At 57.3% G+C, this 272,559-nt stretch overlaps 12 protein-coding genes, 6 long non-coding RNA genes, 3 other non-coding genes and 4 pseudogenes across 42 annotated transcripts; 15 read left to right on the top strand and 10 right to left on the bottom strand.

The window, feature by feature from the left end:
* Positions 1-7,239: 7,239 nt before the first annotated feature.
* Positions 7,240-10,173, bottom strand: LOC148052818 (uncharacterized; annotated as a pseudogene).
* A 269-nt stretch (positions 10,174-10,442) lies between these two features.
* On the bottom strand, positions 10,443-13,718 carry LOC148052817 (ubiquitin carboxyl-terminal hydrolase 42-like; annotated as a pseudogene).
* Positions 13,719-14,639: 921 nt separating this feature from the next.
* Positions 14,640-16,164, top strand: LOC148052816 (uncharacterized). The gene is given in 2 exon segments (XM_087778543.1): positions 14,640-15,341; positions 15,343-16,164. Coding segments are annotated over 2 exon segments (1,524 nt in total).
* A 43,978-nt stretch (positions 16,165-60,142) lies between these two features.
* LOC148052815 (ubiquitin carboxyl-terminal hydrolase 42-like) lies at positions 60,143-61,967 on the top strand (annotated as a pseudogene).
* Positions 61,968-62,236: 269 nt separating this feature from the next.
* LOC148052814 (uncharacterized) lies at positions 62,237-65,180 on the top strand (annotated as a pseudogene).
* Positions 65,181-71,386: 6,206 nt separating this feature from the next.
* Positions 71,387-71,459, top strand: TRNAF-GAA (transfer RNA phenylalanine (anticodon GAA)). The gene has a single exon. It is a non-coding gene; the product is annotated as a tRNA-Phe (tRNA).
* A 4,273-nt stretch (positions 71,460-75,732) lies between these two features.
* LOC148052812 (scavenger receptor cysteine-rich type 1 protein M130-like) lies at positions 75,733-84,151 on the bottom strand. Its single transcript, XM_087778561.1, has 13 exons — positions 84,040-84,151; positions 82,767-83,081; positions 81,122-81,430; positions 80,593-80,898; positions 79,505-79,831; positions 79,104-79,418; positions 78,434-78,748; positions 78,079-78,114; positions 77,660-77,797; positions 77,217-77,312; positions 76,698-76,781; positions 76,356-76,508; positions 75,733-76,037 (listed from the first exon to the last, which is right to left on the bottom strand). The coding sequence occupies exons 1-13, from the start codon at positions 84,104-84,106 to the stop codon at positions 75,853-75,855; spliced, it is 2,646 nt and encodes an 881-aa protein (XP_087634687.1). The 5' UTR covers positions 84,107-84,151; the 3' UTR covers positions 75,733-75,852.
* Positions 84,152-88,610: 4,459 nt separating this feature from the next.
* Positions 88,611-120,833, top strand: LOC148052811 (E3 ubiquitin-protein ligase rnf213-alpha-like). Its single transcript, XM_087778542.1, has 48 exons — positions 88,611-88,628; positions 89,887-90,174; positions 90,492-90,657; positions 90,805-91,022; positions 91,750-91,887; positions 92,187-92,366; positions 94,820-96,293; positions 96,445-96,638; positions 96,779-96,934; positions 97,604-101,161; positions 101,388-101,599; positions 101,721-101,816; positions 102,663-102,778; positions 102,991-103,119; positions 103,590-103,654; positions 104,109-104,253; positions 104,691-104,832; positions 105,286-105,459; positions 105,836-105,969; positions 106,231-106,388; positions 106,664-106,867; positions 107,419-107,612; positions 108,088-108,208; positions 108,582-108,682; positions 109,176-109,349; positions 109,544-109,716; positions 109,800-109,896; positions 109,982-110,096; positions 110,320-110,503; positions 110,873-111,081; positions 111,282-111,386; positions 111,659-111,874; positions 112,667-112,748; positions 113,049-113,083; positions 113,788-113,882; positions 114,064-114,202; positions 114,295-114,463; positions 114,821-114,912; positions 115,376-115,633; positions 115,840-115,975; positions 116,447-116,530; positions 116,813-116,981; positions 117,196-117,391; positions 118,219-118,296; positions 118,542-118,742; positions 119,218-119,307; positions 119,528-119,688; positions 120,171-120,833. Exons 1-48 carry the CDS (start codon positions 88,611-88,613, stop codon positions 120,361-120,363), a joined length of 11,832 nt encoding a protein of 3,943 aa, XP_087634668.1. The 3' UTR covers positions 120,364-120,833.
* Positions 120,834-121,399: 566 nt separating this feature from the next.
* On the top strand, positions 121,400-128,559 carry LOC148052809 (hydroperoxide isomerase ALOXE3-like). 7 transcript variants are annotated; one of them, XM_087778550.1, is made up of 13 exons: positions 121,400-121,999; positions 122,397-122,852; positions 123,166-123,521; positions 123,615-123,737; positions 123,873-123,976; positions 124,087-124,409; positions 124,496-124,699; positions 124,814-124,900; positions 126,909-127,078; positions 127,159-127,280; positions 127,368-127,468; positions 127,877-128,047; positions 128,288-128,559. In XM_087778550.1, the coding sequence occupies exons 2-13, from the start codon at positions 122,715-122,717 to the stop codon at positions 128,465-128,467; spliced, it is 2,079 nt and encodes a 692-aa protein (XP_087634676.1). In that variant the 5' UTR covers positions 121,400-121,999; positions 122,397-122,714; the 3' UTR covers positions 128,468-128,559. The 7 variants fall into 7 exon arrangements, with proteins under 7 accessions (XP_087634676.1, XP_087634679.1, XP_087634675.1 ...); XM_087778553.1 differs by having other exon boundaries at positions 121,400-122,852; positions 123,166-123,364; positions 123,440-123,521; XM_087778549.1 differs by having other exon boundaries at positions 121,400-122,852.
* Positions 123,370-127,283, bottom strand: LOC148052810 (uncharacterized). 2 transcript variants are annotated; one of them, XR_015709178.1, is made up of 3 exons: positions 127,149-127,283; positions 123,915-124,247; positions 123,370-123,766 (listed from the first exon to the last, which is right to left on the bottom strand). It is a non-coding gene; the product is annotated as an uncharacterized LOC148052810 (long non-coding RNA). The 2 variants fall into 2 exon arrangements; XR_015709177.1 differs by having other exon boundaries at positions 123,374-123,495; positions 123,609-124,247.
* LOC148052808 (uncharacterized) lies at positions 127,328-132,374 on the bottom strand. Of its 2 annotated transcripts, none has more exons than XR_015709176.1 (4): positions 131,081-132,374; positions 130,065-130,211; positions 128,306-128,437; positions 127,328-127,431 (listed from the first exon to the last, which is right to left on the bottom strand). It is a non-coding gene; the product is annotated as an uncharacterized LOC148052808 (long non-coding RNA). The 2 variants fall into 2 exon arrangements; XR_015709175.1 differs by having other exon boundaries at positions 128,306-128,413.
* An 8-nt stretch (positions 132,375-132,382) lies between these two features.
* On the bottom strand, positions 132,383-141,365 carry LOC148052807 (uncharacterized). Of its 4 annotated transcripts, XR_015709172.1 has the most exons (5): positions 141,226-141,359; positions 140,583-140,911; positions 136,683-139,032; positions 133,269-136,182; positions 132,384-133,161 (listed from the first exon to the last, which is right to left on the bottom strand). It is a non-coding gene; the product is annotated as an uncharacterized LOC148052807 (long non-coding RNA). The 4 variants fall into 4 exon arrangements; XR_015709174.1 differs by having other exon boundaries at positions 132,383-136,182; positions 140,583-140,953; positions 141,226-141,360; XR_015709171.1 differs by having other exon boundaries at positions 132,384-136,182.
* LOC148052804 (uncharacterized) lies at positions 141,253-147,276 on the top strand. 3 transcript variants are annotated; one of them, XR_015709170.1, is made up of 4 exons: positions 141,253-142,004; positions 144,252-144,468; positions 145,185-145,278; positions 146,362-147,276. XR_015709170.1 is itself a non-coding variant. In XM_087778556.1 (3 exons), exons 1-3 carry the CDS (start codon positions 141,735-141,737, stop codon positions 146,382-146,384), a joined length of 510 nt encoding a protein of 169 aa, XP_087634682.1. In that variant the 5' UTR covers positions 141,260-141,734; the 3' UTR covers positions 146,385-147,276. The 3 variants fall into 3 exon arrangements, 2 of the variants coding, with proteins under 2 accessions (XP_087634682.1, XP_087634683.1); XM_087778556.1 differs by lacking the exon at positions 145,185-145,278 and having other exon boundaries at positions 141,260-142,004; XM_087778557.1 differs by lacking the exon at positions 145,185-145,278 and having other exon boundaries at positions 141,267-142,004; positions 144,252-144,462.
* Positions 143,285-143,368, top strand: LOC148052806 (small nucleolar RNA SNORD45). The gene has a single exon (XR_015709185.1). It is a non-coding gene; the product is annotated as a small nucleolar RNA SNORD45 (small nucleolar RNA).
* Positions 145,841-145,925, top strand: LOC148052805 (small nucleolar RNA SNORD45). Its single transcript, XR_015709184.1, has one exon. It is a non-coding gene; the product is annotated as a small nucleolar RNA SNORD45 (small nucleolar RNA).
* A 1,544-nt stretch (positions 147,277-148,820) lies between the features above and the next one.
* LOC148052803 (uncharacterized) lies at positions 148,821-156,204 on the top strand. The gene is made up of 2 exons (XR_015709182.1): positions 148,821-153,293; positions 153,671-156,204. It is a non-coding gene; the product is annotated as an uncharacterized LOC148052803 (long non-coding RNA).
* A 1,333-nt stretch (positions 156,205-157,537) lies between these two features.
* LOC148052802 (uncharacterized) lies at positions 157,538-162,878 on the top strand. Of its 2 annotated transcripts, none has more exons than XR_015709180.1 (4): positions 157,538-158,792; positions 159,662-159,808; positions 161,772-161,879; positions 162,754-162,878. It is a non-coding gene; the product is annotated as an uncharacterized LOC148052802 (long non-coding RNA). The 2 variants fall into 2 exon arrangements; XR_015709181.1 differs by having other exon boundaries at positions 161,748-161,879.
* Positions 161,626-169,220, bottom strand: LOC104022923 (hydroperoxide isomerase ALOXE3). Of its 8 annotated transcripts, XM_087778604.1 has the most exons (13): positions 167,321-169,220; positions 166,809-167,007; positions 166,652-166,733; positions 166,436-166,558; positions 166,197-166,300; positions 165,766-166,088; positions 165,476-165,679; positions 165,279-165,365; positions 163,107-163,276; positions 162,905-163,026; positions 162,717-162,817; positions 162,138-162,308; positions 161,626-161,897 (listed from the first exon to the last, which is right to left on the bottom strand). In XM_087778604.1, exons 1-13 carry the CDS (start codon positions 167,456-167,458, stop codon positions 161,718-161,720), a joined length of 2,004 nt encoding a protein of 667 aa, XP_087634730.1. In that variant the 5' UTR covers positions 167,459-169,220; the 3' UTR covers positions 161,626-161,717. The 8 variants fall into 8 exon arrangements, with proteins under 8 accessions (XP_087634730.1, XP_087634727.1, XP_087634728.1 ...); XM_087778601.1 differs by having other exon boundaries at positions 165,766-166,300; positions 166,652-167,007; XM_087778602.1 differs by having other exon boundaries at positions 162,717-163,026; positions 166,652-167,007.
* Positions 169,221-169,358: 138 nt separating this feature from the next.
* LOC148052801 (E3 ubiquitin-protein ligase rnf213-alpha-like) lies at positions 169,359-215,013 on the bottom strand. The gene is made up of 68 exons (XM_087778595.1): positions 214,893-215,013; positions 212,520-212,775; positions 212,374-212,447; positions 211,319-211,468; positions 211,022-211,091; positions 210,554-210,593; positions 210,206-210,274; positions 209,958-210,131; positions 209,350-209,570; positions 208,796-209,055; positions 207,431-207,636; positions 206,891-207,064; positions 205,840-206,038; positions 205,483-205,547; positions 205,002-205,200; positions 204,773-204,895; positions 204,576-204,674; positions 204,295-204,423; positions 203,929-204,130; positions 202,389-202,568; positions 200,650-200,781; positions 199,893-200,467; positions 199,401-199,566; positions 199,036-199,253; positions 198,171-198,308; positions 197,692-197,871; positions 193,766-195,239; positions 193,421-193,614; positions 193,125-193,280; positions 188,898-192,455; positions 188,460-188,593; positions 188,243-188,338; positions 187,390-187,505; positions 187,049-187,177; positions 186,514-186,578; positions 185,915-186,059; positions 185,336-185,477; positions 184,709-184,882; positions 184,199-184,332; positions 183,779-183,936; positions 183,300-183,503; positions 182,555-182,748; positions 181,959-182,079; positions 181,485-181,585; positions 180,818-180,991; positions 180,451-180,623; positions 180,271-180,367; positions 180,071-180,185; positions 179,665-179,848; positions 179,087-179,295; positions 178,783-178,887; positions 178,295-178,510; positions 177,421-177,502; positions 177,086-177,120; positions 176,308-176,402; positions 175,988-176,126; positions 175,727-175,895; positions 175,278-175,369; positions 174,557-174,814; positions 174,215-174,350; positions 173,660-173,743; positions 173,209-173,377; positions 172,799-172,994; positions 171,894-171,971; positions 171,448-171,648; positions 170,883-170,972; positions 170,505-170,665; positions 169,359-170,021 (listed from the first exon to the last, which is right to left on the bottom strand). The coding sequence occupies exons 2-68, from the start codon at positions 212,764-212,766 to the stop codon at positions 169,829-169,831; spliced, it is 15,036 nt and encodes a 5,011-aa protein (XP_087634721.1). The 5' UTR covers positions 212,767-212,775; positions 214,893-215,013; the 3' UTR covers positions 169,359-169,828.
* Positions 215,014-219,207: 4,194 nt separating this feature from the next.
* On the top strand, positions 219,208-230,163 carry PSMC4 (proteasome 26S subunit, ATPase 4). Its single transcript, XM_087778585.1, has 11 exons — positions 219,208-219,258; positions 220,440-220,538; positions 220,645-220,831; positions 222,066-222,212; positions 222,904-223,013; positions 223,103-223,196; positions 224,245-224,412; positions 225,459-225,535; positions 226,479-226,647; positions 228,304-228,359; positions 229,988-230,163. The coding sequence occupies exons 1-11, from the start codon at positions 219,223-219,225 to the stop codon at positions 230,099-230,101; spliced, it is 1,257 nt and encodes a 418-aa protein (XP_087634711.1). The 5' UTR covers positions 219,208-219,222; the 3' UTR covers positions 230,102-230,163.
* A 2,931-nt stretch (positions 230,164-233,094) lies between these two features.
* On the top strand, positions 233,095-245,319 carry SCN1B (sodium voltage-gated channel beta subunit 1). The gene is made up of 5 exons (XM_087778569.1): positions 233,095-233,562; positions 235,418-235,584; positions 240,987-241,227; positions 243,286-243,421; positions 245,176-245,319. Exons 1-5 carry the CDS (start codon positions 233,520-233,522, stop codon positions 245,240-245,242), a joined length of 654 nt encoding a protein of 217 aa, XP_087634695.1. The 5' UTR covers positions 233,095-233,519; the 3' UTR covers positions 245,243-245,319.
* Positions 245,320-245,859: 540 nt separating this feature from the next.
* LOC148052799 (uncharacterized) lies at positions 245,860-247,224 on the top strand. The gene is made up of 2 exons (XR_015709183.1): positions 245,860-246,191; positions 246,274-247,224. It is a non-coding gene; the product is annotated as an uncharacterized LOC148052799 (long non-coding RNA).
* Positions 247,225-254,136: 6,912 nt separating this feature from the next.
* On the top strand, positions 254,137-260,451 carry LOC148052798 (uncharacterized). The gene is made up of 7 exons (XM_087778570.1): positions 254,137-254,163; positions 254,260-254,377; positions 256,237-256,350; positions 257,622-257,678; positions 258,632-258,754; positions 260,164-260,277; positions 260,361-260,451. The coding sequence occupies exons 2-7, from the start codon at positions 254,264-254,266 to the stop codon at positions 260,430-260,432; spliced, it is 594 nt and encodes a 197-aa protein (XP_087634696.1). The 5' UTR covers positions 254,137-254,163; positions 254,260-254,263; the 3' UTR covers positions 260,433-260,451.
* LOC148052796 (uncharacterized) lies at positions 260,449-263,909 on the bottom strand. Its single transcript, XM_087778571.1, has 6 exons — positions 263,842-263,909; positions 262,221-262,419; positions 261,372-261,407; positions 260,783-260,857; positions 260,648-260,696; positions 260,449-260,549 (listed from the first exon to the last, which is right to left on the bottom strand). Exons 1-6 carry the CDS (start codon positions 263,845-263,847, stop codon positions 260,525-260,527), a joined length of 390 nt encoding a protein of 129 aa, XP_087634697.1. The 5' UTR covers positions 263,848-263,909; the 3' UTR covers positions 260,449-260,524.
* Positions 261,443-262,210, bottom strand: LOC148052797 (uncharacterized; the record flags this gene model as incomplete). Its single annotated transcript, XM_087778515.1, has 1 exon — positions 261,443-262,210. A coding segment is annotated over one exon (768 nt), but the record flags the coding sequence as incomplete, so codon positions are not given.
* Positions 263,910-272,559: the final 8,650 nt, after the last annotated feature.

The raw sequence follows: 272,559 nt of genomic DNA, 5'->3' as shown, positions 1-272,559 counted from the left end.
GGCTCGTGACAGCCCTGTGGGAGCTGAAGGACACCCCAGCCTCCAGGACGCAGGGCCCCTTTTCATCGCAGAGCCAGAAGCCCAAGAGGTACCAGCTCCCAGGGGAAGCTGGCCCTGGACAGCCCCCCGAGCAAGGGGACCGAGCCATTCCCACGGGAGCCTGGGGGCTCAGGGCAGCCGGGCGTCCTGGTTGCCACATTGTCCCCTGACCCCAGTGGGACCCTCAGGCAGGGCTCTCGCGGCAGCCCCCAGCCCTGTCCAGCCACCCCCACAGCCCAGCAGCTGCAGCTTTTGACAGTGGGCAGCCCCGATGCGACCCCTCGCGAAGCAGCTCCCAAAAGCCTTACCCTCGGTGGAGAGCTGCAGGAGCGTGGGGAACAAGCTGCTCAGCTCCAAGCTGACGGCCACGGTGCAGCAGCCCTCCATCGCGCTTGCTGCTTGCCCTCAGCTCAGGGAAAGGGATGCTTTTGGCAGCTCCTTGCCCAAAACTCCTCGCCGACGTGCCCCTGCTCTGCCTGTCAGCAAGGGTCCTGCCTGTCAGCGAGGGTCCCCCAGCGCAGCCCCGCTGCCTCCCGACCCCGCTCCTGGCTGTGGAGCAGCTCCGAAGGGCAGCAGTGGGGAGCCCCTGAGCAGTGCCCAGCAGCACCCAGGCCTCGCCAGGAAGTGCCACGGTGCTGGGGAGACCTCCCTGTCATGTGGGGCATCCCCCTGTGACATCAGCCCGCATCATCTGAAGGTGCATTATGACGCCAGCAGGGAGATGGCACAGCTGGGTACGGAGGATACAGATTTCCCCTCTTGTCCTGGGAAATGCTCATCCCCTTTCTCGCCAGTCCTTTCCCAAAAACCCGTCTGCCCCTTGCACCAACGTCTCTGCTACTGGGAGCCCGTCTGGGCAGGTGGGGTTTGGGGGCTGGCTGCGGTTGGGCAGTTACAAGAGATGGGAGCGAAGGCCTGTGGGATGCAACAGCCCCTCCAGCAGGCCCAAACACTCCTCTCTGCTGCGTGTCGCTTGCGTGGCAGGAGTAGGACGGGCTTTGCTGCACTGGTTTTGGCTGGGATGGAGTTAAGTTTCTCCAGAGCAGCCCATATGGTGCCGTGTGTTGCACTGGTGACCAAAACAGTCCTGATAACACACCGATGTTTTAGCTGTCGCTGAACAGTGCCTGCACAGCATCAAGGCCTTCTCTGTTTCTCACGCTGACCCACCAGCAACGAGGCTGGGGGTGGGCAAGAAGCTGGGAGGGGACACAGCCGGGACAGCTGACGCCAACAGCCAATGGGATGTCCCACACCATGTGACGTCATGCTTTGCAATAAAAGTTGGGGAAAGAACGAGCAAGGTGTGTGGGGGGTGTATGGTCAAGGATACGGCATTTGTCTTTCCAAGTTACTGTTGTGCTGATGAAGCCCTGAACATAATGAGCAGCGAAAGGTTCAGTTGCCCTAACTTTTGCCATCTGCTGTCATTTCAATTGGCCAGAGGAATTTCCCAGCAAGCTCCGAGCAGATGCCCCCAGATGCTGCCCTGTGTCTCAGAGCTGCTCCAGCAGAGCTTGCAGTTACCTGCACATAGCCTGGACCATCTCCAGTACCTCCTGTGCCCCCAGGTGTTTGTGTCTGAGCAGCTCGCTGCTGCCCTCCATCTCCATTCATTAGCAGCAGAGCTGAGAGGAGGAGCTCACATGCAGGTGGCCATTTGGTGCACGGTACACGCCCATTTGTGTCGTGGCAGTACCTGTGTGCTGGTGCAGGGGGGGGATGGGAGCAGGGGAATGCGGGGACCTTTCCCTCAGCGCTGTGGGAGACAGAGGAGGGAGAGCCCAGGGGCAGGGAGCCAGGAGACATGGACTGGTACCCAACCCATCACCCAGTCCCTGGCCTGGAGAGGGCCCTGTCTGGGAGGAAGCTCACGTGGGCACATTTACATGGCAGAGGGTATTTTGTGTCCCTCCCCTAAAGCAGGCGCTGATGGGAGTTGAGCCAGGGTCCCTCTCTCTCGGCTGGGGCTTTCACCCAAGAAGAGAACTTCTCACACAGGAGTCGGGTGGGAAAATGATTTGGCACTTGTGCAGGAACCTGGAGCCCAAACTGCCCTCCCTGGTCCCGCTCAAGGATCTCCACAGCCCTCTGGCTCTTCCCCAACAGGCTCCTCTGCTGCTGTCTGCAAGGTGTGTTGGTGTCCATGGCAGGGCTCCCTGCGGGAAGCAGCCACAGCTCCTTAGCACTGCAAAGAGCAGGATCCATAACCAGAGCAGAAGAGGGGAGGAGGCGGCTGTTGCCATCAGCCTCTCCCACAGCAGTGTTGCCCCATTCCCTGCTGGGAGCTCCTCCAGGCTCACACACCCCTCTGCCCTGGTCCCGAGAGCTTTCCTGCTGGCAGCCCCCGGTCCCAAGCCAGCCCCTCCATCCCCAGCCCTGGGCCCATCTCTCCCTGTGGAGATGCAGGGCTGGAGCCTGCCCCGGTGGGGGTTTCCCATGGGATGGAGGCTGTGTTTGCAGTGCCCATGTGTGTCACCCATCCCCTTGGGGGGTCTCGCCCTGGAAACACTGCTTTCCCGTGGACTTCCCACAGTCGTGCTCTGCCCAGCGTGGGGCAGCAGTGCAGAGGGTTGGGGTCTCACTGTCACGCCCTCGGGGAGGTCCTCGGGAGCTGCAGGAGCAAGCCCAGATCTGGGGCACAGTGCTGATCCTGCCTTGCTCCAGAGCACAGACCCAGCCTGCAGGGCCAGATTGTTCAGGCCCCCAAATGCCATGAAACGGGCTCTCTCTGCTCAGGTGTGATGCCCCCTCACACACCCCCAGGGCCTGTGGCTCATCTGCCTGAGGAGGAGGAGGCAAAGCTCTGGCAGGTGCCAGAGTAAGGGAGAAATATTAGAGCTGGGGAGGGCAGAGCTGGTGGGGAGGTGGCATGGGGCAGACCCGGGCTCTTCACCCCAGACCCTGCCTGGGGCAGCCACATGTCAGTGTCCATGCTCGTGCCTATCGACCTGTGTTCAGAAGATAGCCCCACCCCCTACAGTCCTTTGAGACGAACTTGCTCCAGCATGGGCTCTCCTCAAGCCACCATTCTTGCAGGAAATATCCTACGTCTCCAGGCTTGGGTCCTCCACAGACTGCAGGGCTTACCTTCTCCACCGTGCTCTCTGATACATACGGGCTGCAGGGAACCTGCTGTGGTGCCTGAAGCACCTCCTTCTTCACCAACCGTGGTGCCTGCAGGGCTGTTTCTCCCACTATTGTTTCCCTCACTCCTCTCCCACTTTGGCAGTTGTGACCTTTCTTAAATACACTTTCACAGAGGTTCCACCATCCTCGTTGATGGGCTCAGCTTTGGCCAGCGATGGGTCTGTTTGGAGCCAGCTGGAAGCAGCTCTGCCTGGCATGGAGGCAGCCCCTGGTCTCTTCTCACAGACACCACCCCTGCAGCCCCCCCCGCTACCAAAACCTGCACCTGGACACCAAGACACAGTGTAAAGCTTTGCCTTGCTAAATGACATCCCCTGCTCTTCCCTCATCCACAAATACACTTTACTCACTGGGGAGGCAGAGAGAGAAGCAGAGAAGGCCTTGATGCTGTGCAAACCCAGTTCAGCACTAGCTACAACACTGGGGTGTTGTCAACACTGTTTTGGTCACAACTCCCAAACATAGCACCATACGGGCTGATATGAAGAAAATCATCTCCATCCCAGCCAAAACCAGTACAATGTGCCTGGAAATACAGTTTCCAGCATTCGCTGCTGTATCACCTTGCCAGGGAGAGAGGTGAGGCTGAGTGGCCTGTAGTTCCCTGGGTCCTCCTTCTTCCTCTTCTTGAAGATAGGACTGACATTTGATTTCCTCCACTCTTCGGCCACGTCCCCCAGTTTCGATGACTGGTAAAAGATTATTGAGAGTGGCCTCACAATGACATCTGCCACCTCCCTCAGCACTCGTGGCTGCATCCCCTCAGGGCCCAGAGACTTAGCTATGTCCACTTTGCTTACGTATTCCCTGACCTGATCCTCTTGCACCAGGGGTATGGCTGCCTGGCTCCTGACTGGTCTCTGGGACCTGGATTGCTGAAGGCCTGTCTTGCCAGTAAAGGAGGAGGTGAAGAAGGCATTCAATGCCATGGCAACGAAGCTGGTGAAGGGTCTAGAGCACAAGTCTTATGAGGACCGGCTGAGGGAACTGGGGTTGTTTAGTCTGGAGAAGAGGAGGCTGAGGGGAGACCTTATTGCTCTCTACAGCTACCTGAAAGGAGGTTGTTGCGAGGTGGGGGTTGGTCTCCTCTCCCTATTAACGAGTGTTAGGACGAGAGGAAATGGCCTCAAGCTGCGCCAGGGGAGGTTTAGGTTAGATATTAGGAAAAACTTCTTCACCAAAAGGGTGCTCAAGCATTGGAACAGGCTGTCCAGGGAAGTGGTTGAGTCTCCATCCCTGGAGGTATTTCAAGAACGGATAGATGTGGTGCTCGAGGACATGGTATAGATGGACTTGGCAGTGATACGGTTCGACTCGATGATCTTAAGGGTCTTTTCCAACCTTGACGATACTATGATTCTATGATTCTATGGCCTTTCCCATGTCCTGTGTCAATAAGTCCCCCATCTCCTTCGGCAATGGACCCACTGTTTTTAGAGCTTTTGTCAGCTCTGTCAGTACAGACACCCTTCCTCTTGCCATTAACATCCTTCATGAGGTTCACTTGATCCTTCATGAGGACCTGCTCCATGGTCTTCCCAGGCACAGAGGTGAGGCTGACAGGTCGGTAGTTCCCAGGGTCCTCCTTTGTACCCATTTTAAAAATGGCTGCAATATTTCCCTTTTTCCAGTCCACAGGGACTTCACCTGACTGCCATGACTTTTCAGATATCATGGGGAGTGGTTTGGCAAGTACATCAGCCAATTCCCTCAGGACTCTGGGATGTATCTCATCGGGACCATAGACTTGCAGGAACAGGATTTAACAGCAGAAGGGAGGCAGGACGAAAGGGCCTTTGAGGTCAAAACTTGCGTCAGACAGCTGGCGCAGTCATGATGACAGGAGAGGAGGAAAAGAAGGAGATTCCAGTGCTCCATCTGGGACAATGCTGCCAAGGTAAGATCTGCCGCACAAACAGAGAGACAGACATTGGGAGGTGGTGGAGTGGGTGAGAAAGGCGCCTGGGAGAGAGGAGAGCACGGGCAGATGGGAGACAGAGATGGAGATGGAGGGGAAAAATCCAGGGTGTTGGAAGTGAGGCTGCTCCTGCTGTGCAGGTGCTTGTGAGGTCCCTGGTCTTTGAGTAGCTGTTGGCGTCGGAGCAGGCCCCGGGCTTGTGCAGGTGCTTGTGGCGTCAGATGTTCCTGAGTAGGTGATGGGGTGTGAGAAGTCACCTTGCTTGTGACGCTTCTTCTGATGTCACCGATTGCTGAGTAGGCGACAGGGCAGGAGCAGGCCCCTGGCTTGTGCAGCTGCTTGTGTGGTTATTAACTGCCATTTTCACATCTTTTCAGAGAAGAGGCAGCTAGGTGCTAGTGTATAGTACTGACTGTTTTGCAGATCTATTGCTTCTCTTCTCTGTGTCCTGCTCTCTGTCCCTGCCTCTCCCTTTCTCTCTCCCCTTCCTTTTTCCTCTCATCCTTTTCCCTCCGTTCGGCTCCCTCACCCTGCCTGTGTCAGTCCATCCTTCTGTCCTTCCTGCTGCCCTGCTCTGCTCTCTCTGTCCCTCTGTCCTGCTGCTCATCGCCATGGTCCTGGCCGCCCCCTGCCCCCTTCCCCTCTGTCCCCTTCTCCCGGTCCCTGTGCCCGCTCCTCCCCAGGGGTTTCCCTTCTCTACTCCCTGCCCAGCTCCCCCTTGTTCCTGCCATCCCTCTGTCCTGCTCCCACCCCTCTCTGCCGCTCTGTCCCTTTCTCCTACTCCCTGCTACACCAGGGCTCTGGGACCTGGGCAGCCCCGGGGAGGCGGCCATGGAGCTTGCGGGGGGACCGGGCCCAGCTGGGGTGGAGGGATGCTGTCCCCACAGGGTCAGACAGCAGGGCAGGAGAGCCCTGCGCCACAAAGGGAGCCGTACTCCTGGGACACGGGGCTGCCAGGTGGCCATGTTGGTTCCCAGGGCACGCCGGGAGCTGTAGTCATGGGGCATGGGGCTGCTGGTCAGCCGTGTCGGTCTCGGGAATGGCAGGGATCAAGCGAGATGAAATGGCGTAGGATGGCTCTGCTGGGGACTCTGAAATGCCCTGAGTGCTGCAGGGGGATTTCTGATTTGCAGCGGCAAATCTAATCACTAAAGGACACCGCTCCTCCCTGAGTGGCATCTTTGCTGGCTCTCCATCACCCTGTCACTGGCTTTTTGGGGCCCTGGCTGGTGGGACCCATGGGGCACGTTACGAAAATTCCCTTCCCTAACTATTAGATCAACCAGTCTTTACAGTATGAAAGTGTATTAACTTTCTTTGTAGATATATGTATTGATGCGTTCATGTGATACACTGTCACGTGATGAGGTAGTGGAGGTTTACTGGAGATTTTGGTATTGTTCATGCTGAAGTAAAACAAACGAAAGGACAGCCCATCCCTGGAAAGAAGGACTTTGCTTCTGGGAAGCTTAGAGCTGTCCAGGAAGGATAAAGGACACCCCGGCTCAACCAAGGTAACGCCAGCATCCTAGCCCCTCTGGCACGTCTTTTAAACCCTCCGGGCGTCGTCGGGCATCATAGATCAGCAACCCTAGCAAGACTGACTCCAGGGATGTCTGGATCAGTAGGCAAGCAGCAAGAATGCTGCGAGACTAGAGTTGCTTTGCAACGTTTGACTATGATTAGTAATTGGTCGTGTGGGTGGGAGTGATGAGTCAAGTCGTCTGGTACCTGAACGATTGAAGGCTATAGGAACCCTGTGTAAAGGCACATTCGAGGTGCCGCAATGGGGCTGGGACACGGTCTCTCCCTGAGACCCACCCTGGTCCCTCCCCTGAAATTGTTGTGTCTGTGTGTGTCCCCCCGTATGCAAATAAAGGGTGCAGAGCAGGAGGGTGGGAGTGATGGGGGGTGAAAAGGGGCGTGGTCTCCAGCAGAGGGCTGTAAAGCAGCAGCGGGGACGGCATGACTGCAGCAGAGCCACGATCCTTTGACAATGTTTATTGTGGGACGAAGACATCCCAGCCCGATTATGCTATATAAATAACTTAGAAACAATGAAGAACAGGCAGACGTGAGAAACACCTGCAAAAGTATTAGGAAAAAATTGCTGATTATGCTGGAATCCTTGCTTACCTGTAGTCCTTCTCTCAATGTTGATCTTTGGACTTCTTTTTCTTCTTGACCTTCTCTACATTTTTTCATTCTTTGGTCACCTGTCTTTCGGCATTTCTTTTCTGTTTCACCTCCGCTTCCTTCTGTGTGGGTATGTTGTCTTTTTCCATTTCTTAGTTTGTCTTTTTCATTTTCTCGGGATGTATCCTCAAAACTGGAATGAGCTGACACAGGTGGAAGTGCGTGCCTTTCACGTGGCTGCTGAGGTATTGAACAATGATGTAACTTTGCTCGGTGGCTGCTAAAGTGATGTACATCTTCCTCTCCAGAGAGTGCGTTGTGAGGCCATCTGCTTTTGCAATGATAATCCGTATGGGACCTGTTGTTGTAAGCTTGACTCGATTTGTCAAAGTCTTTATCACAATGAGAGGACTTTCTCTCTCTGCCATCCCTCGTTCCAGGAGAGGAGTAATAATCATTGCAGTATCTGCCTTTTCCCCATCTCCGTGGTTCATCTTGATAGTATCTTTCTCTGCTCCACGTTCTCTCTCCTTTGGAATGATAATACCTACTCCTGTCTTGTGCTGTTCTTTCTCTGCTTTGGGGTCTATAATGAGAATATTTTCCTGAGCTTCTGACATTATTTGGACTGTTTCTTTCATGATGGAAAGCTCTACGCTTGCTTTCATTGCAATACTCCTGCTTAGGACGATGTTGCTTATTTGTTTCCACGCTGCGAGAGCACCTCCTCTTGTGGGAATGATCATCTGGTTTGCTTCTCCTTCTCCCTCTCTTCAGTGTCCGAGTTCTCTCTCTTCTTTTGGTAGTGCTCTTTGTCAGTTTTTTCAGAGTCCTATCTTTTTTCTGATCTTTTTTCCCTATGTTTATCTCCTTCACAGTTTTTATTACCCAGTCCCTCATTTTCTCTAGAAAATGCACTCTCCAAAACTTCATCCAGCGTTGTAATAGAAGAGTCATTAACAGGTGGGACCTCTACATAGTTATTAGAAATGTCCTTTGTATCTTGGCATTGGTCTGTAATAGCTAGAGCTGCAAGTTTTTTAGAAATCCATTCCATGTCAGACTTTATCGAGGAAGTTTGCCCTAATTTCTCTTTACTCTCAAGAGACTCCTTGATGTAGAAAGGATTTCCTTTTGAAGTTAGTTCAGGTTCTTTTGATCTGCTTGGTTTGCCTTTGTCTCTACGGTCTTCAGACTCACACTGCCCAAGGAATTCATCTTCAGCGTCCAAGGATTTTTTCCTGACCTTGGGCTGACCATTGATATTGGGATGTGCATTATCAGCTTTTGTTACAGTACTTTCAGCAACTTCTTCTTTGGCAGAAGTGGTTTCAGAACCTGACTGAGTAAAAAGATTCTCAACCTCACAACGAAAGTTGGAAGGAACCTTCTGGATTCTTTATAGGCAAACAGTGCTGCCATCACTACAGTTGCCATAAGAGCACCATTCTTAGAAGATTTCTGAGGTCCAGGGGCACTGCACAAAAGAAAACCATGTTTTTCACTTGAAAAAGTCCATCTAAGAGATGAATGTTAGGAGTAAAATCCCCCGAAGTAAAGAAATTGGTGGCTACTGGAAAACTCTGAAAGACATTCCCTTTAGAAACCTATTCTTACACCTTCCTCAGCTCCCAGAGAAGGTGTTGGTTTTTTTTTCCTCTTGATTCTGCAAGTATTGCATTAAAAAACCCACACCCAACACATCTCCCTCCACTTGCTGCTCTGAATCACATCACTAGCCAAAACCACTATACTTGCTCTCCCCCAGCTAGAAAGAAGTAAACACATGGATTTCCCTCTCTCTCCCAAATGGGAGAGCAGATGGTGGGAATTTACATTCACACATCCTAGGATGGAAAAAAAGGGAAAGAGGAATAGAAAAAGTATTCCAGCCAATGGAAAAAAATGGAAAAACATTCCACGAAGAAATGAAAGTTTTCCAGGAGGCATCCGCCTGTATTTAATATCAGAGTAAGATATGCTCAGTGCTGATGTTGGCAACACTAGATGGACAGTGTGGAATTCTCTGTACTGAAATCTTCCTATTAAATAGTATTAGTAGACAGGTAAAACAACGATAAATCTGTATGAAACCTTGTTTTAATCAGAGCGTACTCATTTTACCTTATTCCCTCTGATACGCTGTTCAACTGGCTGTGTGGAACAGATTCTACGATTGTTTCTTGAGGAACTGGCGACAAAGCTATTGGACCTACAATTAAAACATAAAAGTTAGCAGACAGAAAAAATACTGTCTTTAGTAGAAAACTGCTGTTTGCAAAATTTGTCCATTAGAAGTTAAACAAGATCACATTGAGTTATAGGCGCTATCCCCATTTCACACATCACCCCACTCCCCCCCGCCCCCCGACATACTTGATGAAACTAATGAAGTATTTATTATAACTTCTCTTAAGTTGACATGTTCTCATATGTCAGCTCAGCACTGCAAATTCTAATGGGATAATAGCACAAAGTGTTACGATGAAATCTGTGCTGCGTGTTTTCTCAGGGTTTCACATGAATTAGGAACATTCTAATGCTCCTGAATACCGAATACATCGTAGGTGAGAAATTGTAGATGGAACAAACCTAACTCACTGTTTCAAGCAATCCATTTGTTTTAGAAAAGAAAATCTCAGAAGGTTTAACAGGTTGGACTGGGCAAGTGGAATCATCAAGTTTCAGTCCATTTTCTTTAGATTCATTACCTAAACTAATACTTAACTTGTCTCAAGAGCGTAGTTCTCAGTGCTTTAGAAAGCTGAGTTGGAAGCATAACGTAACGAAGTAGCATGGCTGCACAATTTAGGATTAGCCACTGGAAATATATTCTGAACACATTTAGTATGTGTTATTACCTGATCTAAAAAAGTAATAAGCCTGCTGATTGAGAACTGTTTGGCTATCAGAAAGGTCTGCTGAGGCATCATTCATTCAATACCAAAGTCCGTTACCTGCCTGCAAATGAAGACAATGGCATCTTCAGATGAATTGCGTGTTTTCCAAATGACATCACGGATGGAACACTACAGAACAAAACATACCAAACCCAAGGTGTATTCTTACGGTCACGCAGGAACTTTATCATTATTAAAAAGGAAACAAGAAGCCATAGTTGTTATACTGACTTTTCCTAGCCTGTAGTTATTAGTCTATAGTTCTTGCCTGCCAGCGTTTACAACTTTTAAATGAGTATTCATCTTTGGGAAATCTCCCGTTCCAAGAGGATGAAGTTGCATGACAGCTGTAAATAGACCTTCTTGGTCTTTCCGCCTCTAAGATTTGCAAATCTTCTCAGTGATCTTGTGAGAACGTTGGGAGAACGATGCATCGTCTACCTCTTGGATGCAGGAACCATCTTTTTACACCTTAAAAACAAGCACAGACCAATGTTCGGACATGCCTTTTAACTTCTGGCCGTATGAAAATTTCAGTGTGCAACTTCACGCTTACAAAGGCTGACGAGCCCCCGTGTAGACAATATCAGGAATAAAAGTCTAATGTGAGCTAATGGCACAATTCTTAGCATATATTTCCAACTACTCAAACAGAAACACCAGGATTACTCTCTTAGAAGGAAATGTCTTATTTTCCAAGCTTTGAACGGTTTCAGTGTATGAGTTGTATAAACAAAAGTAAATGAAAGAACAACAGAGAGCTGTGTCTCATTATCTTATTGCTAAACAAAGTCAAAAGATAACTTATGCGCTAAGTCATGCAATACATTAAACACGTATCTTGTATTCAGATGCAGTTAGCAATGATCTTACTTGCTACGCTTACAGCTATTTTCACTGTCTAGTTGCTCCAGTTTCACAAATTGTTCTAGAGCTCTGGTGACAGACGTAACTGCCTGGATGAGTAAGAAAGTAGAGCACTAAGTCACTGGAGATGCAGAACTTCAAACATTTACGGGTAGTTTGCGAGAGAATCTTGCGAGTTCATACTTAAGTCACCTACTGTGAACCAGCAAACACTGTGAAGAAGGGCACAGAAACAAAGCACGCTGAGCATTTACCCCATTTGAAAATGATGCTACTTTGAAATAAATAAATTTTGCAATTCCCTTCAAATTCAAAGGAATATCGAGGACTGGCTCAGACGTATCCAAAACGACTTTGCAGTTCAAGCACTTGACTGGAATCAAAATACAAACGCTTAACAACATGTGAAGGAGACTAACTGTGCAAATTTCAATTATTAATATATAGTACTTTAGTTAAACTACAAACTCCTTTACTACAGACAGACAAAAAGACACAGGCCAGTCGAAAGGACAGTAAGATTTTTAAAAAGCGCCTCGGGATCTTAGGTATCCTCTAAATATTTGATGAGTAAGTGTGGTGGCTTGAGAAGGTCTGTCTAATCTGGACATAAATGATCATCAGCCCTCAGAAGATTTAAGGCACAGAGTTAACTCTTCAAAGAGTTTTTCTTTTTATGAAAGCCAAGGACATCATAGTTTTTAATTTATGATAGTAAATAAAGGAGTAAGAGGGACGAGAGAACATTTAAAAGTTAATTTGTTTACGCTTACTTGGTGCTTCCGTTCAAGCGAGCTTTCTGCTAAGCATCACCAGTGAAGCATAAGAATTCATGTGCATCCTCCTGACTGCCAAAACTGAAATGTTTTCTTATTCCTGATAAATTGGAAGGTTCTTATATTTATCTCAAATAAAAAGAAAACTCGTATTTCTAAAATCTCTCTCTTTAAAGTATCAAAATGACTTCTATGCATCAAGTAATTCTTTGGAAAATTGAAAAGTAGAAAAAATAAAAGCATCTGAAATGACTTACTTTTAAGGCCATTGATAACAGATGTCGGTGTGATGGCATTATTAGAGCAACACAGGACCTGGTTAATGTGCGTTTCCATCGCGCCCATCATACAGAAGCCTTCTTCAGGACCTGAAGAGTGAAAGAAGAAAGCATCCCAGTCTAGTCATACAGACATTGCTACAAAAAAACCTGAAAAAAGTAATAATCATCTTTAAGTTATAGATGCCCTGTCCACTCGCCATGGTACATTCTCTTCTCCTAAGGTGTCAATAGCCCAACAGTTTAGTGACATTTTATTACGCAGAACTGTATAGAATAAAAATGTTGATTAAGTCTGTATTAAAGTGCATTTCCCGATGAGAAATCTAAGTAACTATTGCAATGTCATTTATTTTTTGCGGGCTGACAGAAATGTGAACTCCACAGACTGCAGAATATATGAGGAAACAATGTTGACATTGATGATACAGCACTAAGAGAGAACGTGTGTTATTTTCATCACACTGCTATTAGGTGAGCTGCATGACACAGAGCTAAAATCCTCTGGGAGAAAGGAAAGATTAAAGTATTGCATGTATTAGTATTTCTGCCCTCCTTTTTTCAACAGGATTCTTAACTGAAATCAGTTTTATATACGGTAAGAAACACAGTTTAACTTTCTAGGAATAAATACTAAGATACCAGACTAGAAAGCATATAGGTGCCTTTGTGAAAATACACCTAGATGGATATGAAAAGAGGCTCCTAGGCTTAAATAAATTCCAGGATCATTAGAGGCCCCGAGAGGGCTCCGGGGACCCAGAATTGGGAGGAATCAGATGGATATTGCCATCTCGGCAATATTGAATCTCAGGGTATAGATGGGTGTTGGAGTACTAAACCGAATCATAAAGGTCAAGTTGTGAGGAAATAGAAGACAAGGAAATACCATTCCTAGTGGGCACAGGAGCCACTATGTCACTTTTGAGTTTCAAGCCTAAGGGGCAACCCTCAACCGATACCATATTGGTTCAAGGAGTCAGGGAGAAAAGGAGCAATCACTTGGCCAGGCAGTGCTGCTACACTGCTACAGATGGGTGGCCAGGGGGTGTGGGGAAGATTTGTGACCCCAGAAGAATCACCTGTGTGCTTGTTGGGAGGAGACTTGTTACAATCCCTAAATGCCCAGATCTGTCTGTCCCCAGAAGGGGCAGAACTTACAGTAGCAGGGGTCTGTCTCGCTGCCAAAAACTTGCCCAAATTTCCTGGGATTCCACCTGAACTTATTAAAGTACCTTCAAAATGGGGAGCGCCTCCAGAATGGATGTGGGTTTATTGAAATCGGCACAACCCGTCTCCATAGAAACAAAGAGAGGAAAGCCTGTAGCAGTCAAGCAGCATCAAATTCCCAGGGAAGCAGAAAACAGTATTCGGAAACAAATCGACCAATGTCTGAAAAACAGGGTTTTGGGATCATGCAATTCCCCGTATGTAAAGGACTGATAGAAAAATGTGGTTTTTGTCTCGACATTGCTGCTATAGCGCCATCCAGCATCGTGCTTCGAAAAGACCACCTTCTCCACAGCTTTGAGAAAAACAACCTCGTGCGCCTGCGCACAGACTAAAGGTGCAAAAATAGCTGAGGCGGGGATAAAAAGGCGCGAAAAGAGCAGAGGCGGGGACAGCACATCCGTGGCGAACCGCACGTACGCATTTTTGATCCACGAATGCGTGAGAGCCCCTATATAAGGAGCACACGTGCCCCTCGGCGGGGCGGCCGCGGCGCGCGAGACCACTCCTTCTGTTCCTGCACCCTCAAGGCCCCCCCGCCCCCCCACCCACCCACTTCGGTCCCTGACGAAGCCTGAGGCCACCGAAGACCCAGCAGAAGATCATTGGACTCAAAGTGGTGGTGATAAACCCCTCCTTCTCTTTCTCTCTCTCTCTCTCTCTCTCTCCCCCTATTCTTTTCCTCTCCTCCCTTGCCCTCCCTTCTTCCTCCGTTCTCTTCGCCCCTCAAATAAAAGTGAAAGGTTGTTTGACATCTGACCGATTCCAGCGTCTTAATCTCGTCCTTGGGATCGTATCGAGACCTCCCCTGACATTGGATTGGGACATTTAATTGGCGTCACGGACAGGATCCCTTGAGATGAGAGTGTCATACAACCTTATGGTGTGCTGAGCGATTGCGTGTGAACAAGACGCACAAATAAGTACGAAGCGAGTGCGGACTTCCGATCCACGGTTCTGCTCTCCCGCGAGGGAAGCAGCTGGAGACAAACGAAGCACAAGGAAGGAGTGGGTGTTGAGGCCTTTGCACTGGAGCGCACGTACTAGTTTGTGATTTGAGCTCCTGAGGGAGGATAGGGGAAACTTGAATTTTATGCTGTGACCCCCTCAGGATGATATCCCCTTTGTAGGCTCGCCTCTGTCTCATACTAGCTTATGGTCTGGCCTCCTGGGGGAGTATAGGGGAAGACTGAATTTTACGGTGTGACCCCCTCAGGACGATATCCCCTTTGTAGGCTTGTCTTTGTCTTGTAGTAGTGTGCGGATTGGCCTCCTGGGAGCGTATACGGGAAACTTGGTTTTTCTAAGGTTTGACCCTCCCGGGACGAACTCCCCTTTGTAGGACATGGCCGCCCAAAAGGCAGGTGATTTTTGTGAAGAGACGGAGAGATTATATGAGTTTTTAGAAACATACCGCTCTCGCCCCTCACCCCCAGGACAAGATTGGGCACGGGTCCACTGGTTCCAACTGCAAAGTGTTATGGACCGAATAGCGGTCTTGCATAAAGAAGCTAGAGTGAAGAAAGGGAAAGGGAAAGCCATCGTATGTGCTGTGTTAGGAGCGTGTCTGGCAGCAGCAGTGGAGGATAAGAAACGAGCGCCCTGTCCATCGGAGGCTCTGGCCGCTTTGTTGCAAGCAGTGATAACACCGCTGCGAGAGCAACTACTAGAGACCAAACGGGCACTAGAGGAGGAGAAGCGCCAGAATATGATTCTGAAGGAGGAGCTGAGGGTTCAGCTCCTGAGGGAGGCAGACACCCCCGCTGAGGCGGAGGTGATGCTGGAGGAGAAAGGGGTACGCCAAATTTACCCCCAGAAAGATCTAAAGCGATTAAGGGAGACTGTGGATAACGCCCCCCATATGTGCCCGCTGGTAAAGACAGAATACATATACGAGGATGATAGCGACAACCATCCCCAAGTTGTAACGAAAGAAATCCCTTTTACCACCACTGAATCGGCTAAGCTCCGAAAGGACTTTGCTAGAACAGCAAGGGAGTCCGAAACCGAATACGTCTGGAGGGTATCCCTGTCGGGGGGGGGCCGGGATCATGCTATCGGAAAAGGAAGCAGAGGGGTATTGGGGCCCCAGCATCTTCCTCACAACGGGAGATCGCCGAGCCCCATGGTCTCTGACCCAGAGGGCTGCATATTGGGCGGGGGGGCTGAACCCATTAGAGAGGGGGGATCCCCTAGCTCTAACTGGTTCGGTCAATCAGCTACTAGAAAATGTACAAAAGGTGGCATGCCTGCAAATGATGTACGACCGGGAACTTAAACCAAATCTAAGTTCTCCGATGTTGCTACCGGTAGACCCCGAGCAGCTGACGCCGCTAATAAGAGGACTCCCCGACTCGCTAAAACCTATCGGGATCCAGTTACAGGGGAGAATTCAAAATGTGCCTCGCGAGGAGCGAATCGCAGCTGCCCTGGAGGGAACGGTAACCCCCGAACAGCGGCAGTGGGGGAGGAAGGTGTGGACCTGGGGGGAGATAGCTCAGGAACTGATAAACTATGGGAGGAAATATGGGCCAGTAGGCAGGAGTTACCAACAGGTAGAAACCAGGGCCAAGCGGGCAGCGAGGCCGGCAAGTAAATCGCTGGCTTTTTCGGGGGGAAGCCCTGACCTAACAAAAAGGGAGAAACCCCCATTCCGACAAGGATTGTGGCAAATGGGACTGCAAAAAGGTGTACCCCGAGACCTAATGGATGGGCTCCCCACCAAAAAGTTAAAGCTCCTGGTGCGGAGGTGGTCCGAGCAAGGACCCCCTCCCAAACCGAACCCGCCTTCTGTGCCAGCATTGGACAGGGAGGAAGGGTTTAAGAAGGACAAAAAGAGTGGCGGGAAACTAAAACCTCCGCCCTTTTAGGGTGAGGAGGGAGGCGGAGGGTGGGTGTTTATCAGACAACTCACCTGCAATAATAAAGGAGACCTACTAAACCCCACCAACCGGGATGGGCTGAGCGGGTGGGGGAGGCAGTGGCCAATGTCAGTAATCGCTGGGGTACAAACGGGTGCCCAAAAATTGCAGCATTTTGTCCACAAGCCCCAACCATGATACCTGTCTCTCCAAACTCTAATTCCCCCAGTGCATCATCTTACTCCCCCGGCCAGCTGGTTCTGGTCAAGCTTCCCACCGTGGGAGCTGTGCCTCTCATATTAGATACCCCCCTACACAAATATGCAAGGAAAGCGAAAGATAGCAGTGGGAGAAGCCACAAAATCCACACCAAATGGATTATTCCCTCCTTCTAACCCAAGGAACGAGTTTGTTCCTATTTGTTTCTAAGGGCGGCGATATGACCACGATGCACCTGCTACTTTGGATCATTTTAACTCAGGGACACCAACCCATTACAATATTCCACTGTGTATATCAGTTTTTATAATTGGTGGTACATATGTGTGCATACATGTTTGTATTTCATTGCAGCTCTCTGAATAATTCAAGATGTAATATTTATGGCAAACAGGCTAAATCTTAGATGTTTCAATGCACTACAGTCTTTATGCAATAGTACAAAGACATCTAATTGTCTGGTGCATGTTTAAGCATATATATGTGTGTGTGCTCATTTCAGAAAAAATGCCCAATAACTTTCCAATGATGCCGATTTATGTTAGACATCTCAAGGATTTCAACCTATGATTTACTATATACATAATTCTTACTTTTTTGATCTCCCTCTATTTTCATCATTAAATAGTCCTGTATATGGGAAAACTTAATAGCCAAGTAACATGAAATGTTGTACTTGCTTAGAAAATGTGATTGTTTAGGTTTCTTTGCAAAAAGTAAATATTGCATGTTCACTACTCATGGGGCTTGGTATTGTACCGGACGAATAAGGGATGGGGCAACCACCTTTTTCAGCCCTCTGGGTGACAAAGACACAACTTATTTTCAGTTTCCACCGGGGAAAGATGGGCCATTCGCTTCAGGGAAATAAAGCCAAAAAGGGGCATTATTGGATCTGTGGGAATATGGCACAGAAATTCTTACCCGCGGGGCGGTCGGGAGTTTGTTATATAGGGATCATAAGGCCCCTATTTTTCCTCCTGCCAGAAACGGGTGGACCCCAACAAGGCGTAAAGGTGTACAATAACCTCGGGGATAGAAGTATTGTCCGTAAGACGCGGTCTACCAAGGTAAATTTAGGTGGGACACAAAAATGGGGAAATGACGAATGGCCCCCCGAGCGAATAATTGAACATTATGGGCCAGCAACCTGGAATCCTAACGAGCCCATTGCAGGGGCAAGAGAACCAATCTACAATCTAAATCGAATAATCAGGCTACAAGCGGCCCTAGAAATTATCACCAACAGGGCCGCTGATGCCATAGACCTATTAACTCGACGGTCTCAACGGGTGCGTGCGGCAATCCTTCAACACTGTATGGTTTGACATTGTTTGTTGGCCGAGGAGGGAGAGGTGTGTGGAAAATTAAATATCTCGAACTGCTATCTAGAAATGATGACGTGGGAGAAGTAGTTCTCCAATTGACCCAAGATGCCAGGAAAATAGCCCACGTCCCTGTTCAAACCTGGAGCGGTAGGAACGGCGATTTGTGGTCCTGGTTACCAGGGGCACCATGGGTCAAACAGTTAATATTGTATTTGCTATGTGCAACTGCCACCTTACTGTTCCTACCCTGTATAATTCCATGTTTTATTCAATTAATTCGACACATTGTGTCAAATATGCAATTTGTTCCTAGCGCTCCACCTGATGGTGTAACAAAAATCCATACCATCCATCAGCCACAACCAACCTCAGTACCCATCATTTAAACCTGTCCCCAGTTCCTCCTAAAGGAAGAAATTGCATATTGCCAGTTACTGTTAACCCCATTTCCAAAGTTTACCCGTCAAAATTGAAGAATTGTTAAAGTCGTTCGAGAACGAGCTTGCATTGAGCAATACCTCAGTTAATCTGTGTTAAGACATTCCTTCACCAGGCCTCCTGGCATTTTTGCCTGACCACCTCTGGCACCTCCAGTGTCACCAGGTGTTTGTGTTTGAACAACTCCCACCTGGCCTCTGCCCACAGTAATGAGCATGGGAGCTGAGACAAGGAACTCACATGCAGGAGCCTATTTTGTGCACATGTGTGAACTGAGGCAAGAAGAAACCCACCACCTGTGGGGTTGTGGCAGGCATGGGATAAAGTTTAGTCCCCTTCTAGCCCCAGGCCTACAAACCCAGAAGGAGATGCCTCGACTGACTCAGCTGAATCCCTTCCCTCAGCAGGGCTAAAGGAGATCATTCCCTGTCCCTCTCTGGGTGTCCTGTCTAATGATGGGAAAAGGAAATGTGATTTTCATGCGCAACTCTTTTTGCTGACAGGAGAAATGCCACTGCTGGGAGTAAGTGTCTCTCCCCAGCTAAGGGAGGGAACATGGAATCATAGAATCATAGAATGCTTTGGGATGGAAGGGACCTTTAAAGGTCATCTAGTTCACCCCCCCTGCAATGGGCAGGGACATCCACAACCAGATCAGGTTGCTCAGAGCCCCATCCAGCCTGGCCTTGAATGTTTCCAAGGATGGGGCATCTACCACCTCTCTGGGCAATCCCTTCCAGTATTTCACAACCCTCATCACGAAAAATTTTTTTCTTGTCTTCAGTCTAAATCTTCCCTCCTTTCGTTTAAAGCCATTACCCCTTGTTCTGTCACAGCAGGCTTTGCTAAAAAGTCTGTCCCCATCTTTCTTGTAGGTCCCTTTTTAAGTACTGAAAGGCTGCAAGAAGGTTTCTTGTTGAAGAGCCTTCGCTTCTTCTGGCTGAACAACCCCAGCTCTCTCAGCCTTTCCTCATAGCAGAGGTGTTCCAGCCCTCTGATCATTTTTGGGGCCTCCTCTGCACCCACGCCAACAGGTCTGTGACCTTCCTGTGCTGAGGACCCCAGAGCTGGATGCAGTGCTCCAGGTGGGGTCTCACCAGAGCAGAGTAGAGGGGCAGAATCCTCTCCCTCCCCCTGCTGGCCACGCTTCTTTTGATGCAGCCCAGGAGACGGTTGGCTTTCTGGGCTGTGAGAGCACATTGCCAGCTCATGTCCAGCTTTTTGTCTATCAGTACCCCCAAGTCCTTCTCGGCAGGGCTGCACTCAATCTGTTCCTTCCCCAGCCTGTATTGATACCGGGGATTGCCCCGACCCAGGTGCAGGACCTTGCACTTGGCCTTGTTGAACCTCATGACGTTCCCACAGGCCCACCTCTCCAGCCTCTCCAGGTCCCTCTGCATGGCCTCCCGTCCCTCAGGCGTGTCAACTGCACCGCAAAGCTTGGTGTCATCTGCACACTTGCTGAGGGTGCACTCGATCCCGCTGTCTATGTCATTGATGAAGATATTGAACAGCACTGGCCCCAGTATGGACCCCTGAGGGACACCACTCGTCACTGATCTCCATCTGGACATCGAGCCATTGACCACTACCCTCTGGATGCGACCACCCAGCCAGTTTGCTATCCACCGAATGGTCCGCCCATCAAGTCCATATCCTTCCAATTTAGAGAGAAGGAGATTGTGGGAGGACCGTGTCAAAGGCCTTACAGAAGTCCAGATAGATGACATGTGTATCTCTTCCTTTGTCCACTGATGCAGTCACTCCATTGTAGAAGGCCTCTAGGTTGGTCAGGCAGGACTTGCCCTTGGTGAAGCCATGCTGGCTCTCTCAAATCACCTCCCTGTCCTCCGTGGGCCTTAGCATAGCTTCTAGGAGGATCTGCTCCATGGTCTTCCCAGGCACAGAGGTGAGGCTGACAGGTCGGTAGTTCCCAGGGTCCTCCTTTGTACCCTTTTTAAAAAGGGCTGCAATGTTTCCCTTTTTCCAGTCCACAGGGACTTCACCTGACTGCCATGACTTTTCAAATATCATGGGGAGTGGTTTGGCAACTACATCAGCCAATTCCCTCAGGACTCTGGGATGCATCTCATCGGGACCCATAGACTTATGGACGTTCAGGTTCCTCAGGTGGTCGCGAACCCGAGCTTCACTTACAGTGGGAGGAACTTTTCCCCCCTGATCCCCGCCAAATGGCCCATTGACTCGGGAGGTGTGAGGAGAGAGGCTGCCAGTGAAGACGGAGGCAAAAAAGTTGTTGAGCACCTCAGCCTTCTCCTCGTCTGTTGTTACCAGCTTGCCAGTTTTGCTCATCAGAGGGGGTACGCTTTCTTTAACCTTTCTTTTCTGGTTGACGGACCTGTAGAAGCCCTTCTTATTATGCTTTGCGTCCCTCGCCAGGTTCAGCTGCAGCCGAGCCTTGGCCTTCCTGACCCCATCCTTACACAACCGGGCAGTGTCCCTCTACTCCTCCCAGGATACCAGGCCCTGCTTCCACTGAGTCACCCAGATTAATGAAGAATGAACTTTGAGGAAACCGAGCAAAGTGCAGAGGGGATGGAAGCAGAACTGGCTTCAGCGTGCAACAATCCAACACCGCGCACCATCTCTCCTGCCCTGAAAGACTGTTATGACAGATGGAGCCCAAAGTCATGAACTAAATGAACTCAACGAACGCTTTGGAGGGATGGCCCACCAACTAAGGGAATGATATCTGTATGTGTACATCAAAAGACTGGAAAAGTGGTGGTGATTAATTGGAATGTATTGGGAAGTGTAAGCCCTGGTTATGACGTAGATGGTATAGCATAAGGGGTGGATACTGTCCTGGTTTCGGCAGGGATAGAGTTACTTTTCTTCCTAGTAGCTGGTACAGTGCTGTGTTTTGGATTTAGGATGAGAATAATGTTGAGAACACACCGATGGTTTAGTTGTTGCTAAGCAGTTCTTACACCAGTCAAGGACTTTTCAGCTTCCCATGCTCTGCCAGGTGCACAAGAAGCTGGGAGGGGGCACAGCCAGGACAGCTGACCCAGACTGGCCAAAGAGCTATGCCATACCGTATGACGTCATGCTCAGTATATAAACTGGGGAGGCTTGGCATCGATCGGTGGGTGGTGAGCAATTGCATCGTGCATCACTTGCTTTGTATATCATAATCATAATCATAATCATAATCATAATCATAATCATAATCATTATTACTACTCTTTGTTTTATTTCAATTATTAAACTGTTCTCATATGAAACCATGAGTTTTCTCACTTTTACTCTTCCAATTCTCTCCCACATCCCACCGGGGACGGGGAGCGAGTGAGCAGCTGTGTGGTGCTTGGCTGGGGTTAAACCACGACATACAGAAACCAAATACACGTACACATACGAAAACCATTGCACGTACACGTGCAGATACAGATACCGTTACTGATACAGATACAGGTACAGATACAGCTGCCATTAGATACAATTATAAGAGACACAGAGAGTGGTACCATCACAACTACAGGTACCATCACCCATACCATCACAGAAACCCTTATAATTACATTCTCCCACTGAACTGGAGATACAACTGCAGATACAGGCACGAGGTCTGTAAAGTTCCAGAGACAATGACGGATAAAGATACAATTAGCCATACTTGTCCAGGTGCAAGTGCAGTCACAGGCACCATTACACATACCACTGCAGATACACGTACGGATTCAGTTACTCAGACAAGTACAGACACCAGCGGAGTCCCTTAGAGATACCATTAGAGAGAGAGGTACCATTACACATAAAGCTATTGATACAAATACAATTGTGGATGCAAGTCCAGATGCCAGTGCAGATGCAGATACAAATACCAGTACCAATGCGGGTACTCATATAGATATTACAGACGCCGATACGAATATACACAGAGACACCAATACCGTGACCTGCAATTGCATCTGGAATTGTATCTGCATCTGCCACCGTACCTTCAATGGTATCTGCATCTCCTACGGCATCTGCAGCAGCATCTGCAATGGTATCTGCACCTGCAATAGCATCTGCTATTTGTCCTGGTAGGTGGCAGAAGGAGGAGAGACCAGGGGCCACAGTGGAGAGCAGACACCCGGCCATGCCCCTCCAGCCTGCTGGACCTCACAAGCACTGCCCAGCCATCAGCCTGCTGCTGGCCTATCACCTGCAGGGACAGAGGTGACCTCACAAGCAACTTCCACGCCTATCACCTGCAGAGAAAGGGGTGACCTCCCAAGGAATAGCCAAGCCACGTGCCTGCTCCTACCCTACCAGCATCTCCGGCAGAAGTGACCTCACCAGCCCCCGCCCCAGCCACCACCTCGCTGCTGGCCCCTTGCTGTGCCCCCAGCCTGCCTCTCCTCTGCCTCCCCAGCTCTCTGCTCTCTGCGCTGGCACTGGCAGGCACCGAGCCTCCTCAGGGCCACATGCTGCACCTCCTGTCTTAGTTCACAGAGACCCTGTCAATGTTTGCTTTGTTCCAATGGGGAGGAATATAAAATAAAAATGAAATACAATACAATACAGTAAAATACAATACAATACAATAAAATAAAGCTAAGAATATTATGCAGAACAGCCTATATTCCAAGATTTTGTAACTTGTAGACAGATGCAGATGCCACTGCAGATGCAGGTACCACTGAAACTGCCCCTGTGGATGTAGATACCATTTCAGATACCATTGCAGGTGCAGATACCATTAGAGATTAAGGTACCATGGCAGAGGCAATTGCCACTGCTGATGAAGACACCACTGCGGAGGCAGATGCCACCGCAGATGAAGATGTACTTGGAGGTCTTGTTGCACAGACCAAACTTTTTATATGCCAAGGTTTTGCAGCTTGCGTCCAAGCCCTGTCCTCCCCAGAATCTTCTCCATTTTCTCCACCATATTCTGCCCAGCAACAAATGTAAAGGAGTAAGGAAATTAAGTGTCCTTTTAGTACACCAAATTAAGGAAACAAGACTGTCAATTGTGGTTGATGGTTATTGTCCATGCTGCATTGCTAAGTTCGCATATAAAAAGAGGAATAAGATCTACAAACTGGGTCAGAGGAATAGTAACTCTCACAAAGATTGTTCCAGACTGAGACAACATCATCAGCCACAAAATCAACCATAGAATCATAGAATCATGGAATCCTAGAATCATTTAGGTTGGAAAAGACCCTTAAGATCATCAAGTCCAACTGTAAACCTAACACTGCCAAGTCCACCACTAAACCATGTCCCTAAGCGCCACGTCTACACATCTGATGCTGAGCAAATGCCCCAGCTGCAGCTTTCTCACAGGGTCCTCCTGTTTCTGCAGCGCTTGTGGCTGCCTGCCAAGACAACGCTACATGTAAAACAGTCAGCCTCCCGCTGGTACGTCTTTGACCTGGATTTGGAAGAGTGACCCCACTGTGCAACTCATCAATCCATATAAAATCAAGGACATCAGTCTTTGTGTTATCCAGCCCCTCCAGTCTCTGTTCAGGCAAAACAAAAAAAACCCCAAACATTTCTACGAGGAAGGGTTTAAATGCAGGCTGGTATTTATCCTACAGAGTTGCAAAACTGCCACGGACAAGAGGGAAACTTATTCCGTGGCATGCCAGTTTTCTTCTTGGTAAGCCTGTAGAGCAAGTGTCTTATGATGGGCCAAACTAAGCCTCTCCCGCTGCTTCAGCATGCGCTGACGTAATGACACATTGCTTTCCTGGGCTTGCAGATAAAGATGACCGTCAGCCTTGGGACAAGCTGAGCATTTTCCAGGAGTTTCTGCCCTTTTCAGCATTCATGTTCTACATCCCGCTTGGTATAAGTAAAGGTTGCAAAAAGAAATGGATGTGATTGATGAATGATGAATAATAATTATTATAAAGGTGGATAATAATTATTAGAATGGTGACAATTTTTATTATAAATAACATTATATTATTATAGGTAAACCACTTATAAAGAAGGCTTGCCTGTGCTGTTGACTACTGATTGGCTATTACTCTTACCATTCCCTGGCTACTGAGCCTATTAGGTAGGAGGATGCTTTTTTGCATTTCTGAGCCTTGTGAGCATTTGTTTGGGACGTCACCTAATGGAAACGGCCAAGCTAACTCCTTGACTTGCAACTGCACCAGGCAGAGAAGGAAAATGCTGCCAGGTTTGTGCTCTTGATCAGACAGCTCATCCTACAAGTTTACCAGAGTGTGAGTGCTTCCATGAAAGACACCTGGGTTTTGCTGCTCACCTGAACTTTACTGCTGCTCACAGCCCCCTTCCCAACTCCTCTCCCACTGCATCCTACTTTTATAGGGCACAGTATTCATTCTGAGCTGAAAGAGGAACAACCAGTGCCGGAAGAGAAGCACCTTTGCTAATTTTGCAGTTAACCTCAGAGCAGAGTTTGGATCGCAGTTATTTACATTGTCTGCGAGGAGCAGTTCCTACATGTGTCTGCTCTGGTTTTGCATCAAAAACTGATTTTGCTTATGAGATGCCTTGACACCGGATTTGTGAGCCTGGCTTTGCCTCATACCTCTCCTCCTTCTGCTTGCTGGCCATGGCTCCTTCTGGCTCTGCCAGGGTGGACAGCAAAGCAGGGCCCTTTCAGGAGGCACATCTGTCTGCCGTGCCACGTCCACCTCTATTCCACGGTCACCAGGCTCTTCTGAGTGCAACCCTGGAAAGCAAAAGCATGAGGAATGACACGTGCTGGGGTCGGCTGAGCTTTCAAAGTCATGGCTACACCTGATGATTCAGTAGGGTAAACTAGATCCAAAGAATTTGCGGGAACATGACTTCTGTGAAGTAAAAAAGGAAAAACTATGCCCCAAAAGAAAATGGACATTGGTTGTCTCCGCCAGCCCTCTGATGCCACGTGCTCTGCAAGCCCTGCTGCCCTCCTTGGGAAGGATTCCTAAACCAGCGTGTCACTCGGGAGATGTCAGACCACTAGGTCTCCCCATGAAGAATGGCAACCGGTTCCTGGCTGAGTCAGTGGTGACAAGGCAAATGCAACAGAAGGACGCTGACAGCCCACCTGCTAACCATCTCTGTTGAAAACACGTCTCTCTCTTCATACCCTGATCTTCCTGAGAGGAAAAGGCAGAACAGGGAACACACAGTCTGTGGGGTCTATGAATTGTACCTGTCTCCTAGAGCCGAGCTAAGAAAGCTTCCTCAGAAAATCACTGAATCGTAAAATCAGGGCTATTGAGTACACAAGGTGATCCGCACTTGTCCGTGGGAGGGCACGAGACCAAAACTTCCACACCAGCCCATGTCAAATGCTGTCTCAGTGGAGAAGAGCCTCCACTGAGTGTGCGCTGAAACCTGAGGAAAGATCACTGAACCTCTGGAGAAAGATCACCCTCCTTCGGCTTAGTTTGTTAGTGTGAAAAGCAGCTCATTCTAGGGTGTTCTAATGGCAAGGATTAGGGAACCTTAACCCAAGGTGATGTTCAGGAACCGAATGGAGTAGGTGCAGCCAGATCCACGAGTTTAGATTGGGTTTAGCTTAAATTAAAAGCCCTTCAGCATCCTACCTGTCTGCACATCAGCATGCTCCCTGCCATCTTCAGGCTCAGGTGCTTTTGGCTACAGCTGCCTCTGGGCTCCCTGTTTGGGCACTGCTCTTCCGTGGATTCCTCTCTTTCTTTGAGTCTGAGGACAACTACGTGGGATCCTCTGGGCTGAGGGGAGGGGGAAAAAAATCCAGATTACTTCCTATATGTAAACGCTACTCAGGCTACACGCTGGCCAGACTTATAGGGAGAGCTTTAAACTCTTCAAAATTAGATTTAGTGAGGGATGAGGAGGAGGAAAAGGACGAACAGGAGGAGGATGAGAAAAAAGATGAGGAGGAAGAACAAGAGACGAATACACAGTAAAAGGGAGAAGGTGGAGAAGGAGGAAAAGGAAGATCAGGGGGAGGAAGAACGGGAGGAGGAAGAACAGGAGAAGGAACAGGAGGAGGAAGAAGAACAGGAGAAGCAGGAGAAGCCTTGAGGAACAGGAGAAGGAATAACAAAAGGAGGAGGAATAACAGGAGGAGGAGCAACAGGAGGAGGAGGAAGATGAGGAATAAAAGGAGGAGGTAAAAGATAAGAAGGAGGAGAAGAAAGAAGAGGAGGAGGATAAGAAAGAGGAGGAAGAGGAGGCAGAGGAGGTACAAGGAAAGGAAACAGAAGAAGAGGAAGAAGATGGAGGAGGAAGGAAAAGGAAGAGAGAGAACAGGAGGAGGAACAGGAGGAATAGGAGGAACAAGAGGAAGAGGCCAAAGAAAAAAGGAACAGGAAGAAGAGAAGGAGGAGGAGGAGGAGGAGGAAGAAGATGGGGAGGAAGATCTGGAGGAAGATGAAAAGGAGGAGAAAGAAGAAGAACAAGAGGAGGAGAAAGCAGTAGGAAGAACAGGATGAAGGACGTGAGAGAAAACAAGAAGAAGAGGAAGAACAAGAGCAGGAAGAGGAGTATGAAGAAGAACATAAAGAGGAAAAGAAAGAAGGACAAGAGGTGGAGGAGGAAGAACTGGAGGTAGAAGAGGAGGAAGAAAAGAAGAAGGAAGGACAAGAGGTGGAGGAGGAAGAACTGGAGGTAGAAGAGGAGGAAGAAAAGAAGAAAGAAGACGTAGAGAAGGAGGAGGAACAAAAGGAGGAGGAACAAGGGGAAGAAGAACAGGAGCAGAGGAAGGAGGAGAATGATGAAAGAAGAGAAGGAAGATCAGGAGGAGGGGGAGGAGAAAGAAGAAAAGAATGAGGAGGAGGAGGGGGAGGAATAAGAGGAGGAATTGAACAAGGAGCAAGAAGAACAGAAGGAGGAAGGGGAAGAACAGGAGAAAGATGAGGAGAAGGAGGAAGAAGAGGAAATGGAAGATGAGGAGGAAGAAGAGCAGGAGGAGGAAGAAGAGGAGGAAGAGGAAGAAGAGGAAGAGGAGAAGGAAGAAGGAGGAGGAAAGAATAGGAAGTCATACAAGAAAAGGAGGAGGAGGGCGAGAAGGAACAACAGGAGGAAAGACAGGAGAAAGAGGAAGAAGAGGAAGAAGAAGAACAGGAGGAAGAACAGGAGGAGGAGGAACAGGAGGAGCAAGAGAAGGAACATGACAAGAAGGAGAAGTAGGAGGAGGAGGAGGAAGAACAGGAGAAGGAAGAACAGGGGGCAGAGGACGAAGAATCAGAGGAGAAGCAGGAGGAAAAAGAACAGGAGGAAGAGGAGGAAGAAAAAGGGGAAGGAGGAGGAGGAGGAAACGCCTCCAAATTTACTCTAGATTGCCAGCATATCAAAATCAAGGAATGGAGCACCTGGCCCATCCGTTTATCCATGGGGATTCACAAAATCCAAGCCTACTGGTGAAGCCATTACAGGAGTTTTTCCAGGTCGCCGAGATTGGAACTTTCGGGAACCGAGGGGACAGCTCTGCACGACAAAGGCTGTCAGGGGACACTCCAGAAAGAGAAGATCAGTGCAAGAAGATCCCCGTCACCTAATGACAAAGAAATAATTCTAGCTCCATGTAATGAGTACCAAACCCAAAATACACAGAACAGCATCCATCATCAAAACTGTTTCAGTGGTAGCTTTAACTGCTGCGGAGCTGCAGGCAGACAAACTTACTGTCACTGTCACAGGACCCCAAAAGAATTAATAATTAGCAAACATAACTCTACCCGTAGCCCGTATCTAGCCAGCCTTTACAGGTAGAATAGCTCAGCCAACAGCTCTGGAGGTATAGACCAGCCCAGAATAATATCCTGCGTCTACCTACTCAGTGATCTGTCTAGACACTCAAACCATAATTACCCTTGAAAGAGGATGGAACCTGGGGGGAAAGGGGGAGAAAGAAAGACATTGGTGGAAAAAAGGAAAAGAGTAGGCATGCAATTATAAAAAGAAGGAGCCAAGTTATCCCAAAGACCAGCTCAGCCCAACTTGCCTTTGCTGGTGAAAAGCTGTGCAGCTTGGAGGAAAAAAAGCTGACTTTGGTGCTGGGCTGCACACAAATGTCTGGGTTCAGCTGCGAAACAGCAGACAAACCCTGACAGGGCTCCTTGCCACTGTCCTTCTACCTGTGTGCGTGCTGGGACCTCCTCGCTTCCCTGAAGTCCTCCCAGGGACGTGGCCTCTGTCCAGTCTCCACACACCACGAGGACTCTATCAGTCTGGGTGGGCTTCCTGTCATTCTAGACTGAGCCCAACTTCTCAGTAGGAGGACTACGCTGCTGCCCCATTGCTTGCCTGTTTTAGAATATGGAAAAGAAATTATAATTGTCAAACAGGAACTCTACGCACAGCCTGTATCTATCCAGCCTACAGCTCCAAAGGTATAGACCAGCCTATACTTATATCCTGTATCTACCTGCTCTATGATCCGTGCAGAAAGTCAAGTCAAAATTACCTTTAATAGAGCATGGATCTGGGGGAAAAGGGCAGAAAGAAAAGGTGAAAAAAAGGAGACGTGTAGGCACGCAATTAAAAAAGAAAGGAGCTGAGTTTTCCCAAAGGCCAGCCCAGGCCACCTTGCTTTCACTGTCAGAAAGCTGTGCAGCTTGGAGGGGAAACAGCTGACTTTGGTGCTGAGATGCACACAGATGTCTGAGTTCAGCTGTGAAACAGCAGACAAACCCTGACAGGGCTCCTTTTCACTGTCCTTCTACCTGTGTGCGTGCTGGGACCTCCTCGCTTCCCTGAAGTCCTCCCAGACTAACAGGGACATGCCATCTCTCCAGTCCACGCACCACGAGGACAAACAGGGTTGACCACGAAGGGGGCAGCAAACAACTGCATCTGCAGAAGCAAAGGGGCAGCCGCACCTCGGCTTCGGAGATGCCCAAAGGCGCCCTGAGCCCCAGGAGCCCCTGCCACCTGGACACTTGCATGGCCCTGAAGCCCTGCGGGGCCTGCCAGCGCTGGGGAGCCCCGGGGACAGAAGCCAAGGAGAGTGGTCAGCCCCCGTGGGGAGAGGGACGGGGCTCCGTCCTTCCTTCTGGCCGCAGGAGGATGCCCTGGGCCCCGCCAGCACAGGACGTCTCTCCTCCTCACCGCCCGGGGGAAGGCGAGGCCTGAGGGAGGCCCTGGGCGCTGGGCTCAGCACGGGCGCTGGGAGCGGGGGCAGAGCCCCGTCTCCTGCCAGCTGCCGGCCTGGCCGAGGCCAGCGGCTCCCGTCACGCAGCTCCTCCTGCCCAGGGCTGGGGCTGGAGCACAGGCAGACCCGCAGTTTGGGGAAGACTTGCCGATCCTGAGCAAATCCAGGGCAGCTCCTCAGTGTCCCGGCGGGCTGAGGAGCCTCTGTGCTGCAGGGGGCAGCGGGTGCAGGGCGGCTCTGGGAGGAGAGGCCCGGGCTGCCTGAGCCTGCCCGGCAACAGCCGCGCCATTGGCCACGGCTGAGCCAATCAGCGGCGCCGGAGGCGGCCTGTCAGTCAGAGCCGGGCTGGGGCGGGGCCGGAGGGGGCCGAGGCCGAGGGGCCTGAGGAGAAAGGGGGGAGAGGCGGGGTGGGGGCAGCCGGGGCCCGGGGGAGCAGGGCCAGGGCCAGGGGAGCTGCAGGAGCAGGAGCAGGAGCAGGAGCAGGAGCAGGTATCTGGCAGTGCGGATGGGCCTGGAGGGAGGGACCTGGAGGCCTCACTGCCCACGGGCCCCGCCATGGCCCAGTCCCCAGCCCTGGGCCCGAGTGCTCAGCCCAGGGACAGCCCCAGCAGCAGGGTCAGAGCGGTTCCTGCTGCTGCCCCGAGGGTCGCCAGCCCCAGCCCTGACAGCTGGGGGTGGGTGTTTGATGTCGGCAGGCCAGGGGAAGGTAGAGTGGCCTCCTCTCTGCAGGCGGCTCCAGGCTTTGGAGCAGGCATGCTGTGGTGGGGCGAGGCCAGGGGCCTTTGCTGTCCCCAGGCCTTCACATGGGTCTGGTGCTCATGGACGGCCCCGTCTCTGCTGACAGCCTCTGAGAAATGGGGATTGCCAGACATGGAGGTGTTTCTCCCTGCTGGTGGGAGCACACAGCAGGGCTTTGTTGCCAGAGCAGCCAGTGGGGAGCGCTGCTGGTTGGATGCAGCTCCCCTGGCAGATGCTTGTGCCCCTCTCTCGGCCCCAGGCTCTGATACCTGCCTTTTCCCAAACCCAAGCTGTGCTGCCGGCTTTTGGGAAATGGGGGTACCGAGGGCGGATGGTTTTACCACAGCCGGGAAGTTGCTGTCAACCTGTCAGGGATTTCTTTCTTCCTGGTTCTTGCAGTAACAGGTTTGTTTTGGGGTTTTTTAAAATGTTATTTCCAAGGAAACGTGACCAAGGAAAGTGCAGCATTTAGCTCTGGTTGCTCTCTATGTGGATTGTGTCTGTCCTCATCCAGGCACACAGCAGCTTTCAGAGGAGGAATGGGACTATTCCAGGGTGAAGTGAGCAGTGGGGATCCCGAGCCTGTTTTGTTTAAGGCGGTCAGGTGAAAATGTGCAGTTAGAGCTCTCTGCGTTGCTGACCCTTTTGCTTGGTGCTCTCAGGGTGTTTTCTAACCTTTTCCAGTGCTCATCAGCAGAGAGCGGATGGCCCTGGGGGAAGGGCAGCACCCCCTGCTTTGTGCACCCCAGGATCTTGTCGCGCTGCAGAAGCTGCTGCGCCAGCAGAAGTGGCCGATGGTCGACTTCTTCAAGGAGGCTGGTGTGGGCACAAGGAAGATCCCGGGTACAGAGTTCCTTCAGGTCATCAAAGGGGTACGTAGGGGTCAGAACGGGAGTGAACTGCTGCCACTGCTGTATGTCCTTGTGTTCAGACCCAGGGTGGTTCCAGTGGAGGCAATGGTGGTGGTTCAGCAAGGGGCACTTTGTCTTGTCTTACCCTCATTGGACGACTCCCACAGTTGGGAAAGCTGATGGGAAAGGGAGGGCAAGTATGCGAGAAGTGGGATGTCATCTAGAGCAGGTTGTGGTACCCGTTGCCTCATGGTCTCCAAAGAGAGTCGCTGCTTAATTCTGTGGCTGCCCGGATCCTGCTGCAGACACTGAACTGGCATCACATTTCCCAGTGTCGATACTCGACCTTTCCCCCACCAGTCTCGTATCTATGTTCCCATTGCGCTGCCTTCCAGCACATATCTGCAGCACGGCTCACCCTGGGCCTCACTTCCCACAGGGCACAGCGGTACGGAGCTGTGAGGAGCACGCTCAGGTCTACGAGGGTTCAGCAGTGCAGTGTTACCCGATAGTCTAGTCCAAGCCAAAATAAGCCTTCTCAAAACCCAGGGGGCTGGGAGGTTTGGCATGTTAACAGTCGAGAGGTCTGCAGAAGGCAGCGAACGCCCAGTAAAGCCCAATAAAATTGTTAATGCTTAAACCTCACCAGGTTTTCTTTGTGCTGTGCTTCCCTGCAGAACACCAGCACATCTCACCCCACCTACCTCTGGGGCAAGCCTTGATGTTTTTCTGATCACGCTGCCATTTTCTGTACTGGTTACCAGACCAAAGTTCCCATGAGAGACAAGGATCAGGAGGACGTGGTCATCTTGTTGATTTCCTTGAAACAGGGGAATTTTGCAAGGAGTGGAGATGGGGCTGAAGGTGAAAACCAGTGCCTGGAGATGAGGAAAGGACAATGCAGCGAGAGCAGAAGAGGTGAGAGGAGCCCAGTGTGCTGGGAGAGCATCTCTGCATCCTCAGTGATGGGAGATGCCAGCGTGGTTCCAGAATCTGGTTCCCTGAGACCATATAGCGGCCTACAGCAGCGTGGCCGGGAGGAGACTGCTGGGGATGAGCTTGAGAAGGCAGGGGATGTGCAATACTGCAGTCAGCGCAATGGCAGGAGGGAGGTTATTCAGTTGTTTGGGTTGGGCTCAACATCTGAAGCCTGAGGTTTAACGTCTTGTACTGGATTTTGGTAGTTAGCATTGATCATCCAGCTGATCAAAACCAGACCGTTTCCAGCTGTTGGCAGCAGCTGGAAAACAGAGGTTCAGGAGACCTTGCTTTTTAAAACCTAGCCCAGAGCAGGCGGCTTGTCATGGTACCTGTGTTGTCTTTCACTGCAGTTTTCCTATCTTTGAGAGAAGAGGCATGTGGCTGCTTGTTTGTCGTAGAATCATAGAATGCTTTGGGATGGAAGGGGCCTTTAAAGGTCATCTAGTCCATCCCCCTGCAATGGCAGGGACATCTACAACTCAATCAGGTTGCTCAGAGCCCCATCCAGCCTGGCCTTGAGTGTTTCCAAGGATGGGGCAGCTACCACCTCTCTGGGCAACCCGTTCCAGTGTTCCACTACCCTCATTGTAAAAAATTTCTTCCTTCAATCTAGTCTGAATCTCCCCTCTCTTAGTTTAAAACCATTACGCCTTGTCCTGTCGCTACAGGCCCTGCTAAAATGTCTGACCCCATCTTTCTTACAGGCCCCCTTGAACACCAGGCGCCACAGCACCTCCTTGTGCCTCTGTGACGCAGCAGAACACTGCGTCAGGCGCTCCCAGAGCATGCGGAGCTCTTGCTTCCCCACTCCTGCCTGCATGGCAGCACCTGCGCGTCGGGAGCCGGCAGGGCCATTCTTGAGCTGGCAGGCCGGGTCGCTCCGGCCTCCATCTGACAGATGCTAGAATGGGTCCCATGGGATGGGGTGCGACAGGTGATGGGGACAGGGGCCCCCGCGGCTGTGGGGCCAAGAGGGATGGGAGCATTTGGAGGAGAGGAGAGCAGGGTCGTGGGGACAGTGGGGAGGGAGAAGGGCAGAGGCTGGGGGGCTGTGGCATGGGGGGTGTGGGTCCATAGGGGCCATGGGGCACAAGGGCAGGTGGGCAGCCGCGGGGTTGTGGGGGGCTGTGGGGAGGAAGGGAGGGGGCTTGGGGGGTCTAGGGGGCTGTGGGTGAAAACGTTTGCCGGCCGCCGTGTAAATGTGTCCCCGGCTGCTGGAACCCAAGTAGTCTCAGACGCTTACGGTGGTTGGCCTGCGCATGGCTAAATGGTTGCCAAAAGGTGGTGTAAAAAACTAGGGTGGCCTGAGAAGAGGGTGGTTCCCCCTGAGCGTACAGCAGCATAAATACTTTGGGGACGGCGGGAGGGAGGGCAGGTGCGGCTGGCACACAAGGACCTGGCTTGTGGCAGGCAGGGTGGTGGCACCCAGTGCCTAGCAGAGGAGGCTGGGCCTGGCCTCGAGGAGCTGCGGGGACCAGCACACGGGGCAAGACCCTCTCTCCCCCTGTGCCCCAGCAAACACGCCTGAGCCCATGGAGTTGGAGGTAGAAAAGGCTTTATTGGGGGGGCGGGCTGTCAGAAGGGCAGCAGCCCCTCACTGCGCACGGGGAGGATCTTCCACAGGCTGCATGCCAGGGTGGTGTAGGTCTCCTCAGGCAGCACACACACCAGCAGGCGGTAGAAGAGCTCGGGGTCGTACCAGGAGGCGTAGAGCACCGCAGCAGCCAGAGCGAAGCCGACGGCCAGCTGCAGGCCGATGAAGAGCAGGCCGAGTGTCCTGTGGGGCAGAAGAGGGATGGGAGGCAGGGCAGGCTGGATGCATCCCAAGCCCATCTTGCCTCTGGGATGGAGGGGGCCTTCGTGGGAGCCCCCACGGGCTGCCTCCCCAGCCGCTTCTCATTGCTCCCTCGGGCAGGATGGGACATGAGACTCCACAAGCCCGGGAAAGCACCGCGGCCCAGGGAAAACCGCCGCTGAGCACTTCCCAGCTGCCAAGCCCACAGCCGGCCAGCAGCTCCCCAGCAGCCTGGACTTGTGAGCCCCGCCGGCGGGAGCAGGTGTCTGGCCCATGCCACCCGCTGCCCGGGAGCAGGCCCCAGGGGCCCCAGTGGGGACACTCACTCCAGCCAATAAATGAAGCCGCGTCTTCTCGCCAGCATCTCCCTCTCCTGCAGAGAGATGGACGCTTGTCAAGCACTGCTGCGCAGTCGGGACAGCTGGAGTTGCACGGTGCCCCCGGCCTCCGCCTTGCGCAGGAGTACAGCCCACGCGTGGCTGTGACCTCCACGGACCCCCCTCCCCAGGGAGACCCACGCTGGCCGGGGCAGGGGCTGGCACAGGCTCTCCCCCTTACCAGCTGTGCTTCCACCACCTCCGGCAGCGCAGTCCCCGGCGCCTCTGCCTCCTTCTTCCTCTGCAGCTGGCTGCAGGCAACAGGGCTCGGTTGGAGGAGTTAGAGACCTCCGTGGCCACGCGGGCAGGCCCCTTGCGCACATACAGCACCCCAGGCAGGGCTTGGGCTCCCCTGTCACACCGCGTGCTGCACATTCCCCCCACCCCATTGCCTAGCACCAGCACTGGCAGCCCCAGCGCTCCGGGTGCTGCAGAGACACCCCCCCCCCGCCCCCGGACACCCGCGTGGGGCGAGGGGCCCAACTCACCAGGCCTCTTCCTCCTCCAGTGCCTCTTCGAGTTTCTTCATTTCCTGACGCAGCACCTGGGAGAGGGAAGGGTGCAAGTCCCTGAGCCCGCTGCCAGCCTCCTCCAACCCCCCCACCCCAGGGCCCGGGGGCACCCACCCATTTTCCCCCAGCCCTTTCGGCACTACCTCATTCTCCTCCTCATCCTTCCGCAGCCAGGCCACCATCTGGGCACAGTGCTCTTGCCCCTGCAAAACAACGGGCGTTATCGTGTGGGCGGCCGGGCTGGGACCTGGGCACCCTCACCCCTCTCCAGCCCCAGGGCCATGCCCACTCGCTACCCCACTGCCCCAGGGCACGGGGAGACTGGGGCATAGGGAAGTGACAGACGCCCCCCGATCCTGGGGAAAATGTCCTCCCCAGTCCCGCTTCTGCCCGCGGACGCTGGGCAACCGGCGCTAGGTGACCCTCCTTGAGCAGGGGGGTTGGGCAAGCCAAGATGACCTCCAGAGGTCCCTTCGAGCCTCTCAGCCCCAGCCGCTGCAGCTCTGGGACATGGGCAGGAGAGGACACCAACCTTAATGTTGAACGCCTCTATGGCATCGTGCAGGCGTTGTTGGTTCTCCTCCTGCATGCGGAAAGGAGAGCAGGGGCTCAGGGTCTGCAGCCCCAGGGTTTGCAGCCCCAGCCCCCACGGACCAGGAGCCACTCCACACCTACCATACGCTGCAGTAGCTCCATGCTCCTTGCCCGTTGTGTGGAGCCCTGCCCAGAATCTCTGCCGGCTCCGCCATCAGTCCCTGGAGCCTCTGCTGCCTGCAGGCATGGGGAACCATCAGATTCCCTGTCACAGACATCCCCGCCCTCGCACATGGCTCTGCCCCAGCTTCCTACGTCCCAGTGCCCATCAGCCATCTGCACACCCAGCACCCTCGCCCTGTGCCGGGCTTGGCCTGCGCCAGCTGGGTGCTGAGCCCGTGGCAGGAGGTGGTGGGGGGCACCAGGGACCGCTGAGGAGAGAAGGAGCTTCCCCATCCCTGCTGTGCCGGGCGCCCGCAGGACCACTCCTGGTCGTGGGGCTGCCCTGTTCTAGGGCCGCTGCGACGCCTCCAGTGTCGCCACCCTGCCCCGTGAGGTCGCAGCGCCCTTGCCCCCAGGACCCCCCTTCCTTTTGGTCCCCCACCAGCCCCAGCAGCGCACGCGTCCTCCCCACACATTGCAGGGAACCATGGCGGGAAAGGGCATCCCCAGTCAGTCCCCAGGGCCCCGGAGGTCAGGCCAGGGCCAGGGCAGCAGGCGCCCGGGTGACCTGGGGCTAGCACCATTGCCCAGCAGCTCTGGCCACCCCCTCGAGGGATTTCTGGATGCAGGTCACAGACCTTCATCAGCTCCCACACTGCTGTGCCTCCCTCTGCCTTTCCCTGGGAGAGGCCTGCCTGGGAGAGAAGAGGGAACAGGAATGTCTCCAGGAGGGTCACTCATTCCTCTGCCTTCCCCAAAGCCATACTGCTGTGCCTGCAGACCCACAGCAGGCTCCCCTCTGCAGCACAGCCACAGCCAAGAGCCTGGCGGATCTGCACAGGCCCAGTCCCTCCATCACGGACACCGTATCCTGGAGGAAATCTCCTGCCCAGCCACACCACTGCCCGTGGCTGCTGGGGTGCACGGACCCACCGCTGGCACCCCCCTCCCTGACCCTTTCAGGACGGGCCTCCTTTTCCCCTGTACCTTCTGCGTCTCTTCCAGGCTCACGGCTGCCTCCCTGCTTGCCACCTGAGCGTGCTCCTGTGGGAGAGGAGGGGAAGAAAAGCAGCCATCAGGGCAGCGGGACACCGCCACGAGTGCATTCCCCTCGGCATTATCCCCTCCCAGCTCCCCTCGGGCACTGCCGTTGCCCTCGCGTCCCCTCTCCTTCCCAGCCCTGCAGGCACCAGGGGCAGACAGAGGGACCCCCAGGCCCAACGCTGCGCACGGGTCCACATCTGGAGCAACTGGCTCTAAGTGACCCTGCTTGAGCAGGGGCATTGCACAAGACAAGACGATCTCCCGTCCAACCTCAAGCACTCTGTGATTCTGTGAACTCACCTTCGTCCGGGCCACCAGCCGCTCCAGCTGCTGGAGCTCCTGGCCATTGCTTTGCAAGCGCCGCGCCACAGCACCCTTCTGGGAAGAGGAGCCGGACACAGGCACTGAGCCCCTGCCACAGCCCCAGGGGCTGCAGCTGGGGGAGGTGGGCAGAGGAGGGCACGCTGACCTCCATGGAGAGCCGCTCCACGGTTTCCTGCAGCTCCTGCTGCTTCTTGCCCTGTGTGGGGAAAAGAGGGCTCAGGGGCTCAGGTCTCGCAGCCCCAGCCCCCGGGGACAAGGGGAACGCTCCACACCTACCAGACGCCACAGCACCTCCTTGTGCCTCTGTGACGCAGCAGAACACTGCGTCAGGTGCTCCCGGAGCATGCGGAGCTCTTGCTTCCCCACTTCTGCCTGCATGGCTGCACCTGCGCGTCGGGAGCCGGCAGGGCGTGAGGGGCACGGCCGCAGGCACTATCCGGCACGGACACTGGCGGGGACGCTGCCCTACCCTGACACACAAGCGCACAGGGACACGCGGGTGGGCTCAGGGGAACGCACCCCCGCACGACTGTGCCCAGGCGCACAACCCCGCTCACCTGCAGCTGTGCCCGGCACCGCGGGTGCTGGCACAGGTCCAGCCGTACGCCCGCGGGCACAGCCACGCACCGCCTTGTGCTCCGCAAACGCAGGCGCACCCGCGCTCTCTCACGCAAAGGAAGGCCACGCACGTGCACAGTCAGGGCTGGCACGGGAGCCTCCCTCCAGCGTAGGGCACCGTCCGCCGTCTGCACTCACGCGCCTGCGCCCTCCCCCTCCCCAGCGGTCCTGTGCGCTCACACGCACTAGTTCCGTGCCGCGCTTGGCCCGCGCCAGCTGGGTGCTGAGCACGTGGCAGGATACGGTGGGGGGCGCCAGGGACCGCTGAGGAGAGAAGGAGCTTCCCCTGCCCTGCTTTGCCAGGTGCCCGCGGGGCCCCTCTGCACGGCGGACACAGCACAGGTCGTTGGCGCGTACTCTCCAGACTCCTGCCCAGCACCACTGAGGTTCTCCTCCAGGTGCTGCCCTGCCTCTGGGAGCAGCCCCCTTTGTACCCACGGCGGTGACCGTGTTGTCACAAGCCCCGAGTGACGTCACGGTTACAGGGCCACCACTGCCCACTGTGACGTGGCAATCACCTCCCTGGGGCTGGCGCCAAGCTGGCCGTGGGGCCCAGCCATGGCCAGGGGGAAACAGGGCAGCACTCTCAGCGTCCACTCTTAGCGCATGGGCGGGAGCGACCTGGGGCACCGCGTGTCAGCATCTCTCCGCGGGGTACGCCTGTCCCACAGCTGTCCAGCTCCAGCAGCAGCTCCCCACCCCAAGTCCAAGCAGGAGCCAGGCTGCACGTGTACTCCCAGCAGGCACAGGCAGGCACTCACAGCCACGCGCGTGCACCACGGCTGCGCGCGTGTGCACAGGTGGCCACACCGCATGGAGTCCAGCACAGGGCTCAAGCATCCAGCCCCCGTTTGGATCCAGCATCCAGCCCCGGGGGGAGAACTACAGCCCCGGAAGGGGAAAAATAAAGCCTTGCCCCCTGCTCCAGCCTGGGCAGACGCTGTGCTTGCAGGCTCCCCAGAGGAATGGTCTCTCTCTCTTGCTCCGAGCCGCAGCTGCTGGCCTGCAGGGGGGACAGCAGGAGGGAAGGGGTGGGGGCACGCGGCAGGCAGGCAGTGACCCACGTGCTCCAGCTCTGGCCCTTGGAGCGGCTGCATGCAGCAGCGCCGCATTCAGGAGGTGGCAGGCCGGCTCGCTCTGGCCTCCATCTGACAGGGCCGTTCCCCTCGTTACCTTTTTTATTTTTTCACTCTCTTTTCACCAAAGGGTGGCACTTCTTTTGGAATGCAAGACGAGCTACACGGGCTCTACGGACAGCCCATGGAAAACTGAGAAATGACTCTGTGAGCACCTTCATCACCATTCCCTGCCACTCCAACACTCCTTTCACACTCCTCTCCTCGCCAGCACTCACGCCTTACACAGTCTCCGCAGCATGTACAAGGCACTGACTTCGCCAGATATTGCCCAAATCATCATCTCTTATTTGAGATCTGATCAGCTCAACAGCTGCCACAGCCTCTTCTGTCCTTACGTGCAGTCTTGCCCGATTCTCACCCACTCAGAAAGCTCCTACAAGGATCATCTCACTCACTGCCTTAATCACAACTGACAGTCTCCTTAACACCCTCAAGTTCTCTTCAGGTCTCTTCTCCCAAGTAACAAGTGACAGGACGAGAGGAAACGGCCTCAAGCTGCACCAGGGGAAGTTTAGGTTGGATATTAGGAAAAACATCTTCACTGAAAGGGCTGTCAGACACTGGCACAGGCTGCCCAGGGCAGGGGTTGAGTCCCCATCCCTGGAGGTATTTAAAAGATGGGTAGACGTGGTGCTTGAGGACATGGTTTAGGGGTGGACTTGGCAGTGCTGGGTTAACGGTTGGACTCGATGATCTTAAGGGACTTTTCCAACCTTAACGATTCTATGATTCTATGATTCTTTCCCTCACTTCACACAGACAGTTAATGTGGCCTTTCATGACTTAGCCTCCTCCCTCATGTTATTTCCCACCGAGTACCACAACGACAGCTCCTAATTACATGTCCTGAGAGCAGCTTCCACCACTCTCACCTGCTACACACCAACAGCAACAGCGCTGTCTCCTCCCATGCCCATCTCCATGCTCGGGAGGAGCTGCTCACACACCCCTGCAGCCGGCCTTGCTGCCTGACAATCCTTGCTGTGCTGCTCAAGGCCACGAAAACTGTCACGCTACGGCTGTACCCACGTCACTGTTCCTCATTCTGACTGACGCTGCCCATGGCTGTGTATTCCCACCTGCTCACAGCCATCTCTTGTTTCCAATCTGGTCGGCATTTTAGAAAAGCACACTTTTTTTTTTTTTTTTTTTTTAATACCTGCTTTGACCTCACTACAGTACAGGCCCAGACTCCAGGACTATGGCTGGCAAAGTTTGTAGCTCTACAGAATTGTGTAGGGATTAAAAATAGCCAGTAGTTCAGCTCATTTCAGTTGTTTAAGACAAGGCTTTTGGCTAGAACACAGTCCAGAAAATTGAAAACCAGAACTAACCTACACTCCCTCCTTGACTGGCACCTCTTTCTTCATCACTTCTTTGCATTTCTTCAGTTCCTGGGGAGTACATATCAAGATTTCCCTGTTTAAAAGAAACAAGAAAGATCAGTCACAAATGTGCAGAACACCTGCCCTTCACATACACGGTGCCCACACAGGAGCATTATCAAGGCCCTGCATATACGCAAAAGATTAAATCCATGCACCGGGGAGGGGAGAGGAGATGCAGCGCTCTGGCACCCACGATGAGCAACAACAATTTCTGCTCTGAACTGGGCCTTAGTCAAAGTGCAAGTACAGTACTGAGCCAGACACGAAACCCAGCGTATCGCTTCATCCCAGGTGCCACGTGCACTGTGCCTTCTTCCATCGCCTCCTGCCAATGAATTGCTTTCCAGGCTCTTCCATCTCATCGCAGCTTAGATACCTGCACTCTGGCTCAGGGCTGACTGGGGGAACTTCTCAGGGCATGAACTTTGCTTCGGGCTTGGTACGAGCACGAGGCTTCATGCCTTTGCCTTCGCCCCCAGCAGAAGGTGGGAGAGTGGCAGGTTTGCAAGTGGTCTGATGAACGGAGCTCGGACACCTACCAGAGATTAAAAGCCAACCAAAGAAAAAGCCCAGAGAACCTGCGTTAGAGAGTAGCAGAAAGAAACCTCAGGGCTGATCACTGTTTAACACATGGGGTTTGGAATTTGGGAGACTGGAGCTGCCAACAGACTCGGCTCTTGGAATGGAAACATCCTTTCGCTTTTGATCCTGACAGAAATATTACAGACTGCCCCCAGCTCTACTTTGCAGTTGCCTGAAGCATTTGCTTGCCCATGCCCAGTTCTCTTCCATGCTTACAAGGTATGTTTAATCTGCAAAACAGTCAGTACGACAGTCCGGGATGCCATGCAGAGGGACCTGGAGAGGCTGGAGAGGTGGGCCTGTGGGAACCTCATGAGGTTCAACAAGGCCAAGTGCAAGGTCCTGCACCTGGGTCGGGGCAATCCCCGGTATCAGTACAGGCTGGGGGATGAAGGGATTGAGTGCAGCCCTGCCAAGAAGGACTTGGGGGTACTGATAGACAAAAAGCTGGACATGAGCTGGCAATGTGCTCTCACAGCCCAGAAAGCCAACCATCTCCTGGGCTGCATCAAAAGAAGCGTGGCCAGCAGGGCGAGGGAGGGGATTCTGCTCCTCTCCTCTGCTCTGGTGAGACCCCACCTGGAGCACTGCATCCAGCTCTGGGGTCCTCAGTACAAGAAGGACATGGACCTGTTGGAGCGGTCCAGAGGAGGCCCCAAAAATGATCAGAGGGCTGGAACACCTCTGCTATGAGGAAAGGCTGAGAGAGCTGGGGTTGTTCAGCCTGGAGAAGAGAACGCTGCAGTACTTTCAATACTTCAAGGGGGCCTACAAGAAAGATGAGGATAGTGAAACACTGGAACGGGTTGCCCAGAGAGGTGGTAGCTGCCCCATCCTTGGAAACACTCAAGGCCAGGCTGGATGGGGCTCTGAGCAACCTGATTGAGTTGTAGATGTCCCTGCCATTGCAGGGGGATGGACTAGATGACCTTTAAAGGCCCCTTCCATCCCAAAGCATTCTATGATTCTACGACAAACAAGCAGCCACATGCCTCTTCTCTCAAAGACAGGAAAACTGCAGTGAAAGACAACACAGGTACCATGACAAGCCGCCTGCTCTGGGCTAGGTTTTAAAAAGCAAGGTCTCCTGAACCTCTGTTTTCCAGCTGCTGCCAACAGCTGGAAACGGTCTGGTTTTGATCAGCTGGATGATCAATGCTAACTACCAAAATCCAGTACAAGACGTTAAACCTCAGGCTTCAGATGTTGAGCCCAACCCAAACAACTGAATAACCTCCCTCCTGCCATTGCGCTGACTGCAGTATTGCACATCCCCTGCCTTCTCAAGCTCATCCCCAGCAGTCTCCTCCCGGCCACGCTGCTGTAGGCCGCTATATGGTCTCAGGGAACCAGATTCTGGAACCACGCTGGCATCTCCCATCACTGAGGATGCAGAGGTGCTCTCCCAGCACACTGGGCTCCTCTCACCTCTTCTGCTCTCACTGCATTGTCCTTTCCTCATCTCCAGGCACTGGTTTTCACCTTCAGCCCCATCTCCACTCCTTGCAAAATTCCCCTGTTTCAAGGAAGTCCACAAGATGACCACGTCCTCCTGATCCTTGTCTCTCATGGGAACTTTGGTCTGGTAACCAGTACAGAAAATGGCAGCGTGATCAGAAAAACATTGAGGCTTGCCCCAGAGGTAGGTGGGGTGAGATGTGCTGGTGTTCTGCAGGGAAGCACAGCACAAAGAAAACCTGGTGAGGTTTAAGCATTAACAATTTTATGGGGCTTTACTGGGCGTTCGCTGTCTTCTGCAGACCTCTCGACTGTTAACATGCCAAACCTCCCAGCCCCCTGGGTTTTGAGAAGGCTTATTTTGGTTTGGACTAGACTATCGGGTAACACTGCACTGCTGAACCCTCGTAGACCTGAGCATGCTCCTCACAGCTCCGTACCGCTGTGCCCTGTGGGAAGTGAGGCCCAGGGTGAGCCGTGCTGCACAGATATGTGCTGGAAGGCAGCGCAATGGGAACAGAGATACGAGACTGGTGGGGGAAAGGTCGAGTATCGACACTGGGAAATGTGATGCCAGTTCAGTGTCTGCAGCAGGATCCGGGCAGCCACAGAATTAAGCAGCGACTCTCTTTGGAGACCATGAGGCAACGGGTACCACAACCTGCTCTAGATGATATCCCACTTCTCGCATCCTTGCCCTCCCTTTCCCCTCCAGCTTTCCTGACTGTGGGAGTCATCCTCTGAGGGTAAGACAAGACAAAGTGCCCCTTGCTGAACCACCACCATTGCCTCCACTGGAACCACCCTGGGTCTGAACACAAGGACATACGGCAGTGGCAGCAGTTCACTCCCGTTCTGACCCCTACGTACCCCTTTGATGACTTGAAGGAACTCTGTACCCGGGATCTTCCTTGTGCCCACACCAGCCTCCTTGAAGAAGTCGACCATCGGCCACTTCTGCTGGCGCAGCAGCTTCTGCAGCGCGACAAGATCCTGGGGTGCACAAAGCAGGGGGTGCTGCCCTTCCCCCAGGGCCATCCGCTCTCTGCTGATGAGCACTGGAAAAGGTTAGAAAACACCCTGAGAGCACCAAGCAAAAGGGTCAGCAACGCAGAGAGCTCTAACTGCACATTTTCACCTGACCGCCTTAAACAAAACAGGCTCGGGATCCCCACTGCTCACTTCACCCTGGAATAGTCCCATTCCTCCTCTGAAAGCTGCTGTGTGCCTGGATGAGGACAGACACAATCCACATAGAGAGCAACCAGAGCTAAATGCTGCACTTTCCTTGGTCACGTTTCCTTGGAAATAACATTTAAAAAACCCCAAAACAAACCTGTTACTGCAAGAACCAGGAAGAAAGAAATCCCTGACAGGTTGACAGCAACTTCCCGGCTGTGGTAAAACCATCCGCCCTCGGTACCCCCATTTCCCAAAAGCCGGCAGCACAGCTTGGGTTTGGGAAAAGGCAGGTATCAGAGCCTGGGGCCGAGAGAGGGGCACAAGCATCTGCCAGGGGAGCTGCATCCAACCAGCAGCGCTCCCCACTGGCTGCTCTGGCAACAAAGCCCTGCTGTGTGCTCCCACCAGCAGGGAGAAACACCTCCATGTCTGGCAATCCCCATTTCTCAGAGGCTGTCAGCAGAGACGGGGCCGTCCATGAGCACCAGACCCATGTGAAGGCCTGGGGACAGCAAAGGCCCCTGGCCTCGCCCCACCACAGCATGCCTGCTCCAAAGCCTGGAGCCGCCTGCAGAGAGGAGGCCACTCTACCTTCCCCTGGCCTGCCGACATCAAACACCCACCCCCAGCTGTCAGGGCTGGGGCTGGCGACCCTCGGGGCAGCAGCAGGAACCGCTCTGACCCTGCTGCTGGGGCTGTCCCTGGGCTGAGCACTCGGGCCCAGGGCTGGGGACTGGGCCATGGCGGGGCCCGTGGGCAGTGAGGCCTCCATTGCCCTCCCTCCAGGCCCATCCGCACTGCCAGATACCTGCTCCTGCTCCTGCTCCTGCTCCTGCTCCTGCAGCTCCCCTGGCCCTGGCCCTGCTCCCCCGGGCCCCGGCTGCCCCCACCCCGCCTCTCCCCCCTTTCTCCTCAGGCCCCTCGGCCTCGGCCCCCTCCGGCCCCGCCCCAGCCCGGCTCTGACTGACAGGCCGCCTCCGGCGCCGCTGATTGGCTCAGCCGTGGCCAATGGCGCGGCTGTTGCCAGGCAGGCTCAGGCAGCCCGGGCCTCTCCTCCCAGAGCTGCCCTGCACCCGCTGCCCCCTGCAGCACAGAGGCTCCTCAGCCCGCCGGGACACTGAGGAGCTGCCCTGGATTTGCTCAGGATCGGCAAGTCTTCCCCAAACTGCGGGTCTGCCTGTGCTCCAGCCCCAGCCCTGGGCAGGAGGAGCTGCGTGACGGGAGCCGCTGGCCTCGGCCAGGCCGGCAGCTGGCAGGAGACGGGGCTCTGCCCCCGCTCCCAGCGCCTGTGCTGAGCCCAGCGCCCAGGGCCTCCCTCAGGCCTCGCCTTCCCCCGGGCGGTGAGGAGGAGAGACGTCCTGTGCTGGCGGGGCCCAGGGCATCCTCCTGCGGCCAGAAGGAAGGACGGAGCCCCGTCCCTCTCCCCACGGGGGCTGACCACTGTCCTTGGCTTCTGTCCCCGGGGCTCCCCAGCGCTGGCAGGCCCCGCAGGGCTTCAGGGCCATGCAAGTGTCCAGGTGGCAGGGGCTCCTGGGGCTCAGGGCGCCTTTGGGCATCTCCGAAGCCGAGGTGCGGCTGCCCCTTTGCTTCTGCAGATGCAGTTGTTTGCTGCCCCCTTCGTGGTCAACCCTGTTTGTCCTCGTGGTGCGTGGACTGGAGAGATGGCATGTCCCTGTTAGTCTGGGAGGACTTCAGGGAAGCGAGGAGGTCTCAGCACGCACACAGGTAGAAGGACAGTGAAAAGGAGCCCTGTCAGGGTTTGTCTGCTGTTTCACAGCTGAACTCACACATCTGTGTGCATCTCAGCACCAAAGTCAGCTATTTCCCCTCCAAGCTGCACAGCTTTCTGACAGTGAAAGCAAGGTGGCCTGAGCTGGCCTTTGGGAAAACTCAGCTCCTTTCTTTTTTAATTGCGTGCCTACACTTCTCCTTTTTTTCACCTTTCTTTCTCCCCTCTTCCCCCAGATCCATGCTCTATTAAAGGTAATTTTGACTTGACTTTCTGCACGGATCATAGAGCAGGTAGATACAGGATATAAGTATAGGCTGGTCTATACCTGTGGAGCTGTAGGCTGGATAGATACAGGCTGTGCGTAGAGTTCCTGTTTGACAATTATAATTTCTTTTCCATATTCTAAAACAGGCAAGCAATGGGGCAGCAGCGTAGTCCTCCTACTGAGAAGTTGGGCTCAGTCTAGAAGGAGAGGAAGCCCACCCAGACTGATAGAGTCCTCGTGGTGTGTGGAGACTGGACAGAGGCCACGTCCCTGGGAGGACTTCAGGGAAGTGAGGCAGTCCCAGCACGCACACAGGTAAGGGGACAGTGGCAAGGAGCCCTGTCAGGGTTTGTCTGCTGTTTCGCAGCTGAACCCAGACATTTGTGTGCAGCCCAGCACCAAAGTCAGCTTTTTTTCCTCCAAGCTGCACAGCTTTTCACCAGCAAAGGCAAGTTGGGCTGAGCTGGTCTTTGGGATAACTTGGCTCCTTCTTTTTATAATTGCATGCCTACTCTTTTCCTTTTTTCCACCAATGTCTTTCTTTCTCCCCCTTTCCCCCCAGGTTCCATCCTCTTTCAAGGGTAATTATGGTTTGAGTGTCTAGACAGATCACTGAGTAGGTAGACGCAGGATATTATTCTAGGCTGGTCTATACCTCCAGAGCTGTTGGCTGAGCTATTCTACCTTTAAAGGCTGGCTAGATACGGGCTACGGGTAGAGTTATGTTTGCTAATTATTAATTCTTTTGGGGTCCTGTGACAGTGACAGTAAGTTTGTCTGCCTGCAGCTCCGCAGCAGTTAAAGCTACCACTGAAACAGTTTTGATGATGGATGCTGTTCTGTGTATTTTGGGTTTGGTACTCATTACATGGAGCTAGAATTATTTCTTTGTCATTAGGTGACGGGGATCTTCTTGCACTGATCTTCTTGCACTGATCTTCTCTTTTCTGGAGTGTCCCCTGACAGCCTTTGTCGTGCAGAGCTGTCCCCTCGGTTCCCGAAAGTTCCAATATCGGCGACCTGGAAAAACTCCTGTAATGGCTTCACCAGTAGGCTTGGATTTTGTGAATCCCCCTGGATAAACGGATGGGCCAGGTGCTCCATTCCTTAATTTTGATATGCTGGCAATCTAGAGTAAATTTGGAGGCGTTTCCTCCTCCTCCTCCTTCCCCTTTTTCTTCCTCCTCTTCCTCCTGTTCTTTTTCCTCCTGCTCCTCCTCTGATTCTTCGTCCTCTGCCCCCTGTTCTTCCTTCTCCTGTTCTTCCTCCTCCTCCTCCTACTTCTCCTTCTTGTCATGTTCCTTCTCTTGCTCCTCCTGTTCCTCCTCCTCCTGTTCTTCTTCTTCCTCTTCTTCCTCTTTCTCCTGTCTTTCCTCCTGTTGTTCCTTCTCGCCCTCCTCCTCCTTTTCTTGTATGACTTCCTGTTCTTTCCTCCTCCTTCTTCCTTCTCCTCTTCCTCTTCTTCCTCTTCCTCCTCTTCTTCCTCCTCCTCCTGCTCTTCTTCCTACTCATCTTCCATTTCCTCTTCTTCCTCCTTCTCCTCATCTTTCTCCTGTTCTTCCCCTTCCTCCTTCTGTTCTTCTTGCTCCTTGTTCAATTCCTCCTCTTATTCCTCCTCCTCCTCCTCCTCATTCTTTTCTTCTTTCTCCTCCCCCTCCTCCTGATCTTCCTTCTCTTCTTTCATCATTCTCCTCCTTCCTCTGCTCCTGTTCTTCTTCCCTTTCTTCCTCCTCCTGCTCTTCTTCCTCCTCCTTTTGTTCCTCCTCCTTCTCTACGTCCTCTTCCTTCTTTTCTTCCTCCTCTTCCACCTCCCGTTCTTCCTCCTCCACCTCTTGTCCTTCTTTCTTTTCCTCCTTATCTTCTTCCTCATACTCCTCTTCCTGCCCTTGTTCTTCCTCTTCTTCTTGTTTTTTCTCAGGTCCTTCATCCTGTTCTTCCTACTGCTTTCTCCTCCTCTTGTTCTTCTTCTTTCTCCTCCTTTTCATCTTTCTCCAGTTCTTCCTCCCCATCTTCTTCCTCCTCCTCCTCCTCCTCCTTCTCTTCTTCCTGTTCCTTTTTTCTTTGGCCTCTCCCTCTTGTTCCTCCTATTCCTCCTGTTCCTCCTCCTGTTCTCTCTCTTCCTTTTCCTTCCTCCTCCATCTTCTGAGACAGCATTTGACATGGGCTGGTGTGGAAGTTTTGGTCTCGTGCCCTTCCACGGACAAGTGCGGATCACCTTGTGTACTCAATAGCCCTGATTTTACAATTCAGTGATTTTCTGAGGAAGCTTTCTTAGCTCGGCTCTAGGAGACAGGTACAATTCATAGACCGCACAGACTGTGTGTTCCCTGTTCTGCCTTTTCCTCTCAGGAAGATCAGGGTATGAAGAGAGAGACGTGTTTTCAACAGAGATGGTTAGCAGGTGGGCTGTCAGCGTCCTTCTGTTGCATTTGCCTTGTCACCACTGACTCAGCCAGGAACCGGTTGCCATTCTTCATGGGGAGACCTAGTGGTCTGACATCTCCTGAGTGACACGCTGGTTTAGGAATCCTTCCCAAGGAGGGCAGCAGGGCTTGCAGAGCACGTGGCATCAGAGGGCTGGCGGAGACAACCAATGTCCATTTTCTTTTGGGGCATAGTTTTTCCTTTTTTACTTCACAGAAGTCATGTTCCCGCAAATTCTTTGGATCTAGTTTACCCTACTGAATCATCAGGTGTAGCCATGACTTTGAAAGCTCAGCCAACCCCAACACGTGTCATTCCTCATGCTTTTGCTTTCCAGGGTTGCACTCAGAAGAGCCTGGTGACCATGGAATACAGGTGGACGTGGCACGGCAGACAGATGTGCCTCCTGAAAGGGCCCTGCTTTGCTGTCCACCCTGGCAGAGCCAGAAGGAGCCATGGCCAGCAAGCAGAAGGAGGAGAGGTATGAGGCAAAGCCAGGCTCACAAATCCGGTGTCAAGGCATCTCATAAGCAAAATCAGTTTTTGATGCAAAACCAGAGCAGACACATGTAGGAACTGCTCCTCACAGAAAATGTAAATCACCGCGATCCAAACTCTGCTCTGAGGTTAACTGCAAAATTAGCAAAGGTGCTTCTCTTCCAGCACTGGTTGTTCCTCCTTCAGCTCAGAATGAATACTGTGCCCTATAAAAGTAGGATGCAGCGGGAGAGGAGTTGGGAAGGGGGCTGTGAGCAGCAGTAGAGTTCAGGTGAGCAGCAAAACCCAGGTGTCTTTCATGGAAGCACTCACACTCTGGTAAACTTGTAGGATGAGGTGTCTGATCAAGAGCACAAACCTGGCAGCATTTTCCTTCTCTGCCTGGTGCAGTTGCAAGTCAAGGAGTTAGCTTGGCCGTTTCCATTAGGTGACGTCCCAAACAAATGCTCACAAGGCTCAGAAATGCAAAAAAGCGTCCTCCTACCTAATAGGCTCAGTAGCCAGGGAATGGTAAGAGTAATAGCCAATCAGTAGTCAACAGCACAGGCAAGCCTTCTTTATAAGTGGTTTACCTATAATAATATAATCTTATTTATAATAAAAATTGTCACCATTCTAATAATTATTATCCACCTTTATAATAATTATTATTCACCCTTCATCAACCTTATCCATTTCTTTTTGCAACCTTTACTTATTCCAAGCGGGATGTAGAACATGAATGCTGAAAAGGGCAGAAACTCCTGGAAAATGCTCAGCTTGTCCCAAGGCTGACGGTCATCTTTATCTGCAAGCCCAGGAAAGCAATGTGTCATTACGTCAGCGCATGCTGAAGCAGCGGGAGAGGCTTAGTTTGGCCCGTCATAAGACACTTGCTCTACAGGCTTACCAAGAAGAAAACTGGCATGCCACCGAATAAGTTTCCCTCTTGTCCGTGGCAGTTTTGCAACTCTGTAGGATAAATACCAGCCTGCATTTAAACCCTTCCTCGTAGAAATGTTTGGGTTTTTTTTTGTTTTGCCTGAACAGAGACTGGAGGGGCTGGATAACACAAAGACTGATGTCCTTGATTTTATATGGATTGATGAGTTGCACAGTGGGGTCACTCTTCCAAATCCAGGTCAAAGACGTACCAGCGGGAGGCTGACTGTTTTACATGTAGCGTTGTCTTGGCAGGCAGCCACAAGCGCTGCAGAAACAGGAGGACCCTGTGAGAAAGCTGCAGCTGGGGCATTTGCTCAGCATCAGATGTGTAGACGTGGCGCTTAGGGACATGGTTTAGTGGTGGACTTGGCAGTGTTAGGTTTACAGTTGGACTTGATGATCTTAAGGGTCTTTTCCAACCTAAATGATTCTAGGATTCCATGATTCTATGATTCTATGGTTGATTTTGTGGCTGATGATGTTGTCTCAGTCTGGAACAATCTTTGTGAGAGTTACTATTCCTCTGACCCAGTTTGTAGGATCTTATTCCTCTTTTTATATGCGAACTTAGCAATGCAGCATGGACAATAACCATCAACCACAATTGACAGTCTTGTTTCCTTAATTTGGTGTACTAAAAGGACACTTAATTTCCTTACTCCTTTACATTTGTTGCTGGGCAGAATACGGTGGAGAAAATGGAGAAGATTCTGGGGAGGACAGGGCTTGGACGCAAGCTGCAAAACCTTGGCATATAAAAGTTTGGTCTGTGCCACAAGACCTCCAAGTAAACCTTCATCTGCGGTGGCATCTGCCTCCGCAGTGGTGTCTTCATCAGCAGTGGCAATTGCCTCTGCCATGGTACCTTAATCTCTAATGGTATCTGCACCTGCAATGGTATCTGAAATGGTATCTACATCCACAGGGGCAGTTTCAGTGGTACCTGCATCTGCAGTGGCATCTGCATCTGTCTACAAGTTACAAAATCTTGGAATATAGGCTGTTCTGCATAATATTCTTAGCTTTATTTTATTGTATTGTATTGTATTTTACTGTATTGTATTGTATTTCATTTTTATTTTATATTCCTCCCCATTGGAACAAAGCAAACATTGACAGGGTCTCTGTGAACTAAGACAGGAGGTGCAGCACGTGGCCCTGAGGAGGCTCGGTGCCTGCCAGTGCCAGCGCAGAGAGCAGAGAGCTGGGGAGGCAGAGGAGAGGCAGGCTGGGGGCACAGCAAGGGGCCAGCAGCGAGGTGGTGGCTGGGGCGGGGGCTGGTGAGGTCACTTCTGCCGGAGATGCTGGTAGGGTAGGAGCAGGCACGTGGCTTGGCTATTCCTTGGGAGGTCACCCCTTTCTCTGCAGGTGATAGGCGTGGAAGTTGCTTATGAGGTCACCTCTGTCCCTGCAGGTGATAGGCCAGCAGCAGGCTGATGGCTGGGCAGTGCTTGTGAGGTCCAGCAGGCTGGAGGGGCATGGCCGGGTCTCTGCTCTCCACTGTGGCCCCTGGTCTCTCCTCCTTCTGCCACCTACCAGGACAAATAGCAGATGCTATTGCAGGTGCAGATACCATTGCAGATGCCGCTGCAGATGCCGTAGGAGATGCAGATACCATTGAAGGTACGGTGGCAGATGCAGATACAATTCCAGATGCAATTGCAGGTCACGGTATTGGTGTCTCTGTGTATATTCGTATCGGCGTCTGTAATATCTATATGAGTACCCGCATTGGTACTGGTATTTGTATCTGCATCTGCACTGGCATCTGGACTTGCATCCACAATTGTATTTGTATCAATAGCTTTATTTGTAATGATACCTCTCTCTCTAATGGTATCTCTAAGGGACTCCGCTGGTGTCTGTACTTGTCTGAGTAACTGAATCCGTACGTGTATCTGCAGTGGTATGTGTAATGGTGCCTGTGACTGCACTTGCACCTGGACAAGTATGGCTAATTGTATCTTTATCCGTCATTGTCTCTGGAACTTTACAGACCTCGTGCCTGTATCTGCAGTTGTATCTCCAGTTCAGTGGGAGAATGTAATTATAAGGGTTTCTGTGATGGTATGGGTGATGGTACCTGTAGTCGTGATGGTACCACTCCCTGTGTCTCTTATAATTGTATCTAATGGCAGCTGTATCTGTACCTGTATCTGTATCAGTAACGGTATCTGTATCTGCACGTGTACGTGCAATGGTTTTCGTATGCGTACGTGTATTTGGTTTCTGTATGTCGTGGTTTAACCCCAGCCAAGCACCACACAGCTGCTCACTCGCTCCCCGTCCCCGGTGGGATGTGGGAGAGAATTGGAAGAGTAAAAGTGAGAAAACTCATGGTTTCATATGAGAACAGTTTAATAATTGAAATAAAACAAAGAGTAGTAATAATGATTATGATTATGATTATGATTATGATTATGATTATGATATACAAAGCAAGTGATGCACGATGCAATTGCTCACCACCCACCGATCGATGCCAAGCCTCCCCAGTTTATATACTGAGCATGACGTCATACGGTATGGCATAGCTCTTTGGCCAGTCTGGGTCAGCTGTCCTGGCTGTGCCCCCTCCCAGCTTCTTGTGCACCTGGCAGAGCATGGGAAGCTGAAAAGTCCTTGACTGGTGTAAGAACTGCTTAGCAACAACTAAACCATCGGTGTGTTTTCAACATCATCATCCTAAATCCAAAACACAGCACTGTACCAGCTACTAGGAAGAAAAGTAACTCTATCCCTGCCAAAACCAGGACAGTATCCACCCCTTATGCTATACCATCTACGTCATAACCAGGGCTTACACTTCCCAATACATTCCAATTAATCACCACCACTTTTCCAGTCTTTTGATGTACACATACAGATATCATTCCCTTAGTTGGTGGGCCATCCCTCCAAAGCGTTCGTTGAGTTCATTTAGTTCATGACTTTGGGCTCCATCTGTCATAACAGTCTTTCAGGGCAGGAGAGATGGTGCGCGGTGTTGGATTGTTGCACGCTGAAGCCAGTTCTGCTTCCATCCCCTCTGCACTTTGCTCAGTTTCCTCAAAGTTCATTCTTCATTAATCTGGGTGACTCAGTGGAAGCAGGGCCTGGTATCCTGGGAGGAGTAGAGGGACACTGCCCGGTTGTGTAAGGATGGGGTCAGGAAGGCCAAGGCTCGGCTGCAGCTGAACCTGGCGAGGGACGCAAAGCATAATAAGAAGGGCTTCTACAGGTCTGTCAACCAGAAAAGAAAGGTTAAAGAAAGCGTACCCCCTCTGATGAGCAAAACTGGCAAGCTGGTAACAACAGACGAGGAGAAGGCTGAGGTGCTCAACAACTTTTTTGCCTCCGTCTTCACTGGCAGCCTCTCTCCTCGCACCTCCCGAGTCAATGGGCCATTTGGCGGGGATCAGGGGGGAAAAGTTCCTCCCACTGTAAGTGAAGCTCGGGTTCGCGACCACCTGAGGAACCTGAACGTCCATAAGTCTATGGGTCCCGATGAGATACATCCCAGAGTCCTGAGGGAATTGGCTGATGTAGTTGCCAAACCACTCCCCATGATATTTGAAAAGTCATGGCAGTCAGGTGAAGTCCCTGTGGACTGGAAAAAGGGAAACATTGCACCCCTTTTTAAAAAGGGTACAAAGGAGGACCCTGGGAACTACCGACCTGTCAGCCTCACCTCTGTGCGTGGGAAGACCATAGAGCAGATCCTCCTAGAAGCTATGCTAAGGCCCACGGAGGACAGGGAGGTGATTTGAGAGAGCCAGCATGGCTTCACCAAGGGCAAGTCCTGCCTGACCAACCTAGAGGCCTTCTGTGATGGAGTGACTGCATCAGTGGACAAAGGAAGAGATACACATGTCATCTATCTGGACTTCTGTAAGGCCTTTGACACGGTCCTCCCACAATCTCCTTCTCTCTAAATTGGAAGGATATGGACTTGATGGGCGGACCATTCGGTGGATAGCAAACTGGCTGGGTGGTCGCATCCAGAGGGTAGTGGTCAATGGCTCGATGTCCAGATGGAGATCAGTGACGAGTGGTGTCCCTCAGGGGTCCATACTGGGGCCAGTGCTGTTCAATATCTTCATCAATGACATAGACAGCGGGATCGAGTGCACCCTCAGCAAGTGTGCAGATGACACCAAGCTGAGCGGTGCAGTTGACAGGCCTGAGGGACGGGAGGCCATCCAGAGGGACCTGGAGAGGCTGGAGAGGTGGGCCTGTGTGAACGTCATGAGGTTCAACAAGGCCAAGTGCAAGGTCCTGCACCTGGGTCGGGGCAATCCCCGGTATCAATACAGGCTGGGGAAGGAAGGGATTGAGTGCAGCCTTGCTGAGAAGGACGTGGGGGTACTGATAGACAAAAAGCTGGACATGAGCTGGCAATGTGCTCTCACAGCCCAGAAAGCCAACCACCTCCTGGGCTGCATCAAAAGAAGCGTGGCCAGCAGGGGGAGGGAGTGGATTCTGCCTCTCTGCTCTGTTGAGACCCCACCTGGAGCACTGCATCCAGCTCTGGGGTCCTCAGCACAGGAAGGTCACAGACCTGTTGGCGCGGGTCCAGAGGAGGCCCCAAAAATGATCAGAGGGCTGGAACACCTCTGCTATGAGGAAAGGCTGAGAGAGCTGGGGTTGTTCAGCCAGGAGAAGTGAAGACTCTTCAACAAGAAACCTTCTTGCAGCCTTTCAGTACTTAAAAAGGGGCCTACAAGAAAGATGGGGACAGACTTTTTAGCAAAGCCTGCTGTGACAGAACAAGGGGTAATGGCTTTAAACGAAAGGAGGGAAGATTTAGACTGAAGACAAGAAAAAAATTTTTCGTGATGAGGGTTGTGAAATACTGGAAGGGATTGCCCAGAGAGGTGGTAGATGCCCCATCCTTGGAAACATTCAAGGCCAGGCTGGATGGGGCTCTGAGCAACCTGATCTGGTTGTGGATGTCCCTGCCCATTGCAGGGGGGGTGAACTAGATGATCTTTAAAGGTCCCTTCCATCCCAAAGCATTCTATGATTCTATGATTCCATGTTCCCTCCCTTAGCTGGGGAGAGACACTTACTCCCAGCAGTGGCATTTCTCCTGTCAGCAAAAACAGTTGCGCATGAAAATCACATTTCCTTTTCCCATCATTAGACAGGACACCCAGAGAGGGACAGGGAATGATCTCCTTTAGCCCTGCTGAGGGAAGGGATTCAGCTGAGTCAGTCGAGGTATCTCCTTCTGGGTTTGTAGGCCTGGGGCTAGAAGGGGACTAAACTTTATCCCATGCCTGCCACAACCCCACAGGTGGTGGGTTTCTTCTTGCCTCAGTTCACACAGGTGCACAAAATAGGCTCCTGCATGTGAGTTCCTTGTCTCAGCTCCCATGCTCATTACTGGGGTTGGAGGCCAGGTGGGAGTTGTTCAAACACAAACACCTGGTGACACTGGAGGTGCCAGAGGTGGTCAGGCAAAAATGCCAGGAGGCCTGGTGAAGGAATGTCTTAACACAGATTAACTGAGGTATTGCTCAATGCAAGCTCGTTCTCGAACGACTTTAACAATTCTTCAATTTTGACGGGTAAACTTTGGAAATGGGGTTAACAGTAACTGGCAATATGCAATTTCTTCCTTTAGGAGGAACTGGGGACAGGTTTAAATGATGGGTACTGAGGTTGGTTGTGGCTGATGGATGGCATGGATTTTTGTTACACCATCAGGTGGAGCGCTAGGAACAAATTGCATATTTGACACAATGTGTCGAATTAATTGAATAAAACATGGAATTATACAGGGTAGGAACAGTAAGGTGGCAGTTGCACATAGCAAATACAATATTAACTGTTTGACCCATGGTGCCCCTGGTAACCAGGACCACAAATCGCCGTTCCTACCGCTCCAGGTTTGAACAGGGACGTGGGCTATTTTCCTGGCATCTTGGGTCAATTGGAGATCTACTTCTCCCACGTCATCATTTCTAGATAGCAGTTCGAGATATTTAATTTTCCACACACCTCTCCCTCCTCGGCCAACAAACAATGTCAAACCATACAGTGTTGAAGGATTGCCGCACGCACCCGTTGAGACCATCGAGTTAATAGGTCTATGGCATCAGCGGCCCTGTTGGTGATAATTTCTAGGGCCGCTTGTAGCCTGATTATTCGATTTAGATTGTAGATTGGTTCTCTTGCCCCTGCAATGGGCTCGTTAGGATTCCAGGTTGCTGGCCCATAATGTTCAATTATTCGCTCGGGGGGCCATTCGTCATTTCCCCATTTTTGTGTCCCACCTAAATTTACCTTGGTAGACCGCGTCTTACGGGCAATACTTCTATCCCCGAGGTTATTGTACACCTTTACGCCTTGTTGGGGTCCACCCGTTTCTGGCAGGAGGAAAAATAGGGGCCTTATGATCCCTATATAACAAACTCCCGACCGCCCCGCGGGTAAGAATTTCTGTGCCGTATTCCCACAGATCCAATAATGCCCCTTTTTGGCTTTATTTCCCTGAAGCGAATGGCCCATCTTTCCCCGGTGGAAACTGAAAATAAGTTGTGTCTTTGTCACCCAGAGGGCTGAAAAAGGTGGTTGCCCCATCCCTTATTCGGCCAGTACAATACCAAGCCCCATGAGTAATGAACATGCAATATTTACTTTTTGCAAAGAAACCTAAACAATCACATTTTCTAAGCAAGTACAACATTTCATGTTACTTGGCTATTAAGTTTTCCCATATACAGGACTATTTAATGATGAAAATAGAGGGAGATCAAAAAAGTAGGAATTATGTATATAGTAAATCATAGGTTGAAATCCTTGAGATGTCTAACATAAATAGGCATCGTTGGAAAGTTATTGGGCATTTTTTCTGAAATGAGCACACACACATATATATGCTTAAACATGCACCAGACAATTAGATGTCTTTGTACTATTGCATAAAGACTGTAGTGCATTGAAACATCTAAGATTTAGCCTGTTTGCCATAAATATTACATCTTGAATTATTCATAGAGCTGCAATGAAATACAAACATGTATGCACACATATGTACCACCAATTATAAAAACTGATATACACAGTGGAATATTGTAATGGGTTGGTGTCCCTGAGTTAAAATGATCCAAAGTAGCAGGTGCATCGTGGTCATATCGCCGCCCTTAAAAACAAATAGGAACAAACTCGCTCCTTGGGTTAGAAGGAGGGAATAATCCATTTGGTGTGGATTTTGTGGCTTCTCCCACTGCTATCTTTCGCTTTCCTTGCATATTTGTGTAGGGGGGTATCTAATATGAGAGGCACAGCTCCCACGGTGGGAAGCTTGACCAGAACCAGCTGGCCGGGGGAGTAAGATGATGCACTGGGGGAATTAGAGTTTGGAGAGACAGGTATCATGGTTGGGGCTTGTGGACAAAATGCTGCAATTTTTGGGCACCCGTTTGTACCCCAGAGATTACTGACATTGGCCACCGCCTCCCCCACCCGCTCAGCCCATCCTGGTTGGTGGGGTTTAGTAGGTCTCCTTTATTATTGCAGGTGAGTTGTCTGATAAACACCCACCCTCCGCCTCCCTCCTCACCCTAAAAGGGCGGAGGTTTTAGTTTCCCGGGACTCTTTTTGTCCTTCTTAAACCCTTCCTCCCTGTCCAATGCTGGCACAGAAGGCGGGTTCGGTTTGGGAGGGGGTCCTTGCTCGGACCACCTCCACACCAGGAGCTCTAACTTTTTGGTGGGGAGCCCATCCATTAGGTCTCGGGGTACACCTTTTTGCAGTCCCATTTGCCACAATCCTTGTCGGAATGGGGGTTTCTCCCTTTTTGTTAGGTCAGGGCTTCCCCCCGAAAAAGCCAGCGATTTACTTGCCGGCCTCGCTGCCCGCTTGGCCCTGGTTTCTACCTGTTGGTAAGTCCTGCCTACTGGCCCATATTTCCTCCCATAGTTTATCAGTTCCTGAGCTATCTCCCCCCAGCTCCACACCTTCCTCCCCCACTGCCGCTGTTCGGGGGTTACCGTTCCCTCCAGGGCAGCTGCGATTCGCTCCTCGCGAGGCACATTTTGAATTCTCCCCTGTAACTGGATCCCGATAGGTTTTAGCGAGTCGGGGAGTCCTCTTATTAGCGGCGTCAGCTGCTCGGGGTCTACCGGTAGCAACATCGGAGAACTTAGATTTGGTTTAAGTTCCCGGTCGTACATCATTTGCAGGCATGCCACCTTTTGTACATTTTCTAGTAGCTGATTGACCGAACCAGTTAGAGCTAGGGGATCCCCCCTCTCTAATGGGTTCAGCCCCCCCGCCCAATATGCAGCCCTCTGGGTCAGAGACCATGGGGCTCGGCGATCTCCCGTTGTGAGGAAGATGCTGGGGCCCCAATACCCCTCTGCTTCCTTTTCCGATAGCATGATCCCGGCCCCCCCCCGACAGGGATACCCTCCAGACGTATTCGGTTTCGGACTCCCTTGCTGTTCTAGCAAAGTCCTTTCGGAGCTTAGCCGATTCAGTGGTGGTAAAAGGGATTTCTTTCGTTACAACTTGGGGACGGTTGTCGCTATCATCCTCGTATATGTATTCTGTCTTTACCAGCGGGCACATATGGGGGGCGTTATCCACAGTCTCCCTTAATCGCTTTAGATCTTTCTGGGGGTAAATTTGGCGTACCCCTTTCTCCTCCAGCATCACCTCCACCTCAGCGGGGGTGTCTGCCTCCCTCAGGAGCTGAACCCTCAGCTCCTCCTTCAGAATCATATTCTGGCGCTTCTCCTCCTCTAGTGCCCGTTTGGTCTCTAGTAGTTGCTCTCGCAGCGGTGTTATCACTGCTTGCAACAAAGCGGCCAGAGCCTCCGATGGACAGGGCGCTCGTTTCTTATCCTCCACTGCTGCTGCCAGACACGCTCCTAACACAGCACATACGATGGCTTTCCCTTTCCCTTTCTTCACTCTAGCTTCTTTATGCAAGACCGCTATTCGGTCCATAACACTTTGCAGTTGGAACCAGTGGACCCGTGCCCAATCTCATCCCGGGGGTGAGGGGCGAGAGCGGTATGTTTCTAAAAACTCATATAATCTCTCCGTCTCTTCACAAAAATCACCTGCCTTTTGGGCGGCCATGTCCTACAAAGGGGAGTTCGTCCCGGGAGGGTCAAACCTTAGAAAAACCAAGTTTGCCCTATACGCTCCCAGGAGGCCAGTCCGCACACTACTACAAGACAAAGACAAGCCTACAAAGGGGATATCGTCCTGAGGGGGTCACACCGTAAAATTCAGTCTTCCCCTATACTCCCCCAGGAGGCCAGACCATCAGCTACTATGAGACAGAGGCGAGCCTACAAAGGGGATATCATCCTGAGGGGGTCACAGCATAAAATTCAAGTTTCCCCTATCCTCCCTCAGGAGCTCAAATCACAAACTAGTACGTGCGCTCCAGTGCAAAGGTCTCAACACCCACTCCTTCCTTGTGCTTCGTTCGTCTCCGGCTCCTTCCCTCGCGGGAGAGCAGAACCGTGGATCGGAAGTCCGCACTCGCTTCGTACTTATTTGTGCGTCTTGTTCACACGCAATCGCTCAGCACACCATAAGGTTGTATGACACTCTCATCTCAAGGGATCCTGTCCGTCACGCCAATTAAATGTCCCAATCCAATGTCAGGGGAGGTCTCGATATGATCCCAAGGACGAGATTAAGACGCTGGAATCGGTCAGATGTCAAACAACCTTTTACTTTTATTTGAGGGGCGAAGAGAACGGAGGGAGAAGGGAGGGCAAGGGAGGAGAGGAAAAGAATAGGGGGGAGAGAGAGATAGAGAGAGAGAAAGAGAAGGAGGAGTTTATCACCACCACTTTGAGTCCAATGATCTTCTGCTGGGTCTTCAGTGGCCTCAGGCTTCGCCGGGGACCGAAGCCAGGGGGGGGAGGCTTGAGGGTGCAGGAACAGAAGGAGTGGTCTCGCACGCCGCTGTTGCCGCCCCACCGAGGGGCACGTGTGCTCCTTATATAGGGGCTCTCACACATGCGCGGATTACAAATGCGTACGTGCGGTTCGCCACAGATGTGCTGTCCCTGCCTCGGCTCCTTTCGCGCCTTTAGTCTGTGCACAGGCACACGAGGTTCTCAAAGCTGTGGAGAAGGTGGTCTTTTCGAAGCACGATGCTGGATGGCGCTATAGCGGCAATGTCGAGACAAAAACCACATTTTTCTATCAGTCCTTTACATATGGGGAATTGCATGATCCCAAAACCCTGTTTTTCAGACATTGGTCGATTTGTTTCCGAATACTGTTTTCTGCTTCCCTGGGAATTTGATGCTGCTTGACTGCTACAGGCTTTCCTCTCTTTGTTTCTATGGAGACGGGTTGTGCCGATTTCAATAAACCCACATCCATTCCGGAGGCGCTCCCCATTTTGAAGGTACTTTAATAAGTTCAGGTGGAATCCCAGGAAATTTGGGCAAGTTTTTGGCAGCGAGACAGACCCCTGCTACTGTAAGTTCTGCCCCTTCTGGGGACAGACAGATCTGGGCATTTAGGGATTGTAACAAGTCTCCTCCCAACAAACACACAGGTGATTCTTCTGGGGTCACAAATCTTCCCCACACCCCCTGGCCACCCATCTGTAGCAGTGTCGCAGCACTGCCTGGCCAAGTGATTGCTCCTTTTCTCCCTGACTCCTTGAACCAATATGGTATCGGTTGAGGGTTGCCCCTTAGGCTTGAAACTCAAAAGTGACATAGTGGCTCCTGTGCCCACTAGGAATGGTATTTCCTTGTCTTCTATTTCCTCACAACTTGACCTTTATGATTCGGTTTAGTACTCCAACACCCATCTATACCCTGAGATTCAATATTGCCGAGATGGCAATATCCATCTGATTCCTCCCAATTCTGGGTCCCCGGAGCCCTCTCGGGGCCTCTAATGATCCTGGAATTTATTTAAGCCTAGGAGCCTCTTTTCATATCCATCTAGGTGTATTTTCACAAAGGCACCTATATGCTTTCTAGTCTGGTATCTTAGTATTTATTCCTAGAAAGTTAAACTGTGTTTCTTACCGTATATAAAACTGATTTCAGTTGAGAATCCTGTTGAAAAAAGGAGGGCAGAAATACTAATAGATGCAATACTTTAATCTTTCCTTTCTCCCAGAGGATATTAGCTCTGTGTCATGCAGCTCACCTAATAGCAGTGTGATGAAAATAACACACGTTCTCTCTTAGTGCTGTATCATCAATGTCAACATTGTTTCCTCATATATTCTGCAGTCTGTGGAGTTCACATTTCTGTCAGCCCGCAAAAAAAAAAAATGACATTGCAATAGTTACTTAGATTTCTCATCGGGAAATGCACTTTAATACAGACTTAATCAACATTTTTATTCTATACAGTTCTGCGTAATAAAATGTCACTAAACTGTTGGGCTATTGACACCTTAGGAGAAGAGAATGTACCATGGCGAGTGGACAGGGCATCTATAACTTAAAGATGATTATTACTTTTTTCAGGTTTTTTTGTAGCAATGTCTGTATGACTAGACTGGGATGCTTTCTTCTTTCACTCTTCAGGTCCTGAAGAAGGCTTCTGTATGATGGGCGCGATGGAAACGCACATTAACCAGGTCCTGTGTTGCTCTAATAATGCCATCACACCGACATCTGTTATCAATGGCCTTAAAAGTAAGTCATTTCAGATGCTTTTATTTTTTCTATTTTTTAATTTTCCAAAGAATTACTTGATGCATAGAAGTCATTTTGATACTTTAAAGAGAGAGATTTTAGAAATACGAGTTTTCTTTTTATTTGAGATAAATATAAGAACCTTCCAATTTATCAGGAATAAGAAAACATTTCAGTTTTGGCAGTCAGGAGGATGCACATGAATTCTTATGCTTCACTGGTGATGCTTAGCAGAAAGCTCGCTTGAATGGAAGCACCAAGTAAGCGTAAACAAATTAACTTTTAAATGTTCTCTTGTCCCTCTTACTCCTTTATTTACTATCATAAATTAAAAACTATGATGTCCTTGGCTTTCATAAAAAGAAAAACTCTTTGAAGAGTTAACTCTGTGCCTTAAATCTTCTGAGGGCTGATGATAATTTATGTCCAGATTAGACAGACCTTCTCAAGCCACCACACTTACTCATCAAATATTTAGAGGATACCTAAGATCCCGAGGCGCTTTTTAAAAATCTTACTGTCCTTTCGACTGGCCTGTGTCTTTTTGTCTGTCTGTAGTAAAGGAGTTTGTAGTTTAACTAAAGTACTATATATTAATAATTGAAATTTGCACAGTTAGTCTCCTTCACATGTTGTTAAGTGTTTGTATTTTGATTCCAGTCAAGTGCTTGAACTGCAAAGCCGTTTTGGATACGTCTGAGCCAGTCCTCGATATTCCTTTGAATTTGAAGGGAATAGCAAAATTTATTTATTTCAAAGTAGCATCATTTTCAAATGGGGTAAATGCTCAGCGTGCTTTGTTTCTGTGCCCTTCTTCACAGTGTTTGCTGGTTCACAGTAGGTGACTTAAGTATGAACTCGCAAGATTCTCTCGCAAACTACCCGTAAATGTTTGAAGTTCTGCATCTCCAGTGACTTAGTGCTCTACTTTCTTACTCATCCAGGCAGTTACGTCTGTCACCAGAGCTCTAGAACAATTTGTGAAACTGGAGCAACTAGACAGTGAAAATAGCTGTAAGCGTAGCAAGTAAGATCATTGCTAACTGCATCTGAATACAAGATACGTGTTTAATGTATTGCATGACTTAGCGCATAAGTTATCTTTTGACTTTGTTTAGCAATAAGATAATGAGACACAGCTCTCTGTTGTTCTTTCATTTACTTTTGTTTATACAACTCATACACTGAAACCGTTCAAAGCTTGGAAAATAAGACATTTCCTTCTAAGAGAGTAATCCTGGTGTTTCTGTTTGAGTAGTTGGAAATATATGCTAAGAATTGTGCCATTAGCTCACATTAGACTTTTATTCCTGATATTGTCTACACGGGGGCTCGTCAGCCTTTGTAAGCGTGAAGTTGCACACTGAAATTTTCATACGGCCAGAAGTTAAAAGGCATGTCCGAACATTGGTCTGTGCTTGTTTTTAAGGTGTAAAAAGATGGTTCCTGCATCCAAGAGGTAGACGATGCATCGTTCTCCCAACGTTCTCACAAGATCACTGAGAAGATTTGCAAATCTTAGAGGCGGAAAGACCAAGAAGGTCTATTTACAGCTGTCATGCAACTTCATCCTCTTGGAACGGGAGATTTCCCAAAGATGAATACTCATTTAAAAGTTGTAAACGCTGGCAGGCAAGAACTATAGACTAATAACTACAGGCTAGGAAAAGTCAGTATAACAACTATGGCTTCTTGTTTCCTTTTTAATAACGATAAAGTTCCTGCGTGACCGTAAGAATACACCTTGGGTTTGGTATGTTTTGTTCTGTAGTGTTCCATCCGTGATGTCATTTGGAAAACACGCAATTCATCTGAAGATGCCATTGTCTTCATTTGCAGGCAGGTAATGGACTTTGGTACTGAATGAATGATGCCTCAGCAGACCTTTCTGATAGCCAAACAGTTCTCAATCAGCAGGCTTATTACTTTTTTAGATCAGGTAATAACACATACTAAATGTGTTCAGAAGATATTTCCAGTGGCTAATCCTAAATTGTGCAGCCATGCTACTTCGTTACGTTATGCTTCCAACTCAGCTTTCTAAAGCACTGAGAACTACGCTCTTGAGACAAGTTAAGTATTAGTTTAGGTAATGAATCTAAAGAAAATGGACTGAAACTTGATGATTCCACTTGCCCAGTCCAACCTGTTAAACCTTCTGAGATTTTCTTTTCTAAAACAAATGGATTGCTTGAAACAGTGAGTTAGGTTTGTTCCATCTACAATTTCTCACCTACGATGTATTCGGTATTCAGGAGCATTAGAATGTTCCTAATTCATGTGAAACCCTGAGAAAACACGCAGCACTGATTTCATCGTAACACTTTGTGCTATTATCCCATTAGAATTTGCAGTGCTGAGCTGACATATGAGAACATGTCAACTTAAGAGAAGTTCACCTGAGATAATAAATACTTCATTAGTTTCATCAAGTATGTCGGGGGGCGGGGGGGAGTGGGGTGATGTGTGAAATGGGGATAGCGCCTATAACTCAACGTGATCTTGTTTAACTTCTAATGGACAAATTTTGCAAACAGCAGTTTTCTACTAAAGACAGTATTTTTTCTGTCTGCTAACTTTTATGTTTTAATTGTAGGTCCAATAGCTTTGTCGCCAGTTCCTCAAGAAACAATCGTAGAATCTGTTCCACACAGCCAGTTGAACAGCGTATCAGAGGGAATAAGGTAAAATGAGTACGCTCTGATTAAAACAAGGTTTCATACAGATTTATCGTTGTTTTACCTGTCTACTAATACTATTTAATAGGAAGATTTCAGTACAGAGAATTCCACACTGTCCATCTAGTGTTGCCAACATCAGCACTGAGCATATCTTACTCTGATATTAAATACAGGCGGATGCCTCCTGGAAAACTTTCATTTCTTCGTGGAATGTTTTTCCATTTTTTTCCATTGGCTGGAATACTTTTTCTATTCCTCTTTCCCTTTTTTCCATCCTAGGATGTGTGAATGTAAATTCCCACCATCTGCTCTCCCATTTGGAAGAGAGAGGGAAATCCATGTGTTTACTTCTTTCTAGCTGGGGGAGAGCAAGTATAGTGGTTTTGGCTAGTGATGTGATTCAGAGCGGCAAGTGGAGGGAGATGTGTTGGGTGTGGGTTTTTTTAATGCAATACTTGCAGAATCAAGAGAAAAAAAAAAAAACAACACCTTCTCTGGGAGCTGAGGAAGGTGTAAGAATAGGTTTCTAAAGGGAATGTCTTTCAGAGTTTTCCAGTAGCCACCAATTTCTTTACTTCGGGGGATTTTACTCCTAACATTCATCTCTTAGATGGACTTTTTCAAGTGAAAAACATGGTTTTCTTTTGTGCAGTGCCCCTGGACCTCAGAAATCTTCTAAGAATGGTGCTCTTATGGCAACTGTAGTGATGGCAGCACTGTTTGCCTATAAAGAATCCAGAAGGTTCCTTCCAACTTTCGTTGTGAGGTTGAGAATCTTTTTACTCAGTCAGGTTCTGAAACCACTTCTGCCAAAGAAGAAGTTGCTGAAAGTACTGTAACAAAAGCTGATAATGCACATCCCAATATCAATGGTCAGCCCAAGGTCAGGAAAAAATCCTTGGACGCTGAAGATGAATTCCTTGGGCAGTGTGAGTCTGAAGACCGTAGAGACAAAGGCAAACCAAGCAGATCAAAAGAACCTGAACTAACTTCAAAAGGAAATCCTTTCTACATCAAGGAGTCTCTTGAGAGTAAAGAGAAATTAGGGCAAACTTCCTCGATAAAGTCTGACATGGAATGGATTTCTAAAAAACTTGCAGCTCTAGCTATTACAGACCAATGCCAAGATACAAAGGACATTTCTAATAACTATGTAGAGGTCCCACCTGTTAATGACTCTTCTATTACAACGCTGGATGAAGTTTTGGAGAGTGCATTTTCTAGAGAAAATGAGGGACTGGGTAATAAAAACTGTGAAGGAGATAAACATAGGGAAAAAGATCAGAAAAAAAGATAGGACTCTGAAAAAACTGACAAAGAGCACTACCAAAAGAAGAGAGAGAACTCGGACACTGAAGAGAGGGAGAAGGAGAAGCAAACCAGATGATCATTCCCACAAGAGGAGGTGCTCTCGCAGCGTGGAAACAAATAAGCAACATCGTCCTAAGCAGGAGTATTGCAATGAAAGCAAGCGTAGAGCTTTCCATCATGAAAGAAACAGTCCAAATAATGTCAGAAGCTCAGGAAAATATTCTCATTATAGACCCCAAAGCAGAGAAAGAACAGCACAAGACAGGAGTAGGTATTATCATTCCAAAGGAGAGAGAACGTGGAGCAGAGAAAGATACTATCAAGATGAACCACGGAGATGGGAAAAAGGCAGATACTGCAATGATTATTACTCCTCTCCTGGAACGAGGGATGGCAGAGAGAGAAAGTCCTCTCATTGTGATAAAGACTTTGACAAATCGAGTCAAGCTTACAACAACAGGTCCCATACGGATTATCATTGCAAAAGCAGATGGCCTCACAATGCACTCTCTGGAGAGGAAGATGTACATCACTTTAGCAGCCACCGAGCAAAGTTACATCATTGTTCAATACCTCAGCAGCCACGTGAAAGGCACGCACTTCCACCTGTGTCAGCTCATTCCAGTTTTGAGGATACATCCCGAGAAAATGAAAAAGACAAACTAAGAAATGGAAAAAGACAACATACCCACACAGAAGGAAGCGGAGGTGAAACAGAAAAGAAATGCCGAAAGACAGGTGACCAAAGAATGAAAAAATGTAGAGAAGGTCAAGAAGAAAAAGAAGTCCAAAGATCAACATTGAGAGAAGGACTACAGGTAAGCAAGGATTCCAGCATAATCAGCAATTTTTTCCTAATACTTTTGCAGGTGTTTCTCACGTCTGCCTGTTCTTCATTGTTTCTAAGTTATTTATATAGCATAATCGGGCTGGGATGTCTTCGTCCCACAATAAACATTGTCAAAGGATCGCGGCTCTGCTGCAGTCACGCCGTCCCCGCTGCTGCTTTACAGCCCTCTGCTGGAGACCACGCCCCTTTTCACCCCCCATCACTCCCACCCTCCTGCTCTGCACCATTTATTTGCATACGGGGGGACACACACAGACACAACAATTTCAGGGGAGGGACCAGGGTGGGTCTCAGGGAGAGACCGTGTCCCAGCCCCATTGCGGCACCCCGAATGTGCCTTTACACAGGGTTCCTATAGCCTTCAATCGTTCAGGTACCAGACGACTTGACTCATCACTCCCACCCACACGACCAATTACTAATCATAGTCAAACTTTGCAAAGCAACTCTAGTCTCGCAGCATTCTTGCTGCTTGCCTACTGATCCAGACATCCCTGGAGTCAGTCTTGCTAGGGTTGCTGATCTATGATGCCCGACGACGCCCGGAGGGTTTAAAAGACGTGCCAGAGGGGCTAGGATGCTGGCGTTACCTTGGTTGAGCCGGGGTGTCCTTTATCCTTCCTGGACAGCTCTAAGCTTCCCAGAAGCAAAGTCCTTCTTTCCAGGGATGGGCTCTCCTTTCGTTTGTTTTACTTCAGCATGAACAATACCAAAATCTCCAGTAAACCTCCACTACCTCATCACGTGACAGTGTATCACATGAACGCATCAATAGATATATCTACAAAGACAGTTAATACACTTTCATACTGTAAAGACTGGTTGATCTAATAGTTAGGGAAGGGAATTTTCGTAACGTGCCCCATGGGTCCCACCAGCCAGGGCCCCAAAAAGCCAGTGACAGGGTGATGGAGAGCCAGCAAAGATGCCACTCAGGGAGGAGCGGTGTCCTTTAGTGATTAGATTTGCCGCTGCAAATCAGAAATCCCCCTGCAGCACTCAGGGCATTTCAGAGTCCCCGACAGAGCCATCCTACGCCATTTCATCTCGCTTGATCCCTGCCATTCCCGAGACCGACACGGCTGACCAGCAGCCCCATGCCCCATGACTACAGCTCCCGGCGTGCCCTGGGAACCAACATGGCCACCTGGCAGCCCCGTGTCCCAGGAGTACGGCTCCCTTCGTGGCGCAGGGCTCTCCTGCCCTGCTGTCTGACCCTGTGGGGACACCATCCCCCCACCCCAGCTGGGCCCGGTCCCCCCGCAAGCTCCATGGCCGCCTCCCCGGGGCTGCCCAGGTCCCAGAGCCCTGGTGTAGCAGGGAGTAGGAGAGAGGGACAGAGCGGCAGAGAGGGGTGGGAGCAGGACAGAGGGATGGCAGGAACAAGGGGGAGCTGGGCAGGGAGTAGAGAAGGGAACCCCCTGGGGAGGAGCAGGCACAGGGACCGGGAGAAGGGGACAGAGGGGAAGGGGGCAGGGGGCGGCCAGGACCATGGTGATGAGCAGCAGGACAGAGGGACAGAGAGAGCAGAGCAGGGCAGCAGGAAGGACAGAAGGATGGACTGACACAAGCAGGGCGAGGGAGCCGAACAGAGGGAAAAGGATGAGAGGAAAAAGGAAGGGGAGAGAGAAAGGGAGAGGCAGGAACAGAGAGCAGGACACAGAGAAGAGAAGCAATAGATCTGCAAAACAGTCAGTACTATACACTAGCACCTAGCTGCCTCTTCTCTGAAAAGATGTGAAAATGGCAGTTAATAACCACACAAGCAGCTGCACAAGCCAGGGGCCTGCTCCTGCCCTGTCGCCTACTCAGCAATCGGTGACATCAGAAGAAGCGTCACAAGCAAGGTGACTTCTCACACCCCATCACCTACTCAGGAACATCTGACGCCACAAGCACCTGCACAAGCCCGGGGCCTGCTCCGACGCCAACAGCTACTCAAAGACCAGGGACCTCACAAGCACCTGCACAGCAGGAGCAGCCTCACTTCCAACACCCTGGATTTTTCCCCTCCATCTCCATCTCTGTCTCCCATCTGCCCATGCTCTCCTCTCTCCCAGGCGCCTTTCTCACCCACTCCACCACCTCCCAATGTCTGTCTCTCTGTTTGTGCGGCAGATCTTACCTTGGCAGCATTGTCCCAGATGGAGCACTGGAATCTCCTTCTTTTCCTCCTCTCCTGTCATCATGACTGCACCAGCTGTCTGACGCAAGTTTTGACCTCAAAGGCCCTTTCGTCCTGCCTCCCTTCTGCTGTTAAATCCTGTTCCTGCAAGTCTATGGTCCCGATAAGATGCATCCCAGAGTCCTGAGGGAATTGGCTGATGTAGTTGCCAAACCACTCCCCATGATATTTGAAAAGTCATGGCAGTCAGGTGAAGTCCCTGGGGACTGGAAAAAGGGAAACATTGCACCCCTTTTTATAAAGGGTACAAAGGAGGACCCTGGGAACTACCGACCTGTCAGCCTCACCTCTGTGCCTGGGAAGACCATGGAGCAGATCCTCCTAGAAGCTATGCTAAGGCCCACGGAGGACAGGGAGGTGATTTGAGAGAGCCAGCATGGCTTCACCAAGGGCAAGTCCTGCCTGACCAACCTAGAGGCCTTCTATGATGGAGTGACTGCATCAGTGGACAAGGGAAGAGCTATGGATGTCATCTATCTGGACTTCTCTAAGGCCTTTGACACGGTCCTCCCACAATCTCCTTCTCTCTAAATTGGAAGGATATGGACTTGATGGGCGGACCATTCGGTGGATAGCAAACTGGCTGGGTGGTCGCATCCAGAGGGTAGTGGTCAATGGCTCGATGTCCAGATGGAGATCAGTGACGAGTGGTGTCCCTCAGGGGTCCGTACTGGGGCCAGTGCTGTTCAATATCTTCATCAATGACACAGACAGCAGGATCGAGTGCACCCTCAGCAAGCGTGCAGATGACACCAAGCTGAGCGGTGCAGTTGAAACGCCTGAGGGATGGGATGCCATCCAGAGGGACCTGGAGAGGCTGGAGAGGTGGGCCTGTGTGAACGTCATGAGGTTCAACAAGGCCAAGTGCAAGGTCCTGCACCTGGGTCGGGGCAATCCCCGGTATCAATACAGGCTGGGGAAGGAAGGGTTTGAGTGCAGCCTTGCTGAGAAGGACGTGGGGGTACTGATAAACAAAAAGCTGGACATGAGCTGGCAATGTGCTCTCACAGCCCAGAAAGCCAACCGTCTCCTGGGCTGCATCAAAAGAAGCGTGGCCAGCAGGGGGAGGGAGGGGATTCTACCCCTCTCCTTTGCTCTGGTGAGACCCCACCTGGAGCACTGCATCCAGCTCTGGGGTCCTCAGCACAGGAAGGTCACAGACCTGTTGGCGCGGGTCCAGAGGAGGCCCCAAAAATGATCAGAGGGCTGGAACACCTCTGCTATGAGGAAAGGCTGAGAGAGCTGGGGTTGTTCAGCCAGGAGAAGCGAAGGCTCTTCAACAAGAAACCTTCTTGCAGCCTTTCAGTACTTAAAAAGGGGCCTACAAGAAAGATGGGGACAGACCTTTTAGCAAGGCCTGCTGTGACAGAACAAGGGGTAATGGCTTTAAACTAAAGGAAGGTAGATTTAGACTGAAGACAAGGAAAAAATTTATCATGATGAGGGTGGTGAAACACTGGAACGGGTTGCCCAGAGAGGTGGTAGATGCCCCATCCCTGGAAACATTCAAGGCGAGGCTCGATGGGGCTCTGAGCAACCTGATCTGGTTGTAGATGCCCCTGCCCATTGCAGGGGGGGTGAACTAGATGACCTTTAAAGGTCTCTTCCATCCCAAAACATTCTACGATTCTATGATTCCATGTTCCCTCCCTTAGCTGGGGAGAGACACTTACTCCCAGCAGTGGCATTTCTCCTGTCAGCAAAAAGAGTTGCCCATGAAAATCACATTTCCTTTTCCTATCATTAGACAGGACACCCAGAGAGGGACAGGGAATGATCTCCTTTAGCCCTGCTGAGGGAAGGGATTCAGCTGAGTCAGTCAAGGTATCTCCTTCTGGGTTTGTAGGCCTGGGGCTAGAAGGGGACTAAACTTTATCCCATGCCTGCCACAACCCCACAGGTGGTGGGTTTCTTCTTGCCTCAGTTCACACAGGTGCACAAAATAGGCTCCTGCATGTGAGTTCCTTGTCTCAGCTCCCATGCTCATTACTGGGGTTGGAGGCCAGGTGGGAGTTGTTCAAACACAAACACCTGGTGACACTGGAGGTGCCAGAGGTGGTCAGGCAAAAATGCCAGGAGGCCTGGATGGAGGAACAAGGACCTCCTGGCCAAACTCAGACATGAAAAGGAAGCATGGAGAGGTTGGAAGCAGGGACAGGTAACCTGGGAGGAATACAGAGAGACTGTCCAAGCATGCAGAGAGGCAGTCTGGAAAACCAAAGCCCAACTAGAAGTGAATCTCATGAAGGATGTTAATGGCAAGAGGAAGGGTTTCTGCACTGACAGAGCTGACAAAAGCTATGTCAAAAGCTCTGAAAAAAATGGGTCCATTGCTGAAGGAGGCGGGGGACCTATTGACACAGGACATGGGAAAGGCCAAGGCACTGAATGCCGCCTTCACCTCTTTCTTTGCTGGCAAGACAGGCCTTCAGCAATCCCAGGTCCCAGAGACCAGTGGGGAAAGTCGGGACCCAGGCAGCCATACCCCTGGTGCAAGAGGATCAGATCAGGGAATACGTAAGCAAACTGGACATACCGAAGTCTCTGGGCCCTGAGGGGATGCAGCCACGAGTGCTGAGGGAGCTGGCAGATGTCATTGCGAGGCCAATCTCAATAATCTTTTACCAGTCATCGAAACCGGGGGAAGTGGCCGAAGAGTGGAGGAAATCAAATGTCAGTCCTATCTTCAAGAAGAGCAAGAAGGAGGACCCAGGGAACTACAGGCCACTCAGCCTCACCTCTCTCACTGGCAAGGTGATAGAGCAGCGAATGCTGGAAACTGTATTTCCAGGCACATTGTACTGGTTTTGGCTGGGATGGAGATGATTTTCTTCATAGCAGCCCGTATGCTGCTATGTTTGGGATTTGTGACCAAAACAGTGTTGACAACACCCCAGTGTTGTAGCCATTGCTGAACTGGGTTTGCACGGCATCAAGGCCTTCTCTGCTTCTCTCTCTGCCTCCGCAGTGAGTAAACTGTATTTGTGGATGACGGAAGAGCAGGGGACGTCATTTAGCAAGGCAAAGCTTTACACTGTGTCTTGGTGTCCAGGTGCAGGTTTTGGTAGCGGGGCGGCTGCAGGGGTGGTCTCTGTGAGAAGAGACCAGGGGCTGCCTCCATGCCAGGCAGAGCTGGTTCCAGCTGGCTCCAAACAGGCCCATCGCTGGCCAAAACTGAGCCCATCAACGAGGATGGTGGAACCTCTGTGAAAATGTATTTAAGAAAGGTCACAACTGCCAAAGTGGGAGAGGAGTGAGGGAAACAATAGTGGGAGAAACAGCCCTGCAGGCACCACGGTTGGTGAAGAAGGAGGTGCTTCAGGCACCAGAGCAGGTTCCTTGCAGCCCGTATGTATCAGAGAGCACGGTGGAGAAGGTAAGCCCTGCAGTCTGTGGAGGACCCAAGCCTGGAGACGTAGGATGTTTCCTGCAAGAATGGTGGCTTGAGGAGAGCCCATGCTGGAGCAAGTTCATCTCAAAGGACTGTAGCCCACAAGACGGACCCCATGGGAAAAGTGTGAGAAGGAAGGAGCCACAGAGAGGAACTGTTCTGGACTGACCACAGCCTCCATTCTCCATCGCCCTGCACTGCTCAGGGGCAGAAGAGTTGGGAACAAAGGGGTGAAGTGGAGCTGGGGAAAAAAGGGTGGTGGGAGGGAGGCCTTCCACGGGGAAGGAGATAAGGTCTTCCACAGCCCCACACTTCTTCCACCCTCAGCCTTTACAGCTGCCCATGCCTGGCCTGCCCACTTACCTTTGCCACTGTCACATTTGTACAAGGCCCCCACACATCTTGGCACAGCCAGTGCGAGCTGGCCTCCACCAAACCTGGAGCCCACGGGGCCTTGGAGGCAGGGAGGGGCCAGGTCCCCTCTGCCTGAGGCTGGGCACAGCTTTTCCCTGGGAACCTCCCTGAGGAGCCTCCTCCTGTGTGTCAGCCTGTGGCCTGGCACTGCTGCCACAGGGACAAGGGCTGGGGGGGGGCAAGGCAGGGCTGAAGTAGCTCAGCTGGGAGAGCGTTAGACTGAAGATCTCAAGGTCCCTGGTTCAACCCCGGGCTTCAGCAATCATTTTCTCCCTTCCATGTTTGCAAAGCCCATTTGCCTTCTTCCAACCTGCCCCAGCCCTGCTTGCTCCTTCACCTCTTGCCAGAGCACCATCGCGGCTCTGTAGCTGTAGATCTGTGGCTTAGAAGGAGCCTTCCTCCAGCACCAACAGGCCCCAGTCTCCCCCAGGTCAGGACTCTCCCTTCAGTGCTCCTCCAGGCTGGTCTCCAGCTGTCCCTCCTTCCCTGCTCCACAGGGATCGAGATCTCTCCTCTGCGGGGTCTCTGCAAAGACCCTGTCTCTCTCCTCTTTGTCATTCTCAGTGGTGCACAGACTGGTCCCATCCTCACACACCTCCTTCACCTGGACCCCATTTCCCAGACCAAGACCACCATCCCCGCAGTCCCAGGGAGACGCACTCCCTGGAGCTGAGGCCTCAATGGCGGCATCCTCCCTCCGGAGGGAGCTCTGTCCCAGTAAGACCTCTCATGTGCCCAGGACAGCTGACAAAGCCCTGCTGAGGATCATCCGCTGTAGTGCATGGCCACCAGTCTTGCTCAGTCACACGCTGTCCTGAGCAGTTTCTTGGCCCTCCCTTGCCCCCCTCCTGCAATGACTGATGAAACATCTATGTGCTCCTCTCTGGGCATCAGCAGGGAGATACACAGCACAGGGGGGATCCCTCTGGGGCCCCACATCAACAGCCCTCTGCACCAGCTCCTCCCTGCTGCAAGGGCACAAGTTGGGACAGAAATGCCAGCACTGGCTCTCTTGGGGTTTAGCAGGGAAGGTCACCAACTCTCACACTGTGCCTTCACAACAGCCCCAGATCAACCACTCAGCATCGTTTTTACTCTCCAGATTTACCTTCCTCTGCATGTCCTGGCATCGCACACGCTTCTGTGTTCTCCATCCCCTCTGCACCTATGGACCCAGGGCCCATAGCACAAGTGTCTCAACTGTGCCCACTTTCCTTACCGAAACCTTCTCACCCACCACTGTCCAGCCCAGCTGCAGCCCCTCACAGCCATCAGGCCCTGCCCAGAGGAAGAAAGACCTGTTCTTGAGCTCCAACAACCTGCTGCAGTGCCCTCTTGCAACCTCTTGCTGCTACAAAATCCTGCTCACCCATCAGGAACACAATGACAACTGCAACCCAGGCCATCCCCCTCTGCTTCCAGTCTCAGCCTCTCCCCAGTCAACCACTCAGGTCAAGGAATGGCACATACGGGACTGTAGTCCCACAGCAATGTGCATGTCCTGGCCCCCTGCAGATCTGCTGCCTCATAGCCAGCTCCCTGGCAATGCACCTCCAGAGAAGTTTGGCTTTCTTTGTGAATGAGTGCAGTGAGAGGGAGAGACTCTCTGTCCGAGCAAGGTTACTGTCTGGCCAGCTTTGAGCATGAGCTTGAAAATGCTTGGCTGTAGGGACAGAGCCTGCAGGACTCTCACTGCTCCCAAAGAGTCCTTCTAGGTTGTTCCTGAGCAAGAACAGGAGAGTCACTGAGAAGGACGGGCCCTGGGGCCATGTGTGCAAAGCAGACTGGATGAGCAGCCCATCCCCTTACCTCCTCCACTCCACCACTCCAGAAGGTCACGGTGACTGCGGTCTGGTTTTGATTCCCCCAAGCCCTCTCTGCCAGGCCGGGGCTCAGTGGGGAACAACTCTATGGCACTGGGCGACACAATTGCCCCAGCTGTAGCACCACGAGGACACCACCCCTGCGTGTGGCCAAACCGTCGGCCTTTCAGTTAACAGCTGACCATGCTCACCCACCCTGCCACAGAGACCCTTAGCCCCAGGGAGAGGGAAGCTTGCCCTTCCCCCCACCTGCAGGGATGCTGGGGGGCAGAGGGGTGCAGGGGGAGGCCCAGCGCCTGGATGAGGGGCTGTGAGCTTTCTGCTCCTGTGTCCCCGCCACTGTCATACCTGCTGGGGCTGGCTGGGGTGTCCAGGGCACCGCGGGCACCATAGGGCTAACTTCTGTGAGGCCACAGCCCAGGGCTCACCCACCACAGCAGCTCTGTCGTGGCCTCTCTGCGTGGGACCAGCATGGCCCAGGTAGGGCCTGGCGGAAAGACCAATGGGGAACCCAGAGGTAAAGTGATGGGCACTCACAGGACCTTGGAGAGAGCCATTTTGGCTGGAAACTGTGGCTGGCAGGATGGCAATGTCTCTCTCAGCAGGAATATTCCCCAGGGACCAGGGGCTCAACAGGGCTGTTCTTGTCATAGACACGTCACGGGAGGAGAGTGTCTCTCCTGCTGGCAGGTGTCAAGGGGATGGAGCTCAGCAGCAGAGCACCCTCTCTGCAGGTTGGAGGTCCTGGGTTCGATCCCCTGCATCTCCAAGGGTGCTGTTTCCCTGACTCCCCAGCCTCAGGCAGGTACAGGCTGGAGCTGGAGCACTGGTCCTCTCCAGGCACTGTGGGCCTGCCCTGCCCACCCAGGGCCTGGCTGTGGGGGGAGGAGGGCTGTGCTGCTTTTGAGCCCCCTCTCAGAAGAGAGGCAGGCAGCTGTGCTGGACCTGAGCTCAGGTCACTGCCCTGCACCACAGACCCACCCACCCAGCGCCCAGGGACAGTGCTTGGCAGCAGAGCCCTGTGGGGAGAGCTCAGGGAGGGGAGAGACACCAGCAGCACACTAGGAATCCTTCCTGGCTGCAGGAGAGAGGTGGTGTGAGGGTGCGGGGGCCCTTTGGGACCAGAGCCACACTGCCCTGCTGGCTTTGCAGGGGTAAGGGTCTGAGATTGTGCTGTCTGCAGGTAGAGATCCCAGACCCCGTGGGAAGCACCCCGCTGTGCCAGCAGGGAGGGGTGTCTGAGCTGGAGGAGCCGGGACAGGCCTGTGGGACTCCCAGCTGGAGGAATGACATTTCCTGCCCTGACCCTGTCTCCAGGTCCTTTTCCCTCTGCCATCATCACTGGCTTGAGCAGAGCCACAGCTTTGGGAACCTGGTGCAGAGGAGTTGAGGCCAGTGCCCACCTCTTGTTCCTGGGGGGTTTGGAGTCTCCTTCCACCCCACGGCAGTGAGAACAAGGAGGCAGAGGCCTGTCCACAGCCGTGCACAAGTGGGGAGGGCCAGGAGATGGTGCCTTGGCTGCTCCCTCAGCAAAAACACCCGAAACCAAAATGGGTTGTGAGACATGGCCTTTCACCTGCAGGGTCTCCGGCACCTGGGAAAAATGGGCCCAAATTCAAAGAAATAAAGTACAAAAGTAAAGCAAAGATAAAGAGGGTTGGAGATATCTTCTGAACACAGGACAGTGGGCACCAGTACGGACACTGACATGTGGACTCAAGCCACCACAGGCAGGGTCTGGGGAGAAGAGCCCGGGTCTGCCCCATGCCACCTCCCCACCAGCTCTGCCCTCCCCAGCTCTAATATTTCTCCCTTACTCTGGCACCTGCCAGAGCTTTGCCTCCTCCTCCTCAGGGAGATGAGCCACAGGCCCTGGGGGTGTCTGAGGGGGCAGCACACCCGAGCAGAGAGAGCCCGTTTCATGGCATTTTGGGGCCTGAACAATCCCGCCCTGCAGGCTGGGTCTGTGCTCTGGAGCAAGGCAGGATCAGCACTGTGCCCCAGATCTGGGCTTGCTCCTGCAGCTCCCGAGGACCTACCCGAGGGCGTGACAGTGAGACCCCAACCCTCTGCACTGCTGCCCCACACTGGGCAAAGCAAGGCTGTGGGACATCCACAGGAGAGCAGTGTTTCCAGGGCGACACCCCCAAGGGGATGGGTGACACACATGGGCACTGCAAACACAGCCTCCATCCCATGGGAAACCCCCACCGGGGCAGGCTCCAGCCCTGCATCTCCACAGGGAGAGATGGGCTCAGGGCTGGGGATGGAGGGGCTGGCTTGGGACCGGGGGCTGCCAGCAGGAAAGCTCTAGGGACCGGGGCAGAGGGGTGTGTGAGCCTGGGCTCCCCCTGGGACCCCCCAGGGTCACCCCAGGGCTGGAGGAGCTCCCAGCAGGGAATGGGGCAACACTGCTGTGGGAGAGGAAAGAGCAACTGGGGAACCCCAAGGTGAAGAGATGGGCACTCATGGGACCTTGGAGAGAGACATTTTGGCTGGAAACTGTGGCTGGCAGGATGGAAATGTCTCTGTCAGCAGGAATATTCCCCAGGGACCAGGGGCTCTCACAGCCCCACAACCTGACCCCAAGACTGCTGTCCCTGAGATGTGCCCCTTCCCCACCACCATGTCTTTGTGCTGTGCTCCTCCCAATCAGCCTCAGGGAGACACCCCAACATCGGGCCAGGCAAGCACCAGCTCTGGCTCAAACCCCTAAAGGCTTTTAATAAGAACAAATGTGGAGGCACGATGCAAAAACAAGGGAACAAATATAGAGGAAATGCCCGGCTGTTTCTGCTGCCTGTGGGAAAAGGGAGATGGTTCCCTGGTGCTCACGGCTCTCCCAGCTGCACAGACCTCTCCTCCCTCCTGGCTGCACCCAGCTGCATGGCAGGGACGGGCTCTCCTGGCGCGGGGCTCAGGGACTGTTGTGCACTGAGCTCCGGTGGCACAGCCTGTGTGTCCTCAGGGGGATGTGCCAGAGACACCTCTTCAGCATCGTCATAGCCTGTGCTCTCTGGGGACAGGGACCAGGCATCTCCCTCAGCTCCAGGGGCCCCAGCACGTCTCTGGGAGCACAGCTTTGCCCCTGCAAGCAGCAAGGCAGGCACTGCACGTTCACCCCATGGGGTGCCCCTCCTGCTCTGTACATCACCTTCCTCCCTTCTGCTCACCAGTCCTGAGACGTTCAGCTCCCTCTCCCACCCCTGGGCCCCCAAGGAAAATTCCTGGGCCACAATCCCTCATCCCAAAATTTTGGGCCTTTCAGTACAACGATTCATCCGGCACCAGGGATGGCAGCCCAGGATCCGGCAGCGCTCTCTTGCCCTCTCACCTCCAGGTGCATCCCTGGGTCCTGCTGCCTCCTCTGGTGCCCTGGCCATTTCCCAGTCTCCCTGCCCAGGGGCACGATCCTCCCCAGGCTCAGAAACCTCCCTGGCATCATCATAGCCATCCGCTGGGTCACCTCCGGGCAGGACAGGGACGTCTGAAAGGAGAGGGGAGCTGGTGACAGGGAGAAGATACATTTGCAGAGCAGAGGATGGGAGGATGCACAGGGACATGGGGCTCAGACACCCCCATGTCCTCCCCAACTCCGACAGAGACACTCAGTGACACCGCTGTTCTTCCCATGTCTGCAGGGAGGAGAGATCCACTCCTTCCCGCACCCTATTACCTGCTGCTGATCCCGGACCAGCCTCCTCCTTGCTGTCCCCGGGGTAGGGCTGCAGCTTGGTCAGGGACCCCTCTGAAGAGAAGCCTGGAGAGAGGCGCAGCGGCTGTTAGGGGAGTGCGCTCTGCTGACCAGGCTTGTGGCCAGTGCTGCTGGGGACGGGGCACCCACAGAGGCAGGGCTGAGTGGGGAGAAGAGCTCAGGACTCACCCTGCTCCCCTGGGACAAACCCTGTCTCAAAGGGGCTCCCAGAGCTGCCCCGGGACAGCCCCTTCCCTCCCCCCTCACGTGTCCCAGAGGGGTGCAGGGACAGGCAGAGAGGGGCTGTCCCCAGCTGGGACGGGAAGAACTGGTGGGGAGGAAGCTCCTCTCTTGGGCCCAGGACCTGGCTGCTCTCCCCACAGCCCCCACAGCCTCAGCACTGCAGGGACCATGGGCCAGGGGACTGCAGGGGTCAGCCATGGGTGGGGATGAGGGGGAAGAGCCTGGCAGATGTGCCCCCTGGGAGGAACCCACACCCACCTGAGCCACTGAACCTCGCCTGCTTCTCCCACGCCGGGCTGTAACCGATCTCCTCATACACGGCCTCAGGGAAGGGCTCCCAAGCTCTCCCAGAGCCTGTGGACAGCAGCAGGGCTGGCCCAGGGACAGGCAGAGACAGGACGGGATCCCACTCTGCTCCCCCAGCTTTGGTCCTCTGGGCCAGCAGACGGCTATCGCCAGAGCGCAGTCCCGCTACGTGAGCCCAGCTCTGCCATTTCTGTCCTCAACCCATTCCTAATTCCCCCCGTGTCTGCACTCTCTCTGCCCCTTGCTGCTGGTGGCTCATGGTCAGGCAGTCAAGGAGGCGGTGCATGGGAATGAAGGCAGCACACACCCTTATCCCCCCAGCTCTGCCTGTGCCACTCACTCACACCTCACAGCACCCCTGGCCTTGCCAGGAGGCACCTTTCCCCACCACCCACCTCCGCGCCCAGCCCTGGCGCTTCGCACTTGCCCGGCCAGGAGGGCCAGGACAAGGCAGAGAAGGGCCCCCAGGATGATGCAGATGATGACGGGCAATGAGACTCTCCCGCTGACGGTCGGACGGCCCCGGGTGGGATCTGCATGGCAGGAGCAAAAAAGGGCAGCACCAGGCCTGGGAGAGATGGGGGGCTGAGACACCCCAGTCCTGACCCCCATTACACCAGGGGTAGATGACCCCAGGAGTGAGTGATGAGGAAGATCCCACCCTGATGGGGAAATGTCAGCCCTCCCCAATGCCCCCACCCCACTGCTATCCCAGTGCCTGGAGTTTCACATCCCGGCAAGGAGCCCCTTCCCTCCCACCATGGGTCACAGCTGGCCCTGAGAAGACCCAGTACCATCGGGGAGGACAGGTTACCTGGTCGGGGGGTTGGTGCTGCTGTCGTGGGTGCAGCTGTAGAAGAGGAGAAGGAGAGCTGGGCTGAGAGGGTGGGTGTGCAGGTACCAGGGAGCTTCCTCTCTCACACGTCATGTGTGTGTGTGTGTGCATGTATCCCTGACACATCCCACCCAAATTGCCCTTCCTGCAGTTTTGCAGGTCAGGGTGGCCAGGACAGAGCCCAGGGCCCTGCTCTGGCTATTGGGCAGGATGGCACAGGCAGCCCAGGAGATGCCCCTGTAACAGCCCCTGTGGGCCCTGTCTCTGCGCTTGACTGTGCCCAGCAGGGAGCAGGAGCCGGGGGGATGCTGGTGCCCAGGGAGCTCCGAATTACCATTGCAGGTGATGTGGGTCTCGTCTCGCAGGTCATCACACGACTGTGGGTCCCAGGGAGCAGAAGGACACTGCCAGAAGGAGCTGTGTCTCTCCCCACACTCCACGCGATCCAGCCAGGTGAGGCCAGACACCCTACCATAGGGCAGGCGTGTTTCCAGGGTCCCTCCATCCCCACAGCCCAGCTCCTTGCATGCCAGCGACACCGTTTGGGGAGTCATTGAGTTGGAGCAAACGGTCCCCCATTTCCCATTGTAGAACACCTGCAGGCGCCCGGAGCAGTTGGTGCTGTTGTGCAGCCTCAAGGCCATGAAATCTGGGAGGAAAGACCCCAGAGGGGAACAGGCTGCTCTGGGGCTATGGGAGCAGAGAAGCCTCTTCACCCCCCAGGCCCTCAGCCAGGCAGAGGCACGGCCAGCAAGTCACCCTTTTGCTGGGGCAGAGAGAAGTCCCTGACGGACAGACACCCATGCCCTCCCCGCTAAGCCTTGGGGACAGCTCAGCTTACAAGGGGCCCCCAGTGGGACCGAGGGGGTTCGTGCATGGGTGTCCCCAGGACAGGCTCAGGCAGGGGCTCAGAGGCAGCCAGGGACAGCCTCGGCCGTTGCTGGATCTCCCCTCCTCCCGGCCTCCCCGGGCACTGGGCTCCCACCACAGCTCCCAGCACAGACCTGAGCAGACGACTCCTGCATCCTCATTGTGCCCACAGTCGTGCTGCCCCCAGGACCCTGCCGGGCAGTCCCAGACAGCAGCTTCGGCCCCGGAGCAGTTCACGCTCTCCAGCCATATCTGACCGGAGCCTTCCCCAAACCGAGCGGAGCCAACCGCCTCCACCGCCCCTCCGCAGCCCAGCTGGTGGCAAACGACGGCGGCATCAGACAGGTCCCAGCCGTCATCGCAGACAGTCCCCCAGCTGCCCTGGTGGTAGATCTCCACTCTGCCAGCACAGCGCCCGGGCCCGTTCACCAGCCGGACCTGCCGGCTCCCTGCAGCAGGAAGAAACCCCAGCTGCCCTCAGGGGCCGGCTGCCCACCCAGCCCAGAGCCTGGGGGGCCTGTGCAGTGCCACTCACCCCAGCAAACGACCCCCACGTCCTCTGCAATCCCTGCTGCCAGCGCGCTCTCAGGCACGGAGGTGTTGCAGAGGGTCAGGTTGGCCTCGTGCCCTGCGCACCGGACCCCTCGCAGCCCCACGGGACCCGTCCCTCTCTGAGGCTTCGGGGGGTTGTAGGTTCTCTCTGCCTCTCCGCACCGCAGCTGCCGGCACACCACGCTGGCCTCCTGCATGTCCCACTGCTCATCCAGGACTCGGCCCCACGTCCCGCGCTGCAAGATCTCCACTCGCCCGTCGCACCGGCTCCCTCCACCCACCAGCCGCAGGGATGTGGAGCTGCCTGGGCCTGGGGAGAGCAGCCATGCCCCAGCCCTCAGCACCACCAGACAGCCCACAAACCTGCAGCACCTCTCCAGGCTCTCCAACCCTCACAACCCCCTGCAGCTCACCCGCCTGCCCCCAGCCCTCTGCGGTCAGCTTCAGGAGCAGCTTTCCACAGGCTTGGTTCCCCAGTCCCTGAGCCTTCCTGAGCAAGACACTCTCTTGGCTCTTGGTGGGGCAGAGCCACCCAACACGTCCCTGCTGAGGCAGATGGGGCAGCTCCCGCAGGAGGGAGCAGCAGCCGGCGGTGGCCTGGGGACAGGCAGCCCCAGGACAAGCCTTGCCCCACCTCAGCGCTGCCATTGGCACTGCTGAGCCATGGGGCAGAGCACCCACGCCTCTGCCCCTCTGCATCCCTGGGCATCTGGGCCTGGGAGCCTGTGTCCCTGGCAGGGAGCAGAGCAAGGGGGGCCTTCCCGATCAAACAGGACAGGACTGGGACTTGTGCTGACCAGAAGCGAGGGCAAAGCCCAGCCCTGCTCTGTAGTTCACACCCAGGCCTGCTGCTGGGGGCACCTGGGCAGCCCCCACGGGTGTGGGATTGGGCTCTGTGGGGGTCTCTGTGGGGCTGGGACAGAGCTGTGTGCAGCCAGAGGGATGGAGCTGAAGCCAGGATTTCTGAAGGGAGAAATGCAGGCCGGTGCTGCCATGGGGTCCCTCGCTTTGGGTGGCCATGTCACACCCAAGGGACAAATGGAGTTAACACAGCGCTGTCCCAGCACTCACCTGAGCAAATGACAGCAGCATCGTTCTCATGGGAGCATGGTGAGGCCCCCAGGGCGGTCACTGGGCACTGTCCCAGGTGGGCTTCAGTCCCATCACAGTGGAATGAGTCTCTCCAGACAGGTCCCGTGCCTCTCCCAAAATGCCCTCCTCTGGGAATGGACTCAGCAAACCCGCAGTCGAGGTGACGACAGAGAACGTGGGCGTCCGAGAGATCCCAGCGGGAGGCACAGAGGGTGCCCCAGGACCCCAGCACATAGACCTCCACCCTCCCCTCACACGCCGTGCTGCCGTTCACCAGCCTGAACCCTGTGTCATCAGGAACAGGGAAGAATGAGAGAGGGTGGACTTGTACTCTCGCTTAGTTGGCAGAACGCCTGCCTTTCTCCTCTTTCTGCCTGATTTTAAGGCTGCAGACAACCCCATCACCCCTTCTGTCCTCACACCCAGCACAGCATGGCACTGTCCCTGCCCTGCTCCCCTTGGCCCCAGCACACCCCCAGATATGGAACACCCCACCCCGAGTCCTTACGTGTACAGGTGACACCAGCGGCGTTCGTGCGGGTGCAGGGCTGGTCTCGGGGGGATCCCCTGGGGCAGGAGAAGAGGAAGGATTCATTCCCCACACACTGCAGCTCTCTGTCCCACATGGCACCAACACCTTCTCCAAAGTGAGCTGCCCTGGGCACAGGCAGGGCTGCACCACACTGCAACTCCCTGCAGACCACGTCGGCAGCTTTGGGACCAAAGTCTGAGTCACAGACAGGTTTCCACTGGTTCCCATCGCGGATCTCCACGCGTCCTGAGCAGGGGCTCTCCCCTCCGACCAGCTGGACAAATCCTGGAGCAAGCAAAGTCCCCAGAGAGTTCCCAGAGCCCTCTGGCAGTTACATGCCCACGTCCCACCTGGTCTGCAAGGTGGCCACAGGCACAGAGCCCCACGACCCTCCCAGCAGCTCCCAGTGGCTGCTGATGGCTCAAACACACCAGGGACACCCTGCCACTCCTCAGACATCAGCACAGCACTTGTGGCCTTGCTTCTCTCCCAAACCCCCAGCCGTAGGCACTGCTCAGACAAACTGCTGCCATTTTGGAGACCCTGGGCTTCCTGGCAGCGCTCCGAGCACTTGGGGCCCAGGGAGACTGGCCAAGGCACTGTTGGCTGCTGCAGCCTGATCTGCCCACTGAGCTCAGGGCCTGGCTGAGGAACCCTTGGAATCGCTAGAAACACACCCTTCTCTCAGGGCAGTCTCAGGCTGTTGGGGCACTGCTGTTAGATGGGCCATTTCACGGGGTACAGCTATGGCACAGCTCTAGGTATAGTGGGTGTCTGTGCCAGCCCCCCACTCTGGCACCTGCCCGGGGAGGGGTCCTCAGCCAGGGCCAGAGTGCACTGCCAGGCACGCACATCCCCACCAACGGCCAGGCAGAGGGCAGGAGAGCGGGCAGAGGGGCAGCCCTGCGCTGACACGAGCTCCCCGTGCAAGGACAGGCACCGAGGACAGTGCAAGGGCTGGCAAAGCCCCTGTGGCACAGGGCAGCCGGGGCTGGGGTAGGCAGGAGAGGCTGGGTAGCGGGTCAGCACTGACAGCACGGGGCCATGTCCACGTGGGCTGGCTCTCGCGGGGTGACCCTGGGAGAGGAATGGGGTGCTGTGTGCCCCTCTGCTCCTCTGCCCAAGGCCAGCGCTTTCCCCTGCTGAGCAGCCCCTTTGCTTAGGCCGAGGGACTCATGCCTGCCAGGAGGCACAGCCCAAAGGTCCCCGGCCACTCTGCACCCTTCCCTGGGGCTGTGGGTGGCCGCATGAGCAGCTCTCGGTGCCTCTGGCATGGGGGGACCTGGCCCCTGGCAATGCCAGACAGGTCCTGGCTGAATGGGAGGAGAAAGATGGGCACCAACAGACACCAAGGGGCAGGGAGGGGGTTTCACCTGAGCCCCAGGCACCAACGGAGTCTGGGCTGAGCCCCCTCAGGGACCAGGAAGGGTGTGCGCACCCAGGGTGGGCTCTCACGGGGCTTTCCTCAGGCACTGGCAGAAGCAGCAACATCTGTCCCAGCTCAGCAGTGCGACCGCCACACTGGGCCCTGATCTGGTGTCTACTCATTTCTTCCTGAGGGCACAGCCAGTTCCCTCCCTGCATCCTGGCCTCAAAGGTGGGGGATGGGCTGACCCCTTACCTGAACACGTCACTCCAGCATCCCAACGGTGATCACAGTTGTGTTTACCCCATCCACGGTGTCTGCAGTCAGACAGGGCAGACTCGGTGCCACCACAGCCAACATCATCCATCCAAATGGGGCCAGATCCTGGCCCAAAGTGTGCGTACTGAGGAGCTTCAACAGCAGACCCACAGCCCAGCTGCTTACAAACCACTGCAGCATCGTCCATGTCCCAGGAGTCACTACACACGGTCCCCCACTGGCCCTGGTGTTTCACCTCCACTCTCCCAGCACAGCGCCTGCCGCCAGCCTCCAGCCTCACCTCCGCAGCCCCTTCAAACACCAAAACACGGGACCGGTCAGGAGAGGGCCGAGCCCCAGACTGCAGGTCTGGGAGTCGAGTCACAGCACCAGGCTGGGAGCCCTCTCCCCCCTGAGCTGTCCCTGGGGAAGTGTGGCGGTCCCTCCTCTCCCCACAGGCGGTGCAGGCTGGAGGGGCCAACTCCAGCCCTGCTGGGCCATTCGCTGGCCCACAGCCCTTGGCACCTCCTCCCACTCCAACAGCCCCCTGCCCATGCCCACCCACACACCGTGCCCCCAGGCCCTGCACAGGGCACCGTCTCCTCCCCAGCCAAGCACACCCTGGAAAGCCCCATGCCCCCAGGCCCGCAGCTTCCCCTGCCCACCACCTGCCCTGCCACCACCCAAACCCACACCACCCCCAGGGCTTCCCATGTCCTCAGGGAGCACCGAGATGATCCCAAGGGTCCCCCTAAGCCACATCCCCTCCTTGTGCCAGGCATCAGCCCAACACCTGTGCTTGGCCGGAGCCCCCAGGAGGGAAACTTCTCTGCCACCTGTGGGTGCACACAGCCCAGGCCCCTTCTCTCTGTGGGGCACGAACTGCCTTCCTGGGGTCGGGGTTCCCCTGCACCCTGGGGCAGGGAGCAGCACACAAACCCTCTGGGGCACCCTGGAGATTGGCTGTGCCCTAGGGATCACTGAGTGCTGCCATCACCACCTGGGCCACTGCCAGCCTCAGGGGCACAGACCTGGGGTACAAGGGGTCCCAAAAGGGTCACCCAGGATGGGGGTGTCCATAAATGCAGGCAGGCACAGGCTGCCTTAAACACAGAGAGGCAGAGGGAAAGGCAGAAGGTCCACGGACCTGAGCACCTTCTGACCCTTTTCTGAGCGGAGCCTGGAAAGAAACCCCATTCCCAAAGGGATCCCGATGACCCCGCTGGTACCCGCTGACCCTGGGCTGTGAGACAAGGGAACTGGCACTTACCCCTGCACAGCTGCACCCAGAGGAGCAGCCACAGCACCCGAGGGGACAGGACTGCCTCCATCCCCATCCTGAGCCTCCTGCCCTGCTGGCACAGCCCTGCTGCACCCCACTCCCTGCCACGGCTCCTGGGGACTCACGGGGACAACGACGATGGGAGGGTAATATATCTCTGCAGATGCCGACCCAGCTGCAGGAGGAGCCAATCAAAGCAGCAGCACCTTTTGAGACATTATCGGGAGCTATCTCCCCTCCGACACAGCCCAGCCCTCCAATGAACTTCTCCAGCGCCGTTCATGACCATATATGAAGGACATATATGTCCCGCTGCCGGTGTCATGGTCACTGCGGCAGGGAATCGTCATGGGAGAAGCTGAGCAGGGAGGGGAAATGAGTCCGTCACCCCTTGCACCCTGCTGTGGGGACTGGGAGCACTGAGCATCTTCTACGGTGGGCTCATCCAAGAGGCCAAGAGACAAGTGTCCAGCTCCACCATGAGATGCGGGAACCACAGAGCTGGGACTGCACCAGGGTCTGTGTCAGGATGGGAAGGAAACAGCCCCTGCCCCTGCTACAGACCCCACTGTGCTGGGAGCAGCGGCTGGGCAAGGGCCTTGGGCAGGGGAAGAGCTCCATCCCAGGAGGGCTGGCTCGCCCGTCCCTCCCTGCACAGCCCCACCCTGGGTCCCTCGCAGGAGCCAGAGCTGGGCCATGGCCTTGCCCTGGCAGCAGACCTGCAGCCCAGAGGCTCAGGCAGGCCCCTGACTCTCAGCCTGTCATCGAGCGGCCGTTCTTCCCCACAGGCGGATCGGGAGCTGGAGCCTGCAGGTGCACAAACCACAGCCCACGGGGCCTCGCAGCGCTCGCCGCGCTCCCCCCGCAGCGCAGCGCCCGGGCAGGAAGTCTGTGGTTTCCTCCTGGCACCGTGCCCAGGCACATCCCTGCGGTGCCCCCGAGCCACCCCCAGCCCGACTGCTCCAGCCAGGGCTGCAGGGGCTGCTCCTTCGGCCTCGCAGACACGGGGCCGGGCAGCTCCCGGCCCCCGGCATGCCCCGCTGATGCACACGGCCGCTCTGCACCGAGCCCCACGGCCACGCGGTGCCATCGGTGACGGGACTTCAGACCCTCCTCCTGCCACAGCTGGGTGCTTCTGAGTTATAGGGACGGTGACCTCACACCCTCCTACAGCCACCACTGGGTGCTCAGCAGTTATAGGGACGGTGACCTCACACCCTCCTGCTGCCATCGCTGTCTGCTCAAGAGTTACACTGTCACACGGGTGCGGGTGCTGTGCACGGGCTTCTGCTGATGATGGTTCTTCCAAAAAGCCATGTTTGGGTGGGGTCCAAATATTATTTTTGGTGACATCAGAAGCACCCACGCAAGCCCTATGCCTGCTCTTGGCCTATAGCTGATCCAATACTGGTGAAATCACAAGCTCGTACACAAGCCATGTGCATGCTCCTGGCCTATCCGTCCCTCGGCCACAGGTGATGTCATAACATCTAAACCTGCCACGTGCCTGCTTCTGGCCTGTCAGGTGTTCTGACACAAGTGACCAAACATCTACACAAACAGCTACACAAGCCATTGTTCTGCTCCTAACCTATCAGCTCCTCAGGCACCAGTGACACCACAGCAACCTACACCACCTGTGGCCCTGCTCCTGGCCTATCAGCTACCAGGGCAGCAGTGACTTCACAAACACTTGCACAACCCAGGGGCCTCTTCCTGGCCCATCAGCTCATCGGTCACAAATGACCTTGCAAACACCTACACAAGACAGGTGCCTATGCCTGGCCTACCAGCTTCTCAGGCACCTGTGACCTCAAAATATCCAACACAAGACATGTTTCTCCGGGCCTACCAGCTACTCAGGCACCACTGACATCACAAAGGCCTTCACATGCCATGTGCCAGCTCCTGGCCTATCATCTCCTCAGGCACCAGTGATGTCACCAGCACTTACACAATCCATAGGCCTGCTCCTGGCCTCCTAGCTCCTCAGGCAGGAGTGACCTCATAAGCACAGACTCAAGCCTGCTCCTGGCCTAGCAGCTACTCAGGCGGTAGAGACCTCACGACAAGATACGCATTCCATGGGTGCCCTCCTGGCCTGTTATCCAAGAGTGACCTCAGAAGTCACTATCCTGATCAGTACAGGCTGGGGAATGCAGGGATTGAGTGCAGCCCTGCCGAGAAGGACTTGGGGGTACTGATAGACGAAAAGGTAGATATGACCTGGCAATGTGCTCTCACAGCCCAGAAAGCCAACCGTATCCTGGGTTGCATCAAAAGAAGCATGGCCAGCAGGTCTGAAAGGGTTAAAAACCACAAGAGCAAAAAGGTGTTGCAAATACCTTAGTCACTTAATTAGCTGAGAAGACTCCCTGGTGTGATTTAAGGGTGTTGTGAATACCTTACAGTTTGATGTGATTTAGGGAGTAGCTAGAAGAACAGTTATAAGATAAGGGAGGCTCCGGGATAATCTCATTACAGACAACTTGGCCTTGGGTGAACAGATGCACGGAAGCATGAAGACAGGAAGAAACAGAGGAATGGCAACAACAGCCTTGAAGGACAACGTTTACATGATCCTAGGACTGAGTTTGCGCAGAAGCAAGGGTCAATCAGCGAGGACAGTGAAGAAGACTACAGGCCTTCATCTGAAGACCCCCAAAGACCACTTGAAGACCACCATGAGAGATGACTGCGCATGTGAATCGCATATTTACATATGCTAATAAGTTCCTGGAAATCTCATGTTTATGTAAACAAATTCCTGGAAATCCTATGAATATGTATGATTGTATAGTATGTATTTTCTAAAATTCATCAACTCGTTGGAGCACTTCTGGTGGAGAATCCCCAGTGCTGCCCAGCGCTGCCCAGCGCTGCAATAAAGGATACCTGCTTAATAGTAACGTCGTTGCTATTGAGTTTCATTTCAGGGCCTCTCTGAATGCTCCGTTTCTCCCTTGGGGAGATTCGGACGGTGAGGAGAAGCACCCGTGAATTTTTGTATCAGTTTTGGTGACCCAGATGGGATCGTCTCTGTTCGGCTACAGGACCCGTTGAGAACGGGATTCCCTAGGGTACCCCCGGAAAATTTCCGGAGGGACTCCTTGCCTCAATCGGATCACTGCGGGAGCAGACAAGGACCATCTTCGGAAAAAGGTATTCTTTCTTAAATTTGGTTTGGGACTAGTCATTTGTCGGAAACCCCTGTAAGCCATGAGTGGTTCACGCTTGGTGGAGTATACCAGGCTGCTAGCGCCTTAAAGGTACACCCTTGGGAGCACTTTGGTGCTCATTTGGGGGCACTTTGGTGCTCATTTGGGAGCACTTTGGTGCTCATTTGGTGGTTATTTGGACTTTTGCATTTGGGTATATTGGATCTTGGCTTTGGAACTCGGTTATTTGATTTTGGGATTGTGTTTGGCACGTTATAAGGACGAGTAGCTGCTCTGTGTTTGCTTTTAGGATTTTTGTTCATTGTATTGGTATGTGAGCGTTTTGTTGTCAAAAGTGTCTATACCGTCCTGTGCGTGTGGGAATGAGACGTACTCTTGGGACGAAGCGAGTGCGGAGTCCTGATCCGCGGTTTCCTTGTCCCGCGAGGGAAACGGCCGGAGACAGACGAAGCGAGAGAAAAAGGTTGTATGGATGTTAACCAGTGATTCTGTAACCCTCTAAGTGGTAAAGTGTGGACTGTGGAACTAAGTGTTAAGATGCTGCAGGAATACAGGAGAGAACTGGGACCAATAAAATGGGAGGGTTACAACAAAGTAAAGAGATACCAAAGAAAAGCCCCTTAGGTTGTATTTTATATCACTGGAAGGACGTAGGGGGTTCTCCTGGGGGACATGTGAATAAGAAAACTCTAATTGAGTATTGTAATCAGTGATGGCCATTGTATAAATTAGATGATGAAGAAAAGTGGCCTGTGAATGGGACTCTGAAGTACAATACCTTGCTGCAACTCCTGTTACTTTTAAGGAGGGAGGGAAAATGGGACGAAGTTATGTATGCAGATATGTTTTTCACCCTCCGAAATTACCTTGAGTGGGAGAGAGATTGCGGTTTTAATTTTGATCCCCAAGATCCCATGGTGTTGGCTTTGGAAAAGGAAAATCAGAAAGAGTTCGGGAAGTTGAAGCGATGTTGTTCAGCATGTAGTATTGGACAGAGGTGTTGGAAGGTGAAAGAGAAACCCAGAAAGGCGGAAGAAAAGTGCCTTTCCAGATGGATGATGTGGATAAGTGGAAGGATGAGTTACGGCGTACAGGGAGGACCCAAGTGGGGCTGCGAAAAGGCTTGAGTGGATTACTAAGAATTTGGACCCGGATTGGAAAGATGTGGATCTTTTATGCTAGATGCTAGGACTGAAACCGAGAAGCAGCTTGTATTAAAGGCAGCCCGAGCTCCTGTAGAAACACAGACTGAAGGACGAGTTTTACAGGGCACAGCTGAAGATCCTGTGCCCTCCAGGGACCCGGGTTGGGACCCTAATGATCCAGCTCAGTACCATTTGTTGCAACGATACCGAACCTGGATCAAATTTGGAATAGAACATGCGATCCCAAAGGCAGGTAACTGGTCGGCTCTGTATGCTGTCAAGCAGGGGCAGACTGAAACGCCCACGGAGCTTTTAGATCGCTTACGGGCTGCTGTGAGAAGATTTACTACTATGGAACCAGAGTCAGAAGCTGCCACACAGCAGCTGGTATCTCTGTTTCTGGGACAATCCACTAATGATATCGGAAAGAAACTTCAGAAACTTAGGGAACCAGATATAAGGAATTTAGAAAAGTTGCTGGAGGAAGCGTGGAGAGTATATCGGAATGGGGAGGGGGAGGACAGAAGGAAACTGGGAAAGGAGATAGTGGCTCCGTTAGCCACACTCTCTGTATTGAATCAAACCTTGTTACCTCTAAGTAAACAAAATGTTCATGTTGTGGGAGCAACTGGGCAGGTTGAAAAAGCTTTTTTCTTGAGACCATTACAATTTAGAATTGGGAAGAGTGTGGGGATTCACAAATTTCTCTACCTGCCTGAGGCTCCTAGACCATTACTGGGGAGAGACCTATTAGAACAACTAAATGCCGAAATAAAATTTAGAAATGGGGAAATTAATTTAAAATACCAGATGAAAATCACATTGAAATATTAAGTTTGGTTCTTACTGAACCCCAAATTAGAGAAGAAGAAATTACACAAGAAATAAAAGACCAGGTATACGCAGGAGCGTGGGCCTCAGGAATACCTGGAAAGGCTAAAAATGCTGAACTGGTTGTTGTTAAACTCAAAGAAGGGGCACAACCTGTTAAGATAAAGCAATACCCCTTGAAATTGGAAGATAGGTGAGGGGTAAAAAGTATTATAGAAGAGTTTATAAAATTTGGACTATTAATTGAATGCTCTTCAGAACAGAACACTCCCATTCTGCCTGTCAAAAGGCCTGACGGCAAAACTTATCAATTGGTGCAAGATTTGTGGGCAATAAATCAAATAGTTGAAGATTTGTATCCAGTAGTGGCAAACCCATATCCTCTGCTGACTGGTTTAAAGGAAACCTATGAATGGTTTACTGTATTAGGTTTCAAGGATGCATTCTTTTGCCTTACCTCGGCTCCAAAAAGCTGCAGTTTATTTCCCTTTGAATGGGAAAAAACCCTGATACAGGACGAAAAACCCAACTGACCTGGACAGTGTTACCCCAAGGATTTAAAAATAGCCCTACCAAAGACGAGAGCAGAGCAAACCACAGCCACAACACCCAAAGATCAAGTTTCGTCCGTAGAAGATGTTTAAGAAAAAATTTATAAGCCAGCTATCGCTGACTTTCAGAAAACCTACCTGTCCCTCCAAGACTTCTCCATCACCCTTGGGACCGTGCAGAGCCAGTTTGAGAAGGTGCTGGGAGACAAGGATCAGCTCCTGGAGGAGTTTAAAATCATGGAGGACAGCGAAAGGCCAAGGGGCGGAGAAGCTCACTGGATCGCGGGAGCGGTGGAGAGGATTGAAAACTCCCTGACCCTCTCGAAAGTGGTGAACGCTGCCAAGATGATCGATGCTCTGAGACAAGTGCTTCAGCTGAAGGGGGACTTCCAGACTCTCAGCGACCTGGCGAAATACGTACGTAGGAGATGCGTGGGCATCGTGTCGGGTGCTCTTGGGAAACGCAGGTAGACAAGTCGATATGTGGAAGGCCACAGGTGGCAGCTTCTGATTAAATCCCGTCAGGCTCCTCCTCAACAAGACTTGAGCGATGGACTGAAGGAATTACTTCCAGTTGCCTCTTCCTATGCATCATGGAGGCTGAATTCAAGAGCAGGCTTGGGTTTGAGGCCAAGATCTCATCTTGTTGGGGGAGGAGGAGACAGAACGGAGCTGCTTTCCTTCTCATCCCAACAGACGCCTACTGGGCTTTGTTTCTTTTTTTTTTTTTCCAGGAAGAGGAGGAATTCAAGAAGAAGCGACTCGACTTTATGACCCAAGACTTAATGAAGGTGCAAAAAAGTTTGAGTGACATTCCCCAGGGAGTCTTGGCCTTTTTGAGGGAACTTCTGGAATGTGCAAGGAAAGGTTTTACCTCCTGGATCAAGACCATAATAAAAGGTGGGCTGGAAGGAAGATACAGCAGCAGAGGGCGACCACTTAGTCCTTGTCGCTCCCCGCATACAACACAGCGCTACCTGAATCAGAGCAGAGAAATTCCTCAACTGTCTCTCTTCTTTTTCTTTTTTCTTCATTTTTTCCCCCCAGACAAGACGGAAATCCCTGTATTTGTGGAGCTGGCATCGATTTCCGCAGGTGAAAACGATACGGATATCGACAGAGTGAGTTCCTTCCGTGATGCCATGACTGCTTCTGCGCCCATCATATTAGACCTGAGTCCCACAGATGGATTCGACCGGTTCTCTGAAGCTCTGTCTTCCATCACTGGAGCCATCGCGAAAGACACTGAGCTTCCCAAGAAGCTGGTGAGTCTTCAAGTCCCACGTCCAAGAGTCGCTTGGACGCTTGCTGGGAGGCCACGTTGCTCACGTGTAGGGGTCTGATGCCATTTAAGATGGTTTCCCATCCTCGTGGGCCTGGCAGGACCTGGGCAAAGGCCGTGCTCTTTTTGGAGTGGAAGCCTGGTGGAACATCTCAAACGACCTTACAGATGCGTGTGGGCAACTGGAGGAGGCCCAGGAGGTGGGGGTGAATAGGAGGAAACGAGTTCTGGAGTCTACAAATTAGGATCACAGAATAGTTGAGGTTGGAAGGGACCTCTGGAGATCGTCTAGGCTAAATCCCCTGCTTAAAATGGGGTCAGGTGGGGCAGGTAGCTCACGGCCATGTCCGATTGGGTTTTGAGCATCTCCAAGGCTGGAAGACTCCAGAACCTCTTGCAGAACTGGATAGAAAAGCTTGTCTTCTGTTTAACAGGATCCCTTGTGGTTGTGCCCCAGGCTGTCACTGAGCCTTACGCTCTGCTCCCCACCAAAACCAGAGCAGAGAACAAGAGCTTCACCATGTGCTGACGCTCTGGGCTGTTAGGAAAGGCCCAGCTCCGGGGCTGCATCTCCTCAGAAGCCCTGGGAAACCCCATCCTCAGAAGAAATGGTCACAGAAACCCCACCTGCATCAGCTCTGGGGTGGGGGAGTGGTGCTCAGCGTCCTTCCAGCTGGTTACTGGGTTTCCCTTTGGTTCTGCTTTTGCAGAAAGATTCCTGTGACCACAGAGCGTGGATACAGCTGGTTCACGACTCCCACGGCTCGGTGAAGCGTTCTGCGATCTCTCAAGCCAGAAACATCAACAGGAATGGGATTTTTACCATCTCGGCACCTCCGAAATTCAAGGTAAAGGGTCTCCAAGACTGTTTCTTGTCCGGTTCTATTTTTTAATGTCATTGGGAGAAAAGATCTTTCTTGAAATCAACCTCCGATGAGCATGCCAGGTTGCCAATAGATCTCCAGTTGGGTTTGCAACTAGTACCACCAATTTTCTCTTCAACCTTGAGTATTTTCAGTGGAAAACAGGCTTTTCTTTCCTCCAGAGGAGGTGGTACGCGACACGTAGCATCCCGATGTGCAGCATTTCAACTCAAAGCTCCGTAAAAGGCCACGTGGTGATGTTGGTTGTCTTCTCTGCTATCCAGGCTACGCTTGAGGACTGCGTCTCGTTGCGGCTGCTGAATGACGGCGAGGAGAGCACATCTCCAGCAGACCAGAAGGCCAAGTCATACAGTTTGTCGCAGCTCACGGAGCTCCAGAACAAGCTTATGCTGATCGCCACCAAGGTTGAGCAGGGCAGAGAGGAGGCAAACCGTTTCTTGGAGGTAAGTCACAGCGCAGCCCGAAAAACGGCGGCCGTTGGGCTTGGGATTTTGCTGGAATTATTTTCGGGAGACTCATCCATGACTTGCAGTTCTGGCCTTTTGGGAGCAGAGGTGTTGCTGTAGGATGACGCCCACTTCCCAAGCTACAGGAGTGGGATTTGCTTGCCTAAGCCTTGCTCTTCACTTGTGGTGCCCACCAGCCCTCCCAAGACCTTTCATACTTCACCGTGGAGGGACACTGTTGTCCCTTGTCCTGTCACTACAAGCCTGGGTGAAAGGTCTCTCTCCATCTTTCTCATAAGCCCCCTTCATGCATAGAACGGGCGCACGAAGGTCTCCCCAGAGCCTCTCCAGCTGAACAACCCCAACTCTCTCAGCCTTTCTTCACAGCAGAGCTGGTCCAGCCCTCTGACCATCCTGGTGTCCCTCTTCTGGACCCGCTCTAACAGCTCCATGTCTTTCTTAGAATCGTGGAATCGTTTAGGTTGGAAAAGACCTTGAAGATCATCGAGTCCAGCCATTAACCCAGCGCTGCCAGGTCCACCACTAAGCCATGGCCCCCAGCACCACATCTCCCCGGCTTTTAGATACCCCAGGGATGGGGACTCAGCCCCTGCCCTGGGCAGCCTGGGCCAGGGCCTGACAGCCCTTTCGGGGAAGAAGTTTTTCCTAATATCCAACCCAAAGCTGCCCTGGCGCAGCTTGAGGCCGTTCCCTCTCGTCCCATCGCTTGTTACTGGGGAGAAGAGCCCGACCCCCCTGGCTCCAGCCTCCTTTCAGGCGGTTGCAGAGAGCGATGAGGGCTCCCCTCAGCCTCCTCTTCTCCAGGCTGAGCCCCCCCAGCTCCCCCAGCCGCTCCTCCCCAGCCTTGGGCTCCAGCCCCTGCTCCAGCCTCGCTGCCCTGCTCTGGCCACGCTCCAGCCCCTCCATGGCCGCCTTGGGGTGAGGGGCCCAGCGCCGAGCACAGCATTCGAGGGGCGGCCTCCCCAGTGCCCAGCACAGGGGGACGATCCCTGCCCTATTCCTGCTGGCCACACTGTTCCTGATACAAGCCAGGATGCCACTGGCCCTCTTGGCCACCTGGGCACGCTGCTGGCTCATATTCTTGTGCTGAAGTCCTCAGAGCTGGGTGCAGTGCTCCAGGTGGGGTCTTACCAGAGCGGAGCAGAGTCCAATGGACTTAAGTATATTCAGGTTCCCCAGGTGGCCCTGTACCTGATCTCCTACAATGGGAGGGACTCCAGCCTCTGCCGTGAGGTTCAGGGACTTGAGAGATGTGGGAAGAGCGATTACCATTGAAAACGGAGGCAAAAAATGGAATAGCTCAGTCTTCTCCATGTCAGAGCGCTCCTGTCTTATTTACCAGGGCCGTACATTTTCTTTCATCTTCTTTTTCTGGCCCACGTACCCGTAGAAGCCCTTCTTATTCTTCACGTCCCTTGCCAAACTCTACTAATTCCTGAAGCAACTGAAACCTTGCTCTCCTAAAATTCAGGGTCCCGACTCTACTCTTCGCCTGGCCCATATCCCTCGAGAGCATGAATCCCACCAGGGCATGATCTCTGCTGCTCAAAACTCCAGCCCCCTCCCCTGTTAAGTCCAGTTTAAAGCTCTCCTTAAGTCTGGACAGCTTCTTGGTGAAGACCTTCTTGCCCCAGTTGGTCAGGTGAATCCCATCATTCCCCAACAGACCCAGCTTCTCAAAGGTAGACCCAGCTTCTCAAGGGTAGATCTGTCTTCTCAAAGGTAGACCCGGCTTCTCAAAGATAGACCTGGCATCTCAAAGGCAGACCCAGCTTCTCAAGGGTAGACTGGACTTCTCAAGGGTAGACCGGGCTTCTCAAAGGTAGACCCAGCTTCTCAAGGCTAAATCTGTCTTCTCAAAGGTAGACCTGGCTTCTCAAGGATAGATCCAGCTTCTCAAAGGTAGACTGGACTTCTCAAGGGTAGACTGGATTTCTCAAGAGTAGACCCGGCTTCTCAAGGGTACACCCAGCTTCTCAAAGGTAGTCTTGGCTTCTCAAGGGTAGACCGGGCTTCTCAAGGGTAGACCGGGCTTCTCAAGGGTAGACCGGGCTTCTCAAGGGTAGACCGAGCTTCTCAAGGGTAGACCGGGCTTCTCAAGGCTAAATCTGTCTTCTCAAAGGTAGACCTGGCTTCTCAAGGGTAGATCCAGCTTCTCAAGGGTAGACCCCTCTTCTCAAAGGTAGATCCATGATCGTAGAAGCCCAAACCTTGAGCATGGCACCGGCCACGCAGCCAGATGCTCCAATCCCTTCGTCATCTTCCCTGGACTCTCTCCATCACGTCCATGTCTCGCTTGTACTGGGGAGCCCACAACTGAGCTCTACGGATCTCAGGAGGAAAGCGTGACCCGAGGGGTGTTTGGAAGCTGTTGAGAGCACGCTGCAGTACGTGAGCTGGTTCCCTGTTGTCTCTTTGGCTCGTTACAGATATTGGAAAGAGTCGAAACAGTTGGAAAGTTGTACCTGAAGCTTCTCAGCGTCGGCAACATCCTCTTCATCAACTGGAAGGCCGACATCTACTGCAACCCCCAGCAACGTGTGAAAGTCTACACGGAGTTTGGGATCGCTGGGATCCTTGTTCAGAGCACAAGACCCCTCCTGGAGGAGCTGGACAGCCTCTCTAAAGCGATGGAGCGTTGCTTGGCAGAGTGGAAGAAGTACCTGGAGACCCAAAGGCACACCTACCCTCATCTCAACCTGTTCACTGCACACCAGCTCTTCTACTTATGCAGCCAGCTGGCCAGAGTCCAGAAGGGCATCACAGAGCCGCAGGTGCTCATCATGCTTTCCGTCATCAAGCATGACATCAAAGAAGAAGATATCAAAAAAGCCCTGGGGGACGCGCTGATGACTCCTATGGACTCCGTGAATACGGCGGCGGCAGCAGACGAGGAATCGGTTACCTGGAACGACTACATCATTCATTTTCCCCAGTTCATCAAAAGCTTGGCCGAATCGGGCTACGATGAGTCGGTGGCAAAGGCCGCCTTGCAGAGCTGCCTGTCCAGCTCACCCATCACGGAGCAGATGCTCATGGATTTCGCCTTCGAGCAGGGCGACGACAAGGAGTTGGTTGAAGAGCTCAGCAAGTTGTACGAGGAGACGAGAGAAAGCTTCCTGCAGAAGAGACGGAAATTTAAAACCACGAACAGAGATGTTGACCAGGTTTCCTTCAGCACCCTGGCGCACGATGAGTTGGCCGCCTCCTTCGAGAGTCTGCCGTCTATTTACGACAAGGTGAATCTGCTCTGGGATGCCTACTGTAAGAAATTCGCTGGCCTGGTGTCCGATAAATACATAGGCTTGGATGTTTTTGGGGAAACGCTGAAGCACTTGGCCGCTCTAGAAAGCACGCGCGTTGAGAGAAGTTTACCCGTAGGTTTTGAAGCGGGGAAACCTCTTCTGGTCATGTGTAAGGAAGAGGAAATGTTACCCAACGTGTTATTCGTCTACCGGCACACTGAGACGGCACCTCTCCCGTCGTACGACGAGGTCCTGGTGTGTACGCCCGACACGGAGGAGGAGGAGGTGGAGCTGCTTGTCAGGAGAGCTCTTTCCCCAGCTTCCCAAGACCAGAAGATCTATTGTTTGCTGGGTGCTGATAAATTAGTTTATAAAGTTTCCAAACAACTCGAGTCCCACTTCTTCCGCCTGGTGCAATCTTCCAGCACCCCCAACTACAGATTCATCATCTTCTGCAATGCCAAAGCTCACAACTCCTATGTTATCACGGCCTTTGATGCCTACAAGGTGACGTTCCCCTGCTACTCCAAGACAGAAATCCAGACCTACCTGAAGATGCATCTCCAAGTGCCGAGCGGGACAGCCCCCGTCGCTCAAGCCTTCAAAGAGCCCCATCAGCAGAACGTGAAGTTCGTCTTTTCGGAGCGAGCGGGAATGGGTAAGTGTTTTGGGGAGTCGTATTCTGAGCTGTACCTCAAACCAAGGAGGCAAGGTGGCACACCGGGCTTTTGGGGAGAGATTTCCTTGGTTTGGGTCGCATGCAAGTGTGGAAGAGTAGATGATTGATGCCCATCTCATCTGCTCCTTAGGGAAGTCTCTCTTTGTGGACACCACCGTCAGAAAGGTCCGTGCCCAGCTGGGTGGCACACTACCCCTTCACAAAACCATTAGGCTGATGGAGTCGGACATCGATTTCCAGTTCTTTGTGGAGGAGCTCCTCTCCATCAAGGAATCCTCGACCGAAATTCAGCCCTGCATCTTCCACATCGATGTGTCTCCAGTGGTGAGTGCTTCAAGTGGACAAGAAGAGGTGGTGAAACACAGAAGACCCAGGGAGGGAGAGAAGGAGGTGGAAACTCAAACCCAGCCCAAGCAGAGCAGCGATTTTAATTTGGTTAATTTGGGGTTTTTTTGCCCTGCCAGGTATCGAAGGGTCTCTACCGGCTGCTGATTGACCTGTGCATCCTGCGGCACATCCAGAGTCCCGACGGCTTGGTCTGGAAGTGCCAACCCTCTCATCTTTACTTGATTGAATACCTGGCAAAAGGGAGAGGCGTTAGCAGTACGAAGAAGCGAGAGGTATTTTGGGGGTCTGCGCTTGGGTGGAGGAACCGTTAAGGCTGAGCGTAGTCAATCTGCTAAGCTCTGATCTCCGCCGGAGCGATGCACAATTTAGGGTCTGCCTCTCCCGTGGGTCAACATCTCACCTACATAGAAGCAACCAGGCCAAACGTGTCTCTCCTCAAAGTGAAACACCAGGCCCTGCACTGAGTTTTGGTGGAAAAGGGGAGTTTTTTTCATCCCAGTTTTGCTGTAACTGGAACCTCACGCATGTTTTTAAAGCCAATTTGCAGCTCAGCCCTGCTTTAGAGTTCCTGAAGGCGTGAAATGCACCCCAGATTCACCAGCGGTTGATCATCCATCTGTGGTTCCTCACCACACCTTGAATATTGGCTGAGTTCAGGTCCCTCCATCTCCAAAAGGATTTGGTGGAACAGGAGAAAGCGTAGGAGAAGGTAACAAGATCACCCAACCCAAGACAGGACGCCGGGCAAGACAGACTTTAATGGTTATAGGGATTTCAATCCACAGGAAGGCTTGGAGACATCTTGGCGTTTCTCCCTTTTTTCCCAGCTTGCTGAACCATTTGTGACCAGGGGGAAATAAAAAAAGGGGGGTTGGTGATGTAGGGAAATGCGGGAGGTTGGAGAATGCTCCTCACGGTGATTTGTGTCCTCTCGCTTTTAGATGTCCATTGAAATGGAAGAAGAATTTCTGGATCTTTTTCCTACCGTGGAGTGTGTATCGCCGCTGCGGGTGCTCGACTTGCTGGAAGATCCCAGCTCTGTCCCTCCTGCGGAACTGAGGGAGGAATGGTTTGACCGGGACAAGCTAAAAAGTGAAGTTTTCCAAAGGTCCTACCAATACCTCAGCAGATATGAACGGAAGGAAAACCTTGACGGTTTCACTTTTGTCCCTAGCAAGATCGAAGGGACAGAGAGAGAATGCCTGGCGTGCTTGATGGAGTTCTGCGGGAGAAGCAACCCCTCCTGGACCGAGCTCAGCAACTTCACGCACTTCTTGAACTTCCAGCTACAAAAGTGCGAGAAATCGGTCTTCTGCAGTGAGGTGGTTGGAGATCAGTTCCGCGGCTTCAAAACATTCGTCATCAAGTTCATGATCGCCATGTCCAAGGACTTTGCCATGCCTTCCCTCAACATGTCCGATGAAAGCGTGCCGAGCGAGGAGTCGAAGGAGATGGACAGTGTTTTGAGAGAGTACCAGCTCAGACGCAAGTGGGAGCAGGAGTCTCACCCCTATATTGTCTTCCACGCTGAGGATGGTTCCATGGAGTTCTTGGGTTTCCACATCAACCAGAACTTCGACGCGATCGATGCTTATTCCCAGGCTGTTTTGGAGAAGGCGGTTATGAGCAGGAATTTATACAGGACCTTGCTGCTCCAAGATGTTCCTTTCAATAAGAAATTTGAAACCTTATCCAGAACCGAGCAGTTGGAGGCCCTCTGCAGAGTCTTCGGTGTGGAATGCCAAGATCCAGATGCTTCGTACCAGCTGACTCTGGACAACACCATAAAGATGTTGGCTATTCACCTGCGGTTCCAGTGCGGGATCCCTGTGATCGTCATGGGTGAAACCGGTTGCGGGAAGACGAAGCTGGTGCAGTTCATGTGCAGCCTGCAAAGGGCAGGCAGGGAATGTCAGAATATGATGCTGGTGCGTGTTCACGGCGGCACCACCTCCAAGACCATCCAGGAGAAGGTAAGGCAGGCCGTAGAGCTGGCACGCGCCAACGAAGAAGAGCACGACATAGACACGGTGCTCTTCTTCGACGAAGCCAACACCTCAGAGGCCATCTTTGCGATCAAAGAAGTGCTGTGTGACCACAGCGTCAACGGACAGCGGATTTCCACCAACCGCTTAAAAGTGGTGGCCGCTTGCAACCCTTACAAAAGGCACACCAAGGACACCATCGAGAAACTGGAGAAAGCTGGCCTGGGCTACCGCGTCCGGAGCGAAGACACCCCGGAGAAGCTGGGTTACATTCCTTTGCGGCAGTTGGTGTACCGGGTGCAGCCCCTTCCTCCCAGTTTATTGCCTCTGGTCTGGGATTTTGGGGAGCTGAATGAGAAGACGCAAAGCCTGTACATCAAGGAGATCGTGAAGTCCACTGTGGGGAGCAAGATCCCCGCGGGAAACCTGGATGTCTTCACCAACGTCATTTCAGCCTCCCAGAAGTTCCTGAGAGAGAGGAAGGACGAATGCAGAGTCGCCAGCCTCCGGGATATAGACCGCTGCATGAAAATAGTGCTCTGGTTTTACAACTTGAGAGACCTGCTTTTCCGCAAGGTTGATGAGAAGAGGAAGCGTCAGGAGGAAGAGGAACCGACCTTAAACGATGAGCAAAGGGCTTTGGTCCTCTCGGTAGGGGTCTGCTATTACCTGTCTCTGGAGAGCCGCCACGAGTACCTGGAGGAGGTTGCAAGATGCTTCTCGGTCCCTGCGTCCTGGCTACAGCAAGAGATTGAGTTGTGCCAAGAGGTGGTCCTTGATAACCTCTCCATTGGTAAGGCGATAGCCTGCAACAACGCTCTGATGGAGAACATCTTCATGATGGTTGTCTGCATGGACCTCCGGGTGCCGCTCTTTCTGGTTGGGAAGCCGGGAAGTTCTAAATCCCTATCCAAAACCATCGCTGTGAATGCCATGAAAGGCGCGTTGTCCGAAAGGCCGTTGTTCAAAAAATTCAAAGAGGTCCAGCTGGTCTCCTTCCAGTGCAGCCCCCATTCAAAACCAGAAGGCATCATCTCCACTTTCCGACAATGCGCCCAGTTCCAGAAGGGCAAGAACCTGAACGAGTTTGCATCCGTGGTCCTGCTGGATGAGATCGGTCTCGCAGAAGACTCGCCCGATATGCCGTTGAAGACGCTGCATCCTCTTCTGGAGGATGGATGCGTTGATGACAAGAATCCGGAGGCTTACAAGAAAGTTGGCTTTGTGGGCATCTCCAACTGGGCCTTGGACCCTGCCAAAATGAACAGGGGCCTCCTCATCCTTCGGACTGAACCTAGCAAGGAAGATCTGGTGAAGACCGCCGAAGGCATCTGTGCCGGCCAACCTCACGCTGAAAGAATCAAGCATTTGTTCCCCGTTCTGGCAAACTTCTACTGCAACGTGTTGAAAACACAGAAAACGGAGTTCTTTGGGCTTCGCGACTTCTACAGCTTGATCAAAATGATTGTGTCCTACACGCAGGACACGAAGCACTGTTCTCAAGAGGAGCTCCTCGTAAAGGCCATTCAGAGAAACTTTGGAGGCTCCAGAGACATCTGTCCTCTGGAAATCTTCCGTAACTGCACCAGCGAGGTGCGTCTTCCCTATGACATGGCAACCAGCTGCATCCGTCTGCTGGAGGAAAACATGGGCAAACAGCAAGCGGGATTCATATCTCGTTACCTCCTGCTGCTGACGACCAACAACGCCGCCTTTCAGATCATCCAGATGCTGCGGCTTATAGACACCGGCAACTGTGACATCATCTTTGGCTCCGGTTTCCCACGGGACCAGGATTATTCCCAGGTGTGCCGCTCTGTGAACAGGGTGAAAATTTGCATGGAGATAGGCAGGCCCGTGGTCCTCCTCAACATACAGAACCTTTACGAGAGTCTTTACGATACCCTCAATCAGTGCTTCGTCACCCTGGGGGACAATTATTACGTCGACCTGGGCCTCGGCACTCATAGGGTGAAGAGCCGCGTGAAGGAGGAATTCCGGCTGATTGTTATAGAGGAGAAGAAAGTGGTCTACACGCAGTTCCCCACCCCGCTGCTGAGCCGTCTGGAGAAGCATTGCTTGGACATGAACACCATCCTCAGCTGGCAACAGAAAGACCTGAAGCGGGACCTGGAGAGATGGGCCAGTCGGTTCGTCCACATGGAGAACCCCGATTTGTGCAGGGACTGGTCCCACGAGCTGGGTCCCAAGGAACACGATGTCTTCATCGGCTTCAGTGACGACACCTCCGCCGCCATCGTGCTGGAGAGCTCCCAGCACATCCACTGCGGAGGCCACGATCCCTACGGAGAACAGGTCCTCTCCGCTGCCACGAGCAAACTGGTGGAGTGCGCCACTCCTGACTCCATCCTACGCCTGAAATACTCCACTCTGGAGGATGCTGAGCAGATCCAGGACCTGTATTTCATCGAGCAGAAGCACAACAGCCTGACCAGCCTCTTGCGTGAGACGATGAACCAGCAGAAGGGGAGCACCACCGGGCTGTGCTTGCAGGTACTTGTGCTTGGCTCTAGAGCACCCAAGGGTGCTGTTTGTTTCCCAAGCGAGCACGGTGGCTCCGTGATCTCGCCAGGACAACGATGGGCTTATGTCCACCCTCTTTGCCTCCGTGGTCATCTGCAGGCAGGGTAGACTGCCCTTCCTCGGGAGGCAGGTGGGATCTGCTCAGCTCTGGCTCAGGCTGAGATACTCAAGGCACCTTCCAGTTGCCTGTAGATAGCACCAACGGAGATGCCCTGGAGGATCCCACCTCTTTGAGGCAGCAGGACAACCCGTTCCGATTTCCCTTTTCCCGCAGGTTTCCACCCATGCCAGGCTGCTAAACCAGAAGGATTTGGAAGCGCTGAGGAAGGCGCTCAATCTCCCGGACACAATCCACTGCCTCTTCCTAAGCCAGTTTGACACCGAGCACGCTTTCCGCCAGGACCTCAGGTGGGCTCTGATATTTCTTTCCTTTAACCTCGCAGGGGATTTCCACTTCTCACCGTGCTTCGCGGTGGGCTGGGGTGAGACCTTTCTAGGAGAAAGCGTTCAAGAGGCGGTTTCCTTGTAGGAGTTTCTTCAGAGAGCCGCAAGAAGTGAGACTGCTCCTCGTTCAGTTTCATTTCGATGAGCCACAGAGCAGCAAAAGACTCCTGGCCTGTGCCAAGTAAGCAGCCTTCCTTCGTCCCTTCTCCTTCCTCCTCCGCCATCCGTCCTTCGTTGTCATCCGTCCTTCGTTGTCATCCGTCCTTCGTTGTCATCCGTCCTTCGTTGTCATCCGTCCTTCGTTGTCATCCGTCCTTCGTTGTCATCCGTCCTTCGTTGTCATCCGTCCTTTGTTATCGTCCGTCCTTTGTTATCGTCCGTCCTTTGTTATCGTCCGTCCTTTGTTATCGTCCGTCCTTTGTTATCGTCCGTCCTTTGTTATCGTCCGTCCTTCGTTGTCATCCATCCTTCGTTGTCCTTCGTCCTTTGTCGTCCTTCATTGTCTTCCTCCGTCCTCCTCCCTCCTCTTCCTCCCTCCTCCTCCTCTTCCCTCCTCCTCTCTCCTCCCCCCTCCTCTTCCCTCCTCCCCCTCCTCCTTCCTCCTCCTCCTCCCTCCTCCTCCCTCCTCCTCCCTCCTCCTCCCTCCTGTCTTCCCCCCTTCCTCCCCACTTCTTGCCCCTTTCTTCCCCCTTTCTTTCTTCCTTCTTCCCGGCACAACATACTTCTCAGACACCTGTGCTGCCTTTCGGCCTTTTCTCCCCGCTTAAGACTTGAACCGGGCTGTGCCCTGGGCTCTGTTGTCTCGTTTGCCCCTGGGGCTGTAGCAGGTTGTACCAACAACGGCCAGAAAGTCTGTCTCCTTGGGGTGCCATCCACCCAAGAAAGCAGATTCCGATGGCTGCGCCCTTTGGCGGGGAGATTAACCCCTGGAAGGGCTCGCGGAGGGAGGGGATGCAGTCGTTGCTTGGAGAGGTCGGTCAAACGAGTCTGGAAGCAACCAGCTCTGACCTTCTGGTGGTGCTTCCAGGTACTGCCTCACAGACGAGCGGAGGAGGTCGGCCAGCCCCCATCTGCTGCACGTCGTGCTGATCACTAAAGTCCCGCGGGTGCTGGGAGGGTGCAGCTACCTGGCTTTTGACAGCGGTAAGGTTACGCTCGCTACTTTGGGTCGGGAAAAGAGTGGGAGGGGAAGATGAAGACGTGCAGAGAAGACGTGAAGTGGTGGATCTTCCATCTCTCGCTGTCTTCCTGCCCTGGCTGGCTGGTAAATCCGAGCAGCCAAGCCCACTGGTTTTCCAAACGGCCGACGCACCAGAAGAGAGCAGAGGGACTGAGCCATCTTCTTGCCTCTCCAGGCCAGTGGAAGTCCATCCACTTGGACGACCTGATGCCCCCAGAGAACTTTAAGGCCAATCTCGGCCAGCTCTCCAAAATGACCATTGCCGAGATTTTCACGAGCAGCTCCCTGCAGCATCTCCCAACAGGTGAGAAGTCTCCCACCATAAACTCACCGCCTCCCCACCGCTGTCCCTTCCAGAAACCCCCTGCCCCATCCTCCGGTGTCCCACCTGTGGATAAGAACGCACCTGCATCGAGCAGGTCCCGAGCTGTGGGTCCCAGGAGTGCTTGCTGCTTCCGAGACCTTCATAGCGACGCAGCCTTTGCCTCCTGATGGGCACACGGGGCAGAAATGGTTTGATCCATCCCTGCAAGCCAACTCTGGGTGGCTCCTTGAATCCACGTTCTTCCTCAGAGGTGTCCAGCCAGTTGCTCCCCAAGCCTGAGGGTCTCCTGTCATCAAGAAGCTGATACCGAGCAGCTGGGGGGCTTCCACCCCAGTGCTGCTTTATTTCTCCCTCTTGAGCGTCAGGGCACTCCCGCCACCTCCTGGGGATGGAAGTGCCTCTCGCTGGGGCTTTTTACAGCTGAGTCGTGGGGTTGATTGTGATTTCAGTTTCTCCAGAGGATTCTGCTGCCCTGGGAAGCCTCGCCGAGTCTGGTCTTTACCCAGAGGAAAATGTATGATTTTTTCTTTTTTTCTCCTCATTTTCCTTGCTTGTCATTGTACGAGAAATGCCTTGGGTATCACCAGGCTTTCGGGGTCTGCTTTTGAAGGTCCTTGCTTGGGCTGGTACCTTGTCACAGGGAAGAATAGCTGCAGGTCTTCCTGGGTCACATGGTGAGGGTGAAGTGGGGTGGTGGTCTCCCAGCCCACCTGCGAGCGACTGGGACAAGACCAGGAGCCTTTTGTCACCGTCACCAAAGCAGTGTCCCTTACCAGGGACATCGGCAGCCCTCCACGCCCCGGGGACTGACTGAACCAGGGTTTGTTGGGACGCTGAGATGGGTACAGACCTCAGCGCCCACTGCGCTGAGTTCTGGAGAAGATGAATCGACGTCCCAGGACAAGCGTCCCCAGGCAAATGAGAGCAAAGAAGCGTCGCGCAACCAACTGACCCCCAGTCTTTTCCAGCCGCAGGTCCTCAACGTGGACGCGATGATCAAAGGGAGCATCCAGAAGGCTGTGATCCAGCTGGAGGACAAGAAGGACAACAGCCAGCGTCCAACGGAGAGGATCAAGATCCTGCACAACTTGCTTTTCCACACTCAGAGCAGCGGTACGTGCGAGTAGAGAGCACTAGAAGTGGCTCCTTCTTGCGCGTTGCAAGCTGGATGGCAAGAAGGAGACAACGGAGAGGTTAAGAACCGGTTCTGGTGCCCCTCAAAGCCAAGGCGGGTGGGGAAGTACCCAAGGGACAGAGGAGGAGGTTTGCGTGGGGCCTCCTTCACCTCCGTGCGCAGCCCCTCGTGTTCACGATCAGAACCTCTGATCTAAACCACAAAGCTTTGCTGCAGACCTTGGTAGGTGATCCCCGACAGAAGCCACTTGCCAACGGAAGTTGATTTCTGCGTAGGGCTAATTAAAAAAAAATGAGGTGGTATGATTTTTGAGTGGAAGACGGTGGCAACCAAAATCCCTTGCAGGTTTTTGACGGAGTCTCCCACTTGGAGACGAGCACCAGGAGGGTTTTAACCAGCGCTGTTTTGTGCTTAGTTTCCAGCCCCTTTATGACCATCCTGAAGAAGAGAATTTGTTGCCTCCTACAAGAACGAGAGAAGCCCATCCAAGAGCCAAGGGGATGGATTTTCCGCAGGGCGCTCTCTACCGATTTCATCCTGGAAGACACATCGTTCAGGTAGCACTGGCTGCGGGCCGCCTGCCTAACGTCGAGCAATCCTGTTCCTAAAACCGCTCTGCGTGAAGTATGAGGCACCTTGCTTAAAGACCAAGACGTGACAGCCCAGAAATGTCTAAATACGCGTCTTTTATCAGCCTAGAACAAGGCAGGGGCTTGCTGAAAGGTCATAGTCAGTCTCAAAAGCAAAAAATAAATTACGAGCACCGTTGATTTTGAGGAAGCTTCTTTCGGAAGGGCTTTTCTGGAAGCAAACAGCGTCGGTTGACGGTGAGATCGACAAGGACGCTTAGTGTCAAGCCTGGCTGGCCACATTTGGCATCTGCAGAAGCGGTTGGGTTGCTTTGGTTGACTTGTGGGTCTTCAAGACCGACGCCGTCCCCTGGGCAGAGGAGGGTTTCTTGGTGGGAAGCAGGGACGCAATGTAACGAGCCGTGTCATCTCCTTTTTCAGGCAAGCGCTCTGGAAGCACCTGGAAGACCTTGTGGCGAACATCTTTGCCCAAATTCTCGCCGTGGTGGATGCCAACAACAACCTGGATCACATCTCCCCAGGCTCTCCGCTCGCAGAACTGTGGCTCCAGATGTTCCAAGAAGAAACATTCCTAAAAATTAAATACACCATGAAGTAAGAGGCGGGGGGTAAATGCACAGCGAGGGGGTTTTCCTTAGGAGAGTAAAAGCCGGTGTTTGTAGTGACACCGTAGCTCATGCTCGAGGTGCCGATGTTTATAACCGAAGCCATGGAAGGCCTTGGGTGTCACGCCACTGGCACCAAAACTTGCCCGTTGTTTTAAGCTGTCAGCAAAATTGGCTCCTTCCCCGCTCTTGCCCAGTTTTCCCTGTTCCTGACTTTCCTACCAAATTTCTCCCCAGGTTTCTGAACTCTTTGAAAGAGAAGACGCGTCAGCGGGAGTCGGGAACTTCTCTGAGGTGGTCCATCTCTGGCCACCTATGGTCTGTTGCACAATTTAACGCTTCTTTCTGTGCTGTTTGAATTGAAGGGCGGCGGACGCTAAGATTCCCGTGTTATCAATGACCGAAGACCCCAACACCTCCCTCTTCTGCCAGTTCCCATTCAGTTGGGTTTTGAAAGCCTACCTGGATGACATATGGGAGAAAGTCTATCACATGAAAGGTAACATCAGACTTTCCAGGGGAGCTTTGACCCAGCAAAGCCGCCAAAAATCCCCATCTTTTAGTAGGAGGAACCACGGGGGCTGTGTTCCTCGCTCGAATGACCCAGAACCGTGTTGTGCGTCTCTTCTGCATTATATCTCCTCCTGCATTGTGCCCCTCCACCCGTGGCCTCGCACTTGGCCACGTGTCCACCTCAGTCCTAACGAGGAGCTCCCGTTTTCCACTAAGTGGCCATAACTCTCTTTGCTCTCCCTTCTAGACCAGCCCAAGAAGCCAACGGAGGAAGCGGCCGAATTCTACCAAACCTTCGTCAAGAACGTCTTGATGCCAGACGGCAGCAATCCAGACCTGCTACGCTATTACGCCAGCGACTTCCTCAGGATGGCTTTTCCTGGACAAGATCTCTCCGTCTACGAGGTGAGTAGGGTTGGGTAGAGCAGCGGCTTCCACTGGCGTTGGCTTTGGCCCTAGTCCTAGCCTTCCTGGCCAAATCTGATGATTTGACAAGCCCTCCCTTGGGCTTCTCTGGGGCTACTCCTCAACTCTTATGGACATCTTGTCTTAATTCCACCCTAAGAACTGTTTTTGATGAGGAAACCTCATACGGGATACCACAGCAATGCTAAGCGTCCCACCTTAGTCCCGTTGCTCTTTGCTTTGAGCAGAAATAACACTTTTTATTTTGCCTGCAGATTCTCTCAAAAGTTTTCGTAGCCAGCGCAGAGCGACTCTGCTCCTCCGTGGGTAGGGGGGAGATAGGCTTTTCCCCAATTTGGCTTCACATGGAATATTTCTACCTCCGAGACGATTATCAGCTCTTTGCTGACATAGCGAAAAGCAACGACGCTGTCATAAGGGAGCTGCAGGCAATGTATGAGACGAACCCCCCAGAAATGGTGAGCAAAGAGCTGTGTTTGCCCTCTAACCCTTCTCCTACGGCATTTGAACGTCATGGTCTTCACAACTTCCATCGTTTAATTGCATGCTATGTAACGAGGAAGGCATCCTTGTGTTTGCGTCACTCCGGGTATCGTGTCGACGTCCCCTTGGACACTTTGACCCTAGAGGCGGGCGGGATTCGTCGTGTCGCGCTTCGGTGGCGGGCTCCAGCTCCTTCGCTTGCCACGTCCGCGTGGAGATGTCCGCATCCCTCCTAAGATGCTTATGGCTTACAGCAGCAAGCTAAGGTTTTTAGAGAACTCCCCATGGTGACTCCAAGATCCTTCTTTCTCCAAGGCGCGGTTAGGCTCATTAAAGCCCTTCCTCGCTTACAGACGCCAGAACTTCACCCATAGAAGTCCATTTCCTTCTAATTTAGCCCTGTCAACTACTCTAAAAGCTATGCCAGCACCTACTCATGCGGTATCCCTTCCCTCCGTGCCACCCACCAGCGAGGTCAGGTCTTTACCTAGACTCTTCTTCTCTCTCTTTGCAAATGTCATTGCAGTTTGTCACTCTTGACGCCTTGAACATTCTCCTGAAGAAAGTGCAGCCCTCCGAAAACGCACTTTTGCCCTTCGATGCCTGCGTAGCGTGGCTCAAAAGCGTCAAGTCCATTAAGCCCTGGGTGGAGTGGATCAGTCAGGACAACTACCAGCTTCGGTTCTACCAGGAGAAGAAGAAACTCCTGGACAGTATGTTGTAAGTTCAGTCACTCTCTGTTGACGGGAGCGCAAGCAAATGTCTTGACGCCTGAGGGTCAGGTGAACTGAAGCCACCCTCCTCTTGGGGAGCCGGCGTCACAAGTCCTCCAACTCTCCACTCCTTCCTGGTCCTTCCTCCTTATCACAAACACGGTGGCAAAGTGGCTCCAAAAAAAAGTGGTGGATGTTTCACCACCATCAAATTGCTTAGTTCTGGTGGAATTTGTAGGTCTCTCCAGAGACAACACCCAGAAACGGGCTGGCAGTGTCAGTCTGGCCCAGGGTTTGTCGAAACAAGCAGCGCAGACAGGACCGTGCCATATCTTTCTCCCTCTAATGCTGTCTCTGAAGGTCTTGTGTCCTCAAGTGACCACACGCCAGCTGGGACGAGTCACAGAAATACTGGTGGGAAGGGACCGCAGGAGGTCTCTGGTCCGACCTAATCGGCATCCTTCGGGGTTGGTGTTTTGCAGACATCGCTGGACCTGCACCAACATCGTCTACATGTTGATTGACCACCTGCTGCACAACGAGACAGAAATAGAGGAGAAACTCCTGAGGCTTGTGGTGAAGCAGTTCATCTTCCTCTGGAATGTAGGTGTTTGCTGGAGCAGCTCATGGCCGTGAAGCTTGGGAGGGCTCTTCTCCTCCAGGAGACCTCTGGTCCCAGCTGTAGGGAGGGCTTAGCCATGGGAAAAGGCTGGAAACACCATCCAAGAGACAAACGCTCTTTGGATTCAGAATCCAAAATGAGGATCTGGAATCAAGGAAGGCTTCCTAGAGACTTTAAAGGGTCAATCCGGGTCGCTTACCCTCAGAGGTCCACGCAGAGCCATGCATACCTGCATCTGCTTAATTCTGCTGTTAAAATCTGTGCCCCTGCAGCACTGACATCCCGTAACGTTCGTCCTCCGCGTACCAGAGAGATCTTGCTGCTGAACTTGCACCGCGTGTTTGTCTTTTGCAGCGCCTCTACGCGACGCCAGGATTTGAGCCGGAGAGGACTTTTGATTTGGTGACGAAAGTGCTGAAGAAATGCAACGAGAATGCCGATGTTGTGTACCTGGTGTAAGTCCGAGCTGGGGAAAAAAAGTTGCCTTTCGGGTCCTTCTCCATCGATGCGATATTTGTAAAGGGTGGGGGAAATACGTCAGCGCTAGGGGGGAACCTCTTTGGGCCAAAGGGAGGCCACACTGATGACGCCAAGGGGTGAGAGCCTCTCTTGGAGGTGCTGAATCATCTCTGGAGGAACTTGTCTTAGGTGTGGTGCCAAAGAAACCAGCTCCCCTCAGCACCCAGGCTCTCCATCCCCTTCACCCAGCCATCCTCACCACGGACCTCTCTGAGATGGGCTGGTCCTCGCGCAGCTCAGAAGCTGCCAGGTCTTCAAGCGGTGCTGGGTCACCCTGGTTCTCTACTGACCATTGAGGCTAGACAAAAGCGCCCATCCAGCTTCATCCCCCGCCGCCCCAGGGTGTACGTTAGGCAGGAGCCGACCCACGCCCCTCCTCCAACCCGGCAGCGGCGCTGAGCTGCCTCTTCTCTTGGCGGTGTCCCTCAGGAAGGGGGTGAAGGAATGCAAGAGCTGCCTGCGGGAGATCACTGACCCGGCGGAGCTGCCCTGCAGCCACATCTTCTGCACTCGCTGCATCCGGGAGTGGGCGAACAAGCAGTGTAAGATCTGCAAGAAGGAATTCCCAGAGGATTATACGCCCACGGCTTCGGAGGCCACGAGGTATCCCAGCGCTGGCAAAAACCTGCCTGTCTCAAGTGCCTTCGTGTGAAATATTGGGGGAGAAGATGCTGGCGCCTGAACAAACAGGCATCTCGGCTCCCTGCTCTGGGTCCCGTGCTCTGCAGGGAGAGGGACCTTGTTTCTTTCCTCGGTTGGAGGTTGACCACGAGTCTCGGTTTTCTTCTTCCCTCCAGGGAAGCCGTCGCCTGTCACAACAAATTCAGGAGGAAATGCAATTCCTTCTTCGTTGAGTTCATCACCATGTACTTTTTGGGAGACAGAGAGCCACCCTCCGCCAAAATCATTCAGCGACTGATCCAGTTTGTGGCTTGCAAACCCAACCCTGAGCATCAGGCGGGGAAAAGGGGTAAAAGAGCTTGATTCCACTCTACCCGGGTCTGACCTCGCGCTCTCGGAAGCCCAATAACGGCTGTCATCCTTCCCTCCTAGTGTACAAGCCGAAAAGCGAGTTGTCGCCCTTCGAGGAGTGCATGGACACCAGTTGTACCATCCAGTCCTCCCTCCTGAAGCTGCTGCTGCGATGCGGGTCGGCCCCCAGCTTGCTCCCCAGCCCCCTTGCTGAACCCCTTGGCTACGTGGATGCTGATGCTCTCTGTCCCTCTCCGCCCTAGGTTCAACAACGTCAAGGTTCACTTGGAAGAATACCTGTCCCAGATGGAGGAAAAGATAATAGCCAACCAGAGCAACATGGACCATTTCTACTTCATGGTGGTGCACTGTCTGGAGGTGAGCGCCCGTTGGGATGCACTGGGAGTCCCAACGAACACCATAGCTTGGCCACCACTCCAGCTAAAACCTATTCATGACGTTAATTCCCCCCTGCTCCGCATCTTTTTATGGCTGAGGGAACTCACCTTAAAGATGAGGGGAAGGCACAAGGGAGAAGGAGGAGCTGCTCAGTTGTAACCCACCTTCGGACTCTTCAAAACTGCCTCTCTCTCTCGAGCAGGATTTTATGTATCCTTCTTCTGAAGAAGACATCAGCCAGCTTGCTGAAAACTGCCTCTCCGCCGCATACCTTTCTGCTTTCTGCAAGCCCGAGGTCTCAAGAATTAACACCCTCCAATTCATCGCCCAGCTCCGGCTCTCCATCAGCCACGTGGCCACCGTGCTCGGCAAACAGATGCTTTCCGGTGAGTTCTTTTGCTTCATGTAGCGTCAGAACCGCGCCTGCCCCTGAGCAGGTCTAGAACAAGCCCCCAGAAGGTCTAGCCGCGGAGGGTTTTGCTGGAAAATTACTGTTTTGGTGAACGCTGAAGTTGTTTTGGACAAACTTTCCAGCTCTTCAGTCCCCAGACTCACTGTGTTCTCCAAGCGTTTCCCTACGTATTAAGGGACCCTCTGTCCGTTGCCTTGAAGCCACGTTTCAACCCGTGGGGAGAAGATCCTGCTGCAAGCTAGATCCTACTGCAACCTACATGGCTGTAGGGGCTGCGTTGGTGAAGGACACGTGTGACGTGCCACCACTGGGGACCGGGCATAACGAGAAACCTCCTTTCCAGCTGCAGATCCCAACGCGCCCGCTGCCGAGGGGAATGAGAAAGAGCAAGACCTGGTGAACGCAATGAAGAAGCTGGTTGCCAAGGCTCCGACTCCGTGGCCTCAGGTGTTCCTCATCAGAAACCTCTGTGACATCTATGGGCTCACCTCTCTGTGGAAGATCCTCCAGCTGGAGAAGTGGATTATACCCCAAGGGGTAGAAATTTCGCAGGTGGGGTGTTTCTCGAGAGCCTCGTGCCGAAGCAGAGCCGAGGGGGGTGGGATTCGCTGAGCTCAAGCCCTATAAAATTGATTCACGGGGCTCCCTTCCAGCCGGGGAGCGTGACAGGCCCCCGGCGGGTGCAGGCAACCTCTTCTTCGTGCCCTTCCGCTTGCTTCTTAGCATAACGACGCGCATCTGTGTTTTTTCAGGATAGAAGCACATCAAGGTCGAATACAGCGCTGATGTTTGCGCTGCTGGACAAAGCACAAAACCAGCTAAAAAGCAAAGATTCCACAGAAAACCAGAGCTTGACTGTGAGTATCCGTCGCGTCTCTAACAGGAGGTTTCCATGGGGTTTGGTCTGGAAGCGTCGGTTGGTCTGGAACCGTTGATTGATCTGGAACCTCCCGGAAACAGGAGGGTTCCATCTGTGTTGATGGAGAGCTGTGGCAGCTCCCTGCTGCCAGGGGACACAAACGGGACTTTGCATGGCCGCTGAACCTCAGCGGTGAAGCCAGAAGACCCCTCGCGGGGAGGTGCCACGCCGGCTGCCTTCCCTTACGTCCGTTTTGTTCAACTTTTGCAGTCTGCCATGAGACAAATGGAGAACATCCTCCGCTTGCCGTCCACCCCAGACGAGCTGCTGGAAGACAAACTGAAGAAGATCATGGATGCTTTGAGCAACAGAGAAGACCCAGGATTGCTGGAGGTGGTCTTCCACACTGCGCTCACCCTGGCCTTGTCCCCGAGCCGCGTCACTCACCTCCTCAAGAACATCTGCTTCAAGCCTGACGTGGTGAAGGTGAGTGGCAAGGCCGAGGTGCCCAGCTCTCTCCACCCCCCTCTCCTGGCGCACCGTGTCCTGGCAGACAGGCTTCGTTTGGTCAGCTCGTTGCGCTGTAGATCGTTGCTCCTCTTCCTTCACGTTCCTCGGGCTGAGACGTAACTGCGACCATCCATCCTGGTCTCCTTCAAATGTGGATGAGATGTATGGTCTATGGGGGATGCCCATCTCCCTACTGACTCAAGGGGAGCTGGGGGCCTGGCAGAGCTTCGTTGGCAGAGATTAGGTGGTTGGAAGCCCAGCCCGAGCATCCTCCTTCTGCCAAAGGTCTTCCATCAGCCAGATGATGGGGGAGATGCTCATTCCTGAGCTGGGCTTCTCCTCGGGTCCGTCCATGCCTGAGTTGTTCCTGTTATTTGAGGGCTGCAGGAAGCAACCAGGACATCGCGCTGCTTTGCTCGGAAGTGAAGGCAACAGCCACCTCTAGATCCTCTCCCCTCCCATCAAGGCCATGTTTGGCCCATGGGGTATTCAGGTCCAGACTCAAAACTCATAAATAACTGGGACTTTGGGGGACTTTGCTCATTTCTGGCCGCTCCAGCCTCACACCTCCCTGTCTGATGTACCTCGCTGCCTCACTTGGTCCCCATTCCCTCACCAGAAGGTTCTCCCTGAGGTCCGTGGCCATGCAGGAGGACCCTGCCTCCCCACCGCTTGCTTTAGAAGCAGAATTGTTCCTCAGATAGGTGGGAAGCGAGCGAGGAAGATGGTTACCCCACGCCTCACTTCCTATCGCGTTTCCTTCCCAAGGGGTCCTACCTTCCCACCATGCCTGGAGACCTGCTTTTGGATGAGAAGAACTGGAAAACGGGTGCGACGGATAAGATCTGGAGTAAGTATTGGGGGAAATCTCACTGCTCCTGTGCACGGAGGGGACCCACCTGCAACCGATTGTGATGGGCCAGGGGACGGAGGGAAGGGATTAAAGACTCCTGAAGGCCATCTCTGCCCTTCTGCTGAGTCCTCCATGATCTCCACCTGGGTGGAGCAACGCTGGGTCCCTTTTTGACCAGCTGGATGCTGGGAGGTGGGAGCCAGGCCTGTCACCCTCTTGGTGAGCTTCTGGCCACGTTCCCGTCGTGGAGGTTGTTGGGGGAGATGACTGACTAACCATATGCTCTTTTACACGTAGCTTGTCAGTGTGGCGCGTACTGGGTTGTCACCGACGTAAGTGTCTCCTTCTGGCTGGTGGCCTTTGCAGCTCTGTCTTCTTGTGCTTCTCATTGCATCGCTGTCACCTCCACGGGACAAAGCCAGGCTTGGGATGGCTTCTCAGGTCTTCTGTCTCCCAGAGGTGCCCATCCCCTTTGCACCATCTTGAAACACATCTTGGCCTCTTGGCCCGGCTCTTTCTACTGGGTGGCCACTCTAGACGCTCCTCCTGCTGCCCTGCTCCCCTCCTAACACGGACTCCAACGTCACCTCCGTGTCAAGCGGTCCTTTAGCTGCAAGAGCAGCGGCAAGGCTCAGAAGCCAGCTGGGCTCTTCTCCAAGCCAGCTGGGCTCTTCTCCAAGCCAGCTGGGCTCTTCTCCCAGCGAGGCGCTAGGTTAAATGGAGCTGGGATTTGTGTCTCCCTGTGGGAGCAGTGGAGCGAAGCGGGTGCTTCCAGGTCTTGGTTAGTCTCGGCCCCAAATCGATGCCTAGACATATCCTGCTGACTGTAGGAGGAACCTGGTTGGTCTGGAGAGGTTTGCTCCTAGGCACGCATCCCCTCCTGCCTCTCGTTAGCTGTTGGCATGACCCCCGTGTAGAAAGTCAGGTGGAGGACGTGGAAACCCCCTGGGTGCCCTCAGCTTTTGCTAGATGCCTTCAGCACCCGGCTGGGCTTCCAACCTTCTCTCTCACTCCTCCCTCCCGTGTCCAAACGCAGTGTGGGCTTCCCACGGAAGTGAAGAAATGCAAGTGTGGTGCCACCGTTGGGGGAACTAACCACAAACCCGAGAAAGGCTTCACGGAGCAGAAAATGTAAGTCAACCCTCCCGGCTCCACAGCCCCAGAGGGCTTCACCCGTCCACCGAACCCTCCCGCAGAGCCACAGGCACGGGGAAAATGCTGCGGTTGGCCAAAACGAAGGTCGCTGCGTCCCGTGGTCCCATCGTGGGACTGAGCAAAAGACGTGGTGGGTAATTGCTCTTTCTGAACGCAGCACGGTGACAGGGTACATACTGGAGAGCGCTCTCTCGCGGAGAAACGAGCTGCAGAGGTGCCTGTCGCCTGCCTGCGTTGGTCTCGCGAGAGCTCTGCTCCATTCGTCCCTCCTCCTGGGGATCTACGCTGACAAAGAGGTGAGCGACCACCACGCCGTGAGGAGCGTTCAGCCTAGCTCGGGAGGAGACCTTCTTGAGAGCCTAACGGAGGAGTCTGCCCCGTCTTCCAGGCGATTCTAGACCTGATGAAAGAGAAACCGGAGGATGTGGAAGAGTTCTTCTGGGGCCACCTTCAGAAAGACGTCACGTGCCTGGCAGAAGCACTCAGCCGGAACACAGAGGATGCCGTGTTGACTGTCCACCTCTTTCTACAGCACCTGAGCAACGACAACCCAGCAGGTAGAGAGCTGCTGCGCAGCTCTGGGAGGTCACCAGCAAGCTCGCGGTGGCTGGGTTTTAACCGGGACCGGTGTTACCGGTTCCTCTTTCCCGGGACAGTCTCCATCCTGGGAAACTGGTGAGAAGACGGGGAGGGCAGTCAGCTCATCCGAAGCACTCAGGCCAGACCAGCGGGAGGGCAGGAGCAGACTGGGAGATGGTTTGCTCCGAGTAGGCATCTGTGTCATCCTTTCGGCTCTCGGTTCCTCTTATTTCTACATCATCGTACTCCTCGCTGTCAAGAAACCCAACAAAGCTCTGGGCAGACCCCAGGGTCTACAGGGTAAAAGGTCACGTATTCCTTTGTGTCTCCTACAGATGAGAGCGTAGCCTTGAGCGTCCTGCGTGAGAAAAAGGACCGAGAAGAATGGGAAACCTCCTTCAAAGCCCTGGCTCAGCCCTTCTTCCAGGTACGCCCGTGCCCAGCTGCTGCTCGCGGGTATCGCGTGCCCAAAGCGCTGCTTTGCTGGTGGTCGTGTCCGTGTCCAGCTGCAGCTGCTGAGCTCAGGGCGTTCCCACGTGAAAGAAAAGAGATTTGCCCCCTCTTTTTTGAACTGGGACCTCGGCCTGGGGTGGTGGAGACCTCCTGGCTGGCGTGGTCTCCTGCTCTGCAGAGAGCTGGCTGCTTGGATGCTTTTTATGTGCCCTTTCAGATCCTCCTTGGAAACCAGTGGGGTTTCTTCCCTTGGAGCAAATCACCTCTGGGTTTCTCCCTGGGCAGTTCTGTTCTTGGCCCTTTGGTGGCAAGTTCTCACCATGCCCCCCCACTTCTCCAGAGCCCTCGTTGCTTTTCCTTGCCCTAAGACCCCGTGAATCCCCTCGGGCTGCTTGGGTAACGAGGGGCGGCTCCTAACGACCCTTGGGTTCTTGCAGGAATTGGAGCAGAGCCTTCATTCTGTCAAGGAGCAGAGGATGAATGAAGGTCCCCGTGGCTCCAGCCTTCTCCTGAAAATAGCTTACGGCCAGACGCTGCCTTTCCAAGACCTGCCGAGGCAGGGGTTGATCAACCAGCCCTGCATGTGGAGATTTGAACAGAAGACGACCATCCAGACCCTGATGCATTTCCTACAGCAGGAAGACGGAGAAGGCACTGGAAACCCGTACCCCATTCTGCTGGAGCTCCTGTCAAAGGTTCGCTGGGGGAACATCTCCTCTCCTCCAAAACACCTGCAGGCACTGGGCAGATTCAGCCTGGCAGGTGTCCGTGGGGCACTGGGGAAACTTTTCTTCCCCCCCGTGTTTCTTTGGAGCATCCAGGACAAGGTCCTCCTCCAGAATACCCCGCAGCGCCAGACGGGATCCCCGTCCCTTGAATCACGCTGAATTTTCTCTTCCAGCTTGAGAACATCCAACATGTCCGACACCTGCCTGACATTTTCCGTCTGCAAAATGCCCTGATCCACTTCTTCAAAAACATCCATAAAGGGGAAAACTACACAGTCCGACAATTCCTGGAGCAGCCCGAGCTCTCAGGTGCGATATGGAATTCCATCATGCCTGGGACGCAGGCGTTAGACACCCCTCGGCACCCAGGGGCTGCTGCCGTAGTTTGCGTGGTGGAGCCAACTCAGCCACCGCAAGAGCAGCCCATCGAGGCTGGGGCTGCCTCTGCAGGAGGACATTCAGGAGAGGGTGGAGGTGTCTGAGGCATCGAGACGGATCCGGGGCAGAGCCTTTCTCCTGGGGCATTTGGTGCTTGGTGAGGTTCTTCTGCCATGAGCAAGCAAGATGGGCGAGGCGGGTTTTTCAGCCCCTGAGTCACGGTGCCTGGTTGACTGATGTCACACGTGGTCTAACACAGGCTCGAAGCCCAGCTCGAGCCAACACACAGCATGGTTTGCTCTGACACCTCCAATGATGTAGCTGTCGGAGACGTCCTTTGACCTGACCTCTCCCGGGAGGATCCCTTGACGGGGCCGTTTTCTCCTCTCTCTCTGCCCACAGAGGACCAGCGTTTGGCTTTCAGCAGAGCTATAGAGACGATCCGGAAAGTTTGGAGCAATATTAAAATGAACCCATCCAGCTCAGGTACGTGCTCTTCCTCTGGGAAGAAAGAGGGATGTCGCGTCGGGCTTTCCTTGGCCGTTTCTTCTGGGGATGCTCCGAAACTGAGCTGCTTTCCGCAACTGCCCTTTCTTTCCCCTTCCTAGAAAAATTGCTGAGCTTGCTTGCTTTCCACCTGCTAAAACCAAATTAAAAACCCTTCCAAAAATACAAAACCTAGTAAAAACCCTTCCAAGACCTCAGCGAAAGGGAGAATTTCCCCTGGGAGCCTCACAGCGGGTAGAAGACCGGTCCGCCCTTTTACAGGCATCACCGTCCTGCCCGACCTCTCGCCGAACGACATCAACACCAACACCGCCATCCTGCACCTCCTCCCCGCCCAACCGTCCATCAGCCACCTGGTCACCAGGTTCCTCATACGGCTGCAAAACAGCTGCGTTGACACGGCCGCGCGGGTCACCAGGGAGAGGCAACGGTAGGTCTCGAGCCGCTCACCCTGGGGCTTGGCCATCTCCTCCAGCCTCCAGAGAGGCTCCAGGAGAGGTTTTCAGGGCTGGTGTGGGGCTTGCAGGGGAGCTGTGGCGGCCAAGCGATGCCGTTGCAAGGTCCTGGTGGCTTGGTGTTCAGCAAAGCGAGTCCTTGATGGCAAGAGGCCCTCTGACCTCACAGGGCGACCATTCCTCTGCCAGGTCCATCTCCGCAGAAGAGGTGAAGCCCTCCTCCGTGCTGGCCATAACCAAGAGCGATCTGGTGACCATGGCGCTGGCCAACTTGCAGTACGAGATAGACGAAGACGGCACCAAGACGACCTACTTCGACTTCCAGATGCTGCAGCGGCAGGTGGTTCATCGCTTCATCAGCGGGAAGCCCATCATCAAGGCTCAGGTGAGCTCAGCACGGGCCAAGTTGGGTTGTCCCAGGCCAGCGGTGGGGTTGGGGTCTGTCTCCATCCTCTTCCGCGCGCCTTTCTGGAGTCAGCAGACTCAACTGAAGGCATTGGCAGATGCCTGCTGTGCATCTGTCTCTGTTCCGTGGGTTTTGAAGGAGTGTCGTGGCCAGAAGCCACTTCTGTGGTCACGGAACGGTGGCCTGAAAGGGACCGTGAGGACCTACAGCCCTGCCTTTTGTGAAGGGCAAGCCACCCTCGTTTCTTTGAGAACGAGGGAGGAGTTGGTAGCTGTTGAAAGAACTTCAAGAGGCATCTTCCAGGGTTACGCCTGGTCCAAAGCGGGACTCTGAACCACCTTGGAGGAGCACATCTCTGGCTGGGGCTGTCGGTCTCCATTCTGTGAAAATGAAGCCTGGAGCTGGTGGGAAAAGGGGACTTGAGGACACCAGAACCAGGCTGTCCTGCAGCAAATGGGCTGTGCGTGCGCTCCTAAAGGTGGAGATCTGTCCACGTCGGCTGTTCCCAGGACCCTTTTGGTCCTTGGAAATGGTTCCCAAGAGGACGTTCTCCATCACCTTGCTGGGGACGGAGGTGAGGCTGCGAGCTCTCCAGATCCTTCTTCATGGAGATGCCTTCCTCCAGCCATCAGGAACCTCCCCTGGTCGCCACAACCCCACAGTGGCCTCAGGAGGCCATCGACCATCTCCTGCTGAACTCTCAGGGACATCCCGGGGACTCGCAGCTGCTCAGCTGAACTTTCTTGCTGGCCCCTGTTAAGTGACACCAGGCGTGTTCATAACCCTCTGTCCCAACCCCTTTCCAGACGGCTCCATCCGTCACCCTCAACAACGTGAGGACCCTCCAGGCCACCAAGACGAAAGTCAGGGACCAGCTGCCCCAGGTAGGAAACGGGTCGCCGGTCTCCTCCTCCATCCAACCCTGAGGTCTCCCCTCACGTCCCGTGACACGATGGGGGCACGGAGACCGGGCGGACGCGTGGGAAGACCCAAGGCCAACTCAAGTAGGGGTTTGGAGACCTGGCAGGACCCAGTTCTCCTGCGCCAAGGGGGTGAGCAGGCTGGAGGGCATCACGTTGTGGTGACCCCAGCCCTCGTTGGGTCACATCCTTGCCGTTCTTGCTGCCAGGAGCCGCTCAGCATCAACCAGCAGAAGCGCATCATGGAAGAGGCCCGCTCGGTCAATGCCCTCTCCAAGGTCTTGGCCACCTTGAAGGTGGCTGCTGAGTTCCTGGCCGTGACGGGTGGTGACCCAGAGCGCCCGCTGCCCGAGTACGTCCGTCAGGAGCTGAAGATGGACGCCGGCGCGAAGCAGTTCCAGGACGTGCCGGTGGGCCAGGGGCTCAGGGCGGGCGGGAAATGGGACCCTCCTGTCCTCCCTTTGCCACTCTGGGTGGGGCTTCACATCACCTGTGGCTCTGACCACCTTCATGTGCTCCAGGGTCCCCAGATCTAGTGTCCGCAAAGGTTTGGGGGTCCCCTGCTCACAGCAAAGAGGTCCTGAGCACCTGGGTGGGTTTAAAAGCTTGGCTGGGCGGTGGCAGGTCTTCATGTCCTGTTCACCAAGGCCCTGGGGACACCTCGGGCACTGCGGATGGCCTGGGGCACCTCTGCGGGGGCTGCCGGTGATGGGGGAGCCAGGGGTTTGTAGATGCACCCACCTGGATGCTTCAACTGGGCAGCTGAGGTGCAGCCACCGGGGATGGTGGTGGCCCAACGTGTCCTCTAGGACGTGCTGGAGTTGAGCGTGGACGTGACCCTTCCGAGGAGCTGAACGCCTGTGCCTCTCTGTCCCCCTTCTTCAGGTGGTCCCCAACACCCGGCTGAAGCACATCCTGTCGCTGTGGCAGGTCCTGGCAGCTCGCCGGTCCATGCTGCTGGTACAGATGAACCAGGTGAGGGAGATGGGGGGGGGAGGGGAGAGAGCGTTTGCCCCCCCTCCCCCCCCCCGCCCGAGGAGGAGAAAGGAAACCTGGGTAAAATCAAGGTCTCTGGCCCATCCTGAAGATAATCCACCCCCCCGGGCGCTTTCAAGACTGGGTTATGTCTTGGAGGCTCTCTGGTGGCCCTGATACGAGGTTCAAGGACACGAGAGGGTTGTGGTGGTCTTTGCAGGATCCCTTCTGCCTGGTACCCAAGCAGTTCCAAGAGCAGCTGGATGCAAGGGAGGCAAAAGCCCTGTCCTCTGCGTTGTCCAACACCAACCTCGACCTCTTCCTCATTGAGCTTCACGAGATGATCACGGTGGCGCTGTCCAGATTTGAGCCCCAATATGAGTAAGTCCCGGTCGTATCCTGGGACAGCCAGAGCGGTGGCAGAAGCCGCAGCTTCCTGGGAGGGTTTGGTTGGGGAGAGACCTCTGAAGGTCTCTGGTCCATGTCCTGCCCCAGGCAGGTTACTCAAGGCCTTGTCTGGTTGCATGTTGGTGGATCTCCATCTTTGGAGATGCTCATCTTGGGGGCTGTCCCAAGGTGGCCTCACCCCTGATGGGAAGAGGTTTTTCTTATGCCCAGCCGTCAGCTGCCCCGTTGGCTCCTGACGCCACTGGAGATACCCCAGGGCAGCCTCTAGCACGAGGCGTTGGCCATCATTCACCAGCCATCTTGGCCACCATTGAGGGCCACCATTGACCAGCGACCTTGGCCAAGACAGTGCTTATTGCTGACAGCCAGCGCTGGCCACGGCTGGCGGCTGGAGGTGGTGGGACATCCAGCCCACCTCCACCTGCTCACCCCCCCCCGCTCTACCTCCCCCACAGGCTGAAGTATGCCTTTGAGTGCTTCCTGGAAGACAACCAAGTCCCCGCCACCTCCGTGGCCACCCTCACGGATGCCCTGGACCCGGACATTCCTGTCAAGAACATCCTCTCCGTCTGGAGGACGGCTGCGAAGACCAGCCACATCAACGTCCCTGCGTACGGCCAGGAGAGGCCAGCCCGGGGCAGCCATTAGCCCCCTTCTCGCAATGACCCTGCTGGTGGCTTGTCCCCATGGGCACAGGGGAAACCTCTACCCCCAGTCCCAGCTCTGGGGGCAACGCATGAGCTGCGTGTGGGCTCCTGGAGCAGCTCGAGCCTCCGAACCCCTAAAATCCTGCTCCCCCACTGTTTGAACCCGGCTGAGAAGCTCTCACCTAGACCCACCACTGCCCCCACGAGGGCCCCAAGCGTCCCCATCCCACCAACCCTGCCGAGCCACAGCGGGAACCTGGAGACCATCTCCATGGACACATCCCCAACGCTGCTACCCCTGTCCTCAGTTGGCCAACGCTGCCCCAGGGGTGTCCGAGGCGCTGGAGCCCCTCTGCCATTCCTGCGTTGGCCAAGAGGTGCTTCTGCATGTCCCCGTGCCCATCGTTGGTGGCCTTCATCCCGCCTTCTCCCTCCTGTCCCTTCCTGCAGCATTAAACAGTCAAGGACCCATCTTGGTTTCGTGTTGTTCTCAAAACGGTGGTGGAGGGGACCTGCCTGCCGTCATGGGTGCGACCATCCCTTCTGGGGGCCCACCGTGGGGCTCAAGGGGCCTCTGGAGAGGCAGCGGTGGAGGAGCTGGAGGCCTGAGCTTCCCCACACTGGCCTCCATGGGTGGCCAGAGGCAGGAAAGACCACAGCCACCCCGCCCAGAGCTGCCCCCACTGCTCCCAGTATACCCCAGTGCCCCCAGGGTTTGACTCGCGTGGTGAGCTCCTTCCCTCCATCTTCCCGGGGAAGGAGGCTCTCTGGCCTCTCCACACCCTGCAGGTATTTATAGACATTGATGAGATCCCCCCCAACGTCTTCTCCAGGCTGGACCATCCCAGCTCCCTCAGCCTCCCCTCCTTGGGAAGATGCTCCAGTCACTTCATCATCTTGGTGGCCCTTCCCAAAAGTCTAGTTTAAGGCTCCTCGTGGAAGTCTGGCCAGCTTGTTGGTGAAGGCCCACTTGGTCAGGTGAATCCCATCAGCTCCCAACAGATCCAGCTTCTGGAAGGTAGCCCTGGCTTCCGGAAGGTAGACCCGGCTTCTCAAAGGTAGATCCATGATCACAGAAGCCCAAACCTTGAGTATGGCACCAGCCGCAGCCAGATGCTCCAATCCCTTCGTCATCTTCCCTGGCCTCTCTCCAGTATGTCCATGTCTCCCTTGTACTGGGAAGGCCAGTGCTGGACCCAGCCCTCCTGGTGCGGCCTCACCAGCGCAGAGGTGAAGGACCACCTCCCTCTACCGTGAGCCACCTCTGTGGCAAGGGCTCATGGTTTATGGTCACCTTGGTGTCCACCAGGACCTTTTCTACCAAGCCGCTTTCCAGCCTGGTGTCCCCATCGTGCCCTGGTGCCGGGGGTTGTCCCTCCCCAGGGGCAGGACTTTGCACTTCCCCTGGTAGAACCCCACGAGGTTCCTCTCAGCCCATTTCTCCCCTGTTGAGGTTTCCCCGGGTGGCAGCAGGACCCTTTGGCCTTTCAGCTGCTCCTCCCAGTTTGGTGTCACCTGCAACCTGCCCATGTCCAGCCGGCTGACAACCCGCCTCACTGCTCATCCAGCCCGTACATCAACAGCTTCTCTAGGAGGATCTTATAGAAGACTGTGTTGAAAGTCTTCCTGAAGTCCAGGTAGACAATGTCCACCGCTCTCCCCTCCTCTACTGGGCCAGTCATTGCATTGTAGATGCTTATCAAGTCGGTCGAGCATGACTTCTCCTTAGTGAAGCCATGCCGACTCCTCCTGATGCTTATCTCACCCTTCCCGTGCCTGGAAATGGTTTCCAGGATTACTTGCTCCACCACCTTCCTTTGGGAATTCCCTGCTGGTCCCACAACCGCTGCTCCACAGCACCCCTTGAGCAGCCGGTGAAGTGGGGGCAGCGGCGCGGGCGCTGTCCTGGCTGCGGCCCCTCCCAGCTTCTGGCTGGCAGAGCACGGGAAGCTGAAAAGTCCTTGACCGGTGTAAGCACTGCTTAGCAACAACTGAACCGTCAGCGTGTTATCAACGTCATTCTTCTAAATCCAGACCCCAGCACCGTACCAGCTACCAGGAAGAAAATTAACTCTACCCCAGCCGAAACCAGGACACGTGGCCACCGCGGGGGCCCTGGCCGTCCCCACGGCCAGATCCATTGAGATTAGATATGCCGGTAACGGTCATCTGATAACACCTCCCCTTGAGAAGGAAGGAGCGGCCACCCGGCTTGTGCAACGGCCACGGGGCTTGTGACACGTAAACCACCCAAAACGGCAGGTTTCCACCCCAAAACCCCTCAGCCCTGCGGGTGGTTGCTTTTTGAAGGCATCTCCTGGCCATCGCTGCGTGTCCTCGGTGCAGCTCGCCATGGCCGTCTACAGGGTGAAGGTGGCAACGGGTGACATCCGCGAAGCCGGGACCAACAACTCCATCTCCATCACCTTGGTGGGCAGCCGAGGCGAGAGCCGCCGGACGACCATCAGCTACTGGTTCCGGCCGGGGATGGTGAGCGTGGGGATGGGGACACGAGTGGTGGCATGGGCTGTCCTGGGGACCCTGGCATGGGTTTTACTGGAGAGGGCAGGAAAAGGGCTTGGGTCTTCTCCAAGGTTTGGGGGGATGGAGAAAGAGGGCTTGGGGGGATGGTGGGAAGGGGTCTTGGGGGATGGTGGGAAGGGGTCTTGGGGGGGATGGAGGAAGAGGATCTTTGGGGGATGCTCTGAACCCCCTTTCTGCTGGTGGGGAACGCCCGTCTCCCCCGGTGCCACGCCGGGCACCTGCTCTCCCGCCCCAAGCCATTCCCCCCCGCCGTCACCAGGAGAAGGACCTGACCGTGAGCTGCGAGCAGGACTTGGGTCCCATCGTCCTCATCCGCCTGCACAAGTGGCGGCTCTTTTTGGAGGACGCCTGGTTCTGCAAGGACGTCCGCGTGACAGCTCCCGACGGCACCCTCTACCGCTTTCCCTGCCACCAGTGGCTGGAGGGGGTCACCACGGTGGAGGTCCGGGAGGGCTCAGGTAGGACCCATCCCACCCCCATCCTCCTCTGCCAGCCAGGGGGTCCGACCTTGACCCCGCTCTCCTCCTTTCCAGGGAAAAAGCTGGTGGACGATGAGCTGGAGATCCTCAAGGAGCATCGGCGGCAGGAGCTGAAGGCACGGCAGGAGGCTTACCAGTGAGAGCAGGGACATAGGGACGGAGGCCCACCACGGCCAGGGTGGCCTGGCCAGTGGTGACACTGATGTTTGTCCCCACGTCCCACCTGCAGGTGGAAGAGCTTCGCCGAAGGCTGGCCCCGTTGCCTCAACGTGGGCTCCATCTTCGAGCTGGACTCCAACATTCAGTTCTCCTGCGTGAGGGCCACCAACTTCACTGGTGTCCTCATCTTCCAGTAAGCAATGCCCCGAGGTTGGGGACGACCTGGATAATGGGAGTGAGGAGCACCGCCAGTGCCACCCTGTCCCGGGAGGCTGGCGGCGGGGCCAGGGAAGCACGGGGGGTGCTGATGTCCACTTCTTCCCCGTAGAGGGGCCTCCCACCTTCTGGCAGGGTTCCTGTTGAGACCCACCTCCTGGAAGAGCCTGGATGAGATGCGCAGCATCTTCTCCCGGACGAAGGGCAGGGAGATCGGTGGGTGCCTTGCGTGTCCTCCCCCCCCACCCAGGGCTTCCCAAGAAGTCCCTGGCTTGACGCGGAGGGAGGGTGGGCACTTGGGAGCTGATGTGCGGCCACCCCCTCAGTCCCCGAGTACGTGGCCAGGCACTGGCGAGAAGACGACTTCTTCGGTTACCAGTTCCTCAACGGCAACAACCCCATCGTCATCCGGCGATGCACGGCGCTGCCGGCCAAATTCCCGGTAACGCCGGAGATGGTGGCCGGTTCTTTGGGTGGTGGCACCAACCTGGACAAGGAGATACAAGAGGGTCGGATCTTCATCGTGGACTATGAGGTGCTGGAGGGCATCCCGGCCGGCACCATCCACGGGCGCCAGCAGCACGTGGCCGCCCCGCTCTGCCTGCTGCACCAGGGCGCCGACGGGCTCCTACGCCCCATCGCCATCCAGGTAGGGACGTCCCACCCCAAACCAGTGGACGATCCCACCGTGGCGGTGGGGAGGAGATGGTCCCACCGCGTGGTTGTGTCCCACAGCTCAGCCAAACGCCGGGACCCACCAGCCCCATCTTCTTACCGAGCGATGCCGAGTGGGACTGGCTGTTGGCCAAGACCTGGGTACGCAACGCCGACTTCTACAGCCACCAGCTCCTCACCCACCTCTTGAGGACCCACCTCTTCGGGGAGGTCTTCGCCATCGCCACCCTACGCCAACTGCCCGCCTGTCACCCCCTCTTCAAGGTGAGGTCCCACCTCAGGACCACCCACCGCCCCCCACCCATCTGACCGCAGCGCCCCCCCCCAGCTCCTTGGGAGGTCCCCGGTCACCTCCAAGGTCTTGGTTTCCACCACCAGCTCCTCATGCCCCACTTCCAGTTCACGTTGCACATCAACACGTTGGCCCGGAGCGTCCTCATCAACCCCGGCGGCATCATCGACAAGGTGAGCCCCGGGGACTGGGAGCATTGGGGTCTACTGGGAGCACTGCACTGTACTGGGAGAACTGGGGGACACAGGGTATACTGGGAGTACTGGTGCCCTGGGAGATCTTGGGGGCTTTGGGGTATACTGGGAGCACTGGGGAGGGATACTCGGAGTACTGGTGCTCTTGGAGCACTTGGGGGCACTGGAGTATACTGGGAGCACGGACGGGGTACTGGGAGTGCTGGTGCCCTGGGTGCACTGGGGGGACACTGGAGTATATTGGGATTGCTGGGGGGCACTGGGGAGCACAAAGGGCCCTGGGGGACACTAAAGAGCACAGGGGCTGGGGAGCACTGGGGACAGTGGGGTATACTGGGAATACTGGGAGGCACTGTGGGGGCACTAGCAAGGTTGCCGGGGGGGTGCTGGGATGTAATGGGAGCACTTGGGGGGTATACTGGGGGCACTGGGTTGCACTTGGGCTACTTGGAGTACTCATGCCCTGGGTGCATTCAGGACCACTGGGGTATACTGGGAGCACTGTGGGGGCACTGGGGAGCACTGGAGAGTACAGAGGGCCCTGGGGGACACTAGAGAGCACGGAGGGGCTGGGGAGGTATATTGGGAGCACTGGGAGGTACTGGGGGAGGGGGGGTACTTGCAGTACCGGTGCCCTAGGAGCACTTGGGGGAACTGGCATATACTGGGAGCACTGGCGACCACAGAGGGCCCTGAGGAACACTAGAGAGCATGGGGGTGGGCTGGGGAGCACTTGAGGGCACTGGAGTATACTGGGAGCACTGGGGGGCACTGAGGAGCACTGAAGACCCTGGGGGACACTAGAGAGCCTGGGGAGGGCGGGTGGAGCTGGGAAGCACTGGGGGCACTGGGGTATACTGGGAGCACTGGGGGGCATTGGGGAGCACTGAAGACCCTGGGGGACACTAGAGAGCCTGGGGACGGGGGGTGGAGCTGGGGAGCACTGGGGCCACTGGAGTATACTGGGAGCACTGGGGGGCATTGGGGAGCACTGAAGACCCTGGGGGACACTAGAGAGCCTGGGGAGGGGGGGTGGAGCTGGGGAGCACTGGGGGCACTGGGGTATACTGGGAGCACTGGGGGGCATTGGGGAGCACTGAAGACCCTGGGGGACACTAGAGAGCCTGGGGAGGGGGGGTGGAGCTGGGGAGCACTGGGGGCACTGGGGTATACTGGGGGCACTGGGGGGCATTGGGGAGCACTGAAGACCCTGGGGACACTAGAGAGCCTGGGGACGGGGGGTGGAGCTGGGGAGCACTGGGGCCACTGGAGTATACGGGGAGGACTGGGGGGGTTTGGGGAGCACTGAAGACCCTGGGGGACACTAGAGAGCCTGGGGAGGGGGTGGAGCTGGGGAGCACTGGGGGCACTGGGGTATACTGGGAGCACTGGGGGGCATTGGGGAGCACTGAAGACCCTGGGGGACACTAGAGAGCCTGGGGACGGGGGGTGGAGCTGGGGAGCACTGGGGCCACTGGAGTATACTGGGAGCACTGGGGGGCTTTGGGGAGCACTGAAGACCCTGGAGGACACTAGAGAGCCTGGGGAGGGGGGGTGGAGGTGGGGAGCACTGGGGGCACTGGGGTATACTGGGAGCACTGGGGGGCACTGGGGAGCACTGAAGACCCTGGAGGACACTAGAGAGCCTGGGGAGGGGGGGTGGAGCTGGGGAGCACTGGGGGCACTGGGGTATACTGGGAGCACTGGGGGGCATTGGGGAGCACTGAAGACCCTGGGGGACACTAGAGAGCCTGGGGACGGGGGGTGGAGCTGGGGAGCACTGGGGCCACTGGAGTATACTGGGAGCACTGGGGGGCTTTGGGGAGCACTGAAGACCCTGGAGGACACTAGAGAGCCTGGGGAGGGGGGGTGGAGCTGGGGAGCACTGGGGCCACTGGAGTATACTGGGAGCACTGGGGCAGCTGGGGGCTGGAGGGGGCCATGGTGCCTCCTGCCCTGAGCACCCAAGGGTGCCCCGCCCCACCAGGGCTCGGGGGTCACCTACGAGGGGATGCTGCTGATCGTCCAGCGGGGCTTGGAGAAGGTCACCTACACCTCCCTCTGCCTCCCCGATGACATCCGGCACCGCGGCATGGCCCACCTCCCCAACTACCACTACCGGGATGACGGGATGAGCCTCTGGGAAGCCATCGAGAGGTGGGACACGGGGTTGGGTGGCAGCTGCTGGAGGTCCCATGGGTGCTCCATGACCTCATGGTCACCTTACCCCACGGTAGCTTCGTCTCCGGCATCGTGGCTTTCTACTACGGGGAGGACGCGGCGGTGAGAGGGGACGCCGAGCTGCAGGCTTGGGGGATGGACATCTTCACCAACGGCTTCTTGGGCAGGACCTCCTCAGGTACCGTGTCCACCTGGGTGGCCCCAGAGGTGACAGGGGGACAAGGACAGGTCCCTGATGCTCTCTGCCATCCCCCGCCACCCCCAGGTATCCCCTCCTCGCTGCAGACGGCGGCGGAGCTCAGCAAGTTCCTCACCATGGTGCTGTTCACCTGCTCAGTGCAGCATGCGGCCGTCAACAACGGGCAGGTGAGACAGGGGATCTCTGACCCCTCTGCACCCAAAAGATGTCCCCCGCTGTCCCCGTCCCACGCTGGAGAGATGTTCTCCTCCAACCCCTCTGTGTGCGGGAGGGATGTCCCTATCCTGAGCCAGGAGAGATGGCCGTGTCCCACCTCTCTTTGTGCTGGAGGGACGTCCCCATCCATCCCCTCTCCATGCCAGAGGGACATCCCCACCCCACCTCAGGAGAACGTCCCCAGCCATCCCCTCTCCATGCCAGAGGGACATTTCTACCCCACCTCAGGGGAACGTCCCCATCCATCCCCCTTCCATGCCAGAGGGACATCCCCACCCCACCTCAGGAGAACGTCCCCAGCCAACCCGTCCCCATGCCAGGGGGATGTCCTCTGCTGACACTGGCCTCTCACCCCGCAGTATGACCTGGGCGCCTTCCTCCCCAACGCCCCGTCCTCCATGCGCCACCCGCCGCCAGCGGAGAAGGGCAAGGCCTTCCTCCAACACTTCCTCGACACCATCCCCGAGGTGGACACCACCGCCAACATCCTGGTGGCCCTCATCCTCCTCAGCTCCTCCCTCAGTGACAGGGTGAGTCCGGCCCCGCTGTCACCACGCCCTCCCCCAAACGGCGGCTCTGTGGGGCTGAGGAACCCCAAGAGGTGCCCCACGGGGGCGTGGGTGCACGTCACCACCTTGGCTACCTCCAAGCCCAGGGTGGTGGCCACCACCGCTCTACAGCTACCAGGGTGCCCAGAACCCCCTCAGATGGCTTGAGGCACCTCAGCCAAGCGGTTGAACCTGATGGGTCCCCATCCCCGCGTCCCCCAGAGGCTCCTGGGACAGTACCCGGAGGAGCGGTTCACAGAGGCGGAGCCCCGGCGGCTCATCAGGACCTTCCAAGGGCGGCTGGAGGAGATCCGGGAGCGCATCGAGGAGAGGAACCACTGGGCCCAGCTGAGATACAACTACATGAACCCGCTGGAGATCGAGAACAGCATCTCCATCTGAGCGCCCCCGCAGCCCAGCACCGGCACCCAGCACCCAGCACCCGGGCACCCCCAACACCCCCAGCACTGATCACCTGGGCACCCCCAGGACCCCCAGCACCCCCTCTACCCACCACCCCCACCACCCCCACCACCCCCAGCACTGATTACCTGGGTACCCCCAGCACCCCCAGCACCCCCAGCCCCTCCAGCACCCAGGACCCCCAGCACCCCCCACCCCACTCTCCCCCCAGCCCCTCAATAAACGCCAGCTGTCAATCAAACCCTCGCTGCTTGGGGTGGGGTGGGGGGGGGAGTGTCCTAAATCCCTGGGAACCCCCAACAAGCTGGGGGGGGCAACTGGGAGACATGATGGGGTGCCCAGCACTCCCAGCGCCCTCCCCACTGCTCCCTATGCTCCCCAGTGCTCCCAGTGCCCCTCAGTGCTCAGCGGGGACTCCAGTGCTCCAGTGCCCTCTAGTGGTCCCAGTGTCCCCAGTGCTCCCAGCGCCCCACAGCACTCCCCAGGCTCCTCAGTGCTCCCCAGTGTTCCCAGTGCCCCTCAGTTCTCCACAGTACCCCCAGTACTCCCAGTGTCTCTCAGTGCTTCCAGTGCCCCTAAGTGCTCCACAGTGTCCCCAGTGCTCCCAGTCCCCTCCAGTGCTCCCAGTGCCCCAGTTCTCCGCACTCTCCCCAGCACTCCCAGTGCCCCCCACAGTGCTCCCAGTGCCCCTCAGTGTTCCCAGTGCCCTCCAGTGTTCCCAGTGCCCCCCCCCAGTGCTCCCAGTGTCTCTCAGTGCTCCCAGTGCCCCTAAGTGCTCAGCAGTGGCCCCAGTGCTCCCAGTGCCCCACAGTGCTCCCCAGTGTCCCCAGAGCTCCCATCTCCCTAGTGTTCCCGGTGCTCTCAGTGCTCCCAGTGCCCCTCAGTGCTCAGCAGTGGCCCCAGTGCTTCCAGCACCCCCCCAATGCTCCCAGTGCCCCTCAGTGCTCCTCAGTGGCCCCAGTGCCCCCAGTCCCCTCCAGTGCTCCCAGTGCCCCAGTTCTCCGCAGTCTCCCCAGCACTCCCAGTGCCCCCCACAGTGCTCCCAGTGCCCCTCAGTGTTCCCAGTGCCCTCCAGTGTTCCCAGTGCCCCCCCCCCAGTGCTCCCAGTGTCTCTCAGTGCTCCCAGTGCCCCTAAGTGCTCAGCAGTGGCCCCAGGGCTCCCAGTGCCCCACAGTGCTCCCCAGTGTCCCCAGAGCTCCCATCTCCCTAGTGTTCCCGGTGCTCTCAGTGCTCCCAGTGCCCCTCAGTGCTCAGCAGTGGCCCCAGTGCTTCCAGCACCCCCCCAATGCTCCCAGTGCCCCTCAGCGTTCCCAGGAGTGTGCTGGCCTCCTCGGGGACAGCCGAAGCCCCGGGGAGCGGACAGTCCGTCCGAGGAGGGGACTGACCGCCCCGTTTCACCCACGGCTGGTCCCTCTCGCACCCCTTTCTCTCTCTCCCTCCTTTCTCCCCCCCTTTCCCAGCTTTCCCCCCCACTCCTTCACCAGTTTGCGCAGTCCCGCCGCCCCCTCCCACACCCCCCAATTTGAAATGAAGCAATGTTGGCGATACCCAGGAATCAAACAAGCTAAAAATATACCTGAAAATATTTTAGTTGAATTCTGAAACGTTCTTTCACTGCAGTAGCTTCAGTAACTTGCCTTACGTCATTCCCTGCACAACGTTCAAGTGGCTTTCCGGTTCCAAAAGAACGGTTCGTTAGCAAATGCTAGAACACACTTTGGTCCTAGTAGTTAAAACAAAAACAAAACCAAAAAAACCCAGTAAACCATTTGTAACTACTACTAAAAAAATAACACTTCGGCCTAGGTGAGAATTGCTGACTTTAAGGAACGAAATATATTTCCTGATGTAATATTCTTGCTAGCTGCTCCTAAGAGAAACTTCGGTTGTCGTTTCCGAGGGCAACAACTTTGAAACTCAAGGTTCAGGCGGTTCAGGCTTGGTCAGATAACCCTGCTATCGTTCCTATCCCTCTTTTCCCAAATACTCAGCAGTGTTGGCTTTTTTTATTATACCCCTTGAGGCGAATTAAACACGTGTTTGTGCTTAAATATAGATATATCAAAAACTAAAATAAGGAGCAATGCGTGGGGCGGAGCCCTACCACCGTAAGCTGTGCCAGCACCTTTCCGTACGGATCCTGAACCCACCTACCTGCCTCTAGGACCGCGTCGCGGGTGTAACCCCAGTTAGCGCACTCACGCTAAAAGCCGTGCTGCTCATCAAAAAAAAAAACCCAAAACCTTTATCGGTAAAACGGGATGAATATATTCCTCTGTATCACAGGCCTGTGGTGATGATAAATCAGCTGAGGAATACTGAGATACGAGGTATGCAGAAACCATATAAATAAGAGATAAATAACACCTGAAGAGGGCCATTAAACTCCGTCATCAAACTCCCACGCCGCAGTCAGAAGCGTGACCGACGGAGCAGAACCTATAGAAAGCGGCGCACCGATCGCAGGCTTGAGAGCTGCCATTTAAAAGCCCCAAAGCCACGCGACCCCGTGCGCTTGGGACTCGATTTAAAGCTGGGAGAACACGCAAAAATCTTTGTGAAATAGCTGAATGACATCAAGTTACAAATTACCTTTTGCTCAACTTCACTCCCTGAAAGGACCGGGAGAAAAAATCCACTGGTATCGGAGGGAAAAACCAGCAGTCGCTCCGATCGGTAAAAGCCTGGAGTCGTGCCAGGACAAAGCCTACGGGAGATCACAATCCGCGTCTTTTTAATCTTTTGATATATCGGAAAAATAACTCTGAGGCGGCTAGCTCCCCACGGAAGCGTTTCTGCTGCATTAAATACAAACCCGACGGTCGCAGCTGGCAGCAGCAAACCACGCGATCGAGAACCAAACACGCCGAGGCGATAACGGGGCTAAAAATATCGGGCACACCTTACTTGGAAGCGTTACGGAAAGGAAAACGCTACCTGAAATCCAGCTTTCGGGAAACAGCTTGGTATTTCAGGAACGCTGTTAAAAACTGCCTGCTGGAGGAGGTTCGCAGGGAAAGCAAAGGAGCTATTTCTCTGGAAAATGGTATTTTAATAAAGCCTGAAAGAACACTGCTTTAATCCGCTGAAGGAATAATATTCCAAAACAGCGTGTTTCACAGCCCTGCAGTAATTTGCAAGACCGATGCCTTTGCTTCGGTGTACGGCCAGGACTGAGGGCTTCGTTACACCGCCCGTACACATCGCTGTAGCACCTCCAATTCAGTGGCATTAAAGCCCAGGTTTGTACTAAAACTATTCATTTTAAAAGCCTGGCCGAGCCAGTTGATTTTGTTCTTTGCAACGAGCCCAGACGTTACCAGAATGAGACCAGCCGCGGGCTGCGTAGGGAAATTAAAATTGGTTTGTGCGGAGAAGGGGGAAAACCCTGATGGGGAAAACCGGGGCAGAGCTGGGCCCCGCTTCTGCTTCCCCCCCAAAACCGGGTTTATGGCGAGCCCGCAGTACATGAAGGGCAGAAACGTCCCGCAGCCGCCCTGCCCTTCACCGCTGCCCGCCCCGACCTTACCCTCCGCAGCCGCCAAGATGGCCGCCCTCAGAGCCAGCCGGGTGAGCGGCCGGGATGGGACGTGGAGGCCGCGGGGGGAACGGGGACGGCTGGAGGGCGAAGGGACGGAGGTGCCGGGGGTCTGCGGGCTTGAGGGCGGGGGACCGCGCTGCAGCCGGCGGCTTCTTCCCCTCAGGGGCTGCCCGGCAGCTTGCCCCCCTCCTGGGCACCCTGCTTCCCCTCATGGGTGCCTTGCTTCCCCTCATGGGCGCCCTCCTTCCCCTCAGGGGCTGCCTGGTGGCTTGCCCCCCTCATGGGTGCCCGGCTTCCCCTCAGGGGCTGCCCAGCAGTGGCTTCTTCCCCTCATGGATGCCCTGCTTCCCCTCAGGGGCTGCCCAGCGGCACCCGGCTTCCCCTCATGGGCGCCCGGCTTCCCCTCAGTGACTGCCCGCCGGCGGCTTCTTCCCTTCACAGCCTTTCCCATCGTGTACCTGGCCGCGCCGCCACTGGCGTTTTTTACGGTCTATAAAAGCTGTTTCCTGAAGTACTGACCCTCCCGTTAGGAATGAAGAATGTTGCTTCTCTAAGAAGTTACGGAACCACCTCCGGGCTTCCCGCGAGGCGGTTACAAAGGGTTCGCGGACCCGGCGGTGCCAGGTTGATGCTGGCATTTTTCCCGCTCTCCTGTTTCCTTCCTGAAGTAGGGGAAAGGTGAAGGGAGCTGCCATGGCGGCCGTGTCCTTCCCTCGGGTGGCCATGTCCTTCCCTCGGGCAGCCGTGTCCTTCCCTCGGGTGGCCATGGCAGCCATGTCCTTCCCTCAGGTGGCCGTGTCCTTCACTCAGGCAGCCATGGCAGCCGTGTCCTTCCCTCGGGCAGCCTGGCAGCCATGTCCTTCCCTCAGGCAGCCATGTCCTTCCTTCAGGCAGCCATGGCAGCCATGTCCTTTCCTCAGGCAGCAGTGATGTCCCCCGGCAGGACATGGCCACCCGCCCAAAGCCTCGCTGTGACAGCGGCGGCCAGAGAAGGCGGCTCCACCCAACGCCCGCCAGTCCCTCGCAGATCAAAGGCGACGCTTTCAGGCACCGGTGGTTGGTGTTCAGCCCCACCAACAATCACGCCGCTGGGGCGGCAACGTTTCCGAAGCTGGCAGAGCTGGCGTACCACCTGTGGAGTTGGGTTTGAACGGGGCTACCAGCAACTTGTCACCGAATCCGCCGAGTCAGAGGATAGGGAGGTTGACAGAGCAGGCAGGTGGTCATCCAAATCCTTACCTGTTGTGAAGCGGGGTCCTTTGTCACCCCTTTCTGCCACCGCCGGGTACGACCCCCCCGTCTGATTCCTATTTCCATTTCTTCCCCTCCGTTTGCGGGGAGCGTCGGGTTTTTTCAGCGTAGCTTTCGGCGTCAACCTTGCGTACCGCGCTGCGATGAAAACCACGATAGTTTAAGTAACTTTTTGGTGGCAAAGGTATATATGACTGGATCGTCCTTAACATAATCACTTTTTTTTAATTTTATTTTATCCCGAAAGCGGGGTTGTTCGCCCGGCGCGCAGACGCCAATCAACGCACCGAGCCGAGGTATTTTATTCCCTTCATATTTGTGCAGAGACGGGCGCTAGGTGGTGAATCCACACAGCCAGCACACCTTCGTACAAAACTACAGCGTATTTATTTTGCTCCGTGGTTAGTATAATCCCGCCCAATGTTACGCTTATTGGTTAGTGATTAACATTTCGTACGCTATTCGTTTACTGTATTTAAATTAGCCTCGCTCGCTATGCAAATTAGCACGCCCGCTCCTTTCAGGTGGGGGGGGCAAGTCTTTTCGGTCCGGAACTGAGTCGGTGGTTGCCATCGCCCCTCGCTGCATTTACCTCTCACCCAGTGACCGCGGTTTTATCAGGCTGCGTGTCTTTCTGGCTGCCAGCCAGTCTTTGGCGCCGAGATGTTCCCTTTCCTCGGTCCGGCAGCTCTTCTTCAAGGCTCTAGCCCTTACTTTTCCGCGGTTCGTTAACGAAACAAATCCTCTTCTACCTTTCAGCTCCCTCCCAAATTCCTTTCCCAGAGCACAGCGGGTTGGTAGTTTTGCTCAGGGGAAAATCTTCACTTTCTGCAGGACAGCGGTTACAATTACCCGGCTTTTTCTCAACCTCATCTCCCTTTTGTCCGTTTCCAGATAAAATAAGGTATAAAACGTTTGGGAGGATTGAGGTCTTTCTAGAGGTTTCTTGGTAGTGTTTGATTCTTTTGTTTTTCTGCGTAATGGTGGTAGCAGTTAGGTAAGAAGCTGAGGCAAGAAAGCTTAGGTAAATACTACTTTGCAATGTGGCTCGTGAAAACTCCAAATGAGTAAGATATTGCTACTGCAAAATGCAATCCTGAGCTATTAATACATTCGCTTAACGCTTTAGTAACAACCCCAGGCACCGCTGCAGGCGTGGGGAGGAGCGGCTGGGAGCTGCCCGGCGGGAAAGGACCTGGGGGTGTTGGTCGGCAGTCGCTGAACATGAGCCAGCAGCGTGCCCAGGTGGCCAAGAGGGCCAATGGCATCCGGGCTTGTATCAGGAACAGTGTGGCCAGCAGGAGCAGGGCAGGGATCGTCCCCCTGTGCTGGGCACTGGGGAGGCCGCCCCTCGAATGCTGTGCTCAGCGCTGGGCCCCTCACCCCAAGAAGGCCATGGAGGGGCTGGAGCGTGGCCAGAGCAGGGCAGTTCCTGCTCCCCAGGAACAAGCGATGGGACGAGAGGGAACGGCCTCAAGCTGCGCCAGGGCAGGTTTGGGTGGGATATTAGGAAAAACTTCTTCCCCAAAGGGCTGTCAGGCCCTGGCCCAGGCTGCCCAGGGCAGGGGCTGAGTCCCCATCCCTGGGGGTATCTAAAAGCCGGGGAGATGTGGTGCTGGGGGCCGTGGGTTAGTGGTGGCCTTGGCAGCGCTGGGTTAACGGCTGGACTCGATGATCTTCAACGTCTTTTCCAACCTAAACGATTGCAGGATTCTAAGAAACGCATGCGGACCGTGATCTGTAATGTTCGTTACAAGAGCTGGCGTTCTTAAGATTCTAGGCAGTTGAAATTTCTCTTACAGCTGACTTGAAAATGAAAAGTATTCTCGCTAGCCAAGAATTCGTCTCTATCCAAGGACAGAAAACTGCTGGTTTGGAATCTAAAGGCTCCCTCTACTACTGCCCAAGCCCAGCCGGTATTTGCTTTGGGCCATATGTTTCATGCCCAGAAACTTTGGTTTCCACCCATTCTGTTCTTCCCCGTCCTTGGTGTTTCTCAGCGTGACACAATTCTGCTCCTGGGTTGACTGGGAACATTCGTACCCGTCCGTGCTTTGCTCTGCGTTTCGGTCTGGCTACGAATCGAGGCTGTTCTGAGAGAAACTCCTAACTCAGTTTCTCAAATTGAAAAAACTTCTTGAATTGTCGAGGATTCTTGAAACGACTTGGCTTACGACCCTCAGCCTTGCTCGGGCTTCCTTAAGGAGACCGTGGGTTTTGATGTCGTGAGTGTCATGGCTCTCTTCCTCAGCCAGTAACTCAGCGCGGCAGATGAGCAGATGGCAGGAGGAGCGGCCGAGGTCCCCGCGGCTCCCGTACACCGTTTGGGGAGGCCGAGTTCCCAGCAGGCCTGTTTGGACGGAACGGCCCCGCTACGCGCGTCGCTGTAAGGGTCCCACGTAGGCTTGGACCCTCACGGCTTCGTTAAGGGTCTGGAGGAGAGGAGAGCTTCCAGCTCCGTTCGCTCCAGAGGGCACGGCGTACGGACAAGGCAAAACCTGCTCGATGAACCGGATCGACGCGGGGGAAGCGGCAGCAGTCAGAGAATTAATTCCCTTTGAGAATGAGCCATTGCCTCTGAACCAAAAAACTAACGTGAGCCCAGGCCATAGCGTCTTTATTTTTGCAAAGCTTTGTAAGCTTTGGGAAGATTATCCCTAGTTTATGACTCCAGAGACAGGGAATTTGCCTGCCTTTGAGCAATTTGCCAAAGCAAGTTTTGGCAGAGCTGGGAGCTGAAACACTTAAAGCCCCGAACTCTGCTGCCCGTCGATCGCCTCGCACTGCGCCTCGGGAGCGTTCGGCCGCCATCCTGCACCGGGCCCGCGTTCCTGTTCCGGTGGGCATCTCCGGCTTTGCTGCCAGCAAGCCAAGGAGAACAGAGGGAAGGCGCAGAGTGTTTCTAGAGGAAAGTGCAAAAATAGGTGGTGAAAGAAAAGAAGAAGGAAGAAAGAAAAAAAGAAGAAAGAAAGAAAAAAAAAAGGAAAAAAAAGAAAGAAAAGAAAGAAGAAAGAAAGCAAAGGAAAGGAAGGAAGAAGGAAGGAAGAAGGAAGGAAGAAGGAAGGAAGAAGGAAGGAAGAAGGAAGGAAGAAGGAAGGAAGAAGGAAGGAAGAAGGAAGGAAGAAGGAAGGAAGAAGGAAGGAAGAAGGAAGGAAGAAGGAAGGAAGAAGGAAGGAAGAAAGGAAGAAAGAAAGAAGATGAAAGCAGCAAGAAAGAAGGAAAAGAAGAAAGAAGGAAAAGAAGAAAGAAGGAAAAGAAGGAAGAAGGAAAAGAAGGAAGAAAGGAGGAAGAAGAGAAGAAAGGAGGAAGGAAGGAAGAAAGAAGGAAGAAAGAAGGACTTTCTTCTCAGTAAGTTTGCAAGAAAGACTAATTTCAGTAAGTTTGCAAGAAAGGAGGACTTACCCTCAGTCAGTTTGCAGAGGACACCCAGTTGGGCGGGAGCGTTGATCTGCTGGAGGGCAGGGAGGCTCTGCAGAGGGCCCTGGCCAGGCCGGAGCCATGGGCCCAGGCCACTGGGTGAGGGTCAGCGAGGCTCAGGGCCGGGTCCTGCACTTGGGGCACAGCAACGCCAGGCACCGCTGCAGGCGTGGGGAGGAGCGGCTGGGAGCTGCCCGGCGGGAAAGGACCTGGGGGTGCTGGTCGACAGCTGCCTGAACACAAGCCAGCAGTGTGCCCAGGTGGCCAAGAGGGCCAATGGCATCCGGGCTTGTATCAGGAACAGTGTGGCCAGCAGGAGCAGGGCAGGGATCGTGTCCTGTGCTGGGCACTGGTGAGGCCGCCCCTCGAATGCCTGTGCTCAGTGTTGGGCCCCTCACCCCAAGAAGGCCATGGAGGGGCTGGAGCGTGGCCAGAGCAGATTTGAGAATCAAAATCCTGTGACCAAGTGGATGAGAATTAAAATCCCAATGGCCAAGTGGATTTGAGAATCAAAATCACCATGGACAAGTGGATTTGAGAATCACAATCCCCGTGGCCCAGTAAATTTGAGAATTAAAATAACTGTGTCCCAGTAGATTTCAGAATTATAATCCTGTGGCAAAGTGGATTTGAGAATTAAAATCCCCATGGCCCACTGGATTTCAGAATCAAAATCCCCGTGGCCAAGAGGATTTGAGAATTAAAATCCTGTGGCACAGTGGCTTTGAGAATTCAAATCCCCAAGGCCCAGTGGATTTGAGAATCAAAATCCCCGTGGCCCCATGGATTTGAGAATTAAAATCCCTGTGGCCCAGTGGATTTAAGATTCAAAATCCTGTGGCCCAGTGGATTTGAGAACTGAAATCCTGTGGCCCAGTGGATTTGAGAAGTAAAATCCTGTGCCCAAGTGGACTGGAGAATTAAAATCCCCGTGGCCCAGTAGATTTGACAATCAAAATCACCATGGACAAGTGGATTTGAGAAAAAAAATCCCCATAGCCAGGTGGATTTGAGAATCAAAATCCCCATGGCCCAGTGGATTTGAAAATTGAAATCCCCGTGACAAAATGGATTTGAGAATTAAAATCCCCGTGACCAAGTGGATTTGAGAATCAAAACCCCCATAGCCCAGTGGAATTGAGAATTAAAATGACCGTGGGCAAGTGGATTTCAGAATTAAAGTCACCGTGGCCAAGTGGATTTCAGAATTGAATTCCCAATGGCCCAGGTTATTTGAGAATCAATATCCCCGTGACCCAGTGGATTTAACAATCAAAATCACCGCGGCCAAGTGGATTTGAGAATCAAAATCCCTGTGGCCAAGTGGATTTGAGAACCAAAACCCCATGGCCAAGTGGATTTGAGAATTAAAATCCTGTGGCCAAGTGGATTTGAGAATCAAAATCCCCGTGACCCAGTGGATTTGAGAATCAAAATCCCTGTGGCCAAGTGGATCTGAGAATCAAAATCCTGTGGCCCAGTGGATTTGAGAATTAAAATCCCCATGGCCCAGGCTATTTGAGAATGAAAATCCCCGTGGCCCAGGGGATTTAAGAATTAAAATCCCCATGGCCAAGTGGATTTGAGAATTAAAATCCCCATGGCTCAGTGGATTTGAGAATTAAAATCCCCGTGGCCCTGTGGATTTGAGAATTAAAATCCCCGTGGCCCCGTGGATTTGAGAATTAAAATCCCCGTGGCCCCGTGGATTTGAGAATTACAAACTGAAAAGCCCAATTCAATGCACAGTGATGAATGCCTGATCCAAATTCTGTAGAACTCCTCCAGTGCAATTTCCTGAGCGCGTTGAATTCGCAAATTAAGAAGTGAAGAGGACTCTGTTCTGGGATGTTGCTGAATCTGAAGCAGGCAACGTTAACCTCGTTTCCTCCATCGTTCGTAGCACCAGGCGGTGTCTTTCATGCTGGCTGAAATGGCCACGAAAGTGGAACCGGCTAGGGTGGCTTACCAAAGAGCCGCGTGGGAAGTCGATGCCGGTCGCCAGGATACCTACTACGCTTCCACTGCCAAGGCGTTCGCTGGCGACGTTGCAAACCAAGTAGCTACCGATGCAGGGCAGATTTTTGGAAGAAACGGATTTAATACTGAATATCCTGTAGAAAATCTCATGAGAGATGCTAAAATCTACCAGGTGAGTAAAAGAGCGAATGGGATCTTTCCAGTAATGCATATGTTTCATATAACAGCTATTTATTTGAAATCACGACGTACACAGATTCCCTCAGGTGAGATAGCGCCAGCACTGAGTGTCATGGATTTATTGTCTTGCGTAGGTTGTACTGACCGAAGTGTGGCACAACGGGGAGTCATTAGCCTTTTTTTGGAAGAAAAAGAAAAAAACCTGACAAAACGTGCTCATATCTACTCATTTTAACTATAAAGTCATGTTAAACTCGTATAAACTATAAAAAATAACAATATTATAAACTCATTTTAACTATAAAGTCATGTTAAACTCGTATAAACTATAAAAAATAACAATATTATAAACTCATTTTAACTATAAAGTCATGTTAAACTCGTATAAAATATAAAAACAACCCTCAAACTATAAAAGATAAAAAAATATGAAGTATAAACTCATATAAACTCATTTTAAGTATAAACTCACATTAAACATAAACTGTAAAAAAATTAAGTATAAACTCATGTTAAACTCATATAAACTATAAAATTTTAAAAAATTATAAAGCTTAAACTCATATAAACTATAAAAAATAAAAAAATATAAACTATAAACTCATATAAACTCATTTGAAGAATAAGCTCATGTTAAACCCATATCAACTATAAAAAAATGAACTCATACACATTCCTTTTAAGTATAAATTTATGTTAAACTATAAAAACAAATGATAAACTGATACAAACTCATTTTCAGTATAGGCTCACGTTTAGCCCCAGTCACCCGAAATCCCCCGATCTCTTTCTGCAGTACTGCCACCACGCAATTATTCCCGGTCACGATTCTTCCCTTAGCGTCTACTACCATGCTACAGCTCTTCATTCAGCGAGAACGATTTAATTACCTTCAGGGACCCCCGTCATCTTTGCCTTTTCCCCTCTTTCTGACATGAATAACACAGATAAACCATAGCAAAAGAGATGAACACACCAACCCCACGCAGTGCTGCAGGCGTGGGGAGGAGCAGCTGGGAGCTGCCCGGCGGGAAAGGACCTGGGGGTGTTGGTCAACAGCCGCTGAACACGAGCCAGCAGCGTGCCCAGGTGGCCAAGAGGGCCACTGGCATCCTGGCTTGTATCAGGAACAGTGTGGCCAGCAGGAGCAGGGCAGGGATGGTCCCCCTGTGCTGGGCACTGGGGAGGCCGCCCCTCGAATGCTGTGCTCAGCGCTGGGCCCCTCACCCCAAGGCGGCCATGGAGGGGCTGGAGCGTGGCCAGAGCAGGGCAGCGAGGCTGGGGCAGGGGCTGGAGCACAAGGCTGGGGAGGAGCGGCTGGGGGAGCTGGGGGGGCTCAGCCTGGAGAAGAGGAGGCTGAGGGGAGCCCTCATCGCTCTCTGCAACTGCCTGAAAGGAGGCTGGAGCCGGGGGGGTCGGGCTCTGCTCCCCAGGAACAAGCGATGGGACGAGAGGGAACGGCCTCCAGCTGCGCCAGGGCAGCTTTGGGTTGGGTATTGGGAAAAACTTCTTCCCCCAAAGGGCTGTCAGGCCCTGGCCCAGGCTGCCCAGGGCAGGGGCTGAGTCCCCACCCCTGGGGGGATTTAAAAGCCGGGGAGATGCGGTGCTTGGGGACATGGTTTAGGGGTGGCCTTGGCAGTGCCGGGTTAACGGCTGGACTTGATGATCTTAAGGGTCTTTTCCAACCTTAACAATTCTATGGTTCTAAAACACATAAAATCTCACCTGAACACAAGGAAACACACTTTTTTTTTTTTTTTTTTTACTGTGAGGGTAGGTCGAACACTGGCACAGGCTGCCCAGGGAGGTTGTGGAGTCTCCATCCTCGGAGACAGTCAAAACCCAACTGGACGCCGTCCCGGGGCATCCCTGCTTGCACGGGGGCCGCACACGCTGACCTCCAGAGCTCCCTTCCCACCTCAGCCCTGCCGGGAATTCGTTTGCCGCCGCTCACTCAAACCCTGGCCTCGGGACGGTCCCTTCGCCTGCGGTGCCTGTCACCGGGAATGACGTTTTCGTTGCTTAATGAAGCTGTAAACCGCCACCTGATTTACCTGCGGGGAGGTCGATATTGTCGTGTCCTGGATGAGGATTTGCTGTATTTAAAAACACACCCAACCCCCATTAAAACACCTCAGAAAAGCCCCTTGTTGTCTCCCAACACCCCCCCCCCCTCCCAAATACCCACCACCCCGAGAGATCAAACCCCAAAATAGACCTGATTTTCAGTCATGGAATGGTTTAGGTTGGAACAATAAATAAAAAATACAGAGTGGAAAAAGAAACCTCACCTAAAGCAAAGATTAGACCGAATGGTTAGATAAACTCTGCGCCCGCTGGGATTCTAAAACCTAAGAACCGACCTTACCTTTTTAAGGAGACGTATTTCATATAAAACGAGGTTCGCTGCGCAACTATAACCCGTGGAAATTTTATTTCATTCTCAAAGTTTCCCAAACAGGGAGAGGTGGGTGCAAACCTGTAGATCCGTAATAAAGCGCATCTCTCTTGGGGGCTCTGGTTTCCCTGGTCAGTGTCGCTGCTGTTACAGAGCTGCCGAAGGGAGGGCGGCCCCACCAAACCCAATTAGCTGTTTCAGCTCCTCCATGCGCCACGTTTAAGCTGGTGCTTGGCACATTTAAATCCGGTTAAGCCTGAAGAGACCCACCTGGCTCCAGCCTCCTTGCAGGCGGCTGCGGGGAGCCATGAGGGCTCCGAGCAATCGCTCTGCGCCATTATACGTTGTCATTCACAGCCCAAAATGGCGCTCCCGCCCGGCGCGGCGTCACCTTTGCCGCAGTCCAGCGTCGGTAATGAGCAGATAATTGGGTTTAATTACCAGAGAATTGGGTTTACGTTACCAGAGAACGGGGTTTAATGAGGGAGGCGCGGGGGCCGCTCGCCGGCCCCGCGCGGCCGCCGAGGAGCCGCCTCCGGGGCGGGCCCTTTCCCGCCGCACGGCGGGGTCCTTCCCCCGCCCGCAGGTCGCCCGACCGGATCGCCGGCTCCCTCACGGCCCCGCCGCCGCTCCGCCGCTCCGGCGCGGCTCAGGCGAACGCGGCGGGCGGCTCCGGCGGGGTCCCACGGCCGCTTCTTCCCTCCCGGCCCGGCGGCGGGCAGCTCTTTTCGGCGGGGACGGCGGAGGCGGTGGGTGCTGTGCGCACGGCGGGGGGGGCCGGGGCCGGGGGGCGGGGCGGAGGCTTGGGGCGGGGGGGGGGGGGCTTGGCGATCGGTCGCCTCCGATCCAGCGGGGCGGGGGGAGGCGTCCGCGGGGTTCCTCGGTGGGGCCTGGGAGCCGGGGGTTCCCCTCGGCCTCCCCGGGAGGGGCGGGGGGAGAAAGGGCCGGGTCCCCTCGGGCCGCGCCGGCGGCCCCGGGCGCGGAACCCCCCGAGCTGAGACCGCGGCTGCGCTGCTGCTTTTCCAAGGTGGCGCCGCGACGGGGCGCGGTGAGAGGAGCGGTGCCGAGCGCGTTACCTGCGGAGAAACGGGCGGGCTGCGGGGCTGAGGAGCGGGGCGTCGCTTGGGCTGGAAAAGGCCGTGGGGATCACGGAGTCCAGCCGTTAACCCAGCGCTGCCAAGGCCACCGCTAACCCACGGCCCCCAGCACCACATCTCCCCGGCTTTTAAATCCTTCCAGGGGTGGGGACCCAGCCCCTGCCCCGGGCAGCCTGGGCCAGGGCCTGACAGCCCTTTGGGGGAAGAAGTTTTTCCTAATACCCAACCCAAAGCTGCCCTGGCACAGCTTGAGGCCGTTCCCTCTCGTCCCATCGCTTGTTCCTGGGGAGCAGAGCCCGACCCCCCCGGCTCCAGCCTCTTTTCAGGCAGTTGCAGAGAGCGATGAGGGCTCCCCTCAGCCTCCTCTTCTCCAGGCTGAGCCCCCCCAGCTCCCCCAGCCGCTCCTCCCCAGCCTTGGGCTCCAGCCCCTGCCCCAGCCTCGCTGCCCTGCTCTGGCCACGCTCCAGCCCCTCCGTGGCCGCCTTGGGGTGAGGGGCCCAGCGCTGAGCACAGCATTCGAGGGGCGGCCTCCCCAGTGCCCAGCACAGGGGGACCATCCCTGCCCTGCTCCTGCTGGCCACACCATTCCTGATACAAGCCAGGATGCCAGTGGCCCTCTTGGCCACCTGGGCACGCTGCTGGCTCACGTTCAGCCAGCTGCCAACCAACACCCCCAGGCCCTTTCCCGCCAGGCAGCTCTCCAGCCCCTCCTCCCCCCCAAAACCAAAGAACCGACCCAAAACGTCGCCTGGGAGAAGGCCAGGTGACTACGTAAGTACCGACTCATCTCAGCGCGGCTGTGCTGTTACGAGGAGCAGCGCCCCTCACTGCCATGTTGAGGGTCGGGGGTTGCTGCGTGCTCCCCGGCTGCCCCTCTCTCGCCCTGCAGCCCCCCGTGACAGGTGAAGGGAGCTGCTGGGTTGCTTCCCCTGGGTCCGTGATGGCTGTTGGCATGTATTATCTGAGCATCGATCTGAAGATGGATCAGTTTAGCTCTAGAATTGCTCTGAGACCTGGGAAGCGAACTTCTTGTTGCTCCTTTACCTGCAAGGAGACCGTGCTGCATTTCCACGTGGCTCCCTTGTTAGGAGAGTGTGCCGAGTCTGGCCGCAGCACCGCTCTGCGCTCGCTCAGGTCGATAAACGCTGCCGGGAGCGTTGGGTTTATAGTTGTGGGTCACCAGGCGTAGCCCACGCCAACGGGATTCTGGTGCCGGGAGGTGGAAAATGTCAAGAACTGCTGATGTCTGGAGGGGCGGGGGGGGAAAGTCACACTTATTTTTGAGTGTCCCCAGGAGAACCGGAGGCGCTGTTGGTTATGATCGTTGTCGCTGTGCTGAAAGCATGCGGGTTAAGTACTGCGTCAGGAAAATACCGCGTAGGCGTAGCGTAGGGAAGCAATAGGGGAGAGAGGAAGACATATGTGTATGTATAGGTACGCACATGAGAGTTCCCTTCTGAGTGCCGCTTCAGATTGTGGCGGCTTTGACACTTGACAGCAAGTTCTGCGAAACGTAATCTTGTTATTTTTGAGAGTCGTCGGGGCGCTGATGTCTTCGTTTGGCCACCAGCGTCGTTCCCGATGATCCGAATTGGTGCCTTGCTGCTTGCATGTGTTGAACTTGAGATTGAGCTTGATGCTTCTGGACCAGAAAATAGAAGCGGGGGAAGGAAATGAGGTCGCGCGGGTAGATGCACGTGCGTATACGTGTTTATACGCACACGCGTCGTGCACGTGGTACGCATGCGTGGTCAGTACGTCTGAAGTTGTGAAGGGGCGGGAAAATATTTGACGCGCTGCAAATTTGTAAGTGTTAACTAAGGCGTTTATGTTAACTAACGTTTCTAAGTGTTAACGAAGGCGTTTTCATCGCTCTGTTTTGATGCTTCTCTGTTTCAGAACGAGACTCCTGCCCTGCTGGCGGCGCAGTCTGTCGGCGTGTTTGAGGAGGAGCGGTGTTTCCTGGGGGCGGACGGCGGCGGATCTCACGGGAGGGCTGCGGCGAGTGAAGACAGCCGCAGTTCTGGCCTTCATCGCCTGACGTCGGTGGTGCGGTCAGTGCCAGTGCAGGTCACCATCCTCATCACCTGTCGACCCCCGGCATGGCCAGGTGAAGGTAACGGGGTAATGGTGGAAACGACCACTTGCAGTTAACGGTCTTGAGTGCAGACTGAGGAAATGCACAGTACTAAACACACTACACGTAAAAATTTAGGTACTGTGTAAATCTAGAGTTTATGTAAACATTTCACGCTGCTGGATGTACCAATGGCAAAAAGTATTTCGGTACATGACTGAAAAATAATCTAACGGGCAGAATTTTATGAACTAATCTCCAAAAAAAAAACATCAGATCTGGGATTACAGTACTAAAAACTAATCTAACGGGCCAAAGTTTAGGACTCATCTCCAAAAAAAAAAAAATCAGATTTGGGATTACATTACAAAAAATAATCTAGCAGGTGAAACTTCAGGATTCATCTCCAAAAAAAAAAAAAAAAAATATTTGGGATTACAGTACTAAAAAGTAATCTAACGGGCCAAAGTTTAGGATTCACCTCCAAGAAAAATCAGATTTCGGATTACTTTACGAAAAATAATCTAACGGGCGAAACTTTAGGATTCATCTCAAAAAAAGAAAAATCAGATTTGGGATTACATTACTAAAAAATAACGGGCCAAACTTTAGGATTCATCTCCAAAAAAAATCAGATTTGGGAACGTTGTGCTTTTAATGTTCCTGTACCGGTGCTGTGGTCGGCATTCTTCATGGATCTTGTAGCAGACTTCTCAAGCTATTTCCCAGCGACAGGTTTTACTGGAACCTTGTAGGTGATTCCTCTTGGGGTTTGCGAATTCTTCTTGGTGCGGGTTGAGGCGAAAGATGTCTGCGGCCAGAGGAAGCGGGAAGCTTTGGATTTTATAGGTATTTATACACAGAAACGTATGGCTGTCTGTGATAATATCAAATTAAATAACGATTTAATGTTTATATAAACTATACATTTGTGCAGTACGTACGCTTTTTACGTGTAGTCTATTTACACTTTAGTGCTATCCAAAAGAAGCGTTGTCGTAGTCGGTTCTTACGTTGTCTTCCTCAAATCTGCTTTTTCTCCCTGTGTAACGATAAAATCGTACCGCTCCGCTCAGCGGGTATTTATTTGGCGCGTGCTTTTCCCCCGCGGGAAAGGACTCGGTCTCGGTCGTATTGTTCACCGTAGCGCTCCCCGTTGTAGATGAAATTTCCCACCGTCTCCTCTGTCTTCCCTGTTCTTTCTCCTGCAATCCGTGGTGAAAAACACCACCCGAAAGGCTCCAGGGCTCCCAGCCGGCGGCTTGAGAGCGTGCGTAACCTATCTCTAGTCCCGTTTCGAGGGAGAAACACATTGGCGGTGTCGGACGCGAACAAGGCGGCGCCCTGTTTTAGGAAGCAAGCGTGTCGCGCTTGGCAGCCTTGGGTAGGAGCGGAGGGGGTTGCCTTCCTGGGTCGGTGATGAGCGTTGGCATGTATTATCTGACCTAGAGGTGATGTCTATCCCCGCTTTAGCTCTAGAATTACTCTGAGACCCAGGAAACTCCCTTTTTTGCGACCTCGGAGCTTTTCCAAGCTGCGGAATTAAACGGCTGTCGCAAATCCGAACCCAGCGCGAGGAGACGGGGCCGCGGTTTGAGTTTTCTTCCACTGAGGTGTTGGGTCGAGCTCTCGGCTTAATCCTGGCGATCTGTTTTTCCCTTGGGGCTGCGTATTCCTTTTTGCGTTGACAGCTGGCATTTCCCGGAGGGGTCAGATTTGTTATTCCTATTCGCATACTCCTTAAAATGCTGGCAACGGCGACCGCTTTGCCTGCGCGGCGCTGCCCGACTCTTTTGGGAATGTTCCATGTACCTTGCAGTGCTCTGGGAGGCGGCGTGGGGCTTTTTGAGATCTTCCTGCGTTTACTCTGCCAAACTGTGCTGCGTTTTTCCAAACAAGCTCGCCTCTAATTTGGGATCTGTTCTCTCACAGGATTCCTGGCTGTAACAGACTGATTGCATCAAATAAATGTTGACCTACTGCGTTGGCGGCTTTGCGAACGTCGGGAGGACTCAGCGGGTGAGCAGAGAAGGCATTAGGTGGTTGCTTTTGTTTCTTCCGAGCTCAACAGAGATGATTATTTTTCGAAATTTGAAGAATCTGTGGAAAACGTCAAGACTTTTCTGAAATGCTTTGTAAGCTCCCGCTTGTCACCCAGTCTCCAGCTCCTCGTCGTTGCAGATGTCGTGAAGTGTCTTGCCGACCACTTGAACCAGCGGCCCGTGAAATCGGGGCCTGCGTATTTTTGTCATTGGGCATTCTCTCTTCTTTAGGATTTGTAGAAGAAAATTCCTGGTTCGCTGGATGTCCATCCCAGACGCTGGATGTCCATCCCAGGTATCGTAGTGTGCCGTGTCACAGCAGGGAATTGCGTAACCTGGAAGAAACTCTCCTGACAAACGCATAACCAACCAACAGATTCTAGTTTCCCCCCCCCCCAAAAATGAACAATTTACTCATGAAAAAGGCGCTGTGGATTTTTAGCCTCCCCCACAGAAGGCGAAGGCTGTTTCAAAGTCGCGTCCTTGCATTTCTGTTTCCTGAAGAGGGGAAGAGGTCATCTAAAACAATTTGCACCATCGCGTTTAAAACAAGACCAGGGAAGGCTCTGCTTGCCGCTCTCCTGCGCGCGTCACGGGAGGTGCCAGCATCTCCGGAGGCGATTGGCGGGTTACGTTTGATTGACGGAGAGAAACCGCGCCGCTTCACTGTGCCTTGCCGGGAGGGGGAGAGGGGAGGGTTTGCTGACAAAGCAGGAGACGAAGTAAATAATCCTGAACTAAATAAAGTTTTCTTAAGGGAAATCCCCAACTGAAAAAGTGGGGGGTTTCCCTCATCCGAGCGTAACTCGCGCCCCAGCCGTCAGCGTTTCGCAGAGGGGAAGGCCAGGGTGGAGTTGCTTGCGGAGGCTGACGCACGGGGCACGCGAGGTTTTACGTCGCGCTTGCACCGCGCCGTCCCACGCCGCGGTCGGCTGCTCTTCCCGACGTAATTCCCGTTCCCAAAACGCAGACCGCGCAAATCGCTTCTCACAAGAGCGCTTGGAAGATCTCTCGAAAAGTACTATTTTGGGGGGGAAAAAAAAGCAATTTGGAAGCTTCTGGAGGCCGCCGTGGGTTAATTGGGCTTCAACTCTCGGTGCTTTTGCCTGACCTAAAGGAAGCGGACGTGCCCAGAAAGAATCCGCGCCCCAGTGCCAGCCCCCCGGAATAAAGCCCCTCCTTGGCCTCCGTCCGCGTGGCGGAGGAAGGTTTCGGGGTCGCTGATGCCGAGGCTGGTGCGGGTTTTCCCCGTGGCTGAGCGCCTGTTCGGGTTTGTTCCGCTGGTCTCTTCCGGCGAGTTGGAAGTGGGAGCGATCGAGCTGGTTCAAGTACAGCGGCAAATGGAGCCCGTGTCTTTCCAGGGCGCCGGTCGGAGGAAAGGAAAAGCGTTGCGCGAGCCCGGCGCGGCCCCCGTGGAACGCTCGGCTGCTCCTCGGCGCGGGGTCGGGGCAGAGCGGGGCTGGGTTCGTTACAGCCGCCCCTGTCCCCTCCTTTCCCCGCAGACGCGCGAGCGACCCAGGCAGCTTTGGCTTTGTAAGCGGATGGGTTCGTGGGGCGGGGGCCGTCTTCCTTCTGCTCCCTCGCTTGGCAAGTGTTAGAAACTAAAACCTTTCCCTTGTCAGGAGCTCACGCCGAGACCGTTTTCTTTTCAGAGTGCCCCGAGGAAAGCTTCACGGTGAAAGTCCAAATGCTTTCCTGGTCTTGGGCTTGAACTCGAGCTGTTTCTGGGCTGGAAGATCAAGTTTGCGGAGTTCTGCCCCTTTGGGGGTTTTTGCGTGTTCTCTGAGCAGTCGCTTCATCGTCTTTTTACTTGTAGTTACCGAGGACGTGGGCGCAGCCCCAGAAGGAGCCGTGCTTACGGGTCTGTGCTTTGTTCCTGCCGAAACTCATTCCGAACAGATCCTGCTGGGTTTGGTTTTTTAAAAAATAATCCGGTTTCGGTTGCGGGCGTTGGCGTTGGCTGGGATGTTGATGGGACTGTGGTCGTAGTTGGGGGTTTGAAGCTCTCGACGCAAAAGATTTCTTTTTCCGAAGGTACCAAGCAGGAGTTGCCTGGCACCGGCTGCGGTTGCTGTGCTTATCAGCAGGTTTTTCCTGTTGTGTTTGCGTTTGAAGAAGAATTGCGTAAGGAGCTGAGGAACCCTGTCGCGTTCCCAGTGCCCCTCCATCCCCCCCCAGTGCCCCCCTAGTCCCCCCATCCCTGTACCCACCTGGATGTCACCCCGTCCCCCCCCTGGTGCCCACAACCCCGCCGCTGGTCTCCACGTCCCCTCTCCTGCCCCCAACACCCCCACCCCCTGCGCCCCCTGCTCCACCCCCCACCCCCCCCAGTCCATGGCCGGGGTCCGGGCCCCCAGCACCACATCTCCCCGGCTTTTAAATCCCCCCAGGGATGGGGACTCAGCCCCTGCCCTGGGCAGCCTGGGCCAGTCCCTGACAGCCCTTTGGGGGAAGAAGTTTTTCCCAATACCCAACCCAAAGCTGCCCTGGCGCAGCTGGAGGCCGTTCCCTCTCGTCCCATCGCTTGTTCCTGGGGAGCAGAGCCCGACCCCCCCTGGCTCCAGCCTCCTTTCAGGCAGTTGCAGAGAGCGATGAGGGCTCCCCTCAGCCTCCTCTTCTCCAGGCTGAGCCCCCCCAGCTCCCCCAGCCGCTGCTCCCCAGCCTTGTGCTCCAGCCCCTGCCCCAGCCTCGCTGCCCTGCTCTGGCCACGCTCCAGCCCCTCCATGGCCTTCTTGGGGTGAGGGGCCCAGCGCTGAGCACAGCATTCGAGGGGCGGCCTCCCCAGTGCCCAGCACAGGGGGATGATCCCTGCCCTGCTCCTGCTGGCTACACTGTTCCTGATACAAGCCAGGATGCCAGTGGCCCTCTTGGCCACCTGGGCACGCTGCTGGCTTGTGTTCAGGCAGCTGTCGACCAACGCCCCCAGGTCCTTTCCCGCCGGGCAGCTCCCAGCCGCTCCTCCCCACGCCTGCAGCGGTGCCTGGGGTTGCTGTGCCCCAAGTGCAGGACCCGGCCCTGAGCCTTGCTGACCCTCACCCAGTGGCCTGGGCCCATGGCTCCAGCCTGGCCAGGGCCCTCTGCAGAGCCTCCCTGCCCTCCAGCAGATCAACGCTCCCGCCCAACTGGGTGTCCTCGGCAAACTGACTGAGGGTGCCCTCGATCCCCTTGTCCAGATCGTTGGTAAAGACATTAAACGGAGCTGGCCCCAGTACGGAGCCCTGGGGAACAGCACTGGTGACCGGCCGCCAACTGGATTTGGCTCCATCACCAGCGCTCTCTGGGCCCAGCCACCCAGCCAGTTTTTTACCAGCGAAGCGCGTGCCCGTCCAAGCCATGACGGGTTTGAATTTGTGGCCGTTGCCCTGTCGGTGGGCGCTACTGAGGAGCGCCTGGTCCCTCCGCTTCCATCCCGTGAGGCGTTCGTGCACATGGATACGACCCCCCCGAGCCTTCAACAGCCTCAACAGTCCCAGCTCCTTCAGCCTCACGCTCCAGACCCTTCGTCATTGTCGTAGCCCATCCCTGGACTCTCTCCGGTAGATCCGTGCCTCGGCCACGGGGATCCCAGCACTGGACACAGCGCTCCAGCGCTGAGCGATGTCCCCGAGAAGGGCGGGGAAGGCGCGTTCTGCCGGCGCGGAAAGAAGGGCCTGTCCCAGGGAAAGAAAGTCTCACAAAAATTCCTCCTTCCCAGCCGTTCTTGCTGCAAACGGATTTAAATATCCTGGCTTTGAAATACACGTGATGCTGTAAGTCATCCTTAAGGAAAAGCTGCACGCTTTCACTTGCATCATCCTAATTAAACGTTTTCTTGCTTGGGAAGCGTAGCGAAGAGGCCGCGCTCTCCGAAGCCGATATTCTGTTACGCTGGATAGCACCTAAATCCTTCAAACCGCCCCACGTGCAGACAACAGCGCCGCAGGCCTCGGTCCCGCTGTAACGTACTTCAGCCACGGGCCGACGTCCCGGAAATACGACTGAAATCATTTTAATGACAAGCGAAGTGACTAAAAGCAACCACACCTCTGCTTGGCAGTCGGTTTTTATTAGAATGCAGCGACACCTGTCAAAAATAACATTTTGATCATCTAATTGGACAGGGAAAAAATAATTGGGGTACGAGGTTCTCGTTTCTCGCCCCTGATCGTGTTTGGGCTTTTGGGGTCACAGCCAAGGGGAGAACAGCGCTGCTCTACCTGAAAAGAAGGCAGTTTCCCGCAAGTTCTTTCAAACAGCATCGGTTCAAATGAAAACCCGTATAAAACCAAATCATACTTCTTTTTTCCGACTGTCATAAAAGCCCATACCTGTGTTTCTCAAGAGCTATGCTTCGCATTCATCCATAAAGAAGTCTCGCTTAAGGCACGCAAAACCCAAGTATTTTCTTCATAAACGCGACAGGTTCCTTCGAGGCACGGAGATGAACGCATCAAACAGCGATTTCTGGCTGCCAGACTCGGGCGAGTACGATGGCGAAGTCACAGGAGAGAAGCCCTGTTACGCTCTGTCTTTTGAAAACCCGACCTCGGGTTTGTTCACACTGACGCCGGGACGCGTAGAGAATCCGCAAGTAGGAATCCAGCCGCCCTCCGAGAAAAATCACGCCCGCCTGTTGCCATTTAGGAGAACGCAGGTTTCTGACAGGTCCAGAAGGCAAGATGGATTCGCTTTCCATTTTTTTTTTTAAAAGATGCAAGTTTGGCAAGGCCACGAACCCGCAGCGTCAGCGTATTTCTTTTAGCCCACGGTGACCCGGGGAGCGCGTGCTGCCACGTGGCATTCCCGCGGAAACGTCATCGCTGTTTGAAATTTCCCTGCGATTTATCGATTCGAGACCCACCCAAACTCCAGCGCTGAGATGGCGGCAGCAAATCTGTAGCGTTAGAAACAACGCAGCAACCCCTAAAATCCAGTTCCTTGTTACGTGCGGAATGCCTTCGCAGGCCAAAAAAAAAAAAAATTAAGAAAAATCTCCATTTTGTTCACGCTTTGATCATCTAAATTGGAGAGGGAAGGCGTTTACCTCTTCTCCCAAAGATTTGAGTGAAAGAGAACGAGCGGGGAAAGCCGACAACTCGGAAATGTTGAGAAAACAGCCAGTTTGGTAGTCAGCAGGAACGAAGTCAGGCAACGGACGGGGAGCACAGAAGTAGCGCTTAATCGTGCGCGCGATGAAAAGATTTTGAAGGAAAAAGGGTTGGTTTTTTTCCACACCTTTCTCATCGTATCGAGAAAGGCGCTAAAATCCTCTTCCCCGGGAGCACCGAACGCTGCGGCAGCACCGGGCGCCCTCGATACGCGTCGTTAAGCCTTGTACTTGCCGACGTGCTCGCGAGCGATGATCGTCCTTTGAATCTGAGCCGTCCCCTCGTAAATCTGAAAAGGAGAATTACAGTACCGCTAGCTGATCCTTTTTTACAACGTTTGGATGGATCCTTCTGTGCTTCCTAGCGCTAATCCGGCGTGGGTTAGGATGCGCAGGAAGAGAAAGCGGGAAACAACTCCGGTGCGAGCTGAGTGGCTGCAGCGGGCCAAACGTCGTGAACCGCACGCGAGCTGTGCGGAGCCGGCCTCGGTCTCGCGGAGGCGCGCAGCAAAACCCGGTGAGGTTCTCCTGAAACGAAGAGAGGGGGCGAAGAGGGATGGGGAAAGCGCCTCACCCGGGGAGGAAAAGGCATCGTTTAGGTCTTACGAAGGAGGCTTTGAGCAGCAGGGGGAGGGGAGGAGGTGACCTGAGCTGAAAGCGTTGCACTTTCTTTGACTGGCCTTCCAGCCGCAGCAAACGCCCCTTTCATCCGTTTGTGCCCTTCCGCACCGTACGCCTTTTTTCTTTCTTTTTTTCTTTCTTTTTTCATTTCTTTCCTTTTTTCCTCTTTCCTTTTTTTTATCTTTCTTCCTTCTTTCTTCTTTTCCTTCTTTCTTCCTTCTTTCTTCTTTTCCTTAGAATCATAAAATCGTCAAGGCTGGAAAAGACCCTCAAGATCATCGAGTCCAACCGTTAACCCGGCACTGCCAAGGCCACCACTAAACCATGTCCCTAAGCACCACATGTACCCGGCTTTTAAATCCCTCCAGGGATGGGGACTCAGCCCCTGCCCTGGGCAGCCTGGGCCAGGGCCTGGCAGCCCTTTGGGGAAGAAGTTTTTCCTCATATCCAACCTAACCCTGCCCTGGCGCAGCTTGAGGCCGTTCCCTCTCGTCCCATCGCTTGTTCCTGGGGAGCAGAGCCCGACCCCCCCGGCTCCAGCCTCCTTTCAGGCAGTTGCAGAGAGTGATGAGGGCTCCCCTCAGCCTCCTCTTCTCCAGGCTGAGCCCCCCCAGCCGCTCCTCCCCAGCCTTGTGCTCCAGCCCCTGCCCCAGCCTCGCTGCCCTGCTCTGGCCACGCTCCAGCCCCTCCATGGCCTTCGTGGGGTGAGGGGCCCAGCGCTGAGCACAGGACTCGAGGGGCGGCCTCACCAGTGCCCAGTTCAGGGGCACCATCACCTCCCTGCTCCTGCTGGCCACACTGTTCCTGATACAAGCCAGGATGCCATTGGCCCTCTTGGCCACCTGGGCACACTGCTGGCTCATGTTCAGCGGCTGTCGACCAACGCCCCCAGGCCCTTTCCCCTGGGCAGCTCCCAGCTGCTCCTCCCCACGCCTGCAGCGGTGCCTGGGGTTGCTGTGCCCCAAGTGCAGGACCCGGCCCTGAGCCTTGCTGACCCTCACCCAGTGGCCTGGGCCCATGGCTCCAGCCTGGCCAGGGCCCTCTGCAGAGCCTCCCTGCCCTCCAGCAGATCAACGCTCCCGCCCAACTGGGTGTCCTCTGCAAACTGACTGAGGGTAAGTCCTCCTTTCTTGCAAACTTACTGAAATTAGTCTTTCTTGCAAACTTACTGAGAAGAAAGTCCTTCTTTCTTCCTTCTTTCTTCCTTCCTTCCTCCTTTCTTCTCTTCTTCCTCCTTTCTTTCTTCTTTTCCTTCTTTCTTCTTTTCCTTCTTTCTTCCTGCTTTCATCTTCTTTCTTTCTTCCTTTCTTCTTCCTTCTTCTTTCCTTTCCTCCTTCTTCCTTCCTTCTTCCTTCCTTCTTCCTTCCTTTCCTTTGCTTGCTTTCTTTCTTTCTTTTCTTTCTTTTATTTCCTTTTTTTTTTCTTTCTTTCTTCTTTTTTTCTTTCTTCCTTCTTCTTTTCTTTCACCACCTATTCTTGCACTTTCCTCTAGAAACACTCTGCGCCTTCCCTCTGTTCTCCTTGGCTTGCTGGCAGCAAAGCCGGAGATGCCCACCGGAACAGGAACGCGGGCCTGGTGCAGGATGGCGGCCGAACGCTCCCGAGGCGCAGTGCGAGGCGATCGACGGGCAGCAGAGTTCGGGGCTTTAAGTGTTTCAGCTCCCAGCTCTGCCAAAACTTGCTTTGGCAAATTGCTCAAAGGCAGGCAAATTCCCTGTCTCTGGAGTCATAAACTAGGGATAATCTTCCCAAAGCTTACAAAGCTTTGCAAAAATAAAGACGCTATGGCCTGGGCTCACGTTAGTTTTTTGGTTCAGAGGCAATGGCTCATTCTCAAAGGGAATTAATTCTCTGACTGCTGCCGCTTCCCCCGCGTCGATCCGGTTCATCGAGCAGGTTTTGCCTTGTCCGTACGCCGTGCCCTCTGGAGCGAACGGAGCTGGAAGCTCTCCTCTCCTCCAGACCCTTAACGAAGCCGTGAGGGTCCAAGCCTACGTGGGACCCTTACAGCGACGCGCGTAGCGGGGCCGTTCCGTCCAAACAGGCCTGCTGGGAACTCGGCCTCCCCAAACGGTGTACGGGAGCCGCGGGGACCTCGGCCGCTCCTCCTGCCATCTGCTCATCTGCCGCGCTGAGTTACTGGCTGAGGAAGAGAGCCATGACACTCACGACATCAAAACCCACGGTCTCCTTAAGGAAGCCCGAGCAAGGCTGAGGGTCGTAAGCCAAGTCGTTTCAAGAATCCTCGACAATTCAAGAAGTTTTTTCAATTTGAGAAACTGAGTTAGGAGTTTCTCTCAGAACAGCCTCGATTCGTAGCCAGACCGAAACGCAGAGCAAAGCACGGACGGGTACGAATGTTCCCAGTCAACCCAGGAGCAGAATTGTGTCACGCTGAGAAACACCAAGGACGGGGAAGAACAGAATGGGTGGAAACCAAAGTTTCTGGGCATGAAACATATGGCCCAAAGCAAATACCGGCTGGGCTTGGGCAGTAGTAGAGGGAGCCTTTAGATTCCAAACCAGCAGTTTTCTGTCCTTGGATAGAGACGAATTCTTGGCTAGCGAGAATACTTTTCATTTTCAAGTCAGCTGTACGAGAAATTTCAACTGCCTAGAATCTTAAGAACGCCAGCTCTTGTAACGAACATTACAGATCACAGTCCGCATGCGTTTCTTAGAATCCTGCAATCGTTTAGGTTGGAAAAGACCTTGAAGATCATCGAGTCCAGCCGTTAACCCAGCGCTGCCAAGGCCACCACTAACCCACGGCCCCCAGCACCACATCTCCCCGGCTTTTAGATACCCCCAGGGATGGGGACTCAGCCCCTGCCCTGGGCAGCCTGGGCCAGGGCCTGACAGCCCTTTGGGGAAGAAGTTTTTCCTAATATCCCACCCAAACCTGCCCTGGCGCAGCTTGAGGCCGTTCCCTCTCGTCCTATCGCTTGTTCCTGGGGAGCAGGAACTGCCCTGCTCTGGCCACGCTCCAGCCCCTCCATGGCCGCCTTGGGGTGAGGGGCCCAGCGCTGAGCACAGCATTCGAGGGGCGGCCTCCCCAGTGCCCAGCACAGGGGGACGATCCCTGCCCTGCTCCTGCTGGCCACACTGTTCCTGATACAAGCCCGGATGCCATTGGCCCTCTTGGCCACCTGGGCACGCTGCTGGCTCATGTTCAGCGACTGCCGACCAACACCCCCAGGTCCTTTCCCGCTGGGCAGCTCCCAGCCGCTCCTCCCCACGCCTGCAGCGGTGCCTGGGGTTGTTACTAAAGCGTTAAGCGAATGTATTAATAGCTCAGGATTGCATTTTGCAGTAGCAATATCTTACTCATTTGGAGTTTTCACGAGCCACATTGCAAAGTAGTATTGACCTAAGCTTTCTTGCCTCAGCTTCTTACCTAACTGCTACCACCATTACACAGAAAAACAAAAGAATCAAGCACTACCAAGAAACCTCTAGAAAGACCTCAATCCTCCCAAACGTTTTATACCTTATTTTATCTGGAAACGGACAAAAGGGAGATGAGGTTGAGAAAAAGCCGGGTAATTGTAACCGCTGTCCTGCAGAAAGTGAAGATTTTCCCCTGAGCAAAACTACCAACCCGCTGTGCTCTGGGAAAGGAATTTGGGAGGGAGCTGAAAGGTAGAAGAGGATTTGTTTCGTTAACGAACCGTGGAAAAGTAAGGGCTAGAGCCTTGAAGAAGAGCTGCCGGACCGAGGAAAGGGAACATCTCGGCGCCAAAGACTGGCTGGCAGCCAGAAAGACACGCAGCCTGATAAAACCGCGGTCACTGGGTGAGAGGTAAATGCAGCGAGGGGCGATGGCAACCACCGACTCAGTTCCGGACCGAAAAGACTTGCCCCCCCCACCTGAAAGGAGCGGGCGTGCTAATTTGCATAGCGAGCGAGGCTAATTTAAATACAGTAAACGAATAGCGTACGAAATGTTAATCACTAACCAATAAGCGTAACATTGGGCGGGATTATACTAACCACGGAGCAAAATAAATACGCTGTAGTTTTGTACGAAGGTGTGCTGGCTGTGTGGATTCACCACCTAGCGCCCGTCTCTGCGCAAATATGAAGGGAATAAAATACCTCGGCTCGGTGCGTTGATCGGCGTCTGCGCGCCGGGCAAACGACCCTGCTTTCGGGATAAAATAAAATTAAAAAAAAGTGATTATGTTAAGGATGATCCAGTCATATATACCTTTACCACCAAAAAGTTACTGAGCCTATCGTGGTTTTCATCGCAGCGCGGTACGCAAGGTTGACGCCGAAGGCTACGCTGAAAAAACCCGACGCTCCCCGCAAACGGAGGGGAAGAAATGGAAATAGGAATCAGACGGGGGGGTCGTACCCGGCGGTGGCAGAAAGGGGTGACAAAGGACCCCGCTTCACAACAGGTAAGGATTTGGATGACCACCTGCCTGCTCTGTCAACCTCCCTATCCTCTGACTCGGCGGATTCGGTGACAAGTTGCCGATAGCCCCGTTAAAACCCAACTCCACAGGTGGTACGCCAGCTCTGCCAGCTTCGGAAACGTTGCCGCCCCAGCGGCGTGATTGTTGGTGGGGCTGAACACCAACCACCGGTGCCTGAAAGCGTCGCCTTCGATCTGCGAGGGACTGGCGGGCGTTGGGTGGAGCCGCCTTCTCTGGCCGCCGCTGTCACAGCGAGGCTTTGGGCGGGTGGCCATGTCCTGCCGGGGGACATCACTGCTGCCTGAGGAAAGGACATGGCTGCCATGGCTGCCTGAAGGAAGGACATGGCTGCCTGAGGGAAGGACATGGCTGCCAGGCTGCCCGAGGGAAGGACACGGCTGCCATGGCTGCCTGAGTGAAGGACACGGCCACCTGAGGGAAGGACATGGCTGCCATGGCCACCCGAGGGAAGGACACGGCTGCCCGAGGGAAGGACATGGCCACCCGAGGGAAGGACACGGCCGCCATGGCAGCTCCCTTCACCTTTCCCCTACTTCAGGAAGGAAACAGGAGAGCGGGAAAAATGCCAGCATCAACCTGGCACCGCCGGGTCCGCGAACCCTTTGTAACCGCCTCGCGGGAAGCCCGGAGGTGGTTCCGTAACTTCTTAGAGAAGCAACATTCTTCATTCCTAACGGGAGGGTCAGTACTTCAGGAAACAGCTTTTATAGACCGTAAAAAACGCCAGTGGCGGCGCGGCCAGGTACACGATGGGAAAGGCTGTGAAGGGAAGAAGCCGCCGGCGGGCAGTCACTGAGGGGAAGCCGGGCGCCCATGAGGGGAAGAAGCCACTGCTGGGCAGCCCCTGAGGGGAAGCCGGGCGCCCATGAGGGGAAGAAGCCACTGCTGGGCAGCCCCTGAGGGGAAGCCTGGTGCCCATGAGGGGAAGCCGGGCACCCATGAGGGGGGCAAGCCACCAGGCAGCACCTGAGGGGAAGGAGGGCGCCCATGAGGGGAAGCAGGGCACCCATGAGGGGAAGCAGGGTGCCCAGGAGGGGGGCAAGCTGCCGGGCAGCCCCTGAGGGGAAGAAGCCGCCGGCTGCAGCGCGGTCCCCCGCCCTCAAGCCCGCAGACCCCCGGCACCTCCGTCCCTTCGCCCTCCAGCCGTCCCCGTTCCCCCCGCGGCCTCCACGTCCCATCCCGGCCGCTCACCCGGCTGGCTCTGAGGGCGGCCATCTTGGCGGCTGCGGAGGGTAAGGTCGGGGCGGGCAGCGGTGAAGGGCAGGGCGGCTGCGGGACGTTTCTGCCCTTCATGTACTGCGGGCTCGCCATAAACCCGGTTTTGGGGGGGAAGCAGAAGCGGGGCCCAGCTCTGCCCCGGTTTTCCCCATCAGGGTTTTCCCCCTTCTCCGCACAAACCAATTTTAATTTCCCTACGCAGCCCGCGGCTGGTCTCATTCTGGTAACGTCTGGGCTCGTTGCAAAGAACAAAATCAACTGGCTCGGCCAGGCTTTTAAAATGAATAGTTTTAGTACAAACCTGGGCTTTAATGCCACTGAATTGGAGGTGCTACAGCGATGTGTACGGGCGGTGTAACGAAGCCCTCAGTCCTGGCCGTACACCGAAGCAAAGGCATCGGTCTTGCAAATTACTGCAGGGCTGTGAAACACGCTGTTTTGGAATATTATTCCTTCAGCGGATTAAAGCAGTGTTCTTTCAGGCTTTATTAAAATACCATTTTCCAGAGAAATAGCTCCTTTGCTTTCCCTGCGAACCTCCTCCAGCAGGCAGTTTTTAACAGCGTTCCTGAAATACCAAGCTGTTTCCCGAAAGCTGGATTTCAGGTAGCGTTTTCCTTTCCGTAACGCTTCCAAGTAAGGTGTGCCCGATATTTTTAGCCCCGTTATCGCCTCGGCGTGTTTGGTTCTCGATCGCGTGGTTTGCTGCTGCCAGCTGCGACCGTCGGGTTTGTATTTAATGCAGCAGAAACGCTTCCGTGGGGAGCTAGCCGCCTCAGAGTTATTTTTCCGATATATCAAAAGATTAAAAAGACGCGGATTGTGATCTCCCGTAGGCTTTGTCCTGGCACGACTCCAGGCTTTTACCGATCGGAGCGACTGCTGGTTTTTCCCTCCGATACCAGTGGATTTTTTCTCCCGGTCCTTTCAGGGAGTGAAGTTGAGCAAAAGGTAATTTGTAACTTGATGTCATTCAGCTATTTCACAAAGATTTTTGCGTGTTCTCCCAGCTTTAAATCGAGTCCCAAGCGCACGGGGTCGCGTGGCTTTGGGGCTTTTAAATGGCAGCTCTCAAGCCTGCGATCGGTGCGCCGCTTTCTATAGGTTCTGCTCCGTCGGTCACGCTTCTGACTGCGGCGTGGGAGTTTGATGACGGAGTTTAATGGCCCTCTTCAGGTGTTATTTATCTCTTATTTATATGGTTTCTGCATACCTCGTATCTCAGTATTCCTCAGCTGATTTATCATCACCACAGGCCTGTGATACAGAGGAATATATTCATCCCGTTTTACCGATAAAGGTTTTGGGTTTTTTTTTTTGATGAGCAGCACGGCTTTTAGCGTGAGTGCGCTAACTGGGGTTACACCCGCGACGCGGTCCTAGAGGCAGGTAGGTGGGTTCAGGATCCGTACGGAAAGGTGCTGGCACAGCTTACGGTGGTAGGGCTCCGCCCCACGCATTGCTCCTTATTTTAGTTTTTGATATATCTATATTTAAGCACAAACACGTGTTTAATTCGCCTCAAGGGGTATAATAAAAAAAGCCAACACTGCTGAGTACTTGGGAAAAGAGGGATAGGAACGATAGCAGGGTTATCTGACCAAGCCTGAACCGCCTGAACCTTGAGTTTCAAAGTTGTTGCCCTCGGAAACGACAACCGAAGTTTCTCTTAGGAGCAGCTAGCAAGAATATTACATCAGGAAATATATTTCGTTCCTTAAAGTCAGCAATTCTCACCTAGGCCGAAGTGTTATTTTTTTAGTAGTAGTTACAAATGGTTTACTGGGTTTTTTTGGTTTTGTTTTTGTTTTAACTACTAGGACCAAAGTGTGTTCTAGCATTTGCTAACGAACCGTTCTTTTGGAACCGGAAAGCCACTTGAACGTTGTGCAGGGAATGACGTAAGGCAAGTTACTGAAGCTACTGCAGTGAAAGAACGTTTCAGAATTCAACTAAAATATTTTCAGGTATATTTTTAGCTTGTTTGATTCCTGGGTATCGCCAACATTGCTTCATTTCAAATTGGGGGGTGTGGGAGGGGGCGGCGGGACTGCGCAAACTGGTGAAGGAGTGGGGGGGAAAGCTGGGAAAGGGGGGGAGAAAGGAGGGAGAGAGAGAAAGGGGTGCGAGAGGGACCAGCCGTGGGTGAAACGGGGCGGTCAGTCCCCTCCTCGGACGGACTGTCCGCTCCCCGGGGCTTCGGCTGTCCCCGAGGAGGCCAGCACACTCCTGGAGAGGAGGCCTGGGAGCATTGAGGGGGGTGCTGGAAGCACTGGGGCCACTGCTGAGCACTGAGGGGCACTGGGAGCACTGAGAGCACCGGGAACACTAGGGAGATGGGAGCTCTGGGGACACTGGGGAGCACTGTGGGGCACTGGGAGCCCTGGGGCCACTGCTGAGCACTTAGGGGCACTGGGAGCACTGAGAGACACTGGGAGCACTGGGGGGGGGCACTGGGAACACTGGAGGGCACTGGGAACACTGAGGGGCACTGGGAGCACTGTGGGGGGCACTGGGAGTGCTGGGGAGACTGCGGAGAACTGGGGCACTGGGAGCACTGGAGGGGACTGGGGGCACTGGGGCCACTGAGGAGCGCTGAGGGGCACTGGGAGCATTGAGGGGGGTGCTGGGAGCACTGGGGCCACTGCTGAGCACTGAGGGGCACTGGGAGCACTGAGAGCACCGGGAACACTAGGGAGATGGGAGCTCTGGGGACACTGGGGAGCACTGTGGGGCACTGGGAGCACTGGGGCCACTGCTGAGCACTTAGGGGCACTGGGAGCACTGAGAGACACTGGGAGCACTGGGGGGGGGGGCACTGGGAACACTGGAGGGCACTGGGAACACTGAGGGGCACTGGGAGCACTGTGGGGGGCACTGGGAGTGCTGGGGAGAGTGCGGAGAACTGGGGCACTGGGAGCACTGGAGGGGACTGGGGGCACTGGGGCCACTGAGGAGCACTGAGGGGCACTGGGAGCATTGGGGGGGTGCTGGAAGCACTGGGGCCACTGCTGAGCACTGAGGGGCACTGGGAGCACTGAGAGCACCGGGAACACTAGGGAGATGGGAGCTCTGGGGCCACTGCTGAGCACTTAGGGGCACTGGGAGCACTGAGAGACACTGGGAGCACTGGGGGGGGGCACTGGGAACACTGGAGGGCACTGGGAACACTGAGGGGCACTGGGAGCACTGTGGGGGGCACTGGGAGTGCTGGGGAGAGTGCGGAGAACTGGGGCACTGGGAGCACTGGAGGGGACTGGGAGCACTGGGGACACTGTGGAGCACTTAGGGGCACTGGAAGCACTGAGAGACACTGGGAGTACTGGGGGTACTGTGGAGAACTGAGGGGCACTGGGAACACTGGGGAGCACTGAGGAGCCTGGGGAGTGCTGTGGGGCGCTGGGAGCACTGGGGACACTGGGACCACTAGAGGGCACTGGAGCACTGGAGTCCCCGCTGAGCACTGAGGGGCACTGGGAGCACTGGGGAGCATAGGGAGCAGTGGGGAGGGCGCTGGGAGTGCTGGGCACCCCATCATGTCTCCCAGTTGCCCCCCCCAGCTTGTTGGGGGTCCCCAGGGATTTAGGACATTCCCCCCCCCCAAGCAGCGAGGGTTTGATTGACAGCTGGCGTTTATTGAGGGGCTGGGGGGAGAGTGGGGTGGGGGGTGCTGGGGGTCCTGGGTGCTGGAGGGGCTGGGGGGGCTGGGGGTGCTGGGGGTACCCAGGTAATCAGTGCTGGGGGTGGTGGGGGTGGTGGGGGTGGTGGGTAGAGGGGGTGCTGGGGGTCCTGGGGGTGCCCAGGTGATCAGTGCTGGGGGTGTTGGGGGTGCCCGGGTGCTGGGTGCTGGGTGCCGGTGCTGGGCTGCGGGGGCGCTCAGATGGAGATGCTGTTCTCGATCTCCAGCGGGTTCATGTAGTTGTATCTCAGCTGGGCCCAGTGGTTCCTCTCCTCGATGCGCTCCCGGATCTCCTCCAGCCGCCCTTGGAAGGTCCTGATGAGCCGCCGGGGCTCCGCCTCTGTGAACCGCTCCTCCGGGTACTGTCCCAGGAGCCTCTGGGGGACGCGGGGATGGGGACCCATCAGGTTCAACCGCTTGGCTGAGGTGCCTCAAGCCATCTGAGGGGGTTCTGGGCACCCTGGTAGCTGTAGAGCGGTGGTGGCCACCACCCTGGGCTTGGAGGTAGCCAAGGTGGTGACGTGCACCCACGCCCCCGTGGGGCACCTCTTGGGGTTCCTCAGCCCCACAGAGCCGCCGTTTGGGGGAGGGCGTGGTGGCGGCGGGGCCGGACTCACCCTGTCGCTGAGGGAGGAGCTGAGGAGGATGAGGGCCACCAGGATGTTGGCGGTGGTGTCCACCTCGGGGATGGTGTCGAGGAAGTGTTGGAGGAAGGCCTTGCCCTTCTCCGCCGGCGGCGGGTGGCGCATGGAGGACGGGGCATTGGGGAGGAAGGCGCCCAGGTCATACTGCGGGGTGAGAGGCCAGTGTCAGCAGAGGACATCCCCCTGGCATGGGGACGGGTTGGCTGGGGACGTTCTCCTGAGGTGGGGTGGGGATGTCCCTCTGGCATGGAAGGGGGATGGATGGGGACGTTCCCCTGAGGTGGGGTAGAAATGTCCCTCTGGCATGGAGAGGGGATGGCTGGGGACGTTCTCCTGAGGTGGGGTGGGGATGTCCCTCTGGCATGGAGAGGGGATGGATGGGGACGTCCCTCCAGCACAAAGAGAGGTGGGACACGGCCATCTCTCCTGGCTCAGGATAGGGACATCCCTCCCGCACACAGAGGGGTTGGAGGAGAACATCTCTCCAGCGTGGGACGGGGACAGTTGGGGACATCTTTTGGGTGCAGAGGGGTCAGAGATCCCCTGTCTCACCTGCCCATTGTTGACGGCCGCATGCTGCACCGAGCAGGTGAACAGCACCATGGTGAGGAACTTGCTGAGCTCCGCCGCCGTCTGCAGCGAGGAGGGGATACCTGGGGGTGGCGGGGGACGGCAGAGAGCATCAGGGACCTGTCCTTGTCCCCCTGTCACCTCTGGGGCCACCCAGGTGGACACGGTACCTGAGGAGGTCCTGCCCAAGAAGCCGTTGGTGAAGATGTCCATCACCCAAGCCTGCAGCTCGGCGTCCCCTCTCACCGCCGCGTCCTCCCCGTAGTAGAAAGCCACGATGCCGGAGACGAAGCTACCGTGGGGTAAGGTGACCATGAGGTCATGGAGCACCCATGGGACCTCCAGCAGCTGCCACCCAACCCCGTGTCCCACCTCTCGATGGCTTCCCAGAGGCTCATCCCGTCATCCCGGTAGTGGTAGTTGGGGAGGTGGGCCATGCCGCGGTGCCGGATGTCATCGGGGAGGCAGAGGGAGGTGTAGGTGACCTTCTCCAAGCCCCGCTGGACGATCAGCAGCATCCCCTCGTAGGTGACCCCCGAGCCCTGGTGGGGCGGGGCACCCTTGGGTGCTCAGGGCAGGAGGCACCATGGCCCCCTCCAGCCCCCAGCTGCCCCAGTGCTCCCAGTATACTCCAGTGGCCCCAGTGCTCCCCAGCTCCACCCCCTCCCCAGGCTCTCTAGTGTCCTCCAGGGTCTTCAGTGCTCCCCAAAGCCCCCCAGTGCTCCCAGTATACTCCAGTGGCCCCAGTGCTCCCCAGCTCCACCCCCCGTCCCCAGGCTCTCTAGTGTCCCCCAGGGTCTTCAGTGCTCCCCAATGCCCCCCAGTGCTCCCAGTATACCCCAGTGCCCCCAGTGCTCCCCAGCTCCACCCCCCTCCCCAGGCTCTCTAGTGTCCTCCAGGGTCTTCAGTGCTCCCCAGTGCCCCCCAGTGCTCCCAGTATACCCCAGTGCCCCCAGTGCTCCCCAGCTCCACCCCCCTCCCCAGGCTCTCTAGTGTCCTCCAGGGTCTTCAGTGCTCCCCAAAGCCCCCAGTGCTCCCAGTATACTCCAGTGGCCCCAGTGCTCCCCAGCTCCACCCCCCGTCCCCAGGCTCTCTAGTGTCCCCCAGGGTCTTCAGTGCTCCCCAATGCCCCCCAGTGCTCCCAGTATACCCCAGTGCCCCCAGTGCTCCCCAGCTCCACCCCCCTCCCCAGGCTCTCTAGTGTCCCCCAGGGTCTTCAGTGCTCCCCAAAGCCCCCCAGTGCTCCCAGTATACTCCAGTGGCCCCAGTGCTCCCCAGCTCCACCCCCCGTCCCCAGGCTCTCTAGTGTCCCCCAGGGTCTTCAGTGCTCCCCAATGCCCCCCAGTGCTCCCAGTATACCCCAGTGCCCCCAGTGCTCCCCAGCTCCACCCCCCTCCCCAGGCTCTCTAGTGTCCCCCAGGGTCTTCAGTGCTCCCCAATGCCCCCCAGTGCTCCCAGTATACCCCAGTGCCCCCAGTGCTCCCCAGCTCCACCCCCTCCCCAGGCTCTCTAGTGTCCTCCAGGGTCTTCAGTGCTCCCCAATGCCCCCCAGTGCTCCCAGTATACTCCAGTGGCCCCAGTGCTCCCCAGCTCCACCCCCCGTCCCCAGGCTCTCTAGTGTCCCCCAGGGTCTTCAGTGCTCCCCAATGCCCCCCAGTGCTCCCAGTATACCCCAGTGCCCCCAGTGCTTCCCAGCTCCACCCGCCCTCCCCAGGCTCTCTAGTGTCCCCCAGGGTCTTCAGTGCTCCTCAGTGCCCCCCAGTGCTCCCAGTATACTCCAGTGCCCTCAAGTGCTCCCCAGCCCACCCCCATGCTCTCTAGTGTTCCTCAGGGCCCTCTGTGGTCGCCAGTGCTCCCAGTATATGCCAGTTCCCCCAAGTGCTCCTAGGGCACCGGTACTGCAAGTACCCCCCCTCCCCCAGTACCTCCCAGTGCTCCCAATATACCTCCCCAGCCCCTCCGTGCTCTCTAGTGTCCCCCAGGGCCCTCTGTGCTCTCCAGTGCTCCCCAGTGCCCCCACAGTGCTCCCAGTATACCCCAGTGGTCCTGAATGCACCCAGGGCATGAGTACTCCAAGTAGCCCAAGTGCAACCCAGTGCCCCCAGTATACCCCCCAAGTGCTCCCATTACATCCCAGCACCCCCCCGGCAACCTTGCTAGTGCCCCCACAGTGCCTCCCAGTATTCCCAGTATACCCCACTGTCCCCAGTGCTCCCCAGCCCCTGTGCTCTTTAGTGTCCCCCAGGGCCCTTTGTGCTCCCCAGTGCCCCCCAGCAATCCCAATATACTCCAGTGTCCCCCCAGTGCACCCAGGGCACCAGCACTCCCAGTACCCCGTCCGTGCTCCCAGTATACTCCAGTGCCCCCAAGTGCTCCAAGAGCACCAGTACTCCGAGTATCCCTCCCCAGTGCTCCCAGTATACCCCAAAGCCCCCAAGATCTCCCAGGGCACCAGTACTCCCAGTATACCCTGTGTCCCCCAGTTCTCCCAGTACAGTGCAGTGCTCCCAGTAGACCCCAATGCTCCCAGTCCCCGGGGCTCACCTTGTCGATGATGCCGCCGGGGTTGATGAGGACGCTCCGGGCCAACGTGTTGATGTGCAACGTGAACTGGAAGTGGGGCATGAGGAGCTGGTGGTGGAAACCAAGACCTTGGAGGTGACCGGGGACCTCCCAAGGAGCTGGGGGGCGCTGCGGTCAGATGGGTGGGGGCGGTGGGTGGTCCTGAGGTGGGACCTCACCTTGAAGAGGGGGTGACAGGCGGGCAGTTGGCGTAGGGTGGCGATGGCGAAGACCTCCCCGAAGAGGTGGGTCCTCAAGAGGTGGGTGAGGAGCTGGTGGCTGTAGAAGTCGGCGTTGCGTACCCAGGTCTTGGCCAACAGCCAGTCCCACTCGGCATCGCTCGGTAAGAAGATGGGGCTGGTGGGTCCCGGCGTTTGGCTGAGCTGTGGGACACAACCACGCGGTGGGACCATCTCCTCCCCACCGCCACGGTGGGATCGTCCACTGGTTTGGGGTGGGACGTCCCTACCTGGATGGCGATGGGGCGTAGGAGCCCGTCGGCGCCCTGGTGCAGCAGGCAGAGCGGGGCGGCCACGTGCTGCTGGCGCCCGTGGATGGTGCCGGCCGGGATGCCCTCCAGCACCTCATAGTCCACGATGAAGATCCGACCCTCTTGTATCTCCTTGTCCAGGTTGGTGCCACCACCCAAAGAACCGGCCACCATCTCCGGCGTTACCGGGAATTTGGCCGGCAGCGCCGTGCATCGCCGGATGACGATGGGGTTGTTGCCGTTGAGGAACTGGTAACCGAAGAAGTCGTCTTCTCGCCAGTGCCTGGCCACGTACTCGGGGACTGAGGGGGTGGCCGCACATGAGCTCCCAAGTGCCCACCCTCCCTCCGCGTCAAGCCAGGGACTTCTTGGGAAGCCCTGGGTGGGGGGAGGACACGCAAGGCACCCACCGATCTCCCTGCCCTTCGTCCGGGAGAAGATGCTGCGCATCTCATCCAGGCTCTTCCAGGAGGTGGGTCTCAACAGGAACCCTGCCAGAAGGTGGGAGGCCCCTCTACGGGGAAGAAGTGGACATCAGCACCCCCCGTGCTTCCCTGGCCCCGCCGCCAGCCTCCCGGGACAGGGTGGCACTGGCGGTGCTCCTCACTCCCATTATCCAGGTCGTCCCCAACCTCGGGGCATTGCTTACTGGAAGATGAGGACACCGGTGAAGTTGGTGGCCCTCACGCAGGAGAACTGAATGTTGGAGTCCAGCTCGAAGATGGAGCCCACGTTGAGGCAACGGGGCCAGCCTTCGGCGAAGCTCTTCCACCTGCAGGTGGGACGTGGGGACAAACATCAGTGTCACCACTGGCCAGGCCACCCTGGCCGTGGTGGGCCTCCGTCCCTATGTCCCTGCTCTCACTGGTAAGCCTCCTGCCGTGCCTTCAGCTCCTGCCGCCGATGCTCCTTGAGGATCTCCAGCTCATCGTCCACCAGCTTTTTCCCTGGAAAGGAGGAGAGCGGGGTCAAGGTCGGACCCCCTGGCTGGCAGAGGAGGATGGGGGTGGGATGGGTCCTACCTGAGCCCTCCCGGACCTCCACCGTGGTGACCCCCTCCAGCCACTGGTGGCAGGGAAAGCGGTAGAGCGTGCCGTCGGGAGCTGTCACGCGGACGTCCTTGCAGAACCAGGCGTCCTCCAAAAAGAGCCGCCACTTGTGCAGGCGGATGAGGACGATGGGACCCAAGTCCTGCTCGCAGCTCACGGTCAGGTCCTTCTCCTGGTGACGGCGGGGGGGAATGGCTTGGGGCGGGAGAGCAGGTGCCCGGCGTGGCACCGGGGGAGACGGGCGTTCCCCACCAGCAGAAAGGGGGTTCAGAGCATCCCCCAAAGATCCTCTTCCTCCATCCCCCCCAAGACCCCTTCCCACCATCCCCCAAGACCCCTTCCCACCATCCCCCCAAGCCCTCTTTCTCCATCCCCCCAAACCTTGGAGAAGACCCAAGCCCTTTTCCTGCCCTCTCCAGTAAAACCCATGCCAGGGTCCCCAGGACAGCCCATGCCGCCACTCGTGTCCCCATCCCCACGCTCACCATCCCCGGCCGGAACCAGTAGCTGATGGTCGTCCGGCGGCTCTCGCCTCGGCTGCCCACCAAGGTGATGGAGATGGAGTTGTTGGTCCCGGCTTCGCGGATGTCACCCGTTGCCACCTTCACCCTGTAGACGGCCATGGCGAGCTGCACCGAGGACACGCAGCGATGGCCAGGAGATGCCTTCAAAAAGCAACCACCCGCAGGGCTGAGGGGTTTTGGGGTGGAAACCTGCCGTTTTGGGTGGTTTACGTGTCACAAGCCCCGTGGCCGTTGCACAAGCCGGGTGGCCGCTCCTTCCTTCTCAAGGGGAGGTGTTATCAGATGACCGTTACCGGCATATCTAATCTCAATGGATCTGGCCGTGGGGACGGCCAGGGCCCCCGCGGTGGCCACGTGTCCTGGTTTCGGCTGGGGTAGAGTTAATTTTCTTCCTGGTAGCTGGTACGGTGCTGGGGTCTGGATTTAGAAGAATGACGTTGATAACACGCTGACGGTTCAGTTGTTGCTAAGCAGTGCTTACACCGGTCAAGGACTTTTCAGCTTCCCGTGCTCTGCCAGCCAGAAGCTGGGAGGGGCCGCAGCCAGGACAGCGCCCGCGCCGCTGCCCCCACTTCACCGGCTGCTCAAGGGGTGCTGTGGAGCAGCGGTTGTGGGACCAGCAGGGAATTCCCAAAGGAAGGTGGTGGAGCAAGTAATCCTGGAAACCATTTCCAGGCACGGGAAGGGTGAGATAAGCATCAGGAGGAGTCGGCATGGCTTCACTAAGGAGAAGTCATGCTCGACCGACTTGATAAGCATCTACAATGCAATGACTGGCCCAGTAGAGGAGGGGAGAGCGGTGGACATTGTCTACCTGGACTTCAGGAAGACTTTCAACACAGTCTTCCATAAGATCCTCCTAGAGAAGCTGTTGATGTACGGGCTGGATGAGCAGTGAGGCGGGTTGTCAGCCGGCTGGACATGGGCAGGTTGCAGGTGACAGCAAACTGGGAGGAGCAGCTGAAAGGCCAAAGGGTCCTGCTGCCACCCGGGGAAACCTCAACAGGGGAGAAATGGGCTGAGAGGAACCTCGTGGGGTTCTACCAGGGGAAGTGCAAAGTCCTGCCCCTGGGGAGGGACAACCCCCGGCACCAGGGCACGATGGGGACACCAGGCTGGAAAGCGGCTTGGTAGAAAAGGTCCTGGTGGACACCAAGGTGACCATAAACCATGAGCCCTTGCCACAGAGGTGGCTCACAGTAGAGGGAGGTGGTCCTTCACCTCTGCGCTGGTGAGGCCGCACCAGGAGGGCTGGGTCCAGCACTGGCCTTCCCAGTACAAGGGAGACATGGACATACTGGAGAGAGGCCAGGGAAGATGACGAAGGGATTGGAGCATCTGGCTGCGGCTGGTGCCATACTCAAGGTTTGGGCTTCTGTGATCATGGATCTACCTTTGAGAAGCCGGGTCTACCTTCCGGAAGCCAGGGCTACCTTCCAGAAGCCAGGCTGCCTTCCAGAAGCTGGATCTGTTGGGAGCTGATGGGATTCACCTGACCAAGTGGGCCTTCACCAACAAGCTGGCCAGACTTCCACGAGGAGCCTTAAACTAGACTTTTGGGAAGGGCCACCAAGATGATGAAGTGACTGGAGCATCTTCCCAAGGAGGGGAGGCTGAGGGAGCTGGGATGGTCCAGCCTGGAGAAGACGTTGGGGGGGATCTCATCAATGTCTATAAATACCTGCAGGGTGTGGAGAGGCCAGAGAGCCTCCTTCCCCGGGAAGATGGAGGGAAGGAGCTCACCATGCGAGTCAAACCCTGGGGGCACTGGGGTATACTGGGAGCAGTGGGGGCAGCTCTGGGCAGGGTGGCTGTGGTCTTTCCTGCCTCTGGCCACCCGTGGAGGCCAGTGTGGGGAAGCTCAGGCCTCCAGCTCCTCCACCGCTGCCTCTCCAGAGGCCCCTTGAGCCCCACGGTGGGCCCCCAGAAGGGATGGTCGCACCCATGACGGCAGGCAGGTCCCCTCCACCACCGTTTTGAGAACAACACGAAACCAAGATGGGTCCTTGACTGTTTAATGCTGCAGGAAGGGACAGGAGGGAGAAGGCAGGATGAAGGCCACCAACGATGGGCACGGGGACATGCAGAAGCACCTCTTGGCCAACGCAGGAATGGCAGAGGGGCTCCAGCGCCTCGGACACCCCTGGGGCAGCGTTGGCCAACTGAGGACAGGGGTAGCAGCATTGGGGATGTGTCCATGGAGATGGTCTCCAGGTTCCCGCTGTGGCTCGGCAGGGTTGGTGGGATGGGGACGCTTGGGGCCCTCGTGGGGGCAGTGGTGGGTCTAGGTGAGAGCTTCTCAGCCGGGTTCAAACAGTGGGGGAGCAGGATTTTAGGGGTTCGGAGGCTCGAGCTGCTCCAGGAGCCCACACGCAGCTCATGCGTTGCCCCCAGAGCTGGGACTGGGGGTAGAGGTTTCCCCTGTGCCCATGGGGACAAGCCACCAGCAGGGTCATTGCGAGAAGGGGGCTAATGGCTGCCCCGGGCTGGCCTCTCCTGGCCGTACACAGGGACGTTGATGTGGCTGGTCTTCGCAGCCGTCCTCCAGACGGAGAGGATGTTCTTGACAGGAATGTCCGGGTCCAGGGCATCCGTGAGGGTGGCCACGGAGGTGGCGGGGACTTGGTTGTCTTCCAGGAAGCACTCAAAGGCATACTTCAGCCTGTGGGGGAGGTAGAGCGGGGGGGGGGTGAGCGGGTGGAGGTGGGCTGGATGTCCCACCACCTCCAGCCGCCAGCCGTGGCCAGCGCTGGCTGTCAGCAATAAGCACTGTCTTGGCCAAGGTCGCTGGTCAATGGTGGCCCTCAATGGTGGCCAAGATGGCTGGTGAATGATGGCCAACGCCTCGTGCTAGAGGCTGCCCTGGGGTATCTCCAGTGGCGTCAGGAGCCAACGGGGCAGCTGACGGCTGGGCATAAGAAAAACCTCTTCCCATCAGGGGTGAGGCCACCTTGGGACAGCCCCCAAGATGAGCATCTCCAAAGATGGAGATCCACCAACATGCAACCAGACAAGGCCTTGAGTAACCTGCCTGGGGCAGGACATGGACCAGAGACCTTCAGAGGTCTCTCCCCAACCAAACCCTCCCAGGAAGCTGCGGCTTCTGCCACCGCTCTGGCTGTCCCAGGATACGACCGGGACTTACTCATATTGGGGCTCAAATCTGGACAGCGCCACCGTGATCATCTCGTGAAGCTCAATGAGGAAGAGGTCGAGGTTGGTGTTGGACAACGCAGAGGACAGGGCTTTTGCCTCCCTTGCATCCAGCTGCTCTTGGAACTGCTTGGGTACCAGGCAGAAGGGATCCTGCAAAGACCACCACAACCCTCTCGTGTCCTTGAACCTCGTATCAGGGCCACCAGAGAGCCTCCAAGACATAACCCAGTCTTGAAAGCGCCCGGGGGGGTGGATTATCTTCAGGATGGGCCAGAGACCTTGATTTTACCCAGGTTTCCTTTCTCCTCCTCGGGTGGGGGGGGGGGGGTGCAAACGCTCTCTCCCCTCCCCCCCCCATCTCCCTCACCTGGTTCATCTGTACCAGCAGCATGGACCGGCGAGCTGCCAGGACCTGCCACAGCGACAGGATGTGCTTCAGCCGGGTGTTGGGGACCACCTGAAGAAGGGGGACAGAGAGGCACAGGCGTTCAGCTCCTCGGAAGGGTCACGTCCACGCTCAACTCCAGCACGTCCTAGAGGACACGTTGGGCCACCACCATCCCCGGTGGCTGCACCTCAGCTGCCCAGTTGAAGCATCCAGGTGGGTGCATCTACAAACCCCTGGCTCCCCCATCACCGGCAGCCCCCGCAGAGGTGCCCCAGGCCATCCGCAGTGCCCGAGGTGTCCCCAGGGCCTTGGTGAACAGGACATGAAGACCTGCCACCGCCCAGCCAAGCTTTTAAACCCACCCAGGTGCTCAGGACCTCTTTGCTGTGAGCAGGGGACCCCCAAACCTTTGCGGACACTAGATCTGGGGACCCTGGAGCACATGAAGGTGGTCAGAGCCACAGGTGATGTGAAGCCCCACCCAGAGTGGCAAAGGGAGGACAGGAGGGTCCCATTTCCCGCCCGCCCTGAGCCCCTGGCCCACCGGCACGTCCTGGAACTGCTTCGCGCCGGCGTCCATCTTCAGCTCCTGACGGACGTACTCGGGCAGCGGGCGCTCTGGGTCACCACCCGTCACGGCCAGGAACTCAGCAGCCACCTTCAAGGTGGCCAAGACCTTGGAGAGGGCATTGACCGAGCGGGCCTCTTCCATGATGCGCTTCTGCTGGTTGATGCTGAGCGGCTCCTGGCAGCAAGAACGGCAAGGATGTGACCCAACGAGGGCTGGGGTCACCACAACGTGATGCCCTCCAGCCTGCTCACCCCCTTGGCGCAGGAGAACTGGGTCCTGCCAGGTCTCCAAACCCCTACTTGAGTTGGCCTTGGGTCTTCCCACGCGTCCGCCCGGTCTCCGTGCCCCCATCGTGTCACGGGACGTGAGGGGAGACCTCAGGGTTGGATGGAGGAGGAGACCGGCGACCCGTTTCCTACCTGGGGCAGCTGGTCCCTGACTTTCGTCTTGGTGGCCTGGAGGGTCCTCACGTTGTTGAGGGTGACGGATGGAGCCGTCTGGAAAGGGGTTGGGACAGAGGGTTATGAACACGCCTGGTGTCACTTAACAGGGGCCAGCAAGAAAGTTCAGCTGAGCAGCTGCGAGTCCCCGGGATGTCCCTGAGAGTTCAGCAGGAGATGGTCGATGGCCTCCTGAGGCCACTGTGGGGTTGTGGCGACCAGGGGAGGTTCCTGATGGCTGGAGGAAGGCATCTCCATGAAGAAGGATCTGGAGAGCTCTCAGCCTCACCTCCGTCCCCAGCAAGGTGATGGAGAACGTCCTCTTGGGAACCATTTCCAAGGACCAAAAGGGTCCTGGGAACAGCCGACGTGGACAGATCTCCACCTTTAGGAGCGCACGCACAGCCCATTTGCTGCAGGACAGCCTGGTTCTGGTGTCCTCAAGTCCCCTTTTCCCACCAGCTCCAGGCTTCATTTTCACAGAATGGAGACCGACAGCCCCAGCCAGAGATGTGCTCCTCCAAGGTGGTTCAGAGTCCCGCTTTGGACCAGGCGTAACCCTGGAAGATGCCTCTTGAAGTTCTTTCAACAGCTACCAACTCCTCCCTCGTTCTCAAAGAAACGAGGGTGGCTTGCCCTTCACAAAAGGCAGGGCTGTAGGTCCTCACGGTCCCTTTCAGGCCACCGTTCCGTGACCACAGAAGTGGCTTCTGGCCACGACACTCCTTCAAAACCCACGGAACAGAGACAGATGCACAGCAGGCATCTGCCAATGCCTTCAGTTGAGTCTGCTGACTCCAGAAAGGCGCGCGGAAGAGGATGGAGACAGACCCCAACCCCACCGCTGGCCTGGGACAACCCAACTTGGCCCGTGCTGAGCTCACCTGAGCCTTGATGATGGGCTTCCCGCTGATGAAGCGATGAACCACCTGCCGCTGCAGCATCTGGAAGTCGAAGTAGGTCGTCTTGGTGCCGTCTTCGTCTATCTCGTACTGCAAGTTGGCCAGCGCCATGGTCACCAGATCGCTCTTGGTTATGGCCAGCACGGAGGAGGGCTTCACCTCTTCTGCGGAGATGGACCTGGCAGAGGAATGGTCGCCCTGTGAGGTCAGAGGGCCTCTTGCCATCAAGGACTCGCTTTGCTGAACACCAAGCCACCAGGACCTTGCAACGGCATCGCTTGGCCGCCACAGCTCCCCTGCAAGCCCCACACCAGCCCTGAAAACCTCTCCTGGAGCCTCTCTGGAGGCTGGAGGAGATGGCCAAGCCCCAGGGTGAGCGGCTCGAGACCTACCGTTGCCTCTCCCTGGTGACCCGCGCGGCCGTGTCAACGCAGCTGTTTTGCAGCCGTATGAGGAACCTGGTGACCAGGTGGCTGATGGACGGTTGGGCGGGGAGGAGGTGCAGGATGGCGGTGTTGGTGTTGATGTCGTTCGGCGAGAGGTCGGGCAGGACGGTGATGCCTGTAAAAGGGCGGACCGGTCTTCTACCCGCTGTAAGGCTCCCAGGGGAAATTCTCCCTTTCGCTGAGGTCTTGGAAGGGTTTTTACTAGGTTTTGTATTTTTGGAAGGGTTTTTAATTTGGTTTTAGCAGGTGGAAAGCAAGCAAGCTCAGCAATTTTTCTAGGAAGGGGAAAGAAAGGGCAGTTGCGGAAAGCAGCTCAGTTTCGGAGCATCCCCAGAAGAAACGGCCAAGGAAAGCCCGACGCGACATCCCTCTTTCTTCCCAGAGGAAGAGCACGTACCTGAGCTGGATGGGTTCATTTTAATATTGCTCCAAACTTTCCGGATCGTCTCTATAGCTCTGCTGAAAGCCAAACGCTGGTCCTCTGTGGGCAGAGAGAGAGGAGAAAACGGCCCCGTCAAGGGATCCTCCCGGGAGAGGTCAGGTCAAAGGACGTCTCCGACAGCTACATCATTGGAGGTGTCAGAGCAAACCATGCTGTGTGTTGGCTCGAGCTGGGCTTCGAGCCTGTGTTAGACCACGTGTGACATCAGTCAACCAGGCACCGTGACTCAGGGGCTGAAAAACCCGCCTCGCCCATCTTGCTTGCTCATGGCAGAAGAACCTCACCAAGCACCAAATGCCCCAGGAGAAAGGCTCTGCCCCGGATCCGTCTCGATGCCTCAGACACCTCCACCCTCTCCTGAATGTCCTCCTGCAGAGGCAGCCCCAGCCTCGATGGGCTGCTCTTGCGGTGGCTGAGTTGGCTCCACCACGCAAACTACGGCAGCAGCTCCTGGGTGCCGAGGGGTGTCTAACGCCCGCGTCCCAGGCATGATGGAATTCCATATCGCACCTGAGAGCTCGGGCTGCTCCAGGAATTGTCGGACTGTGTAGTTTTCCCCTTTATGGATGTTTTTGAAGAAGTGGATCAGGGCATTTTGCAGACGGAAAATGTCAGGCAGGTGTCGGACATGTTGGATGTTCTCAAGCTGGAAGAGAAAATTCAGCGTGATTCAAGGGACGGGGATCCCGTCTGGCGCTGCGGGGTATTCTGGAGGAGGACCTTGTCCTGGATGCTCCAAAGAAACACGGGGGGGAAGAAAAGTTTCCCCAGTGCCCCACGGACACCTGCCAGGCTGAATCTGCCCAGTGCCTGCAGGTGTTTTGGAGGAGAGGAGATGTTCCCCCAGCGAACCTTTGACAGGAGCTCCAGCAGAATGGGGTACGGGTTTCCAGTGCCTTCTCTGTCTTCCTGCTGTAGGAAATGCATCAGGGTCTGGATGGTCGTCTTCTGTTCAAATCTCCACATGCAGGGCTGGTTGATCAACCCCTGCCTCGGCAAGTCTTGGAAAGGCAGCGTCTGGCCGTAAGCTATTTTCAGGAGAAGGCTGGAGCCACGGGGACCTTCATTCATCCTCTGCTCCTTGACAGAATGAAGGCTCTGCTCCAATTCCTGCAAGAACCCAAGGGTCGTTAGGAGCCGCCCCTCGTTACCCAAGCAGCCCGAGGGGATTCACGGGGTCTTAGGGCAAGGAAAAGCAACGAGGGCTCTGGAGAAGTGGGGGGGCATGGTGAGAACTTGCCACCAAAGGGCCAAGAACAGAACTGCCCAGGGAGAAACCCAGAGGTGATTTGCTCCAAGGGAAGAAACCCCACTGGTTTCCAAGGAGGATCTGAAAGGGCACATAAAAAGCATCCAAGCAGCCAGCTCTCTGCAGAGCAGGAGACCACGCCAGCCAGGAGGTCTCCACCACCCCAGGCCGAGGTCCCAGTTCAAAAAAGAGGGGGCAAATCTCTTTTCTTTCACGTGGGAACGCCCTGAGCTCAGCAGCTGCAGCTGGACACGGACACGACCACCAGCAAAGCAGCGCTTTGGGCACGCGATACCCGCGAGCAGCAGCTGGGCACGGGCGTACCTGGAAGAAGGGCTGAGCCAGGGCTTTGAAGGAGGTTTCCCATTCTTCTCGGTCCTTTTTCTCACGCAGGACGCTCAAGGCTACGCTCTCATCTGTAGGAGACACAAAGGAATACGTGACCTTTTACCCTGTAGACCCTGGGGTCTGCCCAGAGCTTTGTTGGGTTTCTTGACAGCGAGGAGTACGATGATGTAGAAATAAGAGGAACCGAGAGCCGAAAGGATGACACAGATGCCTACTCGGAGCAAACCATCTCCCAGTCTGCTCCTGCCCTCCCGCTGGTCTGGCCTGAGTGCTTCGGATGAGCTGACTGCCCTCCCCGTCTTCTCACCAGTTTCCCAGGATGGAGACTGTCCCGGGAAAGAGGAACCGGTAACACCGGTCCCGGTTAAAACCCAGCCACCGCGAGCTTGCTGGTGACCTCCCAGAGCTGCGCAGCAGCTCTCTACCTGCTGGGTTGTCGTTGCTCAGGTGCTGTAGAAAGAGGTGGACAGTCAACACGGCATCCTCTGTGTTCCGGCTGAGTGCTTCTGCCAGGCACGTGACGTCTTTCTGAAGGTGGCCCCAGAAGAACTCTTCCACATCCTCCGGTTTCTCTTTCATCAGGTCTAGAATCGCCTGGAAGACGGGGCAGACTCCTCCGTTAGGCTCTCAAGAAGGTCTCCTCCCGAGCTAGGCTGAACGCTCCTCACGGCGTGGTGGTCGCTCACCTCTTTGTCAGCGTAGATCCCCAGGAGGAGGGACGAATGGAGCAGAGCTCTCGCGAGACCAACGCAGGCAGGCGACAGGCACCTCTGCAGCTCGTTTCTCCGCGAGAGAGCGCTCTCCAGTATGTACCCTGTCACCGTGCTGCGTTCAGAAAGAGCAATTACCCACCACGTCTTTTGCTCAGTCCCACGATGGGACCACGGGACGCAGCGACCTTCGTTTTGGCCAACCGCAGCATTTTCCCCGTGCCTGTGGCTCTGCGGGAGGGTTCGGTGGACGGGTGAAGCCCTCTGGGGCTGTGGAGCCGGGAGGGTTGACTTACATTTTCTGCTCCGTGAAGCCTTTCTCGGGTTTGTGGTTAGTTCCCCCAACGGTGGCACCACACTTGCATTTCTTCACTTCCGTGGGAAGCCCACACTGCGTTTGGACACGGGAGGGAGGAGTGAGAGAGAAGGTTGGAAGCCCAGCCGGGCGCTGAAGGCATCTAGCAAAAGCTGAGGGCACCCAGGGGGTTTCCACGTCCTCCACCTGACTTTCTACACGGGGGTCATGCCAACAGCTAACGAGAGGCAGGAGGGGATGCGTGCCTAGGAGCAAACCTCTCCAGACCAACCAGGTTCCTCCTACAGTCAGCAGGATATGTCTAGGCATCGATTTGGGGCCGAGACTAACCAAGACCTGGAAGCACCCGCTTCGCTCCACTGCTCCCACAGGGAGACACAAATCCCAGCTCCATTTAACCTAGCGCCTCGCTGGGAGAAGAGCCCAGCTGGCTTGGAGAAGAGCCCAGCTGGCTTCTGAGCCTTGCCGCTGCTCTTGCAGCTAAAGGACCGCTTGACACGGAGGTGACGTTGGAGTCCGTGTTAGGAGGGGAGCAGGGCAGCAGGAGGAGCGTCTAGAGTGGCCACCCAGTAGAAAGAGCCGGGCCAAGAGGCCAAGATGTGTTTCAAGATGGTGCAAAGGGGATGGGCACCTCTGGGAGACAGAAGACCTGAGAAGCCATCCCAAGCCTGGCTTTGTCCCGTGGAGGTGACAGCGATGCAATGAGAAGCACAAGAAGACAGAGCTGCAAAGGCCACCAGCCAGAAGGAGACACTTACGTCGGTGACAACCCAGTACGCGCCACACTGACAAGCTACGTGTAAAAGAGGATATGGTTAGTCAGTCATCTCCCCCAACAACCTCCACGACGGGAACGTGGCCAGAAGCTCACCAAGAGGGTGACAGGCCTGGCTCCCACCTCCCAGCATCCAGCTGGTCAAAAAGGGACCCAGCGTTGCTCCACCCAGGTGGAGATCATGGAGGACTCAGCAGAAGGGCAGAGATGGCCTTCAGGAGTCTTTAATCCCTTCCCTCCGTCCCCTGGCCCATCACAATCGGTTGCAGGTGGGTCCCCTCCGTGCACAGGAGCAGTGAGATTTCCCCCAATACTTACTCCAGATCTTATCCGTCGCACCCGTTTTCCAGTTCTTCTCATCCAAAAGCAGGTCTCCAGGCATGGTGGGAAGGTAGGACCCCTTGGGAAGGAAACGCGATAGGAAGTGAGGCGTGGGGTAACCATCTTCCTCGCTCGCTTCCCACCTATCTGAGGAACAATTCTGCTTCTAAAGCAAGCGGTGGGGAGGCAGGGTCCTCCTGCATGGCCACGGACCTCAGGGAGAACCTTCTGGTGAGGGAATGGGGACCAAGTGAGGCAGCGAGGTACATCAGACAGGGAGGTGTGAGGCTGGAGCGGCCAGAAATGAGCAAAGTCCCCCAAAGTCCCAGTTATTTATGAGTTTTGAGTCTGGACCTGAATACCCCATGGGCCAAACATGGCCTTGATGGGAGGGGAGAGGATCTAGAGGTGGCTGTTGCCTTCACTTCCGAGCAAAGCAGCGCCATGTCCTGGTTGCTTCCTGCAGCCCTCAAATAACAGGAACAACTCAGGCATGGACGGACCCGAGGAGAAGCCCAGCTCAGGAATGAGCATCTCCCCCATCATCTGGCTGATGGAAGACCTTTGGCAGAAGGAGGATGCTCGGGCTGGGCTTCCAACCACCTAATCTCTGCCAACGAAGCTCTGCCAGGCCCCCAGCTCCCCTTGAGTCAGTAGGGAGATGGGCATCCCCCATAGACCATACATCTCATCCACATTTGAAGGAGACCAGGATGGATGGTCGCAGTTACGTCTCAGCCCGAGGAACGTGAAGGAAGAGGAGCAACGATCTACAGCGCAACGAGCTGACCAAACGAAGCCTGTCTGCCAGGACACGGTGCGCCAGGAGAGGGGGGTGGAGAGAGCTGGGCACCTCGGCCTTGCCACTCACCTTCACCACGTCAGGCTTGAAGCAGATGTTCTTGAGGAGGTGAGTGACGCGGCTCGGGGACAAGGCCAGGGTGAGCGCAGTGTGGAAGACCACCTCCAGCAATCCTGGGTCTTCTCTGTTGCTCAAAGCATCCATGATCTTCTTCAGTTTGTCTTCCAGCAGCTCGTCTGGGGTGGACGGCAAGCGGAGGATGTTCTCCATTTGTCTCATGGCAGACTGCAAAAGTTGAACAAAACGGACGTAAGGGAAGGCAGCCGGCGTGGCACCTCCCCGCGAGGGGTCTTCTGGCTTCACCGCTGAGGTTCAGCGGCCATGCAAAGTCCCGTTTGTGTCCCCTGGCAGCAGGGAGCTGCCACAGCTCTCCATCAACACAGATGGAACCCTCCTGTTTCCGGGAGGTTCCAGATCAATCAACGGTTCCAGACCAACCGACGCTTCCAGACCAAACCCCATGGAAACCTCCTGTTAGAGACGCGACGGATACTCACAGTCAAGCTCTGGTTTTCTGTGGAATCTTTGCTTTTTAGCTGGTTTTGTGCTTTGTCCAGCAGCGCAAACATCAGCGCTGTATTCGACCTTGATGTGCTTCTATCCTGAAAAAACACAGATGCGCGTCGTTATGCTAAGAAGCAAGCGGAAGGGCACGAAGAAGAGGTTGCCTGCACCCGCCGGGGGCCTGTCACGCTCCCCGGCTGGAAGGGAGCCCCGTGAATCAATTTTATAGGGCTTGAGCTCAGCGAATCCCACCCCCTCGGCTCTGCTTCGGCACGAGGCTCTCGAGAAACACCCCACCTGCGAAATTTCTACCCCTTGGGGTATAATCCACTTCTCCAGCTGGAGGATCTTCCACAGAGAGGTGAGCCCATAGATGTCACAGAGGTTTCTGATGAGGAACACCTGAGGCCACGGAGTCGGAGCCTTGGCAACCAGCTTCTTCATTGCGTTCACCAGGTCTTGCTCTTTCTCATTCCCCTCGGCAGCGGGCGCGTTGGGATCTGCAGCTGGAAAGGAGGTTTCTCGTTATGCCCGGTCCCCAGTGGTGGCACGTCACACGTGTCCTTCACCAACGCAGCCCCTACAGCCATGTAGGTTGCAGTAGGATCTAGCTTGCAGCAGGATCTTCTCCCCACGGGTTGAAACGTGGCTTCAAGGCAACGGACAGAGGGTCCCTTAATACGTAGGGAAACGCTTGGAGAACACAGTGAGTCTGGGGACTGAAGAGCTGGAAAGTTTGTCCAAAACAACTTCAGCGTTCACCAAAACAGTAATTTTCCAGCAAAACCCTCCGCGGCTAGACCTTCTGGGGGCTTGTTCTAGACCTGCTCAGGGGCAGGCGCGGTTCTGACGCTACATGAAGCAAAAGAACTCACCGGAAAGCATCTGTTTGCCGAGCACGGTGGCCACGTGGCTGATGGAGAGCCGGAGCTGGGCGATGAATTGGAGGGTGTTAATTCTTGAGACCTCGGGCTTGCAGAAAGCAGAAAGGTATGCGGCGGAGAGGCAGTTTTCAGCAAGCTGGCTGATGTCTTCTTCAGAAGAAGGATACATAAAATCCTGCTCGAGAGAGAGAGGCAGTTTTGAAGAGTCCGAAGGTGGGTTACAACTGAGCAGCTCCTCCTTCTCCCTTGTGCCTTCCCCTCATCTTTAAGGTGAGTTCCCTCAGCCATAAAAAGATGCGGAGCAGGGGGAATTAACGTCATGAATAGGTTTTAGCTGGAGTGGTGGCCAAGCTATGGTGTTCGTTGGGACTCCCAGTGCATCCCAACGGGCGCTCACCTCCAGACAGTGCACCACCATGAAGTAGAAATGGTCCATGTTGCTCTGGTTGGCTATTATCTTTTCCTCCATCTGGGACAGGTATTCTTCCAAGTGAACCTTGACGTTGTTGAACCTAGGGCGGAGAGGGACAGAGAGCATCAGCATCCACGTAGCCAAGGGGTTCAGCAAGGGGGCTGGGGAGCAAGCTGGGGGCCGACCCGCATCGCAGCAGCAGCTTCAGGAGGGAGGACTGGATGGTACAACTGGTGTCCATGCACTCCTCGAAGGGCGACAACTCGCTTTTCGGCTTGTACACTAGGAGGGAAGGATGACAGCCGTTATTGGGCTTCTGAGAGCGCGAGGTCAGACCCGGGTAGAGTGGAATCAAGCTCTTTTACCCCTTTTCCCCGCCTGATGCTCAGGGTTGGGTTTGCAAGCCACAAACTGGATCAGTCGCTGAATGATTTTGGCGGAGGGTGGCTCTCTGTCTCCCAAAAAGTACATGGTGATGAACTCAACGAAGAAGGAATTGCATTTCCTCCTGAATTTGTTGTGACAGGCGACGGCTTCCCTGGAGGGAAGAAGAAAACCGAGACTCGTGGTCAACCTCCAACCGAGGAAAGAAACAAGGTCCCTCTCCCTGCAGAGCACGGGACCCAGAGCAGGGAGCCGAGATGCCTGTTTGTTCAGGCGCCAGCATCTTCTCCCCCAATATTTCACACGAAGGCACTTGAGACAGGCAGGTTTTTGCCAGCGCTGGGATACCTCGTGGCCTCCGAAGCCGTGGGCGTATAATCCTCTGGGAATTCCTTCTTGCAGATCTTACACTGCTTGTTCGCCCACTCCCGGATGCAGCGAGTGCAGAAGATGTGGCTGCAGGGCAGCTCCGCCGGGTCAGTGATCTCCCGCAGGCAGCTCTTGCATTCCTTCACCCCCTTCCTGAGGGACACCGCCAAGAGAAGAGGCAGCTCAGCGCCGCTGCCGGGTTGGAGGAGGGGCGTGGGTCGGCTCCTGCCTAACGTACACCCTGGGGCGGCGGGGGATGAAGCTGGATGGGCGCTTTTGTCTAGCCTCAATGGTCAGTAGAGAACCAGGGTGACCCAGCACCGCTTGAAGACCTGGCAGCTTCTGAGCTGCGCGAGGACCAGCCCATCTCAGAGAGGTCCGTGGTGAGGATGGCTGGGTGAAGGGGATGGAGAGCCTGGGTGCTGAGGGGAGCTGGTTTCTTTGGCACCACACCTAAGACAAGTTCCTCCAGAGATGATTCAGCACCTCCAAGAGAGGCTCTCACCCCTTGGCGTCATCAGTGTGGCCTCCCTTTGGCCCAAAGAGGTTCCCCCCTAGCGCTGACGTATTTCCCCCACCCTTTACAAATATCGCATCGATGGAGAAGGACCCGAAAGGCAACTTTTTTTCCCCAGCTCGGACTTACACCAGGTACACAACATCGGCATTCTCGTTGCATTTCTTCAGCACTTTCGTCACCAAATCAAAAGTCCTCTCCGGCTCAAATCCTGGCGTCGCGTAGAGGCGCTGCAAAAGACAAACACGCGGTGCAAGTTCAGCAGCAAGATCTCTCTGGTACGCGGAGGACGAACGTTACGGGATGTCAGTGCTGCAGGGGCACAGATTTTAACAGCAGAATTAAGCAGATGCAGGTATGCATGGCTCTGCGTGGACCTCTGAGGGTAAGCGACCCGGATTGACCCTTTAAAGTCTCTAGGAAGCCTTCCTTGATTCCAGATCCTCATTTTGGATTCTGAATCCAAAGAGCGTTTGTCTCTTGGATGGTGTTTCCAGCCTTTTCCCATGGCTAAGCCCTCCCTACAGCTGGGACCAGAGGTCTCCTGGAGGAGAAGAGCCCTCCCAAGCTTCACGGCCATGAGCTGCTCCAGCAAACACCTACATTCCAGAGGAAGATGAACTGCTTCACCACAAGCCTCAGGAGTTTCTCCTCTATTTCTGTCTCGTTGTGCAGCAGGTGGTCAATCAACATGTAGACGATGTTGGTGCAGGTCCAGCGATGTCTGCAAAACACCAACCCCGAAGGATGCCGATTAGGTCGGACCAGAGACCTCCTGCGGTCCCTTCCCACCAGTATTTCTGTGACTCGTCCCAGCTGGCGTGTGGTCACTTGAGGACACAAGACCTTCAGAGACAGCATTAGAGGGAGAAAGATATGGCACGGTCCTGTCTGCGCTGCTTGTTTCGACAAACCCTGGGCCAGACTGACACTGCCAGCCCGTTTCTGGGTGTTGTCTCTGGAGAGACCTACAAATTCCACCAGAACTAAGCAATTTGATGGTGGTGAAACATCCACCACTTTTTTTTGGAGCCACTTTGCCACCGTGTTTGTGATAAGGAGGAAGGACCAGGAAGGAGTGGAGAGTTGGAGGACTTGTGACGCCGGCTCCCCAAGAGGAGGGTGGCTTCAGTTCACCTGACCCTCAGGCGTCAAGACATTTGCTTGCGCTCCCGTCAACAGAGAGTGACTGAACTTACAACATACTGTCCAGGAGTTTCTTCTTCTCCTGGTAGAACCGAAGCTGGTAGTTGTCCTGACTGATCCACTCCACCCAGGGCTTAATGGACTTGACGCTTTTGAGCCACGCTACGCAGGCATCGAAGGGCAAAAGTGCGTTTTCGGAGGGCTGCACTTTCTTCAGGAGAATGTTCAAGGCGTCAAGAGTGACAAACTGCAATGACATTTGCAAAGAGAGAGAAGAAGAGTCTAGGTAAAGACCTGACCTCGCTGGTGGGTGGCACGGAGGGAAGGGATACCGCATGAGTAGGTGCTGGCATAGCTTTTAGAGTAGTTGACAGGGCTAAATTAGAAGGAAATGGACTTCTATGGGTGAAGTTCTGGCGTCTGTAAGCGAGGAAGGGCTTTAATGAGCCTAACCGCGCCTTGGAGAAAGAAGGATCTTGGAGTCACCATGGGGAGTTCTCTAAAAACCTTAGCTTGCTGCTGTAAGCCATAAGCATCTTAGGAGGGATGCGGACATCTCCACGCGGACGTGGCAAGCGAAGGAGCTGGAGCCCGCCACCGAAGCGTGACACGACGAATCCCGCCCGCCTCTAGGGTCAAAGTGTCCAAGGGGACGTCGACACGATACCCGGAGTGACGCAAACACAAGGATGCCTTCCTCGTTACATAGCATGCAATTAAACGATGGAAGTTGTGAAGACCATGACGTTCAAATGCCGTAGGAGAAGGGTTAGAGGGCAAACACAGCTCTTTGCTCACCATTTCTGGGGGGTTCGTCTCATACATTGCCTGCAGCTCCCTTATGACAGCGTCGTTGCTTTTCGCTATGTCAGCAAAGAGCTGATAATCGTCTCGGAGGTAGAAATATTCCATGTGAAGCCAAATTGGGGAAAAGCCCATCTCCCCCCTACCCACGGAGGAGCAGAGTCGCTCTGCGCTGGCTACGAAAACTTTTGAGAGAATCTGCAGGCAAAATAAAAAGTGTTATTTCTGCTCAAAGCAAAGAGCAACGGGACTAAGGTGGGACGCTTAGCATTGCTGTGGTATCCCGTATGAGGTTTCCTCATCAAAAACAGTTCTTAGGGTGGAATTAAGACAAGATGTCCATAAGAGTTGGGGAGTAGCCCCAGAGAAGCCCAAGGGAGGGCTTGTCAAATCATCAGATTTGGCCAGGAAGGCTAGGACTAGGGCCAAAGCCAACGCCAGTGGAAGCCGCTGCTCTACCCAACCCTACTCACCTCGTAGACGGAGAGATCTTGTCCAGGAAAAGCCATCCTGAGGAAGTCGCTGGCGTAATAGCGTAGCAGGTCTGGATTGCTGCCGTCTGGCATCAAGACGTTCTTGACGAAGGTTTGGTAGAATTCGGCCGCTTCCTCCGTTGGCTTCTTGGGCTGGTCTAGAAGGGAGAGCAAAGAGAGTTATGGCCACTTAGTGGAAAACGGGAGCTCCTCGTTAGGACTGAGGTGGACACGTGGCCAAGTGCGAGGCCACGGGTGGAGGGGCACAATGCAGGAGGAGATATAATGCAGAAGAGACGCACAACACGGTTCTGGGTCATTCGAGCGAGGAACACAGCCCCCGTGGTTCCTCCTACTAAAAGATGGGGATTTTTGGCGGCTTTGCTGGGTCAAAGCTCCCCCTGGAAAGTCTGATGTTACCTTTCATGTGATAGACTTTCTCCCATATGTCATCCAGGTAGGCTTTCAAAACCCAACTGAATGGGAACTGGCAGAAGAGGGAGGTGTTGGGGTCTTCGGTCATTGATAACACGGGAATCTTAGCGTCCGCCGCCCTTCAATTCAAACAGCACAGAAAGAAGCGTTAAATTGTGCAACAGACCATAGGTGGCCAGAGATGGACCACCTCAGAGAAGTTCCCGACTCCCGCTGACGCGTCTTCTCTTTCAAAGAGTTCAGAAACCTGGGGAGAAATTTGGTAGGAAAGTCAGGAACAGGGAAAACTGGGCAAGAGCGGGGAAGGAGCCAATTTTGCTGACAGCTTAAAACAACGGGCAAGTTTTGGTGCCAGTGGCGTGACACCCAAGGCCTTCCATGGCTTCGGTTATAAACATCGGCACCTCGAGCATGAGCTACGGTGCCACTACAAACACCGGCTTTTACTCTCCTAAGGAAAACCCCCTCGCTGTGCATTTACCCCCCGCCTCTTACTTCATGGTGTATTTAATTTTTAGGAATGTTTCTTCTTGGAACATCTGGAGCCACAGTTCTGCGAGCGGAGAGCCTGGGGAGATGTGATCCAGGTTGTTGTTGGCATCCACCACGGCGAGAATTTGGGCAAAGATGTTCGCCACAAGGTCTTCCAGGTGCTTCCAGAGCGCTTGCCTGAAAAAGGAGATGACACGGCTCGTTACATTGCGTCCCTGCTTCCCACCAAGAAACCCTCCTCTGCCCAGGGGACGGCGTCGGTCTTGAAGACCCACAAGTCAACCAAAGCAACCCAACCGCTTCTGCAGATGCCAAATGTGGCCAGCCAGGCTTGACACTAAGCGTCCTTGTCGATCTCACCGTCAACCGATGCTGTTTGCTTCCAGAAAAGCCCTTCCGAAAGAAGCTTCCTCAAAATCAACGGTGCTCGTAATTTATTTTTTGCTTTTGAGACTGACTATGACCTTTCAGCAAGCCCCTGCCTTGTTCTAGGCTGATAAAAGACGCGTATTTAGACATTTCTGGGCTGTCACGTCTTGGTCTTTAAGCAAGGTGCCTCATACTTCACGCAGAGCGGTTTTAGGAACAGGATTGCTCGACGTTAGGCAGGCGGCCCGCAGCCAGTGCTACCTGAACGATGTGTCTTCCAGGATGAAATCGGTAGAGAGCGCCCTGCGGAAAATCCATCCCCTTGGCTCTTGGATGGGCTTCTCTCGTTCTTGTAGGAGGCAACAAATTCTCTTCTTCAGGATGGTCATAAAGGGGCTGGAAACTAAGCACAAAACAGCGCTGGTTAAAACCCTCCTGGTGCTCGTCTCCAAGTGGGAGACTCCGTCAAAAACCTGCAAGGGATTTTGGTTGCCACCGTCTTCCACTCAAAAATCATACCACCTCATTTTTTTTTAATTAGCCCTACGCAGAAATCAACTTCCGTTGGCAAGTGGCTTCTGTCGGGGATCACCTACCAAGGTCTGCAGCAAAGCTTTGTGGTTTAGATCAGAGGTTCTGATCGTGAACACGAGGGGCTGCGCACGGAGGTGAAGGAGGCCCCACGCAAACCTCCTCCTCTGTCCCTTGGGTACTTCCCCACCCGCCTTGGCTTTGAGGGGCACCAGAACCGGTTCTTAACCTCTCCGTTGTCTCCTTCTTGCCATCCAGCTTGCAACGCGCAAGAAGGAGCCACTTCTAGTGCTCTCTACTCGCACGTACCGCTGCTCTGAGTGTGGAAAAGCAAGTTGTGCAGGATCTTGATCCTCTCCGTTGGACGCTGGCTGTTGTCCTTCTTGTCCTCCAGCTGGATCACAGCCTTCTGGATGCTCCCTTTGATCATCGCGTCCACGTTGAGGACCTGCGGCTGGAAAAGACTGGGGGTCAGTTGGTTGCGCGACGCTTCTTTGCTCTCATTTGCCTGGGGACGCTTGTCCTGGGACGTCGATTCATCTTCTCCAGAACTCAGCGCAGTGGGCGCTGAGGTCTGTACCCATCTCAGCGTCCCAACAAACCCTGGTTCAGTCAGTCCCCGGGGCGTGGAGGGCTGCCGATGTCCCTGGTAAGGGACACTGCTTTGGTGACGGTGACAAAAGGCTCCTGGTCTTGTCCCAGTCGCTCGCAGGTGGGCTGGGAGACCACCACCCCACTTCACCCTCACCATGTGACCCAGGAAGACCTGCAGCTATTCTTCCCTGTGACAAGGTACCAGCCCAAGCAAGGACCTTCAAAAGCAGACCCCGAAAGCCTGGTGATACCCAAGGCATTTCTCGTACAATGACAAGCAAGGAAAATGAGGAGAAAAAAAGAAAAAATCATACATTTTCTTCTGGGTAAAGACCAGACTCGGCGAGGCTTCCCAGGGCAGCAGAATCCTCTGGAGAAACTGAAATCACAATCAACCCCACGACTCAGCTGTAAAAAGCCCCAGCGAGAGGCACTTCCATCCCCAGGAGGTGGCGGGAGTGCCCTGACACTCAAGAGGGAGAAATAAAGCAGCACTGGGGTGGAAGCCCCCCAGCTGCTCGGTATCAGCTTCTTGATGACAGGAGACCCTCAGGCTTGGGGAGCAACTGGCTGGACACCTCTGAGGAAGAACGTGGATTCAAGGAGCCACCCAGAGTTGGCTTGCAGGGATGGATCAAACCATTTCTGCCCCGTGTGCCCATCAGGAGGCAAAGGCTGCGTCGCTATGAAGGTCTCGGAAGCAGCAAGCGCTCCTGGGACCCACAGCTCGGGACCTGCTCGATGCAGGTGCGTTCTTATCCACAGGTGGGACACCGGAGGATGGGGCAGGGGGTTTCTGGAAGGGACAGCGGTGGGGAGGCGGTGAGTTTATGGTGGGAGACTTCTCACCTGTTGGGAGATGCTGCAGGGAGCTGCTCGTGAAAATCTCGGCAATGGTCATTTTGGAGAGCTGGCCGAGATTGGCCTTAAAGTTCTCTGGGGGCATCAGGTCATCCAAGTGGATGGACTTCCACTGGCCTGGAGAGGCAAGAAGATGGCTCAGTCCCTCTGCTCTCTTCTGGTGCGTCGGCCGTTTGGAAAACCAGTGGGCTTGGCTGCTCGGATTTACCAGCCAGCCAGGGCAGGAAGACAGCGAGAGATGGAAGATCCACCACTTCACGTCTTCTCTGCACGTCTTCATCTTCCCCTCCCACTCTTTTCCCGACCCAAAGTAGCGAGCATAACCTTACCGCTGTCAAAAGCCAGGTAGCTGCACCCTCCCAGGACCCGCGGGACTTTAGTGATCAGCACGACGTGCAGCAGATGGGGGCTGGCCGACCTCCTCCGCTCGTCTGTGAGGCAGTACCTGGAAGCACCACCAGAAGGTCAGAGCTGGTTGCTTCCAGACTCGTTTGACCGACCTCTCCAAGCAACGACTGCATCCCCTCCCTCCGCGAGCCCTTCCAGGGGTTAATCTCCCCGCCAAAGGGCGCAGCCATCGGAATCTGCTTTCTTGGGTGGATGGCACCCCAAGGAGACAGACTTTCTGGCCGTTGTTGGTACAACCTGCTACAGCCCCAGGGGCAAACGAGACAACAGAGCCCAGGGCACAGCCCGGTTCGAGTCTTAAGCGGGGAGAAAAGGCCGAAAGGCAGCACAGGTGTCTGAGAAGTATGTTGTGCCGGGAAGAAGGAAGAAAGAAAGGGGGAAGAAAGGGGCAAGAAGTGGGGAGGAAGGGGGGAAGACAGGAGGGAGGAGGAGGGAGGAGGAGGGAGGAGGAGGGAGGAGGAGGGAGGAGGAGGAGGAAGGAGGAGGGGGAGGAGGGAAGAGGAGGGGGGAGGAGAGAGGAGGAGGGAAGAGGAGGAGGAGGGAGGAAGAGGAGGGAGGAGGACGGAGGAAGACAATGAAGGACGACAAAGGACGAAGGACAACGAAGGATGGATGACAACGAAGGACGAAGGACAACAAAGGACGGACGACAACAAAGGACGGACGACAACGAAGGACGGACGACAACGAAGGACGGACGACAACGAAGGACGGACGACAACGAAGGACGGATGGCGGAGGAGGAAGGAGAAGGGACGAAGGAAGGCTGCTTACTTGGCACAGGCCAGGAGTCTTTTGCTGCTCTGTGGCTCATCGAAATGAAACTGAACGAGGAGCAGTCTCACTTCTTGCGGCTCTCTGAAGAAATTCCTACAAGGAAACCGCCTCTTGAACGCTTTCTCCTAGAAAGGTCTCACCCCAGCCCACCGCGAAGCACGGTGAGAAGTGGAAATCCCCTGCGAGGTTAAAGGAAAGAAATATCAGAGCCCACCTGAGGTCCTGGCGGAAAGCGTGCTCGGTGTCAAACTGGCTTAGGAAGAGGCAGTGGATTGTGTCCGGGAGATTGAGCGCCTTCCTCAGCGCTTCCAAATCCTTCTGGTTTAGCAGCCTGGCATGGGTGGAAACCTGCGGGAAAAGGGAAATCGGAACGGGTTGTCCTGCTGCCTCAAAGAGGTGGGATCCTCCAGGGCATCTCCGTTGGTGCTATCTACAGGCAACTGGAAGGTGCCTTGAGTATCTCAGCCTGAGCCAGAGCTGAGCAGATCCCACCTGCCTCCCGAGGAAGGGCAGTCTACCCTGCCTGCAGATGACCACGGAGGCAAAGAGGGTGGACATAAGCCCATCGTTGTCCTGGCGAGATCACGGAGCCACCGTGCTCGCTTGGGAAACAAACAGCACCCTTGGGTGCTCTAGAGCCAAGCACAAGTACCTGCAGGCACAGCCCGGTGGTGCTCCCCTTCTGCTGGTTCATCGTCTCACGCAAGAGGCTGGTCAGGCTGTTGTGCTTCTGCTCGATGAAATACAGGTCCTGGATCTGCTCAGCGTCCTCCAGAGTGGAGTATTTCAGGCGTAGGATGGAGTCAGGAGTGGCGCACTCCACCAGTTTGCTCGTGGCAGCGGAGAGGACCTGTTCTCCGTAGGGATCGTGGCCTCCGCAGTGGATGTGCTGGGAGCTCTCCAGCACGATGGCGGCGGAGGTGTCGTCACTGAAGCCGATGAAGACATCGTGTTCCTTGGGACCCAGCTCGTGGGACCAGTCCCTGCACAAATCGGGGTTCTCCATGTGGACGAACCGACTGGCCCATCTCTCCAGGTCCCGCTTCAGGTCTTTCTGTTGCCAGCTGAGGATGGTGTTCATGTCCAAGCAATGCTTCTCCAGACGGCTCAGCAGCGGGGTGGGGAACTGCGTGTAGACCACTTTCTTCTCCTCTATAACAATCAGCCGGAATTCCTCCTTCACGCGGCTCTTCACCCTATGAGTGCCAAGGCCCAGGTCGACGTAATAATTGTCCCCCAGGGTGACAAAGCACTGATTGAGGGTATCGTAAAGGCTCTCGTAAAGGTTCTGTATGTTGAGGAGGACCACGGGCCTGCCTATCTCCATGCAAATTTTCACCCTGTTCACAGAGCGGCACACCTGGGAATAATCCTGGTCCCGTGGGAAACCGGAGCCAAAGATGATGTCACAGTTGCCGGTGTCTATAAGCCGCAGCATCTGGATGATCTGAAAGGCGGCGTTGTTGGTCGTCAGCAGCAGGAGGTAACGAGATATGAATCCCGCTTGCTGTTTGCCCATGTTTTCCTCCAGCAGACGGATGCAGCTGGTTGCCATGTCATAGGGAAGACGCACCTCGCTGGTGCAGTTACGGAAGATTTCCAGAGGACAGATGTCTCTGGAGCCTCCAAAGTTTCTCTGAATGGCCTTTACGAGGAGCTCCTCTTGAGAACAGTGCTTCGTGTCCTGCGTGTAGGACACAATCATTTTGATCAAGCTGTAGAAGTCGCGAAGCCCAAAGAACTCCGTTTTCTGTGTTTTCAGCACGTTGCAGTAGAAGTTTGCCAGAACGGGGAACAAATGCTTGATTCTTTCAGCGTGAGGTTGGCCGGCACAGATGCCTTCGGCGGTCTTCACCAGATCTTCCTTGCTAGGTTCAGTCCGAAGGATGAGGAGGCCCCTGTTCATTTTGGCAGGGTCCAAGGCCCAGTTGGAGATGCCCACAAAGCCAACTTTCTTGTAAGCCTCCGGATTCTCGTCGTCAACGCATCCATCCTCCAGAAGAGGATGCAGCGTCTTCAACGGCATATCGGGCGAGTCTTCTGCGAGACCGATCTCATCCAGCAGGACCACGGATGCAAACTCGTTCAGGTTCTTGCCCTTCTGGAACTGGGCGCATTGTCGGAAAGTGGAGATGATGCCTTCTGGTTTTGAATGGGGGCTGCACTGGAAGGAGACCAGCTGGACCTCTTTGAATTTTTTGAACAACGGCCTTTCGGACAACGCGCCTTTCATGGCATTCACAGCGATGGTTTTGGATAGGGATTTAGAACTTCCCGGCTTCCCAACCAGAAAGAGCGGCACCCGGAGGTCCATGCAGACAACCATCATGAAGATGTTCTCCATCAGAGCGTTGTTGCAGGCTATCGCCTTACCAATGGAGAGGTTATCAAGGACCACCTCTTGGCACAACTCAATCTCTTGCTGTAGCCAGGACGCAGGGACCGAGAAGCATCTTGCAACCTCCTCCAGGTACTCGTGGCGGCTCTCCAGAGACAGGTAATAGCAGACCCCTACCGAGAGGACCAAAGCCCTTTGCTCATCGTTTAAGGTCGGTTCCTCTTCCTCCTGACGCTTCCTCTTCTCATCAACCTTGCGGAAAAGCAGGTCTCTCAAGTTGTAAAACCAGAGCACTATTTTCATGCAGCGGTCTATATCCCGGAGGCTGGCGACTCTGCATTCGTCCTTCCTCTCTCTCAGGAACTTCTGGGAGGCTGAAATGACGTTGGTGAAGACATCCAGGTTTCCCGCGGGGATCTTGCTCCCCACAGTGGACTTCACGATCTCCTTGATGTACAGGCTTTGCGTCTTCTCATTCAGCTCCCCAAAATCCCAGACCAGAGGCAATAAACTGGGAGGAAGGGGCTGCACCCGGTACACCAACTGCCGCAAAGGAATGTAACCCAGCTTCTCCGGGGTGTCTTCGCTCCGGACGCGGTAGCCCAGGCCAGCTTTCTCCAGTTTCTCGATGGTGTCCTTGGTGTGCCTTTTGTAAGGGTTGCAAGCGGCCACCACTTTTAAGCGGTTGGTGGAAATCCGCTGTCCGTTGACGCTGTGGTCACACAGCACTTCTTTGATCGCAAAGATGGCCTCTGAGGTGTTGGCTTCGTCGAAGAAGAGCACCGTGTCTATGTCGTGCTCTTCTTCGTTGGCGCGTGCCAGCTCTACAGCCTGCCTTACCTTCTCCTGGATGGTCTTGGAGGTGGTGCCGCCGTGAACACGCACCACCATCATATTCTGACATTCCCTGCCTGCCCTTTGCAGGCTGCACATGAACTGCACCAGCTTCGTCTTCCCGCAACCGGTTTCACCCATGACGATCACAGGGATCCCGCACTGGAACCGCAGGTGAATAGCCAACATCTTTATGGTGTTGTCCAGAGTCAGCTGGTACGAAGCATCTGGATCTTGGCATTCCACACCGAAGACTCTGCAGAGGGCCTCCAACTGCTCGGTTCTGGATAAGGTTTCAAATTTCTTATTGAAAGGAACATCTTGGAGCAGCAAGGTCCTGTATAAATTCCTGCTCATAACCGCCTTCTCCAAAACAGCCTGGGAATAAGCATCGATCGCGTCCAAGTTCTGGTTGATGTGGAAACCCAAGAACTCCATGGAACCATCCTCAGCATGGAAGACAATATAGGGGTGAGACTCCTGCTCCCACTTGCGTCTGAGCTGGTACTCTCTCAAAACACTGTCCATCTCCTTCGACTCCTCGCTCGGCACGCTTTCATCGGACATGTTGAGGGAAGGCATGGCAAAGTCCTTGGACATGGCGATCATGAACTTGATGACGAATGTTTTGAAGCCGCGGAACTGATCTCCAACCACCTCACTGCAGAAGACCGATTTCTCGCACTTTTGTAGCTGGAAGTTCAAGAAGTGCGTGAAGTTGCTGAGCTCGGTCCAGGAGGGGTTGCTTCTCCCGCAGAACTCCATCAAGCACGCCAGGCATTCTCTCTCTGTCCCTTCGATCTTGCTAGGGACAAAAGTGAAACCGTCAAGGTTTTCCTTCCGTTCATATCTGCTGAGGTATTGGTAGGACCTTTGGAAAACTTCACTTTTTAGCTTGTCCCGGTCAAACCATTCCTCCCTCAGTTCCGCAGGAGGGACAGAGCTGGGATCTTCCAGCAAGTCGAGCACCCGCAGCGGCGATACGCACTCCACGGTAGGAAAAAGATCCAGAAATTCTTCTTCCATTTCAATGGACATCTAAAAGCGAGAGGACACAAATCACCGTGAGGAGCATTCTCCAACCTCCCGCATTTCCCTACATCACCAACCCCCCTTTTTTTATTTCCCCCTGGTCACAAATGGTTCAGCAAGCTGGGAAAAAAGGGAGAAACGCCAAGATGTCTCCAAGCCTTCCTGTGGATTGAAATCCCTATAACCATTAAAGTCTGTCTTGCCCGGCGTCCTGTCTTGGGTTGGGTGATCTTGTTACCTTCTCCTACGCTTTCTCCTGTTCCACCAAATCCTTTTGGAGATGGAGGGACCTGAACTCAGCCAATATTCAAGGTGTGGTGAGGAACCACAGATGGATGATCAACCGCTGGTGAATCTGGGGTGCATTTCACGCCTTCAGGAACTCTAAAGCAGGGCTGAGCTGCAAATTGGCTTTAAAAACATGCGTGAGGTTCCAGTTACAGCAAAACTGGGATGAAAAAAACTCCCCTTTTCCACCAAAACTCAGTGCAGGGCCTGGTGTTTCACTTTGAGGAGAGACACGTTTGGCCTGGTTGCTTCTATGTAGGTGAGATGTTGACCCACGGGAGAGGCAGACCCTAAATTGTGCATCGCTCCGGCGGAGATCAGAGCTTAGCAGATTGACTACGCTCAGCCTTAACGGTTCCTCCACCCAAGCGCAGACCCCCAAAATACCTCTCGCTTCTTCGTACTGCTAACGCCTCTCCCTTTTGCCAGGTATTCAATCAAGTAAAGATGAGAGGGTTGGCACTTCCAGACCAAGCCGTCGGGACTCTGGATGTGCCGCAGGATGCACAGGTCAATCAGCAGCCGGTAGAGACCCTTCGATACCTGGCAGGGCAAAAAAAACCCAAATTAACCAAATTAAAATCGCTGCTCTGCTTGGGCTGGGTTTGAGTTTCCACCTCCTTCTCTCCCTCCCTGGGTCTTCTGTGTTTCACCACCTCTTCTTGTCCACTTGAAGCACTCACCACTGGAGACACATCGATGTGGAAGATGCAGGGCTGAATTTCGGTCGAGGATTCCTTGATGGAGAGGAGCTCCTCCACAAAGAACTGGAAATCGATGTCCGACTCCATCAGCCTAATGGTTTTGTGAAGGGGTAGCGTGCCACCCAGCTGGGCACGGACCTTTCTGACGGTGGTGTCCACAAAGAGAGACTTCCCTAAGGAGCAGATGAGATGGGCATCAATCACCTACTCTTCCACACCTGCATGCGACCCAAACCAAGGAAATCTCTCCCCAAAAGCCCGGTGTGCCACCTTGCCTCCTTGGTTTGAGGTACAGCTCAGAATACGACTCCCCAAAACACTTACCCATTCCCGCTCGCTCCGAAAAGACGAACTTCACGTTCTGCTGATGGGGCTCTTTGAAGGCTTGAGCGACGGGGGCTGTCCCGCTCGGCACTTGGAGATGCATCTTCAGGTAGGTCTGGATTTCTGTCTTGGAGTAGCAGGGGAACGTCACCTTGTAGGCATCAAAGGCCGTGATAACATAGGAGTTGTGAGCTTTGGCATTGCAGAAGATGATGAATCTGTAGTTGGGGGTGCTGGAAGATTGCACCAGGCGGAAGAAGTGGGACTCGAGTTGTTTGGAAACTTTATAAACTAATTTATCAGCACCCAGCAAACAATAGATCTTCTGGTCTTGGGAAGCTGGGGAAAGAGCTCTCCTGACAAGCAGCTCCACCTCCTCCTCCTCCGTGTCGGGCGTACACACCAGGACCTCGTCGTACGACGGGAGAGGTGCCGTCTCAGTGTGCCGGTAGACGAATAACACGTTGGGTAACATTTCCTCTTCCTTACACATGACCAGAAGAGGTTTCCCCGCTTCAAAACCTACGGGTAAACTTCTCTCAACGCGCGTGCTTTCTAGAGCGGCCAAGTGCTTCAGCGTTTCCCCAAAAACATCCAAGCCTATGTATTTATCGGACACCAGGCCAGCGAATTTCTTACAGTAGGCATCCCAGAGCAGATTCACCTTGTCGTAAATAGACGGCAGACTCTCGAAGGAGGCGGCCAACTCATCGTGCGCCAGGGTGCTGAAGGAAACCTGGTCAACATCTCTGTTCGTGGTTTTAAATTTCCGTCTCTTCTGCAGGAAGCTTTCTCTCGTCTCCTCGTACAACTTGCTGAGCTCTTCAACCAACTCCTTGTCGTCGCCCTGCTCGAAGGCGAAATCCATGAGCATCTGCTCCGTGATGGGTGAGCTGGACAGGCAGCTCTGCAAGGCGGCCTTTGCCACCGACTCATCGTAGCCCGATTCGGCCAAGCTTTTGATGAACTGGGGAAAACGAATGATGTAGTCGTTCCAGGTAACCGATTCCTCGTCTGCTGCCGCCGCCGTATTCACGGAGTCCATAGGAGTCATCAGCGCGTCCCCCAGGGCTTTTTTGATATCTTCTTCTTTGATGTCATGCTTGATGACGGAAAGCATGATGAGCACCTGCGGCTCTGTGATGCCCTTCTGGACTCTGGCCAGCTGGCTGCATAAGTAGAAGAGCTGGTGTGCAGTGAACAGGTTGAGATGAGGGTAGGTGTGCCTTTGGGTCTCCAGGTACTTCTTCCACTCTGCCAAGCAACGCTCCATCGCTTTAGAGAGGCTGTCCAGCTCCTCCAGGAGGGGTCTTGTGCTCTGAACAAGGATCCCAGCGATCCCAAACTCCGTGTAGACTTTCACACGTTGCTGGGGGTTGCAGTAGATGTCGGCCTTCCAGTTGATGAAGAGGATGTTGCCGACGCTGAGAAGCTTCAGGTACAACTTTCCAACTGTTTCGACTCTTTCCAATATCTGTAACGAGCCAAAGAGACAACAGGGAACCAGCTCACGTACTGCAGCGTGCTCTCAACAGCTTCCAAACACCCCTCGGGTCACGCTTTCCTCCTGAGATCCGTAGAGCTCAGTTGTGGGCTCCCCAGTACAAGCGAGACATGGACGTGATGGAGAGAGTCCAGGGAAGATGACGAAGGGATTGGAGCATCTGGCTGCGTGGCCGGTGCCATGCTCAAGGTTTGGGCTTCTACGATCATGGATCTACCTTTGAGAAGAGGGGTCTACCCTTGAGAAGCTGGATCTACCCTTGAGAAGCCAGGTCTACCTTTGAGAAGACAGATTTAGCCTTGAGAAGCTGGGTCTACCCTTGAGAAGCTCGGTCTACCCTTGAGAAGCCCGGTCTACCCTTGAGAAGCCCGGTCTACCCTTGAGAAGCCCGGTCTACCTTTGAGAAGCCAAGACTACCTTTGAGAAGCTGGGTGTACCCTTGAGAAGCCGGGTCTACTCTTGAGAAATCCAGTCTACCCTTGAGAAGTCCAGTCTACCTTTGAGAAGCTGGGTGTACCCTTGAGAAGCCAGGTCTACCTTTGAGAAGACAGATTTAGCCTTGAGAAGCTGGGTCTACCTTTGAGAAGCCCGGTCTACCCTTGAGAAGTCCAGTCTACCCTTGAGAAGCTGGGTCTGCCTTTGAGATGCCAGGTCTATCTTTGAGAAGCCGGGTCTACCTTTGAGAAGACAGATCTACCCTTGAGAAGCTGGGTCTACCTTTGAGAAGCTGGGTCTGTTGGGGAATGATGGGATTCACCTGACCAACTGGGGCAAGAAGGTCTTCACCAAGAAGCTGTCCAGACTTAAGGAGAGCTTTAAACTGGACTTAACAGGGGAGGGGGCTGGAGTTTTGAGCAGCAGAGATCATGCCCTGGTGGGATTCATGCTCTCGAGGGATATGGGCCAGGCGAAGAGTAGAGTCGGGACCCTGAATTTTAGGAGAGCAAGGTTTCAGTTGCTTCAGGAATTAGTAGAGTTTGGCAAGGGACGTGAAGAATAAGAAGGGCTTCTACGGGTACGTGGGCCAGAAAAAGAAGATGAAAGAAAATGTACGGCCCTGGTAAATAAGACAGGAGCGCTCTGACATGGAGAAGACTGAGCTATTCCATTTTTTGCCTCCGTTTTCAATGGTAATCGCTCTTCCCACATCTCTCAAGTCCCTGAACCTCACGGCAGAGGCTGGAGTCCCTCCCATTGTAGGAGATCAGATACGGGGCCACCTGGGGAACCTGAATATACTTAAGTCCATTGGACTCTGCTCCGCTCTGGTAAGACCCCACCTGGAGCACTGCACCCAGCTCTGAGGACTTCAGCACAAGAATATGAGCCAGCAGCGTGCCCAGGTGGCCAAGAGGGCCAGTGGCATCTGGGCTTGTATCAGGAACAGTGTGGCCAGCAGGAATAGGGCAGGGATCGTCCCCCTGTGCTGGGCACTGGGGAGGCCGCCCCTCGAATGCTGTGCTCGGCGCTGGGCCCCTCACCCCACGAAGGCCATGGAGGGGCTGGAGAGTGGCCAGAGCAGGGCAGCGAGGCTGGGGCAGGGGCTGGAGCCCAAGGCTGGGGAGGAGCGGCTGGGGGAGCTGGGGGGGCTCAGCCTGGAGAAGAGGAGGCTGAGGGGAGCCCTCATCGCTCTCTGCAACTGCCTGAAAGGAGGCTGGAGCCGGGGGGGTCGGTCTCTTCTCCCCAGGAACAAGCGATGGGACGAGAGGGAACGGCCTCAAGCTGCACCAGGGCAGCTTTGGGTTGGGTATTGGGAAAAACTTCTTCCCCAAAGGGCTGTCAGGCCCTGGCCCAGGCTGCCCAGGGCAGGGGCTGAGTCCCCATCCCTGGGGTATCTAAAAGCCGGGGAGATGTGGTGCTGGGGGCCATGGCTTAGTGGTGGACCTGGCAGCACTGGGTTAATGGCTGGACTCAATGATCTTCAAGGTCTTTTCCAACCTAAACGATTCCACGATTCTAAGAAAGACATGGAGCTGTTAGAGCGGGTCCAGAAGAGGTACACCAGGATGGTCAGAGGGCTGGACCGGCTCTGCTGTGAAGAAAGGCTGAGAGAGTTGGGGTTGTTCAGCTGGAGAGGCTCTGGGGAGACCTTCGTGCGCCCGTTCTATGCATGAAGGGGGCTTATGAGAAAGATGGAGAGAGACCTTTCACCCAGGCTTGTAGTGACAGGACAAGGGACAACAGTGTCCCTCCACGGTGAAGTATGAAAGGTCTTGGGAGGGCTGGTGGGCACCACAAGTGAAGAGCAAGGCTTAGGCAAGCAAATCCCACTCCTGTAGCTTGGGAAGTGGGCGTCATCCTACAGCAACACCTCTGCTCCCAAAAGGCCAGAACTGCAAGTCATGGATGAGTCTCCCGAAAATAATTCCAGCAAAATCCCAAGCCCAACGGCCGCCATTTTTCGGGCTGCGCTGTGACTTACCTCCAAGAAACGGTTTGCCTCCTCTCTGCCCTGCTCAACCTTGGTGGCGATCAGCATAAGCTTGTTCTGGAGCTCCGTGAGCTGCGACAAACTGTATGACTTGGCCTTCTGGTCTGCTGGAGATGTGCTCTCCTCGCCGTCATTCAGCAGCCGCAACGAGACGCAGTCCTCAAGCGTAGCCTGGATAGCAGAGAAGACAACCAACATCACCACGTGGCCTTTTACGGAGCTTTGAGTTGAAATGCTGCACATCGGGATGCTACGTGTCGCGTACCACCTCCTCTGGAGGAAAGAAAAGCCTGTTTTCCACTGAAAATACTCAAGGTTGAAGAGAAAATTGGTGGTACTAGTTGCAAACCCAACTGGAGATCTATTGGCAACCTGGCATGCTCATCGGAGGTTGATTTCAAGAAAGATCTTTTCTCCCAATGACATTAAAAAATAGAACCGGACAAGAAACAGTCTTGGAGACCCTTTACCTTGAATTTCGGAGGTGCCGAGATGGTAAAAATCCCATTCCTGTTGATGTTTCTGGCTTGAGAGATCGCAGAACGCTTCACCGAGCCGTGGGAGTCGTGAACCAGCTGTATCCACGCTCTGTGGTCACAGGAATCTTTCTGCAAAAGCAGAACCAAAGGGAAACCCAGTAACCAGCTGGAAGGACGCTGAGCACCACTCCCCCACCCCAGAGCTGATGCAGGTGGGGTTTCTGTGACCATTTCTTCTGAGGATGGGGTTTCCCAGGGCTTCTGAGGAGATGCAGCCCCGGAGCTGGGCCTTTCCTAACAGCCCAGAGCGTCAGCACATGGTGAAGCTCTTGTTCTCTGCTCTGGTTTTGGTGGGGAGCAGAGCGTAAGGCTCAGTGACAGCCTGGGGCACAACCACAAGGGATCCTGTTAAACAGAAGACAAGCTTTTCTATCCAGTTCTGCAAGAGGTTCTGGAGTCTTCCAGCCTTGGAGATGCTCAAAACCCAATCGGACATGGCCGTGAGCTACCTGCCCCACCTGACCCCATTTTAAGCAGGGGATTTAGCCTAGACGATCTCCAGAGGTCCCTTCCAACCTCAACTATTCTGTGATCCTAATTTGTAGACTCCAGAACTCGTTTCCTCCTATTCACCCCCACCTCCTGGGCCTCCTCCAGTTGCCCACACGCATCTGTAAGGTCGTTTGAGATGTTCCACCAGGCTTCCACTCCAAAAAGAGCACGGCCTTTGCCCAGGTCCTGCCAGGCCCACGAGGATGGGAAACCATCTTAAATGGCATCAGACCCCTACACGTGAGCAACGTGGCCTCCCAGCAAGCGTCCAAGCGACTCTTGGACGTGGGACTTGAAGACTCACCAGCTTCTTGGGAAGCTCAGTGTCTTTCGCGATGGCTCCAGTGATGGAAGACAGAGCTTCAGAGAACCGGTCGAATCCATCTGTGGGACTCAGGTCTAATATGATGGGCGCAGAAGCAGTCATGGCATCACGGAAGGAACTCACTCTGTCGATATCCGTATCGTTTTCACCTGCGGAAATCGATGCCAGCTCCACAAATACAGGGATTTCCGTCTTGTCTGGGGGGAAAAAATGAAGAAAAAAGAAAAAGAAGAGAGACAGTTGAGGAATTTCTCTGCTCTGATTCAGGTAGCGCTGTGTTGTATGCGGGGAGCGACAAGGACTAAGTGGTCGCCCTCTGCTGCTGTATCTTCCTTCCAGCCCACCTTTTATTATGGTCTTGATCCAGGAGGTAAAACCTTTCCTTGCACATTCCAGAAGTTCCCTCAAAAAGGCCAAGACTCCCTGGGGAATGTCACTCAAACTTTTTTGCACCTTCATTAAGTCTTGGGTCATAAAGTCGAGTCGCTTCTTCTTGAATTCCTCCTCTTCCTGGAAAAAAAAAAAAAGAAACAAAGCCCAGTAGGCGTCTGTTGGGATGAGAAGGAAAGCAGCTCTGTTCTGTCTCCTCCTCCCCAAACAAGATGAGATCTTGGCCTCAAACCCAAGCCTGCTCTTGAATTCAGCCCTGTAGGCCTCCACGATGCATAGGAAGAGGCAACTGGAAGTAATTCCTTCAGTCCATCGCTCAAGTCTTGTTGAGGAGGAGCCTGACGGGATTTAATCAGAAGCTGCCACCTGTGGCCTTCCACATATCGACTTGTCTACCTGCGTTTCCCAAGAGCACCCGACACGATGCCCACGCATCTCCTACGTACGTATTTCGCCAGGTCGCTGAGAGTCTGGAAGTCCCCCTTCAGCTGAAGCACTTGTCTCAGAGCATCGATCATCTTGGCAGCGTTCACCACTTTCGAGAGGGTCAGGGAGTTTTCAATCCTCTCCACCGCTCCCGCGATCCAGTGAGCTTCTCCGCCCCTTGGCCTTTTGCTGTTCTCCATGATTTTAAACTCCTCCAGGAGCTGATCCTTGTCTCCCAGCACCTTCTCAAACTGGCTCTGCACGGTCCCAAGGGTGATGGAGAAGTCTTGGAGGGACAGGTAGGTTTTCTGAAAGTCAGCGATGGCTGGCTTATAAATTTTTTCTTGAACATCTTCTATGGACAAAACTTGATCTTTGGGTGTCGTGGCTTTGGTTTGCTCTGCTCTCGTCTTCCACAGCCCACGGAAACAGTGGCTTTTCTCCACAATGTAAAGCTTTTGCATCATGTCGCTATAATCGTCGAGGACGTGCGCTTCCATTTTGCCCTTGCCATCAATGGAGAACGTCTTCACCGACATCTGATCCTTAAAACTTCCGTTGTCCATGACGCTTTTCTCCACGGTACTTCTATCCACTAAACCAGGTGGGAAGAACAAGAAGGGACTCACGTCATGTGTCTCTCCACCAACAGATGAGCCCTGAAGTCAACGGGTTCCCTGACCGCGTTTCCCTCCCACCCACCATGAGACTCGATATTTTAGGAGACATCTCCCCACTCAAGAACCACAGAAGAAGCTCCGTTAACCCAAGCGGTACCTTTTATCATGTCCTCTATGCCACGGCACAGGCGGAGAAAGGAGTGTCTTCGCTGCTTCTGCTCTTCCAGTTGCTCAAACTCCTGCTTCCTGACCTCCAGCACGTTCATTATACACGTGGAGAAAGAGGGATCTGGAAAAAAAAAGAAGACCCGGACGTGAAGGAGAACCCCTTGGAAAGAGAAGAGCTGCAGGGAACATAACCCCTGCCATCAAACAAAAGATGAGTGTTTCAATTTGCAGAAAGCCTGCAGCCTCTTCCCAAAGCAGCGCTGCTGCCAAACCCACCAAAAATATCGATAAAGTTTCTTCTCGGAGCAGAATGTGGAGGACTTGTCCCCAAACCCACCAAAAATATGAATAAAGGTTGGTCTCGGAGCAGAATTTGGAGGATTTACCCCCCAAAGCCACCAAAACTATGAGTAAAGTTTGGTCTCGGAGCAGAATTTGGAGGACTTGTCCCCAAACCCACCAAAAATATCGATAAAGCTTGGTCTCGGAAAAGAATTTGAAGGATTTGCCCCCAAAACCAACAAAAGTATCGATAAAGTTTCTTCTTGGAGCAGAATTTGAAGGATTTACCCCCCAAACCCACCAAAAATATGAATAAAGGTTGGTCTCGGAGCAGAATTTGGAGGATTTACCCCCCAAAGCCACCAAAACTATGAGTAAAGTTTGGTCTCGGAGCAGAATTTGGAGGACTTGTCCCCAAACCCACCAAAAATATCGATAAAGCTTGGTCTCGGAAAAGAATTTGAAGGATTTGCCCCCAAAACCAACAAAAGTATCGATAAAGTTTCTTCTTGGAGCAGAATTTGAAGGATTTACCCCCCAAACCCACCAAAAATATGAATAAAGTTTGGTCTCGGAGCAGAATTTGGAGGATTTACCCCCCAAAGCCACCAAAACTATGAGTAAAGTTTGGTCTCGGAGCAGAATTTGGAGGACTTGTCCCCAAACCCACCAAAAATATCGATAAAGCTTGGTCTCGGAAAAGAATTTGAAGGATTTGCCCCCAAAACCAACAAAAATATCGATAAAGTTTCTTCTTGGAGCAGAATTTGAAGGATTTACCCCCCAAACCCACCAAAAATATGAATAAAGGTTGGTCTCGGAGCAGAATTTGGAGGATTTGCCCCCCAAAACCACCAAAAATATCGATAAAGTTTCTTCTCGGAGCAGAATTTGAAGGATTTGCGCCCAAACCCACCAAAAATATCGATAAAGTTTGGTCTCGGAGCAGAATTTGGAGGACTTGTCCCCAAACCCACCAAAAATATCAATAAAGTTTGGTCTCAGAGCAGAATTTGGAGGATTTGCCCCCTTTCGTCTGGGTTTGAATTGACGAGAGATGGAGCTTGCGATGGGCCTGAAGGCGAGGCCTGTAACCAGGAAGCTATACCACCGCAGTCCTTGGAATAAATCCCCCAAAGACCCCCAAACTTGAAAATAAATTCCACTAACACCCCGCAACTTTAAAATAATTCCACAAACACCCAAAAACTTGAGCATTAAAAAAAATGAACATTAAAAAAAAACGGTGTTTTCACTCCTTCCAGCTCCTCAAATTGCTTAAAATCACCTCCGTGGCCAACTGTTACATTTTTACTTCTGTTTTTTGGACTCCCTTTGCAGATAATTTTTAGTTTTCTTTGCATTTTAGATAATTAGCCAGTAGATAAATCTCCTGTTGGCCACGTAACTATGAGAACGCGCCCAAGTTGGAAACTCCGAACTTACTACAGGTGCAGAGGATCTTCTTAAAGGGCTCCTTATGCTTTAAGATGTCGGAGAGGATGCCGCAGGGAATGTCACCCAAGAGGACACGGTGCCCCACGAAGCTGGAGAACGCGTACACCCGGGAAAGGAGGATTTTTGCGCCGTCACCGAGCTGAACTTGAAACTTGCACTCTGATTCTTCTGTAAAATAAATGAAGTTTGGTGAAAGACAGCCGGCAATTTCTCTCCTGTGTTTCTTTGGAAGCCAGATCCTTGGGAAGAGCCAGCACCTTCCAGTTCATGGAGATCCGTCGCCCCACCGGTGTGGAGGACAGATGTGTGGTTGCTTTCTAGCTCAACCATCAAAACCAGCCCCTTGGGAAAATCCCAGATTTCCTTTGGGAAAGTCAGGTATCTCCCCCTGCCTGAAACAAACCATGGGGACCACCTAGGAAGCCATGGGGACCACCTAGGAAGCCATGAGGATCACCTAGGAAGCCATGGGGACCACCAAGGAAGCCATGAGGACCACCTAGAAAGCCACGGAGACCACGTAGGAAACCATGGGGACCACCTAGGAAGCCATGGAGACCACGTAGGAAAACCATGAGGACCACCTAGAAAAGCATGGGCACCACCTAGGAAGCCAGGAGGATCACCTAGGAAGCCATGGGGACCACCAAGGAAGCCATGAGGACCACCTAGAAAGCCACGGAGACCACGTAGGAAACCATGGGGACCACCGAGGAAGCCATGGAGACCACGTAGGAAAACCATGAGGACCACCTAGAAAAGCATGGGCACCACCTAGGAAGCCAGGAGGATCACCTAGGAAGCCATGGGGACCACCAAGGAAGCCATGAGGACCACCTAGAAAGCCATGGAGACCACGTAGGAAACCATGGGGACCACCGAGGAAGTCATGAGGACCACCTAGGAAGCCATGGAGACCACGTAGGAAACCATGGGGACCACCGAGGAAGCCATGAGGACCACCTAGAAAACCATGGGGACCACCTAGGAAGCCATGAGGATCACCTAGGAAGCCATGAGGACCACCTAGGAAGCCATGGGGACCACCTAGGAGATTGCATCTGAGGTTGGGCAGGCGGCTCCTGCAGACGTGGAGGGCTTCCAAGAGGGACTGGGGCACAGAAGATGGTGCTTGGTGGCTTTGTTCTGGCCGAGAGGAGGTGAAGGAACAATCCCACCGCAGCCAACAGCTACTGCAGGAAGGGCAGCTGTGGAGACAACAAGCCCAGAGTCTTTTTGATGGTGCCAGAAGTTGTAGCAGGGAGCAACAGCCACGAGTTGTCCTCTCCTCCATCTCCTGATCAAAGAAGGGCCAACACTGGCCTCGGACCAGGCTTTGTCCAACCATGGAAACCCTCCAAGCGCAGTGATGCCACCACCTCTCTCTCGTTCTAACACTTGACTGCCTTTGGACTCCACTCCCTCGCGGAGCACGCAACGAAGCAGCGTTGCGACGGGATAAAGAAATCAAGATTCCTGGAATGAAACCAAGAGCTTCTCCCAGGAAAAGCACTCAGGGGACACTCACGGACGGCAGAAATGAGATCGTAGAGCCCGGGAGCGTTGAGCAGGTTTGCAAGAACGGGGCCGGTGCTCTCATCAAACGCGTCGACGCGTCCCAACCTCTTCACCTCCGAACACAATTTCTCCACGAGAACGGAAAGCACCTTCCCAGTAGCCTCTTTGCTCGTCTTGTGGAGCATGCTTATCACGGATTTTAGCATGGACTCCTGGAAAGATGGGAAATTTCTCCTCTTTAGGGGCTTTGTGGACTCGCGGTTGTTTCAGAAAGGCCTTTCCCCGCTCTCTTAACCCCGCACGGGTCGGTAAAAGAGCTGGCAAAGTGGGACGTGGAGGCCTCCGGCAGCACAAGGAGGGGTGGCAGCTCTCCTACCTCGCTTTTGTCGAGGGCTCTGATCCACTGGATGACGTGATTCATAAAGCAGCTCTCCAACTCCATGTCACATTGCTTCTCCACGTTCAGGAAAGCCAAGTAGAAGTCCATGAGGCATTTGTCGTTAACCTACAGCAAGGAAACGCTTAAGAGGCAGCTGCTTTCTGGGTCCTTACCAGCCTGCTCGAGTTCCACCACCAAAACGGTGACCGAGGCAAAACCGAGCATGGCAAAGACCAGGAGCATCATCCCCCCCCAGCTGGAAGGTCTCCAGGACTCACCTTCTTCAACCACTTCTCAAACATGTTGTGGAGGAAGCCCTGCCACTCCTTGGTCCACCCCGCACAGAGGATCTCCACCGAAAAGAGCTCCTGCCACCTCTACAGAGGAAGAGCCAAACCCATCAGCTGGACCTTGAGGAACACCCGGATCTACCAAGGGTTGTGGCTCGCGTTGGTCTCTGGGCCTCGTCACTCACCTTCATGTCCTTCAGGAAGGATTTCTCCTCCGTGGGTGCCCTGTGAAAGTATCCCTCGAGCCACAGCGCGGTCAAACGTGAAAACTCTTGAAACCTTTCTGCTGAAGTAAACTGCTGGAATTCCTTGAGAAATTCAAGAAGGGAAGAGTGAGCCAGAAGCTCTGGGCTCTCCTCGGCTGCAAACGGGAGGCCGAGCCTTCGTGACAGAAGCCACGGATCCTGTTCTCACCTCGTTCGCTTGTAGCGAATCCACTTTGCCGACAGCCATCCCAAGGATCCGCAGCATCGTTATCAAGGAGCTGAATGACAGCGATTTCGTCAGCTCGTCCAAGAAACACTTGAGCAAGATGTACACCAAGTTCAGACACTGCAAGATCTCGTGCTCGTTCGGGGGCTTCGGCGGTTGGTTTGAAGACCCCGGCGGACACCTGCGGACACGGGAAAGGACCAAATGCTTCTTGTAGTTGCTTTCGCAGTCCCTACCTGACCACAGCCACTGTCTGCAGCTGGGAGACGTGGGCAGGTTCATAGGACACAACCCTGCTGGGTCTCCATGCTCTCCAGCCGTGGTGGGGTTAAAGCCATCAAAAACAGAGTGGGCAAACGGCAGCAGCCACCCTCTTTCTGCTCAGCCAGGGCTCTGTCCCTCCCTCCCCAGACCTTTGACGGAGGTGCCGCAGCCCCTCTCCTCTCAAGAAGCCCCCACTCACAAATCCTTGAACCAGGAATCCATCCTGGTGGCGATGACTTCCAAAGCCGTGTTCAAATCGTCTTCCTGAAAAAGAGGACAGAAGGACATTAAGGACAAACAGGAGAAGGTTTCTGCTCCCACGGCTGAGGAGCTTCCCCGCTTAAACGCTACAGCGTGAGGTTTTCTGGCACGATTAAAGGGATTTCCTTTCTTCTGGCCCCAGGATTCAGCTCTAACCCCGGGTTTCTACAACGAAGTCCTTCAGTCCTGCTGAAAATCTCTGCAGGAACCAAGGAGGCGTTCTGCCCCATGTCTAAACAGCCCCACCACTCCCCGCAGAGCAGAAGAAGGTCTTCCACCAGTCCCTTGTCCTTACAGGCACGGGGGACGAGGCTCTAATGACGTCCAGGGTGCGCACGTACAAGGTCTCCAAGAGGAGCTGGAGTGGAAGCCAAATGTCAGGCAAAGGGTCCCTGTTGAAGTTCCTCAGGGCCACCATCTCCACCACCTTCTTTGCCAGTGGAGCACATCTTCTAATCAAGGTCTTGTGAATGTCTATCATCTTCAGGACTTTCCTAGGAAAGCAGGTCAAGAACATCAGATGGACTTTGGAGGACCAGGAGGCACGTTGGTGGCGTCGGAGATGGCACCGTGACTGGTAGCCACAGTGGTGACCTACAGCCAGGGCGGCTGGGGGCCGGAAGGAGGAGCTGGGGTTTGACAGCGAGTGACTCTACACGGCAAAGCAGGAATTTTGGGGAATTTATCCACTTTAAGGTCACGAGGACAAAACTCGGGGTTCGAGTTGACCTGGACAGGCTGGAGGAGTGAGCCCGTGCCAACCTCATGAAGTTCAACAAGGCCAAGTGCGAGGTCCTGCACCTGGGTCGGGGTTTTAACGGTTTTAAACCGAAAGAGGCTGGATTTAGATCGGACTTGAGGAAGAACTGTTGTGCGATGAGGGTGGTGAGACACTGGAGCGGGTTGCCCAGAGGCATTGTGGGTGCCCCATCACTGGAAGTGTTCAAGGTCAGGTTGGACGGGGCTTTGAGGCACCTGATCTAGTGGAGGATCATAGAATGGGTTGGGTTGGGTTCGGGTTGGAAAGGACCTTCGAGGATCATCTAGTCCAACCCCCCTGCCATGGACAGGGAGATCTTCCCCAGCGTTGGCGCTGGTCAAGGTCAGGTTGGATGGGGCTTTGAGCAACCTGATCTGGTGGAAGATGTCTGGATGAGACCCCACGGCACCCGGCTCCATCCTCCCCTTGAGATCCACCTCCTTCAACACCCCCCCAGGGCAGGGGACACAGCGTGCCAAGGAGAAGGGGCAGCTCCTCGAGAAGCCACCGAGCAGAAGGAATGAAAAGCGCTTTGAAGAGCAGGACGGTTCATTCCCCTGGTCCCACCTCAGCCTTTCAGCCCCACCTTTGCTTCTCTTCGTCCCTCCTCAGCTGTAGGAAGGCTTCTGAAGGAAGCTCGCGTGTGAGAAACAAGTCCTCTGTCTCTTCCTTGATCGTGTAGAGCAGCGGGACCAACCAGATCCACAAGGTGCCTTCGGTGGTCCTGAGACACAATTCCTTCAGAGCCGGAAAGTATTTGCTGCAAAAAAAAAAAAAGGCCAAAAAAGTCGAACTTGCCATAACCAACCTCTGGGATGCCGGTGGGAGAAGTGTGCCAACACGGGATGGAGTCTTTTCCCACAACGTGTGATGGGATTCATCCTGCCTGGAAAGAGCTCGGATCGAGACGCCTCCAGGGGACAACCAATATCAGAGACGTCGGATGCCCTTTGAGGTGCCCGGGGTACCCAAGATGGACTCACCAGGCTGGAAGGCACCAAGCTGGGTTTAGGCCCCCTCAAAGACCCCTTGGCACCCAAAGTGACACATGGGGACAACTGAGCTGAGCCCCAGCCCTCTAAAGGTGTCGTTGCTCCAAGCGAGCAGGTCGACAAATCTAAATTACCTTTTTCCTCTCAGTTCTCTGTATTTGTCTTCGAAGAACTCGATGCCCTGCAGGTGCTTTTCAGCCGTGGCGATGGATGCCGCCGGGAGGGGGACGTCATAGCAAAACGAGGCGTGAAAGGCGAAGAGGAGCTTAGGAAGTTTATGCGCCTCGGTCTTCAGGCGCTTGATGATCGCTTGTATGAAGGCTCCGATGTTGTCTTTCACCTGGACAAGAAGAATAAGGAGCAGGTGTTTCAGCAGGCTGGACAAGATGGGTTTTCTCCAAGAACAATCATAGAATCATAGAACCATGGAATTGTTAAGGTTGGAAAAGACCCTTGAAGATCACGGAGTCCAGCCGTTAACCCAGCGCTGCCAAGGCCACCGCTAACCCACGGCCCCCAGCACCACATCTCCCCGGCTTTTAAATCCCCCCAGGGACGGGGACTCAGCCCCTGCCCTGGGCAGCCTGGGCCAGGGCCTGACAGCCCTTTGGGGGAAGGAGTTTTCCCAATACCCAACCCAAACCTGCCCTGGCGCAGCTTGAGGCCGTTCCCTCTCGTCCCAGCGCTTGTTCCTGGGGAGAAGAGACCGACCCCCCCGGCTCCAGCCTCCTTTCAGGCAGTTGCAGAGAGCGATGAGGGCTCCCCTCAGCCTCCTCTTCTCCAGGCTGAGCCCCCCCAGCTCCCCCAGCCGCTCCTCCCCAGCCTTGGGCTCCAGCCCCTGCCCCAGCCTCGCTGCCCTGCTCTGGCCACGCTCCAGCCCCTCCATGGCCGCCTTGGGGTGAGGGGCCCAGCGCTGAGCACAGCATTCGAGGGGCGGCCTCCCCAGTGCCCAGCACAGGGGGACGATCCCTGCCCTGCTCCTGCTGGCCACACTGTTCCTGATACAAGCCAGGATGCCAGTGGCCCTCTTGGCCACCTGGGCACGCTGCTGGCTCATGTTCAGCGGCTGTCGACCAACGCCCCCAGGTCCTTTCCCGCCGGGCAGCTCCCAGCCGCTCCTCCCCACGCCTGCAGCGGTGCCTGGGGTTGCTGTGCCCCAAGTGCAGGACCCGGCCCTGAGCCTCGCTGACCCTCACCCAGTGGCCTGGGCCCATGGCTCCGGCCTGGCCAGGGCCCTCTGCAGGGCCTCCCTGCCCTCCTGCTCCGGGGAGAAGGATGGGAGGTGGAAGATGCTGCTGCCCGGGGGCACCTCGCGTGGCACCTCCCCAGGGAGACATTTTTTATTCCCGGTGCCACGTGTCCACGCAGGAAGGTCCTAGGTGCTAAAATACACCGGGCAGGAGAAGGCTCTTAGTTTCACTCCTCCGATGTCCAAGCCATCCCCCAAAATGAGGGATACCACTTTGCCGGCTCCCCAAGGGTTTAGGGCGGACGCTTACCGCATCCGAACTGAAGACGATCTCAAAGCTTTCTCCCGTCTCGGCGTCCCCGACACAGACGATGTTGCTCTCCTTGAACCTATCCAGTTTCCTCTCTACGCGCTCAAGGGAATTCCAGGAGGTGGTGTGAGCAAAGAAATCGCACTCCAGGTATTCCATCTGGATCTTGCACCTGGGCACCTTTGTGGATAAAACTTTCCTCATGTGGGTGCTGCTGCTGGGGAAAGTGCATTCGATGTGTTCGAAGACGGTCCACGTTCCTGGGGGAAAAGGAAGAGTTTGAGAACAAGACGTAGACACCGAGTTCGGCCGAGCCCCGAAAACACGAAGCCACCTGAGCGTTTCTCCAACCCAAGAGGTGCCACCCGTTTTCCGGATGGGCTTTGGGTGCCAGCCGTCAATTTTATTACGAAGGAAGAAAAGCTGATTTGTATGAGCAGCTCGTAAACCCGCAGCTCGAAACCTCCCAAAATAAACCGGGGTGAAAGGGAGGCCGGCCTACGGCCATCGCCATCGCGGCCGGTCGTGACTTCGGGGGAAATACCAGCGCTTACCGTCCGCTTTGATCTCCGTTTCGGGTATATTCACGACACGATATAACTGAGCGTCTCTGTGCTTCCAGGGCGCCGGGATGTCGCGGTTCTCTAAAGCAATGTGCTCTAATTGACACTCTCTCTCTGCGCTGTGGGTGTTAACCAGGGCGTATTTATAAAAGATGCGTCCTCGGCGCAGGTGGGAGAGGGGGATCCTGGCACTGCCCGTGATCGCTCGCTCTCTGGAAGGGAAAGAAGCTTGTCAAGTCAAGGTTTGGCTCATCCAACGAGACGTCGTTGGCCTTCAAAACATCAGGGAGCAATCCACAGGCGGGTTCATCAGCCGAGGGATTCATTAAATCAACCGGCCCAGCTCAGATCCTCGCCCGGGGCTGAAAGATCCTGGCCCCAGCCAAAACGGCAGCTCCGTGGGCGATGGGGAGATTGGAGGAGCCACCGCCAAGTGCTGTGGCTCCGCCAGGACGTCTCCATTTGGGGGTTCGCCTCCAACCTCCGTAGGAACCCTGCAGCCAGGTCCTTCAGGCCAGAGCTGAACCTCCCGAAGGAGAACCGCAGTGGAAACACCTCCTCGGCGTAAATTCAACCATCTTTTTTTTTTTTTTTTTTACCTTCGCTCCATGTTGGCGAATTCTTTGCAGAGGCCGGGCTGTTTGTAGAAGACAACGCAGATCTTGGAAATTTTGTCGAGTTTATAATATTCGGACAGCACAGCAACAAACTGCAGGGTCATCATGTCTTCTGGGGGGTGACGTCCACCAAAGAGATAGGGGTTGGGCTGGCAGCTGGCGGAAAAGAAGTGGTGGGTCCCCACTGCGTCCCACCGCCACCGTCCCCCTTCCCCTGCTCCACCACTCACATCCACTTCAGTTGGCTCTTGGCCGACGTCCCCAGAGGTTGCGCGTCCCCTGCGTCGTCACCTCCCGCCCTGTTGAAGACCCCTTGGTTACTCTGAGGTCTTACAGAAAGAGCTGGATGGCTCGGAGCGAGCGCCCACCGCTTGGGTGCGGGAAGAGGATGTGGAAGGACGCCCCGGGGGGTCTCTCTACGCCAAGCAGAGGTGGGATTTGAGGGGAGAAGGGCCCTAGCGATGCCTAAGCTGCATCTCCTCCCACCATAGCCCCTTCTCCTGGGGAGCTGCTGGACCTCCAGCCCTCCAGATCCAACCTCAAGCCCTTCAGCAATGACGTCCCTCCACGCAGCGAACCTGCTGGAAGGTCCTGGGCCTTCGCTGATCTCCCGGTCATCTGCAACCAAGGAGAAATCATCGATTAACGCCTCCAAAGAAGGTGGTGAGCCAAGGAAAGGTGGAACCCGGGGTTCACCAGGGAGAGGGGGGCTCCTTGCAGCTTGGGCTTCTTGGCAGAAGAACCCCAACCTGCTCTAGGAGCGAAGTCTTCACCGTCCTCCCAAGCTCCACCAGCGCTCGGGCACGGCCCTGCTGGGGACAGGGATAGGCGGCGAGGCCGGCAGGGTGCGGGCAGCCGCCGGCATGGCCCATCGCGTCTCCCTCCCTGTCCTCCTCCCTGGACAGGTCCCGGGGGAAGCCCAGGGTGTGGTGGCACCAAGAGCTTCCACCTCCCACCCAGCTCTTGGCACCCAGGGCCGCTCCTGACATGACTCAGCACCCAATTTATGGTCGGAGAAGACGATGTGACCGAGGAAAGGCCCTCACCGGTACCTGCGCGGTCGAGGTTCCCCTGGTTTGTCACCTCCGCTCTCTTAACGTCACCTGGGCCCTTCGCCTGGAGAAAAGGAAGATGGGAAGAGTTGAAGGCAAAAACTGAAGTTCAAAAGCTGAGAGCTGAAAGGATCGGCGAGGCAAAGGGCTGGGCAGGGTCTTCTTCTGCCCCTACCACTTGGAGAGCGTTGAGCTCCAAAATCCAGGCCAGCGACGCTGCTGGTGTGGAAAACTCAACGCTTGTCCTCCAAGAGCTTTGGCCATGAGCTTCAAAAGCCGCAGTGGACTCACCGGACTCCCGAGACCCTTCTGCTCCTGCGTTCCCGACGCTGCCTTCGGATGGACGCCAGCGTTCCGGTAATTCTCCTCCTCCACTGAGGCGTAGGAGGGCGTTGGCAGCTGCTGGAGCTGGATCTCCTCTCGTGGTGGGACCTCAGGAGCCTGGGAAGGAGAAGAACAGAGCTCCCGGTGGTCACAGGAGCTTTTGGAGGAATGGCGGAGCCACCTCAGAGCACAACATGGCTGTCACCACAGGTACAACTCCTTCAAGACCAGAACCTGACCAGCGTGGGACCACTTTGGCAACGCCAAACCCCCAGAGATGCCTCCCACCAAGCCAGCGGCGACCAACTATTCCCCGTCGCGTCCCAAAACTCACGCGCCCGCACGTGCCCGCATTAATTATCCTCTTTTTTTCCCTTAAAACGGGCTCTTTTCTTTCTAATCGCCCTCTCCCATGGAGGATTGTCCTGGGCCTGACCAGGAATGGTTCATCTTCTCCACAGCAGCTCGCAGGGTGTTGGTTTGCGGCCAAAACGACGCTGACAACAGGCGGATGTTTGAGGCGGCGCTGAAGAACGTGGGTGCGAGGCTTCTGTGTCTCCATCTCCCCCCACCCCAGCGAAGGTTAAGAGGTTGGGAAGGGTGGAGGACGCCAACTGAGCAAAGAGCTGCTCCACCTAACACCGTTCGCCACAATAAAAAGAAAAAAAAGGGGGAATTTGGGGGGGTTTAGGGTTGGGTTTTTTAACTGGCGACCCGGCACGGCCTCCCCGTGGGAGGGGGGGAGCGGTTTCCGCCGCGTCGCTTTCCTTTTCTTTAATTTATCTCGCTTCTCCGCTTCGTAAACAGCTTTATCGCGCCCAACTTGCTTTTCCTTTTCCTTTCCTTTTCGTGTCGGTACAAACGACGTTAACGAATTCAGCCAAGACCCAGAGCGGGAATCGGAGCCAGCGAGCGGCTGCATGCCGCTTTGCCGATCAACAGAACTCGCTCCGACCCTAAAATTGGACATTTTCGCTAGAAAACCCCTGATTTCAAGCTACCGAGGAGTTCCAAGCACCCACCTTGTGTCCGCTGAGGGATTCGGGGGCCGGATCCTGCCCGCAGCGGTCGTCTCTGTCTCCCGCCGGCATCTGGTCTAAAGAACGAAGCGAATCCCTTATTTTCCCTGCCCCGATCCCATCGGGATCCATCCCTGCGCTGGCGGTACCTGGCTTGTAGGGGATCTCCCAGGAGCTGTCGTCACAGTCGGATGCGTTGGATGCCATCGCCTGCTCCGGGGTTGAACCGGTGTCCTCGCATCCCTCAGGAAGGGAGTTTTGGCCGTCGGATGCCGTCGGATGCGCCCCGGCGTTGCCGATAGCTCCGTCTCCCGCCGAGGGGCCGCTCTCGCCCTCCCGGGTGGAGGGGAGTTGCGGGTCCAGCGCTTCTCCTCCGTCGCCTTCGGAGCCCTCCATCCCGGCGCGCTGGGAGGGTGGGGAGATGTTTTAGCCCCCAAAACCCGCAGGCCAACGGCAAACGGGAGCTGGGGGCTCCGAAACATCGATTTGGGGAGCTTTGGGGCTCGGAAACATCAATTTGGGGAGCTTTGGGGCTCCAAAACATTGATTTGGGGAGCTTTGGGGCTCGGAAACAAGAATTTAGGGAGCTTTCGGGCTCGAAAACATCGATTTGGGGAGCTTTGGGGCTCGGAAACATGAATTTAGGGAGCTTTGGGGCTCCGAAACATCGATTTGGGGAGCTTTGGGGCTCGGAAACATCAATTTGGGGAGCTTTGGGGCTCAGAAACAAGAATTTAGGGAGCTTTGGGGCTCCGAAAAATCAGTTTGGGGAGCTTTTGGGGCCAAGAAACAAGAATTTAGGGAGCTTTGGGGCCGAGAAACATCGATTTGGGGAGCTTTTGGGGCCAAGAAACAAGAATTTAGGGAGCTTTGGGGCTCCGAGAAACAAGAATTTAGGGAGCTTTGGGGCTCTGAAACAATGATTTGAGGAGCTTTGGGGCTCGGAAACAAGAATTTAGGGAGCTTTGGGGCTCCGAAAAATCAATTTGGGGAGCTTTGGGGGCCAAGAAACAAGAATTTAGGGAGCTTTGGGGCCGAGAAACATCGATTTGGGGAGCTTTTGGGGCCGAGAAACAAGAATTTAGGGAGCTTTGGGGCTCAGAAACACTGCTTCAGGGAGCTTTTGGGTTCAAAGACACGAATTTAGGGAGCTTTGGGGCTCTGAAATGCCGATTTGGGGAGATTTGGAACTCAGAAACAGCAATTTTGTGAGCTTTTGGACTCAGAAACACCAATTTCGGGAGCTTTTGGGTTCAGAACCCCCCATTTAGCAGGATTTGGGGCTCCGACCCCCTCCTTTAGGGAGCTCTGGGGCTCAGAAACAGAGACTTTGGGCTCAGAAACAGCAATTTCCTGAGTTTTTGGGCTCTGAACCCCCATTTCGGGACCTTCTGCGGCTCCAAGTCACCAATTTGGGGAGATTTGGGGCTCCGAACCCCCCATTTGAGGAGTTTCTGGGCCCAGAATCCCCCATTTAGGGACCTTTTGGGGCTCCAAGTCACCAATTTGGGGAGATTTGGGGCTCCGAACCCCACATTTCGGGACCATTGGGGCTCCAAGTCACCAATTTGGGGAGATTTGGGGCTCTGAAGCCCCCATTTGACGAGGTTTTGGGCCCAGAACCCCCCATTTCGGGACCTTTTGGGGCTCCAAGTCACCAATTTGGGGAGATTTGGGGCTCCGAACGCCCCATTTGAGGAGATTTTGGGGTCCAAACCCCCCATTTCGGGACCTTTTGGGGCTCCAAGTCACCAATTTGGGGAGATTTGGGGCTCCAAACCCCCCATTTGAGGAGGTTCTGGGCCCAGAACCCCCCATTTCGGGACCTTTGGGGCTCCAAGTCACCAATTTGGGGATATCTGGGTGTCCGAAGCCCCCATTTGAGGAGTTTCTGGGCCCAGAACCCCCCATTTCGGGACCTTCTGCGGCTCCAAGTCACCAATTTGGGGAGATTTGGGGCTCCGAACCCCCCATTTGACGAGGTTTTGGGGTCCAAACCCCCCATTTCGGGACCTTTTGGGGCTCCAAGTCACCAATTTGGGGAGATTTGGGGCTCCGAAGCCCCCATTTGAGGAGATTTGGGGTCCAAACCCCCCATTTCGGGACCTTTTGGGGCTCCAAGTCACCAATTTGGGGAGATTTGGGGCTCTGAATGCCCCCATTTGAGGAGTTTCTGGGCCCAGAACCCCCCATTTTGGGACCTTTGGGGCTCCAAATCACCAATTTGGGGAGATTTGGGGCTCCGAAGCCCCCATTTGAGGAGGTTTTGGGCCCAGAACCCCCCATTTCGGGACCTTTTGGGGCTCCAAGTCACCAATTTGGGGAGATTTGGGGCTCCGAACCCCCCATTTGAGGAGGTTCTGGGCCCAGAACCCCCCATTTCGGGACTTTTTGGGGGTTCCAAGTCACCAATTTGGGGAGATTTGGGGCTCCGAAGCCCCCATTTGAGGCGTTTCTGGGCCCAGAACCCCCCAGTTAGGGAGCGGGCAAAGCCCCGGGGGGCGATGGGGGCCCCCGTTTACCTGGGCGCAGGGCCTGGGGTCCCCTTCCTCGCCGCCCCCTTCCTCGCCGCGCTCCTCCTCGCCGGGCTCCCGCGGAACTGCCACTTCTCCACCCCAAAAAAGCGAAAGTGAAAGGAAGGAGGGGGGGAGGGGCGAGTCAAAGTCAAGGGCTGGGTGTGGCCCCGAGGTGGGGGCTGGGACCCCTCCGGCCTGGTGATGGGGTAACTGGGGAGCCCCCTCCCCAAAATGGGGGGTGGGCGACGGTGACGGTGACGGTGACGGTGACGGTGACGGTGACGGTGGCGGCGATGGCGGCAGTCGATGACCCGGTCGTGGGGGTGTTTTTGGGGGACCCCCCCGAGGGAGGGGGACAATGGGAGGGGGGGGGGGGCTTCGGTGGAGCCCTCGTGGCCACGCCCCCCTTGGACATAGCCACGCCCCCCACTCATAACCACGCCCCTCTTCAGACATGACCCCCGCCCCCTTTGTCTCACACCACTGCACTGGGGGGAACTGGGGGGTGGCAGGGAGGGGCACTGGGAGCACTGGGGTGGCACTGGGAGCCGTGGGGGGTGGCAGGGAGGGGCACTGGGAGCACTGGGGTGGCACTGGGAGAACTGGGGGGTGCCAGAGAGGGGCACTGGGAGCACTGGGGGTATCCATGGAGCCACACTGGGAGCACTGGTGCGGCACTGGCAGCACTGGGTCAGCACTGGGAGTGGTGGAGCGGCACTGGGAGGAGCCAGGGAGGGGCACTGGGAGCACTGGGGTGGCACTGGGAGCACTGGGGTGGCACTGGGAGCACTGGTGCGGCAGTGGAAGCACTGGGTTGGCACTGGGAGGAGCCAGGGAGGGGCACTGGGAGGACTGGGACGGCACTGGGACCTCCACTGGGAGCAGTGGGGGGAGCCAGGGAGGGGTACTGGTCGCACTGGGGGGATCCATGGAGCCACACTGGGGTGGCACTGGGACCACTGGGGGGAGCCAGTGAGCTGCACTGGGGTGGCACTGGGAGCACTGGGGGGAGCCAGAAAGGGGTACTGGTCGCACGGGGAGCACTGGGGGGATCCATGGAACCACACTGGGAGCACTGGGAGGAGCCAGGGATCCGCACTGGGAGCACTGGTGCGGTACTGGGAGCAGTGGGATGGCACTGGGAGAAGCCAGGGAGGGGGACTGGGAGGACTGGGACGGCACTGGGACCTGCACTGGGAGCAGTGGGGGGAGCCAGGGAGGGCTACTGGTCGTACTGGTCGCACTGGGGGGATCCATGGATCCGCCCTGGGAGCACTGGGTCGGCACTGGGAGCACTGGGGGGATCCATGGATCCGCAATGAGAGCACTAGTGCGGCACTGGGAGCAGTGGGATGGCACTGGGAGGAGCCAAGGAGGGGCACTGGTCGCACTGGTCGCACTGGGGGGATCCATGGATCCACTCTGGGAGCACTGGGTCGGCACTGGGAGCACTGGGTCAGCACTGGGAGCACTGGGGGGATCCATGGAACCACACTGGGAGCACCGGGGTGGCACTGGGAGCAGTGGGGGGTGGCAGGGAGGGGCACTGGGAGCACTGGGGTGGCACTGGGAGAACTGGGGTGTGCTAGAGAGGGGCACTGGGAGCACTGGGGGGTGCCAGGGAGGGGCACTGGGAGCACTGGGGAGAACCACAAAATTGAACGGGGAGCAAGGGAGGGGCACTGGGAGCACTGGTGCAGCACTGGGAGCACTGGGAGGAGCCAGGGTGCTGCACTGGGAGGAGCCAGGGTGCTGCACTGGGAGCACTGGGGGGAGCCAATGAGCTGCACTGGGAGCACTGGTGCAGCACTGGGACCTGCACTGGGAGCAGTGGGGGGAGCCAGGGAGGGACACTGGGGGGATCCATGGAGCTGCAGTGGGAGCACTGGAGTGGCACTGGGAGCACTGGGATGGCACTGGGAGCACTGGGGGGGGGGATCCGTGGAGCCATACTGGGGACACTGGGTCAGCACTGGGAGCACTGGAGCCGCACTGGGAGGAGCCAAGGAGGGGCACTGGGCACACTGGGTGCACTGGGAGCACTGGGGGGAGCCAGGGTGCCGCACTGGGAGCACTGGGGCAGCACTGGGACCTTCAGTGGGGCAGCACTGGGACCTGCACTGGGAGCACTGGGGGGAGCCAGGGAGTGGCACTGAGAGCACTGGGACGGCACTGGGAGCACTGGGGGGGGATCCATGGAGCCTCACTGGGGACACTGGGTCGGCACTGGAAGCACTGGGTCGGCACTGGGAGCAGTGGAGTGGCACTGGGAGGAGCCAGGGAGGGGCACTGGGCACACTGGGAGCACTGGGGGGATCCATGGATCCTCTCTGGGAGCACTGGGTGGGCACTGGTCACACTGGGGGGATCCATGGAACCACACTGGGAGTACTGGGGTGGCACTGGTCGCACTGGGGGGATCCATGGAACCACCCTGGGAGCACTGAGGTGGCACTGGGAGCACTGGTGTGGTACTGGGAGCACTGGGTCGGCACTGGGAGGAGCCAGGGAGGGGCACTGGGAGCACTGGGGTGGCACTGGGAGCACTGGGTGAGCACTGGTCGCCCTGGGGGGATCCATGGAACCACCCTGGGAGCACTGGGGTGGCACTGGGAGCACTGGGTGGGCACTGGTCGCACTGGGGGGAGCCAGAGAGGGGTACTGGTTGCACTGGTCGCACTGGGGGGATCCATGGAACCACACTGGGAGCACTGGGTCGGCACTGGGAGGAGCCAGGGAGGGCCACTGGCAGCACTGGGTCAGCACTGGGAGCACTGGTGCGGCACTGGGAGCAGTGGGATGGCACTGGGAGGAGCCAGGGAGGGGCACTGGTCCCACTGGTCGCACTGAGGGGATCCATGGAACCACCCTGGGAGCACTGGGGCAGCACTGGGAGCACTGGGTCAGCACTGGGAGGAGCCAGGGAGGGGCACTGGTCGCACTGGTCGCACTGGGGGGATTCATGGATCCGCCCTGGGAGCACTGGGTCGGCACTGGGAGCACTGAGGGGATCCATGGAACCACCCTGGGAGCACTGGGGTGGCACTGGGAGCACTGGTGCGGTACTGGGAGCACTGGGTCGGCACTGGGAGGAGCCAGGGAGGTGCACTGGTCGCACTGGTCGCACTGGGGGGATCCGTGGATCCGCCCTGGGAGCACTGGGGTGGCACTGGGAGCACTGGGTGGGCACTGGTCGCCCTGGGGGGATCCATGGAACCACCCTGGGAGCACTGGGGTGGCACTGGGAGCACTGGGTGGGCACTGGTCGCACTGGGGGGAGCCAGAGAGGGGTACTGGTTGCACTGGTCGCACTGGGGGGATCCATGGAACCACACTGGGAGCACTGGGTCGGCACTGGGAGGAGCCAGGGAGGGCCACTGGCAGCACTGGGTCAGCACTGGGAGCACTGGTGCGGCACTGGGAGCAGTGGGATGGCACTGGGAGGAGCCAGGGAGGGGCACTGGTCCCACTGGTTGCACTGGGGGGATCCATGGATCCACTCTGGGAGCACTGGGGCAGCACTGGGAGCACTGGGTCAGCACTGGGAGGAGCCAGGGAGGGGCACTGGTCCCACTGGTTGCACTGGGGGGATCCATGGATCCACTCTGGGAGCACTGGGGCGGCACTGGGAGCACCGAGGGGATCCATGGAACCACCCTGGGAGCACTGGTTGGGCACTGGTCGCATTGGGGGGATCCATGGATCCGCACTGGGAGCACTGGGGTGGCACTGGGAGCACTGGGGGGATCCATTGAACCACCCTGGGAGCGCTGGGGCGGCACTGGGAGCATCGGGGGGATCCATGGATCCGCACTGGGAGCACTGGTGCGGCACTGGTCGCCCTGGGGGGATCCATGGCACCACCCTGGGAGCACTGGTGCGGCACTGGGAGCACTGGGTGGGCACTGGTCGCACTGGGGGGATCCATGGATCTGCACTGGGAGCACTGGGTCGGCACTGGGAGCACTGGGGGGATCCATGGATCCGCACTGGGAGCACTGGGTGGGCACTGGTCGCACTGGGGGGATCCATGGATCTGCACTGGGAGCACTGGGTGGGCACTGGTCGCACTGGGAGGATCCATGGGTGTGCACTGGGAGCACTGGGTGGGCACTGGGAGCACTGGGGGGATCCATGGATCCGCACTGGGAGCACTGGGGCGGCACTGGGAGCACTGGGAGCCCCCCCCCCCGCACTACATCTCCCATCGCCCCCCGCGGCACCCCCGCTCCCCGCCCTTTCCCGCCACCCCCGCCTTTCCCGCGCGCGGCCCCGCCCCTCCCCCCGGCTCCTCCCCCCTTCCCATCGCCCCCCGCGGCCGCCGCGCGCCGTCACGATGGAGGAGCTGGGGCTGCTGGGGGAGAAGGCGCAGGTTCGGGGCGGGGGGGGGACGGGACCGGGACCCCCACCCCCACCCATGGGTGCCCCCCCGGCAGGCGCCATTTCGGGGTGCCCCCCCCGGCAGCCGCCATTTTAGGGTGCCCCCCCCCCCCCCCCCGCGTCCCCTCATCGGGAGCCGCCATTTTAGGGTGACCGCCCCCTTGCCCCCCCCCCCCCCCCCCATTTTTGGGTGCCCCCCACCCTTGGGTGCCCTCCCCCCTCCGCGAATTCCGGGTACCCCCCAATTCTGGTTGCCCCCTCTCCATTTCTGGTTGCCCCACACCCCCCCATTTCTGGGTGGCCCCACCCCACCCCTGGGTGCCCCCCCCCCTATTTCTGGTTGCCCCCCCCCATTTCTGGTTGCCCCATCTCTCTCCCCCCCCATTTCTGGCTGCCCCATCTCTCTCTGCCCCCCCCTATTTCTGGTTGCCCCCCCCCATTTCTGGTTGCCCCATCTCTCTCCCCCCCCATTTCTGGCTGCCCCATCTCTCTCTCCCCCCCATTTCTGGTTGCCCCCCCCATTTCTGGTTGCCCCATCTCTCTGCCCCCCCATTTCTGGTTGCCCCCCCCCATTTCTGGTTGCCCCATCTCTCTCTGCCCCCCCCATTTCTGGTTGCCCCCCCCATTTCTGGTTGCCCCATCTCTCTCTGCCCCCCCATTTCTGGTTGCCCCCCCCCATTTCTGGCTGCCCCATCTCTCTCTGCCCCCCCCATTTCTGGTTGCCCCCCCCCATTTCTGGTTGCCCCATCTCTCTCTGCCCCCCCATTTCTGGTTGCCCCCCCCATTTCTGGTTGCCCCATCTCTCTCTGCCCCCCCATTTCTGGTTGCCCCCTCCCGTTTCTGGTTGCCCCATCTCTCTCTGCCCCCCCATTTCTGGTTGCCCCCCCATTTCTGGTTGCCCCATCTCTCTCTGCCCCCCCCATTTCTGGTTGCCCCCCCCATTTCTGGTTGCGCCCCCCCATTTCTGGTTGCCCCCTCCCGTTTCTGGTTGCCCCATCTCTCTCTGCCCCCCCATTTCTGGTTGCCCCCCCCCATTTCTGGTTGCCCCCCCCCCATTTCTGGTTGCCCCCCCCATTTCTGGTTGCCCCATCTCTCTCTGCCCCCCCCATTTCTGGTTGCCCCCTCCCGTTTCTGGTTGCCCCATCTCTCCCCGCCCCTCCCCCCCCCCCCCAGGATGGGCTGCCGGCGCTGGCCGCCCCCCGCCCCCCCACCGCGCTCTCCTTCCTGGTGCCGGAACCCGAGGACCTGGAGGACCTCTACAGCCGCTACAAGGTGGGCGCAGGCAGGGGGTGCGGGCAGGGGGTGCAGGCAGGGGGGGGCGGGCAGGCGGGGGGGGGGACAGGCAGGAGCCCTCCCCGACCTCCGGCCGTCCCAGCAGAAGCTGCAGCAGGAGCTGGAGTTCCTGGAGGTGCAGGAGGAGTACATCAAGGACGAGCAGAAGAACCTGAAGAAGGAGTTCCTCCACGCCCAGGAGGAGGTGAAGCGCATCCAGAGCATCCCCCTGGTCATCGGGCAGTTCCTGGAGGCCGTCGACCAGAACACGGCCATCGTGGGCTCCACCACCGGTGGGTGGGGTGGGGTTGGAGGTGGTCGGGTGGGGTGGGGACGTGGGGATGGGGGGGGGAGGGCTGGAGGTGGCCACGAGGTGGTTGGGGGTGGTGGGGACGTGGGGATGGGCATGGAAGGTTGGGTTTTCCAACCACCACCATGGTCGTGGGGTGGTCGTGTGTGGTGGGGACGTGGGGATGGGCATGGAAGGTTGGAGGTGGCCATGAGGTGGTCGGGTGGGGTGGGGACGTGGGGATGGGGGGGAGGGCTGGAGGTGGCCACGAGGTGGTCGGGGGTGGTGGGGACGTGGGGATGGGCATGGAAGGTTGGAGGTGGCCACGAGGTGGTTGGGGGTGGTGGGGACGTGGGGATGGGCATGGAAGGTTGGGTTTTCCAACCACCACCATGGTCGTGGGGTGGTCGTGTGTGGTGGGGACGTGGGGATGGGCGTGGAAGGTTGGAGGTGGCCATGAGGTGGTCGGGTGGGGTGGGGACGTGGGGATGGGCGGGGAGGGCTGGAGGTGGCCACAAGGTGGTCGGGGGTGGTGGGGACGTGGGGATGGGCATGGAAGGTTGGAGGTGGCCATGAGGTGGTTGGGGGTGGTGGGGATGGGTGGGGAGGGTTGGGTTTTCCAACCACCACCATGGTCGTGGGGTGGTCGGGTGTGGTGGGGACGTGGGGATGGGCGTGGAAGGTTGGAGGTGGCCATGAGGTGGTCGGGTGGGGTGGGGACGTGGGGATGGGTGGGGAGGGTTGGGTTCTCCAACCACCACCATGGCCATGAGGTGGTTGGGGGTGGTGGGGACGTGGGGATGGGCATGGAAGGTTGGAGGTGGCCATGAGGTGGTTGGGTGCGGTGGGGATGTGGGGACGGGGGGGGAGGGTTGGGTTTTCCAACCACCACCATGGCCATGAGGTGGTTGGGGGTGGTGGGGACGTGGGGATGGGTGGGGAGGGTTGGGTTTTCCAACCACCACCATGGTTATGGGGTGGTCAGGTGTGGTGGGGACGTGGGGATGGGCGTGGAGGGCTGGAGGTGGCCATGGGGTGGTCGTGTGTGGTGGGGACGTGGGGATGGGCGTGAGCAGCTGGGGATGGCTACAAGAAGATGTGTTGGGGATGTGGGGACGGACACGGAAGGTTGGGGGATGGCCACGAGGGGACAGGTATCATGGAGACGTGGTGGGCTTGGGGACAACCCTGGTTGGGGATGACACCTGGTGGACAACCCTGTCCTCGTTCTCCTACAGGTTCCAACTACTACGTGCGGATCCTGAGCACCATCGACCGGGAGCTGCTGAAGCCCAACGCCTCGGTGGCCCTGCACAAGCACAGCAACGCGCTGGTGGACGTCCTCCCACCCGAGGCCGACAGCAGCATCATGATGCTCACGTCAGGTGGGCCACCACCGCGTCCTTCTTTTAGAGGAACCTTCAGAGCTGATCCCAAATGGTGGAGAGCGGCTGGACCTGGTCCAGGTCCACCCAGACGGGGTGGGGGGGGGTGGTGGGGCTCCATCCTTGGCCGCACCCATCCCTCACGTTGGATCCTGAGCACCTGCTCTGCTTGGAGATGTTCTGGGGAGGAGGTCGGACCGGGGACTTGTTGTCCCTGCTGTCTCAGGAGAGCAGAGCCATGGGTAAGGTCTACACGGGTGGTGGGGCTCCGTCCTTGGAGACATCCAACCCTCGCCTGGGCAAGGTCCTGAGCGCCCCACCCTGCTTGGAGAAGTTTTGAAGGAGACGTTGGACCAGGGACCTGCTGTCCCAAGGGGTTGGAGCCATGACCAAGGGTGGTGGGTCTCCATCCTTGGTCCCCAGTGACCTGCTCTGGTGGGAGGTGCTTTGGGGAGGAGGTTGGACCAGGAAGGTCTTCTCCTTGTTGGCACGTAAGGATGGAAGCCCGGCTGGGTGGTGGGGCTCCATCCTTGGAGCTCCCCAACCGTCACCTGGGCAAGATCCCAGGAGACCTGGGCTGGTTGGGGCTGTTCTCCGGTGGCCAAGGTAGCCCCGCAGCGCCCTCCAAGGGTCCCCGGCCACCGCGGTGGCCCTGGCGGGTGGCCCCGCTGATGGCCCGTCCCCGTTGCAGACCAGAAGCCGGACGTGATGTACGCCGACATCGGGGGCATGGACATCCAGAAGCAGGAGGTCCGAGAGGCCGTGGAGCTGCCCCTCACCCACTTCGAGCTCTACAAGCAGGTACGACCGCGTGGCACCCCAGGGTGGGGGGGACAAGGGGACCTTTGGTGACCCGCGACGTCACCCCTGGGTGTCCTGTCCCCACCTAGATCGGCATTGACCCCCCGCGGGGCGTCCTCATGTACGGACCCCCCGGCTGCGGCAAGACCATGTTGGCCAAGGCTGTGGCCCACCACACCACAGGTGGGGCACCTCGGGGTGCTGGGGGCACCCGTGGCGGGGGTGGTGGGATCCTTGGGGTGGTGGTGGGGCACCTCGGGGTGCTGGGGTAACCGTTGGGTGGTGGTGGGCTCCTTGGGTGGGTTGGGGTCCTTGGGTTGGCGTTGGGGTACCCCAGGGTGCTGGTGGAGACCTCGGGGTGCTGGGGTAACCGTTGGGTGGTGGTGGGCTTCTTCAGTAGTGGTGGGGGCTTTGGGGTGCTGTGGGGGCACCCTAGGGTGCTGGTGGGATCCTCAAGGTTCTGGTGGGATCCTTGGGTTGCTGAGAGCACCCTGGGGTGCTGGTGGGCTCCTTGGGTTGCTGAGGGCACCCTGGGGTGCTGGTGGGCTCCTTGAGGTGCTGGTGGGTTCCTGGGGGTGCTGGTGGGCTCCTTGGGTTGCTGAGAGCACCCCAGGGTGCTGGTGAGATCCTTGGGGTGCTGGTGGGCTCCTTGAGGTGCTGGTGGGCTCCTTGGGCTCCTGGGGGTGCTGGTGGGCTCCTGGGGGTGCTGAGAGCACCCCAGGGTGCTGGTGAGACCTTGGGTTGCTGGTGAGATCCTTGGGGTGCTGGTGGGCTCCTCGAGGTGCTGGTGGGCTCCTTGGGTTGCTGAGAGCACCCCAGGGTGCTGCTGGGCTCCTGGGGGTGCTGGTGGGATCCTTGGGCACCCTGGGGTGCTGGTGGGGTCTTTGGGGTGCTGAGAGCACCCAAGGGTGCTGGTGGGCTCCTTGGGTTGCTGAGGGCACCCTGGGGTGCTGGTGGGCTCCTCGAGGTGCTGGTGGGTTCCTTGGGTTGCTGAGAGCACCCTGGGGTGCTGGTGAGATCCTTGGGGTGCTGGTGGGCTCCTTGGGGTGCTGGTGTGATCCTTGGGGTGCTGAGAGCACCCCAGGGTGCTGGTGGGCTCCTCGAGGTGCTGGTGGGCTCCTTGAGGTGTTGGTGGGTTCCTGGGGGTGCTGGTGGCCAAGGAAGGTCTGGGGGTGCTCCCAGAGGCACCCCCACCCAGAGACAAGGTCCCAGCCCCTGCGGGTGCCCCCAGCCGCCTTCATCCGGGTGGTGGGCTCGGAGTTCGTGCAGAAGTACCTGGGGGAGGGGCCCCGCATGGTGCGCGACGTCTTCCGCCTGGCCAAGGAGAACGCCCCCGCCATCATCTTCATCGATGAGATCGACGCCATCGCCACCAAGCGCTTCGACGCCCAGACCGGGGGTGAGGGGACGCGGGGACCCCGTGGTGGGGTTCGGGGACCCTTTGGTGGTCGGTGGGGCTTGGGTGGGGGTCAGGAACCCTCTGGAGAACCCTGTGGTGGGGTTTGGGGACCCCTTGGTGGGCCTTGGGTGGGGGTCAGGAACCCTCTGGAGAACCCCGTGGTGGAGGTCAGGGACCTCCTGGTCTTGGAGGTGGCTCCAGGGTGGGGGTCAGGGATGTCCTGGTGTCCCCAGGCCCTTGGAGATGTTGGGGGGGTTCAGGAACCCTGTTGAGAACCCCGTGGTGGGGTTTGGGGACCCCTTGGTGGTCCTTGGGGCTTGGGTGGGGGTCAGGAACCCTCTGGAGAACCCCGTGGTGGAGGTCAGGGACCTCCTGGTCTTGGAGGTGGCTCCAGGGTGGGGGTCAGGGATGTCCTGGTGTCCCCAGGCCCTTGGAGATGTTGGGGGGGTTCAGGAACCCTGTTGAGAACCCCGTGGTGGGGTTTGGGGACCCCTTGGTGGTCCTTGGGGCTTGGGTGGGGGTCAGGAACCCTCTGGAGAACCCCATGGTGGAGGTCAGGGACCTCCTGGTCCTGGAGGTGGCTCCAGGGTGGGGGTCAGGGATGTCCTGGTGTCCCCAGGCCCTTGGAGATGTTGGGGGGGTTCAGGAACCCTGTTGAGAACCCCGTGGTGGGGTTTGGGGACCCCTTGGTGGTCCTTGGGGCTTGGGTGGGGGTCAGGAACCCTCTGGAGAACCCCATGGTGGAGGTCAGGGACCTCCTGGTCCTGGAGGTGGCTCCAGGGTGGGGGTCAGGGATGTCCTGGTGTCCCCAGGCCCTTGGAGATGTTGGGGGGGTTCAGGAACCCTCTGGAGAACCCCGTGGTGGGGTCTGGAGACCCTCTGGTGTCCCCTGGTCCTTGGGGTGGGGGGACCCAGGGCACATCAGCCCCCCCCCCCCCCCATCTGTGGGGCCAGGTCAAGGGGGTCCTTGGGAGGGTGGTGGGTGCTGGGGTGGGGTCCCTTGGGTCTCAGTCGCCCACCCACCGTGTCCCACCCCTCCACCGCAGCCGACCGGGAGGTTCAGCGCATCCTCCTGGAGCTCCTCAACCAGATGGACGGCTTCGACCAGAACGTCAACGTCAAGGTGGGGGTCCCAAGGGTGCCGGGGGGGTCCCATGGGTGCTGGGGAGGTCCCAAGGGTGCCGGGGCGGTCCCATGGGGGTCTGAGGGATGCCATGGGGGTCCCATGGGTGCTATAGGGGTCCTAGGGCTGCTGGGGGGTCCCATGGGTGCTGGGGAGGTCCCATGACAGTGGAAGGTGCTGGAGATGGACCTCATCTGCTCCTGGGGTCCCGTGGGTGCCATGGGGGTCCCATGGGTGCTATAGGGGTCCTAGGGCTGCTGGGGGGTCCCATGGGTGCTGGGGGGTCCTAGGGATATTGGGGGTTCCCATGGGTGCTATGGGGGTCCTAGGGATGCTGGGGGGTCCCATGGGTGCTGTTGGTGTCCCATGGGTGCTATGGGGGTCCTAGGGATGCTAAGGGGTCCCATGGGTGCTATGGGGGTCCTAGGGCTGCTGGGGGGTCCCATGGGTGCTGGGGGGGTCCTAGGGATATTGGGGGGTCCCATGGGTGCTGTGGGGGTCCCATGGGTGCTATGGGGGTCCTAGGGATGCTGGGGGGTCCCATGGGTGCTGGTGGGGGGTCCCATGACAGTGGAAGGTGCTGGAGATGGACCTCATCTGCTCCCGGGATCCCATGGGTGCTCTGGGTGTCCCATGGGTGCTGTGGGGGTCCTAGGGATGCTGGGGGGTCCCATGGGTGCTATAGGGGTCCTAGGGATGCTGGGGAGTCCCATGGGTGCTGTGGGGGTCCCATGGGTGCTATGGGGGTCTGCGGGATGCCAGGGGGTCCCATGGGTGCTATGGGGGTCCTAGGGATGCTGGGGGGTCCAATGGGTGCTGGGGAGGTCCAATGACAGTGGAAGGTGCTGGAGATGGACCTCATCTGCTCCTGGGGTCCCGTGGGTGCTCTGGGGGTCCCAGGGTGCCACGCGGTGACGGTGACACCCGTGTCCCCCACCCCCAGGTGATCATGGCGACGAACCGGGCGGACACCCTGGACCCGGCGCTGCTGCGTCCCGGCCGCCTGGATCGCAAAATCGAGTTCCCTCTGCCCGACCGCCGCCAGAAACGTCTCATCTTCTCCACCATCACCGGCAAGATGAACCTCTCCGAGGAGGTGGACCTCGAGGACTGTATCTGGGGACACGTGGGGACACCACGGGGTGGCGGGCTGGGGGACGCGGGGGTGGTGGGGACCTCAGCAAGGTCAGCAAGAGCCACCGGCAAGGTGGGACCTACCCTCCCTGGGGTGGCCTGAGGAGGTGGAGATCCCGTGGGGACATCGGGGAACCTGGGGAGATGTCAGGGTTGGGGACAGCAGGGACCCCGGGGAGGTGTCAGGGTTGGGGACGCCATGGGGACATCAGGGACCTCAGGGAGATGTTGGGGTTGGGGACCCCATGGGGACATCAGGGACCCCGGGGAGATGTCAGGGTTGGGGACACCATGGGGACATCTGGGACCCCAGGAGATGTTGGGGTTGGGGACATCAGGGACCTCAGGGAGATGTTGGGGTTGGGGACCCCATGGGGACATCAGGGACCCCGGGGAGATGTCAGGGTTGGGGACACCATGGGGACATCTGGGACCCCAGGAGATGTTGGGGTTGGGGACATCAGGGACCTCAGGGAGATGTCAGGGTTGGGGACCCCATGGGGACATCAGGGACCTCAGGGGGTGTCAGGGAGCGTTGGGGACCCCATGGGGACATTGGGGACCCCAGGAGATGTCAGGGTTGGGGACAGGAGGGACCTCAGGGAGATGTTGGGGTTGGGGACCCCATGGGGACATCGGGGAGCCCAGGGGACATCAGGAACCCCAAGGAGATGTCAGGGTTGGGGACATCAGGGACCCTGGGGAGATGTCAGGGTTGGGGACGCCATGGGGACATCAGGGACCTCAGGGAGATGTTGGGCTTGGGGACCCCATGGGGACATCAGGGACCTCAGGGGGTGTCAGGGAGGGTTGGGGACCCCATGGGGACGTTGGGGACCCTGGGGAGATGTCAGGGTTGGGGACACCATGGGGACATCTGGGACCCCAGGAGATGTTGGGGTTGGGGACAGCAGGGACCTCAGGGAGATGTCAGGGCTGAGGACCCCATGGGGACATCAGGGACTTGAGGGGACATCAGGGACCTCAGAGGGTGTCAGGGAGGGTTGGGGACCCCATGGGGACATTGGGGAGCCCAGGGGACGTCAGGAACCCCGAGGAGATGTCAGAGTTGGAGACCCCATGGGGACATCAGGGACCCAAGGGGACGTTGGGGAGCCCAGGGGACGTCAGGAACCCCGAGGAGATGTCAGAGTTGGGGACCCCATGGGGACATCAGGGACTTGAGGGGACATCAGGGACCTCAGAGGGTGTCAGGGAGGGTTGGGGACCCCATGGGGACATTGGGGAGCCCAGGGGACGTCAGGAACCCTGAGGAGATGTCAGAGTTGGAGACCCCATGGGGACATCAGGGACCCAAGGGGACATTGGGGAGCCCAGGGGACATCAGGAACCTCAGGGAGATGTTGGCGTTGGGGACATCAGGGACCCCAGGGAGATGTTGGGGTTGGGGACCCCATGGGGACGTCGGGGACCCAAGGGGACGTTGGGGACCCCACAGGGACACTGGGGCGGGGGGTGAGGACCGCAGGGGACAACGAGGACTCCACAGGGGACGTTGGGGACGTCAGGGACCTGAGAGGGGACGGGGGGACCCCGGGGGATGTCAGGGAGGGTTGGGGACATCGGGGAGGGGACATCGAGGAGGGGACGTTTCCTTCACCCACCCCCCCCAGATGTGGCGCGGCCGGACAAGATCTCGGGGGCCGACATCAACTCCATCTGCCAGGAGGTGGGTGACAGGGGGACGCGGGGACACAGGGGACACCGGTGCCGCGGCCCTCCAGGAGGGGTGACGGCAAGGTGGCACGGTGACACGGGTGCCGTGTCCCTCCATGGCAGGGTGACAAGGAGGTGACACAGGTGCCATGTCCCACCATGGTGGGGTGACAAGGAGGTGACACGGGTGACACAGGTGCCATCTCCCACCATGGCAGGGTGACAAGGAGGTGACAAAGGTGACACAGGTGCCATCTCCCACCATAGCAGGGTGACACGGGTGACAGGGGTGCCATGTCCCACCATGGTGGGGTGACAAGGAGGTGAGAAAGGTGACACAGGTGCCATCTCCCACCCTGGTGGGGTGACAAGGAGGTGACACGGGTGACACAGGTGCCATGTCCCACCATGGTGGGGTGACAAGGAGGTGACAGGGCTGCCATGTCCCACCATGGCAGGGTGACAAGGAGGTAAGAAAGGTGACACAGGTGCCATGTCCCACCATGGTGGGGTGACAAGGAGGTGACACGGGTGACACAGGTGCCATGTCCCACCATGGTGGGGTGACAAGGAGGTGAGAAAGGTGACACAGGTGCCATCTCCCACCCTGGTGGGGTGACAAGGAGGTGACAAAGGTGACACAGGTGCCATGTCCCACCATGGCAGGGTGACAAGGAGGTGACACGGGTGACAGGGGTGCCATATCCCACCATGGCAGGGTGACAAGGAGGTGAGAAAGGTGACACAGGTGCCATCTCCCACCATAGCAGGGTGACAAGGAGGTGACAAAGGTGACACAGGTGCCATCTCCCACCATAGCAGGGTGACAAGGAGGTGACAAAGGTGACAGGGGTGCCATGTCCCACCATGGCGGGGTGACAAGGAGGTGAGAAAGGTGACACAGGTGCCATCTCCCACCCTGGTGGGGTGACGAGGTGACAGGGCTGCCATGTCCCACCATGGCAGGGAGACAAGGAGGTGAGAAAGGTGACACAGGTGCCATGTCCCACCATGGTGGGGTGACAAGGAGGTGACAGGGGTGCCATGTCCCACCATGGTGGGGTGACAAGAGGGTGACAAAGGTGACACGTCCCTCCATGGCAGGGTGACAAGGAGGTGACACAGGTGCCATCTCCCACCATGGCGGGGTGACAAGGAGGTGAGAAAGGTGACACAGGTGCCATGTCCCACCATGGCAGGGTGACAAGGAGGTGACACGGGTGACAGGGGTGCCATGTCCCACCATGGCAGGGTGACAAGGAGGTGACAAAGGTGACACAGGTGCCATCTCCCACCATAGCAGGGTGACAAGGAGGTGACAAAGGTGACAGGGGTGCCATGTCCCACCATGGCGGGGTGACAAGGAGGTGAGAAAGGTGACACAGGTGCCATGTCCCACCATGGCAGGGTGACAAGGAGGTGACAAAGGTGACACAGGTGCCATGTCCCACCGTGGTGGGGTGACAAGGAGGTGACAAAGGTGACACAGGTGCCATGTCCCACCATGGTGGGGTGACAAGGAGGTGACACGGGTGACACAGGTGCCATGTCCCACCATGGCGGGGTGACAAGGAGGTGACAGGGGTGGCCCGGCAGGCGGTCCCCACGGCGGCGGGGGGTGACGCGGTGGCCTGTCCCCAGGGCGGCATGCTGGCGGTGCGGGAGAACCGGTACATCGTGCTGGCCAAGGACTTCGAGAAGGCCTACAAGACCGTCATCAAGAAGGACGAGCAGGAGCACGAGTTCTACAAGTGACGGCTCGGGGACGTTGGGGACACCCGGGTCACCCCCCCCCCAATAAACCTCCCCCCTCCCCACCCGCCTGCCCTGCGTCTGCACGGGGACGGGTTGGGGACATGGGGACGGGCTGGGGACATGGGGATGGGTTGGGGACATGGGGACGTCCTTGGGGACACGAAGACATCCTTGGGGACATGGGGATGGGTTGGGGACACAGGGATGGGCTGGGGACATGGGGATGGGTTGGGGACAGGTTGGGGATGTCCTTGGGGACACGAGGATCTCCTTGGGGACATCCTTGGGGACACGGGGATCTCCTTGGGGACATGGGGATGGGCTGGGGACACGGGGACGTCCTTGGGGACATGGGGATGGATTGGGAATGTCCTTGGGGACATGGGGACGGGCTGGGGACAGATTGGGGACGTCCTTGGGGACATGGGGACGGGTTGGGGACACAGTGATGGGTTGGGGACATCCTTGGGGAGACAAAGACGTCCTTGGGGACACAGGGATGGGATGGGGACATGGGGACGGGTTGGGGACATGGGGATGTCCTTGGGGACATGGGGATGGGCTGGGGACACGGGGATGTCCTTGGGGACATGGGGATGGATTGGGAATGTCGTTGGGGACATGGGGACGGGCTGGGGACACGGGGACGTCCTTGGGGACACGGGGATGGGTTGGGGACAGATTGGGGATGTCCTTGGGGACACGGGGACAGGTTGGGGACATGGGGATGGGTTGGGGACATCCTTGGGGAGACAAAGACGCCCTTGGGGACACAGGGATGGGATGGGGACATGGGGACAGGTTGGGGAGGTCCTTGGGGACATGAGGATCTCCTTGGGGACATGGGGACATCCCTGGGGACACGGGGATCTCCTTGGGGACACGGGGATGGGCTGGGGACACGGGGACGTCCTTGGGGACACGGGGATGGGTTGGGGACAGATTGGGGATGTCCTTGGGGACATGGGGATGGGATGGGGACATGGGGACGGGTTGGGGACAGGTTGGGGACATCCTTGGGGGCACGAGGATCTCTTTGGGGACACGGGGATGGGCTGGTGACACGGGGACGTCCTTGGGGACATGGGGATGGATTGGGAATGTCCTTGGGGACACGGGGACGTCCTTGGGGACACGGGGATGGGTTGGGGACAGATTGGGGATGTCCTTGGGGACACGGGGATGGGATGGGGACACGGGGACGGGTTGGGGACATGGGGATGGGCTGGGGACATCCTTGGGGAGACAAAGACGTCCTTGGGGACACAGGGATGGGCTGGGGACATGGGGACAGGTTGGGGACAGGTTGGGGATGTCCTTGGGGACACAAGGATCTCCTTGGGGACATGGGGATGTCCTTGGGGACACGGGGACGTCCTTGGGGACATGGGGACGGGCTGGTGACACGGGGACGTCCTTGGGGACATGGGGACAGATTGGGAATGTCCTTGGGGACACGGGGACGTCCTTGGGGACATGGGGATGTCCTTGGGGACATGGGGATGGATTGGGGACATGGGGACGTCCTTGGGGACATGGGGATGGATTGGGGACATGGGGACGGGTTGGGGACACGGGGACGTCCTTGGGGACATGGGGATGGGTTGGGGACATGGGGACGGGTTGGGGACACGGGGACGTCCTTGGGGACGTCCTTGGGGACGTCCTTGGGGACATGAGGATGGGTTGGGGACGTCCTTGGGGACACAGGGACGTCCTTGGGGACATAGGGATGTCCTTGGGGACACGGGGACAGCCCGGGGGTGTCCATGGGGACAACCTTGGGGACATGGGGACAGCCTGGGGACGTGGGGAGGTCCCTGGGGCCATCTGAGAACGTCCCTGGGGACACAGGGACAACCTTGGGGACAGGGAGGTGGCCCTGGGGACACCAGGGTGGCCTTGGGGACATGGGGGTGGCCTTAGGGACAACCTTAGGGACATGTGGTGGCCTTTGGGGATGGGGGGGTGGCCCTGGGGACACCGGGGTGGCCTTCGGGGACATGTGAGTGGCCTTGGCGACATGGGGGTGGCCCTGGGGACACCAGGGTGGCCTTGGGGACAGCCTTGGGGACACCAGGGTGGCCTTGAGGACAACCTTAGGGACACGCGGTGGCCTTGGGGACATGGGGGTGGCCTTGGGGACATGGGGGTGGCCCTGGGGACAACCTTAGGGACACGCGGTGGCCTTTGGGGACACGGGGGTGGCCTTGGGGACATGGGGGTGGCCTTGGGGACACAGGGATGGCCTTGGGGACAGCCTTGGGGACACCAGGGTGGCCTTGGGGACAACCTTAGGGACACGCGGTGGCCTTGGGGACATGGGGGTGGCCCTGGGGACAACCTTAGGGACACGCGGTGGCCTTTGGGGACACGAGGGTGGCCTTGGGGACATGGGGGTGGCCTTGGGGACACAGGGATGGCCTTGGGGACAGCCTTGGGGACACCAGGGTGGCCTTGGGGACAACCTTAGGGACACGCGGTGGCCTTGGGGACATGGGGGTGGCCCTGGGGACACGGGGGTGGCCCTGGGGACATGGGGGTGGCCCTGGGGACAACCTTAGGGACACGCGGTGGCCTTTGGGGACACGGGGGTGGCCTTGGGGACATGGGGGTGGCCTTGGGGACACAGGGATGGTCTTGGGGACAGCCTTGGGGACACCAGGGTGGCCTTGGGGACATGGGGGTGGCCCTGGGGACACCGGGACCCCTTGGGGACACCCGGGGGACACGGGGGGGGGGGGGCGCTCCGAGCTCTGGCCCCGCCCCTCGCTGCGTCACGCCCCCCCCTCCCCGGGCGCCGCAGTGCGCCGGGCCGAGCGGAGCCGAACCCGGCCCGAGAGGAGCCGAACCCGAGCCGAGCGGAGCCGAACCCGGCCCGAGCGGAGCCGAAGCCCGGAGCCCCCCGGAGCGGGGCCGGCCATGCCTTGAACCGGTTCCTCCGTCCCGGGCCGAGCTCCTCGTCCCCCTCCCCTCCCCCTCCCCTCCCCTCCCCTCCCCCTCCCCTCCCCCTCCCCTCCCCCTCCCCTCCCCTCCCCCCCTCCGAGGGGACCCAGGCGTCCGGTGGGGGAGGGGCCCATGGCCCGGGCGAGGGGGTGCGGGGGGGCGGTGCGGCGCTGAGGAGCGGGACCGGCCCGGCCGGAGGGACCCGAACCCGGCCGGAGGGAGCCGAACCGGGCCGGAGGGACCCGAACCCGGGCCGGAGGGACCCGAACTGAGCCGGAGGGACCCGAACCGGGCCGGAGGGACCCGAACCCGGGCCGGAGGGAGCCGAACCCGGGCCGGAGAGACCCGAACTGAGCCGGAGAGACCCGAACTGAGCCGAACCCGGGTGAAGGCAGCCGAACCGGACCGGAGAGACCCGACCCGAACCCGAACCTTTCCGAAGAAAGCCGAACTTACCCGAACCGGACCCGCCATGTTGTTCCCCGGTCTCTCCTTACTCTTCGGTCTCCTCATGGGTGAGTGCGGCCGGGCTGCCCCCCCCCCGTGTCCCCTGTCCCCCCCAATGTACCCTGTCGCCCCCCCCCAGTGTCCCCTCACCCCCCAATGTCCCCTGCCCCCCCAGTGTCCCCTGCCCCCCCAGTGTCACATTACCCCCCCAGTGCCACCCCCGCTGGCCCTGGCCCTGTCACCTCCGCAGTGTCACCCACACACCCCCCCCCCCCCCCGCGGTGTCACCTGTCCCTGCCGCAGTCCCTCTGCCGCTCCCCCGCTGCCACCAGTGTCCCCTGCCCCCCCAGTGTCCCCTCTCCCCCCCCCCAAGTGCCCCTTGTCCCCCCCCAGGTGCCACCACTGTCCCCTCCCCCCCCCCAGTGTCCCCTCTCCCCCCAAGTGCCACCGCGGTGTCCCCTGTCCCCTCCCCATAACATCCCCTGCCCCCCCCAGTGTCCCCTCTGTCCCCTCCAGTGTCCCCTGTCCTCCCAAGTGCCACTGCAGTGTCCCCTGTCCCCTCCCCAAGTGCCACCAGTGTCCCCTCTCCCCCCCAGTGTCCCCTGTCCCCTCCCCAAGTGCCACCAGTGTCCCCGTCCCCTCCCAAAATGCCACCACCCTCCTCTGTCCCCACCAAGTGCCACCGCAGTGTCCCCTCTCCCCCCAGTGTCCCCTCTCCCCCCCAGTGTCCCCTGTCCCCCCAGTGTCCCCTGTCCCCCCAAGTGCCACTGCAGTGTCCCCTGTCCCCTCCCCAGCTGCCACCAATGTCCCCTCTCCCCCCCAGTGTCCCCTCTCCCCCCAGTGTCCTCTGTCCCCCCAAGTGCCACCGCAGTGTCCCCTGTCCCCTCCGAAAGTGCCACCAGTGTCCCCTCTCCCCCCCAAGTCTCCCCTGTCCCCTCCTCAAGTGCCACCGCAGTGTCCCCTCTCCCCCCCAGTGTCCCCCGTCCCCTCCCAAAATGCCACCACCCTCCTCTGTCCCCACCAAGTGCCACCGCAGTGTCCCCTGTCCCCTCCCCAGGAGCCACCGCAGTGTCCCCTCTCCCCCCCAGCGTCCCCTGTCCCTCCAGTGTCCCCTGCCCCCCCAAGTGCCACCACTGTCCCCTCTCCCCCCAAGTGTCCCCTGTCCCCTCCCCAGGTGCCACCACTGTCCCCTGTCCCCCCCCAGAGTCCCCTGTCCCCTCCCCAGGTGCCACCACTGTCCCCTGTCCCCTCCCCAGAGTCCCCTGTCCCCTCCCCAGTGTCCCCTGTCCCCCCCAGAGTCCCCTGTCCCCTCCCCAGGTGCCACCACTGTCCCCTGTCCCCCCCCAGAGTCCCCTGTCCCCTCCCCAGGTGCCACCACTGTCCCCTGTCCCCTCCCCAGAGTCCCCTGTCCCCTCCCCAGTGTCCCCTGTCCCCCCCAGAGTCCCCTGTCCCCTCCCCAGGTGCCACCACTGTCCCCTGTCCCCCCCAGTGTCCCCTGTCCCCCCCAGAGTCCTCTGTCCCCTCCCCAGGTGCCACCACTGTCCCCCCCAGTGTCCCCTGTCCCCCCCAGAGTCCCCTGTCCCCTCCCCAGGTGCCACCACTGTCCCCTGTCCCCTCCCCAGTGTCCCCTGTCCCCCCCAGAGTCCCCTGTCCCCTCCCCAGGTGCCACCACTGTCCCCTGTCCCCTCCCCAGAGTCCCCTGTCCCCCCCCAGTGTCCCCTGTCCCCCCCCAGAGTCCCCTGTCCCCTCCCCAGGTGCCACCACTGTCCGCTGTGTGTCCCCTCCCCCGAGCTTTGGGGCCTTCTGGGGGGGTCTTTGTCCCTGTGTCCCCAACTTGGGGGGCCCGGGGGGGGTCCCCTCCCCCCCCCCGCAGTGTTGGGGTGCCCGGGACGGGGGGTGACCCCTGCGCTGTCCCCTCCGCAGCCGGGGGGGTGCGGGGGGGGTGCGTGGAGGTGGCTTCGGGGACGGAGGCGGTTTTGGGGGCCCCCTTCCGCCTGCTCTGCATCGCCTGCAAGCGCCGCAGCGAGACCCCCGCCGAGGCCGAGGGCGAGTGGTTCTTCCGCCCCGAGGGGGCCCCCCATTTCCAGAAGGTACTGGGAGGCACTGGGAGGGGCGCTGAGAGGCATTGGGAGGGACTGGGAGGCACTGGGAGGCACTGGGAGGGTAGGAATGGGGTGCTGGGAGGCACTGGGAGGGATTTGAGGTGCACTGGGAGGGACTGGGAGGGGCGCTGAGAGGCATTGGGAGGGACTGGGAGGCACTGGGAGGGTAGGAAGGGGGTGCTGGGAGGCACTGGGAGGGACTGGGAGCATAGTAAAGGGCCACTGGGAGGCACTGGGAGGGTAGGAGGGGGGTGCTGGGTGGCACTGGGAGGGACTGGGAGCATAGTAAAGGGGCACTGGGAGGCACTGGGAGGGGCGCTGGGAGGGACTGGGAGGCACTGGGAGGGTAGGAAGGGGGTGCTGGGAGGCACTGGGAGGGATTTGAGGTGCACTGGGAGGCACTGGGAGGGACTGGGAGGGGCGCTGAGAGGCATTGGGAGGGACTGGGAGGCACTGGGAGGGATTAGGGGGGCACTGAGGGGTATTGGGAGGGACTGGGAGGGGGGCTGGGGGGACTGGGAGCATAGTAAGGGGGTGCTGGGAGGCACTGGGAGGGATTAGGGGGGCACTGAGGGGTATTGGGAGGGACTGGGAGGCACTGGGAGAGTAGGAAGGTGGTGCTGGGAGGCACTGGGAGGGATTTGAGGGGCACTGGGAGGCACTGGGAGGGACTGGGAGGGGCGCTGAGAGGCATTGGGAGGGACTGGTAGGCACTGGGAGGGTAGGAAGAGGGTGCTGGGAGGCACTGGGAGGGATTAGGGGGGCACTGAGGGGTATTGGGAGGGACTGGGAGGGGGGCTGGGAGGCACTGGGAGGGACTGGGAGCACAGTAAGGGGGTGCTGGGAGGCACTGGGAAGGATTAGGGGGGCACTGAGAGGCATTGGGAGGCACTGGGAGGGTAGGAAGGGGGTGCTGGGAGGCACTGGGAGGGATTTGAGGTGCACTGGGAGGCACTGGGAGGGACTGGGAGGGGCGCTGAGAGGCATTGGGAGGGACTGGTAGGCACTGGGAGGGTAGGAAGGGGGTGCTGGGAGGCACTGGGAGGGACTGGGAGGGACTGGGAGGCACTGGGAGGGTAGGAAGAGGGTGCTGGGAGGCACTGGGAGGGTTTAGGGGGGCACTGAGGGGTATTGGGACGCTCTGGGAGGCACTGGGTGGGGCGCTGGGGGGCAGTGGGAGGGTAGGAAGGGGGTGCTGGGAGGCACTGGGAGGGATTTGAGGGGCACTGGGAGGGAATGGGAGGGGGGCTGGGGGGCACTGGGAAGCACTGGGAGCATAGTAAGGGGGTGCTGGGAGGCACTGGGAGGGATTTGAGGTGCACTGGGAGGCACTGGGAGGGGCGCTGAGAGACATTGGGAGGGACTGGGAGGCACTGGGAGGGTAGGAAGGGGGTGCTGGGAGGCACTGGGAGGGACTGGGAGCATAGTAAAGGGGCACTGGGAGGCACTGGGAGGGGCGCTGGGAGGCACTTGGAGGGACTGGGAGGGGTGCTGAAAGGCATTGGGAGGCACTGGGAGGGTAGGAAGGGGGCACTGGGAGGGTAGGAAGGGGGCGCTGGGAGGCACTGGGAGGCACTGGGAGGGTAGGAAGGGGGCGCTGGGAGGGACTGGGAGGCACTGGGAGGGTAGGAAGAGGGTGCTGGGAGGGACTGGGAGGGAATAGGGGGGCACTGGGGGGGACTGGGAGGGATTTGAGGGGCACTGGGAGGCAGTGGGAGGGACTGGGAAGGCATTAAGGGGTGCTGAGGGGCATTAGGCAGGGACTGGGGAGTGCTGGGAGGCACTGGAGGGCTACTGGGAGGGACTGGGAGTGGGCTAGAGGGGTGCTGGGGGGCATTGTAGGGGCACTGGGAGGCACTGGGGGGTACTGGGGAGATACTGGGGGCTACTGAGGAGGTACTGGGGGGCACTGGGGGGTACTGGGGGGCACTGGGGGAATACTGGGAGGCACTGGGGATGTGCTGAGGGGCACTGGGTGCTACTGGGGAGATACTGGGTGCTACTGGGGGCTACTGGGGGCTACTGGGGAGGTACTGGGGGGCACTGGGGAGATGCTAAGGGGAGAGTAGGGGGCACTGGGGAGATACTGGGAGGCACTGGGGAGATGCTATGGGGCATTGGGTGCTACTGGGGAGGTACTGGGAGCTACTGGGGAGGTATTGGGGGGTACTGGGGAGATGCTGAGGGGCAACTGGGGGCTACTGGGGAGGTACTGGGGGGCACTGGGTGCTACTGGGTGATACTCTGGGTTACTGGGGAGGTCCTGGAGGGCACCAAGGAGGCTCTGGGGGCCACTGGGGGGGCACTGGGAGGCACTGGGGAGATTCTGTGGGGCACTGGGTGCTACTGGGAGGCACTGGGGGCTACTGGGGAGATACTGGGAGGCACTGGGGATGTGCTGAGGGGCACTGGGTGCTACTGGGGAGGTACTGGGGGTCCCTGGGGAGATGCTAGAGGGAGAGTAGGGGGCACTGGGGAGATACTGGGAGGCACTGGGGAGATGCTGAGGGGCGTTGGGTGCTACTGGGAGCTACTGGGGAGGTACTGGGGGGTACTGGGGGGCACTGGGGGGCACCGGGGGGCACTGAGGAGGCTGTGGGGGCCCCTGGGGAGATGCTCGGGGGAGAGTAGGGGGCACTGGGAGGTACTGGGGAGGTACTGGGGAGGTACTGGGCGTCACTGGGCTGCCCCCCCCGCCCAGATCCTGCACTACAGCCCGGAGGAGGGGCAGTGGGTGGCCCCCGGCCCCTTCGCGGGGGTGCTGGGGGGCACTGGGAGGCACTGGGGAGGTACTGGGAGGCACTGGGGAGATGCTGAGGGGCACTGGGTGCTACTGGGGGCTACTGGGGAGGTACTGGGGAGGTACTGGGGGGTACTGGGGAGGCACTGGGGGGCACCGGGGGGCACTGAGGAGGCTGTGGGGGCCCCTGGGGAGATGCTAGGGGGAGAGTAAGTGGCACTGGGGAGATACTGGGAGGCACTGGGGAGATGCTGAGGGGCACTGGGTGCTGCTGGGAGCTACTGGGGAGGTACTGGGGGCCACTGGGGAGGTACTGGGAGGCACTGGGGGGCACCGGGGGGCACTGAGGAGGCTGTGGGGGCCCCTGGGGAGATGCTCGGGGGAGAGTAGGGGGCACTGGGAGGTACTGGGAGATACTGGGCGCCACTGGGCTGCCGCCCCCCCCCCAGATCCTGCACTACAGCCCGGAGGAGGGGCAGTGGGTGGCCCCCAGCCCCTTCGCGGGGGTGCTGGGGGGCACTGGGAGGCACTGGGGAGGTGCTGGGGGGCACTGGGAGGCACTGGGGAGGTACTGGGAGGCACTGGGGAGATGCTGAGGGGCACTGGGTGCTACTAGGGAGATACTGGGTGCTCCTGGGGGCTACTGGGGAGGTACTGGGGGTCCCTGGGGAGATGCTCGGGGGAGAGTAGGTGGCACTGGGGAGATACTGGGAGGCACTGGGGAGATGCTGAGGGGCATTGGGTGCTACTGGGAGCTACTGGGGAGGTACTGGGTGTTACTGGGGAGGTACTGGGAGGTACTGGGAGGCACTGGGGGGCACCGGGGGGCACTGAGGAGGCTGTGGGGGCCCCTGGGGAGATGCTAGGGGGAGAGTAGGGGGCACTGGGAGGTACTGGGAGGCACTGGGGAGATGCTGAGGGGCATTGGGTGCTACTGGGAGCTACTCGGGAGGTACTGGGGGCCACTGGGGAGGTACTGGGTGGCACTGGGGAGATGCTGAGGGGCATTGGGTGCTACTGGGAGCTACTGGGGAGGTACTGGGGGGCACCGGGGGGCACTGGGAGGCACTGGGGAGATGCTGAGGGGCACTGGGTGCTACTGGGGAGATGCTAGGGGGAGAGTAGGGGGCACTGGGGAGCTACTGGGAGGCACTGGGGAGATGCTGAGGGGCACTGGGTGCTACTGGGAGCTACTGGGGAGGTACTGGGGGCCACTGGGGACTGGGGCCACTGGGAGGTACTGGGAGGCACTGGGGGGCACCGGGGGGCACGGAGGAGGCTGGGGGGGCCCCTGGGGAGATGCTAGGGGGAGAGTAGGGGGCACTGGGAGGTACTGGGAGGCACTGGGGAGATGCTGAGGGGCATTGGGTGCTACTGGGAGCTACTCGGGAGGTACTGGGGGCCACTGGGGAGGTACTGGGTGGCACTGGGGAGATGCTGAGGGGCATTGGGTGCTACTGGGAGCTACTGGGGAGGTACTGGGGGGCACCGGGGGGCACTGGGAGGCACTGGGGAGGTACTGGGAGGCACTGGGAGGCACTGGGGAGATGCTAGGGGGAGAGTAGGGGGCACTGGGGAGCTACTGGGAGGCACTGGGGAGATGCTGAGGGGCATTGGGTGCTACTGGGAGCTACTGGGAGCTACTGGGGAGGTACTGGGGTACTGGGAGGTACTGGGAGGTACTGGGGGCCACTGGGGAGGTACTGGGTGTTACTGGGGAGGTACTGGGGGGCACTGGGGGGCACCGGGGGGCACTGAGGAGGCTGTGGGGGCCCCTGGGGAGATGCTCGGGGGAGAGTAGGGGGCACTGGGAGGTACTGGGGAGGTACTGGGCGTCACTGGGCTGCCGCCCCCCCCCCCCAGATCCTGCACTACAGCCCGGAGGAGGGGCAGTGGGTGGCCCCCGGCCCCTTCGCGGGGGTGCTGGGGGGCAGTGGGAGGCACTGGGGAGGTACTGGGAGGCACTGGGGAGATGCTGAGGGACACTGGGTGCTACTGGGGGCTACTGGGGAGGTACTGGGTGTTACTGGGGAGGTACTGGGAGGCACTGGGGGGCACCGGGGGGCACTGAGGAGGCTGTGGGGGCCCCTGGGGAGATGCTCGGGGGAGAGTAGGGGGCACTGGGAGGTACTGGGAGATACTGGGCGTCACTGGGCTGCCGCCCCCCCCCCAGATCCTGCACTACAGCCCGGAGGAGGGGCAGTGGGTGGCCCCCGGCCCCTTCGCGGGGGTGCTGGGGGGCACTGGGAGGCACTGGGGAGGTACTGGGGGTCCCTGGGGAGATGCTAGGGGGAGAGTAGGGGGCACTGGGGAGATACTGGGAGGCACTGGGGAGATGCTGAGGGGCATTGGGTGCTACTGGGAGCTACTGGGGAGGTACTGGGGGGCACTGGGGGGCACCGGGGGGCACTGAGGAGGCTGTGGGGGCCCCTGGGGAGATGCTCGGGGGAGAGTAGGGGGCACTGGGAGGTACTGGGAGATACTGGGCGTCACTGGGCTGCCGCCCCCCCCCCAGATCCTGCACTACAGCCCGGAGGAGGGGCAGTGGGTGGCCCCCGGCCCCTTCGCGGGGGTGCTGGGGGGCACTGGGAGGCACTGGGGAGGTACTGGGGAGATACTGGGCGTCACTGGGCTGCCGCCCCCCCCCCAGATCCTGCACTACAGCCCGGAGGAGGGGCAGTGGGTGGCCCCCGGCCCCTTCGCGGGGGTGCTGGCCTGGAACGGCTCGCGGGGCACGCGGGACCTGCAGGACCTCTCGGTGCGGCTGGCGGCCGTGGGGCGGCCCCACGCCGGCCTCTACGTCTGCCGCCTGCGCCGCAACCTCACCTTCGAGGGCTACGTCTACAGCCTGGCCCGCAACAAGACCCTGCGCCTGGCCGTCGTCGACGCGGGTGGGCGGGGCTTCGGGGGGCGGGGCTTCGGGGGGGGCGGGGGTTGGGGGGGTGGGTTGGGGGGGGGGTTGGGGAGGGGCGGGGGCTTGGGGATGGGGAGAGTTGGGGGAAGAGGGGGATCGGAGGGGGCGGGGCTTAGGCGGGGGTGGGGTTTATGTGGGGGCGGGGCTTGTAGGGGGCGTGGCTTGGAAGAGGTGGGGCTTGGGGAGGGGCAGGGGCTTGGGGAGGGGAGAGTTATGGGGAAGAGGGGGGATGGAGGGGGTGGGGCTTAGGCAGGGGGCGGAGCTTGGAGAGGGCGTGGCTTGAATGGGTGGGGGTTGGAAGGGGTGGGGCTTGGGGAGGGGTGGGGGCTTGGGGATGGGGAGAGTTGGGGGAAGAGGGGGCTCAGAGGGGGTGGGGCTTAGGCGGGGGTGGGGTTTGGGTGGGGGCGGGGCTTGTAGGGGGCGGGGCTTGGAAGAGGTGGGGCTTGGGGAGGGGGTGGGGCTTGAGGATGGGGAGAGTTGGGGGAAGAGGGGGCTCGGAGGGGGCGGGGCTTAGGCGGGGGTGGGGTTGGGGTAGGGGTGTGGCTTGTAGGGGCGTGGCTTGGAAGAGGTGGGGCTTGGGGAGGGGGTGGGGCTTAGGCAGGGGGAGAGTTGGGGGAAGAGGGGGCTCTGAGGGGGTGGGGCTTAGACGGGGGTGTGGTTTAGGTAGGGGCGTGGCTTGTAGGGGGCGTGGGCAGGAGGGGCGGGGCTTGGATGTGTCTCAGGGAGGGGAGGGGGCTTGGGGATGGGGAGAGTTATGGGGAAGAGGGGGTTGGAGGAGGCGGGGCTTAGGCGGGGGTGGGGCTTGGAGCGGGCGTGGCTTGGAGGGGTGGGGTTTGGATGGGGTGGGGCTTGGGGAGGGTGGGGCCTGGGGGCGGGCCTTGGGGAGGGGCGAGGGCTCTGGGATGGGGAGAGTTGGGGGAAGAGGGGGATTGGAGGGGGTGGAGCTTGTGGGGTGGGGTTTGGGTAGGGGCGTGGCTTTGTAGGGGCGTGGCCTGTAGGGGGCGTGGCTCGGAGGATGGAGTTTGGAAGGGGTGGGGCTTGGGGAGAGGCGGGGGCTTGGGGATGGGGCAGGGGATGGGGAACAGGGGGCTCTGAGGGGGCGGGGCTTAGACAAGGGGCGGGGCTTCTGGAGGGGCTTGGAAAGGAGCGGGGCTTGGAGGGTGGAGTTTGGAAGGGGTGGGGCTTGGGGAGGGGCAGTGGCTTGGGGATAGGGAAGAGGGGGCTCTGAGGGGGCGGGGCTTAGACGGGGCGGTGCTTGCAGGGGCGTGGCTTGGGGGCGTGGGTCGGGGGTGGAGTTCGGAAGGGGGGGGCTGGGCGGGGCCTGAGGATGGGGAGAGTTATGGGGAAGAGGGGGCTCTGAGAGGGCGGGGCTTAGGCAGGGGGCGGGGCTTGGGGTTGTGGGGTAAGGAGGAGCCTCGAGGGGGTGGGGTTTGGTCAGGGGGTGGAGCTTAAGAGGGGCGGGGCGGGGTTTGGGATGGGGAAGTGGGGCTCTGAGGGGGGCAGGGCTTAGGCGGGGGGTGTAGCTTGGAGAGGGCGGGGCTTGGGTTGGGCGGGGCTGTGGTCCATGGGTTAAGAAGGGGCTCTGAGGGGGCGGGGTTCAGGCAGGGGCGTGGCTGGAGTGGGCGTGGCGTAGTTTAGCCGGGGGGCGTGGCCACACAGGTGCGCGGGGGGGGGGGGATCTGGTGTCGGTACGGCGGCGGGGGCGTGGTTTGGCACGGCGGCGGGGGCGTGGCTTGCGGCGGGGTTGCGGGGGGAGCCGCGGGTTCGAGTCCCGGGCCCGGCGGGGCGGTGGGGGGCGGTGGGCGTGGCTCGGCGTGGGGGGCGTGTCCTGGTGCGGGGAGGCGCGGGTTCGAGTCCCGGGCCCGGCGGGGGGGGGGGGGTCGTGACTGGGTGCGGGGAGCCGCGGGTTCGAGTCCCGGGCCCGGTAGCGCGGCGGGGCGGGGGGTGGGGTTGGGGTGGGGTGTAGGGGCGTGGCTCGGCGCGGGGGGCGTGTCCGGGTGCGGGGAGGCGCGGGTTCGAGTCCCGGGCCCGGCAGCGCGGCGGGACCTGGCCTCGGTGGTGTCGGAGGTGCTGATGTACGTCCTGATCGTGGTGCTGACGCTCTGGCTGGCCGCCGAGATGCTCTACTGCTACCGCAAGGTGGCGGCCGCCGCCCCGCCCCCCGACAGCGCGTGAGTGGGGGGGGGGGGGGGGCGGGGCTGCGGGGGGGGGATGGGGGGGTGCTATAGGGGGGTACGGGGGGTATATGGAGTGCTATAGGGGGGTATGGGGGGTATATGGAGTGCTATAGGGGGGTATGGGGAGTATTAGGGGGTATGGGGGGTGCTATAGGGGGTACGGGGGGTGCTATAGGGGGGTATGGGGGGTATATGGAGTGCTATAGGGGGGTATGGGGAGTAATAGGGGGTATGGGGGGTGCTATAGGGGGTACGGGGGGTGCTATAGGGGGGTATGGGGGGTATATGGAGTGCTATAGGGGGGTATGGGGAGTAATAGGGGGGTAGGGGGGGTGCTATAGGGGGTATGGGGGGTGCTATAGGGGGGTATGGGGAGTATTAGGGGGGTATGGGGGGTGCTATAGGGGGTATGGGGGGTGCTATAGGGGGGTATGGGGGGTATATGGAGTGCTATAGGGGGGTATGGGGAGTAATAGGGGGGTATGGGGGGTGCTATAGGGGGTACGGGGGGTGCTATAGGGGGGTATGGGGGGTATATGGAGTGCTATAGGGGGTATGGGGAGTAATAGGGGGTATGGGGGGTGCTATAGGGGGTATGGGGGGTGCTATAGGGGGGTATGGGGAGTAATAGGGGGTATGGGGAGTGCTATAGGGGGTATGGGGGTGCTATACGGGGGTATGGGGGGTATATGGAGTGCTATAGGGGGGTATGGGGGTGCTATAGGGGGGTATGGGGAGTAATAGGGGGGTATGGGGGGTACGGGGGGTGCTATAGGGGGGTACGGGGGGTATATGGAGTGGTATAGGGGGGTATGGGGGTGCTATAGGGAGTATGGGGGGTATATGGAGTGCTATAGGGGGGTATGGGCGGTAATGGGGGGTATGGGGGGTGCTATAGGGGGTATGGGGGGTATATGGGGGGTATGGGGGTAATAGGGGGCTATGGGGGCTATAGGGAGTGCTATAGGGGGGTATGGGGGTGGTATGGGGGGTATGGGGGGTAATAGGGGGGCTATGGGGGGTATGTGGAGTGCTATAGGGGGGTATGGGGGTGCTATAGGAGGGTATGGGGGGTATATGGAGTGCTATGGGAGTATGGGGGGTAATAGGGGGTATGGGGGGTGCTATAGGGGGGTATGGGGGGTGCTATAGGGAGTACGGGGGGTATGGGGAGTGCTATAGGGGGGTATGGGGAGTAATAGGGGGCTATGGGGGGTGCTATAGGGGGTATGGGGGGTGCTATAGGGGGGTACGGGGGGTATATGGAGTGCTATAGGGGGGTATGGGGGGTAATGGGGGGTATGGGGGTGCTATAGGGGGGTATGGGGGTATATAGAGTGCTATGGGGGTATGGGGGTGCTGTATGGGGGTTATGGGGGGTGCTATAGGGGGGTATGGGGGTGCTATAGGGGGGTATGGGGGGTAATAGGGGGGTATGGGGGGTGCTATAGGGGGTATGGGGGTATAGGGAATGGTATAGGGGGGTGGGGGGGCATGGGGGGATGGGGGTTCCAGAGAGTGCTGGGGGGGGGGGGGGATGGGGGGCATAGGGGGTGCTATAGGGGGGTGCCCAGGGGGTCGGGGGGTGCAGGGGGGTGGGGGCGGGGCATGGGGGTGCCTAGAGCTGGGGGGTGGGGGGTCTGGGGGTGCTGGGGGGTCCGGGGGTGCTGGGGGGGTCCATGGGTGCTGGGGGGGGGGGCTATGGGTGCTGGGGGTCCGTGGGTGCCCCCAACCCCGCTGCCCCCCAGCTCGGAGTACCTGGCCATCACCTCGGAGAGCAAGGAGAACTGCGCGGGGGTGCAGGTGGCCGAGTAGCACCCATGGGTGCTGCTGGGGAGCCCCCATCCCCCCCCCATAACCCCCCCATCCCCCCATCCCCCCAGCGCCCATGGGTGCTGCTGGGGAGTCCCCATCCCCCCCCAATCCCCCCATAACCCCCCCATCCCCCCCATCCCCCCCAGCACCCATGGGTGCTGCTGGGGAGCCCCCATCCCCCCCATCCCCCCATAAGCCCCCCATAACCCCCCCATCCCCCCCAGCACCCATGGGTGCTGCTGGGGAGCCCCCATCCCCCCATCCCCCCATAAGCCCCCCATCCCCCCATCCCCCCCAGCACCCATGGGTGCTGCTGGGGAGCCCCCATCCCCCCATCCCCCCAGCATCCATGGGTGCTGCTGGGGAGCCCCCATCCCCCCCATCCCCCCATAACCCCCCCATCCCTCCCCAGCACCCATGGGTGCTCCCAGGGAGAACCCGCGGTCTTAAAGCCACCCCCTCCCCCCACTTTCCACCCTGTATTTATTTGGGGGGGGGGGGGGGCGCCCTCCCCCTCCGGGACCCCTCCCCCACCGGGGGGGGGGGAGGGGCCGCACTTTGCATGGGCAGAAGCCGCTTTCAATATTTTGGGGGGGGGGGCGGGGGGGAGGGGAATAAAACGCCCCGGCGGGCGCCCCTCCCCCACCCCCACCCCCACCCCCCCTTTTATCCTTGGGGTTTGGGGTGAAACCCCCCGAAATCGGGCGCGGGCGTGCAAACGGGGGGGGGGGGGTGCAAACGGGGGTGCAATGCAGGGGGGTGCAGGTGCGGGGGTGCAGAGCAGCGTGCGAGGTGCGGGGGTGCAAGCGCGGGCGTGCAAAGGGAGGTGGAATGCATCGGTGTGCAAGCACGGGCGTGCAAAGGGAGGTGCAATGCATCGGTGTGCAAATGTGGGCGTGCAAACGGCTGTGCAAATGCAGGGGGTGCAAATGCTGGCGTGCAAAGGGAGGTGCAATGCATCAGTGTGCAAATATGGGCGTGCAAACGGCTGTGCAATGCACGGGGGTGCAAATGCAGGCGTGCAGAGGGAGGTGCAATGCATCGGTGTGCAAATATGGGCGTGCAAACGGCTGTGCAAATGCAGGGGGGGCAAAGCGAGGTGCAACGCATCAGTGTGCAGGCACGGGTGTGCAAACGCGGGTGCAATGCAGGGGGGTGCAGGTGCGGGGGTGCAAAGCAGCGTGCGAGGTGCAGGAGTGCAAGTGCAGGCGTGCAAAGGGAGGTGCAATGCATCAGTGTGCAAGCACGGGCGTGCAAAGGGAGGTGCAATGCGTCGGTGTGCACACACGTGCAATGCACGGGGGTGCAAGCACGGGCGTGCAAAGGGAGGTGCAATGCGTCGGTGTGCAAATGTGGGCGTGCAAACGGCTGTGCAAATGCAGGCGTGCAGAGGGAGGTGCAATGCATCGGTGTGCAAATATGGGCGTGCAAACGGCTGTGCAATGCACGGGGTGCAGGTGCGGGGGTGCAAAGCAGCGTGCGAGGTGCGGGTGTGCAAGCGCGGGCGTGCAAAAGCGGCCTGCGAAGGGGCGGGGCATGCAAATGAGCGGCGTGCAAACGAGCGGCGTCGCGAGCGCGTGGCGTGCAAACGAGCGCGTGCCCGCCCGGGGCGGGGCATGCAAATGAGCCGCATGCAAATGAGGGACCCCCCCTCCACGCGCCCTGCAAACGGACTTTATGCAAATGGACTTTATGCAAATGAGCTCGGCGCCAACGGACTTCATGTAAATGAGCTTTATGCAAATGTCACCGGTCCCCTCCCCTCCCCCCCCCTTCGCGCGCGCCATGCAAATGAGCAATATGCAAATGCGACCGCATGCCACCACGAGCAATATGTAAATGTCCCGGTATGCAAATGAGCCACGCGGGCGTGCGACATGCAGATTTTGCACGGATATGCAAATGTCCCCACGACGTCAGATGTGCCAATATGCAAATGAGGCCATATGCAAATAAACCCTGCCGACACGGCATGCAAATGAGCGGCATGCAAATGAGCGGCGCGCGGAGGAGGGGGAGAACCCCGCGGTATGCAAATGAGCGGCACGCAAATGAGCCGCCCCGGCCCCGCCTTCCTCGGTGACGTCACGCGCTGACGCCATGGGCGGGCGCCCCGACCGGTTTTGGGGCGCGATTGCGGGGTTGGGGGGGGGGGGTTGGGGGCGGGGGGGGGGCGGGGGGGGGGGGGGGGGGCGGGGGCGGGGTTTGCGCGGCCCCCCCCCCCCCCCCCCGGGTTTGGGGCGCAATTCCCGGGTTTTGGGGTCTCGGGGCGGGGCTTTGGGAGGGCCCCGCCCCCTTTGGGGGGGCCATTACAGGGTTTGGGGGGTTCGGGGCGGGGCTTTTGGAGGGGGCCGCCCCCTTTGGGGGGGGGGCCATTACAGGGTTGGGGGGTTCGGGGCGGGGCTTTGGGAGGGCCCCGCCCCCTTTGGGGGGCCATTACAGGGTTGGGGGGGTTCGGGGCGGGGCTTTGGGAGGGCCCCGCCCCCTTTGGGGGGGCCTTTCCCGGGTTTTGGGGTCTCGGGGCGGGGCTTTGGGAGGGCCCCGCCCCCTTTGGGGGGGCCATTACAGGGTTTGGGGGGTTCGGGGCGGGGCTTTGGGAGGGCCCCACCCCTTTGGGGGGGCCATTCCCGGGGTTTGGGGGTTCGGGGCGGGGCTTTGGGGTTCGGGGTGGGGTTTTGGGGGGCAATTACAGGGTTTTGGGGTTCAGTGACTGGGTTTTGGGGTGCCCTGAGCTATTTTCGGGTTCGGGGCCCGGTTTTGGGGTGCCCCAACCGGTTTTGGGGTTCAATGTCCTGGTTTTGGGGTTCGGGGCGGGGTTTGGGGGTTCAATTACAGGGTTTTGGGGTTCAGTGACTGGGTTTTGGGGTGCCCCGACCGGTTTTGGGGTTCGGGGCCGGGTTTCGGGGTGCCTCAACCGGTTTTGGGGGGCAATTAAAGGGTTTTGGGGTTCAGGGCGAGGTTTTGGGGTGCCCGGAGCTGTTTTGGGGTTCAATGTCCTGGTTTTGGGGTTCGGGGCGGGGTTTTGGGGTGCCCCGACCGGTTTTGGGGTTCAATTACAGGGTTTTGGGGTTCGGGGTGGGGTTTTGGGGGGCAATTACAGGGTTTTGGGGTTCAGTGACTGGGTTTTGGGGTGCCCTGAGCTATTTTCGGGTTCGGGGCCGGGTTTTGGGGTGCCCCAACCGGTTTTGGGGTTCAATGTCCTGGTTTTGGGGTTCAGGGCCGGGTTTTGGGGTGCGCGGACCGGTTTTGGGGCGCAATTACAGGGTTTTGGGGTTCAGTGACTGGGTTTTGGGGTGCCCCGACCGGTTTTGGGGTTCGGGGCCGGGTTTCGGGGTGCCTCAACCGGTTTTGGGGCGCAATTAAAGGGTTTTGGGGTTCAGGGCGGGGTTTTGGGGTGCCCCAACCGGTTTTGGGGCGCAATTACAGGGTTTGGGGGTTCAGGGCCGGGTTTTGGGGTGCCCCAACCGGTTTTGGGGGCTCGATGGGGGGTTTGGGGGCTCAATTACAGGGTTTGGGGGTGCAATGAGGGGGGTGGAGTTTGGGGGGGGCCCCTCCCCCCGGCCCCGCACCCCTAAAACCGCCCCCTCCCCCCGCCTGGCCCCAGCTCGGGGCCGCCGCCGCTTTGGGGCCAAACCTGCCCGAATCAGGCAAAAAGGGGGGGCGTTGGGGGGCGTTTTGGGGGTGGTTGGGGGGGTTTTGAGGTGTTTGGGGGTGATTCGGGGTGATTCGGGGCGTTTGGGGGCATTTTGGGGTGTATTTTGGGGGTGTTTTGAGGTGTTTTGGGGGTGATTCGGGGCGTTTTGGGGTGTTTGGGGGTGATTCAGGGCGTTTTGAGGTGTTTTGGGGGTGTTTGGGGGTGTTTGGGGGTGATTCGGGGCGTTTGAGGGCGTTTGGGGGTGTATTTTGGGGGTGTTTTGAGGTGCTTTGGGGGCGTTTGGGGGCGTTTTGGGGTGTGTTTTGGGGTGTTTTGGGGCGTTTTGGGGTGTATTTTGGGGGTATTTTGGGGAGATTCAGGCGTTTGGGGGCGTTTGGGGTTGTTTGGGGGGGATTCGGGGCATTTTGGGGTGTTTTGGGGGTGTCTGGGTGTGTTTGGGGGGATTCGGGGCGTTCTGAGGTGGTTTGGGGGCGTTTTGGTGTGTATTTTGGGGGTGTTTTGGGGGGATTCGGGGCGTTTTGGGGTGTTTTGGGGCTGTTTGGGGGGTGATTCTGGGTGTTTGGGGGCGTTTGGGGCTGTATTTTGGGGGTGTTTTGGGGGTGATTCGGGGTGTTTGGGGGCGTTTTGGGGGTGTTTTGGGGAGATTCGGGCGTTTGGGGGCGTTTTGGGGGTGTTGGGGGGATTCGGGGCATTTTGGGGTGTTTTGGGGGTGTTTTGGGGGTGTTTTGGGGGTGATTGGGGGCGCTTGGAGGCGTTTTGGGGTGATTCGGGGCATTTTGGGGCGTTTTAGGGGTGGTTCGAGGCGTTTGGGGGCGTTTGGGGGCGTTTTGGGGGGATTCAGGGCATTTGGGGGCGTTTTGGGGGCGTTTGGGGGTGATTCGGGGCGTTTTGGGGGTGTTTCGGGGCACTTTCGGGCGTTTTGGGGTGTATTTTGGGGTGTTCGTGGGTGATTTGGGGCGTTTGGGGGCGCTTGGGGGCGTTTTGGGGTGATTCAGGGCGTTTTGGAGCGTTTTAGGGGTGGTTCGGGGCATTTTGGGGTGTTTTTGGGGTGATTTGGGGCGTTTGGGGGTGTTTAGGGGTGATTTGAGGCGATTTGGGCACATTTGGGGAGAACGTGGGGGGTTTTGGGGTGTTTGGGAGTGTTTTGGGGTGATTCGGGGCGTTTTGAGGTAATTTGGGGGTGTTTGGGGGGGTTGGGAGGGTTGGGGGCATTTTGGGGGTGTTTTGGGGTGATTCGGGGCGTTTTGGGGCGGTTCGGGGGCGTTTTGGGTGTATTTTGGGGGTGTTTGGGGGCGTTTTGGGGTGATTCGGGGCGTTTTGAGGTAATTTGGGGGTGTTTGGGGTTTTTGAGGGGTGTTTGGGGGCGTTTTGGGGTGTTTTGAGGTAATCTGGGGGTTTGGGGGGGAACTTGGGGTGGTTGGGGGTGGTTGGGGGCGTTTGGGGGGTGTTTTGGGGTGATTCGGGGCATTTTGGGGGTGTTTGGGGGAGATTCGGGGTGTTTCAGGCTGTTTTCGGTGTATTTTGGGGGTTTTTGAGGGCGTTTTGGGGTGTTTGGGGCTGATTCGGGATATTTGGGGCACTTTGGGGGCAATTTGGGGCATTTTGGGCCATTTGAGGGGCTTGGGGGCCATTTTGGGGTGTTTTGGGCCATTTTGGGGTGTTTTGGGGCATTTGGGGGTGTTTTGGGGTCCGTTTCTAATTATTTTCGGGTTATTTTGGGGCATTTTGGGGTTATTTGGGGTTCTTTGGGGGTCGTTTGGGGCATTTTGAGGGCATTTTGGGTTTATTTGGGTTTATTTTGCGGTCACTTGGGGCATTTTGGGGGCATTTTGGGGGGATTTTGGGCTTATTTGGGCTTCTTTTGGGGGCATTTGGGGTATTTTGAGGCCATTTGGGGGATTTGGGGGGCATTTGGGGGGATTTTGGGCTTATTTGGTCTTATTTTGGGGTCATTTGGGGCAGTTTGGGGGCATTTGGGGACATTTTGGGGTCTTTTGGGGCATTTTGGGGGACATTTTGGGGTCATTTGGGGCAGTTTGGGGGCATTTGGGCACATTTTGGGGACATTTGGGGACATTTTGGGGGCATTTGGGGCAGTTTGGGGTCATTTGGGGCATTTTGGGGGCACTCGGGGCCTTTTGGGGGGCAACTGGGGGCATTTTGGGCTTATTTGGTCTTATTTTGGGGACATTTGGGGACATTTTGGGGGCATTTGGGGCAGTTTGGGGGCATTTGGGGCATTCTGGGGGCATTTGGGGGCAACTGGGGGCAACTGGGGGCATTTTGGGGTTATTTGGTCTTATTTTGGGGGCATTTGGGGCCATTTTTGGGTCATTTGGGGCCTTTTGGGGGCCATTTTGGGGCCATTGGGGGCCATTTTGGGGGCATTTGGGGCCATTTTGGGGTCATTTGGGGCCTTTTGGGGGCCATTTTGGGGGCATTCGGGGCAGTTTGGGGACATTTGGGGGCACTTGGGGGCGGCGCGGGGTTTGGGGCGTCCCCCTCGGGTTTCGGTGACGGGCTTTGGGGGCGCAGCTCCATGGGGCGGCTCTGCCGCTGCCGCTGCCGGGGCCGGGGTCAAGGTCGAGGTCAAGGTCGGGGTCACCGGCGCCGCCGCGACCCCCGGACGAAATCCCCTCCCCCACCCCAGGTAGGTCCCGTCCTTGGGTTTTTTGGGGCGGATTCGGGGTTTTTTGGGGCGGTTTGCTGACGCCTCGCCTCGCAGGCCGCCTGCCCGCCGATGACATCGCCGATGACGTCACCGCCGCTCCCAACCACCACCACTTACATCATCTGGCCCCCCCCGGCCATCGTCACCCTGGGGGGGCCCCGAGTGGCGTTGGTGGGGGGGGGCGGCGGCCCCAAACCCCAAAACCGCTGCTTTTAGCCCCGAAACGGTGGCTGAAAACCAGCCTTCGCCCCCGCCAAAACCGGGGCGCTTTGACCCAAAATAACGATTTTTCGACCCAAAATGGCCTCGCGGTCTCAAAAAACAGCCTTTGCCCCCCCCCCACCCCCCCAAACCGGCCTTTTTGAACCAAAATTACAACTTTTAGACCCAAAACGGTGTTGTCGTTGAAAATCAGAGTTTGGTCCCCCCAAAAATGGGCTTTTTTGAGCCAAAATTGCGATTTTTAGACCCAAAATGTTGCTGTTGTTGAAGATCAGAGTTTGGTCCCCCCAAAAAATGTACCTTTTTGAACCGAAATTGTGATTTTTAGACCCAAAACGGTGTTGTGCTTGAAAATCAGAGTTCAGTCCCCCCCAAAAAATGCACCTTTTTGAACCAAAATTGCGATTTTTAGACCCAAAACGGCATCGTGACCAAAAACCAGGGTTCGACCCCAAATAAAGGGCTTTTTCGATCTAAAATAGTGACTTTTGGACCCAAAATGGGGCTTTCCCCCTCCCCCCGCGAATGGATTTTGGCCCCAAAGCGGCTTTTGGCCCAAACCCAGCTTTTCTCAGCCCAAAACCGGATCCAAAAAACTTGCGGTGATGAAACCTGGCTTTGACCCAAAAATGGGGGTTTTTGAAGAAGAAAAACGGATTCCTGGCCCAAAAATGGGGAGTTTGACCCCAAAATGGGGGAGTTTAACCCCAAAATGGTGGGGTTTGACCCCAAAATTGGGGGTTTGACGCCAAAATGGAGGAGTTTGACCCCAAAAAGGGGGGGTTGACCCCAAACTGGAGGAGTTTGACCGAAAATGGTGGGGTTTGACCCAAAATGGGGGGTTTGGGCCCCAAAATGGGGGAGGTTGACCCCAAAATGGAGGAGTTTGACCCCAAAATTGAGGGTTTGACCCAAAATGGGGGATTTTGTCCCCAAAATGGGGGTGGGTGACCCCAAAATGGCGGGATTTGACCCAAAAAGGGGGATTTTGGCCCTAAAATGGAGGAGGCTGACCCCAAAATGGGGGAGTTTGACCTCAAAATGGCGGGGTTTGACCCAAAATGGGGGGGGTTGACCCAGAAATTGGGAATTTGGCCCCAAAATGGGAGTTTGACCCCAAAATGGCGGGGTTTGACCCCAAACTGGAGGAGTTTGACCCAGAAATTGGGAATTTGGCCTCAAAATGGAGGAGTTTGACCCAAAAATGGGGGTTTGACCCCAAAATGGGGGATTTTGGCCCCAAAAGGGCGGGGTTTGACCCAAAATGGTGGGGTTTGACCCAAAATGGGGGGTTTTGGCCCCAAAATGGCGGGGTTTGACACAAAATGGGGGATTTTGGCCCCAAAATGGGGGTGGGTGACCCCAAAATGGGGGAGTTTGACCTCAAAATGGAGGAGTTTGACCCAAAAATGGGGGTTTGACCCCAAAATGGGGGATTTTGGCCCCAAAATGGCGGGGATTGTCCCAAAATGGGGGGTTTTGGCCCCAAAATGGGGGTGGGTGACCCCAAAAAGAGGGGAGTTTGACCCCAAAATGGGGTGTTTGGCCCCCAAAGGGCGGGGTTTGACCCAAAATGGGGGGTTTTGGCCCCAAAATGGCGGGGTTTGACCCAAAATGGCGGGTTTTGGCCCCAAAATGGCGGGGTTTGACCCCGAAATGGCGGGGTTTGACCCCAAAATGGGGGGTTTTGGCCCCAAAGGGGGCGGGGTTTGACCCAAAATGGGGGATTTTTGACCCCAAAATGGCGGGGTTTGACACAAAATGGGGGATTTTGGCCCCAAAATGGGGGTGGGTGACCCCAAAATGGGGGAGTTTTTGACCCCAAAATGGGGGATTTTGGCCCCAAAATGGCGGGGTTTGACACAAAATGGGGGATTTTGGCCCCAAAATGGGGGTGGGTGACCCCAAAATGGGGGAGTTTGACCTCAAAATGGCAGGGTTTGACCCCAAAATGGAGGAGTTTGACCCAAAAATGGGGGTTTGACCCCAAAATGGGGGATTTTGGCCCCAAAATGGCGGGGTTTGACCCCAAAATGTGGGGTTTTGGCCCCAAAATGGCGGGGTTTGACCCAAAATGGGGGGTTTTGGCCCCAAAAGGGCGGGGTTTGACCCCCAAACGCCGAATCCCTTCTGGAGGCCCCAAATTCTTAAAAAAAAAAAAAAAAAAGGGAAAAATTCCGGAATAAAACGGATTGAAATTCGTTATTTCCGCGCCCGGAGGCCTGGGGGTGGGGGAGGGGCTGGCCGGGTGCCGGGGGGGGGGGAGGGGTTTGGGGGGGGGGGAGGGGTTTTGGGGCGGGGGGGGGGGGGGGGGGGGGGTTCAAGGTCAAAGGTCCGCGGCTGCGGGCGGGTAAGGCCGGCGGCGGCGAGGAGGTAACTGGGAGGACTGGGAGGACTGGGAAGCGGGGGGGGGTGGGGGAGGGGGTCGCAGGCGCGCGGGTGACCCCTCCCCCCCCCCTCCCCCCCCAGGGCGATGGAGGGGGTGGTGCTGCTGACCCGCATCGTCCCGGGGGGGTCCCAGCCCGGGGCCCCTCCCCCCGCCGAGGCCCGGAGCCGGCGGGCGTGGGGGGAGCCCCTCGCCCTGGGAGTAAGTGAGGAGTAACCGGGGAGTAGGCGCCCCTCCCCCACCGCGGGGGGGGAGGGGGGAGGGAGGGGGGGGGGAGTGGGGGGGGGGTGGGGGGGGAGCGGAAGGGGGGTGAGTAGGAGTAAGGGGAGAGTAGGGGGTGAGTAGGGGTGTGGGGTGAGTAGGGAGGGAGTAAGGGGGGAGTACGGGGTGAGGGGGGGGGGTGAGTAGGAGTAGGGGGTGAGGAGGGGTGTGGGGTGAGTAGGGAGGGAGTAAGGGGGGAGTAGGGGGTGAGTAGGGAAGGAGTAGGGGGTGAGGAGGGGGTGAGTAGGGGTGTGGGGTGAGTAGGGGGTGAGTAGGGGAGGAGTAGGGGGTCAGTAGGGGTGTGGGGTGAGTAGGGGAGGAGGAGGGGGTGAGTAGGGGGTGAGGAGGGGGGTGAGTAGGGGAGGCGTAAGGGGGAGTAGGGGGTGAGTAGGGGAGGAGGAGGGGGTGAGTAGGGGGTGAGGAGGGGTGTGGGGTGAGTAGGGGAGGCGTAAGGGGGGAGTAGGGGGTGAGTAGGGGAGGAGGAGGGGGTGAGTAGGGGAGGAGGAGGGGGTGAGTAGGGGGTGAGGAGGGGTGTGGGGTGAGTAGGGGAGGAGTAAGGGGGAGTAGGGCATGAGTAGGGGTGTGGGGGGAGTAGGGGGGAGTAAGGGGGGAGTAGGGGGTGAGTAGGGGAGGAGTAGGGGGTGAGGAGGGGGTGAGGAGGGGTGTGGGGTGAGTAGGGAGGGAGTAAGGGGGGAGTAGGGGGTGGGGGGGGTGAGTAGGAGTGAGGGGTGAGGAGGGGTGTGGGGTGAGTAGGGGGTGAGTAGGGGAGGAGTAGGGGGTCAGTAGGGGGAGTAAAGGGGGAGTAGGGGAGGAATAGGGGAGTAGTAAGGGAGGAGTAAGGGGAGAGTAGGGGAGGAGTAGGGGGAGTAGGGGAGGAGTAGGGGGAGTAAGGAGGGAGTAAGAGGGAGTATGGGAGTAGTAAGTGAGGAGTAAGGGGAGAGTAGGGGGGAGTAGGGGAGAAGTAAGGGGGAGTAGGGCGGGAGTAAGAGGGGGAGTGGGGAAGGAGTAGGAGGGGAGTAAGGGGGCACTAATGGGGGAGTAAGGGGGGGAGTAGCGGAGTAGTAAGGGAGGTGTAGAGGGAGTAGGGGGAGTAAGGGGGGAATAAGTGGGGAGAAGGGGAGGAGTAGGGGGGAGTAGAGGGGAGTAGGGGAGAAGTAAGGGGGAGTAAGGGGGTGAGTGGGGGGAGTAAGAGGGTAATAAGAGGGGAGTAGGGGAGGAGTAGGGGAGGAGTAAGGGGGAGTAAGGGGGGAGTAGGGGGAGAGTAGGGGAGGAGTAAAGGGGAGTAAGGGGGGAGTAAGGGAGTGAGTGGGGAGGGAGTAGGAGGGGAGCAAGCGGGGAGTAGGGGAGGAGTAGGGGAGGAGTAAGGGGGAAGAAGAGGAGGAGTAGGGGGGGAGTAGGGGGAGTAGGGGGAGTAAGGGGGAAGAAGAGGAGGAGTAGGGGAGGAGTAAGGGGGAGAAGGGGAGGAGTAAGGGGAGTAGGGGGAGAAGGGGAGGAGTAGGGGGAGTAGGGGGGAGTAAGGGGGAAGTAGAGGAGGAGTAGGGGAGGAGTAGGGGGAGTAGAGGAGGAGTAAGGGGGGAATAAGGGGGAGAAGGGGAGGAGTAAGGGAGGAGTAGGGGGGGAGTAAGGGGGCACTAATGGGGGAGTAGGGGAGGAGTAAAGGGGGAGTAAGGGAGGAGTAGGGGGGAGTAAGTGGGGAGTGGGGAGGGAGTAGGGGGGGAGTAGGGGAGGAGTAAGGGGGGAGTAGGGGGATGGGGGGAGGGGCGTTGCTCGGCCCCGCCCCGACGCGGCCCCGCCCCCAGGTGACGCAGGCGCTGCTGGGGGCGCTGCAGGTGGCGCTGGGCGGGGCCCTGCTGCTGGCGCTGGGGGAGCCGCTGGGGGCCCAGCTCGGGGCCCCCCTGGGCGCCGGCGCCATGGTGAGGGGGGAGGGGCGCTTGGGGGGCGGGGGGTTATGGGGCGGGGGGTTATGGGGCGGGTATGGGGCGGGTATGGGGCGGGGGGTGGTTATGGGGCGGGGGGTTATGGGGCAGGGGGGTGGTTATGGGGCAGGGGGTGGTTATGGGGCGGGGGGGTTATGGGGCAGGGGGGTTATGGGGCAGGGGGGTGGTTATGGGGCAGGTATGGGGCAGGGGTGGTTATGGGGCAGGGGGGTTATGGGGCAGGGGGGTGGTTATGGGGCAGGGGGTTATGGGGCAGGGGGGTTATGGGGCAGGGGGGTGGTTATGGGGCAGGGGGGTTATGGGGCAGGTATGGGGCAGGGGGTGGTTGTGGGGCAGGGGGGTTATGGGGCAGTTACGGGGCAGGGGTGGTTATGGGGCAGGGGGTTATGGGGCAGGGGGGTTATGGGGCAGGGGGGTGGTTATGGGGCAGGGGTGGTTATGGGGCAGGGGGTTATGGGGCAGGGGGTGGTTATGGGGCAGGGGTGGTTATGGGGCAGGGGGTTATGGGGCGGGGGGTGGTTATGGGGCGGGGGGTTATGGGGCAGGGGGGTGGTTATGGGGCAGGTATGGGGCAGGGGGTTATGGGGCAGGGGGGTGGTTATGGGGCAGGGGGGTTATGGGGCAGGTATGGGGCAGGGGGTGGTTGTGGGGCAGGGGGGTTATGGGGCAGTTACGGGGCAGGGGTGGTTATGGGGCAGGGGGTTATGGGGCAGGGGGGTTATGGGGCAGGGGGGTGGTTATGGGGCAGGGGGTTATGGGGCAGGGGGGTTATGGGGCAGGGGGGTGGTTATGGGGCAGGGGTGGTTATGGGGCAGGGGGTTATGGGGCAGGGGGTGGTTATGGGGCAGGGGGGTGGTTACGGGGCGGGGGGTTATGGGGCAGGGGGTGGTTATGGGGCAGGGGGTTATGGGGCAGGGGTTATGGGGCAGTTATGGGGCAGGGGGTGGTTGTGGGGCAGGGGGTTATGGGGCAGGGGGTGGTTATGGGGCGGGGGGTTATGGGGCAGTTACGGGGCAGGGGGTGGTTATGGGGCGGGGGGTTGTGGGGCAGGGGTTATGGTGCGGGGTTATGGTGCGGGGGGTTATGGGGCGGGGGGTTATGGGGCGGGGGTATGGGGCGGGGGTATGGGGCGGGGTTATGGGGCGGGGGTATGGGGCGGGGTTATGGGGCGGGGGGTTATGGGGCGGGGTTATGGGGCGGGGTTATGGGGCGGGGTTATGGGGCAGCCGGTGACCGCAGCCCCCCAGCTGATGGTGTCGGGGGCCGTGCTGGTGGCGGTGGCGCAGAGCCCCTCGGTGGGGCGGGTGAGCGGCGGGGGCGGGGCCGGGGGGGCGGGGGGTGACGTGGGGGTGACGTGCGGGGGGTGGCATGGGGTGACGGGGGTGACAAAGGGTGACCTGGGGGGTTGACACGGGGTGACGTGGGGGTGACATTGGGTGACACAGGGTGACAGGGGGGTGATGTGGGGTGACATTGGGTGACATTGGGGGGGACACGGGGTGACGGGGGTGACAAAGGGTGACATGGGAATGACAAGGGGGTGACACGGGGGTGACACGGGGTGATGTGGGGTGACACTGAGGTGATGTGGGGTGACATTGGGTGACACGGGGGGGTGACACGGGGTGACATGGGGTGACGTGGGGGTGACACGGGGGTGACGTGGGGGTGCCACTGGGTGACGGGGGTGACGCAGGGTGACACGTGGGGTGACGCAGGGTGACGGGGTGACACGGAGGGGAGATGTGGGGTGATGGGGGTGACGTGGGGTGACATTGGGTGACACATGGGGCGATGGGGTGACATGGAGGGGTGATGTGGGGTTGACATTGGGGGTGACGCGGGGTGATGTGGGGTGACACGGGGTGACATGGAGGGGAGATGTGGGGTGATGTGGGGTGACAGGGGGGTGACACAGGGTGACGCGGGGTGACATTGGGGGTGACGTGGGGTGGTGTGGGGTGACGCGGGGTGACACTGGGGGTGACACTGGGTGACACTGGGGGTGACACGTGGGGTGACGTGGGGTGGTGTGGGGTGACACGGGGTGGTGTGGGGTGACACTGGGTGACACTGGGTGACACTGGGGGTGACACGTGGGGTGACGTGGGGTGGTGTGGGGTGGGGTGACGCGGGGTGACACTGGGGGTGACACGGGGTGACGTGGGGTGGTGTGGGGTGATGTGGGGTGACACGGGGTGACGTGCGGGGTGGTGTGGGGTGACGCGGGGTGACACTGGGTGACGCGGCGGCGCAGGCGCGGGCGGGGCTGGCGCTGGGGGTGCTGGGCGCCATCTTCTCCTTCCTGGAGCTGGCGCTGCAGGGGCTGCTCCTGCCCCACGGCTGCCCCACATGTCACCGCATGGGGCCGGCCGCCGAGGTACGGGGGCTATGGGGCAGCTATGGGGGCTATGGGGCAGCTATGGGGCTGGGGGGCTATGGGGGCTAGGGGGCAGCTATGGGGGCTATGGGGCAGCTATGGGGCTGGGGGCTGGGGGGGCTATGGGGCAGCTATGGGGGCTATGGGGCAGCTATGGGGCTGGTGGGCTGTGGGGGCTATGGGGCAGCTATGGGGGCTATGGGGCAGCTATGGGGCTGGGAGGGGCCTATGGGGCAGCTATGGGGGGCTATGGGGCGCTACGGGAGCTATGGGGCTGGGAGGGGCCTATGGGGCACTATGGGGGCTATGGGGGCTATGGGGCGGGGGCGGCTATGGGGGGTATGGGGCAGCTATGGGGCTGGGGGGCTGGGGGGGCTATGGGGCAGCTATGGGGCAGCTATGGGGCTGGGAGGGGCCTATGGGGCAGCTATGGGGCTGGGGGGCTATGGGGGCTATGGGGGAGCTATGGGGGGCATGGGGGAGGTTTGGGGCTGGGGGGCTATGGGGGCTATGGGGCAGCTGGGGGGCGGGGGGGCTGGGGGGGCTATGGGGCAGCTATGGGGGCTATGGGGCAGCTATGGGGCTGGTGGGCTGTGGGGGCTATGGGGCAGCTATGGGGCAGCTATGGGGCTGGGAGGGGCCTATGGGGCAGCTATGGGGGGCTATGGGGCGCTACGGGAGCTATGGGGCTGGGAGGGGCCTATGGGGCACTATGGGGGTTATGGGGGGTATGGGGCGGGGGGGGGTTTGGTGGGTATGGGGCAGCTATGGGGCTGGGGGGCTGGGGGGGGCTATGGGGCTGGGAGGGGCCTATGGGGCGCTATGGGGCAGCCATGGGGCAGGGAGGGGCCTACGGGGCAGCTATGGGGGGCTAGGGGGCGCTAGGGGAGCTATGGGGCGGGGAGGGGCCTATGGGGCACTATGGGGGCTAGGGGGGCTATGGGGCGGGGGCGGCTATGGGGGCTATGGGGCAGCTATGGGGCTGGGGGGCTATGGGGGCTATGGGGCAGCTATGGGGCTGGGGGCTGGGGGGGCTATGGGGCAGCTATGGGGGCTATGGGGCAGCTATGGGGCTGGTGGGCTGTGGGGGCTATGGGGCAGCTATGGGGGCTATGGGGCAGCTATGGGGCTGGTGGGCTGTGGGGGCTATGGGGCAGCTATGGGGCAGCTATGGGGCTGGGAGGGGCCTATGGGGCAGCTATGGGGCTGGGGGGCTATGGGGGCTATGGGGCAGCTATGGGGCTGGGGGCTGGGGGCAGCTATGGGGCTGGGAGGGGCCTATGGGGCGCTATGGGGCAGCCATGGGGCAGGGAGGGGCTATGGGGCGCTATGGGGGGGCTGTGGGTGGGTCGGCCCCGCCCCCTCCCACCCCACCCCACCCCCTCCCCTCGCCGCCCCTCCCCCCGCAGGGGGCGGTGCTGGGGGCGCAGGCGCTCCTGATGACGTCAGCGGCGGCGGGGGCGGCGCTGTCGGTGACGGGGGCGGTGGCGGCCGCCAGGGGCGGGGCGGCGCGCGGCGGGGCGGTGAGTGGGGGCGGGGCCTCGGGGAGGGGCGGGGCGGGGGCGCTACGTCACCGCGCTGACCACGCCCCCTCCCCCTCCCCCAGCCCATCGTCATCTACCAGACGGCCCTGCCCGCCGCCGGGGCGGTGCCGGGAGAGGCCACGCCCCCTCAATAAAGGACACGCCCCTCGGTGACGTCACAGCCGTTTAATGGCTGCGGGAGGGGGGCGGGGCTTCGGGGCGTGGCCCCGCCCCCGTCCAATCCGGCTCAGGGCTGGGCGATGTCGTAGGCGCTGGATGGGGAGGGGAGAGAAGGGTCACGTGAGGGGGGGCGGGGTCACGTGAGGGGGCGGGATCACGTGAGGGGGCGGGGTCACGTGGGGGCCCTCACTTCCTCCTCTTCCGGCGGCGGCAGCGCGGGGCCTCCCCGAATTTTCCACCTGGGGGGGGGAGGGGAGCGGTGGGGGCGGGGCCTGGGCCCGGGGGGCGGGGCCGGGGAGGGGCGGGGCCGGGTGACGTCACTCACAGGCGATGACGGCGATGCCGGTGACGAAGAGCGCGGCCGCTGCCACCAGGCCCCAGCGCCGCAGGGAGGGGTAGTCTGGGGGCGGGGCCGGGGGCGGGGTCAGCGGGGCGGGGTCAGAGAGGGGGGGGGCCCGGGGGCGGGGTGTGAGAGGGGGCGGGGGCACGGGGATGGTGTCAGAGGGGTGGGGGCGCGAGGGGCGGGGCCACGAGGGGGCGGGGCTCTTTGAAGGGGCGGGGCCGCGGGGGGAAGGGACCAGAGGGGGCAGGGTCAGAGAGGGGCGTGGCCACGAGGGGGCGGGGCTTGGTGACAGGGCGGGGCCGCGGGGCGGGGCTTGGGGTGGGCGTGGTTTGGGGGTGGGGCGTGGTTGGGAGGGGGCAGTGCCTCGGGGCAGTAAAGGTGGGGGCGGGGCTTGGGGAGGGGGCGTGGCCAGCGATGCGTGGGCGGGGTTTGTAGAAGGGGCGGGGCCGCGACGAGCGGGCGACGGGGGCGGGGCTCGCGGGAGGGGCGGGGTCGTGGGTGGGGCTTAAGGGGCGGGGCTTGGGTAAGGGCGGGCTTAAGGGGCGGGGCTTGTCGGGGGGGCGTGGCTGACCGTAGTAGAACTGGTCCTCCTGTTTCCCATCATTCCCTGCGGGGGGGGGGGAGGGGGGGGAGAAGGGGGCGGGGTCGCCCGTCACGGCCCGGGGGCGGGGCCTGTTGGAGCCCCGCCCCGCGTGGCCCCGCCCCCGCCTGCGGGGTGGGGGCGGGGTCACTCACCGGGGGCATGGGGGGACACAGCTCCCAGTATGGACCAGTACAGACCAGTTCAGACCAGTACAGACCAGTGCTTCCAGTATACACCAGTATAGACCAGTACAGACCAGTATACACCAGTACAGACCAGTATAGGTCCTTACAGTCCAGTACAGACTGGTGCTCCCAGTATACACCGGTATAGACCAGTACAGACCAGTATAGGTCCTTACAGTCCAGTACAGACCAGTGCTCCCAGTATACACCAGTATAGGCCAGTACAGACCAGTATAGGTCCTTACAGTCCAGTACAGACCAGTGCTCCCAGTATACACCAGTACAGACAGGTATAGACCAGTATAGGCTGGTACAGACCAGCGCTCCCAGTACAGAGCAGTATAGGCTGGTACAGACCAGTGCTCCCAGTACAGACCAGTATAGGCTGGTACAGACCAGTACAGACCAGTGTAGACCAGTATAGGCCAGTACAGACCAATGCTCCCAGTACAGAGCAGTATAGGCTGGTACAGACCAGTGCTCCCAGTAGAGACCAGTGTGCACCAGTATAGGCCAGAACAGACCAGTACAGAACAGTACAGACCCGTATAGGCCAGTACAGACCAGTGCTCCCAGTACGGACCAGTACAGACCGATACAGACCACTCCTCCCAGTATAAACCAGTACAAACCAGTCCCCCCACCTCCTCACCTGGGCCGGAGGCGCCTGTGGGCGGCGGCGAGGCCGGCCCCCCCCTGCCCGTCCCTATGGGGGCTATAGGGGACGCGGGGGTGGGGGCGGTGCCTCCGCCGGGGGGCGGCGGGGTCAAGGTCGAGGTCAAGGTCGAGGTCAAGGTCGAGGCCGAGGCCGAGGTCAAGGTCAGGAGCCAAAGGGGCAGCAGGAGCTGGGGCTATAGGGGACACGGGGCCATAGGGGACACGGGGCTATAGGGGACACGGGGCTATAGGGGACCCAGGGCTATAGGGGACCTGGGGCTGGGGCTATAGGGGACCCAGGGCTATGGGGGACCCGGAGCTATAGGGGACCCAGGAATCCGGAGCTATAGGGGACCTGGTGCTGGGGCTATAGGGGACACAGGAACCCAGGGCTATAGGGGACCCGGGGCTGGGGCTATAGGGAACCCAGGGCTATAGGGGACCCGGGGCTATAGGGGACCCAGGGCTATAGGGGACACAGGGCCATAGGGGACCCAGGGCTATAGGGGACCCGGGGCTATAGGAGGCCTGGTGCTGGGGCTATAGGGGACCCGGGGCTATAGGGGACCCGGGGCTGGGGCTATAGGGGACCCAGGGCTATGGGGGACCCGGAGCTATAGGGGACCCAGGAATCCGGAGCTATAGGGGACCTGGTGCTGGGGCTATAGGGGACACAGGAACCCAGGGCTATAGGGGACCCGGGGCTGGGGCTATAGGGAACCCAGGGCTATAGGGGACCCGGGGCTATAGGGGACCCAGGGCTATAGGGGACACAGGGCCATAGGGGACCCAGGGCTATAGGGGACCCGGGGCTATAGGAGGCCTGGTGCTGGGGCTATAGGGGACCCGGGGCTATAGGGGACACAGGGCTCGGGCTATAGGGGACCCAGGGCTATAGGGGACCCAGGGCTATAGGGGACACGGGGCCATAGGGGACACAGGGCTATAGGAGACCTGGTGCTGGGGCTATAGGGGACCCGGGGCTATAGGGGACACGGGGCTGGGGCTATAGGGGACCCAGGGCTATAGGGGACCTGGTGCTGGGGCTATAGGGGACCCGGGGCTATAGGGGACCCAGGAATCTGGAGCTATAGGGGACCCAGGGGTCTGGGGCTATAGGGGACACGGCTATAGGGGACACAGGGCTGGGGCTATAGGGGACCCAGGGCTATAGGGGACCCAGGAATCTGGACCTATAGGGGACCCAGAGGTCTGGAGCTATAGGGGACCCAGGCATCCAGGGCTGTAGGGGACCAAGGTATCCAGGGCTATAGGGGATGCAGGGGTCCGGGCTATAGGGGACCCAGGCGTTCGGGGGGGACCCAGGCATCTGGCCCTATAGGGGCCGCAGGGGTGCGGGAGGGGGGGGTCCCAGGCTCCCAGGGCTATAGGGGCCCCGGGCGTGGGGTCTATAGGGGCCCCGGGCATCGGCGCCTATAACGGGACGCTGGCTTCCGGGAGAGGCCCCTGGTGCCTATAGCGGCCCCGGGGCTATAGGGCAAGGCGGGGGGGGGGGGGGGGGAGTCGGGGCGTGGGGGGCGCGGGCGTGCGGGGCTATGGGGGGTAGGGGGGCTATGGGGGCTATAGGGGCCATAGGGGCCGGGCGTGGCGCTTACCCTCATGGCGCTGGCGGGGGAAGGGCGCGGGGGGGCCCCAAAATGGCTCCACCCCGCAGGAAATCCTGAAGGCGCCGCGGGCGGGGCCCTATAGGGGCTGGGGGGGCCTATAGGGGATGTGCGTGGGGCCCTATAGCCCCGGGGCCCTATAGGGGCTGAGGGGGCCTATAGGGGATGTGCGTGGGGCCCTATAGCCCCAGGGCCCTATAGGTGCTGTGTGGGGCCTATAGGGGCTGTGCGTGGGGCCCTATAGCCCCGGGGCCCTATAGGGGCTGGGGGGGGCCTATAGGGGATGTGCGTGGGGCCCTATAGCCCCGGGGCCCTATAGGTGCTGTGTGGGGCCTATAGGGGATGTGCGTGGGGCCCTATAGCCCCGGGACCCTATAGGTGCTGTGTGGGGCCTATAGGGGCTGTGCGTGGGGCCCTATAGCCCCGGGGCCCTATAGGGGCTGGGGGGGGCCTATAGGGTCTGTGCGTGGGGCCCTATAGCCCCGGGGCCCTATAGGGGCTGGGGGGGGCCTATAGGGGCTGTGCGTGGGGCCCTATAGCCCCGGGGCCCTATAGGGGCTGGGGGGGGCCTATAGGGGATGTGCGTGGGGCCCTATAGGGGCTGGGGGGGCCTATAGGGGATGTGCGTGGGGCCCTATAGCCCCGGGGCCCTATAGGGGCTGGGGGGGACCTATAGGGTCTGTGCGTGGGGCCCTATAGCCCCGGGGCCCTATAGGGGCTGGGGGGCCCTATAGGGGCTGTGTGGGGCCTATAGGGGCTGTGCGTGGGGCCCTATAGCCCCAGGGCCCTATAGGGGCTGGGGGGGACCTATAGGGGATGTGCGTGGGGCCCTATAGCCCCGCGGCCCTATAGGGGCTGTGTGGGGCCTATAGGGGATGTGCGTGGGGCCCTATAGCCCCGGGGCCCTATAGGGGCTGTGTGGGGCCTATAGGGGATGTGCGTGGGGCCCTATAGCCCCGGGGCCCTATAGGGGCTGGGGGGGGCCTATAGGGTCTGTGCATGGGGCCCTATAGCCCCGCGGCCCTATAGGGGCTGGGGGGGGGGCCTATAGGGGCTGTGCGTGGGGCCCTATAGCCCCGGGGCCCTATAGGTGCTGTGTGGGGCCTATAGGGGCTGTGCAGGGGCCTATAGGGGCTCTGCATGGGGCCCTATAGCCCTGGATGCCTGGGGCCCTATGGGGACTGTGTATGGGGCCCTATAGCACCAGATGCCTGGGCCCCTATAGGGCCATACGCCTTGGCCCCTATAGCCCCCGATGCATGGGGCCCCTATAGGACCAATGCCTGGAATCCTATAGCCCCGAGTCCCTGGCCCCCCTATAGGGTTGGAAGCTGGGCCCCTATAGCCCCGGGTCCCTGGGCCCTTATAGGGCTGGACGCCTGGGCCCCTATAGCCCTGCACGCATGGGGCCCTATAGGGCTGGACGCCTGGGGCCCTTATAGCCCCAGCTGCGTGGGGCCCTGTAGCTCCCATTGCCCCTATAGCCCCATAGGCTGGCATCTCCTATAGCCCTGGTCCCCTATAGCCCCTATGGCCCCTATGGCCCTTATAGCCCCTATGGCCCCCATGGCTCCTATGGCCCCCATGGCTCCTATGGCTCCTATAGCCCCTATGGCCCCCATGGCCCCTATAGCCCCCATGGCCCCCATAGCTCCTATGGCCCCCATGGCCCCCATGGCCCCTATAGCCCCTATGGCTCCTATGGCCCCCATGGCCCCCATGGCCCCTATGGCCCCTATAGCCCCTATGGCCCCCATGGCCCCTATAGCCCCCATGGCCCCCATAGCTCCTATGGCCCCCATGGCCCCCATGGCCCCTATAGCCCCTATGGCTCCTATGGCCCCTATATCCCCTATAGCTCCTATGGCCCCCATGGCCCCCATGGCCCCCATAGCTCCTATGGCCCCCATGGCCCCTATAGCCCCCATAGTTCCTATAGCCCCCATGGCCCCCATGGCCCCTATAGCCCCTATAGCTCCTATGGCCCCCATGGCCCCTATGGCTCCATGGCCCCCATGGCCCCCATAGCCCCCATGGCCCCTATGGCTCCTATAGCCCCCATGGCTCCTATAACCCCCATAGCTCCTATAGCCCCCATGGCCCCCATAACTCCTATAGCCCCTATGGCCCCCATGGCCCCTATAGCCCCCATAGCTCCTATAGACCCTATAGCCCCTATAGCTCCCATGGCCCCTATAGCCCCTATAGCCCCTATGGCCCCCATGGCTCCTATAGCTCCTATGGTGTCTATAGCCCCCATGGCCCCCGTGGCCCCGCCCCTCCCGGAAGCCCCGCCCCCCCAACAGCGCCCCCCAGCGGCGGGTACGAAACAGCTCCTTTATTTCCGTGGGCGGGGGGGGGGCGGGGGGGGCGGGGGGGAACCCCCAAACCCGGGTGGGGGGGGCCCCTGAAACCTCCCCTCCCCCCCCCCCAGGGACCCCTCCCCCCCAGGCCCCGCCCACTTCAGGGCCCCTCCCGCCCCCCCCCGTTTTATTTTTTGGGGGTGCCCCAATTTTGGGGGTTCTTTAATTGGGGGGGGGCGATTTTTTGGGGGGGCCCAAATTTGGGGGGCTCCCCCCATCTCCCTCGTTTTGGGGGGTCCCCAAGTTTGGGGGGTCCCTGATTTTTGGGGGGGTCCCCGATTTTAAGGGGGGTCCCCATTTTTGGGGGGTTCCCCCCTTTTTTTGGGGGGGGGCCCGTTGCTCTTCAGGTTCCTTAAGGGGGGGGGTCCCCCCATTTTGGGGGGGTCCTTGGCTCCGTGGGGGGAGGGGGGACCCCGAAATTTGCCCCCCTCCCCCTTTTCTTCAGCTCGGGGGGGGGGGGGGGGGGGCGGCGGGGGGAGGGGCTGCATGCAGCGGAGGGGGCGTGGCTCTCGGCGAAGGGGGCGGGGCTACGCTGTGGCCGCGGGGGCTGCTGGGAAAGAGGGGGGGGGTCAAAGGGGGGGCAGGGGAGCCCCCCAAAACCCCAAATCCCCCCCCCCCGCACCCCCAAAATCCCCCCTGCCCCCCAAATCCTCCCCCAACCCCCCCGCACCCCAAAAGCCCCCCAGAGCCCCCCAATCCCCCCCCCGCACCCCAAAATTCCCCCCCCCCAGGGACCCCCCACCCCCCCCGTACCCCCAAATCCCCCCCCCAGCCCCCCAATACCCCCATCCCCCCCAGGGCCCCCCCCCCCCCCCCAACTCACTGGGGGTCTTGGGCGGCTGCCGGGGGTCCGGGGGCTGCGGGGGGGGGGGATCAGGGGGGGTCCCCAAATTTGGGGAGGGTCCCCAATATGGGGGGGGTCCCCCCAATTTCGGGGGGTCCTGGGGGGGTCCCATGGGTGGGGGGACCCCAATATTGGGGTGCTGGGGGGTGTCCCCAATTTCGGGGGGTCCTGGGGGGTCCCATGGGTGGGGGGTCCCCAATATGGGGGGGTCCCCAATATGGGGGGGTCCCCAATTTCGGGGGGGGTCACAGGGTTTTGGGGGGTCCTGGGGGGGGACCCATGGGTGGGGGGACCCCAATATTGGGGTGCTGGGGGGGGTGTCCCCAATATGGAGGGGCCATGGGGGGGTCTGGGGGCGTCCCATGGGTGGGGGGACCCCAATATTGGGGTGCTGGGGGGGGGTCCCCAATTTCGGGGGGTCCTGGGGGGTCCCATGGGTGGGGGGGTCCCCAATATGGGGGGGGTCCCCAATATGGGGGGTCCCCAATTTCGGGGGGTCACAGGGTTTTGGGGGGTCCTGGGGGGACCCATGGGTGGGGGGACCCCAATATTGGGGTGCTGGGGGGGGTGTCCCCAATATGGAGGGGCCATGGGGGGGTCTGGGGGCGTCCCATGGGTGGGGGGACCCCAATATTGGGGTGCTGGGGGGGGGGTCCCCAATTTCGGGGGGTCCTGGGGGGTCCCATGGGTGGGGGGTCCCCAATATGGGGGGGGGTGTCCCCAATATGGGGGGTCCTGGGGGGTCCCATGGGTGGGGGGGGGTCCCCAATATGGGGGGGTCCCCAATTTCGGGGGGTCTTGGAGGGGTCCCATGGGTGGGGAGACCCCAATATTGGGGTGCTGGGGGGGTCCACAATATGGAGGGGCCATGGGGGGGTCTGGGGGCGTCCCATGGGTGGGGGGACCCCAATATTGGGGTGCTGGGGGGGGGTCCCCAATTTCGGGGGGTCCTGGGGGGGTCCCATGGGTGGGGGGGGTCCCCAATATGGGGGGGGGTGTCCCCAATATGGGGGGTCCTGGGGGGTCCCATGGGTGGGGGGGGGTCCCCAATATGGGGGGTCCCCAATTTCGGGGGGTCTTGGAGGGGTTCCATGGGTGGGGGGACCCCAATATTGGGGTGCTGGGGGGGGTCCCCAATATGGACTGGCCATGGGGGGGTCTGGGGGCGTCCCATGGGTGGGGGGACCCCAATATTGGGGTGCTGGGGGGGGTCCCCAATTTCGGGGGGTCCTGGGGGGTCCCATGGGTGGGGGGTCCCCAATATGGGGGGGGTCCCCAATATGGGGGGTCCCCAATTTCGGGGGGGGTCACAGGGTTTTGGGGGGTCCTGGGGGGGGACCCATGGGTGGGGGGACCCCAATATTGGGGTGCTGGGGGGGGGTGTCCCCAATATGGAGGGGCCATGGGGGGGTCTGGGGGCGTCCCATGGGTGGGGGGACCCCAATATTGGGGTGCTGGGGGGGGTCCCCAATTTCGGGGGGTCCTGGGGGGTCCCATGGGTGGGGGGGTCCCCAATATGGGGGAGGTGTCCCCAATATGGGGGGTCCTGGGGGGTCCCATGGGTGGGGGGGGGTCCCCAATATGGGGGGTCCCCAATTTCGGGGGGTCTTGGAGGGGTTCCATGGGTGGGGGGACCCCAATATTGGGGTGCTGGGGGGGTCCCCAATATGGACTGGCCATGGGGGGGTCTGGGGGCGTCCCATGGGTGGGGGGACCCCAATATTGGGGTGCTGGGGGGGTCCCCAATTTTGGGGGGGGGGGGGTCTCACCTGGGCTCCGCCTTTTTGCACTTGAACTTCTTACCTGGGGGGGGGGGAGGGGAGAAAATGGGGGGGACCCCAAAATCGGGGGGATCCCCCCAAGTTGGGGTCGGGGGGAGTGGAGGGGGATTTTGGGGGGCAAAAGGGGGGATTTTGGGGTCCCTTGGGGGGATTTTGGGGGTCCCAGGGGGGATTTTGGGGTGCAAAAGGGGACTTTGGGGGGGTCCCGGCTGGATTTTGGGGTCCCAGGGGGATTTGGGGGGTCCCAGGGGGTTTTTTGGGGTCCCAGGGGGATTTTGGGGGCGCAAGAAGGGGATTTGGGGGGGCCCAGAGGGAATTTAGGGGTCCCCGGGTGAATTTTGGGGTCCCTTGGGGGGATTTTGGGGGGTCCCTGGGGGGATTTGGGGTGCCAAGGAAGGATTTAGTGGTCCCAGGGGGGATTTTGGGGTGCCAGGGGGATTTGGGGGTCCCGGGGGGGATTTGGGGGAGACGGGACAATTTGGGGGGGCTTGGGCAGGGATTTGGGGGTCCCTGGGTGGATTTGGGGGGTCCCAGGGGGGATTTGGGGGTCCCGGGGGGGATTTGGGGGGATTTTGGGGTGCCAAGGGGGGATTTTGGGGGTCCCGGGGCGGATTTGGGGGGGTCCCAGGGGGGATTTGGGGGGATTCTGGGGTGCCAAGGGAGGATTTTGGGGGTCCCGGGGCGGATTTGGGGGTCCCGGGGGGATTTGGGGGGGGTCCCAGGGGGGATTTGGGGGTCCCTGCGTGGATTTGGGGGTCCCGGGGGGGATTTGGGGGGTCCCTGGGTGGCTTTGGGGGTCCCAGGGCGGATTTGGGGGTCCCGGGGGGATTTGGGGGGGGGGTCCCAGGGGGGATTTGGGGGTCCCGGGGGGATTTGGGGGGATTTTGGGGTGCCAAGGGGGGGTTTGGGGGTCCCGGGGCGGATTTGGGGGGTCCCAGGGGGGATTTGGGGGTCCCAGAGGGGGGATTTGGGGGGATTTTGGGGTGCCAAGGGGGATTTTGGGGGTCCCGGGGGGATTTGGGGGTCCCAGGGGGGATTTGGGGGTCCCAGGGCGGATTTGGGGGTCCCGGGGGGGATTTGGGGGTCCCCGGGGGGTTGGGGGGCGGGGGCACTCACTGAGGGCGACGAGGATGCCCAGGACGAACATGGCGATGGCCAGGACGAGCCCCGCCAGCCGCAGCGTCTCGTAGTCTGCGCAGGGACCCCCATCGGCCCGCCCCCCAGCCCCCACCCCAACCCCCTGCACCCCAACACCCCCCGGCACCCCAACACCCCCACCCCAAACCCCCCCCGCACCCCAACACCCCCACCCCAACCCCCCCCCCCGCACCCCAACACCCCCCTGCACCCCAACACCCTGCGCCCCAACACCCCGTGCCCCAACACCCCCGCACCCCCCACCCCAACCCCCCGCACCCCAACACAACCCCGGCACCCCAACCCCCCCCGCGCCCCAACACCCCGCACCCCAACACCCCCCCTGCACCCCCCCAACTCCCTCCCTGCACCCCAACACCCCCGCGCCCCAACACCCCGCGCCCCAACACCCCCCGCGCCCCAACACCCCCCGCACCCCCAAGCCCCCCAAATCCTCCCTGTACCCCCCAAAAGCCCCGCGCCCCGACACCCCGCACCCCAACCCCCCCCCCCGCACCCCCAAAATCCCCCCAGGGCCCCCCCAATCTCCCCAGCCCCCCCAACCCCCCCCCCGGCCCCCCCCCCAACCCCCCCCGCACCCCAAAATCCCCCCCCCCCCCCCCCCTCACCGTAGCTGAAGGGGTCCTTGGCCCGGGCGGCTTCTGGGGGGGGAGGGGAGAAAAAGGGGGGCCCCTAAGCGTCGGGGGGGGAGGGGATTTGGGGGGGGGGGGGGGGGGGGGGGGGGGGGGGGCCCCCGGGGCGTGGGGGCGGGGCAAGGAGGTGCTGAGTCAGCGCTGGGGGGGGGCGGGGGGGGGAAATCCCTGGGGCCTTGTTCACTCTGGAGCGGAATGAGGGCACGGCTGCGGTGGGCGGCTTGCCCCGCCCCTCCCCCCTGCCCCGCCCTTTTTTTTTTGGGGGGGGGGGTGTTCACTCTGGAGCGGAAGGAGGGCGCCGCTGGGGATCTCCCGGGGGGGGGGGGTGTTCACTCTGGAGCGGAACGACGGCCGGGCTCCCCCCCCGCCCCCCCCTCCCCCCGCCGCCTCGCGCCACGGGCGCGCCCCGCCGCACGCACTGCGGTGACACGCGCAGCACCCCCCCCCCAGCACCCATCCTGCACCCATCCTGCACCCCACAGCACCCCTGCACCCCCCTGCACCCCTGCACCCCCCTGCACCCCCCCAGCACCCCTGCAGCACCCATCCTGCACCCCACAGCACCCCTGCACCCCACTGCACCCATCCTGCACCCATCCTGCACCCCACAGCACCCATCCTGCACCCCACAGCACCCCTGCACCCCACTGCACTCATCCTGCACCCACCTGTACCCCCCTGCACCCCATTGCACCCCCCTGCACCCATCCTGCACCCCCAGCACCACTGCAGCCCCTGCACCCGCCCAGCACCCCCCTGCGCCCCTCTGTTGCCCCCTGCACCATCCTGCACCCCAGCACCCATCCTGCACCCATCCTGCACCCCTCTGCAGCCCCCTGCACCCACCTGTATCCCCCAGCACCCATCCCGCACCCCTGCACCATCCTGCACCCAGCACCCCCCACTCTGCACCCACCTCTACCCTGCACCCATCCTGCACCCCACAGCACCCATCCTGCACCCACCTGTATCCCCCAGCACCCATCCTGCACCCCTCTGCAGACTCCTGCACCCATCCTGCGCCCCTGCATCCCCCTGCACCCAGCACCCCTGCACCCATCCTGCACCCCAGCACCCCTCTGCAGCCCCCTGCACCCATCCTGCACCCACCTGTATCCCCCAGCACCCATCCCGCACCCCTGCACCATCCTGCACCCAGCACCCCCCACTCTGCACCCACCTCTACCCTGCAACATCCTGCACCCCCTGCACCCATCCTGCACCCCCCACCACCCGCTACCCACGTGTACCCTGCACCCATCCTGCACCCTGCATCCCCCTGCACCCAGCGCCCCAGCACCCATCCTGCAGCCCCCAGCACCCCCTACCCACCTGTACTCTGCACCCATCCTGCACCCAGCACCCCCCTGCACCCAGCACCCTCTCACCCATCCTGCACCCCTCCTGCACCCTGCACCCCCCTGCCCCCACCGCCCCAGCCCCCATCCTGCCCCCCCCCCGCCCCCCCCCCGCACCCACCTGTACCCTGCACCCCTCCTGCACCCAGCACCCCCCTGCACCCAGCACCCCCGCACCCATCCTGCACCCCCCCAGCACCCCCCACCCACCTGTACCCTGCACCCAGCACCCCTCTGCACCCATCCTGCCCCCCCCCGCACCTCCCATCGCTGCCTCCGTGGGGGTGGCCATGGCCGAGTCCCTTCGGCTCCGCTCGGCTCCGCTCGGGTCCCTTCGGCTCCGCTCGGTACCGGCCGCGGCGCGGGGCGATGCGGCAGCGGGGGGGGGGCGGGGGGGGGGCGGGGCCAGAGAGGCCCCGCCCACTGGACCAAAGATTGGGGGGGGGGGCCAAGATTTGGGAAGGGGGGGGGGACCCCGGGAGGGGCCCCCCGACACTCAACAACACCCCTGAGTGCCGCAACAGCCGCCGTGGCGGCACCCAACCCCCCCCCGACCCCCCATAACCCCCCCAC

Source organism: Nipponia nippon, unplaced genomic scaffold, assembly GCF_047370975.1.
Source record: "Nipponia nippon isolate SJK-2023a ecotype South Korea unplaced genomic scaffold, ASM4737097v1 scaffold_44, whole genome shotgun sequence".
Classification (NCBI taxonomy): domain Eukaryota; kingdom Metazoa; phylum Chordata; class Aves; order Pelecaniformes; family Threskiornithidae; genus Nipponia; species Nipponia nippon.
Note: the sequence above shows the minus strand (reverse complement) of the source record. Positions and strands in the feature narration are given on the sequence as shown.

Excerpts from the sequence above, each read along its gene's own strand:
- LOC148052812 (XM_087778561.1), bottom strand. The coding sequence starts at position 84,106 with ATGGGGATGGAGGCAGTCCTGTCCCCTCGGGTGCTGTGGCTGCTCCTC. Across the intron at positions 77,798-78,078 it reads AGCACCAACCCCCCGACCAG|ATCCCACCCGGGGCCGTCCG; the intron begins GTAACCTGTCCT and ends CCTGCCATGCAG. Across the intron at positions 76,038-76,355 it reads ACCCAGGGATGCACCTGGAG|AGAGCACAGGCTATGACGAT; the intron begins GTGAGAGGGCAA and ends CCCTGTCCCCAG.
- LOC148052811 (XM_087778542.1), top strand. Across the intron at positions 96,639-96,778 it reads ACATCGATGTGTCTCCAGTG|GTATCGAAGGGTCTCTACCG; the intron begins GTGAGTGCTTCA and ends TTGCCCTGCCAG. Across the intron at positions 108,209-108,581 it reads AGTTCATCTTCCTCTGGAAT|CGCCTCTACGCGACGCCAGG; the intron begins GTAGGTGTTTGC and ends TGTCTTTTGCAG.
- LOC148052809 (XM_087778548.1), top strand. The coding sequence starts at position 123,013 with ATGGTGGGAAGGGGTCTTGGGGGGGATGGAGGAAGAGGATCTTTGGGG. Across the intron at positions 123,738-123,872 it reads ACTGGTGTCCTCATCTTCCA|AGGGGCCTCCCACCTTCTGG; the intron begins GTAAGCAATGCC and ends TCTTCCCCGTAG. Across the intron at positions 128,048-128,287 it reads GCTCCTCCCTCAGTGACAGG|AGGCTCCTGGGACAGTACCC; the intron begins GTGAGTCCGGCC and ends CGCGTCCCCCAG.
- LOC148052804 (XM_087778556.1), top strand. The coding sequence starts at position 141,735 with ATGAGGGAGGCGCGGGGGCCGCTCGCCGGCCCCGCGCGGCCGCCGAGG. Across the intron at positions 142,005-144,251 it reads CGGCGGGGACGGCGGAGGCG|AACGAGACTCCTGCCCTGCT; the intron begins GTGGGTGCTGTG and ends TCTCTGTTTCAG. Across the intron at positions 144,469-146,361 it reads CCCGGCATGGCCAGGTGAAG|GATTCCTGGCTGTAACAGAC; the intron begins GTAACGGGGTAA and ends GTTCTCTCACAG.
- LOC104022923 (XM_087778596.1), bottom strand. The coding sequence starts at position 167,458 with ATGGCCGTCTACAGGGTGAAGGTGGCAACGGGTGACATCCGCGAAGCC. Across the intron at positions 166,301-166,435 it reads ACCGGTGTCCTCATCTTCCA|AGGGGCCTCCCACCTTCTGG; the intron begins GTAAGCAATGCC and ends TCTTCCCCGTAG. Across the intron at positions 165,366-165,475 it reads CCTGTCACCCCCTCTTCAAG|CTCCTCATGCCCCACTTCCA; the intron begins GTGAGGTCCCAC and ends TTCCACCACCAG.
- LOC148052801 (XM_087778595.1), bottom strand. The coding sequence starts at position 212,766 with ATGGAGGGCTCCGAAGGCGACGGAGGAGAAGCGCTGGACCCGCAACTC. Across the intron at positions 186,060-186,513 it reads GTCTTTACCCAGAAGAAAAT|CCGCAGGTCCTCAACGTGGA; the intron begins GTATGATTTTTT and ends AGTCTTTTCCAG. Across the intron at positions 176,127-176,307 it reads GGCTTCACGGAGCAGAAAAT|CACGGTGACAGGGTACATAC; the intron begins GTAAGTCAACCC and ends TTCTGAACGCAG.
- PSMC4 (XM_087778585.1), top strand. The coding sequence starts at position 219,223 with ATGGAGGAGCTGGGGCTGCTGGGGGAGAAGGCGCAG. Across the intron at positions 224,413-225,458 it reads CTTCGACGCCCAGACCGGGG|CCGACCGGGAGGTTCAGCGC; the intron begins GTGAGGGGACGC and ends CCTCCACCGCAG. Across the intron at positions 225,536-226,478 it reads ACCAGAACGTCAACGTCAAG|GTGATCATGGCGACGAACCG; the intron begins GTGGGGGTCCCA and ends CCCCACCCCCAG.
- SCN1B (XM_087778569.1), top strand. The coding sequence starts at position 233,520 with ATGTTGTTCCCCGGTCTCTCCTTACTCTTCGGTCTCCTCATGG. Across the intron at positions 233,563-235,417 it reads ACTCTTCGGTCTCCTCATGG|CCGGGGGGGTGCGGGGGGGG; the intron begins GTGAGTGCGGCC and ends TCCCCTCCGCAG. Across the intron at positions 235,585-240,986 it reads GGGCCCCCCATTTCCAGAAG|ATCCTGCACTACAGCCCGGA; the intron begins GTACTGGGAGGC and ends CCCCCCCCCCAG.
- LOC148052798 (XM_087778570.1), top strand. The coding sequence starts at position 254,264 with ATGGAGGGGGTGGTGCTGCTGACCCGCATCGTCCCGGGGGGGTCCCAG. Across the intron at positions 254,378-256,236 it reads GGGAGCCCCTCGCCCTGGGA|GTGACGCAGGCGCTGCTGGG; the intron begins GTAAGTGAGGAG and ends CCCCGCCCCCAG. Across the intron at positions 260,278-260,360 it reads GGGCGGCGCGCGGCGGGGCG|CCCATCGTCATCTACCAGAC; the intron begins GTGAGTGGGGGC and ends CCCCTCCCCCAG.
- LOC148052796 (XM_087778571.1), bottom strand. Across the intron at positions 260,858-261,371 it reads GGAGGACCAGTTCTACTACG|ACTACCCCTCCCTGCGGCGC; the intron begins GTCAGCCACGCC and ends CCCCGCCCCCAG. Across the intron at positions 260,697-260,782 it reads CGGCATCGCCGTCATCGCCT|GTGGAAAATTCGGGGAGGCC; the intron begins GTGAGTGACGTC and ends TCCCCCCCCCAG.